The sequence below is a fragment of the Geotrypetes seraphini genome, chromosome 1 (genome assembly GCF_902459505.1).
Source record: "Geotrypetes seraphini chromosome 1, aGeoSer1.1, whole genome shotgun sequence".
NCBI classification, from domain to species: Eukaryota; Metazoa; Chordata; class Amphibia; order Gymnophiona; family Dermophiidae; genus Geotrypetes; species Geotrypetes seraphini.
The window spans coordinates 194,964,954-195,208,746 of record NC_047084.1 but is presented as its reverse complement, the minus strand read 5'-3'; the positions used below and the strand labels follow the sequence as shown (position 1 = coordinate 195,208,746).

Genomic DNA, 243,793 nt, shown 5'->3' with positions numbered 1-243,793 from the left:
AAAACTCACAATAAGTGTAACATAAACTACAATCATTTTATATTTTAACATCACTTAATATATCATCAAATTCTAACTTGCATCAAATATCCACCCTCCCTTATACCCAACAATTATTCATAAGCAAAAGAAATCATAAAATATTCCCACCCTACCCTGGATGTGTATGAATAAAAGGGAAAAAATTAATATTTATTCTATGCAGTAATTTCAATCTTTACAGTATCTTGTTAATGGCTCCCAAATAACCCAAAATTTCTTAAAATTTCCCTGCTGCATGGCAATTATCCTTTTCATTTTAAATATGTGACAAAAAGAATTCCACCAAAAGCTATAATTCAGCCTATCCCAATTTTTCCAATTATTCTTAATCTGTTGTATGGCAACCCATCATAATGAGTAGAAGCTTATTATTATTAGAGGATATTTGGCTCTTAGCCCTCATTGACATGCCAAACAATATGGTGTCATAGGATAATGCCACCAGATTATCTAACAAACTATTTATTTGACCCCATATTGATTTCCAAAAAGCAAGTATCAATGGACAATAGAATAACGAATGATCTAATGTCCCAGCTTCAAGATGACAGTGCCAGCATCTATTAGATTTAGAGCTATCTTAACTTCTGTATATGGGTGGTATATCAAATAAATGTGAGTACTGAGTGGCATGGAACCAAAATACTAGGATCAGGGGGGATGTAAAGAAGCTACTAAGTAGCAGATTTATAACAAACAAGAAAAAATATTTCTTCACTCAGCATGTACTTAACTCTGGAAGTCTTTGTCAGAAAATGTGGTGAAAGGAGTTAGCTTAGACGAGTTTAAAAAGGTATGGATAACTTCCTAAAAGGGAAGTCCATAAGCATTATTAAGATGGATGTGGGGAGATCCACTACTTAAAATATGTTTACTCTTTAGGATCTTGCCAGGTACTTGTGACCTGGGTTGACCACTGTTGAAAAGTTTCAAGTTTAATAAAATTTTGATTAATTGCTTAATCTTGATTCTAAGCGATGTACATAATAAAAATACAGTGTTGGGGAAACAAAACAATGCGTGACAAAAACAAAGTCCAACGGGACTATTAACAAACTTGACAAAACTAAAAACAGAAGGAAAAGAACTACAAGTTATTTCACAGAAAGCGAGATATTTAAGGAAAAAACAAGGGGGGGGTAAAGTTAAAAAGCTTCAATAAAATAATAGTCAGATTAAAATTGACTGGATAACTAATTTTCAAATGCATCTTTAAAAAGAAAACTCTTCAATTTACTTTTGAATTTTTCCAAATTGTGTTCTTTCCTCAAGTAAATAGGAAGAGAATTCCAGGCTTGAGAAGCTGTAACAGAAAAAATAAATAAATTAAAACAGGATACTGGGCTAGATGGACCTGTGGTCTGTCCCAATATGGCAGTTCTTATGTACAAACTATGAACTATCCTCTCCCAGATTCAGTGATGTCATAAAAAGGGTTTGGAACAAAGCTGAAAAAGGGTTCTGCACCAGGAGTAAATTATTCAGGCTTTAACTTAGCATCTGGGCAATTTGGTTTACATGGGACTAGAGTGGGCTTATGATCTGGAAGTTTTTCTACCATATCAAACATTTAGGAATATGTCTAGGGCACAGTTTGGACTAGACTTGTTTTTATAAGTGCCAAAAAGGTGCCCAAACTAATCAGATGACCACTGGATGGATGTAAACATGACACCCCCCCTCTCCCAGTGGGCACTGAACCTCTCACCCCCAAAGATGCAAATGAAATAGTACATTCTTGTCTATGTGATAGCTTCAGATGTTATGGCCAGTCTTAGTAGAGCAGCAAGCAGGTTCCTGGAGTACCCTAGTGGGCTATGTAGTCTTCCATATAGATAGGGACTCATGACCATATCCCACTCTAACTACTACACTTATGGTAGAATATGCGAGCCTTCCAAAATCCACCCTAATCCCACGGTACCTACATATAGGTGACACCTGCAGACATAGGGGTAAAGGAAATGGGACTTAATATACTGCTTTTTCTGTGTGGTTACAATTAAAGTGGCTCACATATCTTAGACAGGTACTTATTTTGTATCTGGGACAATGAAGTGTTGTGCCATGGGAATCAAACTCACAACCTCAGGGTGCTGAGGCAGCTGCTCTAAAAACTAGGCCACTCCTCCAGTCCACTAAGGACTATTGGTATGGTGTACAGTTGGGTCCAGAAGGTTTTAGGTGAGTTTTGGAGGACTTACCATACACTATAAAAGGGGATTATGGTGAGATGTGTACTTGAGCCTTTTTATGTGAAGTTCACTGCAGTGCCCCCTAAGGCACCCCAGTACTTTGTTGGATGACTGTGTGGCCAGTTTAGTAAAATGCTGGTCCCTCTTACATCCCAAAGGCTTCTTTTGTGCATTTGGTTTTGGACATGTTTTTCTTTCAAAAATTGTTCAAAAAGATAGATGTACATCTGAAAAATGTATGTGCACAGCAAACTTTTATGGTATGGCTTGTCTTCAGAAGAATAACAAGGACAAGGACAAAAACAAAAACAGCCAGAGGAACAAAGTAAGACGTGCAGAAACACAGGATTCTCAAACAATGTTTATTCTTAGTTCTCAATGTTAAATAAAAGGTATTGCATAAAGTCTCTCAAAGACTCTCGACACAGCCGTGTTTCAGCTGCTCAGCCTTCAGCAAGAGTTACTTGAACCTTCTGTTCACAGCATATCAGAGCGGTGAGCATTTGCTTGAGTTTGTCTCACACTATTTCATACATGAATTATCTGCCCATTTCTTGTGTTGTCTAAAGAGTAGAAGATTCAAGTGACTCCTAATGATTGCTGACCAATCGAAATATGGCCTTGTCAAGAGTCTTTGCAATGCATTTTATATACTTTTGAGAGCTGAGAACAAACATTGTGCGAGAAACATTTAGCTTGTCTTTATTTCATTCACATATTCAGTTTGTTTTCTGACTCCAAATTATTTAGTCATTCAGTTTCATTAAGGTCAATAGGGAAGACATTTGCCACAGAGGAAACAGAACTCCAGTAACTGAATCCCCAAACTTAGTTAGCCAGGGGTTGGCAAACTTTTTACAGCAAAGAGACAATTTATCCAAAATGTTTGACCCAAGATTTACAAAGAGCCACAAAGTATAGCCTCTCTCCCCTCTAATCCCTTGCAGATCTCTGCACATCTCATCCTTCCTCCCGACCCTCCCCAACTCATAGCCAAAGTTCTCTCCCCTCTCCAGGCCCCAACCCTTTAATTTCCCTTCCAAACAAATAGATCCATCATCCCCTTTACACCTTTAACCCTCCCCTTTCCACATCCCACTCAAAAGCACAATCTATTCCCAGAAAAATAAGAGGTCCACAACTTATACCTCCAACTCATTTAACAAAACATTTAGAACATGCATAGTAAGTATTCTCAAATAAGGATCTCAGAGTTTTAGAAATGCTTTAAAGCATACAGACTGGCAATGTCAATAGAAAATCTCTCAAAAAGCAAGATGACACGATCGAATGCATAGGAGGGAGCTCAGCTTGGTTCATGATACCGCCAGCAGCAACAGAATGGTGAAGCGGAAAGTGAAGTCACGTTCTTATCCGGCTGAACCGACCTCCTTCCCAATATTGATACAGTGGACTTTGGAGGGCTTCCTCCTTCCTCAGGCAGAGAATGAGAAAGTTTGGGAACAGAAGCCTATTGCAGGGGACCTAGCTCTGAGTGCATCAGACACCACACTAAGCCCTGAATACTGCAAGACTCCCTTTCAGCCAGGATGTGGATTGCAGGGTCAGCTGGAGAGCAATGTTTTGGATGCCAGAAGTGTTGCTGGTACTCGCACTGGTGCTGGGTCGCTGACTACAGCCTTACATGAGGTGATGGGACACCCAACAGAGTGTGTTGGAGCCGAGGGGGAAGAACCCTAGGGTTTGATGAACACAAGAGTCCTTCCCGAGGGCTACAAGGGCTCTGATGCTGGAGATAAGATTACACCCAGGCTGAAGAGACCAGTGAAAATAACATCAGATGAGATATGGGACGCTGTAAATGCACTGGAGGCTGAATTGACTACTCTTTTAGATAGTATTTTGCAAATTCCAGAACTTGTAAACTCTTATGTAAAGCAATGTGGAGATCTAGTTATTAAGTTAGAAACTCGAGTCCAGAATATGGAGGAAACTATTGAGAAAACACAATCTACCCAGATGGCCTTGGTGAAATGAAATATGAATATATTTCAAACTAGAAATGTTGGAGAATATATAAACGTAGATTAAATTTTAGGTTTTTAAATTTTCCTCAGTCTTCAATTTTGTCTTCTATGGAGATACTTAAGAAATCTCTAAAGGAAAACCTACAAATACCAGCTGAGATGATACCACCATTTACCAAAGCCTATTATATTAATTCTGGAAGTCCAATAGCACAAACAGCTAAAGAACAGAAAGAGGGAACCAGTTTTGATCTTACTGGTTTCCTGGAAGACTCGGGATCTGTAGTGACTAAAGCAACCCTTATTACAACTTTTGCTTTGGAATATGCTAGAAATTGGATTCTTCGTTTGTATTTTCAATTCAAAGATGTTAAGTTTCTGGGTCATTCGATGGTGATTTTTCCTGACTTTGTAGAGCCATACAAATGAGAAGCAATGCTTTTTTAGCTCTTACATCCCAAGTGTTGGCTCAAAGGGACATTTTTCCTTCAATTTCCATGTAAATGTATTATTAAGATTTCAGAGAAAACTTATGTCTTTCTAGACCGAGAATATTTAAAGAATTTCCTGGAATCAAGATAGCCTCCAATTCCTATAGTTGTATCCACTCGGATGTAAACTGGTTTACCGCCTTAGCCCAATTAAGGATTCTTCTCCAATTTCCTTAAACCCACAAAAGATTGCCTGTAAGTCTTATCTCCTCCACCTTATTTTATTTCTTAATTTATTTTTATTTTCAATTTTTTATTTATAAGATTTTCAATTTTTCTTACAAGCATTACACCCACTTGATACAGATCAAAAGAATATATGTACAATTACATACAAAGGAAAATATTAAACTCTTATTTAGCCCACAACATAATCATAAGAGATCAAGAAAAGAAATAAAACATCCAAACTTGGAGAGAAAATAAACTTACAACTAGAGCAACAGTAATAGATTACCTAACCTACAGCTATATGGAAGATCAAATATCATCTGGCATGGTCACCAACTTTTCCTTTGACTCAACAAATTCTATCAGTTGCTTAGGCTCAAAGAACAGAAAATTTCTTATTTAAATAAGATACATAACATTTTGCGGGAATTTTAAGAAAAGGAAAGGACTCTTGGTCTCAAGGCCAAGAATTCCTTCCTACATCTCTGGGTTTTCTGAGCTAAATCTGGAAATATTCATACATTAGAGCCCAAGAACTGGTCATTAAGATGCCAAAAATACAACCTAAGAATAAATTCCCTATCGCTTTCTAAGGCAAGAGTAAACAGCATGGTTGTTCTATCCATAACCACCTAAAGGGAATTTTCCAGGTATGAAGATAAGTTCTTTTCCAACACATTTTCTAGAGGTATATATACCGGAGTAGACTCACCTTGAGGTCTCTTAATATTTAAGTAGTTAGCTTTCACAATTGGAGGAATATTTTCTGGTGGAATGGCTAAGACCTTGACATGGATAACCTGGACATACAGATGATTCAACTGGACATACTGGCCTCACTTGTGTATGCTGGACACTACAGACCTATATTTTCCCATAGCCAGGCCTAGCCTGTACCTTGCTGTCTGTAAACACCTGCAGCCTTTGCAATGCTAATGTTTTTGTCTCCATTCCCTGCTGGGAGGATATTTCTCCAAGGTTTTGCTGAACTGTTATCAGTGCTGTATGACTTCATATGCCAGGCACCCTGGAAAGCCATAAAACTTTTATAATGAGCAAGGATCCCTGCAGGATGTGGGTGTAGCGAGATGAGAGAACTTTGTACCAAAACATTTGCTCCCTGTCTCTGAACCAAGTTATGAGAACCAAGCAGCTGGATTGTCGAAAGGTCACCTTTGCCAACTTTCAGCATACAAGGACACCATCCCGAAGATGCACAGAATTGTAAACCCACTAATTAGCATCAACATATCTCAGCACTGGAGAAAGAAAGTTCACCAAGAGTTCTCTGTTTCTGCAAGGCTCCCCCTCCTACTGGGGAGGGGGGGTGGAAGTGAGAGAGGCGTGAACTGAGAGGAGGAGTTAGATTTACATTATTTTATGTACCAATAGGGAATTACATAACCAGAATTCGGGGATGTACTTTTTGGAACAAAGGAAGAATTTCTCTGTATAAAAAACACGTGCATTCTAGGTAAAGCCAGAGAGATTCACTTACTTATGCTACGGGGATCTGCTAGCCCCCTGCTAAGCATATGGGTGCAAGTTCTTCTCTCCATTGCATATTCTGAACTGACAATATATTTTTCTGATATGTCTCTGCTGCTGTAATACTGTAAGTTTTTATACTAACAATAAATGAATATTGTCTGTTTTGGAAGATACAATGTCGTCTTGTAGTTATTCCAATGAGGTAAACAAAGCAGCCTTTACTTCAACCTCTCGGAAATATTTTCTGGCCATTTCAGCTGGAGATATGATGGGACACTTTGGAAAATTTAGAAATCATAAATTGTTTTTCCTTAATTTTTTTTCAAAGTTCTCCATCTTATGTGCAGTATACATACAATCTTTAACCATTTCCACCTCCACTTTTTCCATCTCCTTTAACTTGTCATCATGTCTCTCCAACTTTTCATTCATTTTGGATAGTAATACCCCGTTGCTCCATCTTAGAAAAGACAGTTCTATAATCAACTTTAATAGCAGATAAAGTCAGTTTAAGATTGGAGTCCATGACCAATATGGCCTGTGATAGAGCTTCCATATTCACTTTTTCTGGTTTTTCAACTCCCCATAGTTGATGGCAATCCCTCCCAAAGCATCTCTCACCTCTTCCACTATGGAGCCAATCATCTAAGTACGGGTGCACTTCGATCCCAGCCTTGCGGAGGTGTGCTGCCACCATCACCTTGGTAAAGGTGCAAGGCGCCATTGCTAGGCTGAAGGGGAGCGCCGAGAACTGGAAATGCTAGTCCAGTACATGGAACTGCAAGAACCTCCTGTGGGCCAGAAAAATAGGAATGTGAAGATAGGCTTCTGTCAAGTTGAGGGAAGCGAGGAATTCCCTTGGCACCACTGGGCTATTGTTTATTGATAGCTTCTATACTGCTACTAATGACTGGGGAGTCTGAGAAGTCTCCTTGCGGTAGTATGGCACCTTCAGAGTTGCACGGACAGCCTCGAGGTCCACAATTGATCTCGTGAGCAGAATATTTACATTTACAGTCATGAAAAAATTAGGACACCCCATGAAATATTCAGTTCTTTCTTAAGAAATGTTCACATATTAATGTCAAATCTCTTTTTTCTCTCTGGAAAAGAAAGTGATATAATTGCAGGTAAACAATAAAACATTTATTTCCTTGACTTACTCATGAAACAAAAGATATCCACAAAAATGGAGTGTCCTAATATTTTCACATGACTGTATTTATTTATTTATATACCACACTATCACAAGTCTAGGCAGTTAACATATCAGACATTCACAAGCAAGTACAGACCTTACAAATCTCATAATTAAAAATAAGAAAAAACATTTCCCGGGTATCTGTCTCTTTCTCCAGCATCTACTGTCCCAGCCACTCACCATTTTCCTCTTCCCTAGCAATTGTCCATCTACTTTACCTAGTTTTTGCTCCTCCTTATCCCACCATCTCCCTAGCCTAGTCCTTCCTTTCCTTCTTCCCCTTCTCGCTGTAACAGCACCTCCATTATCTCCCCCCTGCAGTCCAAACTTTATCATCTTGCTTCCCCTCCCCCTCTCCAAAGAACATACAGAAGCAGTGATGGACCAAGAACTTTCCTGCACATGAGTGTAGAATATAAAGTACTCTTATTAGCAATGCACTACCCAACAGTTTGGTTTTCTTGCCTCTCTTTAGCACACTGCAGGTACTATTGGATGCAGACTCTGCTCTTTGACATCTTTTGACATAATAATACAACCAACAGAATATTTGTGACCCTGAAGCGGTTTAAACATGGCCCCGTGTCTAATCTTTTTATCTGTTGGTGCTTTGCTAATAAGAGTGCTTCATATTCTATACTCATGTGCAGGAAAGTTCTTGGTCCACCCCTACTTCTGCCTGTTCTTTTCCTCTCCCTCTCCGTACCTGCATAAGATCTTAGCAGAATGGCAGGAGAATGTATCTTTGCTCACACAACTCTGTCTTGTCTAGCTTTGCGGGCACCATGAGACAGTTTCAAGTTTATTTAAAAAAATTTTTATACCGCTTGTTCAAATTTCTAAGCGGTGTACAGCAATAAACTATCAGCATAAGTCAGAGAGGTGCCAGCAAAGGTGCATGCCCCCCCCCTGCTAGAAAGGGCAAAGCTAATGATGCAGGTTTTTGGTGTCTTTGAGCTGAACCAGTGCCTCACTGGCTTGCCCCTTAAACTGGCCTTGCATACCGTAGTCTAATACCATCTTCTATACTTTTTCTTTATATGTCCCTATTTCTCTCCCTTCCTCCCACCCCTTACCTTTCACTTCTTGTTCTGTCCTGTAGCATCCCCTCTACTGCAGGTTCCATAGAATCAAGGAGTAAACAGAACATCAGGAACTGACTGGAAAGAAAGAGCTGGGGAGGCAAGTACAACTGTGCAGGCCTGCAAAAAGCATTCTGACGTGATAAAGAAGTGACTCACTCTGCCCTGGAAGGAAGCACTGGAGGGAAGACGAGAACAATGAAATAAAAGGACAAAAAAGAAAACCAGGAGGACTACAGAAAGTGATGGGCGGCAAGGATAATAAAAACATCCACCGTCCCCAGCAAAATCCTCCTGCAGATTAAAATTTTAACCTTATGTATATATCCACGGCAATAGGATAAAAGGCCCCCGACTCGGATCTTTCAGTGTAATGAAAAAAATAAAATCTAATTCACAAATATAAAGATCAATTAAAGACACCCCCCCCCGGAAAACTCCCTATTTGTTCAATCTATGAACCAGAATACAGCAAGTCTGTCCGATCCTAAATCAAAATATGAATTGAATGAGTAGTTCGAGAGGCTATTAATAAAGCTGAAAAAGGCGACTGAGACTACCAGAAGTATCACAAGATAAATTAAAATTAAACAGAATAAAACATTTAACTGCCAAAGAGTTCGCTTCTTAAAATAAAAACAGTCCAAATTTGGCTACACAAACGACGAGCAGAATGTCTGGCTCTGGCAATGGTGTAAATTCACTTCTCCCTGCAACAAAAGGCTTGCTCCTCTTTCCCTCTCTCTCTCTTCCCTACTGAGCTGATCCGATTGGGCTACAGCTGAGGGGGAAGTGAAAATGAAATTGACTTTTCCGAGAAATGTGGAAAGCAGCTTAGCGCACCAATCGGAGGCTGGAGTAGGCCTGTGCGTTTCTAGGGTTTCAGCCACACCGCCCTTCAAGGCGTCCTTCCCCTCCCCCTACCTCAGAGCACACACGAAACAAACAAACTGGGGGGAATTTCCACCCGCGGCTCTGTTTCCTCTCCTTGTTTTGCTTTCGATCTGCAGGCAGAGCCTAAACCGTAACTTAGAAGGGTTTGGTTTTTTTTTTTTTTCCCCCCAAAAGGTTGTTCCTGTTTATTTTACTGGGGTGTTTTAACTTCTATTTTCAAACACTGAAACACTTGGCTTTAAGTGATTATCAACTACCAATTTTTGTAAGGTAAAATTTTTCCTCTTATTTCTAAAGTCTGTACTTCGGCATTTAAGGCTGGAATCGCTTGCAAACAGGAAGTGTCCACTTGCAAAATGTTCTAGATAAAAGGTCAGCGCTGTTGGGTTCATCTGATTTTAAGTTTTGATATATGAGGTTTAATTTCACTTTTGGATTTAAGGATGATGAAAACTGGGAAGGTAAATCAGTGCGCTTCAGGCACAGCTTACTGGTGCAGCTGAAAATGAAGTAGTTTGACGTATTTAGGAGATTTTAAATTCATTTTTCGTTTAAAAATAGGACAAATACCGGTTGTCACGTACCTTTCATGTGACTACAGTGTAATTATAATTATTTTAGAATTGTACAAAAATGAGACATTTAAGCAATTACTTGGCTGGCAGGCAACTTAAAAATATAAAATTCTGAAATGCATTATTTTATCGGTGGCTTATCTCTTTTACTCGGGTCGTGTCAAAAGACATTCTTAACGTTTTACGATTGTGGTAACAGGTTTTTTTTTAACATATTCCTCATATAGCAAAGTACAATTTAAAGAAGTATGGTGGAAAATGAGAAATGTTTTATTATTTTCTCAGTGTAGCTGTATGCTTTCAGTAGAATTGGTAACATTGTAAATACTTCTATATTTAAGATTTTGTATGCAGGTGTAGAAATGTAGTGCTAACTTATGGCGTTAGCATGGATTATATATTTAATTTCATTGCTGTTTGGGAATAGATACATTATTAAATGGGTCGGCTCTCGGCTCGAATAATTTTGCTGTAGAGGGCCGTACGGCATCTCATTAGTTTACCTGTTTCTTGTCCTGGTGGAGCCTGAATGTAAACTTATTTTTGTTAAGGGTACATTTGACTGGTTAAAAGGGAGGAAGCCACAGCGCTGTTCTCCTCTGTAAGCAGCTAAAATGGAGTACTTCTTGCATAAGGGAAGCATGAAAGCCTCCATATCAGAGGCCCTGTAAGTCGTTGCAACAGTTTGTCCTGCTCTCTCCCTTCTCTTTGCTTCAGGGGAAACCTACTTTCCCCCATTAATCTTTATTGTGATGAAAATATTTTTTAACGTTTTTAATTATTTTAAATGCTTAAGCTTGGAACGGCTAGTCTTAGCGGGAGAAGGGGCGTAAACGAAGCTGAACAGGCCGAGTGCTACACTTAGAAGTGAATAAGCTCAAACGGAGCACGGGATCTGCAGGCTCATGGCCGCCGCGCCAAAGACTCGCGCACTTCCTGCGGCCACCTCTCCGGTTCCGAGCGGAGTATCTGCAGTACCGAACTCAGCATCTCTAATTCTGTCTCTAGCTTTACCGGCATACATTCTAGAGGAGCCAGAGGTTTTTGACATCACAGTATTATTTGGACCGTGAGTTGCAGTTTTAATTTTAAACAGTTAAACTACAACAGCGGCCTACTACTTCCAATTTTCTCCGCAGGAAAGCTTTCCCCCTCTTCGCCTTTCTCTGGTTTCTTGGGGAGGACCAGCAGATGATGGATGTCTCACTTAACCAATGGGAGTTCAAAGGCGTAAACGCAGGGCCAATGTGTGAGCTCCGCTTCTGTTTTTCAGTACTTGTGTTATGTGAATCCGTTGTGTTATTATTAATTCTTTTATATTTTTATTTCTATTTTTGTGGGTTCCCTTGTCTGATGATTTGTACCTTGTTACCCTAGGAGGGTCGGATTTTTCTGGAACTTTTGTGTGGTGGTGGTGTTTATTTATTTTTACTATTTAGCCTGTCCTCCCAATAAATCCTAGAACAGGTTTTAAAAGACAGGTAACAAAAAAACGGAAGAAACCCAAAATAATACGATGACTACCCCCATTATTATTGTGGTCTAAGAAAGGATATTAAGATATTAATATTATATGATTTTTACTTTGAATAATTTTTCTTTCCTGTGTTTCACTTAGCAAGAGTTATTCTTGTGAATTGTATTTGAAAGTTATAAATAAAAAAAGAAAACCAAAATAAGACAAAACTATTAACAACATAAAATTCTTAACAAATGTCATATAACCGTTTTAGGGTTACCATATGGCTCCAGAAAAAGGAGGATGGATTGAGACATCTGGGTTTTACTTTCATTGAAAGCAGTGGAACAATTTAAGAAGGCCAGTTGAAAGAAATATCTTTTAAAATTTATAAATGATTCTTCCTTTATCGGTTCTATAGGGAGACTGTTCCACAACCTTGGAACTAAATAAAAAAATGCTCAATCTCTAGTTGAGGCAAGATGGGCCTTCGAAATATGGGGAACAGTTACCCTACTGTCATTTAAAGCTCGCTATAAACGCCTTGGTGCATAAAATAATACCATGTTGGAAAGATACAATGGTTGCAACTCTATGTGCCAACATCAAGATCTTAAGTTTGATCCTAAATTCCATTGGCAACCAATGGAATTTCAGATTCAAAGGTGTTACATGATTCTGAATATAAGCCTGGCCTAGCAGCCTGATCGCAGCATTTTGAACTTTTTGTAGGCGCTTTGATTGTGCAGTTCCTGCATAAACTAAATTACCATAATCCAACTTAGATAATATGAAAGCATGAATTAACGTATGCAATGCTTTCTCATTCAAGAAATCTCAAATGGCTCTAAGCCAGGGGTGTCAAACTCAAATCACATAAGGGGCTAAAATCTAAAACACAGGCTACGTTGCGGGCCAAATTTTTTATTAAGATACTTACCCCCTTTTTTGCAAAGGTATGCTAAACGTTTTAGCGCACTAACTGATTTAGTGCGTGCTAAATGCTAACACGCCCATTATAGTCTATGGACGCATTAGCGTTTAGCGCACACTAAATTGGCTACCGCACCTTAGTAAAAGGACCCGTTAGTCTTAGTAGAAGTATAGGGATACAACCTCTCCAACCCCATGCCGGCTCTGTGGTATAAACTAAATAAATAAAAAAAGCTTTTCCTCTCTCTTTTAGGTCCTAGTTCACGCATGCTGTCTAACACCAGCTCTGACCAGATACACATTTCAAATCTGACATATTGTAATCACAAAATAGAAAATAAAATTAGTTTTTTCTACCTTTTGTTGTCTGGTCATATTGCTTTTATATCATCTTGGTCACAGTTTCTCTTTCTGCTTTTTGTCTGTCTTCTACTAATTTTCTTTCCAGTGTATGCTGTCCATTTTTTCTCCTCATATTCACCCTTCTTTTTAAATTTTTAGCTACATTTCAGTACTCCATCGCCTCTCAGTCCCTACCTCTTCAGTTTCCCATCCCACTCCTTTCCCAGCCTCCTATTTCTTTCTATCTACTCCCCATTACCACGTCTCTCCTCTCTCTCCCTTTGGTCCAACATTTTGCTCCCTCTCTTTTCTGTACTGTGGTTCTTCTTCCCTCCTCCCTTGATGCTGAACAGTGAGATGGAAGGGACAAAAAGAGATGCTGCATCTATCCCTTCCACCTCCAGGCCTACCATTTCTCCCTCCCTTCCATCCCCAGATCCAACTTCTCTTCCTTTCGCTTCCCAACTGCCCCCATCCCATCTCTCCTTCTGTCTGTCTGCCTCCCTCCCTCCCCAAGGTCCACCATTTTTCCCTTTCTCTTCCCAACAGTTCTCCCTTCAAGTATCTCTTTCCCTGTTCCTCCACACCACCCCAGGTCCAACCTCTCTCCCTTCATCTCTCTCTTTTCACAGCCCAGCATGTCTTCCCTCCCGCACCAGTCCCTCTCTCCTCACAACCCAGCATGTGTTCTCTCCCGTGCCGGTCCAATGTCGTCAAGCTGAAAAATCTGCTGGCCTCAGCAGTGATTCAGCAACATTGTCCGTGGCTCCCCTTCCTGCTTTCCATCTGCTGTGGTCTGTCTCCAATGACGCGCAACTTCTTGTTTCAGCCAGGGTGGACCACAGCAGACGGAAAGCAGAAAGGGGAGCCATGGCTAACATTGATGAATTGCTGCCGGCGACATTGGACTGGCACAGGAGGGAAGACATGCTGGGCTGTGAGAAGGGGAAGTTCGAGAGCCTTGCCATGGGCCACATAAAATGGCCAGGGGGCCTTATGTTTGACACCTTGCTCTAAGCTGTCTTAGTGCCCCAAAACCCTTAGCCACCACAGATGACACTTGTTCCTCTAAGTTCAAATGACAATCTAAAACTATTTACTAACTTTATACTATCATTATGTAGAGAAAGATCTAAATGCGGGGTAAAATTCAGATGGCTAAATCCGTCCTCCTTTTTTCTGGAGCCATATGGTAACTTAAATTGTAAAGCAGTGGTCTCAAACTTGTGGCCCGGGGGCCACATGCGGCCCTTCAGGTACTATTTTGCGGCCCACGGTCTGTACTAGTGCTGCCCGCTCTTTGCAGCGTCCTCCGGCTTCCCCCCTGGCCTCCAGCTCTTACCTTCAGATAATTACAGTAGCATGCAGAAAGGATTGCCAGTGCTGTAGCGATCCTCAGCATCATGTTCCCTCTGCTGCGATCCTGCCCTTGACGTTAAAGGAGGAGCAGGAGCAGGACCGCGGCAGAGGGAACATGTGAAAGCCGATGGCAGCCTGCAAGGAATGTTACAGCACCGGCGATCCTCTCTGCAGGCATGGTAATTAGCTGAAACTAAGACCGGGAGGCCAGGGGAGAAGCTGGAGGACGCTGCAAAGAAGGGGGGAACATGCAGGCCTTTGGGGGGGGGGAGATTTATAAACTATAAAGAGTTTTACCTCATGCAAAATTGTCATTTCTTTAATAAGACATTAACTTTTTTTCCTGCGTCCCTCCAAGTACCTACAAATCCAAAATGTGGCCCTGCAAAGGATTTGAGTTTGAGACCACTGTTGTAAAGCATAGTTTTTTTTTTGTTGTTTTTTTAAATTTTATTTTTATTAATTATAACTATTTCACAAGTAGAACAACTTGTTTAAGGAAATACAGAGCCATAATCCAGCATGAAAATAAATCTAAGTACAAATTAAGAAATAATAACAATTTTATAGAAATAGCTCTTCCTTAGACCACAAACAGAAGGAAAGGAGGAATCAAAATTACCGAGAGATAAGTTACAAGAAACTATTTAGGAAAAGGCTTAATACGTCAAACCCCCCCAGTTACAAATTATTTGAACCTGACACTCCATATCTGATAAATCCTTTGAGGTCCAAAAAGGATCTTAGTTGATCGGGTGCATAAAATATATATTTCAAACCCATATATTTAGTAATACACTTGCAGGGGTAGGTTAATATAAAGGTAGCACCCAATTTATTTGTCTTATCTCTCATTGCAAGTAAAGTATAGTTTTAATAGCTTTCCTAAATTTCCAATAAATCTACAAAAGTGTTAATGCATCTCCCTCTATAGATTACTCTCTTATGAACTTGAAGACTTTACGTATGCTTAGTAAAACCCTGGCTTTTGCAATTTTCTGGAACTTTTAAAAAAATGTTATTACAGTCTAAGGGGGTAATAATAAAAAAAAAAAAGTCTAAAAAGTGTCCTAAATGGCTACTTGGACGATCAAAAAGCCTGATCGTCCAAGTACTCATAACCAAAGCTGGTTTTTAGACGTATCTAAAAACAGCTTAGGCCTTTCCCCTGCCTCTAAACGCACAGAGAGAAAAGAGGCATGTTTAGAGGAGGGGAAAGGGCGGGAGGTGGGCCGACCTACACCTAGGCGTACAACAGGTATAACCAAAACAGTTTAGTCGGCACGTAGACCTTTTTGACTTAGACGAAATAAAACCAGGTCTAAGTGCCGAAAAAGGGGCCGCTGAGCTGATGGCTGCTGGCACCATCAGTTCAGCGGCCCGGCAACCTAACCATTGCGGCAGGAGAGATGCCTCATCTCCCCTACCGCGATGCCATCATTCTTCTACCCGAATTGCCGCGTCCCGCGGCAGTTCCGGTAGGGGAGTGATGGCATCGCAGTAGGGGAGATGAGACATCTCTCCTGCCGCGATCCATCACCCCCCCTCGCAATTAACATCGGGGCAAGAGGGAGCTCAAGCCCATTTGCCCCAGCCAACCGCGGCACCCCCGACATATCGGGGCGGCTCCCCACGCTAGAAACTGCTATTGCAGTTTCATAAAAGAGGGGGGGGTTACTGTTTTAGATACCTTATCTTACATTACAGGTATGATTTTATATAGCATGTATAATTCTATGTAATGATATGCTGCTTGTAATCTGCCTAGTTATCCCAGGTCAAGCAGGCAGCATATTCTCACATGTGGGTAACGTCATCCACGGAACCCCGACGCTGACAGCTTTTCAAGCAAACTTGATTGAAGATTCAAGCTTGCTATGCTGCACCACGCATGTGCATGCCTTCCCGCTCCACTAAAGGGCGCATCCCCACCTCGTGGTCCTCAGTTCTAAAGTTTCCGCGGAGCCAGAAGCCCTGTTCGTGTGTCTCTCCGTGTGAAGTGCCTTCTAACACTGCGGCTTTGTTATTTTTTTCGAAGTCGTTGTGCGTTTTTGTTGTCTCTATGTTTCAAAAAATAAATAAATAAATAAATAATGTAATGTAATGTAATTTATTTCTTATATACCGCTACATCCGTTAGGTTCTAAGTGTTTGATTTTGCGTTCGGTCCTGTTTCCAACAGTGGCCAACCCAGGTCCCAAGTACCTAGCTAGATCCGAAGAAGAAAAACAGATTTTATGCTGCTTATCCTAGGAATAAGTAGTGGATTTCCCCAAGCCATCTCAATAATGGCTTATGGACTTCTCCTTTAGGAAATTATCCAAACCGTTTTTAAAACCTGCTAAGCTAACTGTTTCAACACATTCTTTGACAACAAATTCCAGAGTTTAATTACACGTTGTGTGAAGAAATATGTTCTATGGTTTGTTTTAAATCTACTACTTAGTAGCTTCATCACATGCCCCTAGTCCTAGTATTGTTGGAAAGAGTAAACAAGTGATTCACATCTACCCTTTCCATTCCACTTTGGTATTTTATAGACCTCTATCATATCAACCCTGAGCTGTCTCTTCTCCAAGCTCAAGAGCCCTAGCCGCTTTAACCTTTCCTCATAGGGAAGTCGTCCAATTATTTTGATCATTTTTGTTGCCCTTCTCTGTACCTTTTCTAATTCTACTATCTTTTTTCTTTTTTTCCAATGTGTGGCCATACCGAGTGATATAAGGGCTTTATAACATTTTCATTTTTGTTTTCCATTCCTTTCCTGATTCCTAACATTCTATTTGCTTTCTTAGCTGCCGCCAAACATTGAGCAGAGGCTTTCAACGTATCCTCAACAATGACACCTAATCCTTTCCTTGGTTAATGATTCCTAACATAGAATCCAACATCACTTAGCTATAATTCGGGTTCCTCTTTCCCACATGCATCACTTTCCACTTGCTAATGCTCACATTAAATGTAATCAGCCATTTTGATGCCCAGTCTCCTAGTCTCACAAGGTCCTCTTGCTGTTTTTCACAATCCTCTTGCAATTTAACAACCTGTGAGTGACTTGAAGGGCTGAAGTTAGGACCCAAAGTGGTGAACTGGGTCAGAAACTGGCTGTCGGACAAACGCCAGAGGGTGGTGGTTAATGGAAGTCGCTCGAAGGAAGGAAAGGTGACTAGTGGAGTCCCTCAGGGTTCGGTGCTGGGGCCAATCCTGTTCAATATGTTTGTGAGTGACATTGCTGAAGGGTTAGAAGGAAAAGTGTGCCTTTTTGCAGATGATACCAAGATTTGTAACAGAGTGGACACCGAAGAGGGAGTGGAAAATATGAAAAAGGATCTGCAAAAGTTAGAGGAATGGTCTAATGTCTGGCAACTAAAATTCAATGCAAAGAAATGCAGAGTAATGCATTTGGGGATTAATAATAGGAAGGAACCGTATATGCTGGGAGGAGAGAAGCTGATATGCATGGACGGGGAGAGGGACCTTGGGGTTATAGTGTCTGAAGATCTAAAGGCGAAAAAACAGTGTGACAAGACAGTGGCTGCTGCCAGAAGGATGCTGGGCTGTATAAAGAGAGGCGTAACATAGAAACATAGAAGATGACGGCAGAAAAGGGCTACAGCCCATCAAGTCTGCCCACTCTGCTTACCCACCCCCTGTCTATGCCCTAATGACCCAATTTTCTTATCTTGACCCTCGTAGGGATCCCACATGGGTATCCCATTTATTCCTAAATTCTGGCACGCTGTCTGCCTCGATCACCAACACTGGAAGCTTGTTCCAATGATCCACTCTCTCTGTGAAGAAATACTTTCTGGTGTTGCCATGAAATTTTCCGCCCCTGAGTTTGAGCGGGTGCCCTCTTGTGGCCGAGGGTCCCTTGAGAAAGAAAATATCATCTTCCACTTCGACATGTCCCGTGAGGTACTTAAATGTTTCGATCATGTCTCCCCTCTCCCTACGTTCCTCAAGAGTGTAGAGCTGCAATTTGTTCAGTCTCTCTTCGTACGAGAGACCCTTGAGCCCCGAGATCATCCTGGTGGCCGTCCGTTGAACCGATTCAATTCTGCGCACATCTTTACTGTAATGTGGCCTCCAGAATTGCACACAGTACTCCAGATGAGGTCTCACTATGGCCCTGTACAATGGCATTATGACTTCAGGCTTTCGGCTGATGAAACTTCTATTGATACAACCCAATATCTGCCTTGCCTTAGATCAGGGGTGTCCAATGTCGGTCCTCGAGGGCCACAGTCCAGTCGGGTTTTCAGGATTTCCCCAGTGAATATGCATGAGATCTATTAGCATACAATGAAAGCAGTGCATGCAAATAGACCTCATGTATATTCATTGGGGAAATCCTGAAAACCCGACTGGACTGCGGCCCTCGAGGACCGACATTGGACACCCCTGCCTTAGATGAAGCCTTCTCCACTTGATTGGCAGTTTTCAAGTCTGCACTGATGATTACTCCTAAATCTCGTTCTGCTGAAGTCCTTGTTAAAGTTTCTCCGTTCAAGAAGTACGTCCTGCATGGATTTCCGCTTCCGAGGTGCATGACCTTACATTTCTTAGCATTGAAGCCTAGCTGCCAGGTTGAGGACCAACTTTCCAATGTAAGCAGGTCCTGCGCCATATAATTCTGTAAACTGCATTCACTTACTATATTACATAGTTTGGCGTCATCGGTGAATAGTGTTATTTTACCTTGAAGCCCTTGAGTCAGATCCCCTATGAATATGTTGAAAAGGAGTGGACCCAGGACCGAGCCCTGCGGCACTCCACTGGTCACCTCCGATGTTTTAGAGAGGGTACCATTAACCATCACCCTCTGAAGTCTGCCACTCAGCCAATCATTAACCCATGCAATTAGTGTCTCTCCTAACCCCATCGATTCCATTTTGCTTAGCAGCCTGCGGTGTGGGACACTGTCAAAAGCTTTACTGAAGTCCAGGTACACAACGTCCAAAGACTCTCCCAAGTCCAACTTTCTTGTTACCCAGTCAAAGAAGCTGATGAGATTGGATTGGCAGGACCTACCCTTGGTGAATCCATGCTGACTGGGATCCCGAAGATTCCCTTCATTCAAGATCGTGTCCAATTTGTTTGGAATTAGTGTTTCCATGAGTTTGCACACTATTGATGTGAGACTCACCGGTCTATAATTCGCAGCCTTTGCCCTGCAACCCTTTTTATGCAGAGGAACGACATTAGCTAATTTCCAGTCCAGGGGAACTTTCCCCTTACTTAGGGAGAGATTGAATAGCTCAGCCAACGGTTTCGCCAGGACATCGCTCAATTCTCTGAGCATTCTTGGATGCAAATTGTCTGGTCCCATGGCTTTGTTCTCCTTGAGTCTTGCCAGTTCACTGTAAACTTCACCTGGTGTGAACTCAAAATTCTGAAATGGGTCTTATGTGCTTTGTGTTGTCTTCAACTACGGACCGTGTCAGTAGAAGGAAGAAGGTGTTGATGCCCCTGTACAGGTCATTGGTAAAGCCCCACTTGGAATATTGTGTTCAGTTTTGGAGACCGTATCTGGCGAAAGACGTAAGAAGACTTGAGGCGGTCCAGAGGAGGGCAACGAAAATGATAGGAGGCTTGCGCCAGAAGACGTATGAGGAGAGACTGGAAGCCCTGAATATGTATACCCTAGAGGAAAGGAGAGACAGGGGAGATATGATTCAGACGTTCAAATACTTGAAGGGTATTAACGTAGAACAAAATCTTTTCCAGAGAAAGGAAAATGGTAAAACCAGAGCACATAATTTGAGGTTGAGGGGTGGTAGATTCAGGGGCAATGTTAGGAAATTCTACTTTACGGAGAGGGTAGTGGATGCCTAGAATGCGCTCCCAAGAGAGGTGGTGGAGAGTAAAACTGTGACTGAGTTCAAAGAAGCGTGGGATGAACACAGAAGATTTAGAATCAGAAAATAATATTAAATATTGAACTAGGCCAGTACTGGGCAGACTTGCACGGTCTGTGTCTGTGTATGGCCGTTTGGTGGAGGATGGGCTGGGGAGGGCTTCAATGGCTGGGAGAGTGTAGATGGGCTGGAGTAAGTCTTAACAGAGATTTCGGCAGTTGGAACCCAAGCACAGTACCGGGTAAAGCTTTGGATTCTTGCCCAGAAATAGCTAAGAAGAAAAAAAATTTTTTAAAAAAAATTTTTAATTGAATCAGGTTGGGCAGACTGGATGGACCATTTGGGTCTTTATCTGCCGTCATCTACTATGTTACTATGATTGGTACTTTGATGCTTTCAATATTAAACATGTTTTTATTGGTTCTTGGTCATTCAATTGAAACCAACAAACCTGCCATAGTCATTCTTAAAACTGAACAAATAACTCGCTTATAATCACCGCCACCACACTGAAAAGAAGGGGGCAAAAAAACCTTCCAGATCTTGCAGTTTTAAAGATTTTAATCTGTTGATCCATCTTTGTTCCCACTGATTTCCACCTCTCTTATTATCGCAAATCTGAGAGTGCATGATTATTTTCCAAACCATGTTGAATATTTGGTGCCTCAATCCTCTTTCTCTTCAAACTCGATATATGTTCATTAATATGTATTTTTAAACTTCTTACTGATTTTATTACATGGGCATAATATACCATGCACAGTAAAACTTGTGTTGCAAAATTACTCAAATGTTTGAAATTGTGGAATCTCCCACCTAATGGATTCATGAATGATTTGGATTGCATAGTTATCATAACATTTGCAGGACCCGCATTTGAAATGTCCTATAAGTCCATCGGATGTCTTTGTAAATGTTTAAGATAAACATGCTGGACTCAAAATTTCTTCAATTACGTCCTTGTCCATAAACTGTTCTTAAATTCATGTATTCAAACACAAGATGGGATTGTACAATACTCCATTTCTTCCATATTTAAAGCTGGACTAGCATTTGAATATTGCATAACAAATGTCTGTGTATCTTTTACAGGTTGTTGTTTTTTTTTTGCTTTTAATAAATGTTCTCTATGATTATATTTAGCTCGATGAATAGCTTTTTTAATTAAATTCTTACAATAACCTTGCTCTTGTGAATTCTGCATTAATGACTGTGAATGTATATTTTTGACCTTTGCAGCTGCTCCTCTAAAGTTTCTTTTTTACCATTGTCCTCATGTTATCATAATCTCCTTTTTTTAAAGTTAAATGCTGTTATATTTCATGTGTGAATTTATTCCAGGGATTATATCTAATCTAATATTTGTGCATCACACAAACCTAACTAGACTCTAGGTGACTCAAAGAAAGAAAAGGGTAGCTGGGGTAAAGAGGGTAGGGTAGGAGAGGAAGGACAGGGGAAAGGAGAAGAAGAGCCTAATTGTACTAGCAGAACAGGTGTCCATAGAGATCTTAGTCATACTAAGCAAAGATAGGTGCTTATAGGAATCTTATAGGTATTAATTGTCAAACAGTAGAGTTTTCAGTTTCTTCCGGAACAGAGCATGGTTGGCTTCTGTTCTTATTGTCTCTGCAAGATCGTATTGCTATAGCAGACTAGTACTTCTGCGATTAAGGATAGTCTTTGGTTGCATAGGCAATGTGAAACTATTGAAAATCATATGAGAGCTTCAAATCTGAGAATATTGAATTTCCCCAAATGTTCACTGCTCTCGTCAGAGATCCTACTTCGAAAATATTTTAAAGAGGTGCTAGAATTGAGCAATGCTGAAACTATAGTGTTGAATAGATGTTTCTATATCCCAACTAGAGGGTCAGTTAACCAAGAGGGAGGAGCTTCTGGTGGATCTGATCAGAAGAAAGATCCACTGGAAAATTTAACATTATTTCTTGAAACAACTCAGGATGAAATTTCTGAAAGGGCCTCAGAGAATTGTAAAAGCATTGTTTAGAAAAATTATTTCTTAAAAAAGGATTTCCTGTTCTTTGGGCAGAAACTATAAATGTTTCTGGATGTTTATAGGGCTACCCAATATAGGCAGAAACAATTTCTTCAATATAAATCTCGAGTATTATCCTTGAGAGTAACTTTTTCCCTAAAATTTCCTGCCAAATATATGGTTACCTATTTAAATATTTCATATGCTTTCTTTGAACCTGATCAGTTGGAGTGATTCCTGATAAAGAGATGGATGTTCAAACAAAAACTTAATAAGTTATCTACAGGCAGTATATATTTTCTTTCTTTGTCATTCCTTTGATGGTTAAAATCTCTTAGAATGCTTCCTCTCTTTTCCTTGATGTGGACTCGTATTGCTTTAGAACAGTGTTCTTCAACCTTTTTACACCCGTGGACCGGCAGAAAAAAAATAATTATTTTGTGGACCGGCAAACTACTAGGACTAAAATTTAAAAATCCCGTTTCCGCCCCATCTCCGCGAGCTCGGTCCCCACAAATCATCTGATCCCATCCACACAAGCCTCAGTTATGATTTTATATTGAATGTATTTTATTAAAGTATAAAAAGAAACAATATTCTGTAGAATTGTCATTTTATAAATACAAATAATTCTGAGCAAGGATCAACAAAACCCCTGTCTCCCCTCCCCTTCACATATATCCCCTCTACTATCAAGAAAACTGAACAAGCCAAATTATTACAGAATGCTACACAGAATATCATGCTAACAGAATACTGAAGTAACACATGACAGGAATAGTTTTAGGGGAGTGCAACTAGGGCAACTGCCCCCTGGTCAGAGAGCGCCCTAAGCCAGCTGAAAGCTAAAGAAGCACTGCCTGGGTTTTGCAGTCCCCAGTTATGTCTAACACCAGCTCTAGCAGGATATATATTTCAAATCTGATATATTCTAATCACAAAATAGAAATAAAATTATTTTTTTCTACCTTTTGTCGTCTCTGGTTTCTGCTTTCAATCTTTTTTTCACTCTCTTCCTTCCAGCGTATGCCCTCTCTGTCTCTTCAATCCAGCATCTGCCCCTTCCATCCACTATCTGTCCTCTCCCCCTTCCATATGGTATCTGTCTTCTTTCTATGTCCCTCTCTCCTTTCCATCCAGCTTGTGCCCCTCTCTCCTATTTACATGATTCATTCCAGCTTCACTGCTCTCTTCATTTTTATCTCTCCTACACCAGATCTATCATCGTTGTCCCTCTACTTATTTTTCTGCTGACCCCTTCCTATCATCAATCTCTCTACTTTCTTATGCCTGTGTCTCCCCTTCCCCTCCTCTAATCTCTCTGCCAGCTGTTTCCTTCCTTTTTTCATTCTCCCTTCCCTCCTCCTCCTGTCCAGCAGTAACTCTCTTCCCTTCCTCCCCTCCCAGCAGCATCTCTCCGTCTCCCTCTCCAGTAGCAGCTGTCCCTTTTTTTTCCTTGCCCAGCAGCTTCCCAGATTCCTTTCCCTCCTCCCCTCCCAGAAGCATCTCTCCTTCTTCTCCCTCTCCAGTAGCAGCTGTCCCTTTTTTTATCTTGCCCAGCAGCTTCCCAGATTCCTTTCCCTCCTCCCCTCCCAGAAGCATCTCTCCGTCTCCTTCTCCCTCTCCAGTAGCAGCTGTCCCTTTTTTTCCTAGCCCAGCAGCTTCCCAGATTCCTTTCCCTCCTCCCCTCCCAGAAGCATCTCTCCTTCTTCTCCCTATCCAGTAGCAGCTGTCCCTTTTTTTCCTTGCCCAGCAGCTTCCCAGATTCCTTTCCCTCCTCCCCTCCCAGAAGCATCTCTCCTTCTTCTCCCAATCCAGTAGCAGCTGTCCCTTTTTTTCCTTGCCCAGCAGCTTCCCAGATTCCTTTCCCTCCTCCCCTCCCAGATGCATCTCTCCTTCTTCTTCTCCCTGTCCAGTAGCAGCTGTCCCTTTTTTTATCTTGCCCAGCAGCTTCCCAGATTCCTTTCCCTCCTCCCCTCCCAGATGCATCTCTCCTTCTCCTTCTCCCTCTCCAGTAGCAGCTGTCCCTTTTTTCCCCTGCCCAGCAGCTTCCCAGACTGATAGTGGGTTTCTCCCCTCCCAGCAGCTCTTCTTACTTCCCAGCGCAGCGATTCACGAAGGCAGCCTCGGGTCCTTTGTTGGGTCGCGCCGCCTCTGAGGAAAGAGGAAGTTGCATCATCAGAGGCAGCCGCGACTCAGCAAAAGCCCCGAGGCTGCCTTCGTGAATCGCTGCGCTGGGAAGTAAAGGAGAGCTGCAGAGAGGGGAGAAAGCCACTGTCGGAGGCTCCCCAAGATCTCTCCGGCCCAGCGCACGCTTCCGATGCTGATATTGCCGGTCCTGCACGGACCGGCAGGAAGTTCAAATGAGTCAATCTTGCCGGTCCTGCGTGGACCGGCAAAAATTTCCTGCGGACCGATACTGGTCCGCGGACCGGCGGTTGAAGAACTGTGCTTTAGAATACTATATGTATTACCGTATTTTCACGCAAATAACACGCACCCGTATAAAACGCGCACACGTGTATAGCGCGCAGAAATCACGATGATAAGCACAAAAACTTTGGTATAACGCGCTCACGATTATACCGCGCATGCTGCCCGACTCTCCGTTCACCCCCCTGACTTCCGTGCACTGCCCCGCCTCTCCGTGCGCTGTCCCGACTCTCCGTTCACCCCCCCTGACTTCCGTGCACTGCCCCGCCTCTCCGTGCGCTGTCCCGACTCTCCGTTCACCCCCCCCTGACTTCCGTGCACTGCCCTGACTTTCCGTGCGCTGTCCCGACTCTCCGTTCACCCCCCCTGACTTCCGTGCACTGCCCCGCCTCTCCGTGCGCTGTCCCGACTCTCCGTTCACCCCCCTGACTTCCGTGCACTGCCCCGCCTCTCCGTGCGCTGTCCCGACTCTCCGTTCACCCCCCCCTGACTTCCGTGCACTGCCCTGACTTTCCGTGCGCTGTCCCGACTCTCCGTTCACCCCCCCTGACTTCCGTGCACTGCCCCGCCTCTCCGTGCGCTGTCCCGACTCTCCGTTCACCCCCCTGACTTCCGTGCACTGCCCCGCCTCTCCGTGCGCTGTCCCGACTCTCCGTTCACCCCCCCCCCCCGACGTCCGATTCATCTCCCCCCCCCCCCCGGCAGGACCATTCGCACCCCCACCCCGAAGGACCGCCGACTCCCCGACAATATCGGGCCAGGAGGGAGCCCAAACCCTCCTGGCCAGGGCGACCCCCTACCCCCACCCCGCACTACATTACGGGCAGGAGGGATCCCAGGCCCTCCTGCCCTCGACGCAAACCCCCCTCCCCCCCAACGACCGCCCCCCCCAAGAACCTCCGACCGCCCCCCCAGCCGACCCGCGACCCCCCTGGCGACCCCCACGACGCCCCCACCCCCCTTCCCCATACCTTTGGTAGTTGGGCCAGAAGGGAGCCCAAACCCTCCTGGCCACGGCGACCCCCTAACCCCACCCCGCACTACATTACGGGCAGGAGGGATCCCAGGCCCTCCTGCCCTCGACGCAAACCCCCCTCCCCCCCAACGACCGCCCCCCCCAAGAACCTCCGACCGCCCCCCCAGCCGACCCGCGACCCCCCTGGCGACCCCCACGACCCCCCCACCCCCCTTCCCCGTACCTTTGGTAGTTGGCCGGACAGACGGGAGCCAAACCCGCCTGTCCGGCAGGCAGCCAACGAAGGAATGAGGCCGGATTGGCCCATCCGTCCTAAAGCTCCGCCTACTGGTGGGGCCTAAGGCGCGTGGGCCAATCAGAATAGGCCCTGGAGCCTTAGGTCCCACCTGGGGGCGCGGCCTGAGGCACATGGGCCCAACCCGACCATGTGCCTCAGGCCGCGCCCCCAGGTGGGACCTAAGGCTCCAGGGCCTATTCTGATTGGCCCACGCGCCTTAGGCCCCACCAGTAGGCGGAGCTTTAGGACGGATGGGCCAATCCGGCCTCATTCCTTCGTTGGCTGCCTGCCGGACAGGCGGGTTTGGCTCCCGTCTGTCCGGCCAACTTCCAAAGGTACGGGGAAGGGGGGTGGGGGGGTCGTGGGGGTCGGCCAGGGGGGTCGCGGGTCGGCTGGGGGGGCGGTCGGAGGTTCTTGGGGGGGGGACGGTCGTTGGGGGGGAGGGGGGTTTGCGTCGAGGGCAGGAGGGCCTGGGATCCCTCCTGCCCGTAATGTAGTGCGGGGTGGGGTTAGGGGGTCGCCGTGGCCAGGAGGGTTTGGGCTCCCTTCTGGCCCGATATTGTCGGGAAGTCGGCGGTCCTTCGGGGTGGGGGTGCGAGTGGTCCTGCCGGGGGGGGGGGATGTATCGGACGTCGGGGAGTCGGCCGGGCAAGAGGGCTTGGGCTCCCTCTTGCTCCGATCGTGGATGCGGGTGCGGGTGGGAGCGCGTGCGAGTGGTCGTTCGGGGTGGGGGTGCGAGTGGTCCTGCTGGGGAGGTGAATCGGGCGTCGGGCGGGGTGGGAACTATGTTTTAAAACTTTCGTATACCGCGCTCACGCATATAACGCGCGAGGGGTATGCGCGGTAGGTAAAAACGCGTATAACGCGCGCGTTATATGCGTGAAAATACGGTATAAATTGTTATATTTCATTAAAAAAAAAGAAAGAAAAGGAATCCAGTATATAACAGATTATCTCATGCATATTCATTACCCTAATCCTGAAGAACCCACTGACTTAGTATGCCTCCAAGAGAAGGTGTATGAAAAATGTAGTTTAGTATTTTCTTTTTAGATACATATATTGTTTGAAAAGTTAAATTGCCTTAAACCTTAGTTATTCTTTTTTTGCACAGCAATTTTCTCAAGCTCATTTGAGGTTCCAGCTCAGTTGGAAGCCGCCTACTGGTACAAGGAGTGGTCTTTGTTTCATAGGATGATGGTGCTCCCATACTTTTGTTTTTTTTCCCATCAAGCCCCATCAAAACAGTTAGCTAGTTATTGTACTTATATACTACTACTTCCCCACTTATATACTACTACTTCCAAAGAATGAGCCCAAAGTTTACAAAAAAAGAATCAGAGAAAATGACAATGCAAGATAAAGCCACGCCTTTTACAAAATAGAGAGTCTTCAAGTTATGGCGAAATATCATGTAAGAGTGAGACTGATTAATAGAAACTGGGAAGGAGTTCCAAAGTTGAGCAGCCTGATAGGAAAAAGTTGTTCCAATATCTTTTTACAATAAATCGCTTTGAAAGAAGGGAAAAGCAACATACCAAAAAAGAACTTTGTCACACCCCAACATGAGATGGAACGTAAACTAGTGATAAAAACTCTTCTGGAATCAGCCCACTGAAAAGTTTAAAAACAAAACATTGAAAAGTGGCACCAGAGGGGTGCTGGTTCTGACTCTACCGGCTGCGCAGCTGCATGGCTGCCTGATACAAGGTACACAGGTGTGCATCTTAGAAGGAGTATTGGTGATGGTCCTTACAGAGTTGCAGTGAAGTTGCAGACTTGGTTCAGTTGCAATTAAGTTCTTCTGTGGTTGCCCTTAACTGTTACTCACAGATCTGGTAACTCAATAACATTCTTGTTGCTGTATGGCAAATGCATAATTTTTATAAGGCAGCAGTCAGTACTTGACGGAACAAAATAAAAGCAGGTGTACTTTAGTTCTTGTGAAACTGTAGTTTGTATTTACTTTTCAGCTATCTAATCTCTTCTGACACCTTGGCTTTTTGCCTACATGGTAGCTGCTCTAGTGCTGTTTGCTTTGGTGAAGGGAGTATAAAGGAAAAGGTTTCAAAGCTGCTAGAGACTGCTCTGTATTTTATTTTATTTTTTTATCTGCATTCTTGTGACCTTTTGAGCTCTGATCATCATGAGATTGGCTAGTTGGAGCGGATGCTAAAACCTTTCTTCTTCCCTTCCATTCCAGACTCTCACTGGTACAGAATATGGTGGATATGATGTGGTACTCTTTCACTTCCTGCTCCTTCTCTCCACTGCTCCAGTTACTACTGGTATCTATTTGTTTTAGCTTCATTTGTTATGGGATGATGTAACTACCTTCTCCTTTCTGCCTTCATGGACAGCTGTAATGCCATTATCTTTCTCTTAATGTTTCTCCAGAGACTTGACAAGGGATACAAACTCTTGGAATCTTTGTGTTAAACCTGCAGACTTCCCAGGTTTGTGTTTGCTGCAGTCAGATAGTTTGAGCCTCATTTTCCCTCTGTAGTAGATGGTTCTCAATTCCATCTCTCATAGCTCACAGATATATTTTGGAGGAGAAACCCAAAATTTACAAATTAACTTGCATCTTTGAACAATGTGTACATAACTCATACATATCTCATCATGGATAAAGTAGATACTTCATGAACCTTGAAGTTGAGAACTACTGCTGTTGTATAAAGCCTGAGTGATGAAACTTTGGGTGAAGGATATGGACTTTAGCTTCTTCCAGAACTGTAGCTAGTTCCTTTATTTTGGAGATCATTGATCCAGGCTTCTTCTGGAAATATAGGGAGAATACGAGAACTTTGGATGGCCTTAGCATTGGTATACCCCAAGAACTGGAAGTTCTAACATTTTTTTCATCTTTTACCCATTTTCTCTGATCTTTACTGACATGTTTCTATTCCCCCCCCCCAAAGATGGCACAGCTGGATAGTTCAAGAAGCCCTATTTAATCTAAGGGCTGCATTATTCAAGGTATACTTTCAGTACTGCTTGTAGGCCAGCAGGTACTGCCATAGTAGAGACATTCTTCTCTCCAATCTTTATACATTTGAATGCAGTAACTTTGTATAAATGTTCCTAGATTCTACTGGCCCCAGAAGATGGGAATCCACACATGAATAAATTATTATTATTATACTGCAGCCTGAGACATTAAAAAAAAAAAGTAACTTTTATACTCGTATACAGTTTCCATCTAGTGAACATCACATTGATTATGAACCTAAGCTGCAGTTGCTGTATGATTAACAAATGTGATTTATAGAGAGAAAAATACAGTGAAAACCTGAAGTGGCTTCAGCTCCTGAGGATGCCTGTGTGACGAAACACAAGATTGTAGGGCTGGCTTGAACATTTTGTCAGTTGTTATTCAAGAGAGAACAAGATCTTATCGTGAAAGCAGGAGTTTAATCCATGAAGCACCAGTTTGGCAAGGACATTTTAAATAAAACACTGGACAATGTGGAACTGATTATCCAGGTTTTTGGGGCAACAAGGGCATTTGCCTGGGTTGTCTGTTGAAATAGGTGTTTGTTATAAGTCAGAGGGTGGTATATTCAATATATTTATAATATTTATGAAAAAGTAAGGTTGATTAATAAATTATTAATGGTGTGTGCATATATGTATTAGTTTTTCTCTTCTTCTAAATGTATGTTATGTGGTTAAACAAGAAATAGGGGAAGATTTGTATTTGTACTTTTAGCAGTATTGATTGGGATTCCATACATATTCATTGTGGATATCCTGAAAACCTGACCTGACTCCGGCTCTCGAGGACCGGAATTGACTACCCCTGATCTAGGTGTTTGACAACTGTCTCTAGGTATTTATCATATATTGCAATTTTAAATGCCATTACATCACTCTGTGTATAAACAATGCAGAGATCTGACCATTCTTCTGCCAGACAATGATGAAGACTTTGAAAATATCTCCCAGGAGTGTCTTTCAACTGCATGATGGACAATTTTGTGGCAAGCAAAATTGGCTCAATTTCAGTGCCTTTGCCAAGCCTTAGATAAGTTGAACAACAAAGGTAATACATCTGAAAGCATCATCAGAGAGGAAACAAAATTGTACGTTTTAATACATCTGCTTAATCCTTCAGCTGTGATGTCATTTCGTTCAGTGGCCTCTTTCCAGCGCAGCTATGACACTCATCATGCACTGTCGTAGTGACTGTACTGCAGAGTCATGAGACAGCCATCTAGTGTCACTGGCCATATTCAGCTTAATCTGGGGAATGTTCAGAATATTTTGAATTCCGTTAAACCAGCCATCCTAACTGAAGAATTTTGGAATAAATAGAACAGCTGCCTTAAGATGTTGTTCAGTTTTGTTAAATAAGGTACGACAGCTGCTGCTTGGGCACTTGCAAGGGCCAATTGATTTGCACAGTGGCAGTTGAGAGTCCAGATGTTTTATCCTTAAGCAGTTTTGCCACACCTTTCTATTTTCCAATCATAACAGCCACTCCATCTGATCCTAGTCCAACCAGATTAGCAGTTTTCAAGCCTAGTGTGTCCATAGTCTCACTCAGTGTGTTGGTTATAGTCCCCGCTTTGCCATCACTCACATTGCGGGTTGATACAAAACTAATTTTGACCTGTTTAGTGACCTGGCAAACATATTTAATATAAATAATTAATTGTTTTACAACTGAGATGTCTGTGATTTCATCACACAGAATACTGAAAAAATTTTCAGCGTGCATATTTTTCAGTATGTTAGACTTTATTTCTGATGCTAAGACATCCAGCAGCTCTTGCATTATTCTTTCTGAGGTGTATGCATTGAGATGTTGTAAAAAGGAACAACTCATTTCTTTACAGTGTTCCAACAGCTTTTCAAACAATGTTGTATGTGGCAACTCATTTTTTGCCAACCAATACATGGATCTTAAAGCTCTCACAAAGGCATCTCTCTGAAAGTTATTTAACATAGATGCAGATTTTTCAATTTGACTGATTCCAGTTTGCTCTAGTACAAGCTTTCATAAAAGGTCAGCAGAAGACCAATCAAAATACAATCCCTTGGCGCGCTATGCAAGTTACCTCTTCCCCGCCCCTGCTCCTTCACCGTGAGCAGGGAGGGGTAATTTGCATAGTGTTTGTAACATCGACCTATTAAGTTAGTGGCATGATTCACGGAAAATGCCCTACCATACAATTATTCTCTGTATTTGTGTAGCAGGCTTGCTTTAGTCACTAATGCTGGTTCTTCCGCTCATGCTCAGTTAGACCTGAACTGAGCATGCACAGGCATTAGCTGAAGTTTGTTAAGTGCTGCTGAAGATGCAGCTCAGGCAGGAAAGGTCTTTTGTTCAGCTCCAAGTACGGGGTGAAGGCAAACTGGAAGAAGCAGAAGCTCGACAATTCACTCATGAGCCACCTCCGAGTTGCCCAGATCCCGGAGCCGGTCCGGCAAAACTGATTGGCGTGCAGCCTCTGTAGCTGCAAAATGACAGCCAGGCGCTCACCTAAATTAGCCGGGTGGAGTGTCCAGCTAAAACACACTAGAGCGAACACTGCAGTGATGCCACAATCATGTGTAACATCACACTAATATCTCAGCACGAGAGGCATATCCTGTAAGCAGTCAACTGGCACTTCTCCTTCTTGCCGGTGGCACAACTGGAAGTGTTTCACAGCAAACAGTTTGTGATACATTGGTATATAGTCTTGGCAGTGTGGCACAGTGGTTAGAGCTACAGCCTCTGCACCCTGAGATTGTGGGTTCAAACCCCTTGTTGCTCCTTGTGACCCTGGACAAGTCACTTAATCCCCCATTTCCCCAGGTACATTAGGTAGAATGTGAGCCCACCAGGACAGATAGGGAAAAATGCTTGAGTACCTGAATGTAAACCACTTAGGCTATAAGTGGTATATAAATACTTATAACACAAAAGGTGGTTATTAACTCCTGTTTTACATAACATTTATAGGTTTCCAGATTGTCTGGCATTTTCTATTATTTTTAGTGGTTGCAACTATTTTTTTATACAGCTGGTATACTAGATTCTACCAAGTATTCATCTCTCAGGAAGAAGCTGTTCTCTCACTTGAAAAGATTGCGTTTTAAGGCCCATGGTGTTAAAATATTTATCAATTTCTTATTACAGGCAGAATTATCTTTCACAGTTGTGGCTGGTTTCTAAATAACTTGAAAGGTGCATAACTCGTACATCTTTCATGTTTACCAGATAATTGAAACCAAAATCTACGTATAATCTAGGCTTTGTATACTTAATCTCCTGCCTGCTTCCAGTTTACTGCTTTTCTCATGAATCCACTTCAAGAATGATTTGGCCATGCAAACAGAGGCCTCAAAAGGCTTGTTGCAGCTTTATTAAACACTTGTAAAAACAAGTTTGACAGGTTGAAAAATTTCACATATTGTCTGCAATTTCAGCAGAAGAAATACTAACACATCACAGCATCTATTTACTCCTTTTAAATTTACTACTCCTCCTTATGCCCTGGTTTGCAGCCTGCTGTTCTCAACCCAATTCTTATCAATGTGCCAGATTAACTCATTTTGCACAAGGAGTCTGTTTTCTGCCAAAGAAACCTGGCAACTTGATCACCTGCATCTCTTTTAGCTCTTCTAGTTATTATTCTATTTGCAGCCTGACACAGAGCCAGCTGTGTGGTTGCCTATGCTGCTTCTTATACTGCTGCATGCAATTGACTTCAGTCTTAAATTTGTCACTCTTTGTCAATACGAGGTAGACCTATTGGGGGGGGTTTCCATTTTCTCTTGCCTTTCGTGTGACAGTATAAAACTAGTTACAGTGGTATGCAAAAGTCTAGAATACTGTCGATAGAAGTCATCCACACTTTAGTTGGCATAAATCCCAGAATTCTGATTCTAGGTCTTGGAGGGTTTAGCTTAAGGAAAATTCCATAAGCAGCTGCAGGGTGGCTAGGGCAAAGCCACAGTGTCAGTTCATGCTCCTTCTCTGGTCCCATTCAAATTTAGGCAAAAATCCCACATTTTTTGAGGGTGCTGTTTAAATCATAACCCTTATTCTCCTATTTATACCCACAGTATTTTAATAATTTATCATAAAAAAATGAAACCCCCATTTGTCCTGTTTTTATATTCTGCAGACAGTGTTTATTCCAGACTTTTCTACATGACTAGTCATTAAAAAGAGATTATGTACTTACCCTAGTAAGCTTTTTTCCAGTAGATAGGTGAGACATTCTAGGCCAGACATGGGCAACTCCGGTCCTCGAGGGCCAGAATCCAATTGGGTTTTCAGGATTTCCCCAATAAATATGCATGAGATCTATTTGCAAATGAAGCAGGAACAACAAACCACAGTGGTTCACCGCAGAGATATCAGAGCTAGTAAAACAAACAAAAAAAAGCATTTGCTACCTACAAACAATCGCAGCAATTTGAAGCTAAAGAATCCTATATGGCAAAATCCAGAATAGTTAAAACGACAGTCAGAGAAGCCAAACTCCGGATGGAAGAAAGCATAGCTAGGCAGGTAAAGAAGGGGGAGAAATCCTTTTTCAAATACGTTAGCGACAGGAAGAAGAACACGAGCGGCATTGGGCACCTAAAGAAACCTGACGGTAACTTTACAGACTCAGATGCAGACAAAGCTGAAATACTCAATAACTACTTCTGCTCGGTCTTCACCTGCGAAGCGCCAGGATCCAGTCCTCAGCTACAGCCAAGGAGGGGCTCGGTAGACCCATTCCAGGACATGGAATTCACTGCAAGCGAAGTCTACCGTGAGCTATCAAAAATAAACGTGAACAAAGCTATGGGCCCGGACAATCTACACCCTAGAGTACTTCGAGAATTGAGTGATATCCTGGCAGAGCCACTGGCCATGCTCTTCAATCTTTCCCTGAGCAAGGGAAAAGTACCCCTAGACTGGAAAATTGCAAACGTTATCCCGCTCCACAAAAAGGGAGGTAGGTCGGAGCCTGAAAATTACAGACCGGTAAGTCTCGCATCAATAGTGAGTAAACTCATGGAAAAATTGATTAAAAACAGACTAGACGCGTTCATGGATGATGAAAGATTAAGAGATCCCCACCAGCATGGCTTTACAACGGGTAGGTCCTGTCAATCTAATCTGATAAGCTTCTTTGATTGGGTAACAAAAAAACTGGATGAAGGTGAATCCCTGAACAGTGTATTTGGACTTTAGTAAGGCTTTCGATAGTGTTCCACACCGAAGGTTATTAAACAAGATGAACTTGCTAGGACTAGGAGAAACACTGACAGCATGGGTGCAAGACTGGCTTAGCGGAAGATCTCAAAGAGTGGTGGTAAATGGTATCCCCTCAAAAACGTCAAGAGTGATCAGCGGAGTGCTGCAGGGCTCGGTCTTGGGCCCGATGCTATTTAATATCTTTGTTGCAGATCTGACTCAGGGGCTCCGAGGCAAAATTACACTATTTGCCGACGACGCTAAACTATGCAGCGTTGTGGGCAGGGCCTCAGAATCTGATAGTGCAACAAGGCCCAACACTATGGAGCAAGACCTGCTTGTATTGGAAAAATGGTCCAGTAATTGGCAATTAAACTTTAATACCAAGAAATGTAAAGTAATGCACCTTGGGAGTGGAAATCCACGCAAAACATATACCTTAAATGGCGAAAACTTAACAAGAACTACTGCAGAAAGGGACTTGGGAGTTCTCATCCGAGATGATATGAAAGCCGCTAATCAGGTGGAGAAAGCTTCAACGAAGGCCAGACAAATGCTGGGTTGCATCAGCAGGAAACCGGAAGTAATACTGCCGTTATACAGATCCATGGTGAGACCTCACCTGGAGTACTGTGTCCAATTTTAGAGACCACATTATCAAAAAGATGGGAAAAGAGTGGAGTCGATTCAGAGAATGGCCACTAAGATGGTCTCAGGACTTAAAGGCATCCCATATGAAGAACGTCTGATCAAACTGCGCTTATATTCTCTTGAGGAACGCAGAGAAAGGGGGGATATGATAGAAACATTTAAATACATCATGGGCCACATCAAAGTGGAGGAGGAAATCTTTTTTCTAAAGGGTCCCACAGCGACAAGAGGGCATCCACTAAAACTTAAGGGAGGAAGATTTCATGGTGACACCAGGAAATACTTCTTCACTGAATGGGTGATTGATCGATGGAATGATCTTCCCCAGCAGATGGTCGAGGCCAGTAACGTGCTCGACTTCAAGAGTCGATGGGACAAACACGTGGGAGTACTACAGAGTTATGCTCAATCGATAGATACTCCAGGGAAGAAGGGTCCTTGAGCAGGCAGACTTGATGGGCCATCGGCCCTTTTCTGCCGTCATGTTCTATGTTTCTTTGCTTTCAATGCATATTCATTGGGGAAATCCTGAAAACCCAATTGGATTCCGGCCCTCGAGGCCCGGAGTTGCCCGTGTCTGCTCTAGACAGATGGGTTATTTGTGTGCTGCAGAAGGAATCTGACTGCTAGCATTTGTCCCATTCAAGTAGCATATCTTCTTGATAAACAATCCAGTCTGGCTGGATGCTTAATGTATGTGAATTCTGTGCAGGAGCATTTAGGGTCTATCTGCATCAACATTCCAGAGTCAGATTGATATAATGTCCCATAGGCCTCTGCTGACATTGGTTAGGCCAACCGAAAATGCTGACTGCTAGCAATGCTAGGCTGACAGAATCCATTCCAGAGTTTCACTCTGCCTCTACTGTACTTCACTGGGTCCTTCAACTCTACCTACAGTTAATACCCAACCACTGAGAACTAGCCCATACACGTGATGTAGAAGCACCTGTAGCAACAGGCTTAAACCAACTGTTCTGCTCAAGAATGAACTCAACAGTAATGTTAACCGGCAACACCAGCTTCAAGGGAGCTCGGAAACTGCTCCCATATAAAACTGAAACATATATACAAATTTTTCCCAGCCCTCGAGGGCTGACGGGCATCCAAGAATCATCTTGGAGAAGCATAGACAGAGTAAAACAGTAGGCGCAGTAAGGACTGGGCAGGGGACTAGAATGTCTCGCCTTTCAATTGGAAAAGAGCTTACCAGGATAAGTACATAATCTCTTTTTCCAGTGTATTAGGTGAGACATTCTAGACAGATGGGACGTACAAAAGCAATCCCCCCAAATAGCTAGGGTGGGTTGCTGTGCTGACCCTGAAGACCAAGGACCCGAAGACAAGAGTCCTGTCTTGCCGCCACATTCACTGCTGTGAAATCACCCAAGTCCCAAACGCCTAAATCCAGACCTTTTAGGCAAAGGAGGGGTCAGTCCTTTGCCCAAAAGCTGGATTCTGTAACCGGTATCTGTCAAAATCAACACAGGTTACAGAATCCTCCTCCCCCCTGGCATAACATTGGCTACCTCCAATCTTCAGGTGCTACAGACGAGTTTAGCGACAGGATACAGATCACTAACAGCAGGTTAGCAATTTCATTATTTGAGTTCTTTTAGTATCCTGGGATGTATACCATCCAGTCCCTGTGATCTGTCACTTTTTAACTTGTTGATTTGGCTTAGTACATCTTCCAGATTCACTGAGACTTCTTTCAGTTCCTCCGCATCATCATCCTTGAAAACCATTTCTGGTTCAGGTAGATCTCTTATATATTCTTCTGTAAACACTGAAGCAAATAATTAATTCAGTCTCTCCGCTATGGCCTTATCCTCCATGAGCACCCCTTTTGCTCCTTGATCATCTAACAGTCCCATGAATTCCCTCACAGGTTTTCTGCTTCCGATGTACCTAAAACAATTGTTATGAGTTTTGCCTCTTTTGCAAGTTTCTCTTCATATTCTTTCTTAGCTTTCTTTATCAATGCTTTGCCTCTAACTTGCCAGTGCTTGTGTCTTTTCTTATTTTCTTCATTCGGATCCTTTTTCCATTGTTTAAAGGATTTTTTTTTTTTGGGCTCTAATAGCCTCTTTCACTTCACCTTTTAACCATGCCAGCTCTTGTTTCCTCTTCTCTTTCCACCTTTGCTGATATGTATAATATATCTGGTCTGGGCTTCCACGATGGTATTTTTAAATAACATTCATGCCAGGTTTACAGTCCTAACCTTGGAACTGATTCTTTTAGTTTCTTTTTAATCATTTTCCTCATTTTATCATAGTTGCTCTTTTGAAAATTAAATGCCTCCACAGTAGATTTCTTTTGCTACGTCACTCCTAGTATCAGCTCAAATCTGATCATGCTATGATCACTGTTTCCCAGTAGACCCAAAACAGTTAACTCCTATACTATGCCTTGCATTCCACTAAGGACCAAATTTAAAATAGCTCTCCCTCTTGTTGGTTCCTGGACCAGTTGCTCCAAGGTACATTCTTCTACGAGTGTGGCTTCTTTGTGGGCTGCAGCTTGAGCTGTCTCCCATGAAATCTGCAGAGCAGCAACACAGTCTTCTCTTCACAGGTTTGCTGAATAGAGTGGGGCTATTTTTTTAAAGCCCTGGGGTAGACAGGTCCAGGTTACTTGGGAGGTTTGTCAAGGGGAAGGGTTTTCCCATTGGAATACAAAAATTGGCTGATTGGAAGGGGCTAACCGACGGCAAAAGAATGCATAAAAACCTGACGGGTTATGTCCTCTTCCAGGGAGCCAGAGGGGGCCAGCCCACACCAAATATCAGCCATTCTAACTGGCACAGACGAATAAGGGTTGATTTGTTAAGTGTAATCAGAGCTAAATCCCATTTTAAAATTAGCTAACATATCAAGGGGTCCCCACAGGTAGACTGACATCCCCCCATTGTGCAATGGAGGACAAAAACACTTCCCTGTATTCCTGGCCCTGCCCGTCTCCGGACTAGTGAAACGCAGTACTAACAGGTCCGCACTCGCTTTGTCCTCAAGGACGTCTCAGACACTCTCAAACACACAAAACACAACAGACTTCAGTTTAGTTACTCAACCAGAAAATAACAGTTCCTAGAATCCCTCCCCACGACTTCAGCGACGGATCAAGTGGCTTACTAGGCAGGAGACGAGAGACAGGATAGGGATGATCAATTTCCATTTACCAGATGGTGGCCACTCCAGGACAGAATTAAACTGATACAGATTCTTGTACTTTAAACTGAGACTAGATAAGTCAGTTGAAGTGGTCCAACGTCCTGAGGTCTGCCAACCCCCCAAAAGGAAGGCAGCCGGCTAAGCAGACACGTCAGCCGTAGGACCAGAAACAAGTGACCAATCGAGTAACCAGTGGTCAAGAGACCTTCCAAGTCCCTGTTCAGGCGCCAAATGAAATGTCACTTGGACACACAAAGTCAGAGGCGTGAAGAAAGTACAAGAGGTTTATTCACAGCATACTGGACTCTAGTGCAGTTAACAGCCTGCCTACTAGAGTGTTAGAATCAGGAAATGCATGGACTTTTATGCCCTTTTGGCAAACTAATATATGCAAAAACTACAATTTTCATTTGTTACTTCTATAACTTTTCTACAATTATTATTGATCCTAAGCTCACACTAGCAGGTCACTTATCTAACTCTTACAGTTCTAAATGTTAAATGTACAGAAGGGCAGGGTACATCATGGCTCAAACTCTTATCTATTTAGCTTACACTGTGGTAAGGCAGGGACATACATTTCAGGCAGATGAGGTCAGTAGATTGTACACTGTTTTCAGCTATGTAGGCCAGAGCAATATTTTAAACAACAGTTAACCATTTCATGACCCTACACTCTTATCCATAGAAACATAGAAATAGACGGCAGATAAGGGCCCACGGCCCATCTAGTCTGCCCACCTTAATGTCCCTCCCCTACCTTTGCCCTGTGAATAGATCCCATGTGCCGATCCCATTTGGCCTTAAAATCAGGCACGCTGCTGGCCTCAATCACCTGTAGTGGAAGACTATTCCAGTGATCAACCACTCTTTCAGTGAAAAAGAATTTCCTGGTGTCACCTCGTAGTTTCCCGCCCCTGATTTTCAACGGATGCCCTCTTGTTGTCGTGGGACCCTTGAAAAAGAAGATATCCTCCTCCGCCTCAATGCGGCCCATAAGATACTTGAACGTCTCGATCATGTCCCCCCTCTCTCTGCGCTCCTCGAGCGAGTATAGCTGTAATTTGTCAAGCCGTTTTTCGTATGGTAGATCCGAGACCATCCGGGTGGCCATTCTTTGCACCGACTCCAGTCTCAGCACAGATGTCTTCAACTGTGGCTTCTGCTTCCTTTTTGGAGGTTTTTCCTTTCTTGGGTACTTCTCAACAGTTGCACCCTTCCAGTGTTCTTATTTGGAACAAGTGTATTTCCAAGGGCTTGGCATTCGATTCCCTTCAACTTTAAGGGCCATTCTTAGCTTGTTACAAGGACTAGATATCTTGCTCTTCACTTACTTCTCAGTTTCATGTAGTTCAGTTCCTAAACGGAGTACGATATATTTGTACACCTCTTGGAAAGCCCTGTCCGGCGTATAGTCTTATGGTACTTCTTTGCAGTTTACCGAAGGCTTCATTTCTTCCTTGTCTTTTGAGACACTAAAGGGCTGTGCCATTGAACACGGGGTTTCTTGTGGCCATGGCTTCAGCTCGGCGGTTTTCTGAGTTGCAGGCCTTGTTCGGCGGGGCTTCCTATTTCTGATTTACAAACTCTGGGGGGAATCAGTTTGGTCGTTACCTCCATTTCTTTCTAACGAGGTGTCATCCTTTCTTTTCTGCCGCTCTCACTTTTCCTTCCTTCTTCCTGGGAGATGAAATGGGGAGGCGTGCTTTTATTCATTACATTTTTTAAAAGTGCGTAGCGTTCTCCGCAAGCTAGGCGCTAATGACTGGTGGTGGTTTAGATTACATTTTTGTATTCTTCAAGGGACACCTCAAACGTATGGTGACGTCCAAAGTTTGATGGGTCCGGGAGGATGTTATTTACGCTTGCTTGATGGCAGGGAAGCGGTTGGCGAGAGAACTTTATGATCTTTCCCCGAAGCGATGGCTACTTCTTGGACTCGGTCCAGAGGTTTTTTCCTTGGAGGAGTTTTGTCTTGCGGCTACTTGGTCTTCCGAGAGTGCTTTATCTCAGCATTAACGGTTGGATGTGGTGGTGCATGCGGTGGATGCATTTAGTGCTTCAGTTGTTGCAGAGATGGCATTTGCTTCCCACCCAGATTGAGGATTGCTTTGCTACATCCCATTGGTCTCTGGATTCATCTGCTGCTGTTGCTAAGGAAGGAAACATTATGTTCTTACATGTTAATTTTCTTTCCTTTAGATGCAGCAGATGAATCCAGAGCCCCACCTTTTCTGGATATTGTCTGTCGGTTTTTTTCTTGTGCAACTTTCGAAGTTTGTTATTGTTGATGGTTGTATTCTGTATTATTGTCTTTTGAGATTTGTTATGGGAAAGAAGTTTTTTACATGCTATGCCTATTGATGGTTACGGATGCTTGGGCAAGGAGCTATACTGGAGATACAGGAGGAGTGCCGGCCAATAGGACCACCTGTTAATTAGTTTCTCTATCTCCGCCTGCTGGTAGATGTGGGCTATTCCCATTGGCTTCTGGATTCATCTGCTGTGTCTAAAGGAAAGAAAATTAACAGGTAAGAACATAATTTTTCCTTGTTGTAGCTTAAACATAGGTATAACAGTGCAATTGCTGTATTGGAAGGAAAACCTCAGGTCCCCCCGTTTGCCACTAGCTATGTCGATTTAGCTTGCAAACTATAGTGGGACAAGCACCATTGGTTTAAACCTCCCCCTACCATTTAGATAATAGCTCATAACTTCTAGACTTCTAAATTACATTATGTCATGCAACAGACAGCTGACTAAAAAGCACTAATTTTATAACAAGGGCAACAGCCCGGCATGAAAGGTAAAGCTAAGTACTGAAATTGTATGATATAATATAATTTAGAAGTCTAGAAGTTAAGAGCTATAATCTAAATGGTAGGGGGAGATTTAAACCAATGATGTTTGTCCCACTATAGTTTGCAAGCTAAATCAAAATAGCTAGCGGCAAATGGGGGCCTGAGGTTTTCCTTCCAATACAACAATTACACTGTTATACCTATGTTTAAGCTACAACAAGGTATAAATATAAAAAGATTCTGTGTGCAGTGAGTATTTTTTGTTATTGTTTGTTGGTTTCCAGCACAGAGTCTGTATTTTTGGTGTGTGTTCAGCCCTCAGGTGTTAATTGTTTTTAAGCCACTGATAGCTGCAAGCTGAATTAAGCTCATATATTCAATGATGGACCATGTCCAAGTTCCGGCATTGAATATCCTGGTAAGAGCAGTCACAAGGAGTTAACAAGGCATCGACTGATGTTCAGACTGATGCCCAGCTAGCTTGGTGGATAAATTAACAGCCTTTTTGCTCTTGTAACTTTATCTCTTTACTTAACTAGTTAAGTGGACTGAACATTGCTGCTAAATAGTTAAATGTCAGCTCAGTCTAAGCTATACTCCTGTTCCACTCTGACACTAGCCAAGCAGGGTTGCAGCAGTCATAGGCAGTACTCAGCATTTCTACCAGTTCAGCAGGGTTTAACTGGATAGAAGCCTCCCCTGTGTGATTAAACCCTTTTTAATATTGAGACCATGTATTTTAAAAAAGAAAACCCTTTCCATTGGAATTTACACCTGCACTGCAATGTATATAATTATCAACTGTTTCTATTGGTGATTTATTATTTTTTTTTGGGGGGGGGGGGGAAGAGGAGGGCGGGGCAAGTATGCTCACCTCATTGGCTCCTCTTGTAAGTTCTTTTAAATCTGGCTCTTACATCTGTCCGTTATCTGGAAGATCAGCATTCACACATGTAGTGATCCCATTTTTTAAAAATTTACTTTTTGTGAAATGATGGTTGCTGTTGGACCTATTTTATAAAGGCTTTGCATGAGCCTTTTGTAAAATATGGAGGGAGCTGGGAATGTCCTAAATTGATGTTCCAATTACTACTTAAGGGGCCATTTTTATTAAGCTGTGGTAAGCACTAACACGTGCTTACTACAGGAAAAAAATTGCTGGCTGAGGGGCATTCTCAGTGTCCTGTGGTAATTTTTGTAAGCGTGCATGTGTCGCACATGTTAAAAAGTAAACTTATTTTTTAGCACTGGAGGAGGGACAGGATGGGGTGGAGAGTAGATTGTGTTCTGCGCTAATTGGTTAGTGCAGCTACATTGCTACGCACTAACCAATTAGTTAGTGCATGGTTAGAATGTGAGCCCTTACCTCCTACATAATACGCGTAGGTAAGTGCTCATGCACTGATGGCCATGCGCTAATGCGAAAATTAGTGCATGACCATTTATGCTGGAAATTGAAAAATTGGCCATTTTACCCACACGGAAAAAATGGCCTTAGTGTGTGAGAATAACACACATAAGCACATGCTATGGTCACTTTTTATATGCAAACTGAGACCTTATATCTGGGTTTTCTCTACTAAGAAAACTATTCAGTCTGACTTTCCGGTTCTTGCAAAATTCATTGACTCTTATTAAGCAAGACTTGTTCATATCCCTAAAGTTTTAAATCTGCCCAGAATAATACCATATATGTGTTGCTTCCCCAGTAAAATTTAATCCCGACTGTCTTCTATGACCCAAGAAAACAAGCCAGTACCTTCCTAGCTTTCAAATATTAACTATACCATGTCTGTCAATTTTATTTTAGCAGTAAATGACAGCAGATAAAGACATGAATGGTCAATCCAGTCTGCCCAACAATCACACTCATTATTAATTCATAATTAAATTGTCTTTCTTTGCCATTTCTGGGACAGATTGTAGAAGTCCGCCTGGCACTGTCCTTCGGTTCCAACTGCTGGAGTTGCTGTCGAAACCCTCTCCAGCCTATCTTAAACCAAATTGTCATATACGGTTCACAGACTGTGCAAGGCTGTCCAGTACCAGCCTTAGGGGTCCTTTTATCAAGCCGCGCTAGCGCGTCAGACATTTCATCACTCGCTAACCCCTGCGGCAAGCAAAAAAACAAACGCCTGGTCAATGGAGGCATTAGCGACTAGTACGGCAGGCAGTTTAATGCGCGGTATTCCGCGCGTTAAACCCTACTGCGCCTTGATAAAAAGACCCCTTAGTTCTTCACAGCCGGAGTGACCATTTAAACATCACTTGATACATCAAACACACATGCAACTATTTAAATTTTTGTTTTTTATATCATTCACTAGTGTTTAAGCCCGTTACATTAACGGGTGCTAGAATAGATGTCTGTCTGTCTTTCTCCTGCCCCCCTGTCTCTTTCTTCCTTTCTTTCTGTCTCTCTCCCTGCCCTATGTTTCTTTATTTATTTCTATCTTTCTTTCTCCCTCCCACTATCTTTCTTTCTTTCTTTCTATCTTTTTTTCTTTCTGTTGCTCTCCCTGCCCAGACCCTCACTGAAGCTGCCTTCCAGCGGTGCCAGCTAAGGGATCCCTTGCCCTTTCCTCAATCCAGCTGTGGTCAGTTGCCCGCACACTCCTGGCGGGGGAGGGGAGGGGTTCCTTTAGGTCTCGTTCGCTGAGGTGGGGGTGGGCCACCCCATCCATGCACTCTCTCTCTCCTACCTGTACTCCAAATGCCTGCTTCTCTCACCAGCCCAAAGCCTCTCTCTCTAGTGGCTATCCCATGTCTCTCTTCTCCTCACCAATCCAGGCCCCAACTCCCAATCAGGCATCTCTTTCCGCCCCACCCAACTATCATTCTCCTCCTTGTCCTCCACCCTCATCTCATGATTGATTCCCTTGCTCCTACCCTCAGCTGACTGTCTAATCTGCCGGTTCCTTCTTCGGACAGATGGGAATGATCTCCCTCTCCCCCCTTGCTCCAGGGGAGTTTACTATTGGGGGGGGGGTCACAGTCGCGGGCATCAGGAGTTTTTATTGTTGCAAGCTCCCCTTTCCCCCAACATGCCAGCAGCGATTGTTGGGGTTGATGTAGTTTTTTTTTTTTTTGGCAGACAGAGAGAGGGCGGGAGGGGGGGAGTGGCTGCTGTGGTGATCTGGCCGACTCCCTTGCCGGAGCTATTTTTCAGTTTAAAGGTGCCGCGGCGGCTCCTCTAATGATCCCCGCCTGCATTAGAAGTCTTCTTTGAAGCAGGTGCGGCTCGTGACAGGAGCCGCGGCGGCACCTTTAAACTGAAAAAATAACTCCGGCAAGGGAGCCGACCAACTGGCAGTTCAAGTCGGAGCTTCGGTATGGCCCTGTTCGCCTTGCCGTAATGTATTTAATCTGATCCCTGCACCTCATGACCAGAGAAAGAGGAGCGGAAGTGCTGGTTCAAGATACCCGTGCCGTAACTCTCAGCTAAAGCCTTGGTCCTTCGGCCCCGGGTACGTTTGTCGGCTGCGCCTCTGCCCGGGTTGGGAGGGAGAGGGACCTGAGGAATGACGCTGTCTCCAACCCGCCACTAAGCCAACAGCCGCCTCGGGAAATTCGCGCGCATGCGCACTCCTACATGCGGGTCGCTACAGCTCATGGAAAACCGGCGCACGCATAGGGAGTGCGCATGCGCGGCCTAGCATTTTATTATATTATATTTTGTAATTAGAATGGTATAAAACCCAAAACTTAAATGGTTGCATGTGTGTTTTGACATATCAAGTGGTGCTGAGATGGCAACAATCTTTAATCTAAATCAAGAAAATTGTGGATACGAGGTAATTGATGTCAAAGTTTATTGTAGTTCTTCTTCATAAATATTCCAACATGTGCAGATAGTAATAACACACAACAACAGATAGTGGTGCAGACCCAACACAGTCTGTGTTTCGACTGTGAACACCTTCTTCAGGGATCCAAATGCCAAATACCACTAGACTTAAATATGCTCAAAAGCATACAATGGTGTGTCTTAAAAAAAAAATGTCAGTGTGGAAACATGAACATGAAGCTTCTCTAGCAATTGTAGAAAAACAATCTTTAATAATAATAATAACTTTATACACCGCAATACCAAAAACAGTTCAAAGCAGTTTACAGAGGAAGAGACTGTGTATAGACAACGATATTACATAAATCTTTCATTAAGGTCAACTAGAGTGCCTGAGGATTCTAGAATGGCTAATATAATGTCAGACTTTAAAGAGAGTTCCAGATGTGATTTAGCAAACAGTAGATGGATGAGCCTAGTGCTGCTGCTGATACTGGGATCAATGGTAGAAGCTATTTTGAAAACCAAAATTTACTGGCTATATGGATAGATGCATCTTACTGAAGTAGAGGCAACATGAATTAGCAGTGCATTAGAAGAGTTGGGGGGCGTCACGTGACCACGCACAAGATGGCAGCCTAACTAACTTCTCCGCTCCAGCCCTCGTCTAAAACCTTGATTTCAACCTGCAAAAATTTCTCTGGAGGTCAGTGCACAAACATAAAAGAACAACTATGTCCTCTAGATCCAATAAATTGGATGGTTCACCACCCACTAAACCCACTGCAGCGCACAATGCGTCGAAGCGCTCCAAACACGATCCTCCGTCACCCGAGAAAGACTGCTCGTCCGCTGTAAAGGATCAGGGAGCCTCGATCGCTAATGATTTGCAAATTCTACACAGTCTCATGTAGGATAATCTCGCTGCCACTGAGGATATTCGCTCAGAAATTAATAATATTACTCTCCAGCTTAAACAATACAGCGCCTGTCTAGATCTAACTGAAGAGCGCATGGCAGTACATGATACTCGAATCCAGGAAGCGCAACGGGGCCTACACAAGATTGATATCATTCGGCGCGATATTGAAGACATGTCCGATTGTATGCGAAGGAATAATGTTCGTCTTATCGGCCTCCCGGAGAATTTGGAAGGTAAGGATCTCATTTCTTACCTCCAGGATTATCGTCCAAAAATCTTAAGCCTACAATTTTCCCTGCCTCTGAAGATTGAGCGGGCTCATTGAGTCCCATCTGACCCTCCCATGCAATTTAAATTTGCGAGGCCAATTGTAATGAAGATTCTTCGCTATCAACAAACATTACAGATTTTACAAGCTGCAAAATCCAAATCCTCGCTGTTGGTGGAGGCTAAAAAAATCTTGTTAGTCCTGGATTTATCAAAATCTTCTGCTTAAAAGAGGAAAACCTTCCTCTCAATGCATTCACAACTCAAAAGCATTCGCGCACAATATGGCCTATTCTATCCATCCAAAATGAGAATCACATACCGTAACACCACCAAACATTTTGAGGATTCTAAAGATCTACAGAAGTTTCTCGATGAAAATGTATGTGATATGACCTGATGATTCTGCTGTGCTAAAAATTTATTTACGGGTTGCTCTCCTCTCCATATCTCCATTTTGATTGAATTATTTGGGCTGAGGAGCTGTATGCTGGGCACATTTTGTTGGCATGCATCCCCGTCGCTGGTTCTTTTTTCTCATATTCTATATGTTTGGCGCTATCATGGATTATGCTTACTTTTCTTTTTGTTTTCCCCCTTTTTTAACTACTTCTATATGGAGCTTTTTTCAAGTGTCTGTTCTTTGTTACTCTCCCTCATGCTGGAAGCCGATTTCAATTGTAATCTAAAGCATTGTCACTCAGTCATCAGATCTCACTTTGGATCCTTTGGACATCCTCACCTCATGCACTCTAATGACTAAAATTAATCTTGTCTCTTTGAATGTTAAGGGAATTTCCAACCCTTCTAAAAGGAAGAAGATCCTTCAATACTTCAAACATTTGAATGCTGACATCTACTTGATTCAAGAATCCCATCTCACTGTAATGGAAGCTCAAAAATTAACTGGCGGATGGGTCCATCATTGCTATGCAGCCCCTGCTGATGGTAAGAAGAATGGAACCATCACTCTTATCAAAAAATCTCTCAACTTTCTACTCTCTCTTCATAAATTTGATCCTATTGGTCGGTGGTCTTATATTGAAGGAACCATCGATGGTTTGCCACTCAATTTATTGAACATATGCGCTCCTAATTCTGATGATCCAGAATTTTTCAGTTCTTTCAATACCATTATTACATCATCTTTATCTGAACATACCATCATTGCGAGAGATTTTAACTTTCCTATTGATCCTTTCATAGTTAGATCTTTTCTCTGCCGTCCTTCCAAACTCTGTTCCAGATCTACTCTTACTAGCGCCATGGACAATTATGGATGGTCTGACATTTGGATTCTCTACCCTACTACAAAAGATTTCACATTCTACTCCGCACCCCACAAAACCTATTCCAGAATCGACTACATAGTAGGCTCTAAAGACATTCTAAATATGACCACTGATGCCAAAATTCATAACATTACCATCTCAGACCATGAGGCTGTTTCTTGCTCTCTTCTGTGGACACCTTCGTCAAAGTCAAAGATTTGGAGAATGAATAATATCTTGCTACATAATGAAGACTTTACATCCCATCTCACTCGTGAATCTGTAGCCTTCTTTTCCACCAACCAGAATACTGTTGCTGATTACTCCATATTATGGGAAGCCTATAAATCTTGGTTACGTGGTTAAACAATCAGTTACTCTGCATTTCATCTCAAACAGAAAAAAGCTGAATTGCTTCGACTAGAAAAGGAAATACACTCTCACGAAACCCAACTCTATGACAAATTTGACCCAGTCCTTTACAAAACCCTGCAACGTCTTAAGTTTCAATATGATGAAATATTCAGTAACTCTCTGCCTCTTCTTTTATGTTTAGACATTCTGCCATGTACTATGCTCACTCTAACAAAGCCGGTCACCTTCTGGCTTCCTATCTGAAAGGTCGCAGAATGAAACATAGAGTGTCCCCTATAACATCTTCTTCTGGGATAATTCATACAGCCACCCAAGACATTCTTGAATATTTCCACACCTTTTATGCTTCTGAAACATCTTGCCTGGATCATCATATCTCAGAATTTCTACAATCTATCAACCTACCTTCTGTGAACAAATCTCAATGTCAATTCTTACAACAACCTATCTCTTTTGATGAACTCGCCAAAGCCATTTGCTCCATGGCCTCAGCGAAACTCCAGGACCAGATGGCCTTTCATCTGAATTCTACAAATTGTTTTCTTCACTTCTGACTCCATACCTTCTTGCATATTACCAGTATCTTATCTCTTCCCCGAGCAACCTCCATCGCTTTCATGAAGCTAATATCATTGTTCTCCCAAAACCAAACAGAGATGCTCACCTGGTGAAAAATTACCGCCCAATATCTCTTCTAAACCTGGACTATAAAATATTTGCTAAGATACTTGTGTTTAGATTAGAAAAGATTATGCCATGTTTAATTCATAGAGATCAAGTTGGATTTTTAAAGGTATGGAGCAGACACCAGATTGCTTTGCCATGTTCTCCACTCTGCCCTGTCTGATCAACACCCTCTAATGATTGCTTCTCTTGACGCTGAAAAAGCTTTTGACAGAGTAGAGTGGAGATACTTATTTAAGGTTCTTGATCATTTCGGTTTCCCTGCAGAATTTACTAACATCATATCACTTTTGTACAATAAAACTATAGCTAAATTAATAGTTAATGATGAAGTGTCCAACCCCTTTACTCTCCTCTCCTCCTCTCCCGCTCCTCTTTAACTTAGCCTTAGAACCCTTATTGTTTGCTATTAGACAATCCACTTCCATTGAAGGCATCACCATAGCTAATACTGAATTCAAATTATCGGTATATGCTGATGACATTTGCTATATCTTTCCAATCCACAGTCTTCCCTTACATCCCTAGTCCATTTAATCTCCTCATTTTCCAATATGTCAGGCTACAAAGTGAATTGGGATAAAACGGAACTCATGCCACTCAACGATGCTTGCATCCCATTTCACATCCCCTCATTTCCATTCACATGGGTCACATCTGGCATGAAATATTTAGGCATTCCTTTTGACAGAGAGATTAAATCCACCTCAATCTTACTTATTGCTAAATCCATCTCTACAGTTAAACATTTTATCCTCCTGGTCCCCCTTACACCTCTCCTGGTGGGGTAGACTTGACACCTTGAAAATGATGGTAGTCCCAAAACTCACCTATATATTGAACATGTTTCCAATACTGCTCCCCGCCTCCTTTTATAAACAAGTTGAAACGTTAATGCTAAATTTTCTCTGGAATAACAAACCTCACCGAATTTCACTACAAAAATTAAAAGCTCCTAATCTCTCTGGTGGAGTAAATTTCCCAGACCTAGGTTTATATCATACAGCATTCATATTGAGACAGGGTGCGGAATGACTTCACAATATGGATACATCAGATATTCCCAATTGGCTGCGTTTAGAAATTTCACTTATGCAACCTATTCCTTTACTTAGATTACTAGGCTCCTCTTCTTTGAAATCCTACCCTCACAATCCTCTCATACATACAACCCATAAAACTTTGATGGATCTAGATAAACTTTTAGAACATCCTTGGCTTCAGTCTGCCTTTTGTCCCATTTGGCATAACCGCATGTTTTTAATAGACAAGAAATGTATCTCCTGGCCTTTATGGTCTAGACAACAAATTTGGGACATTGCATCCCTCTTGTCACTCTGATGGATCATGGTATGCCTTTAGTGAGCTTCAAGTTAAGTTCTCCCTCCCTGATTCTCAGTTTTATCAATGGTTACAACTTCGTTTGTCCATTAAAAAATCTGATCTCAATACGACAACTACAACTCACAATTCCACTTTAAACAATTCTTTGCTCTAGGTCATGTAGCTTTGAAATTCTACAAGATTTTTAAACAACTTCCTCCTAATCCTACCTCCACTCTGAAATCTTCATGGGACGAAGATCTTGGCATATCCATTTCTGACACTGTTTGGGATTCTATTTTGAAATCTACCTTTCACACTTCCAGATCGGCTTCCCTCAGACAAAGCCTTTATTTTCTCTTTCATAGAGCACACTGGACCCCTATCAAATCTCATAAAATTAATCCCTCATTTCCCAGTTCATGTTGGACATGTTCTACAGAAACTAGATCCTTGAAACACCTTCTATTTTATTGTCCTGCATTACAATCATATTGGACATCTGTATGGAATACTATATGCTCCCTATTTCATATAGATATTGCATTGTCTTACCAAATGCTGTTATTGAAATCTTCTGCATCTTCGCTTAACCTTTCCATATATGATGCTTTTTGTTTGATGTCCTCCTCGACCTAGCTCTTAAGGTCCTTCTCAGTTCCTGGAAGAACCTATCCAAAGCCTCTCATTCTCAATGGTGGAATTTAGTATGTCAAACCTACCGTTTTGAGGCTTATATTGCTAAAAAAATTGAATAGTTATCCTCATTTTCAAGATAACTGGAAATCTTTAAAGCTCTATTTACAACGCTCTGATGTCTAACTTTCCTCTTTCTCTCCTTCCTTCCTCTCTTCTCTCTAGCACTTTGTTTATTTCTTTATTCTTTTCTTATTCTCCCCATTTTTCCTCTTCTTGTTTGACTCCATGATAGGCGATATTTATACTTGATTGATGTTTACTGAGATCTAATACGGCTGTATTTTATATTCTTATAACTGTTTTGTTTAATCCATTGTTAATTATCATGGTACATCATCAGTCATTTCACTGTATCATTCTGCTTGTTCTCTTTATGAAAACTTTTCAATAAACATTGACTTAAAAAAGAAGAGTTGTATGGCTTTTTACTTGTGTATATAGTGTCATTTACATGTGTAAATGACAATTTTACAATGTTGCTATTTATTTGTGTGTGAATTCTACAAGTCTCATAGGTTGCTGTTTTATTACCCCCACACTAAACTTAATATTCTCTTTCTGTCTAATTCTTGTTTAATTATTCACATTTTGTAATTCGCTGATTGTCCAGCTCTCTTCAGTGTGAACCGCCTAGAAGTCATCTGACTATGGCGGTATAGAAGAATAAAGTTATTATTATTATTTTCATTATTCAACTGTGTAAACAAACCCTTAAGTATACAACAAAACCCTAAACTGAACAACCCCCAAGGTTAGCCAGTAATGCGCACATCTTTACCCCAGTTCTTGACGCTACCTTTAATGGGTTAAGCTATTATGTGGTTGTACAGTAATTGAAAGTATTTCCCATTTATGCTGTCATTGAACTATTGTGAATGTCTCATTTATTAACTGCTTAGTTATAGGCGGTCTAGAAATTATAGAAATAAATAAATAAATCCTATTTTTTTATTAGGATATGTGTAATTCCCCACCAACCAAACATCTTACCAAATGTGACTGAGGACGAAATCTGCTGATTTTTGAATGGGGAAAAGTTCTGGTTTCAGATTACAGCAGTACAACAAACCCAGCACTGAACACTCAAATGAAGTCAAAAAGTTTTTAGTTTTTCTTTCATGCTCACAGTATTTATCTTGGAAACTATTTCCATTCGTTGCGCTCTTGCCATCTTGTTTTGGCTTCAATGTAAGACTGTTTCAGATTCTTGATGATCATTGAGTGAAGCAAACTTAAAAAAGCAAGATCAAAAAAGAACAAAAGAAAGAATAAATACCGAGTTCAATATTGTAAATAGCTTTGGTTTTATATATCTTTCCATTTGAATAGTGAAATTGCAGCTTGCTGCTGTACAGAGTTAAATATGGCCCGGAAAAGAAAAAAGAAACCAGTTGATATGTGTTGTTTTTCCCCCAACTGCACCTGCTCTTCAGAATTTGTGAATGCTGTAATGGCAGTCAACACTTTATCCTTTCAAAATTACATTGTAGTACCGAAGATCATATTTTGTTTTTATTCATCATAGATCTTGTGTTATATTTTTCAGGATGAGGATTTATTTTGTGATTTTTGCAGCACCTGTCAATTCCACCCAAGGAACCTTCAGAGAATGACTACTAAATATCTCTAATGTTTTACTTTTTTTCCAGGATAGACTCCACTGCAGCAGTGAACTTATGATCAGGATACTAGAAAGGAACTTCAAAACTACCCAAAAACGTAAGACATTTGACATTAAAATGATGACGTTGAAAAGAACTTAATAGGGATGTTTATTTCCTCGCTTAGACGTAGTCCACTGTTACCGGTCTCCTTTGGTTTTCATATAATCTCTGTAGGCACATCAAAGTCCCCATTCTAATCCCCATCCTTTTGTTTTTTTACAATTCTTTACAACTTTGAAAACAAACTACCTCACCACAATTGTAACACAACTTGTAATTGTATATCCAGATGACTTCCTAACTAATTTTGCACAGGGAACCCAAATCATTCAGGATTTTTTTTTTTTTTTTTTTTTTGGGGGGGTTGGTTTCAGTAGGGTTTCAACTGCAACTGAACTTATTCTTATTCAGTACAGTAGACATGAATCAAGTTGTTCAGTTCTATTCTCTTGAGAAAGTTATATATAAAGGCACATTACATAATCATAATTAAAGATAATAGGTCTTAATCTCTTATACTAGTATAAACATAAGTACTATGGAGCCTGTGCGAAACAAAACGCAAGATCTAAGAGCCCGATATTCAATAGGATTTCACTGGGCAGAAGAGATGGTCAGCCGTAGATAACTGGGTAGTGCTGCTGAATATCCCTGCTAACTGGCTATTCCCTGAAAGGCTATGGTAAGGGTGATTCAGGGATGGAGTCTGGATGGAGTGATACTAACAAGGAAGTGAAAATATTAGGTACATCACTATTTGAACAGAAAAACTGCCCCCATCCATTACCCCCGAGAACCAAATGCTCTCTGGTAAAAACCTACAGAAACACCCCCAAACCAGCCCATCCTTACGCCCAAAATACTGTCAAAGAGGTCAGACCAAACGCCCAACCCGAAAAGTAACTGCTCCAAAGGTTTGGACTCCTATAGCCTCTGGGACTTCTCTTCCCCCCCCCCCCCAAGTGATCCCCTCCCTCTATAATCCAAGCCAGTCCATTCATTATAATGTGTTCAATATCAAGCTCTGTGCCCTGGGATTTAAGGAATTCAGGTAAGCACCCAAGTGAGTAAAAAGAGCTGGTGTCTCTTAGAATAGTCTTCAACAGCCCGAGCTTCCCAGAGGATCAGGGTATGAATCTGACTTCTTCATTTCCAATAAGAAGGCAATTCCAAAGAGGTCCAAGATTGTAGTATGCACTTGCGAGCCAAGAGACACACCTTTTGACACATCACTACCCCTCCCCCACCCCATGGTCAATCCCCTAAAAGTACCAAGGTTGCCCAATAGAAGTTGCTCTGTGGTTCTTGCCAATGTGCAGCCTAAGAATTTAACTAAAATAGCGCATAATGAGCGACCAGAACTTTTGGATACATCAAAATCCCCAGAAAGAGTGTAATAACATATTAGGTTCCCTGCCACACTTAATACATAAAGGTGTGTCTGTTTCACCCACTTTGAGGAGCTGAGTTTGTGAAAAATAAGCCCAATACAGCACTCGAAAATAACATTCCCAGAGTCCTGCAGCAGCCACCAACATGGGAACGCCACCAACACTTCCCCATATGTCCCAAGCTCCTAGCTCCAAGTGAAGCTCTTTTTACCAGTTAGATTTAAGGGTAAGGTAACAAAGCCCTATGAATAGTCAAAACTCATGAGTTGTTTTTTTGCTGGCAAGCAGAGTTTGTCCGGTTCTCGAGATCTACTGGCAGGCCAGGTTTTCAGTATATCTGCAATGAATATGCATGAGAGAGATTTGCCTGCACTGCCTTCTTGATATGCAAATCTCTCTCATGCATGTTCATTATGGATATCCTGAAAACCTGGCCTGCCAGTAGATCTCGAGGACCGGACTTGGGCAGCCATGCCCTAACAGATTTTCTACCAAAATCAATCTCTTCCTCTCCCACCCCTGAAAAACTGGGTTTTCCATCCCAGGTACAAAGGCCAAGTTCCATGAATAAGCAATTGATCTGTAATGGCGGAATCCCCCCTCCAAGCACGAACTAAACATTGCCATGCCACCCTCAATGAAGACTGCAAAATACTATTCTGCAACCTTATAGGAAGAGATCCGCAAGGCTAATTGGGCAAGGAAAATAAAAAGAGGAGCATTGTAGGCCTCTTCCAGCCGGAAGGACATGTGTTGCTCTATACATATCACCGATCCTTCAGATAATGCAATAAGGAAGCCAAATTATAACAGCCAAAATGGGGAATCCCCCAACCCACCTTGACGTCAAGTATTGACCAAATATTGAAACTTAAACTTGGGTTTCCTACAATTCCAACAAAAATGTTTGGTCTAGGGCAGGGGTGTCCAATGTCGGTCCTCGAGGGCCGCAATCCAGTCGGGTTTTCAGGATTTCCCCAATGAATATGCATGAGATCTATTAGCATACAATGAAAGCAGTGCATGCAAATAGACCTCATGTATATTCATTGGGGAAATCCTGAAAATCCGACTGGACTGCGGCCCTCGAGGACCGACTTTGGACACCCCTGGTCTAGGGAGTTGGTCTAGGCTCCGAAGGTCCTTCAACAATTTCAAGGGCAGTGTCTGTAAAACGTACAGCCACTTTGGAAAGATCACCATTTTAATCAGGGCAATATGGCCAATAAGCGATAGGGGGAGGTTTCTCCAGTTTGTTTAACTTGAAATTTAAGTTCTCCTAAATACAGGTTAATTTTGATTCTGAAATCCTACTGAGCTACATTTATTTATTTTAACTAAAACATTTGTACTGTATATCGTCGACTAGATCTCTTTTCATTTCTTCTGGAAGCCCAGTTTTCAAATCCCACCTCTCCTATTGACACTCTTCACTGCCTTGGTCAAATCACTTCATCCTCTGTTGTCTTAGGTATAAACTAGATTATAAGCTAATTTGGGGTAGAGAAATAGCTCATATACCCAAATATGTAGCTCATCTTAAAGCTCAGATTTGGAAAAGGCAAGTAATAGATCTAAAATCTAAAAAAAAAATCATATTCTGTTCAGGGCACTTATAGGGACAAATTCTTGTAAACAGTGTGCAAGCATAGCTTGCATCATCCTGGCACTAAAGCACAAATTCTATTAAGGGGATTGGGACTTGTATCCTGCCTTTTTGTAGTTTCACAACCACACTCAAAGCAGTTTACATATATATATACAGGTACTTATTTTGTATCTGGGGCAATGGAGAATTAAATGACTGACCCATAAAGGCAGTTCCATAAGAAACTGACATTTATAGAATACTTGCTTAAGTCATTTTTGTGCCTAAATTTTAGGTGTGAGCATATGAGCCTGCCAAAAACGCTCAGGCCTAACTACTGTCAAGTGCGGAAATGGAAGTATTGTATAAATCTGTGCCTAAATCCTGGGAAAACATTACATTACATTGATGTCTTCTATCCCGCCAATACCTTTCAGTTCTAGGCGTTTACAACAAGAAATTAGCCTGGGCATTCCCAGGGAGATTACCAGGTTGATAGCTATAGTATGCGATGGGATCTGGGAATGGTCGATATGGTTTTGTTAGATCATTTGACAAATTTCTTGAATAGTATGGTTTTCAGTTCTTTCCTGAATGTTTTGTAGTTGGTCATCGTGGTCAGCAGATTTGAGAGGTGGCGGTCTATTTTTGCTGCTCTGGTGGCTATTACACCGTCATGTATTTTTTTGCTTTGCATGCCTTTGATTGGGGGGGTGGGTAAAGTGTGCTCGAGTTCTCCTTGGTCTGGATGTGTTTTTCCTGATTAGGCAGTTGTTCAGATAGCTTGGTCCATTTCTATTTAGGACTTTGAATAGGGTGCATTTGTGTTGTATGTGTGCTTGTACTAGGAGCCAGTGTGAGTCTTGGAAAGCTGAGGTAATGTGGTTGTATTTTTTCAACGAGTATATTAGTCTTAGGGCTGTATTTTGTACTGTTTATAATTGTTTTAGCATGTTGGTGGGGCATGACAGGTAAAGTATGTTACAGTAGTCCAAGAGTCCTAGGATTAGCATGTGTACTAAGAGTTTGAAGTATTTTCGGACCTGTTTTAAGTTGCGCATAGTTGTGAATGCCTTCTGAATCGTTTTGCTGATTTGAAGTTGCATGGTGCAGCCTTTGTCTATCATTATTCCCAGCAGTTTTAGGTTGGGTTGTAAGGGATATGTGATGGAGTTTATTTCTAGGTTTGTTATGGTTGGGGTTTTGTTTCTTTCTAGAAGTAAGAATTTGGTTTTGTCTTGGTTCAGTTTTAATTTGTGGTCTCTCATCCATTTTGACACTGTTTCTAGTGCAATGTGTAGTTTGTTTGTTGTATTGGGGGTGATTTGGTCGAAAGGCAGGAGGATGGTGATATCGTCTGCATAGCTGTATGACGTTATACCTTGTTTGTCTAAGCTTGTGCCAAGTGTGGCTATGTAAAGGTTGAAGAGTGTTGGTGATAGTGGGGACCTTGGGGGACTCCGCAAGGGTTGTTCCAGGATTCTGATTGTTCATTGTTTGCTTTTACTCTGTATCTTCTTGAGCGGAGGAATCCTTCAAACCAATTGTAGACTTTGCCTGTGATTCCTATTGCCTCCATTGTTTGTAGTAGGATGTCATGATCTACTAGGTCGAATGCCGCTGTGAGATCAAGTTGTATGAGTAGCATTTTTTTGCCTTTGCTTAGGTGTTTGGCTGTGTCTAGGAGAGAGACTAGTAGTGTTTCTGTACTGTAGTTGCCTCTGAAGCCTGATTGTGAGGGGTGAAGAATGTTGTGGGTTTCTAAGTATTCGGTGAGAAGTTTTGCTATGAGGCCTTCCATTAGTTTGACGTATAGTGGTATTGAGGCTATAGGTCTGTAATTGGATGGCTGATCTGTTGCTCCCTTTGGGTCTTTCAGAATAGGGGTTATGATGATTTTGGCGACTTCTTGTGGAAATTGACCCTCTGTGAGCATGTAACTAATCCACCGCATGAGGTGGGTGCGGAATCTAGTGCTGGCGGCTTTTAACAGGTGTGGGGGACAGTAGTTGAGGTCACAGGCTGCATGACTGTATTTTTTGTAGAGTTTGTCTAGGTCGTGCCATTCTGTGTCTGGGAAATCTGACCAGTTTCTGTCTGCTGCGTGGACCTTGTTTTCTTTAGGTGGTATCGAGATTTCATTGAGGTGGTTTGGGGTCCTGGTGAAGGTGTTTCTTGCTGTTGATAGTTTGTTTCTGAAGAATTCAGCCAATTGATTGGCTGTGGGGGGCTGGGCGGTTTTGGTGGCCAGGTAGGGTTTGTGTCTGTGAGTTTCTTTAGTAGTTTGAAAAGTTTTTGGTGTCTTGGATTTCTATGCCTATCTGATTGGTGTAGTATGTCTTTCTTTTTTCTTTTAGCTTTTGTTTGTATTGTTTGTTCAGTGTTCTCCAGGTTGTTTTTGTGCCCATGCCTCTATCCCGAACACACTATAAAAATCAGGCAAGCGATTTATAGAATAGGGTGTAGATTAGCTAAATGTGTGACTGTTAATTTGTGCCAGTTTGTGCTTGTTGAGGCCAATCATTGATAGTTGTTACAAATTAAGCCAGTTAGTTTAGGCATGTAACCCTATTCTATAACAGCACACCTAAATCTGGTTACCACCTCACCTCTTCTCAGCACCCCCAGAGTCTACTTCTTTAATAGCATTGTTTATGTAAAGTGCTGATTTTCCTTTCCTGCATACCCTGCCTTTCTGAAAGGGCTGCAACCAGAAATCTATATATTATAGACATGGGGCTTATTTAGCTACATTTTCTATAACCACCACAATATCTAGACCTGCTTCCTCAGTTAGGTCTTGCAAAACTGTTAGCTGAAATTTTGTAAAGTCCGTTGAGCAATTGTTAATTCAAAAACAGAATGAGAAAGCATTGAAGTAAAGAGATGATAGGACCTTCCCAAGGTTTAAAAAAAGAATGAAGAAATAGCTAAAGCTAAGTACAAAAGTTTGAAAGTTGTATAAGAAAAGTTTATCGATTTGCACAAAACATAGAATATAGAGCACAAGCACTTTAAAAAAACACTAAGGTCTGATGATGAATAAAAGCCAGAAAGAGAAACAAGTCTTCAAATAATTTGGCTGGTGGTTGGCTGGAACTGAAGACCATAGAGGTACTTAGAAACAGGGCTGTGGAGTCGGTAGATAAATGTTCCGACTCCTCAGTTTTTTGTACTTCAGACTCCGACCCCAGGTACCCGAAATTTCCTCTGACTCCGACTCCGACTCCACAGCACTGGTTAATTTTCAGATCGTTAAAATAGAATGTCAAGTTGAGAGAAATGAGCATTTTCGACACCACCTTCTTTTTGCTTTTAATCAAGGTTCTAAGGCCGCAGAAGCTGCTCGCAACATTTGTGCTGTGTATATAGTGGGTGCTATAGCTGAAAGAATCGCTCGTGATTGGTATGCCAAGTTCAAAAATGGAGTCGGTAGATAAATGTTCTGACTCCTCAGTTTTTTGTACTTCTGACTCCGACTCCGACTCCAGGTATCCGAAATTTCCTCCGACTCCGACTCCTCGACTCCGACTCCACAGCCCTGCTTAGAAAGGTATTATCTGAAAAAAAGATCACTTAGAAATTAGGCACTTTGAAGTTTCTTATATGCCGTTGTGGATTGATGGTGTATATTACATAGATAATGTCATAAACAACATTGGGCTATTTTAATACATCAATTTTCAATATAGTAACACAGAACAAGCAGGCAGACCTTTTACAGTTCATACAGTTTACAGCAAAATCTTCCTGGTTATTGATTTTTATATCAATTTTAATTTTAATTTACTTTACCCTGGTATTATATATTCTGTAGCCAGTATATAGAGAAATTCATGCAAAACCATTTGATGGAGAAGAGTCCCAAATCTTGATTTTCATGTGCAATGAATTTGAAAAGCCAAAATGAAACTGAGCTTTCTGAGGTAAATGAAACCAAAATGTGCTGGCTCCTTTTTGTTGTAATTTGCATCTCCTGATACATCAGTCTTCACTGAAGCAGAAACTGTCTGGTGATTTCTGTACAAAATGTTTGTTTTATCTTATTCACCTATCTACAGATTAAGTGGAGGCTGCAGTTTGAATCAATCTTCCTTGGTCCTTGTACACACATTTGTTTGGCCAGGAGTACACATCTTTCTTTGGATTTAGCTCAGACCTTTACATTGGAGGTTCAGAGCAAATTACATTTTAGGTGCAATAGGCATTTCCCAATCCTAAAAGAGCTTATCTTCTAAGGTCCTCATTTACTAAAACACATTAAATAACACAAGCCCCATTAGACTCCATTGAGGGTATTTACTGTGCACTTAACTGACATTAAGATACGTTAACTTGTTAATACACATTAATAAATGAGGCCCTAAGGAAGTATTTGCAACCAAAGACAGTGAAATGTTTTCAAATGATCTTTCCTACCCAGGTCTGTTAAGAGGAAAATATGGTTTTGTTGTTTGTCTGTTAAGATTTATCATGTTTTTTGAAGAGATTTACTCAAGGTGGGGTATAGAAAGTATAACCTGAACAAAGGCAGTAAATTCAATCAGTACATAGTATGGCATAGTATGCTACTTATAATGTCAACACAATACACATTAAAATATTTTAATAGCTTAGGTAAGTAGAGGTGGAACATACAGACAGATAATGCAGAATAGCAGGAGTTAGATGCAAAACATTAATAAAGAAGTCTAAAAGAGAATATGAAAAGAAACTTGCCACAGAGGCAATAATAACTTTTTCAGGTGCATCGGAAGTAGAAAGGGAATCCATGGCATCATGAGATCATGAAGTTACAAAAGGAGCACTTAGGGACAGGGCCATGGTGGAGAGACTGAATTAATTATTTGCTTCAGTCTTTATGGAAGATGATGTACAAGATTTACCTATACCTCAGGTGTGATGATGCAGAGGAACTGAAAGAAATCTTGGTGAACCTGTAAGACATACTGAGCCAGAGAGTCATAAATCACCTGGATTGGATGGTATACACTCCAGGGTACTGAAAGAACTAAAATGTTAAATTACCAATCCGCTATTAGTGATCTCTAACCTGTCATTAAAATTGTCCAAAATCAGCTTAAAAAACAAAACCCTATGGATTAATGTAGCCAGTAATGTCCAAACCAATCTAAATGAAAAATTGGCTAACACGTCTTCATCCCTTGTTGGGAATGTAAAGGATAGAAACTAATCTATTAAATAATGGACATCAGTATGAGCCCTCTGAGAATTAGCGAGGGATTATGGGCTCAGGCAATAACTCATAGGTGACCAGCACCAGACATAAGTCTAAATAAGAATTGCCCCATACATCATTTAGTCCTTTTCAATATGACCACTATAACCAGTGTGACTATAGAATAAATGCAATCCCTTACGCTTCGGGAGACGGCGTTGGCAGATGAAATGCAACTCTGCCGCCTTAATTTTGAAAGCCTGCTCTATGTGAATCTCCACTCCTGACAAAGGTGGCAAAATGGAGCTCTGTCGAGTGGTGATACTGATTCCTCCAGGGCAGCATATGTCTTGGACTGGTCACTGTTGGAAATATGATACTGGGCTAGATGGACTGACCAAGTATGGCTATTATGTTCTTATGATAAGGGGATTAACTTAAGGAAAGTTTTATACAAGGAGTCAGAAAACATGCAAGATAATGCTTACCACATGTATTCTAGTTGAGATCAAGTCTTGCTACAGCATGCTTAGCTTGGCAAATATTTAAAGTGTTTACTGCTTTCTGGAAGTGGCAACCCTAGGTGGCTAGGGTTGGTAGGGGCTGGGGGGATGGTGGGGGGAGTTGGGGGGAAGTGGGGAGGGGGCGGGGTGGTTTTGTTGGGGGTGGGGTTTCAGTTGGTTCAGACAGGTGGGAGGTTGGGGGATTCCTGGGTGAGCGGCTAGAGGGGTGGTGGCTGGGACACTCCTCCGGCTTTATGTAATGGGATATTTTGTACCTGCTCTTGGCTCTTTTTTTAGTTTTTCCTGGAACATAACCTGATTTCTTGGAATGTGGGGGGGGATTCACTCGCCTATTAAGAAGTATAAAATATTACAATTGCTGAATCGTAGGAGAGCCTCCATTGCTTTTCTACAGGAGACCCGGTTATCCTCTGTGGAGCATGCTAAGCTCTGTACTTGGTGGGTGGGTGAGCATTTGGAGGCCCCAGCTCTGGAGGGGAAGGGAGGAGTGGTGATTCTCTTTCGCAAAGGCCTTCACCTGCAAACTCACAAGGTTCTTCGGGATCCTGAAGGACGGTACCTTATTGCCTCTGTTTCTCTTAACCATAAGCCCTTACTGTTTTGTAATCTTTACGCTCCTAATAATCCTTCTGCCAAATTATTTTGGAAGTTGCGTAACCTCTTGTTGCAGTTTGGGAGTATCCCCCTAATCCTCGGGGGTCAACTTTAATGAGGTTCCGGATCCGAGGATGGATCATTCTTCTTCTGTGGGGCGGGAGACCCTCAGGGCTTCCACTGGGGCTTTGCTAATGGCTTCTTCCTTGGGCCTACTGGACGTTTGGCAGGTTTTGCACCCAGTGGAGCGAGATTATTCACATCTTTCTCAGGCTCATGGGACGCTCTCTCGAATTGATCTTATCCTCCTTTCCCGGGATTTGCTTCCTGTGGTTCAGGAGGGTGCTCCTGGGTCCCATTGAAGTCTTGGATCATGCTTGGGTGGGTCTACGTTGGCGTTGGGGGTCCCCTGGGTTGGTGGTATCCCATGGAAATTTCCTTGTCACTTTTATCATAATGCCCGCTTTCACGATTTTTTACTAGCCAAGTTTCCTCATCATTTCTCTTTCCTTCATGTATATTTGTCTTTCCACGGTTTCTCTCTACAGCTTCTCTTATCTCACTTTCTTCTACTCTTACTCCCTCCTCCATTTCTCACTCTTTTTTCACCTTCATGTCTTTCAACCATGACCCCTCTTTTCCTACTGCCACATAGCCGCCCTCCATCTTTTTTCAGCTCCTTTTCTCTCTGCAGTTTGTATCTCCTCTGCCTTCTCTCCTTCTTCTCTCCTAGATCATGTCTCCTTCTGCCAGCAATCTGCCCACACACAGCCTATGCTCTCCCGGAATTCTTTTCACCCTCCCAGTCTGTTTCTACTCCTCCCCCACAGCCCCACTATCAGTTCCTATCCCCCCTCACCCAGCCTCTTTTCCCTTAACAGCTCCTTTCTGCCTCTTGCAGTATTTCAGAGCAGCATTGTCTCTCCTAAACAGTGTCTTTCCATTCCCTTCACCTCTTCCTTGCCTTCTTTATTCCTCTCCCACTACATCTCATTTTTTTACCTTCACTCTTTTCTTGCAAAATTCATTCCTCTCCCAGTACCTCTCAGTCATTTTTACGTTAGCTGCTATAGATATTTTGGAACATAGGTCAAATTGTCATGACAATAACGTTATCTGAAACTGTCTGTTCCTTTTGTCCATGTCAATCTGCTACACTTGCCTTCCCCATTGGCAGCTGCTAGACTACAGCAACTCCTTCCTCCCCTGTATTCTATTGGACAGGCTGCAGGGGGAGGAGGGAGCAGTAACTAGGATACAGAAGCTTCCTTCCTGAGTTTTCTTGTAGCTCTGCAGCAGGGAGCTTGCTGTGGCATATCTCCAGACTTACAGGAAAAAATATTGGAAGTGTACAAGCACCCACAGAGCTGCCTCCTATACTTTGAACAATTAATCAAATATAGTAAAAATTGGGTCATTTATGTCAAATGATTAGGAAAGAGGTTGAAGTGACTGCATTTTATCTACATAAAGAGCAGGATGGAGTGAAGGACAGAGGAAGATGAATGCACTGAGGGGAGCAGGTAGGGGGATAATTTAGGTATATTAGCTTGTTCTTCCCCTATTTTGTAAAAAAAAATTGTTACAGGGAACTTAAGTGGTTATTGCACCCTCATTGGCCTGAGCCTGAACCAGAACCAAACTGGAACAGCTTAAATAATGGTTGAACCCAAACTGGAATTAAACTTAAATTTGAAAGGTTTGACTCCCTGATTTGAGGGGGGGGAGGGGCAACATATGAAGGGGTTAAACTTAATGAAATAAAATTCATATAACATCCAGTGGCATAATTCAGACCTCATCTCTGCCACTATGTGTGACTCAGGAAAGTTGCTTCATGTCACAATTGCAATAGGATCCAGTTGAAAACAGCTTTACTAAATTGGTGTCTTGGCCCATTATGCCTAGACCCACTCTCTGAGATTGCTTTTAAATCCTCCCTCCCCCCAAAAAAATCCTCTTTCTTATCCAGACCCTTTTATATTAGGTATTAGATTAGCTCTAGAGATGTCAGTGGGAAAGTTGTTTGGGGGTCATTTTATTTGTTTTCAGGTCAGACTGCCCCAATTTTCAAGCAACCCCCCAAAAATCTGTTTGTTTTACAGATATTTTTTTCATAGTTTTTGGACATTTCTTGGTTTGTTGCACACAGTTATGGTATTAATTTTATTTTAATAAGCATTAGAATTTTTTAATGTGAATTTTTTAATGTGAAGTTTTAAGGAGGAATGATGATCTCTGTTTTACAGTAAGTATCTGTAAAATACTGCTATGCCTACTTGTTCTATAGAAATATTTATTAATAATAATAATAGTAGTAGTAGTAGTAATAGCAAAATATTTATCATAGACAGGCTTTCCCAGTAAACTACATTTAGGGCTCCTTTAACAAAGGTGCCTTAGGGCCTTTACACGCAGAATAGGGCACGCTAAAATGCCACGCATACTAGCCGCTACCGCCTCCTTTTAAGCAGATGGTAATTTTTTGGCTAGCATGTGCTAATTTTGTGTATGCTCTAAAAACGCTAGCCCACCTTAATAAAAAGGAGCCCTTAAATTTGTTACTGATAAACACTTTTAAGAGTGAGGTAGAGAGAGTTCCAGTAACTAAATTGGTCTCTGCTACTGTTGGTGGATTACATTGAGACAACCGAAAGCTATCGGATCGGTAACAATTTTCTAAGTAGCTTAGAGGGGCATTAAACCCCCCCCAAAAACATCCACATCTCACTTGGATATTTCCAGTTGGACGCCCAAAGTCGGAGGAGCAGAAATGACCATTTTCGAATGGCAATTGCTGGACGCCAAATATAATTAATTTTTTGGAAATTGTATACTTAGATGTTTTTGGCCACTGGAACGTCTAACTTTATACCCCATTTTCAATCAGAAAAATATCCATGTTGAAAATTTCCAAATGCAGACCATTTGGATATGGAAGGGGCCAGCTTATTAATGGACTGGCCACATAGACATCCCAACAGAGCAGTGTGACACCTTAGAGGGTGCTGCTGTGAGATTCACATAAAGATTGCCAGATGTGAGGGTGGGATCCAAGATGGCGGCAGTATAGTGGAGCGTTTCTGAGCTATAGACCAGAGTTCCCGTTGTTACCTTAAAAATGCCTCTTTCAAAGAGAAAGGGGAACATGCGGCCTGAACCCTTGGTGGCAGGCACTTCCCTACCTGCTCAGCGATCTATGCAAAGTTTTGTCTCCACAAGTGCCCATAGTGCAGTCTGCTGTCTCTTTGGTGGGAGGAGCCGTCGAGTAGCTGGACTTTGATGTTTCACTCTCCCCTCCGGGCTCTGTTCCTCCACCGCCTCCGGCTCTTCCCTCGGCACAGCTGGTGGTTCCTGGTGAGGAGTGCTCATCCGGGGAAACCCCAATCCAAAGGGCAACTGCCACAAGATTCGGAGAGGAGCATGGATAGCTGGGACGAGTAGTGCAGGCTACTTCCCAGCTAGTGAAACTGGCAGCAATCACTCTGGAGAGCATTTGGGAAGCTCTCCAGACACTAAACATCTCAATATCAAGGACTTCAAATGAAGTTTCAGCTTTAGTAAGTACAGTTGATATTCTGGGAAAGAAATTGGATGGGACTAAAGTAGAATTTTCTCAAGAATTAAAAAAGGTCTCGGTCAAGACTGAGAAACTTGAAGACTTAACATCCGGGATGGTAAAAGAAAGAATTGCTCTAAATAGAAAGATTGAACAAATAGAAAATTTGAATCGCAGATTGAATATAAGAATTCTCAATTTTCCTAAATCTCTGGTGATGACTCCCATTGACCTATTGAAAAAATACCTGTCTGAAATTTGAGTTTTTCCTCTGACAATATCCCGCCAGTAAACTGTATTTACTATTTGCCAAAGAAAAAAGATGGGATCGGATCCAGCAAATTTACAACTAAGTCCAGTTAATGTTCCTTTAAATGTTACGAATTTATTGGAATCTACTATCACTGAAAATACTGAAAGAGCAACTTTATTGGTGTCTTGTGTTTGAACAGGACATTAATGCTGTCTTTAAAATGTTCTTTAGAAATTCTCAGGTACAATTTTGTGGTAAAAAAAAAAAAAAAGTCTGGATATTTCCAGACGTTACCAGACAAACTCAAGAACGAAGGAAATTATTCCTTGTCATGAGACCTGAAGTGGTTTCATTGGGTGTCTCATTTCTGCTCTCTTATCCTTGTAAATTGCATGATAAAATATTTAAGGACAAAATATGTGTTCTTTTCCCCAGAACAACTAAGGGCATTTATTGATATGAAGAAATTGGTTACTGGGAATGCTTAGTGTTATTAAACAGTTTAATTTGAATTGTGGGACAACTGTTGTTTTCTAAGATAGAAGAATCTCCTCTTTAATTTCACTTGGATTTCTTGACTCTTGCTCTGATTGTGGTCTAAGAAAGATTTATAGATTATATATTTTTTTGTTTAATTTCCTGTTTGTACAATTCTTTCTGTATTTCTTAAACAAGTATGTTCTTGGATATAATTTTCAAATCTTTAATAAAAATTAAAATTAAAAAAAAGATTGCCAGATGTATATCTTACCAGAACCCCTTATAATTTATGGTGAGCCTCCCCAAATAAACAAACTCCCCAAAATTTACTATACCCCAGTAGTCCTTATGCTGCAGGTGACATCTCAATCACCATCAGTCTGTTTTACTCATTTCTTTAGATTTATCATCTGCATTTGATACAATTGATCATAAGCTCATACTGGCCCGTCTGAACGACATTGGAATCACAGACCAGGTCTTGGATTGGTTCTCATCTTTCTTTACAGATTGTTCCTCTAAGGTAGTGTTTAATAAAACTTCATCAGACCCATTTACAACAGATTATGGTATCCCACAGGATTCAATTTTATCTCCCTTAGTTTTTAATATTTTCCTTGCACCCCTTTTAACACTAGGACAATCCATTGGCTTTACTATGTTTGCTTATGCAGATGATGTGCAATTAATTCATCCAATAGATTTAAGCGATTTAACTAAAATAAATCATATAAACAAAAAATTGGAAAAAATCAGCTCTTGGTTAGACTTATACTTAGAGGGGCATAATCGAAAGGAACGTCACAAGTCGTCCAAAGTAAAAAAACAACCGAGGACACATTTTCGAAAAATACGTCCAAAATTTTTTTGTTTCAAAAATCGTCTAATTATACGTCCTGCTGATCTGATCGTCCAAGCCGCTAAATTGTCCATCTTTATACCACATTTCCATCCAACTTTTTGTCTAAGTCAAAAACGCCTAGAACAAGCCCTGTTGGATGTGGGATAGAGAGCTGCACGGGAACGGGGACGACGGGAATCCCGCAGGACCCGCGGGCATCCCGCGGGTTCCCCCTTTGGGTCACGGGGATCCCGTGGGGACGCCCCTAGGGTCGCGGGGATCCCGTGGGGACGCCCCCTAGGGTCGCGGGGATCCCGTGGGGACGCCTCCGAGGGTCGCGGGGTTCCTGCGGGGCTGGATGTACTCAGTCGCGCGGCTCTTCTCCCTACCTTCTCTGCTTGCAGCACAGAGCCGAACGGAAGTCTTCCCGACGTCAGCGCTGACATTGGGAAGACTTCCGTTTGGCTCTGTGCTGCAGGCAGTGCAGGTAAGGAGGAGAGTAGCCTCGCAGTTCGAGTGGCTACCAAGGGAGGGGGCGGTCCGCCCCGCCACACCCCGCCCCGGTTGCAGCACAGCCGGCCAGGTCCCCTTACTTTTGTGGCACTTCCCCGACCGACCGACAACAGCCCCGGCCCGACAATCCTCCCTGCCCTGTAGCCGCGAATCTAAATTATCTTCTTACAGCAGCTGTAATAAGGTAATTTAGATTCGCAGTTAAGGGCAGGGAGGTTTGTCGGACCGGGGCTGTTGTCAGTCGGTCGGGGAAGTGCCACAAAAGTAAGGGGACCTGGCCGGCTGTGCTGCACCCGGGGCGGTAGAGAAGGAGTGGGGAGAAGGACGCTGAAAGGCCATGGGGAAGACGGGAGGGGGGGGGGAAGGACTCTGAAAGCACTTGAAGACAGAGGAGGGAGAAGGACGCTGAAAGCACATGGGGAATACAAAGGGGTGGAGAAGGACGCTGAAAGGCCATGGGAAGGGCGGGGGGGAGGACTCTGAAAGCACTTGTGGAAGACAGAGGGGGGGAGAAGGATGCTGAAAGCACATGGGGAAGACAAAGGGGTGGAGAAGGACGCTGAAAGGACATGGGGAAGACGGGGGGTGGAGAAGGACGCTGAAAGGCCATGGGGAAGACAGAGGGGGGAGAAGGACGCTGACAGGACATGGGGAGAAGGACGCTGAAAGGAAATGGGGAAGAGAGAGTAGGGAGAAGACGCTGGCAGGGAAGACAGATGCCAGACTATGGGGGGAGCGGAGAGAAGAAGATGGGTGCCAGACCAATTTGGAAGGGGGAAGAAAGGGAGAGGCACAGTAACAGAGCAAATGGAAGATGCAGAAGGAAGAGAGACAGTGGATGGAAGGAATTGAATGAGAACATGAGGAAAGCAGAAACCAGGCAACAAAGGTAGGAAAAGAATTATATTTCTTTTTTTTTATTTTGCTTCAGGATAAAGTAGTATATTAGTTGTGTTGATAAAAATTTATAAACATTAGAGGCTCTGGTAGAAACCCATTTGCAAAGTATGTATTCTTCCCAATTAATATTTTCAAATTAATAAAGTCTTTTTGCTTATTTGTAAATGGGTTTCTACCAGAGCCTTTAATTCAGTAGCATAATTAAATGAAATAACTATTTCTGAAGTTTATAGGGACGGGCGGGGACGGAGGGGATTCCTCGCGGGGACGGGTGGGGACGGAGGGGATTCCTCGCGGGGACGGGTGGGGACAGAGGGAATCCTCACGGGGACGGGTGGGATTCCTCACGGGGACGGGTGGGGACGGTTGGGACTTTGGCGGGGACGGGTGGGGACGGTTGGGATTTCTGTCCCCGCGCAACTCTCTAATGTGGGAGGGGTCTGCAAAGTGATGGACTGAGCACCCAGACATGCCACCTAAATAGTGAGATACCTTACAGGATACTGCTGTGAGCTTCACAAAAAGGGTGCCATGTCTTCTCTTCACAGCTCCCTTATAGGTCATGGTGAGCCCCCCAAACCACCTCCAAAATCCCCTAGACCCACTTATCTCCACCCCAGTAGCCCTTATGGCTGCAGGAGCCACTTATATGCCAGTACAAAAAGGTTTTGGGGGTTTATAGGGGAATGCACATGTTTTTAAGTATCAATGCAGTGATTACAGGGGCTTATGGGCATGGGTCCACCTCTCTATGGGTCCCTAACCCCCCCCCAAGACGGCTTAAGCCGCTTCTATGCTGAACGACTAGACTTTCCTATGCCAGGTAGCCAGGTGATGGTCTGGAGGCTGAATTTTAAACATAGTAACATAGTAGATGACGGCAGATAAAGACCCGAATGGTCCATCCAGTCTGCCCAACCTGATTCAATAAAAAAAATTTTTTTTTTTTTTTAAGTTTTTCTTCTTAGCTATTTCTGGGCAAGAATCCAAAGCTTTACCCGGTACTGTGTTTGGGTTTCAACTGCCGAAATCTCTGTTAAGACTTACTCCAGCCCATCTACACCCTCCCCTGCCCATCCTCCACCAAACGGCCATACACAGACACAGACCGTGCAAGTCTGCCCAGTAACTGGCCTAGTTCAATATTTAATATTATTTTCTGATTCTAAATCTTCTGTGTTCATCCCACGCTTCTTTGAACTCAGTCACAGTTTTACTCTCCACCACCTCTCTCAGGAGTGCATTCCAGGCATCCACTACCCTCTCCGTAAAGTAGAATTTCCTAACATTGCCCCTGAATCTACCACCCCTCAACCTCAAATTATGTCCTCTGGTTTTACCATTTTCCTTTCTCTGGAAAATATTTTGTTCTACGTTAATACCCTTCAAGTATTTGAACGTCTGAATCATATCTCCCCTGTCTCTCCTTTCCTCTAGGGTATACATATTCAGGGCTTCCAGTCTCTCCTCATACATCTTCTGGCGCAAGCCACCTATCATTTTCGTCGCCCTCCTCTGGACCGCCTCAAGTCTTCTTACATCTTTCGCCAGATACGGTCTCCAAAACTGAACACAATACTCCAAGTGGGGCCTCACCAATGACTTGTACAGGGGCATCAACACCTTCTTCCTTCTACTGACCACGCCTCTCTTTATACAGCCCAGCATCCTTCTGGCAGCAGCCACTGCCTTGTCACACTGTTTTTTCGCCTTTAGATCTTCGGACACTATCACCCCAAGGTCCCTCTCCCCGTCCGTGCATATCAGCTTCTCTCCTCCCAGCATATACGGTTCCTTCCTATTATTAATCCCCAAATGCATTACTCTGCAAGGTGTGATTAATATTTTTATGGGGGTGGGGGTCGGTGATCACTGGGGTAGTGTGTGTGTATCTGTTTTATGTGTTTGCAGTGCTTATCTGGTGACTTTAGGTGGGTTTTTGTGACTTAGACTATGTTTTACATGGTCTAAGTCACAACGTCCAAGTTCCGTTGATCCTGGGCTGTAAAACTTTTGGTATAGGACATTTGAGAGAGGCTGTATAGGACATTTCAGAGAGGGAGCATCCATTATTGAATTGTGATGGAACTTTGACAATAACAGAAATGTTAAAGTAAAGAAATGATCAGAGTGATGGTCATTTTTATTTTTTACTCCAGTTATAACAGAATTGTTAGAATCTGATTGAGAATCTTGCATGGTTAATTTTATTTTTGTTCTGGCAGTATTTTCCTATCTCTTTGGGCTTCTAGCTCAAACTCGTATGCAGCTATTGATGGAATGTGGTGCTACTAAATTTATTCACACTGCTCTTGGGTGTTTCCCCTTTGAAGGAATACCTTGTCAGCTGGAGTAGCTGGAAAATGCTTGCCTTTAGTTCATTATTGGAGATAAAGTAGCAGACTAAATAGTCTGCGATTTGAAAAGAGTTTTACCGTAGCAGTGAATCTTCATTTATACACCATTTTGGTGGTACCTCTGATGTAGCCCTAGTGAAGGGCGAAACATGACCGTGTTGGGCATTGGTTTGTAGCTTATCTGTGGGTTGAAGTAGTTTAATTGATCAGACTGTCTATTTGGTCTGCTACTAAATCTTCATCTTGACATTAGATCAACTGCCTTGTTGCTTTCTTGGACCTTCTAGTGCATTAGTTCCATCTTTTTGGATTTATTTAATAAAAGTTGTTTTTTTTTCCACTTGTACGTGTCTTTAGATGCATATAAAAGGCCTCTTCTAAAATTACCCCTTATGTACAAAGTATGCTATCTGATAAATGGGTGTGTTCTTGTGACCTGGGTTTAGACATGTTTGGAGGAGCATGGACAGTCATAAACTGCATATATAGGTTATAAAATGCACAATTATATGCACACTTCAGCCATTTATGAATAGCTCCCAAGCTAGTATGTGACTGTGCTTTAGCACTATTTCAACTGGTTTTGTGATGCTATTTTATAAAAAATATTTGGGTGCTTGTATAGCCTTATAAAATATGTTTAAATTGAACACCTAACTAGCCTCCTGACCTAGGTCAACGTTTATAAAGTTAACCTCCATAATTACTAGAATGACATTGTATCCTTCCTCTTATCTTCCTTTCTCCCTAGGTGTGTATACATAAAATCTGAATTTACATTTATTACATGCCTTTTATTATTAAACTTGGGGTGATTTTACTAGTTTTATTTTAAGCATTTGTATATAATATGTAAACTGCTTTGATTGTAATCATAGAAAGGTGGTATATTAAATCCTATCCCCTTTCCATTCCTTTTTAGTTTATTTTTGATATACTGCAAATCATAAAAGAACACTTAAGAGGTTTACATAATCAAATGGGATAGGAGGAGGTTATAACAAGATATACTACAGTATAACTAAACACAGACAACATACAGAAGGAAGGCATAAAAGGAAAAAGTCACTAATTACAGTTAGAATGGATGAAGAGGAGAGAGACAAACAAGAGGTAATATACTGAGGACAATAGAAAAAAATTGGCTTGTGTGATTATGATTGTGGGAACTCCTGAGTAAAGGGATGAGTCTTGAGGGCACTTTTAAATCTTGAGAATGGGGATTCAGCTCTGAGAGAAAGAGGCTGTCCATTCCAGAGGAATGGGACCCCTGCTTTTAAAACAGAAACTATAGATTGTATCCAAACAAATGTGGCATTGGTACAGGACAGTGAGAAGGTGTTGATTGGAAGATCCAAAGGTACACTGTGGAGTATATCCTATGAGCAGATCAAACAGAAATGATGGAGTGAGTTCCAGACTATAAAACCCAATGAGTGATGGGCAAATATTTCTACATGACCTGAAAGACCACAGGTAGCCAGTGTTCTGAGATAAGAAGAAGGGTGACTTGATCATATGTTTTCTTATTAAACAGCAATTTAATGGTCATGTTCTGGATACATTGTAATATTGTTGTTGTTAGGTGCCATCGACTCATGCTTGAGTCCTAGCGATTTGATGAATTGCGGATCTAAAAAGAAATCAGTTTTGTGCCAGTCTGGAAAGGTCCTCCAGCATCATCCCCATGGTTGTTTTCAATGTATCCAGCCATCTGATTGCATGACATTCTCTTTGCCTGGTTCCTTCAATCTTCCCAAACATGATTTCCTTCTCCAGTGATCTCTCTTTTCTGATGGTGTGACCAAAATAAGACAGTCATAACTTCATCATGTGGGCTTCGAGTGACATAGCCAGTTTGATATCTTCCAGAATCAATTTGTTAGTTCTTCTGGCGGTCCATGGCATGCCTAAAATCCTTCTCCAGCACCAAAGCTCAAATGAGTCAATCTTCTTTCTGTCTTGTTTCCGTAGTGTCCAGCTTTCACATTCATAACTGACCACTGAGAAAATGAGTGTGTGGACAAGTCTGATCTTCATTTAGAGTGTTACCTCCTTGCATTGGAATACTTTGTCGAGAGCCTTCATTGAAGAGCGACCAAGTGCTATTCTGCGGAGTATCTCCTCTCTGCTAGTTGATTCTTTGTTTACAAGAAAGCCCAGGAGACTGAAATCCTGTACGACTTCTATTCTATCACCTTCAAGCTCAAAATCTTAATCATTTTGCATGTTCATGATCTTCGTCTTGTTTATATTCAGTTCTAATCCTGTGTTATGACTTTCGACTTTGACTTTTCTTGGTAGATAGAAACATGATGGCAGATAAAGGCCAAATGGCTCATCTAGTCTGCCCATCAACAGTAACCATTATCTCTTTATCTCTCCGAGAGATCCCACTTGCATATCCCAGGCCCTTTTGAATTCAGACACAGTCTCTGTCTCCACTACCTCTTCTGGGAGACTGTTCCATGCATGTAAAAAAGTATTTCTTTAGATTACTCTGGAGCCTATCGCCTCTTAACTTCATCCTATACCCTCTCATTGCGGAGTTTCCTTTCAAATGAAGAGACTCGACGCATGCACATTTATATTACATAGGTATTTAAACATCTCTATCATATCTCCCCTCTCTTGCCTTTCCTCCAAAGTATACAGGTTGAGATCTTTAAGTCTGTCCACATACGCTTTTATGATGAAGACCACATACCATTTTAGTAGCCTTCCTCTGGACCGACTCCATCCTTTTTATATCTTTCTGAAAGTGCGGCCTTCAGAATAGTACACAATATTCTAAATGAGGTCTCACCAAAGTCTTATACAGAGGCATCAATACCTCCTTTTTCCTACTGGCCATACCTCTCCCTATGCAACCTAACATCCTTCTAGCTTTTGCCGTCACCTTTTCAAGCTCTTTGGCCACCTTAAGATCATCACATACAATCACACCCAAGTCCCGCTCTTCTGTTGTGTAAATAAGTTCACCCCTAAACTGTACCATTCCCTCTGGTTTTTGCAGCCCAAATGCATGACCTTGCATTTCTTAGCATTAAATTTTAGTTGCCAAATTTCAGACCATTCTTCAAGCTTTACCAGGCCTTTCTTCATGTTATTCACACCATCCGGCGTGTCTACTCTATTGCAGATTTTTGTATTATCTGCAAAGAGGCAAATCTTACCCGACAACCCTTCAGCAATATCATGTATAAAAATGTTAAAAGAACAGGCTCAAGAACAGAACCTTGAGTCACACCACTGGTAACATTCCTTTCTTCAGAGCGATCTCCATTGATCATTACCCTTTGTCACCTTCCACTCAACCATTTTTTGATCCAGCCCATCACTTTTGGGCCTATCCCGTGGGCACTCCATTTATTTATTAGATGTCTGTGTGGAACACTGTCAAAGGCTTTGCTAAAATCTAAATATACCATATCTAGCGCACATCTTCTATCCAATTCTCTGGTCACCCAGAGAATCCATGTTGCCTCCGGTCCTGTAATCCACAGGATTCTAGAAACTTGACCATTCTCTGTTTTAAAAGTGTTTCCATTAATTTGCTTACCACAGAAGTCGGACATACCGGCCTGTAATTCTCTACTTCTTCTTTACTTCCACTTTTGTGGAGAGGAACCACATCCACCCTTCTCCAGTTCTCTGGTACCACTCCCGACTCTAGAGACTCATTGAAAAGGTCAGTCAGCGGAGCTATCAGAATTTCCCTAAGTTCCTTCAGTACCCTCGGATGTACATCATTCGCCCCAATCGCATTGTCTACCTTTATTTTAGCTAGCTCCTCAGGAACATAACCCTCTGAAAATCGATCAGGATCTATTACTCCACCATCCCTATTCACATTTGTCTTCTGCGGTCCCGCTCCCGGCGCTTCAGCTATGAACACAGAACAGAAATATTTATTAAGCAATTCGGCCTTTTCTTTATCAACTTCTACGTATTTCTCTCCTTCACATTCGAGTCTCACAATGTCACTTTTGCACTTCTTCCTATCACAATTTGTGAGGTGTCCCCGTTTTACCATGTCAGCTATTTTTTCTTCCATTTGCATCTTTGCTTTCCTGACTACACGACCAGCCTCTCTTAACTTTTCCAGATATTTTTGCATGTCTTTCTTTTTCTGCGATCTGTTGTAGTTTATGAAAACTAACCTCTTATTCTTTACCTTCTCGGCTATTACTTTTGAGAAACAAAGCGGCCTTCTTTTCCTCTTACTTTTATTTACTTGCCTCACAAGAAGGTTTGTTGCTCTTACAATCGCTCCTTTCAGTTTTGCCCACCACATTTCCTCTCCTTGTAGATGTTCCCATCCAGACAATAATTCCTTGACGTAAACCCACATCCAAACAAAGTTTTTTTTTTAAAGTCTAGAACAGGGCTGCCCAAAAGATCGATCTCAAAGGCAACACGAGTCGACCACGCTGCCTATCCCGGGCTCCGCGATAGACTTGCGTTGCCTTTGCATTTTCCCTGTTCCCCGATGCCACAACAGACCAGTTGCGACTGCAGAATTGCTGGGTCCACCAGTTTCTCCCCCCCCCCCCCAAATCGCTTCCTGGTCCGGAACTTCCTCTCTGACATCAGAATTGACGTCGGGGGGAAGGTTGCTGGGCTCGGCACTTCTGCAGTCACTGCTGGCCTGTTGCAGCATCGGGAAACAGGAAGAACTCGGTGGCAATGGCGGTTTAGGGGCATGTTCCCAGATGACAGCCTCGGCGGTGGCTTGGGGAGGAAGAAAGGTCAGAAAGAGAGAAAGAAAGAAAGGGGAGACAGAAAGAAAGACAGGGAGGCAGAACAGGGAGACAGAAAGAAAGACAGACAGAGAGAAAGAAAGAAAGAAAGGGGGCAGGACGACAGAAAGATGGACAGACAGAAAGAAAGGGGGCAGGGAGACAGAAAGAAAGACAGAGAGAAAAAAGAAAGGGGGGCAGGGAGAAAGAAAGAAAAGGGGTCAGGGAGAGAGAAAGAAAGAAAGGGGAGGGGGCAGGGTTAGAGGAAGGAAAAGTTGGACTTATGGAAGGACAGAGATGTTGTTTGGGGAATGGAATGAAGTCTGGAGGAGATGAAGCATGCTGGAGGCAGAAAGAAGGGAAGAAATATTGGATGCACAGTCAGAAGAAGAAAGTGCAACCAGAGACTCATGAAATCACCAGACAACAAAAGTAGGAAAAATGATTTTATTTTCAATTTAGTGATAATGTGTCCATTTTGAAAATTTATATCTGCTGTCAATATTTTGCACTAAGGCCCCCTTTTATTAAACCACAGTAGCAGATTTTAGTGCAGGGAGCCTATGAGCGTCGAGAACAACGCAGGGCATTCAGCGCAGATCCCTGCGCTGAAAACTGCTATCACAGTTTAGTAAAAAGGGAGGGGGTATATTTGTCTATTTTTGTGTAGTTGTTATTGAAGTGACATTGCATATTTTAAAGTCATCTGCCTTGATCTCTTTGAAAAAAAACCCAAATATAAATTGTAATTAACAATTTCTCTGCGTATAGTGTGCTTTGTGTTTTTTAAAATTTTATTTTTGGTAGATCATTTTGACTTGATCATTTTAAAAATAGCTCGCAAACCAAAAAAAGTGTAGGCACCCCTGGTCTAGAACCTTTGCTTTTGAATGAGACCTCTCTATACCCAGCTTAATATTAAACTGTACCATGCAGTGATCACTGGATGCCAGATGATCACCCACTGTAACATCAGAAACACCTTCCTCGTTTGTAAGCACTAAGTCCAGTATGACCCCATCCCATGTGGGTTCCATTACCAACTGCTGGAACAGTTCTCCTTGTAGAGAATTCCAGAATCTCCCTACTTCTAGAAGACCCTGCAATAGGGATACCCCAATCAATATCTGGCATGTTAAAATCACCTATTAGCAAGACTTCCCCTTTTTTTAATTGAAATTTGCCACAAACAACCAACAGTACAAGCAACAATGACCCAAAGGCAAAAGATACAAAAGCAAACAGCAGAAACTATCACCAGAAAAGCAAGAATCAAAAATATAAAATTTGCCATATAAAACCCACCCCTCTCCCTTTCACGAAAAAAATAAATAAATAAATCAAATAAAGAGAGAGCCATCCAATAAACCATCACAAACTACGGATGAGATTCCTTCCAGGTGATAAAGGGATCCCAGATCTTATAAAAGGGAGTCAGGTGGTTCAATCGCAGGGTAGTTAATTTAGTCATCAAAAAGATATAGTCCAATTTATGACAGACAGCTCCCATAGTTGGGATGGATGATGTCCTCCATTCCCGGGCAAGGACCAGCCGAGCTGCAACAAAAACAGAAGAGACCAATTTATGTATTCTGGGCCGGACCCCTGTGGGGCATAAATTAAGCAAGCAATATTCAGTTCGCTCTGGATACTGTACCCTAGTGATTTGAAAAGCTAATGCAAAAATTGAATTCCAATAAGAGCCCAAGCTGGGACAGGTCCACCAAATATGATACATATCCCCATGACCATGACAACCACATCAACATTCCCCTTCTCCCAGACGATACCATGACTGGAGTTGGACAGGGGGGCAATACGAAACAACGAAACAATATTTTGTGTCCATTTTCAGTCAGCTGGCTAGCCATAGAAACCTGAAGTAAATAAGAAAGAACACCAAGCCACTGTTTAGTAGTAAAAGTAACTTGAAGATATGCTCCCAGCGCTCCGCTCCCTATAAGGAGCAACCGGGTCAGAGAAAGTCAATAAAGCCAAATACAATCTTGAAACCACACCCCTGCCACTACCCTGACTCAGTGTACCCTCCAGATTAGTTTCCACAAGCTCCAACTCATCAGATGCATGAACAGTGAGGAAGGAGGAATGTACGTGACTTCCCCTTTTTTAGATATAGTCTGAATGTCTACTATTTAAATCTCTGTCTACTTCCTCCGTCTGTGAAGGAGGCCTGTATATCACACCAATGTAAATATATTCACCATTCCCTCTTTCCAAATTGATCCACAGTGCTTCTTCCTTGCCCTGCAGATCCTGCAATTGTATGGCTTTAATATGATCTTTAACATATAATGCTCCTCCTCCTCCTTTTCTTCCTACCCTGTCTTTCCTGAAAAGATTATAGCCTGGTATAATTACATCTGTGAACCATGTCTTGACACTAAAGCATCACTAAGCATCAGTAAACTCTACAGTGAAGGTTCTAGGGATAATACTTGACCAGGGCCTAACCATGAAAGACCAAGTGGACTTCTTGGTCAGAAAGGTGTTTTTTTTTTATTCTCTGGAAGCTTCGGTCCATTAGAGCATACTTTGAAGCTTCATCATTCAGAATTCTGGTACAATCCCTTATATTGAGCCATCTTGATTACTGTAATATCGCCCATATGGCAATTTCCCAGAAGAATATGGTGCAAAATGCGTCGGTCAGGCTGATTTTTGGGTTGAAGAAATCCGATCATGTAACCCCTTCCTACTGACTCCTGCATTGGTTGCCAATGGAAGCACGTGCCAAGTTCAAATTTGGCTGTTTTTGCTTCAAGGTACTATTTGGTCTAGCACCCAAATATATAATTGACCTTTTCTCTTTCTCACCAATAGACATATGAGAAGCTCACACCTGAAGTTTGTCTCACCACTGGTTAGAGGATGTAAATTTAAAAAACACCATCAATATCTTTTTTTCTTTTCAAGTTGCATTATGGGGAAAAGATCTGGAACAATTAATTATGCATGCTAATAAATATGGGGAATTTAGGAAACACCTAAAAACATATCTGTTCCGGAAGTACTTTGATAGCTGAACTGCACAATCTCCCACAACAATTGATCTCTAGAACTGTTAATCACCAATCTCTAACTTTGTTAGTTCTACTCAATTTATAGCATTTTTAATCATTGTAAATTGCATAGAACTTCACGGTCCTGTGGTATATAAATAAACTGTTATGTTATGATTGCCACTACATCCAACTCCTTTTCTTCCATCACAGCTTCTAGATCCAGAATTTTTTTTTTCCTATACTTCAAGCATTAGTATATACTGCCTTCCAGACATTGCCCCCTTTTCCCATCCGTGTAGAGGCATTCAGTGATTTACTTATCTGAGGACTTATACTCACCCGGGAGCTTTGATCACACTGCCCCATCACTTCTAGTTTAAAGCCCTCTTCAGTAGATTAGCCAGCCTGCTGGCGAAGACACTTCTTCCCTTCTTTGATAGATGCACACCATCCCTACTCAGCAGCCCTTGGAAGATCATCCCATGGTCCAGGAGTCAAAACGCTCTCGACGACACCATCCATGTAGCCATGCATTCATCTCCAGGATGCAAGCTTCTCTGCCCTGGCTTTTATCTTCGATAGGGAGGATGGGCAAGAATACCACCTGCGCACCTGACTGCTTCACAGAGTCACAAAGTCATTTTTGACATATTCGCAGAGGTAAAAGACTGGCTCAGTGGTAGACTTCAGAGGGTGGTGGTGAACGGTACACTCTCCGAAACATCAGAAGTGATCAGTGGAGTGCCGCAGGGTTCGGTCTTGGGTCCGATCCTATTTAATATCTTGGTAAGGGACCTGGCTCAAGGGCTTCGAGGGAAAATTGCATTATTCGCCGATGACGCCAATATAGTAGGCAGAAGCACAGTGCCCGACTGCATGATGCAGGACCTACTCTTACTGGAACATTGGTCCTCAACTTGGCAACTAAGTTTTAATGCCAAAAAGTGTAAGGTCATGCACCTTGGCAACTGAAATCCATGCAGAACTTACACCCTAAATGGTGAGACCTTAGCAAGAACTACAGCAGAACGGGACTTCGGAGTAATCATTAGCGAAGACATGAAGTCGGCCAATCAAGTGGAGAAAACTTCATCCAAGGCTAGACAAATGATGGGTTGTATCCGAAGAAGCTTCGTCATCCGGAAGTCCGAAGTTATAATGCCGTTGTACAGATCCATGGTGAGACCTCATCTGGAATATTGTGTACAATTCTGGAGACCGCATTATCAAAAAGATGTGCAGAGAATGGAGTCGGTTCAGCGAATGGCCACCAGGATGGTCTCAGGACTCAAGGATCTCCCATATGAGGAAAGGCTGTGTAAGTTGAAGCTATACTCACTCGAGGAGCGTAGAGAGAGGGGAGACATGATTGAGACGTTCAAATATGTGACAGGCCGTATTGAGGTAGAAGAGGATATCTTTTTTTCTTAAAGAACCTATAGCGACAAGAAGACATCCGTTGAAACTCAGAGGTGGGAGATTTCATAGTGACACCAGGAAGTACTTCTTCACAGAAAGGGTGGTTGATCATTGGAATAGTCTTCCACTGCAGGTAATTCAGGCCAGCAGCATGCTGGACTTTAAGAGAAAATGGGATAAGCATGTGGGATCACTTCAGGGAAGAATTTAGGGGGTGGATCATTAGAGTGGGCAGACTTGTTGGGCCGTGGCCCTTTTCTGCCGTCATCTTCTATGTTTCTATTGTTAGTGCCAATGATACAGCATGTCTTCTTTGCTGCTGCTGATGAGCATTGTATCATCTGCATAGTTTATATTTCGATCACCAACTTTGAAACAGACTCTTTCTTCTTTCGAATTTGCTTTTCTGAAGATAGTTTCACCGTTCAGGTTGAACAGATAAGGTGACAAGATGCATCCTTGCCTGATGCCACTTTTTATTGGAAACCAATTAGTATTGCCATATTCAGTTCTCACTGTAGCTTCTTGATTTTCATATAGGCTCTCTATCAGCTGAGTTATGTGTTTGGGCATTCCCATTTGCACTAGAGTTCTCCATAGTTTATTGTGATCCACACAGTCAAAAGCTGTGTGGATAAAGCAAAGGTATAGGGGTTTTTGATATTTTTTGCTCTTTTCCTATATCCATTTAACATTGGCAATAATGCCTCTTGTTCCTTGACATTTTCTGAAACCAGCCTGAACTTTGGGTAGTTATTGCTTAATGTGTGATTGGATCCTTTGTTTTTTGTTATTTTCAGCAATATTTTGCTGGCATGTGGAATTAATGCAATTGTTCTGTAGTTGTTACAGTCCTTGGTGTTTCCTTTCTTTGGTATAGTATGAACAATGATCTTCTCCATTGGCCATGTTTTTTCCTTCCAAATCTGTTGACACAGTTGAGTGAGGGCAATGATAACACCTTCTGAGCCTTTTATTAATTCAATTGGAATATCATCAATATCAGGTTACTTGTTTTTCAGTAAAGCTTTAATCGCTGCTATGACTTTTTCTTTTAAAATATCTGATTCTTCATCAGCTTCAGTTTCCAGTTCAATTTTCCCAATGTTATCCTCATTGCTTTGTTTGTCTAAATTTTCTGTATATTCTTTCCATCTCTTTTTAATGCTTTTTGAATCATTCACTATCATTCCATTGGCGTCATGTAATCTTGTGGTCTGAGATAATGAAATGCCATAGTAAAGAGAACTGCACTAATACAATTTTGAGGGCAAGAACTAGAATCCAAAGGGATGAATGACTGACAGTATTGACCAGAGGGAGCATATTTGTTTAAAAAATGTAGAAAAGCTAGTTGGCAATTTTGTTAAATTTGGAGGATATAGCCATAGCATGAGGAGAAGGTGAGTGTAAGTGAGCCAAAATCTGAATATCATCAGCATAGATGAACAATTTAAGGCCAAATATGTGAGGTCTCAAAATTTATTTGTCTAAGGGAAAAAATGTGTTACTGACTCTATTTGAAAACCACTGTAAAGTGGATTAAAAAAACGTGGAGGGGCATAATAAAAAAACCTGTCTAAGTCCCCTTTTGGCCTAAGGCCTTAAACGTTGAAGGTAGAAGCAGGGAAAAAGTCCATTATCAAAAAAAAGTCCAAAAGGAGGTTGTTTTTTTTTTTTGATAATGGCCTGCCTCTACGTTCAGCTGTTTTAAACGCCCAGACTACCACTACGTCTAAACTTATACCATATAATCAACCTAAAAAAAGCCTATGCCCCAAACGTCCAAAACAAGGGCTTTTAAGCGAAGGAGGAGCCAATCCTTCGCCTATAAGCTGTATTTTGTAACCCATTGGTTCCCAAACCTGTCCTGTGGGACCCCCAGCCAGTCAGGTTTTCAAGATATCCCTAATGAATATGCATGAGAGAGATTTGCATATAATGGAAGTGACAGGTATGCAAATCTCTCTCATGCATATTCATTAGGGATATCTTGAAAACCTGACTGGCTGGGGGTCCCTCAGGACAGGTTTGGGAACCACTGCTGTAACCGGTGTCTGTCAAAAACACCTGTTACAGAATCCACCCCCCCCCCCCCACAACGATCTGGGCAGTCGGTAGCCCAAGCCCTCCTGCCCTGTCAAGCCGTGACACCCCCCTCCCCCGCCCAACGACATCGGGGCAGGAGGGAGCCCAAACCCTCCTGCCCTGTGGTACCCCGACTCCCCGATTAGGTTAGGGGCAGGAGGGAGCCCAAGCCCTCCTGCCCCGCGGCACCCCCGACTCCCCGATTACGTTCGGGGCAGGATGGAGCCCAAGCCCTCCTGCCCCGCGACACCCCCGACTCACCGATTAGGTTAGGAGGATGGTATTATATAATCGCATTGATATTTGATATAATAAACATAGCCTGCATCTTGTACATTTCGTCTGCAGTTCCTTTTGTTTTTCGTTTAGTCCAATAAAATGATAGGCACTAAATTTTCTTGTTGCTAATGCCCCATGCCTCCTATGCAAGTGCAAAATATAAATTGGTGGGCTTCCCAAAATCGTGCTGGCTGAAGATTTCTTCCTCTAGGAAGGAAGGGGGGATTTGTTCAGAGATGTTTGAGGGTTGCATAGAAGAAAAACTGTACATTGGCACTGGTATGGTAATCTTTGTTGTTTGTTTTGAATTTTAAAGTAAAAGAAAAAAGAAATCAAGTGGAAATAACATAACATAATGACGGATTTCTATACCGCATAACCCTTAGTTCAATGCGGTTTACAAAAGATTATGCTACGAGTAAATACAGGGATAATATAATACACAAAGAGTTAGCTAGCCAAAAATTTAGAAAAAAGAAAAGTTTTTTGTAATGTTTATACAATGTTGATCTGGTCAATAATGGGCGAAATTCTTTGTCGAAATGAGCTGCTTGATAGGAAAGACAATGCCCATGATGTTTCTTACTTTTATAGCCCTTAGCTGAAGGGAACGTAAATACGGCATGAGATTTTCTACTTTTCCATGAGTCATGATAACAAATCTATCAACAAGATAGGTAAATAAATGGGGGTGGGATGGGGCAAAGGGCCCAATTTACTTGTGTGCCTATGGGCCCTCAAAGAATTAACCCTGCCCTGCTTAACTGGCTAAGCGCTGACTCTGACCCTGGAACACACTTAAATAGCTGATTTTAGCTGGACACTAACTGGGCATTTTCAGCAGCAGTGTGCGGTTAGGTGCCTCTGAAAATTCCTGGTTAGCCCCAGACAGATGATTTAAAAGACCAGGCCTCTCCTGCCTGTTTAAATCATTTTGAATATTGGGCCCCATGTATCTTAATATGTAGCATACCTTGAACGTGGATTTGGAAAAGAGTAATAAATCTATTTCCAATTTTGAGTTGCCAACTACTTATTCACTCTTCCTTGTGTTTAGACCCTCAAGAGTGCCATTTGCTAAAATATAGACCTTTCCTGCTAACTCATCTGTCACAGGACCAGATAAGGACTGTTCCTTGATGTTATTCCAATTGTTATGCCTTTTTGTCTTGGAGCTGAACTCATTTACCATTGCCTTCTGTTTCTAATGCAGTCTGTTCCTCTGAAACCCATGCTACAGTACACTTCTCCCTCCGTATTCGCGGAGGATGCGGGCACAACATAGCTGTGAATACAAAAAAAAATGCGATTAACTTTTTAAAATGTTAGTCGTGTTTTTGTAAAAGTTAGCGTTTTTTGTATTAAAACTGTGAATAACGTTTCAATAGTTATTCGCAGTTTTGGGAAATAGGCACAAAATGAGAAAAACATTTTTAGGAATCAGGCTACCTTAAATTCTTTAAAATACTTTTAAAAGTAAAATTGGTGTTAAAATAAATGAAAACACAGCTGCTGCTTCTCATAATTCTCAAGCTTTATGAAACTGTTAAATCCAATATTATTAACAGGATCTATAGCATAGGGAGTGCCATTATGGTGCGATTGAGGAAGTAGGAAGGCACCTCCGATTATCAGGAGCACAAAAGAACCGATCCATGGGAAATACTGCAAGCGGCTGGGTTTTACTTCAATGAGGGGTACTGCCGTCCTCTGCTCCTGTAACAAAGTCCACCACGTCCCTTCTAGCCGAAGTGCTGTTCGGACCAGCAACACATTACCCTTCTCCGGCTAAACGAACCAAAACTTCCATTCCTCCCAGTAAGAGTCATGTCTGCCTGTGACATACCTCTGTCTCTTTGGGGCCGGGGTTGCAGCTCTTCCCAGCTCAGCCCCCCCCCCCCTGTCCCTGATCTAAGACGCCTTCGCAGCAGCGATTCTTTACCCAGAGCTGTAAACGGAAAAAGAACTTTAGTGATGACGTAATTTGTGGGGGAAGAGTCAGCAGCCCAAAAATCGCAAATAAGTGAAACCGCAGATATGGAAACCACGAATATGGAGGGAGAAGTGTACTTGGTTCTTCTGTGTAGGACAGTTGAAATCTTAATATTTTATATTTGGTGTTCATCCTGATCTGGTATTTTTAGTTGCCTAGTCAAAGAAGTTGATCAGAAGCATTTTGTCTGTTCTGATCTCTTTCCTTCAATCCAGAAAGTTATGGGATCCAATATATTCCAGTATCTTTTCCCTTGGAATGACTGAAGTCAGGTAACTGGTCAATGCTTACCTGTCTCCTTCCTGTTTCCATGTTCATAAAGAAGGGTGGTTCCTCTCTGTAGACCTTTGGAACAACTCCTGTCTCTAAAGAGAGACTGAATAGAACTGTCAGTGGAGCTAACCTAATTTACCTAGTATGTATCCCATCTGGTCTGTTGCCTTGTTCACTTTGTTTTGTTAGTCCCTTTCATTTATAACTAGAGTGATATGTTCCACTTTACAATATGTATTTGTACATTTGCCAAAGGCTCTTTCCAAATCCAACTTTGATCACTGAGCAAAAGTATTGGTTCAGCATGTCTTTCAGTTCTTTTCCTTTCAGACATATAACACCCACATTCTGTGCCCAAAGATTAATGTTTAAACCCAGATTGTATTTATGATTTTAGTTTGTGCCGTATTAAAAAAAGGCTGTACTTTGTCATTTGATCGCTGTATCAAAGTACAAGTTGCACCTCAGAAGCATGTATTTCCTGTTTCTATGGTAAAAATACTTAACGGTATAATGTCTAAAGCCAAGTGAAACCGAGACAAGCAGCTGCTTCTGACAGTTTCCAAGGACACGCTCAGAGCTCACACTTGTGAGGATAGTATTTAATTAAGAGCATAGTACGCTGTTTAACATGAAAGCATAAAAGAAATTGTGGAAAAATCATTTTCAGCTGTGGCATAAGCCTCAGAGAAGCCAGTGTTCACCATCCATATTCCCATGAACTGTATGGCCTGGAGGAACTCAGGAAAGGAAAGATGTAGAGAGGAGAGAGAATGGAATAGAAGGACTGGACAAGAGATGTGCTGAAAGGACTCGTGCTTAGATTTTTTTAAAAATAGCGTAAAAAACCAACGGGCTGCTGTTGCAGCCATTATAGTAGCTGTTTACAGTGATGGGCACATGTGCAAAATAAATGGGAAAAAACCCAAACAATAAAAAAAATAAACACAACAGAGAGATGCCCGATGTCTCCCGCTGCCATGCAACCTCCTTCCCTGTGCCTCTGATGCCCCCTCCTTACCTTATTTTCAGATGGCTGGCTGGAGGGATGCCTACTCTTCAAAATGGCGAGCCTTCCCCTCCCCGGTGCATCCTGGCTCTGTTTGGCCCAGGTTGTTTAAGGCCCCCTCCTTTGGGTGGGGCTTTATGCGTCTGGGCCAATAAGAGCATTAGACCCCTCCCTGGTGCAGAATAATGATGCACTGGGAGTCCTGAACCACAATTTAGGAAACTCTGCTCTAGTGCTCTAGTTGGTGATGGTTTATGAGACAAACTTTGGCTGGATGGTGACTCTAATGTCATACCCATTTTGCTGCGTAAATTGTCCAGTGTACCTGCTATGTTTTAACTACGTTTGTGTGTTATGTGTTTGTACAGTACTGCAGATGACAATTTTTTTTACTCTGTTAATATCAATGTGACCAATTGCTTGTGACCCTGAGCAAGTCACTTAATCCCAAACAGTTGAGCAAGTCACGTAATCCCCCCATTGTGCCAGGTACACCAGATAGTTTGAGCCCACCTGGACTGATAGGGAATTATGATAAAGTACCTGAATATAAAACCTTTTAGATATAAGTGGTATATAAATTAAAAAAAAAATGTAGCACTATAAAAGTTTCTTTTTTATTTTGTATTCTGTCTACCTTGAACATACTTTGATCTAAAAAGGTGGGATACAAATTTTCTAAATTTATATAAGGAACAATAAGCAAAACAGAAATGTAAATAAAACATCAGGTCAATACATCCGCAGGCTGGGATTTTATTTTGGAAATGAAAATTTTAAAATAAGATAATAATGTTGACATAAAGTCAACCAGTATGTCAGTCTATGTTGTTAGTTTGTATTTTATACTTATTTTTTAATGATTATACCTATTTCCATTTATTATACTGTACATCACCTAGAAGTTACGATACGCGATTAATCAAATTTTTAATAAAACTTGAATAAACTGCCCCTTCATTCTGAATGAAATATGCTTTATAACCAGACATGACAGAGTGTGGCACAGTGGTTAGAACTACAGCCTCAGCACCCTGAGGTTGTGGGTTCAAATCCCATGCTGCTCCTTGTGTCCTTGAGCAAGTCACGTAATCCCCCATTACCCCAAGTACATTAGATAAGAGTGTGAGCCTGCCAGGACAGATAGGGAAAAATGTTTGAATACCTTAGGTAATAAGTGGTATATAAATACTAAAAATAAATAAATGAGAGTGGAAACATTGGTTTTAACCAGCTGTCCTGTGATCTAGCCTCAATGGTTAGAACATCTGCCTCGCACCCTGAGGTTGTGAGTTTGATTCCTACTGCAGGTCCTTGTGATTCTGGGCAAGTCACTTAACATTTCACTGCCCCAGGTCCAAAATAAGTACCTATCTAAAATATGTAAACCACTTTGATTGTAACCATATACAAAAAAGTGATATATCAAGCCCTATTACCTTTACCATTTCCCTTTACTGTATTGAACCCTATAGAGCGCACAAAATATTAGCCCTGCAGTATTTAGTTGCCACATATTGTTTTATATACACATAATCAGTGCTGAATATCTGGGTATAAGTTGGCTGCCTTCAGCACTGATTATCTGCATATAAAACAATATGTGGCAACTAAATACTGCAGGGCTAATATTTTGTGCTCTGGATTATTGTAATATAATAATATGTGGGATCCAAAAAAAGCTTCAAAAAAGGCTTAGACTTATACAGAATAAGGCAGTCCGTTTAATTTGGGGCCTGGAAAAACATGATCATATTACTTCATCCTACAAACAGTTGCATTGGTCGCTTTTTGAGGCTAGAGTACTGTTTAAGTTTGGTTGCACCAGTTTTAAAGTAGTGTTTGGTATGGCTCATAATTACTTGTCTCTGTGTTTTGAAAGATATAAATCCAAAAGAGTAACTCGAGGGCAATACTTATTTGTTTTCCTGATTATTAAGCCTTTTCGTTACAAGAGATTCTTTGACAAATTGCTTGGTTTTCAGGCAGGTAAAATGGATTCATGGCTAAGTTCTATTATTTCTCAGGCCCATTCATACATGTCCTTTAAGAAACTATTGAAAACTGATTTATTCGAAAAGTTTGTAAATTGATGTTTCAGAATATGGGTTGGAAATTTGCACATTGATTTTACAGTTGTACTTTTTAAGGAATATCTATCTATTTTCGTGAATGCATTTTATTCAATTATTGTATAATTTTTGTTGTTTTTAGATTTTGTACTTTTATTCACTGTTTGTATATTTTTAGTACTATATGTGAACCGCCTAGATCTATGAGGTAGAGCGGTATATAAAAATAAAATTATTATTATAAGGTTCAATACAGTAAAGGGAAAAGGTAAAGGTGATAGGGCTTGATATACCACTTTTTTGTGTGTGGTTACAATCAAAGTGGTGGCTATTAAAAAGTCTGCAAATCGGCCTTTTTATCTCAGTGGTAAAAATAGCCTTAGTGCGGAGGAGTGACCCACATAACTGTGTTTAAAGCCACTTTTTACAGTTGTTTGATAAAAGGGCCTGGATATCACTACTATCCAAATAAATGCTGACAGCCAAGAGTGACGGGACTAAATCGCACGAGACATCGGCGCACCGACAACTGAGCGCAGACAACTGAGCGCAAGGTTGACGGCGCGCCGAAGAAAAGCACTATTTTAAAGGGCTGGATGTCTCAACACTATCTAAAACTGAATATGGCTAAAACGGAGCTGCTCATCTTCCAACCTAAACCCGAATGAATAATGAACATAAACACCTCTGCACTTCCCCTGTTCTCTGTCTCTGAGGACAACACACTTATCCTCCCTGTCTTGTCTGCTCACAATCTCGGGGTCATCTTTGACTCCTCTCTCTCCTTCTCTGCCCAGATACAAAAGATCGCTAAAACTTGCCGCTTCTTCCTCTATAATATTACCAAAATCTGACCTTTCCTCTCTGAGCACACTATCATAATCCTTATCCACGCCACCTCACGCTTAGATTACTGCAACTTGCCACTCAGGTCTTCCGCTCTGCCATCTTTCTCCCTTTAAATCCATCCAGAATTCGGCTGCACGACTCATATTCTGCGAGAGCCGCTATACTCACATTACCCCCTCTCCTAAAGTTGCTTTATTGGCTTCCCATCTGTTTCCGAATACAATTCAAACTCCTCTTACTGTCCTACAAATGCATTCACTTAGTTCCCCCTCATTATATCTCTTCACTTCTCTCCCTTTATGTTCCCCTCTGAAAGCTCCACTCAACTGGTAAGTCCCTCCTATCTGTGCTCTTCTCTTCCTCTGCCAACTCTAGACTCTGTCCCTTCTGTCTTGCTGTGCCGTATGCCTGGAACAAACTGCCTGAATCCCTATCCCATCTCTGGTAGTATTCAAGTCCAAGTTAAAAGCTCTCCTCTTTGAGAGTGCTTTCAAGTCCTTACCCTTCTCACCTTGGGTTCTGCAACCCCAACCCTCTACATCATGTTTGTCTGTCCCAAGATAGATTGTAAGCTCTTCTGAGCAGGGACTGTCTATTTAATGTCAAAATGCGTACTCTTTTCAGTGCTATAGAAGTGTTTAAATAGTAGTAGTAGTAGTAGTAACACTGTTATATGTTTTGCCCAGCATAGTTTTTCTATGTGTTGGATGAAAACTTCAGACTGACTTTTGAACAGGGCTGTGGACTCGGAGTTGGAGTTGAGGAGTCGGAGACATTTTGGGCACCTGGAGTCAGAGTCGAAGGATTTATCTACCGACTCCACAGCTTTTGAAATACTGATCTCAAGTTTAAATGATCCATGATTCACAACTAAATGACTGGAAAATGAGAAAATGTTTTCTGAACTCTCGGTCTTCTCTTTTCTTCTTCTCATTGTCATGCCTTCAATTACAGCTTATGATGAAAAGAAAGCAATACTGGTACAGAAATGAACTCACAGCCCTACCTACACTCAATGAAGCAGTTCCAATACTTTAAATGTGTTTTACCACTCTTATTCTCCAGTGATAATGCAAGGTTGTAAATTAATTTTGTTCCCTGAAGCTGACAAAAGAAGAGTCGGATTTTGATCTGTTATAGCAGTGCTTCTTCTCTCTGACCACTGGGGATTTTGTTGCTAATATAATTATATAGCAGTGCACCTTAAAGAAAACTAACTATGCCCTACTTCTGTGTGTTTTTTTTTTTTTCTTTAGGTTTTCAAAATTGCGTTATCTAGAGGAACTATGCCCGTAGAAAGGATGCGAATGCGACCTTGGCTAGAAGAACAGATTGATGGAAATGCCATTCCAGGGCTAAAGTGGCTGAATAAGGTAACTGCTTTCAGCATACTAAAAAGGTACTTGAAACTGAATTTTCAGAAGGATGAGCTGGATAACTAAGGAGATCCATGGAGTTGATAATTGTCCCCCTACTCAATAGGTAAAATAGCCACCAAGTTTCACTAAGTGGCTATATCTGCCTTCAGAGAGAATGAGGGGGGAGGAATGCAGAGGGAACTTAGTAGAGAAAAAAACTGGGTAAATTTGATTTTCAAATATGCATGCATATTTTTCAGTGTGCACTCAAATCTACAGAAATAGGAGATGCAAAGTTCATAGTACTCTTGTAACACAGCATCTAATTTTGAAATCTACCAGAAGACCTCAGTTTGTACCCCATTCTGGCTGTGCTGCAGAGATTGTCCACATAGGCCTAGAAGAGAGCATGGTAACCCCTAATAAGAACATAAGAATTGCCATACTGGAACAGACTGAAGGTCCGTCAAGCCCAGTATCCTGTTTACCAACAGTCACCAACCCAGGTCCCAAGTACCTAGCTAGATCCGAAGAAGAAAATCAGATTTTATGCTGCTTATCCTAGGAATAAGCAGTAGATTTCCCCAATAATAGCTTATGGCCTCTTTTAGGAAATTATCCAAACCTTTTTTAAACCCTGCTAAGCTAACTGATTTCACCACATTCTCCGGCAATAAACTCTAGAGTTTAATTGTGTGCTGTGTGAAGAAATATTTTTTCCAGTTTGTTTTAAATCTACTACTTAGTAGCTTCATTGTATGTCCCCCTAGTCCTAGTATTTTTGGAAAGAGTGAACAAGTGATTCACATCTATGTGTTCCACTCCACTCATCATTTTATAGATCTCTATCATATCACCCCTGAGCCTTCTCTTCTCCAAGCTGAAGAGCCCTATCCACTTTATCCTTTCCTCATAGGGAAGTCATCCCATCCCTTTTATTATTTTTGTTGCCCTTCTCTATACCTTTTCTAATTCTGCTATATATTTTTTGAGATATGGCGACAAGAACTGCATGCAGTATTCGAGGTGCAGCCATACCATAGAGCAGCGGCCTCAAACTCAAACCCTTTCCAGGGCCACATTTTGGATTTATAGGTACTTGGAGGGCCGCAGAAAAAATAGTTAATGTCTTATTAAAGAAATGACAACTTTGCATGAGGTAAAGCTCGTTATAGTGTATAAATTTTTCCTTAATTGCTTCTGATAATTTCAGCTATAGACAGCTGAAAGCAGTGCAACATGCAGAAAGTGAAAAACTATCAAACTATCAACTGCAATAAACCAGATTTTTGACCAACTATTTTGAGGCACTCGGTATTGTAAAGAATGATTCTTTATGGAAACTTGTGTCTTAAGTATCTGGCGGTCACGTCCGTAACCGCCTTCAGCTCTCACCTCCTCCAGCACCAGACACACGCACAAGCTGCATTACCTCCAGTGGTTACTTTATGTTCTGGAACATTGCCTGTCTCACTGCTGTAACATCATGTAAGCGCTTTCCTGCATCTGTACGCGATTGTCCTCTCCACTTCACCTCAGAATCGTGTACAGACACAGGAAAGCGCTTGCGTGAGGTTACAGCGACCGCTGGACTTGTAAGGCACAAGTTTTCCATAAAGAATCATTCTTTATAATACTGAGGGCCTCAAAATAGTACCTGGCAGGCCGCGAGTTTGAGACCAGTGCCATAGAGCAATACAAGGACATTATATAATTTTCATCTTTGTTTTCCATTCTTTTCCTGATAATTCCTAACTTTCTCTTTGCTTTCTTTGCAGCCACCACATATTGAGCTGAGGGTTTTAACGTATCCTTAAAAATGTCACATAGATCCCTGGGCTGAATGTCCAAAGTTGGAGGTACAAAAATGGCCATTTTTGAATGACAAACAGCTGGACATCCAGATATAATTAAAAAAAAAAAAATCATCTACTTAGATATCTTGGCCACTGTTGGGATGTCTAACTTTATACCCCATTTTTGATCAGAAAAGCATCCAGGTTGAACACATCCTAATCCTGACCATTTGAACATGGGTGGGGCTAGCATAGTAATGGACTGGCCAATAGACATCCCGACAGAGCAATGGGACACCTTAGAGGGCACTGCTGTGAACTTCACTTAAAGGGTGCCAGCTGTATATCTCACCATAACCCCCTTATAATTTAGGGTGAGCCCCCCCAAATCTGAACCAGCCAGGCAGACTGAGGGCAGGATGCACAACATTCCGACAACACAACACAATAAAAAAAAATACTGGGGGAGTGACATCAGCTGTTATGGAAGCAGCTTGATCCTTGCTCTCTGCAAGCCAGAGGACAATAATTTTGACTTTTGACTGGCCCTAGTGGTGCAACTGCGGTATATTGTATCTGCCATCGAACTTACTACCTCTAGATTTTGGGGCTGATGTCAAAACAGCGATTGATAAATTTGGCAAAGTTCTCTTACACAAAACTACATCCAGCAATAATATGGTGTCCACGCAGTCAAGAATGGTGCAGACCCTGCAGAAACTGCCTGCTCCTGAGTCCTTGATGGATTCAGCACCAGAAGACGTAGCGGCTCCAGATGCTGAATTACGGTCTTGGATGGTGGAGATAAAACGGTGCTGGGACACCGGCTGGAGGAAGTGGAGACACATGTAGAAGAGCAGGCGAATGCGTTATTGGCCCTAAAGCAGAATTTCAAGGAGTGTAAGGACACGGATTCTTATCTTTTAGATAAAATAGAAGATTTGGAAAATAAGAGCTGGCGCCACAATTTGTACTTTTGGGAATTACCGGAAGCACCTGATTATGTTCAGGTTGATAAGCTGTGGTACAGAAGTCCATTGCTGGTCCCCGAAGAGGTGCAGCTGAGATGGGCCCACCGATCCTTGGGCCTATCTCGACTGAACAAGCCTAAAGATATAATAGCTTGTTTTGGTGATTTTAAACTGAAGGAGAGGGTCCTTTCACGGGTCCGGATGCTGGAGACTGTAGCTTTGGGATTCTTATCCTATTGAGGTTTTTCAAGATTTGGTGTCAACCACATTGTGGAGGCGCCAGGAATTTAAACCATTGACTCATTTGCTGTGAGAGGCAGGATCCCCCTACATGTGACAACATCCTTTCACTTTGGCCATCTACAAGGATGGAACGCTGCACCAAGTTCGTTCGAAGGAAGAAGCGATAGCCTTATATCCAGCCCTGGCAATGGATGCTACCAGACCACTCCTCAGTGTGGGGCCCTTTGGGGTTCCTTCCAATCATTTCGGTGGCAACATATAGCCACGAGAGCAATCTCAGACTGGTATTAATGGGAAAGCTGCCACCTGACTGTGCTTTCAACATTTAAAGGTTCCTGTTATGTCTGGGGCAGCCCCTGTCTGAATGCCCAGGAGATTTGCCTTCTCCTGGTAGGCTATTGATATCCAGGCCTTGTTTTTAGCGGGTCTGATATTTGTCTATGCTGTATTATGCATTTTTTATAATGCAATTATGAAAACTGTTTCTCAGGTTACGAGTCCCCTTTTTCTTTTATTTTGCTTCTGGTGGTGCAGCTCTAAGGTTAGTTTATTTCTAGATCTGCACATTGGATAAAAGGTTTTTGGGAGGGGATGTCTGGGGAGTTAGAAAGGAGGGATTTGAATAAGTTTGGAGTGTGTGAGATGAGGGTGGGACGGGGTCTGTGTGTGAGGGGTAATGCCAGTGGCACTCTTGCTTTAGCTAGCATGCAAGTGATTCATTCCTTTTGATATATTTTTCTTGCTGTTTGTAGATTTTGTTCTTAATGTACCCAGGAAAAGGCAACTTTTGTTCAAGTAATTGGGGTGTTTAAGATCTGACATAGTTTTTATTCAAGAGACGCATTTTTTAGCTAAGGATGAGCATTTGCTGAAACATGCCAATTATCACCATATGTATGTAGTTTTGGCAAAAATTGTTAGGAAGAAGAGGGGGATTGGCATTCTATTTCATTCACTTCCTGCCTTGCAGGTGCTACATGTGGTAAGGGACCTAGAAGGGCGATATATACTTATGAAGATAACAATTAAGTTTTCTTGTATTTGTTTCAAGTTGATTTGGGGACTGTCTCCAACTTATCTTTTATCGCATTTTATATGGTATAGTCCGATGAGGAAAACTAGAAGTCAACAGTTATTTGCTTACCCAAAAATTAATGGTTGTAAATACAAGACTTTCTTGTATAGGACCTTTGCGTTCCAAGCAGGTAAACAGCAGTCTTGGTTGGGTAAGTGTATTTGTCAAGCCATGTCATCCTACAATATTTTTTCGAAATTGATCAAGACGACATTGTTTGAAAAATTCATTTCTTAGAGTGGTTGCATTATTATGAACTGTTATTCTAATTAAAAGTTTACATAGTATTTAGTCTTAGAGATATTTGGAGCATCGAGATTAAATAGTATATTTCTGTATCTCGGTGGCCACGTATTTGGACATGGAGGTTGAAGTGTACAGCGTCAGCATCTATGAGGCAAACATGGTTATTTTTATTACATAGGATTTTCTGGACCCCAGTTCATTTGCAAAAATTAGATAGTTCCAAATCTAATAGATGCTGGCACTGTCATGCTGATATTGGAACTTTAGATCATCTGTTATTTTTTTGTCCGCTGATATTTAGATTCTGGAAATTAATTTGGGGACAAATAAATATAGTTATCCCAGGACAAGCAGGCATGATATTCTCACATGTGGGTGACGTCATCTACGGAGCCCCGGCGCGGACAGCTTTTCAAGCAAACTTGATTGAAGTTTCAAGTTTGCACACTGCACCACGCATGTGCATGCCTTCTCGCCCACTAGAGGGCGCATCCCACCTCGTGGTCCTCAGTTCAAATTTTTCCGCGGAGCAAGAAAGCCCTGTGGATCTGAGCTCCAGTGTTTTTGCCTTCTAGCTGCCGCGTTTAGTTTGTTTTCCTTCGAATTAGTTCGCGGTGCTGCTTTTTTCTTTTCGTTTCCCTTCAAAAAAAAAAAAAAAAAAAAAAAGTCTTTCGTTTTTCATCGGACTCCGGGGGCTCCCGGAATCCGTGGCCGCGGGACGTCGGTACGTTCCCGGCCTTCTTCTTTTTCTTCGTGGATGTCCCGTCCTGTTACGGGATTCAAAAAGTGCAGCCGGTGCGAGAGGTTGCTTTCCATCACTGACCCTCACCGGTGGTGCATCGTCTGTCTTGGGCCCGAACATCCGACAGACTCGTGTGATCGCTGTGCTACCTTCCAAAACAGGGCCCTCCGTCGCCGTAAGGCAAGAATGGCCGAATTGTTCGCCGTCGACGCACCGCCTAAGGCCTCGACGTCGGCCTCGGCTTCGGCCCCGGCCTTGACCTCGGCCTCGGCATCCTCGGGGACCTCGGCTTCGCCTCGGCCCTCTTCCTCGAAGGCGTCGTCAGTGAAGCAAGCTTCGGGTAAGTCCTCTGTTCCATCCCCTTCAGCAAAGAAGCCATCCTCGAGTCAGGCCAAGGCGGGTGGGTCGACCCCGGCCCCGCATCGGACCTCGACTCCGCACACCCCGAGGGAATACTCGAAACCGAGGTCGCCCTCCAGGGAGTGTGCCCCGGACTCGGAACTCCCCACCTTCGTGGGGATTCCGGCCTTCCAGGATCTCCTCCGAGCTCTGATCTCATCGGAGCTGTCGGGAGCCCTGGAAGTGTTGCAGCGTGCTGCGGTTCCGGCGGCCTCGACCTCGGCCGGGACGCCTTCGGTCTCGGAGGCCCCGGCCTGGGCTCCCTCGGGAGCCCCGACCTCGGCGACCTCGGTCTCGGGTACGGTGGCCCCGTTCACCTCGGTCTCGGCCCCGCCCCGGACCTCGACCTCGGGGGAACCCCCTGAGCGGAGTGTAAGGCCCAAGGAAAAGTTGCGCAGAGTGCGCCGTCTTTCCTCCTCTTCCTCCGGGTCTTCCAGACACGCCTCGCCCTCGACGCGACCTCGGACGGGGCGTCGATCGAGGAAGTCTAAGCGGCCCCGAGGCTCGCCTCGGCGCGACCGTTCCTCGTCGTTCGGGGGCGAGGCGCTGCAGGTGTCGGAGTTGCGCCTCGACAACCCGAGGCTCCTCCGCTCACCTCATGGGAAGTCTTCCCGGGCCGCCTCGCCGAGGAAACGGGAGAGTGTCCCACGAACCCCGGGGTCCTCACCCAAGGGTTCTGCGAGGAGGACAACTTCCCCTTCCCCCTCGAGGGCCCTCGAGAGGGGATCCTGGGATTCGGGATCGGTTAGGGATCCTCATTATTCCCATGAAGCCTCCCCCCTCTCCTCGGTGGGGCGGTCGAGAACCCCGTCCCCCCAGGCTAGGCCGTCCTCATTTTCATCCTTCGTTCAGGACATGGCCCAAGCCCTGGGGATTGACCTCATGGTAGGCTCTCGGTATTCCAAAGAATTTTTGGAGGAACAGGACCTCCCTACTCTTCCTAGGGAGGTGCCTAGACTCCCTCTCAACAGTGTCCTTCTGCAAACCTGGCTGAATAACTTGTCAAGCCCTCTTACAGTCACGTCTGTGCCTTCAAAAATGGAATCGAAGTATAGGACGATTCCCCCTAAAGGGTTCGATAAGGCGCAGCTCTCCCACCAGTCTCTTCTGGTGGAGTCTGCTCTTAAAAAATCACAGCCCTCACGGGTTTCTGCGGCGGTTCCACCAGGCAGGGAGGGGCGGACCCTGGACAAATTTGGCTGTCGCCTCTATTCAAATTCCCTGATGGCCACCAGGGTTCTAAATTACGCCTTCACCTTTTCCTCCTATTTGCGTGGTATGGTGAAGGATCTTCCTCAATATCGAAACTCGTTACCGGACTCCCAAAGAGCAGGATTCGATAAGTTTATGTCCAACCTGTCTCAATTGCGGTTGTACCTATTCCACGCAGTGTACGACGCCTTTGAGCTGGTTTCGAGGGTGTCGGCCCTCTCGGTGGCCATGCGCCGCTTGGCCTGGCTTCGCACCCTCGACATGGACCCAAACCTGCAGGAACGCCTGGCTGACTTGCCTTGTGTGGGGTCCGAGTTATTCGACGAGTCATTGGATGCGGCGACCAAACGCTTGTCGGAACAGGAGCGCTCTCTAGCATCCCTGGTCCGCCCCAAACCTAGACCCCCGCCGCAGAAACCCTTTCGGCCTCCGCCGCGCCGATACCCTCAGAAGTCGACCCCGGCTTTCTCGAGACCGCCTCCGAGACGTCCGTCTCAGCGAGGCAGAGGGGGACAAACCCAAGCCCAGGCGCAGGGCCCTTCTAAGCCCGCGCCTTCCTTTTGACGGGCTGAGCGGACGGGGCGGGTTCCCCTCCGCACTTTCACAGGAACCCCTTCCTATCGGGGGCCGTCTGCGGTCCTTCCGGGAGGCATGGACCGGGATTACCTCAGACGCTTGGGTGCTCCGGATCGTCTCCGAGGGCTACTCGCTCAACTTTGTGTCCTCGCCGCCGGACAGTCCCCCAAGTTTAGTCCCCTGCAACCGTTCGCAGCTACCGACCCTTATAACCGAAGCCAAAGCTCTCTTGAAGCTTCGGGCGGTCGAGCCGGTCCCCAAGGACCAGCGGGGTACGGGGTTTTACTCCCGCTACTTTTTGGTCCCAAAAAAGACCGGGGACCTGCGCCCCATACTGGACCTCAGGAAGCTCAACAAATTCCTAGCCCGGGAGAAGTTTCGAATGCTATCTCTCCCGGTTTTGTATCCTCTCTTGGAGGAAGGGGACTGGATGTGCTCCCTCGACTTGAAGGAAGCATATACCCATGTTCCGGTGCACCCCGCCTGCCGAAGATTTTTACGATTCCAGGTGGGGGACCTCCACCTCCAGTACAGGGTACTGCCCTTCGGCCTGGCCGCGTCCCCACGAGTATTCACGAAGTGCATGGTGGTGGTTGCAGCAGCCCTCAGGTCACGTGGACTCCATGTGTTCCCTTACCTGGACGATTGGCTCATCAAAGCCCCGACCAGGGAGGGGGTTATCTCAGCGACCCGACAGTCTATTGCCTTCCTGCAAACTCTCGGGTTCGAGATAAACTTTCCAAAGTCTCAGTTGAGGCCGTCGCAGTCTCTTCAATTCATAGGTGCGGTGCTGGACACGGTGCGCCTACGCTCCTACCTGCCGACCCAGCGGTTGGAAACCTTGGTACGGATGAGCCGCCAGGTCTCTCAACTATCGAGGGTATCGGCCAAGCGCATAATGATGCTGCTGGGCCATATGGCCTCGACGGTACATGTCACGCCGTTTGCGAGGCTACATCTGAGGATCCCTCAGTGGACCCTCGCGTCCCAGTGGCGTCAGGAGTGCGACCCGGTGTCTCGCCTCATTTCGGTAACTCCGCCCTTGCGGAAATCGCTGCGTTGGTGGACAGACTCTTCAAATCTGTCCATGGGGCTATTGTTTCGCACTCCGCCTTTTCGCAAGGTCCTGACCACGGACTCCTCGGAGTACGCGTGGGGAGCCCATCTCGACGGTCTTCGCACGCAGGGCCTGTGGTCGACAGAAGACCGTCAGTGTCACATCAACGTGCTAGAGCTGCGAGCCATCTTCCTAGCACTTCGAGCCTTCGTTCACATATTGCAGGACCAGGTGGTCCTCGTCCGCACGGACAATCAGGTGGCAATGTATTATGTGAACAAGCAGGGAGGAACGGGGTCATGGCCCCTCTGCTCCGAAGCTCTTCGCCTCTGGGAGTGGGCGGCCTCCCGGAACATCTTCCTCCGGGCGGTCTACATCCAAGGAGAACGGAATTGCCTGGCGGACAAACTGAGTCGACTTCTGCAACCGCACGAGTGGACTCTACACTCAGCAGTGCTACACGAGGTTTTCGCTCGCTGGGGAACGCCACAGGTGGATCTGTTTGCCTCTCCGGAGACACACAAACTACCACTATATTGTTCTCGGATGTACTCGCAGGACCGTCTGGAAGCGGATGCCTTCCTACTCGACTGGGAAGGGAGGTTCCTGTATGCATTCCCTCCGTTCCCTCTGATCATGCGAACGTTGGTACACCTAAAATCGTCCACGGCCACGATGATTCTCATAGCACCTCGGTGGCCGCGTCAGCACTGGTTCTCCCTGCTGCTCCAGCTCAGTGCCAGGGAGCCTCTTCCCCTGCCTGTCTCTCCTTCTCTGCTGTCTCAGAGTCAAGGATCCATGTTACATCCCAATCTGCAGTCATTGCACCTGACAGCCTGGTTTCTTGTTCCCTGACTCCTCCGGACCTGTCTCAATCGGTGAAGGAGGTGTTGGAAGCCTCCCGCAAGATCTCGACGAGGCTTTGCTATGCGCAGAAATGGACCAGGTTTTCCACCTGGTGCTCGTCTTTTCACCTGGATCCGGTATCAGTTCCGGTATCCTCGGTTTTAGAATATTTGTTTCATTTGTCGCGCTCCGGCTTGAAAACCACTTCGGTGCGGGTTCATCTCAGTGCGATTTCTGCTTTCCACCAACCTCTGGAGGGACGCCCTCTGTCACTCCATCCCTTGGTGACACGCTTCATGAAAGGGTTACTCAGGGTTTGTCCCCCTCTTAAGCCTCCGTCCGTCGTGTGGAATTTGAATGTGGTTCTGGCTCAACTGATGAAACCCCCGTTTGAGCCACTCAACAAGTCCCCCTTGAAATTTCTGACTTGGAAGGCGGTGTTTCTAATTGCCCTCACCTCCGCCAGGCGGATTGGGGAGTTGCAAGCCTTGGTTGCGGACCCTCCTTTCACTGTCTTTCATCACGACAAGGTGGTCCTCCGCACCCATCCTAAGTTTTTACCTAAAGTTGTTTCTGACTTCCACCTCAATCAGTCCATTGTCCTTCCTGTGTTCTTCCCGAAGCCCCACTCCCATCCGGGCGAGACGGCGCTTCACACGCTTGACTGTAAGAGGGCGTTGGCATTTTATCTTCAACGCACCAGGCCTCATCGGAAGGTTCCTCAATTGTTTTTGTCCTTCGATCCCAATCGATTAGGGCATCCAGTTTCCAAGCGCACTCTGTCTAACTGGTTGGCCGCTTGCATTTCCTTTTGCTACGCTCAGGCCGGCCTTCCTCCCCCGGGTCGAGTCACGGGGCACAAGGTCCGAGCGATGGCAGCTTCGATAGCTTTCCTCCGATCCACTCCGATGGAGGACATATGTAAGGCTGCCACTTGGTCTTCGGTTCATACATTCACCTCTCATTACTGCCTGGACACTTTATCCAGGAGTGACGGCCGGTTTGGCCAGTCAGTTTTGCAAAATCTGTTTTCCTAAATTGCCATCCTCCCACCTGCCCTTTTTTGGTTAGCTTGGAGGTCACCCACATGTGAGAATATCATGCCTGCTTGTCCTGGGATAAAGCACAGTTACTTACCGTAACAGGTGTTATCCAGGGACAGCAGGCATATATTCTCACAACCCGCCCGCCTCCCCGGGGATGGCTTCCTTGCTAGTTATGGAACTGAGGACCACGAGGTGGGATGCGCCCTCTAGTGGGCGAGAAGGCATGCACATGCGTGGTGCAGTGTGCAAACTTGAAACTTCAATCAAGTTTGCTTGAAAAGCTGTCCGCGCCGGGGCTCCGTAGATGACGTCACCCACATGTGAGAATATATGCCTGCTGTCCCTGGATAACACCTGTTACGGTAAGTAACTGTGCTTTATCTCTCTGCGAGCAGGAAACCGCTTTGGTCTTTGACTTTCCTGCCTTCCCTCCAGCCTTCCCTGCTGTGGACTTCATGCAGATCACACTGTCAGCAGCACCTTTCCAAGTCCCATTCTCTGGCGTCTTCCCCGCAGCGACAAGAAGGAGAGGATCGAAAGGCGAAGTAGGCGGTGGGAAGGCTGGCAGGCCAGCTTCACTGAAATTTTTTATCGTATGGCAGGCCAAATTTTATTACACCGTGGGCCAGAGTTTGACATGTCTGCATTAGATAGATTGTGAGCCCACTGGGACAGATAGGGGAAAATGCTCAAGTACCTGAATAAATTCATGTAAACCGTTCTGAGCTTCCTTGGGAGAACAATATAGAAAATTGAATGAATGAATGAATAAATAGTGGGATGTCATATCCATAGTAGCACCATTTCAGATCATGCCCTGGTCGACTAAGTCCTTAGAGTTAGCATGTCTAAAGGGCAGGGACCCCCATGGTGATATAATGATTCTCTACTACGGGAGGATTAGCAGTTGGAGGTCATAGCTAACTATTTTCAGGAATATAAGGAAGATAATAATAATGATGCTGTAGACCCGGTGACCCTTTGGGAAGCCTTTAAAGTTGTCTTAAGGGATAGATTAATAGTGCTTACATCCCATCTGAAGAAATTGGCTCAGGAAACAGAACATCTTTTTTTGTGCTCTCAGCTAGCCACAGCTGAGCAGGCTTTAAAACGTGAAGTTTCACCACAGGGGCATGCACGGGTCACTACACTATGCTCTGAGCTCCAGGAGCTTGAGCTGGCAGCCTTGGAAACCTTGCTCCAAAGGGTTCAGCAAGTTATTATGCTAGCTCACAAATTTAAAATACAATCCACCCCAAATCATATTGCCAGTATTAAAATGGCTGAAGGAGATTGCCATGTAGAGGTCTCTGCTATTGGGGAAGTATTTCTCTTGTATTATAAGAAGCTCTTTTGCAAAGATGGGTTGGAAGATGAGTCAGTTTTGGAGGATTATTTAACTGACATTCCACTACTGACTATATCGCAAGGGATGGCCATTCACCGTCCCAGGTTATCACGTTGGAAGAGACTCTGTCTGCAATAAAGGATTTGCTTTTGGGTAAATCACTGGGGTTAGATGGCTTTACCAACCAATTCTATAAGAGCTTTAGTGGCTTATTGACCCCTATATTGATGACAGTATTCAATGCCTTTAAGGCGAGAGACTGCCTGTCCTACTCGTGGTGCTTAGCGGCAATCATTCTCATACACAAACCAGAGAGGGACTCAGAGGATTGTGGTTTTTACAGACTGATATCATTGATTGATACTGATTATAAGATGTTCATTAAGATCTTAGCTGGATGCCTACAGGGGATCCTTCCAACATTGATTCCCAGGGACCAGGCGGGATTTATCATCCAGAGGCAGACCTTTGATAACATCAAAATGAGCTTGCACTTGATTTTGCATGCCTGCTCTACTGGTACACGCTCTTTAGTACTTTCTTTGGATGTGGAACGTGCCTTTGATAGGGTGAATTGGACTTTTTTGTTTAAGGTACTGGAGCGGATGGGGTTTCATGGCTGTTTTTTGGAGTCGGTAAGACTCTTGTATAATGCCCCATTGGCTGTTTTGAAAATTAATGGTGACTTTACTACTTAAATTCCAATGAATAAAGGGACCCGCCAAGGCTGTGCCCTCTCCCCGCTTTTGTTTGCTCTTTCTTTAAAGCCTTTGGCCATATTGATTAGAGCCCATGCTGGCATTCATGGCATTGCTGTGGTATCTTAACAATATAAGATTCTTTTATTTGCTGATGACATTTTGTTTTTGTTACAACAACCTATGACCTCTCTGCAGGCAGTGATGCCGGTGCTTGCCAAATATGGCCAAGCCTCTGGGTTTAAGATTAACATGGCTAAATCAGAGATGCTAAATATTAATGTACCCCTCTTGGAAGTCACTATTCTTTTAAGTGGGCGATGCATTTGATTAAGTATTTGGGGGTTCATTTGATGGCAGACCACTCCCAGCTCTATAAAGTTAATTTTCTGCCATTATTACACCATATATTTGCTGAGTTGGAGAGGTGGGAACATATCACCACAGGTTGGCTGGATCGCATAGCAGCTATCAGGATGCTTTTACTTCCTAAGCTATATTACTTGTTTTTGGCATTGCCTATCCCCTTACCTAAACTTTTTTTGGGTATCTCAGTAGGAGGGTCTTTTCTTATATTTGTAAGAAGAAATCCCCTAGAGTTCAAAGGCCACTACTTTATCAGCCCAAATTGTGAGGAGGTATGGGGATCTCACATTTCTAGTTGTATTATAAAGCAGCTCTTTTGTAAGAGAGAGTGCAATGAACTACTTGTGTAGATAGCCCATATCTTCCAGTGGCCCAATATTATATTCTTGAGCTGTCTTTGTGGAAACTTTCATGGGCCCCCATACAAGAGCTGAAAGGCCATTGCAATACTCCTAACCCCTTTCTGAAAGTTATATTGCACAATTAGTACTTTCTTAGATGACAGATGTTTCCTGAATGACTTTATTTTCAACAGATTCCTATAATGTAGGATGTACGGGTTTTCGGCGGATCGGGAGGAACACATAGTTTGACAGTGGGTATGGGCTTGTTTGTGTACCTTGGGACAAGAGGAGTATGGCCTTAAAGCTAGAGATTCCTACTTTTATGCCCAATTACGTACTTTCATACTGTCAAAGGGGTTCTGGGACCTTGGGCTGGCAGAAACATTACTAGAACAGGCCTTATATTCAGACGTTGGTAGAAGGTGTATTTCATGTTTATATCAGACCTTGTTAGTAAGGGTAGACCCTTACAGGTTATTGTGGGACAACCTCTTGGGGTCTAGATATTATATGGGGCAGTGGGAATCCATATATCAGCGTCTCTTTAAAGGTTTCTATTATGCAAGTTTGATTGAAAATGGCTACAAGGTATATTATATGTGGTATTTTAAAAATCGTTTTATGACTTTGTATTTCTATTCTCTAGTCTAATACCACTGTGTAAACTGCCACGAACTGATGGTTTGGTGATATATAAAAAATAAATTATTATTATTATATTATACTCCCTCCCGGCTCCAACATTTTTATGGAGCGGGCTCTGGACTCTTGGTGACATTGTGGCTTTCAGGGGGACTTTATACATATCTGGTGGTCCTGCCTGGCGATGCGTATTTATTAGCAAAAGGTGGATCAGCTGTTGGTCCAGATAACGGGCTACCACTGTCCCTTATTGATGAGCTGTTTGCCTTTTGAATGCCCATCTGCTTAGTTTCTCAGCATCAGATTCCCGTTTCGCTAACTATGTATTTGCGATGGCTCAACTGGCAATATCATCTCACTGGAAGAAGACCCAGATGCCAAGTATAACCTGGGTCCAGAATAAACTGGCTTATTTGTATCTTATGTCTAAGTTTATAGCCCTTTGCCACAATGATATCTTGGGATTTTGAAAAATTTGGCATAAATATGAACAATGGGCATTGTCTTTGGTACAGCCACAGCTTACTGACCTAAATTGAGTTATTGAATTACCCTGTTATTTACCACACCACTTTTGTTTTGCCTTTTTATTTGGGTTCGCAGGGTGAGATGGGGGGAGGGGGTATTAGTTTAGGTATCATGGATTCTATGGGATTATAGTTTATGTGAGATTGATATTTTGCAATCATTGTACCTTTTGGCATGTATTGTAGTTTGTTGACAAAATAAAAATAATAATAACAGCTTATGTACCGCAGGACCGTGAAGTTCTATGCGGTTTACAAAGATTAAAAGATGGTACAGGTTGAATGAACTTAACAGAGGTGAGAGATCGAGTTAATAGTTCAAGGTAACGGATATTGAAGAGATAAGAGTTGTATGGGTCAGTTGTTTAGATACATCAGGAACAGATATGTTTTTAGGCGTGTCCTAAATTCTCCATAAGTGGAAGGCGTGAGCAATTGTTCTAGATCTTTACCCCATAGTGCTGCTTGGCTGGAGAGGAGGTATTGGTGATGTCTTTTGAGCTTACATCCTCTAACTAAAATAATAAAAGCATAAAAAAAATACCTTGTTGGGAATGATTTTCTTTTACAGGGCTATGCAGAAATAGCACGCAAATCATATGCATGCTATTTGTGTGGAGTAGCCCCGTAAAAGAGGGGAGGTACTGTACCTGGCGGCTGCTTAGAAAAGCAATTGCTAGGCACAGCAACTCCTCCTGCCTGCAGCTGCAGTTCACCTCCTCTGCCCAGCTGATGGCAGCTCCAGAGCTGTGATCAGCTGATAGCCAGCAGAGGGGAGAGCAGCGGCTGCTAGCTTAGCTGATTTGGGGATTTCCCTGCTGGCTCTGGGGCCCCAGCTGAATGGGGCTTCCCCTGCTGGCTCCGGAGTTTCGATCAGCTGTAAAATCACTGCGATTCAGCTAATGCACTCATTCCAAACTCTAAAATGCTAATTTCAATATTAACTGTTTAATATTAGTATTATCATGTGCTAACAGTTAATCAGCTGTAGTAACTGTTACCTATTTAACATGGGGAACTACTGTATGCTAACACAATGTCTGGCTTTGTCTAGAAACTTCTTATGTTTCAAGATTTTCTTATTAGTTATTAGTTATTTGTTGTGTATTGTGTTTTTACTATATGTATACAGTGGTGCCTCGCATAACGGCCGCCTCGCACAGCGAACGCTGCGCACAACGAACTTTATGTCTTGATTCGTACAACGGACTTCGTTTCACACAACGAAGTCGCCCGAGCTGCATCCTTCCGGGGTTCCTGCGGGGTTGGATCGCAGCGGGGTTGGTCGAGCCGCGAGGGTAGTCTCCTTCTCCTTACCTGCCCTGTCGCAGCACACAGCCGAACGGAAATCTTCCCGATGTCAGCGCTGACGTCGGAGGGAGGGCTGAAGCAAAGCCCTCCCTTTCTCCGACGTCAGCGCTGACATCAGGAAGACTTCCGGTCGGCTGTGTGCGGCTGCGGCAGGGCAGGTAGGAAGAAGGCAATGGCGAACGAAAGAGGGGGGAGGGGGCGGTCCGCCCCGAAGAATGTGCACAGCTGGTCAGGTCCCCCGATCGACCGACAACAGGCCCGGCCGACAAACCTCCCTGCCCTGTAGCCGCGAATCTAAATTACCTCTTACAGCAGCTTCAATAATCCAGCTGCTGTAAGAAGGTAATTTAGATTCGCGGCTACAGGACAGGGAGATTTGTCCGACCGGGCCTGTTCTGTTGTCGGTCGGGTGCAAAAGCGCCACAAAGGTGGAGGCAGGGAGGGAGGAAAGGTGGAGTGGAGAAGAAAAGACGCTTAAGGGGGGAGAAGGCCGCTGAAAGCACATGTTGGAGCAGGGGATGAGAGGGAGGGAGAGAAGGGGAAATATTGGACAAGGGCAGAAGGGATGCTAAATCATAGGGTGACAGGCAGAGAGAACAACAGGAAAAAGAGTGGAAGCAATCTTGAACCCTGAGGGTGAGGGCAGAGAGAGGTGGTGAGATGATTGATCATGGGGAGAGGGACAAAAGGGAATAGAGATGGGATAGGAAGATAGTGGAAGTAAAAGGACAGGGAGATGTATGTTTTTAGATGTATCTAAATAAAAATAATAACAAAAAATTTATCTTTTTTTATGTCATCTTAGCATATTTTATGCTACAGAACGAATTATTTTTTTTAACATGTATTGTTATGGGAAAACGCGTTTCACATAACGAACTTTTCGCATAACAAACTTGCTCCTGGAACCAATTAAGTTCGTTGTGTGAGGCACCACTGTACTTTCTGTTTTTGTGCATTTGCTTTGTAAACAGCTGAGATTTATTGTTTTATTGGTGGTATTTCAAATATAATAAACCATAACTTAATAAACAGATCTGTACACTTGTTATACAATATTCAGCTCTGTTTGGCAGCATGCCAAGAATCTCTAACCTATCTACTGTGTTTCCCCTAAAATAAGACACTGTCATATTAATTTTGGGCCCACAAAAAGCCACTAGGTCTTATTTTCGGGGTCGGTCTTATTATTTTTTTTCATGTACAATGATTATCTCTCCCTTCCTCTCCTCCACCTCAATTCTTCCTATTTCCTTTCTCTCCCCCACATGTGCAGCATCTTTCCTCCCCTCTCACCCATCCCCTTGTGCAGTATCTTTCTATTCCTCCCTCCCATCCCCCTGTGCAGCAGAATCCTTGCAGTTTCTATCCCTCTCGTGCAGCAGAATCCTAGCAGCTTCTATCCCTCCCCCCCTCTCTACACCTTGCCCCATCTGTCTATTTCACCTCCTACAAGCTCATTCCTGGCCCGTCCCCATCTTACTTGATCCTCCAATCCTTTTTTGCCTCTCCATTTCATCCCGTGTATTTACTTTTTACCCCAGCCTCATTCTTTCTCTATTAGGCATAACCATGAAATGCACTAAGACTTCAAGCACCACATAGTTCAGATATTAAACTGGAGTGAAGCAGGATGGATATGAAGTGTTTTCTCTAGTATGCCCTTACAGCTCTACGTTTGAACTACATGGTGCTGGCAAGTCTTATGAGAGCTGTGGTGCCTCTCATGGTTCTACCTCAGGCGGTTGGATGGATTTGAAGCATATGAACTTTGAGGCAAAAATGATTGCTATTAAACTGAAGGAGTGGTAGCTGTATGTGTTGCCATCTTGGTGTTTGCATATGGGCAGTAAAGAAGAGGAAGCCCAGATTAAAGAAGGACCAACTAAGAGGAAAATTATATTGTAGGTATTAACTCTATAGGTTACAGATAGAAGTATAGGTAGGTTATAGGAATAGTCAGAAACCATTTCACAGGTCATGGACCTGATGGGCTGCTGTGGGAGCGGACCGCTGGGCACGATGGACCTCTGGTCTGACCCAGTGGAGGCAACTTCTTATGTTCTTATAGGTAGTCACAATTTTTGTGGTAGTTTAGCCTTCAGTATCCATCTTCTTCAGATATGATAGCAAAGATTTAATTGTTCCAGGGTCTAATATGCACTTCTTTCCTTGACCTTCCTTTTTATGTAAGGAAAATATCTCCTATGGGCAAGTAAAACATATAGCAATCTGCAAAGAATCCAGTTTTCTTCCTGATTGGTCCAGCTACTGGAGCTTTACAGAAACTGAATTTGAGCTCAGGGTGTGTGGAGAGTCTTTAAAGAAATGTTATTATGATCCTGATTATGCTGGTTGTTTGTTGTTTTAAGGAACAGAAGATTTTTCAGATTCCGTGGATGCATGCTGCTCGTCATGGGTGGGACGTTGAAAAAGATGCTCCTTTATTTAAGAACTGGGCAATTCATACAGGTACTAACATTTCTTTATTACTGTGGGTAGAGAGGGGTAAGAGATGCCTCTTGTGCTGTTTTTGTAATTGGGCATATATTGGTCTATATTCAAAAGCAATTATGTGTTGGCAGCAGTGCAGCTTATGTTCAGTGGCAATACTCGGCCACTGTGGCCCCGATTCTACAAAGTGCATCCCGAGTGGCTGATTAGACAACTGTAGGATGCCTACAGCTGCTTACAATCGGGAGGCACGTTTTCTAAAAATAAAATGCTCCCCAGGCAGGCCACCTATATTGAAGGCGCCTCTGGGAGCCTAGGGAGGCTTGCAAGCCCACCTAAGCTTGCCTAGGGCTAGGCGGTAGCCTTAGGTGAACCTAGGCGGCCCTACCCATCTCCCTAGTAGAGTAGGAGATGCTTACAATGTAGGCCAGTAAAATGCTAGCCTACATGGTAAGTAGACATGGCCGCTATTCTTAATTGCAGCAGGGAGATCCCTTGCCACAATTAAGTATAGTGGCCACGTCTAAACAAACCCGATTCTGTAACCGGCGTCTGCAACATGGACGTCAGTTACAGAATCTGGTTTAGTTTGGGCGGGTGTAGGCCCGATTCTGTATAGGACGCCCGGGACAGGCATCCTATACAGAATCCGGGCCTGAATGTATAAGTAAGGGGTGCCCAAATGGTCCATCGTAATCGACCAGTAGATCGCAAAGGCAACGCGAGTCGATCGCATTGCCTTTGCGATCTTTTTCTCCCTGCTGCTTCCCCAAGCCAGGTCTGGCTCGTACAAGCACCGGACTCGCAAGACTTTACCTCTGACGTCGGAGAGGAAGTTCTGGGACAGCCAATTACTGCCTGGCTGGCCTGGAACTTCCTCCCCAACGTTAGAATTGACGTCGAAGGTGAATTCTTGTGGGCCCGGCGCTTGTACACGCCAGGCCTGGTTCGGGGAAGCAGCAGGAAGAAATTGGCTTGGTGGCTTGGGGGTGGGGGTAAGGAAAGAATCAGAGAAGTGGATAAATCGGCACGATGGCTTGGGGGCAGGGGGAGAGAGGGAAAGAAAGGCAGAAATAAAGAAGGGGGCAGGGGAGAGAGAAAGAAAGGCAGAAAGAAAGAAATATTGGATTTACAGAAGAAGGAAGTGCAACCAGAGACTCATGAAATCACCAGACAAAAAGGTAGGAAAAATTATTTTATTTTCAATTTAGTGATCAAAATGTGCCAGTTTTGAGAATTTATATCTGCTGTCTATATTTTGCACTATGGCCCCCTTTTACTAAACCGCAATAGCGTTTTTTAGCACAGGGAGCCTATGAGCATCGAGAGCAGCGCAGGGCATTCAGCTCAGCTCCATGTGCTAAAAACCGCTATCGCGGTTTAGTAAAATGATAGGAGGTATATTTGTCTATTTTTGTATAGTTGTTACTGAGGTAACATTGCATATTTTAAAGTCATCTGCCTTGACCTCTAAAAAAAAAAAACCCAAATTCAAATGATAATTAACATTTTCTCTGCGTACAGTGTGTTTTGTGGGGGTTTTTTGTTTTTTTTTAATGTTTAAATGATTTTCATTATTCCAGCAGTAAGAAGCAAATACAAACAGTAGTACCATTCAGGAAATAACATTTTCAACAATATAATCAGTTCCTCTCCCATCCCCCCCTCCCCTCCCCAAGAATCCATGGCCAGTCCAACAGCTGAGAGTGGGAATAAAATCTTAAAGATTCAAAAGTCTACTGCGAGCACGCGGTGTGAGGTCCTGCCAGAAGTGCTCCCACACCTGACAAAATTTGCGACCCGAGCCAAGAGTCAAGTCTCCCACCATGTGTCTCTCCAGTGTTGCGTGCACTTTCATTAGGGATCTCCATTGTGCATATGACAGGGGATCACGGGAGAGCCAGTTGGCGAGGATGGCTTTTTTTCCCATCAAAAGGGCTCTGGAGATAAATGCTGACATTCCCCTGGGTTTGGGCGAGGCTATATTATAAAATCCAAATAACGCCCTCGGTTGCGGAAGCCATCGCCTTCCCCAAAGCGATGTGGTATATAGGCCAAGATGTCTCCAAAACTGTTGGATTGCGGGGCAGGCCCAAAACATGTGACTCAAAGATGCGTGAGCCTGATTGCATTTTGGACAAGAATGCGACGCAGTAATCTCCATCCGGGCTGCACGTTCCGGTGGAATGTAAAGTCTAAGAACAATTTTCAATTGCATTTCCCAGTGAGTAATATTGGGTGACACCTTCTGAATGTTCTTCAGGACCCGTTGTAACTGTTGAGCAGTCAACTGGCAATGCAAGTCCTCAGCCCATGCTGTCGCTAATATATCCAGATTCATACTTGGTTGGCAATCCCGGATCCCCACAATATGAAATCGTAGAGGAATCCTCTGTTGGGCTGAAAGGCTGAAGAGTTCCGAAAGCGCCTCCCTGCAGACTTCAGTAAGGGCAGCCACTGGGAGGGACTGAACATAGTGACGGATCTGGTAATAGGCAAAGAGATCATTAGCCTGTAGGTCAAAAGTTCGTTGCAGCTCGACAAATGTGACCAGGCTCCCCTCCTCCGAAAACAGGTGAAAAAGATATTGTAGACCTTGTGCTTGCCACCTAAGAAAGGTGGCATTTTGCATGCCCGGCTGGAAAGCTCCATTGCCCAGTATAGGCAAATATAAAGACACCCTAGAAGACAATTTGGCTGTTTTACAGACCCATCTCCATGTCCTTCTGGCCGGCGTAAAAATGGGGTAATGAGACACCAAAGGACGCATCCTCGGATCCGCCACATGTAGAAAATAGCTTTGCTTTGTGTTTTTTAAAATTTTATTGTTGGTAGATCATTTTGACTTGGTCATTTTAAAAGTAGCTCACAAGCCAAAAAAAGTGTAAGCACTCCTGGTCTAGAACCTTTGCTTTTGAATGTCCAAGTGCCAGTGCAAAAATGGCAGATAGTATAGAAATTCTGTTTACCAAACAACAGGAGTAACACCCCTCAATAACAGAAATAGTTAACTGGGACTTCTTGCATGGAGAGAAAAGGTCTCAGAATATTCCAGCAGTGGACAATCTCCTAATCACTTAGCTCAATCATTGATATTAAAAATATTCCTTGCCACCTTCATAAATTCAATACTATATCGGAAAAATGCTATGTTAAAATTTTTTTTGCTGAATTCGTTTGTTATATCAAATGATCAGATAATAAACTGGTCATTTAAAGTTATACTTGGGATTTTCAAAAATGCACTTATACAGTATATAAACAGTCAGTACTGTTTATATACTGTACAGCAATCCCCCAAAAGAACATGCGACGCTTACAACTAATGCAAAACACTGCGGTCAGACTTATCTTCAGTCTAAAGAAATTCGATCACGTGACGCCATACTATAAATAGCTACACTGGCTGCCGTTGGAAGCTCGTATAAAGTTTAAGTTCGCCTGCCTTTGCTTTAAAGTTCTTTACGGTCTAACCCCTAAATACATAACTGACTTCTCCTTCTTAGCCAACAGACACAAGAGAAGCTCCCACTTGCACTTCGTTTCTCCTCCGGTTAGAGGTTGCAAACTAAAAAAACACTACAGACACCTTCTCTCACATCAAGCAGCTATATGGAGTAAAGAACTAGAACAACTCCTCTCGCCCACCACTTACGAGGTGTTCAGGAAACGCCTCAAAACTCACCTGTTCCTGAAGTACCTAGACAGTTGACACGTTCCTCTCTTTCCCCTCTATAATGGTTCTCTTGCCCTTTCCCCCCTTCCCTTAAGTTCTCTCAACTTGTACTTCACTAATCTTTTGTAAACCGCATAGAACTTAACGGGTACTGCGGCATATAAACTGTTATTATTATTTAACTTTTAAATAGTGGCCATGCCACTTAGTACTCACATTATGACCATGTTAGCCCTTTCTATGCTAAATTGCACTGGTTGCCATTTGGGGCCAGAGTGTTCTTCTTTGGGTGCATATAAGGCACTTTTTGGTCTATTGCCATCCTACTTGGTTCCTTACCTGAAATTGTCTTGTTCAGCAAAAGATACCAGAATTTCAGGTATTTTTGTCTTCTCTGCCCCAAGGTCCTGCAGTTATAAAACTTTTCTAGACAGGACATTGGAGTATCAGGCCAGGAAGTTGAATTACTGGTTACTCCTGCTGATCGCTCAAACATACTCTTATTTTACATTTAGAAAATAATTAAAAACATATTTATTTGATAAACTAGAATAATGATTTTTAATTGCGATGTGTTTTACTATTTTTTTCCTTGACTTTTTAATCTTTTTAAATTGTGTTTCAATTAGAGTTGATCCAGTTTTTAGAGGAATTTGCTGCAGGCTAATATACTATGCATCTTTTTCATTAGATTTTAGGATTTTAAATTGAATATTAGCCACTGCTGTATTAATTGTTACGATGTATTATTATTGTGGAACTGTATAATTTTCGCTGAACTGCTCAGTTTTATTCTTGTTGTGAACTGCCCAGAACTGTTGGTGGGGCAGTATATAAAAAAATAAATTATTATTATTATATTTTCTTCACTAGGAAAATTTCAGCCAGGGGTTGATAAACCAGATCCTAAGACATGGAAAGCCAACTTTCGGTGTGCTATGAATTCCTTGCCAGATATTGAAGAAGTGAAAGACAAAAGCATGAAAAAAGGAAATAATGCTTTCAGGGTATACAGAATGCTGCCCCTGTCAGAAAGACCCTTTAGAAAAGGTAATTATTGGACAGCTCTATCATAACTGTTTCTAAATATTAGTCCATGATAAAAGCATGTAGTGATGGATAATTAATAAGCTGCAGTCAATTTACATGTAGTGGTAATACTGGTTATGATGCACTGTATGTACTTGTACATTTCCTGTTGGATAGTTTGACACGCACAATGCAGCGCTCGTCTTTTAGTCTTGCGGCAGCCACGAGGTCAGAAACATGGACGCTCCATTGCAAGATCGCACCATCAAAGAACAACGTGCAGTAGTGCGCTTTCTTTGGGCAGAGGGAGACCTGTGGAAATTCACTATCACATATTGACTCAGTAGGGACATAGCACCATGAATCAACAAAAGGTTTATGTTGTAGCCGGCACCAGAGCCTACCACGGGACTCCTTAGTGCCCCTAGTGGCTACAGCTGAAACTGCACCGATGTGTGACCCAGTATGGAGTCACCCTGTGGGAACTGCATTAATATGAGTGAAACATAAACAGAACCAATGCACAAAGTTCCAGGTTCGGTTTCCAAAGAAAATTTAATGTCAGAATGAAACAATGGCAAAATCCCCAAAATCAATGTAACTTGCAATATGCAACAAAAAAATAAACCCAAAGGGAAAACTCTGGGTGAGTTCAGGATTTCTCCTTCAAAGCCTGCTCCTGGCAGGTTTCAGGTAAGTTCAGTTCCCTACTGTGATACACCCATATTCAATCAGTCTTAAATAGCAAAGCCTCCAGCTTATCCTATAGCAATGCTGGGTCTAGGGGAGTGCCTAAAGTTTGCCTGAAAAAAAGCCCCCAAACAGCTTTCAAAATCCCTCCCAGTTGTTGGCAAACTTCTCCCTACAAAAGCACTTCCAGCTTCACAAACTGTGCAAAGAATCAAAATAGAAAAACAATAATCCCACCGTTCAGGAAGTTCATGCAGAGAGACAGCAAACAGAAGAAACAGAAGAAAACAGAAGCAAACAGAAGAAAAACTCACAGTTCTTTGCTCAGTCTTTGCAAATGGCTGCCAAGCCTACTTCCATCAGCTCAGGAGCTGCATACAAGTCCTTGAGGACCAGCTCTCCTTGCAGCTCCATTGGCATCTCCTGGTCTGCTTCCAGCAACTCTGAAGTGGATTCAGGCTCTTCCACTTTCATTGGATCACAGTTATTACCCGTGCTTGATGTAGAAAGCTCTTCTTCAGGGAGAGCCTTGAGCTTTCTCCCTAACCTGCCTAGCAGTTTACTAACATCCACAGGCTTTTCAAGGGGAGAGCCATGCCCTGCTCTAACTGAGCCTGCTGTCACTTGGGCTTCTCTCTGGCTCCCCCGGTGGGGACTATGGTAATAAATAGCCTTCCTCACTATCCCTGAAGGTTTAAAATCTATGTTTCTAGCCCTGCCATGTGAATGTAACGATTTTCCTCCTTCCCCCATTCTGGGTCTGTGTCATCTTCAGGAGGGCCAGCTTGGTGTTGGGAGCTGGCCTTGGCAACTCCCTTGGGCCTCTTGCTACCCTTTCTGCCCGCTTTCACAGGGGCCACGTCAGTCCCAGTGTCTGACTAGTCACAATGTGTGGATAAAAAGGTTTAAAGTGGGAAGAACAGGTGTAACCGATGAAGGTCATTCTTGTCACCCATCAACATCGCGCATACAAGAGCACTTTGACAGGGTGGATGCCTGTATTAAAGAAGATCAATGAATAATGGTGTCTCAGTTGGCTGCAAATTTGGATATCAGCTGTGGATCTACATTTGCCATAATGCATGATGACTTGGGATACAAAAAGGTTTTTACACGGATTCCCAAACAGCTTACTGATCTGCATAAGCAAAAGCTCCTGAGATGGTATGAAGATCCGAGTATTTTGGAGAGAATTGTCACTGGCAAAGGGACATGGATGCATCACCAACCCAAAGAGCAAATGACAAAACATGATAAAGTAAAGGAAACAGTGCTCACCTGGCTTCGGGAGCAGCCGAAAAACCTCTTTGCAGAAATACAGAAGCTAGTTGAACAGTACAATAAATGCGTTGTCTTGCATGGAGACTATGTGGATAAGTGATATGTTCAATTGCTCACAATTACTTCTATTAAAGCTGTTAAATGTATTTTTCCTTTACTTTTTGATCTACCCTCGTACTTATACATGCACCACTCATAAGTTTTCATTTGGCGTAATTTGGGAAGATTAAGGGAGGAGTTGTAATGTATGTGTGGGCACATTCATAGTGTATATTGCGCATGAGAATTAGTAAATTATAAGGAACTAGTTTTTTAGCCTGTTACATTAACAGGCTAAAAAACTAGTTCCTTATAATTTACTATTTGCTAAAATTACCTCCCCCCCCTGTCCAGCAGCACCCCTTACCTGATCCTCCTGTCTAGTAATAACCCTTCTCCCTGCCGGGACAGACTCGAAAGAGGAGTTCTGTCCCTTTCCAGCAGGCCTAAAATAGGTGCCTGTTTGTTTGTTTGTTTATTAATTCATTCATTTAATTTTCTATACCGTTCTCCCAGGGGAGCTCAGAACAGTTTACATGAATTTATTCATGTACTCAAGCCTTTTTCCCTGTCTGTCCTGGCAGGTTCACAATCTATCTAATGTACCTGGAGCAATGGGGGCATTAAGTGACTTTCCCAGAGTCACAAGGAGCAGCGTGAGTTTGAACCCACAACCTCAGGGTGCTGAGGCTGTAGCTGTAACCACTGCGTCATGCTCTCTACCCTGTTCAAAGATTACTTGCAAGAGTACTTCTGGGACATTAAATGTGGCTGCAGCTGTTGGAGGTCAGCTTCTGAGATAATGACCACATGTCTTATATAAAAGAAGATGGAGGTACACTTGAAGGGCCTTGGGGAGTAGAAGTATAATACTTTATGTTCAATATATTTTATTTTTTCATACAAGTAAATCAAATAACAAAGGAGAAACTACAACAATGTAGAATGGATGCAAACAGATAGTAGCATAACATAATGTGTGAGGCCAATATCTAACAATACATTATTATGATGAGGTTGGAATTGATTATTATCGTTCAATTTTGGTAATAGAAACTATATTGATAATGTTGGAAGGAACAAATATACAAAGCAATCCAAATAATCTAAATCCAGGAGTTACTCTAATTGAGTTATGTGGCAGGTCACAGTATCAAAGAAAAGTATTCCAGATATGACAGAATCTGCTCTTGTCTTCATGATGTTCGGCTAGATGTGATTTTTATGTAGTAATAAGACAAATATAGTTCCACCACTAATGCTCGAGATGTATCTTTCCAATGAAGTAATTGCCAAAGTCAGAAGAATGTATTGCAGTTTAGAGCAATCTGATGGAAAATACAAAGGTACAAAGGCTGAGTGCAAAATAATTAACGGGAAGGTTATGGAGGTAGACCAAGATATAATTCCTATAATAATGTCCCAAACATCAGTCCAGTATTGTGTGACAGATGGACACACAATAAGGTTCTAACAGGCTATAAGGTTCTAACAGATTGATTACAGGACCAGCATAAAGAGGGATTTGAACTTTTGTGCTTCTAACTTTTAACAGGTGTCCATATAGCTTTATTCATCAAATAAAACATAGATTGTGATATGGCTGCTGAGTGTAGCTGTCGTTTGTCTATATTCCAAAAATATGCCCATTGCCGAGGAGACAATTGGAGACTCAATTCATGTTCCCAAATAGACTGAATTGCAATTGAAGAGCACAGAGGATATGAAATTAAAAATTTGTAAGCTGTGAAATCACATGTGGTATAAATAAACCCCTTTTTAAGAGTAATACAGTATCTGGAGTATCATCTGAGAGAACAATGGAAGAATTATGTATAACAGAGTGTATACAATTTTGCAATTGCAAATATTGGAAGAATTGCGTTTTAGACAAATAATATTGATTCTGCAAGGAATCAAAAGTTTGTATCTTTAATATTAAGGGGTTCCAGAATATCACTCAGAGTATAAATCCCCTTATCTGCCAACTGTTTCCAGAAAATTGGTTTTCTATTAATGTTAAAGGATGAGTTGCTCCATATAGATATAGCTTTAGTAGCTGCAATTGGAGTATCTAATAACATATCCATCATATTTATAACTTTAATAGTATCAGAAACAATGAGACTATGAGACAAAAGAGGATCCTGAGAGGCAAGTAAGAGGAGATGGATGAGTAAGAGCCCTTTCTATGGGTAACCACTTCAGAGGCTGCATTGGAGGAAGATCCTGGAACTACCAACAAGTTTTTCGTAATAATGAGACTTGAGAATATTTACAGACGTCAGGAAATATCACTCCTTTTATATGCAATTTTTTAAGGGTCTTTAGGGATATTCTAGGGATCATAGATAATGGGAGCAATACCAGGAGCATCTGGAGAGTAAATAAGATTTGAGGAATTATAATCATGTATGTGGTCACCAGATTGCCCCACCATGTAAACCATAAAGATGACCAAGTATTAGTAAGATTACACAGGTAAGAAAATATATGTTGCATATTGAAGATGAGAGTATCTTCCCATGTAGAATGAAACTTAGGTGTCCTTTTACTAAGTCCTTTTGCTAGTGCGTCTTAGCGCATGCTAAATGCTAACGTGTGCTAACGTGTCCATTATATCCTATGGACACATTAGCATTTAGCGTGCACTAATTTTTAACACACGCTAAGACGCACTAGCACGCCTTAGTAAAAGGACCCCTTATTTATGGAAAATGGGCCGGAGTTCCTCAAGACACTGAGCAATAATTGAAGGGCATTCCAAAACTCTTTAAGTCCAATGCAACTTAGCAGATTTTGAACATATGCCCTTCAATTAGAGGATATGTTCTGATGATTATGTTGTTGTTACTGAAGGAAGGGTTCACATACTTTTTTATATAAGGATACTTACTGAATCTTTTTGTTGAATAAATAATCAAAATATAGCCTAATATCTGAGTTATGTGGATGACATCTTTATATTGATGGAGATTGATTCAGATCTCGCCAACCCAGCCTTTAAAATAAATCATTGTATCTTCAAACTCCAAGCCTGGGCTATGTCTGTCCAGATGAAGCTAAATGCTGCAAAACCAAACTTTTATGGCTATGCCCAAAATTGGACTGTCTTCCTCCAACTGTAACTTTGGATTCCGGGGTCTCCCTGCAGATCGAGTTCTCTTCCAAGATATTGGGAGTTCTCATAGACTCTTCTCTTACCTTTAAGGATCAAATAAACTTTCTTGTCAAGAAGTGCTTTTTTATCCTTCGAATGTTGAGAAAGGTCAGAAACCTTTTCCACCAACAACACTACTCTGTTCTGGCCCAATCTATCATATTATCCCGGCTAGATTACTGTAATGCTATCTATCTCGGCATAACAAAGACCTGCCTTCAAAGACTCCAACTGATACAAAATGCGAAATTAATTTTTGGAAACCGGGGCGTGGCTTGGACACGCATGAAGAAGGTCGGCTAATAAGAGAGCTCCGTAGAAAAAGACCTTGAAAGTGTTAAAAAGTCGTAAGAAATTGAAGAAAAAGGAAAAATTTAGACTTATCTTATGATAAATAAAGAAGATAAGAGAATGGCGTCCGGAAAACAAAACAAAAACGACTTTGCGATGTCTGGCAGTAGTAAGAGAGCAAAACCTGAGCAGGAGACGGGTTTAAAGATGGCAGATGTAGAGGTAATGAAAGAACTGAAAGAAATTAAAGAAATGCTTTCAGTTATAACCAAAAAAGTTACGGATTTATCGGAGGAAGTTTCAACTTTAAACAAGAAGATGGATTTATTGGAAATAAAATCAAACAATTTAGAAGAAAGAATGTTGATTGTAGAGGAGGAAGTATGCTATAGTCAAACGGACAGAAAAAAAATTGAAATACTCACTAAGGAGCTGGAAGATTATTCGAATCGTGAAAGAAGGAGTAATGTCCGCTTGATTGGCTTACCGGAAGGAGCAGAAAAAGGAAATCCGGTTGTCTTTATTGAAAATTTACTACCCAAACTGCTTCCGTTAAAAACAAAGTTCCCCATAGAGGTGGAAAGGGCACATAGAGTGCCGTTAAAAAGAGCAGAAAATCGACATGGGCCGAGACCATTCATCTTTAAGTTATTGCGACACCAGCAGGTCATGGAAATATTTCAATTGGCAAAGCAAAATAAAGGTCTGAAGTATCAAGATGCTTATATTCACTTTGTTCCAGATTTCGCAAAAAGCACAGCTATAAAGAGGAAAAAGCTGCTGGAATTAAGACCAAAATTAAGAGAATTGGGTGCGAAGTTTGGCTTAGTGTACCCTGCAAATATGAAGGTTACTATCGGAAATAAAATTTTAACTTTCAATGATGCGGAAAAGTTGGATAAATTTATTCAAAATCAAGAAGTGCCAATGTCATCTTAATTTTTGTTTGATGCAACTTTGGACTCTTTATTTAGAATTGTTAAAATATTATATTATATTATATTATTTTGTTAGAAAAGGATAATATTGTTTTATATGGGAAAACTAATATGATTTCAAAAAGCAACGATATAGAATGTTTTTTACTCTGCTTCAAATATATTCTATTTCAACGATTTTCTTGCTTAGAATTAGAATGGAATAGACATTCTATAATGAAATATGAAGTCTGTTAAGTGGCTCAATATAATCTACAGATTTGAGCGTTATAGTAGGAGGTGCAATATAATATATAAAAGTGGAGAGACAGGAAGATGGTAGCTATTTTGGGGAATGATTTTATAGGAACATCAATTAATTTCCATAACCTAGATATGAAATGTTGTTAGCTGGAAGAATTGCTGTAATGGGAATATGATGAATATGGGATTAATGATGGAGAGCGATGTTTTTTCGAGTGGAGGTTTTTTCCTATGGGGAGGTTGCTGCAGAGTCATATACTGTTCATATTTGTAGGATTATTAATTTTTTCAAAAGTTCCTAGAGGAGAGAGCGGAATATCAAAATCTTAAATGAACTTAGGAAACTAACATTCCCGAAAGTCTGTGCGGGAGGAAATACAGGAAGTGGATATTTCACATGTACCGGAAAAACTAGTGCTACTATGGAGTCTAATGGCTGCGTAACCAATTGGTGTTGGTACGTTTATTACTATATACACGAAGAAGATAAATTATACTTATTTCCATAAGGACAACGTATTACAGCGGAAACAAGAAGAAAGAAGAGGAACTGGAAGATCAGAACATTACCTGTAAGAACAAAGGACGATCGAATGGAAATTTACAGTCCCTTTCTATAAATGAAAAAGGGAAAACGTTCTCTCTTCTAAAGATAAAACTACAAACCGGAAAAAAAAAAAAGGAGATGTGTATGACTGGTGTGTGCTTCTGTGGTGGCGTCTTCCGTGGGGAGGGGCTCTTTGCTCGAGAATTCATCGATCACATATCATTATATTCCCATGTTACTAATATTATGCTAATAATATATATAATGGGAAAAAAAAGCTTTATTGATTTAAGCTGCTATTAAAGTTAAAATATTTTTTTTATTTTTAAATTATTTAATATGAAATATAACAGAAAAGAAAGAACGATATTCTTTTCTATATTTATTCCATGATTTAAATTAACATAATTGCAGAATAGAGAAGTATTAATGAGTTGGTGATATTGAGCATAGAATCAAAAGAGAATCTCAATATATCTTTTAGAAATGCACATGAGGTTGCTTTGATTCATCATTTAATATGGCATATGTATTATTATTTATATTTGAATATCATTTTAAATATTTAGTGACTTAATTTGAATTTGTAATAGGAAAAGGTCTTCTTGGAGTGTTTTATTACCGATCTAAGATGCGTGAGGCCAAGTTTACACAACTTTTACTTAATGGGAAGGGTGGGGAGGGGGGAGGGAGAAGGGTGATGGAAATGGGTAAGGGAAGTTCTAAAGGTAAGGGATTAATAGTAAGAAAGGGATTAGGGGTTAAATATGTGTGGATATCTGATCAAAATTTTTATTATAGAGATTTATGTCAAATTTTAATTATTAATTTAGATGGCGCTTAAAATTTTTTCTATTAATGTCAATGGTCTAAACCACCCAGTTAAAAGGAAAAAAATGTTAGGTTTTCTTCATAAACAGAACGCGGATATTTACTTCATGCAAGAGACACATCTTACAGGGATCGAATCAAATAAACTAATTGGGGGTTGGGTATCCAAATGTTTTTTGCTCCTGCCATAGGAAAAAAGGCGGGAGTAGCTATACATATAAATAAGAAATGTATTGCTGATTTTAAGTTAATAAAATTTGATCCTTTAGGAAAATGGGTGCATATTAAAATGGTTCTAGGAAATACAACCCTGGATTTATTTAATTTATATACTCCTAATTAGAATCAAATGGAGTTTTTCAAACAAATTCAACAGATATTATTACCACTGGCTGCTTCTAATTTAGTAGTAGCTGGAGATTTCAATGCTGTTATGGATCCTATTTTGGATAAGAAACCAAGTAAAATTATGAAGTCGTTAGGTTTAGATAATTTGATACAATCCTGTGATTTAGTTGATATATGGCGTATTCTTCATTTTAATGATCAAGAATATTCTTTTTGTTCTCAGGTCCATAAATCCTTTTCAAGAATTGATTATATATTTGTATCTAATAATATAGCACAACGAGTGATGAAAGCAGTTATTGATCCTATTATAATATCAGATCATGCTGGTGTGTGGATTGATCTGCAGAATGATATATCAGTATATTCTAAACCAATTTGGAGATTTGATAATGCTTTGCTTGCAGATGCGAACTTTATAGAAGATCTTAAAGTAAAGATGAATGAATTTTTTCAAATTAATAATTCAGGGAATATAAATATTGAAATTTTATGGGATGCTTGTAAAGCAACAATGAGAGGAAATATTATATCATATTCAGCATTTATGAAAAAACACTTAAAAAACAATTTATGGATTTGGAAGAAGAAATTAAAATATTAGAATATAAATTAATTGTTAAATGGGAACATGTTATATTGCAGAAATTATTAAAAGCAAAAGCTAAATATAATGAGATTTCTTCTCAATTTGTGAGGAAAGATATGTTCTATCGGCAAGTTCAGTATTATGGAAATTCAAATAAGGCTGGAAGATTGTTAGCAAATTTTCTTAAAGCAAAAAAAAGAAAATCTAAGATTATTGCAATTAAAGATATGCGGGGCAATACACACACTAACATTAAGGATATTTTAAAACAATTTCTTGATTTTTATAAGGGTCTATATTCTTCTGATACTTATGAAAATAAAGAACAGGATGGATTAGAGTTTTTGAATTCATTTGTTGGACCAAATATTCCGGATCATATAAAAAGAAGTCTAGAAGAACATATATCTTTAAAAGAAATAGAATCAGCATTGAGGGCTCTTAGAGTTGGATCCGCTCCAGGTGGAGATGGTTATACTGTTGAATTTTATAAAGCATTTCAAAATATTATATTACCATATCTATTAAATTTATATCAGTATCAGATAAACAATGGAAATATATCAGGTACTATATCTGATTCTGTCATTATTGTCTTGCCAAAACCAAGCAGGGATCTGACATTGGTTTCAAATTACAGGCCCATTTCTTTGTTGAACGTAGATGGTAAATTGCTTACTAAAGTACTAGCATTAAGATTGGCAAAAGCTCTTCCTTTTATTATTGATGTACACCAAACAGGATTTGTTGCTAAAAGACACTCTTCACATAACACCAGATTGGCATTTCATTCTTTAAATTTAGCAAAAAATATGAATGACCCAGCTTTTCTAATATCATTAGATGCAGAAAAAGCATTTGATAGAGTGGAATGGAGTTTTATGTATCAAGCTTTAGAATGGTTTGGTATAGGACCTGGTTTTATTAAAATGATTCAAACATTGTATAGCTCTCCTGGAGCAAGATTATATATAAATAATAACTTATCGGATAGATTTAACTTGCTAAGGGGGCTTAGACAAGGATGTCCTTTATCTCCCTTACTTTTCGATATTGTTCTTGAACCCTTATTAATTGCAATCAATCAAACTAAGGGAATAAAGGGAATCACATTTTCTAATTGGGAATTTAAATTATCTGTGTATGCAGATGACATTTTATTGTATTTAAGAGAACCGGGGGATACCATTCCATGTTTACTCAATCTATTAGAGAAGTTTGGAAAATTTTCTGGGTATAAAATCAATTGGGGAAAATCTGAAGTTCTTCCAATTAATGTCCATTGTACCAAAGGATTATTTGACTCATATTCATTTAAATGGAAAGAGGAAGGTTTAAAATACTTAGGTATTCTCATAAAAAATACAATTGATGACACAGTAAAAGAGAATGAAAAATTTTTATTAAAAAAAATAACAGAAATGTGTAAGCAATGGAATCCTTTACATCTTTCTTGGTGGGGAAGAGTCCAAACAATTAAAATGATGATATTGCCTGTGGTTTGTTATCAAATGAGTATGTTTCCAATATTTTTTCAGGGGTCATTTTATAAAAAGTTAAACAGTGTTCTTACAAAATTTGTTTGGTTTGGGAAAAGACCCAGAATCGCTTTAACATCATTACAAAAAACAATTAAGGAGGGAGGGGTAAATTTTCCAAATTTTTATAGGTACCATCAAGCCTATATTTTAAGACAGGGTATGTATTGGATCCTCCCAGATCTCATGGAGAATGTACCTGACTGGTTATACTTAGAATGGCGGCTCCTGTTCCCATTACATTTAGAACATCTAATTAGTATAACAATGCCTAGGAGATATAAAGATAACAGAATTCTACTAGATACATGGAAAACACTAAGATTTATTAGCAATATATCACCAGATCCATTGGCTAAATCATTAAATCAATCCATTTGGGTAAATTCCAGGATCAAAATTGGTGGATTCAAAATAGTATGGAAGCAATGGATAATTGCAGGCATACGGTCTTTGAATGATGTTATTGTAAATGGATCACTGCTTAGTTTTTCACAATTGCAACAGAAATTTGGATTGAACAAGACACAATATTTTAAATGGATGCAATTGAATCAGGCTATTCAGGAAGGGTTCCCTAAATGGAAGAATCTTAACACTCAGTATAGTTTGCAGGTCCTTTGCTTTCAGGCGGATTTTTTAGGACACCAAGCCGCAAAATGGTACAAGTTTTTATATGGATTTTTAAACAAAAAAAAGAGAACAGGACTTAGGGACATTTGGAGTATTGAGATTGGACAGACAATTTCTGCATCTCAATAGCAAAAATTTTGGTCCTGGAGGATACGTACTACAAGGTCAGCATCTATGAGTCAAACATGGATGTTTTTGTTACACAGAGTTTTATGGACCCCTACGCGATTACAAAAAGTAGATAGTACTAGATCTAATAGATGCTGACATTATAAGATAGAAGTGGGGACATTAGATCATTTAATATTCTTTTGTCCCTGTATAAATTCTTTCTGGAAAATAATTTGGCCCCAAATTAATAATTTATTAGAAAATCATGTTGGACTCTCATACAATACAATTTTATTTGGAACAGCAATGAGAACTCAAAGTCCGATTTCTGCAAACAATAATAAACTTTTATTAATATTGACAGGGGTCGCCATAAAGCAAATTACTCAAAACTGGAAAGATTACACTAAGTTAAATTACCGTATTTTCACGTAGATAACGCGCACCCGTGTAAAACGCGCACACGGGTATAGCGTGCGAAAAACACAAATTTATGTACAGAAATTTTTATATACCGCGCACACCCATATACCGCGCATGCCGCCCGACTCTCCCGTCGCCGCCCGACTCTCCTTTCGCCTGCCCCGACTCTCCTCTGGCCACCCCGACTCTCCTTTCGCCCGCCCCGACTCTCCTCTCCACCTTGAAGTCCTGTCCCCACCATGAAAGCCTGATGCCCCCCCCCCCCGACGTCTGATTCACCCCCCCCCCCCGTAGGACACGATCGGGGCAAGAGGGAGCTCAAGCCCTCTTGCCCCAGCCAACCGCGGCACCCCCGACACGATCGGGGCAAGAGGGAGCTCAAGCCCTCTTGCCCCCCCCCCCGACACGATCGGGGCAAAAGGGAGCCCAAGCCCTCTTGCCCCGACGACTCCCCGACAATATCAGGCCAGGAGGGAGGCCAAGTCCTCCTGGCCCTGGCGAACCCCCCCCCCCCCCCCCCCCCGCTAGTTGTTCGGGCCAGGAGGGAGCCCAAGTCCTCCTGACCCTGGCGACCCCCCCCCCGCTAGTTGTTCGGGCCAGGAGGGAGCCCAAACCCTCCTGGCCACGGCAACCCCCTACCCCCACCCCGCACTACATTACGGGCAGGAGGGATCCCAGGCCCTCCTGCCCTCGACGCAAACCCCCCTCCCCCCAATGACCGCCCCCCCCAAGAACCTCCGACCGCCCCCCCAGCTGACCCGCGACCCCCACGACACCCCCACCCCCTTCCCCGTACCTTAGTGTAGTTGGCCGGACAGACAGGAGCCAAACTCGCCTGTCCGGCAGGCAGCCAATGACGGAATGAGGCTGGATTGGCCCATCCGTCCCAAAGCTCCGCCTACTGGTGGGGCCTAAGGCGCCTGGGCCAATCAGAATAGGCTCGGGAGCCTTAGGTCCCTCCTGGGGGCGGAGCCTTGGGCACATGGTCGGCTGGGGCAAGAGGGCTTGAGCTCCCTCTTGCCCCGATCGTGTCCTGCGGGGGGGGGGTGAATCGGATGTCGGGGGAGGGGGGGAACTATGTAAAAAAAATTTTGTTCAATGCGCTCACGCGTATAACGCGCAAGGGTATGCACGGTATGTAAAAACCACGTATAACGCGCGCGTTATATGCGAGAAAATACGGTACACTTTTTGGTGGAACTCAATTTGTTATATCTACAAAATGGAAAAAGTGATGGCGTTACAAGTATATTCATAAGTTTAATAAAATCTGGGGACCATTGGCTAATTTCTCTAATGATCAGATATCATAGCACATGGATAGAACATATAGGAGGGTTGGGGAGGGTAAGCTATTGTAAGGGTATTCTGATTCAAAATTCTGATAAAAGGGGTTTCTTTACTTTACAATATAAGAGTAATTGTTTGAAATTTCAAGTGTTTTTTAAAAATTGTATGTATTACATATATTTCACTTGATGTAAGAAATAAAAAAGAATAAAGAATTAAAAAAAAAAAAAAAAAATTTGGGAAAACCTAAATTTGACCATGTGTCTCTTTTGCTTTTAAACCTTCATTGGCTTCCGGTCTATCTCAGGATTCACTTTAAATGTGCATGTATTACTTTTAAAATTTATATGATATCTTCATCCCTCTTGTCCCTTTATTATGGAATGCTTATAGATTCTCCTATGCAAGAGGCACCCAACAATTCAAACTCTCCCTTCCTTCAGTGAAAGGAATCAAAGGAGTCAAGAATTTCAGTCAATCCTTGGTTTTCACATTTTCTCAACTATGGAACAAACTTCCTCTTATTTTAAGGGGTCCTGGTCCTTTTCAACTTTTTCGTAAATCTTTAAAAACTATGTTATTTGCCAAACACTTTGGAACTAGTCATATTAATATTTTCTGATTGTTACTTTAAGTATTTTTTTAGTTACTGTTAACTGAGTCAAGCTCCTTTCTGGCTGAAGACCCGGTATATAAAGCTAAGTTTTAGTTTAGTTTAGTAACTCTGAGATTTGTCTGAGTTCAGTGGGATTGTCTTTTTCTTTATTATCATCTATTTTGAGTATAAATTGTGCTAAAATACAGACTACTGCAGGGAATTCTGAAACATTTTCTCAGCATTGTATGGAATTCTTTTACGGTGATTTCTTCTCTCTCTTGACTCTGCATTTAGGTGTTTTCCACTCTGTCCCACTGGATGTTGCCAGTGTTTGACAAGAGAGTTTTGGAAGAAGGGGTTCTACTTGCTTGGGTCTACCCTCCTGTTATCATTTATTTATCTGTTGATGCACTTTTGATCTGGTTACTTTAAGTGCCTTGGTTAATACAGTGGTATGCAAAAGTCTGGAATAGGTGTTTGCTATGTAGAATTTCATTATCACTGAAACATAGAAACATGACGGCAGATAAAGGTCAAATGACCCATCTAGTCTGCCCGTCCACAGTAACCATTATCTCTTTCTCTCTCAGAGATCCCACGTGCCTAACCCAGGTCCTCTTGAATTCAGACACAGTCTCTATTTCCACCACCTCTTCCAGGAGACTGTTCCATGCATCTACCACCCTTTCCGTAAAAAAGTATTTCCTCAGATTAGTCCAGAGCCTATCACCTCTTAACTTCATCCTATGCCCTCTCATTGCAGTTTCCTTTCAAATGAAAGAGACTCAACTCATGCACATTTATATTAAGTAGGTATTTAAACGTCTCTATCATATCTCCCCTCTCCTGTATTTCCTCCAAAGTATACGGATTGAGATCTTTAACTCTGTCCCCATACGCCTTATCACGAAGACCACACACCATTTTAGTAGCCTTCCTCTGGACTGACTCCATCCTTTTTATATCTTTTTGAAGGTGTGGCCTCCAGACTTGTACACAATATTCTAAATGAGGTCTCGCCAGAGTCTTTTACAGAGGCATCAATACCTCCTTTTTCCTACTCGCCATACATCTCGCTATGCAATCTAGCATCCTTCTAGCTTTCGCTGTCACCTTTTCAACCTGTTTGGCCACCTTAAGATCATCACATACAATCACACACAAGCCCCGCTTCTTTTTCATGCGCAAAAGTTCTTCACCTCCTAAACTGTACTGCTCCCTCGGACTTTTGCAGCCCAAATGCATGACCTTGCATTTCTTAGCATTAAATTTTAGCTGCCAAATTTCATTTACATTTTAAAATTTGTGATTAATAAGTGTTGTTTTTCTTTGTGGCTTTTTGTATAATAATTATTTAATGCTATTTCAGTCATAAAAATGTTTTATATATGTGAAACAATATAATACACAGGTACTGATCTATAAATTGAAATTTCAGCATGACTCAATTGCTGTTCAATTGTCCATGACATTATATGATTAAAATAAACATATTTTGACAGATATTTAAAGCAATTTAAGTGGGCAGGAGCGTTTCCCGCCTGCCCTAAGTAGTGATATTCAACGGCACTTCAGTGGCACTGTCCAGTTAATATCGCCACAGACCACCCCACAAAAAATGTATTTATTTGATCATTTATTTAGTCCATCCTCCCAAAAGGAGCCCAGATCGGGTTACAAGAGTACACTCATAATATAAGTAGGACAAACGTTAGTGAGAAATACAGACTTGGTGAATATAGGAGGTTTTAGATTACAGCATTTACAGACATAACATACAGACTTAAAAATACAGACTTAATGGTCCTAGAGTGATTTAAATTGCATCATTTCCAGTCAGGGATGGCACTGAGGGCTTTGTTAGCAGAAAGCCAGAAATTACCATATTTTTCGCTCCATAAGATGCACTTTTTTCCCTACCTAAAAGTGGGTGGAAATCTCGGTGCATCTTATGCAGTGAAGGTACAAAAAATTACACCCTTCCTGCCGCTGCACCTTTTTAAAACACCCCGTCCGCTGCACCTTTGTAAAACACCCCACCCCCTTGCATGCCCACCCCCGCTGCACCTTTTTAAAACCCCAAATCGCCTGCCCACCAGCTTACAAATAACTTGGTGGTCCAGCGTGATCCCTCCCTCACTAGCTGTCTCCTCTTCTTATTTCCCAGACAGCGGCGCGGAGGTCAGAAGAGTGTGGTGGTCAGGAGCAAAGCTTTCCGTGCTCCCACTTGGGCCCGCGCTGTTGTCTGAATGGCTCCGATCAGTTCTCGCGAGCGAGGAAGGGATTATAAAAGGTACCGGGGTGGGGGGATGTTTAAAATACCGTACAAAAAAAGCTGTCTAGGGAGGGATCTTAAAAGGTACTGGGAGGGGTGGGGTGGGGTATGTTTAAAACAGCAAGACAGCCATCTAGGTACCGGGAGTGGGGGTGGGGGGGATGTTTAAAATACAAAAAAATCTGTCTAGGGAGGGATTTTAAAAGGTACCGGGGGGAGGGATGTTTAAAATAGCAAAATAGTCGTCTAGAGAGGGAGGGATTTTAAAAGGTACCGGGGGGAGGGGGTATGATTAAAAAAGATACTGGGGGTATGTGGGGGGATGATTTAGGGTACTTGAGGGGTATGGGGCCTGCGTGCCTGTCACTAGGCCTGCCTGCCCTATGCCCTGTCCCTGCCCCAGCCTACCACTAGACCACCAGAGGGGGGACAGGATACAGAGCCTGGCAGGGAAGGGGGGATAGGGTGCAGAGCCTGACATGGAGTATGGGGTTGGGTACAGAGCCTGGCAGGGAAAATTTGGGTCAGAATGGGTTTTTTCCTTGTTTTTCTTCCTCTACATCTAGGGTGCGTCTTATGGAGCGAAAAATACGGTATACGGGTTTAGACAATATTCAGTGTCAGGACCTGTATAGCTAAGCAGGCTGATTTAGAATAGATCAAAAGCTTTGGTCCTACCCCTCAATGACCCCTATGGACTGCGAGGGGCCTAACTAGAGCTTAGGTGGGTGGGTGACTGGGTTGGTCAATTGAGGATATAGATCTTGGATTTCTTCCAAACAACTGCTTTTGTTTGATGGCATGGAGCATTATCATACTGGAATATATAGTCACCTGGAAATGTTTCTTCTGATTGATTGAAAAATATATTTCTTAACATCCTATTCCTGCAGAATAAAACTCCAAAGGAAATTCATGAATGTATGATGCAAATATTGAGTGACAAATACCCATCATACTCCACAGTGAAGAAGTGGTGTACAAACTTTCAGTGTGGAGATTTTGAGACTGAAGGTCGGGGAGGCTTCAAACAGTGTCAACTCCTGAAATTGTTGACCATATCTATGACCTGATTTTGGCAGATCGGCGAATATTGGCTAAAACAATTGCTGAGACACTACAGATATCCAGGGAACGTATTGAATGTATAATCCATGAGCAGCTGGGAATGCAGAATACTGATGAGAAACTACGTTGAGTGGACACTTCCAAGTTGATTTTGCAGAATTTTCAGCAAGCTGGTGCCAACTTTTTGGAACAACCAGTTACTGTTGATGAAACAGTTACACAATTATGATGCTGAGACTAAACAGTCCATGCAATGGCGGCACTCAGATTCTGCAAGGCAAAGAAAATTCAAGACCCAGAAGTCGGCAGGAAAGGTCATGGCCACTGTGTTTTTTTAGATCAGGAAGGTATTGTAATGACTATCTTCCAAGGGGCCAAACAGTTAATGCAGAATACTACTGTAACTTGCTGAGCCAATTAAAGTAGGCATTGAAGAAAAAAGGAGAGGGAAGTTGCGGAAAGGAGTTCTTTCTGCAAGCCAATACACCTACTCACAAGGCTGGCAAAACAATGGATGTTTTGACACAATTGGGGTTTCAGTGCATAGATCATACACCCTACTCACTAGATCTTGCTCCATCTGAATATTTTCTGTTTCTAAACCTTAAAAGAGTTTAAAAGGACAACAATTTTCAAATAATTTGGAGGCGATTGCAGTTGCAGAGCAGTATTTCAATGACCAGACAAGTATTTTTTGAAAGGATTACAGAAACTTCAGATACGATGTGCCAAGTGTGTTGAACTTAAGGGTGAATATGTGAAATAACTTGTAAGTTTCATGGCTCCAAGTCATTCCCTTCATGGTTGGGCTGAGAACTTTTAAGCATCGTTTTGTAGACATGGGAGGGGCCAGCATTGTAATGAACTGGCCACATAGACATGCCAGTAGAGCAGTTCACCTAAGAGTGCACTTCTGTAAACTTCACATAAAGGGTGCCAGAAGTACATCTCACCATAACTCTATTCTAATGTATGGTGAGCCCTCCAGAATACCCCCAAAACCTATTGTATCCACCTGCTTACCACCCCAATAGCCCTTAAGGCTGCAGGGGGCACCTGTATGGCAGTATAATAGAGTTTTGGTGGGCTCATATTTAATACCATAGATGTTGGGGTTAAAGTGCCTTATGGGTCTGGATCCTCCTCTCTATGGTTCACTAGCCCACCCACCTGGCTACTTAAGACACCTGTCTGTGTGATGCTCTATTATGATTTCCCATACTAGGTGCTGTTGTTCTAGAGACAGGTATGTACCGTATTTTTCGCTCCATAAGACACACCTGACCATAAGACGCACCCAAGATTTAGAGGAGGAAAACAAGAAAAAAACATTCTGAACCAAATTCTTCCTACCAGGCTGTGCACCCAACCCCACACTCCTTGCCAGGCTCTTCACCCTGTCCCCCCTCCGTGCCAGGCTCTGTACCCTGTCCCCCCCTCTGGTGGTCTAGTGGTAGGCCGGGACAGGGGACAGGGCAGGCAAGCCTAGTGGCATGCAGGCCTAGCAGCCTAGTGAAAGACAGGCAGGCCTAGTGGCAGGGTAGGCAGGCAGGCCACCTCATCCTCCCACCCCCCGACAGGGCCCCCCAACCCAAGGCAAGCAGGCAGGCAGGGTCCCTCACCTGGAATCAGGCAGGGTCCCCCCTTACCTTAACTCCAGAAGTCCAGCGCTGTAGGGTAGGAGCTTTCAGCCTCCTGCCCTTCCATCCGGCTTTCTCCCCAGTGGCAGCGGCTGAGTCAGAATGGCAAGAAGGCAGGCGCGAGTTTTTCGCTTCCTGCCTTGCCACTCCGTGAATGGTGGTCCAGCACTGTAGGGCAGGAGCTTTCAGCCTCCTGCCCTTCTCTCCTGCTTTCTCCCCCTGAGCGGCACCTGCAGCGGCATTGACGGAGCAGCGCGGGACAAGGCAGGAAGTGAAAAATTCACACCTGCCTGCTTGCTGCTCTGCCGCTGCCAATGCTGCTCGGGGGGAGAAAACAGGAGAGAAGGGCAGGAGGCTGAAAGCCCCTGCCCTACAGCGATGGACCGCCATTCATGGAGCGGCAAGGCAGGAAGCGAAAAACTCACGCCTGCCTTCTTGCCATACCGACTCTGCCGCTGGGGAGAAAGCCGGATGCAAGGGCAGGGGCTGAAAGCTCCTGCCCTACAGCGCTGGACCGCCGGAGAAATTAAGGTAGGGGAGGGGGGTAGTTAGTATTCACTCTATAAGACGCACCCTTATTTCCACATACTTTTTGGATGAAAAATGTGCGTCTTATAGAGTGAAAAATACGGTACTCTTTCATTCAGATTTGTTGGAGGGGTGAGAGAGGGAGTCAGTTACCACTGGGGAAGTGTTGGGAGTATTACTTAATCCTTCCTGTGGTCATCTGGTCAGTTTGGATACCTTTTTGGCACTTAGACTCTTTCATCTCGCCTGCCCAAAGCATGCCCCCTTGAACTCTGGACACACAGTGGTGAAACATCTTGCTAGATGTCCAGGAAAACGGTTTCGATTACCGGCACTTGAATGTCCCGTCTATTGGGACATTCAAGTGCTGACTTGAGGTGTTTTTTTGAGACATTTTAGTATTTTGATTATGCCCCTAATTATGTATGAGTTACTTGTATGTATGATCTAATGTAACATCTAAGTTATGTGAAAAATTGCATATTGAAGCTTCAGTATTGAAGCTACTTATTCCAGACTTTTGCACACCACTAGATAAAGCTGTGTTCTGCTCTACCACTGAACAGTGCTGCACACTGCCATGTAGAAGGTTCCTGGTTTACTCTCTGGTTTTAGTCCTCAGATTGGCTGAGGTTGGAGATGCTATGAAAGTAGAGTTCACAGCTTCAGGAGGGCAAGAATTATGGTCTTTTGGAGGTTACATTGTGGCTGCATGACTCCAGTATTCTGAAGAGTCTGGTGCCTAGCACTGATAAATAGCTATATTGAGGGGGAGGAGGTTAGTTGTGAATGAAACTTCAAGGTGCCAGATCCAAACCTGGTTCCAAGTAGCTGTAGTCTCAAAAAAGCTGGAAGAAACTGCTAAGTCTTAAAGTCAAAATATCTGCCCATCCGCCATATTAGATGCAAAAGATAAACAAATTCATCAATTTACCCTTTATTTATAACAACTTCTTTCTCTTGCTACAGGAAAGAGAACAAAGGTGGAAAAAGAAGAAAGGTTTAAACCTATCAAGGTAATAATGCCTTAAAACTGAAAACCTCATAGACATAATAACATAACATAAAAATTTATTTCCATATCACAATTATCTTGCGGTTCTATGTAGTGTACAAATATTTAGAAAATAAATAAGTTTTCAATAATTTCCTAAAATTTGTATAAGTAACAGAATTCTAACCATTGGCCCAAATTCAGAGTCCCAATGTGCAACTTGATAATTGCCAATTTATAAATTGTGTTTGGGTACAGCCTTTAACAGAAGGAAAAATAAATGATAAATTATATGTGTAGGACACCCTCAGGAAGTAAATAGAAAATGATCAGATATTTGGGCATCAAGCTGTGTAAAGCTATAAAAAAGAAACAATCAAGTTTTAAACAGAACTCTGCCCTCCACTGGGAGCCAGTGCCGTTTCCACTAAAATGGGGTCACATGCTCAGATTTCTTCAAGTTAAAGCGTAACTGCTGTGTTCTGAATAATACACAATTTATTTAAAAAAAAAAAAAAAAAAGAATTTGCCATCCTTCTAAATAAATAATATTATAATAATTTGCATATAATAGAGGTGAGAGGCGTGCAAATCTGCCTCATGCATATTCATTAGGACAGGTTTAAGAAACACTGGTTTAAGATATTGTGTGAACTTTGCCAGTGACAGGACGTCATCTGGGCTTCAAGACCACAACCAAATTTTGTAAGTGTGAAATTTTAAAAATTATTTGCTTGTTAAATTTTGACCAAGTTAAAAATGAGGCTCATTGCCACCGGTTGGATTTCATCCAAGATGTAAGTTCATTACTTTTCAAAAAATTGCCTCTGGGAATTTTCTGTGCCTAACAAAACTAGCTTGTAAATTAATTTGCTTTGACAACTTTCAAAAATGTTTAAAAAATTATTTATTAGATGAGGGGGTGTGTCTGTCCTCAAAAGGCAGAAGGTAACCAAAAGCAACTAGTTAGTTTATAACATTGCTAATAATTTCTGAGGCTGTAAAGAGCACCGTAGGACGTTGAATGTAGGGAACTTTGGTTTGAAATATCATTGAAAACAGTGTCTCTTGTTCTAAACCAATATTTCTCAACCAACTTTAGGGTACAACCTAACTAGTTTGGCTTTCAGGGTAGCTAATGTAAATCTACATGATATAGATTTGCATCCAGTGGAGGCAGTGCATGCAAATCTCTCTCATGTTTATTCATTTTGGATATCCTGAAAACCAGACTACATATGGGGTACATCAGGACTGCGTTGAGAAATACTGTGCTACATCTTATACAGCATAGCATGCGGCACTTGTAATAATTGAATGGGCCATTCCCAGATTTGTTTTAGGACTAATTCAGGTGTCTACACTGCATTAAACAGCTTGGGCAGATTTGTGATTTATAAAGTGTACTCCTTACCTTAAAGTGATTGTATTTCACAGTCAATGTTGTTTTAGATAGGTTGTAGAAGGAATTGCTGCATGTCAACTGTATTTTAGAACACAATCTGCCAATGTAGAGCCTGTTCTATAATTCTGGAAAATGAAAGTTTTTGCGCCGGGTGGATGCAGTATAAACATCCATTATAAAATGTATAGAATACTAGAGCGCTGCCAGATGTACCCAGCACTGTACAAAGTCACAAATGAGACAGTCCCTGCTCAAAAGAACTTGCAGTCTAAATAGACAAGACAGTTTAACAGGATGCAAGGGTGGGGGATACAGTTAGGGGGGCTGAAATATAGACGTTTAGAAAGCCGGAGGGTTGTGACTTGCCCAGGACCACAAGGAACTGCATTGGAAGTTGAACCTAGTTCCCGAAGATCTCAGTTCACCACACTGAACATTAGGCTGGTTTATGCAAGTATTAAACTCAAATAAGGCTTGTAAAATGAAGGCTGATGTCAAGAGTTACTGCAAAGGATCTAGATTTGTTCAGGCCATTCCAGAAAACTGCCAATAAGATGACTGTGGGTTGAGGAGTAACCTAATGATTAGAGCAGTGAGCTGGGAACCAGGTTCCTATGGTGATTCCTTGTGACCTTGGCAAGCTTCTTAACCATCCATTGCCTTGAGATGGCTGGAGGTTGTGCTGGCAACCTCACCCTGCTTAGGACCTTACAAACCATTATGCTTGTGGCATAATGATCTCATAAGTCTTTTACAGCTTGGTGTCTATGCACAGGGGAGCAGAGAGAGAGGATGGCTGTGGCATGCTGTAACAATACAAATGGGTATATAATAATTTCACCAAGATAGAGGCCAGTGGATCATCTCACATGAGTTCTGTTCTTACTACAGCGAGAACCAGCAGACTCTTCTTTACAGAGGACTAATGGACTAAATTTGTTTACTTCTAACTGTGGTGTCCCCTGCCCAACTCTAAATGGAGATATTTATAGCACTGTGAACATAGTGGGTAAGTCATGTCATCTTGCAAATTTCCGCACATGAGAACATTATGTATGTTTTGAAATTGTAGAAAAATGACTGTTGTGCACAGGTATTTCATTTATTAGATTTATAGCCAGATAACAGAAATACAGTAGAAATAAATAATGTAATCAATACAAAACTCTTCCACTACAACGTGCTGGATACTGAATCATGCTAGAAAAGCAATTTATATGTCCACTCCATTCAAATCGGTGAACAACTAATATAAATACAGTATGTGTATGCATACTTTTAAAAAAAGCCCAGGCTATTAAAGAACTAATGAGGAAAAAGCCTCAGATCCCATCCTTTGCCATCCAGTGCCTGGCTAAAGGTTAGAGGGTAGCAAACCTCATTGGCATAAAAAACCTCCTCTGTGTGGTGCAAATATTTACAACAAGGTAAAGTCAAAAAGTACTTATCTTAAACAGGATCAGCACACCAACAGTGGCCAGCATTTCACAATTCTTGCTGCCTCAGGATATAAGACTGTCGATCGATCCTGTATATGGGAATGTCAAAAAGACATCTCCCTGTACTCAATTATACATTCACAATATGTCATATACATCATATAATAAGGTTTGTTCTCCTCTAGCCTTCAGTTATTGCATGTTGTCAAAAAATTTGGCTATCCGTTGGTTGTATGGCTTAGTGAAAACTGAGCTTGTATCTTTTTATTATATACACTTGAACTGGTTACCTGTTGTTTTTTGTATTCATTTTAAGCTGTTGGTTTTGGTTCATTGTGGGCTTTATCTGACTGTTCGGATTATTTAAAATCTAATTGCAATGCTACTTGCCGATGTGTGCACTGTGATCAGCAACAGCAGGGGACTTGGTAGTTGCCAATGTTCATCGATGGACACTGAATAAGAGCAGATATGGCGTGTTTTCAGTGGTTGACCCTATGAGTAGAATAAGCTGCCCCTGGAGTTGAAGATGCAAACAAACTTGTCTTATTTTAAGAAACAGCTCTGTTGGTATTTGTTGCATGAAGTCTTTAATTAGATCTGTTGGTCTCTTTGGTTTTCTGGAAGTTATGTTGGACTCGTGTATCCTGTTAAACTGGAGCATTTGTTTAGGCACTGTTTATGTTTGTATATTTTATTATGTTTGTTTTCTGTCCTCGGACTTGGATAAAAGCAGATTGTAAATAGTAAACTATAACTATACAGTATAGAACAATACTTAAAATCTACATTAATAAATAAAAAGGAAGGGGAAGGGTTTTTTATTTAGCTCACTTGTTTTTCAGTAGTAGATCAGACTCCTTCATGCAAAGTTAATAAAAGCTGATGCAAATGGCTGAGTTTTCAGTATCTTTCAAAACCTCAGAAAATCCTGCATCCAGCAGAAAAATCCCAACGTTTCGCCAACACCAATTGTAGTTAGTGTTGAGACTCTCGTATGTGTTTATTTTTTTAATTTATTTATTTTTTATGGCCCAAAAATGGGGGGTCTCGGTTTATATGCGAGCCTTAATCTTTCTTGCTTCCTCCCTCTGTCCCTCCCTCTCTCTGAATATTTCATCCCCCTCCCCCCGCTAACCAGCATTTATGTTCCTGGCCCCGCCCAACCGGCACTTCAGGCCTACCACCTCCCTACTGACTAACCTGCACTTGTTTTCACCCCTGCCCAACAGCCACTTGAGTGCTACAACCTCCCCACCTGATGACCGGCACATCTGCCCCTCCCCCCTGGCCAACCAGCACTGCTCTTTTCCAGTCTGAATTTCTGAAACTGAGGCCAATGCTGTGTGTTGAGCTGGAGCGGGACCTTGCACATTTGCGCATGATTAAGGCCTGCTGGTTCCCATCCTCTCCAAGAGTCTCAGAAAGGAAAAGAGCCAGCAGAGGCCTTGAGCATGCGCAGACGCTCAAGACCTGGCTTCGGTTCAACATACAGCATTGGCCTCAACTTCAGACCAGAAAAGAACTGTGCCTGTTGGCCGGGGGGAGGGACAAATGTGTGGCTCATCGGGCAGGAGTTGAAAGCAAGCCCATTGCTACAGGTTTTCTTTAGCAAGTTAAAGGATTCATTTAAAAAAGGAAGGATTTGCATAATCTGAACTGTTATTCTCAACACACACCATTAAAACTTGTATATGCTCATATTAGGCCTCGGCACAGCTGGTAAACACTTTTGTACATAAGACAGCTGTTGGAGTTAACCAGCAACACAAATCATAACTTCCACAGAGGATTTGATAAGTTTTTTTTCTTTTCAGAGTATAACCCATGTTCCACTACAATATTGCTTGATGTGCTTCGAAAGATGAGCCCTATGGCTATTCAAAAGTTTAGGATATAATCTTCAGCAGTTAAATTTTTAGTTAACACAAAATGTTTTTCAGCAGAAAGAAGGGATAACTGGTAGTCTGGGAAAACATTTTTGTGCATGTGTCCGTGTTATGTCTGCTGCCTACACAGTAATAGCATTGCTGAATTTTATGCTATGGTCTATTGCTCCAGCTTCTTGTCTTTGATTTGCGTTTTCTCTTAAATGCTGTTTTTATCTCTATAGTGTAACATGGTTACACACGCATAATGCATGTCTTCAGTAGTTATCTGCTAGTATTGTCGTTATTCTTATATTTATTGCATTATATTCTGTAATATTTTAAATTTATGTTTTGGCTATGCTATACGTTAAGTGCCATATTGCTTGATTTTATCTTTATGATTTGTGACTTATTCATTTTTATGTTTGTCTTTTGTGTGGTGTTACATACAAAAACTTTATTCTATTTTTAAGGTTTATGTCAGGGAAGCAAAGAGGTTAAAATGAGACATTGTAAAGTTAAATAATGTATTAAAACTTATGACAAAATTGTCTAGTCTTTGTAGATTGACTTACAGTGATATCCCAAGTTTCTAACCTCGGTTTATAATTGAGTCAACCTTCCCCCCCCCTTTTTTTTGGGGGGGGAAGGTTACCTCAGTTTATATTCAAGTATACTGTAAGTACACTGTAGCTTTTGTGTTCAACTGATCAATCGCTCAGTGAGAGATTGACATGTGTACAGAGCCCTAAAAGTAGTGACAGTGGAAGCAGCCTCCAATCACAGCTGTTAGGGCACCATGATCACCCCCACCACCCCAACAGCGAAAATGGCAGGAGGGATGCCTACTCACTTAACGGGGGGTGGGTTCACTGCTGTAGCCACTCAGCAAATTGCAGCAGGGAGATTTCATTGTGATCAGTTTAGCAGCCATGTCTATTTGAAATGTAGGTCAGCATTTTGCTGGCCTACATTTCAGGCACCTATTGCGGCTGCTTAAGTTCACCTAAGGGCACTTCCGGGTGAAACCACACCCATGCCCAGCCTTGAGCGAGCTTAGGTTTCCCTAGGCGCATCCCTGCACCTGCGACAGATGCGTACAGTGTAATCCTGGAAACATAACTGTCTTGTTCTGATATGTTAATGATTGTCCAGATCGAATAGATTGCATAATTCGTTGTTTATGTTTAAAATTCAGTGTTTTACAAATTACAACCCAAGATTTCTCCACATCATCCCAGCGAGTTCCCAATCTATGGGCCCATTCCACACAAACATGTTCAAGATGTTCTCTGAGTTTAAATAATCCAGAGAGGTCTTTGTCCTGAATCACTTCTGGGAGCCCCACTAAACTTAAATTATTTAGTGGAGATTGATTCTGTTGGTTGTATATCGTTTGTTCCAGTTGCTGGATTTTCTTTTGCAGCATGTCTTGTGACTGCACCATTGAGATGCACTGGTCCTTAAGATCTGAAGTTTTCTGTAGGCTTGCATCCAATTCTGAGTTGACTATTGATTTTTACATAGGTTTCTTCAGCCCGGTCATATAATTCTTGCAATTTCATGTCCAAGAATGCTTCTACTGCAGCTGTAACTTCTGCAGTGATTTCTGCTGTCCAAGTCGAGCTAATAGAAGGGCTTGAAGGAGCATGCTGTTCCATCGTTATAGCTTTCCCAGCTTTGTTTTGTCTTTTACTTTCTCAAGTGACTTGGAGGTTATGGGAGTCCAAATCAACACAAATTCACAAGCTTCTGTCAAAGCTTAAAGCACCGCACTGAGTGAAAAGGATGATAGGTGCAGTCCAAATTTTAAGCCGACCTGAATATAAACCGAGGTAATCGTTTTACCCCCAAAATAGAAGAAAAAAGGTTGACTCGAATATAAACTGTGTGTGTATGTGTGTGTGTGGGAGATGTTAATTAATATTCAAGTGCTGGACCACCAGGGAACTAAAAGGTATGCTAGGGATAAGGAGAGAGTTAAACATTGTCACAGTTGGCTAGGACAGGAGGTGGGAGAGGGTCCCTCCTGACCTGGCCCGCTGCTGAACCACCAGGTTTTATGGCAGGTCTGATGGAGGCCTGCAACAGGTCCAGGAGGGCACTGGCCTACAACAGGTCCAGATGGTTGCTGACCCAAATATAAGCCAAGACCCCCATCTCAGCTTACTGTATATTTGAGTATATACTGTACTGGGATAGGCACGTGGGTTCTTTTCACTGCAGCTGAATGGAGGAAAATGATTTTCTGCCTCAGAAACACTTCAAAATGACTAGTCTTGAATATCTTTGGACTGCCACAGATTTTCCCGCCTCCACGGATCCTCTCCATGTGACTTGGGGCGGGAAACAGCCTGCGCCCTGAAACCCGGAAGAGTTTTATTCAGGACGCATACAGCCTGTGCTTAAACCCCTGACAAGGTCATTGGGCAAGTGAGCTTCCAGTGGCATGGACCCCGAGTCCAGGAAGGGAGGCACACAGCAGACTGGCTCCACAGATCCACCGAAGTTTCTCAGTGAAGTAGCAGTCCAGCTCTGCAGGACTAAGTTCTTTCCTCCGACAGGGAACCACCGCAAAGGGGTCTCAAGGTGCTGGAGCTACCAAAAAGATGAACTTTAAGCGAAAAAAATAAGAAAAAGATGCAGAGCTGTTCATGTGCACAGAGACCAGTATGGTGTCTTCAATCATTTTTCCACGTATCTACCACCATAGGACTTTCAGGGACCCCTGAAGAAGATTATCTTGTTGAAACGCAGACTGTGTTGGGTCCTACGCTTTCAGCGGACTAGGTCCTTTAGGTTTTTATATGGATCATTTTATTTTCATGTGGATTGCTTAATTGTATCTTTGGAACTTTGATATGTTCAATAAAGACCATCTTAGGAACATCGTCACTCCACAGTGTTTTTTTTGGTTTTACATCAAATAGTATATCAAACTACCATTTTGGTTTCAATTTCTCTGGAAGATTTATAAACCTCCAAAGGCATTGCATTCTCAGGGGAAAATGAAAGTGGTAGCACTGACAGTTGATAATGTAAGATATGTGGCAACTCAACTTCAAATGTTTTCCATTGCTGGAATGTCTTATTGGAACAAGCTTACTGGGCAACTAAGATTATGTGCAGATCACTACAGCTTTAAGAAGATGTTGAAAACTAAGCTGTTTGTAGACGCATACTTTTGATCTGTCTCTCCAAACGTTTGGGTACTTTTGTAACATTTTATCAAATACGTTACTGAAGAATTTGTAGATCTTATTTTCATGTGTTTTGATATTATTTTGAAGTGTGATTTGTATTGTTTTTTTGCATTATGTATATTTATATGGAAACCGCTGTGACTCCAGGCGGTATATTAAGTTTTTAAATAAATAAATAAAATAAAAACAGTCAACATTGTTCAAGGATTTGCACTGATCCCCCCTCCAGTTTCCAGTAAATACATCCTTACTTTATTTACTCTATGTATTTCTCTTGCATTTTTTCTGTTTTGTAATATGCAAATGAAACATTCTTGATTGACTTGATTATCCTTCTAGTACTGTTTTCTATAACAGAGTACATACAATCATTTGTCTAGAAATATTAAACTTGATTATGTATAGAAGCTTTTCTCCAGTTTTTTCTTGTTTGCATGTATTGCACTTTGATTTGTTGGTTTCATTCAATCATCTGTCCTTTTTTTTTTCTGATGATCCATCTTTCACCAGTCGCAGAAAAAAAATCCAATGAAGACTGCAGTAAAAAAAAGCCGCAAGCAAAATACAAAACTAAAACTGCAGACCATGTACAAGATGCAGGCACTGTTTATTACAACATTAATGCAGAATGGTAAATATACAACCTTATTACCAACCAAGGGACCCAACACGGTCCGTGTTTTGGACAACACCTTCCTCAGGGGTCCTAATAGACATAAATAATGATACAGTAAAAGTGAATACATGACAGTACAATATATGAAACAATACTAATTGAGTGATGGTGTGATCAAATGAAAGTGTGGTAATAATACGTGTGAGCAAAATGTGTAAAGGAGAAAATCATAATGTGATGCTGTGATGTGATTATGACAAACAAATGAGAATGAAAAAAAGAAAGAAAAGTAAGGTTTGAGGATATGGAAGAGTTAAAAATGAAAAAAATAATGATAAAAGAAAAGTGATTGTGACTAAAATGATAAAATACTATGATGGCCTTGTGATATTACAGTGACATATAAAAGTGATAGATACATAACATACATACCGTGGTGGATAAGGTATATAAATGTTTTTTTGCATTTATCACTTTTATATGTCACTGTAATATCACAAGGCCATCATAGTATTTTATCATTTTAGTCACTTTTCTTTTATCATTATTTTTTCATTTTTTACTCTTCCAAATCCTCAAATCTTCCTTTTCTTTTCTTTCTTTTTTTCATTCTCATTTGTTTGTCATAATCACATCACAGCATTTCACATTATGATTTTCTCCTTTACACATTTTGCTCACACGTATTATTACCACACTTTCATTTGATCACACCATCACTCAATTAGTATTGTTTCATATATTGTACTGTCATGTATTTACTTTTACTGTTTTATCCACTCACTTCTCCAAGCAACTTGGCTGTTGTAGAGTCATCAGATTAAGACCTCATGGGTCAAAATACTTTATATACTTCTTAATGGATCTCAAGTGTTCACGGTCCTAACACCACTCGAACATGTCCGGTGTATGACCAAGTTTGCGAACTATCATCGGTCCAAAAAGTAACTGAGAATTTTTTCACCTCAAACTTTATTTTTATAATTTAAATTACTTAATATGTTTTTAATAATAAATATACTTATTTCTTTATAGATACAGTTATTTCTTTATAAATACGGTTATGTTGTACTGTATGCTTCCTTTATAATAATCCAAAGAGCACTTAGCTCAGGTATCCTCAACCCGGCCAGCCCGACGGAAGATCTCCGTTTCGCTCGCATACATTCAGCAGAGCTTCCTCAGGTACAGTATAACAATTTCAAAACGCCGATATTCATCCTGGATCGCTATAACTTTTGCTTAACGATTTTCCTCTCTCAGGAGCTCACAGCGTCTTTTTTCACTTTCGGGTCTTCATCAGGGAGCCTTTACCCATTATTTATGTCTATTAGGAAGGTGTTGTCCGAAACACGGACCGTGTTGGGTCCCTTGGTTGGTAATAAGGTTGTATATTTACCATTCTGCATTAATGTTGTAATAAACAGTGCCTGCATCTTGTACATGGTCTGCAGTTTTTGTTTTGTATTTTGCTTCCATCTTTCACCAGTGCCAGTGTTTCTTTTGTGAGGATTGTGTTCCTTTGAGTGATTCTTTAGCTAGGCCTGATGTATTTTCTTTCATTGTATTAATGAATTACTTGGTTACTAAGGTTTATATTGTGCTTCACATCTAGTAATGCTTGCTACCTAATAGGAGATTAAAAAATAAATGTGTTTTCCTCCTCTACGGGGAACTATTGCCTAATAATTCCTTCATGATAACTGCCCTTTAAGAGGGGAGGAAGTGATACCTTTTACAAGGTGGACAGCCTTCTCGGGGTAGAATTGAAATGGCTCTTATCTTTTGTATTTCCAGTGCCAAGAGGTATTCTCTCTGGCAAAAGATTGACTAATGAAGGAAAGACATGTACATTCTCTCTCTCTCTCTCTGGCATTTACAGAGGCATAAACCTAACATAAAGACATAGAGAAACAAAATACGAGAGCAGATGGGTAGACTAAATTGCCCTCAAGTTCTCAATTTATTTCCTGCCACAATACAATAGACTCCAGTTGACCTCTTCACGCCTTTGTTGCTAGGGATCCTCCATGCTAATAACAAGCAAGCAGTTTTCTGTTCTTGTCAAATGTTCATTAAGTGCTGCTAAATATCAGCATCTGAGGCAACAGCGCTATTTATCTAGGCAGGAACATCCCCTGCTCGGTTCAGTAGCACTGATGATTGACCCCTGAATATTATATCTCCCGAGTTTATGGTCTTTTGATTCCCCTTTGAAAGTACAGTACTACCTGTTCCCCAGGATCCCCGTCTCAAAAGGGAAAAGAGATCCAGGGGAACGTGCCAAAAGTCTGCAAGAAGGAAAGCCTGTTAAAATGAGTTTCTTTTTATTGTTCCTTAGCGTATTTTCATTTATTTGCCATTTCATATCTGAATGGCATGTAGGGTAGCTATTGATTACAACTGTTGAAACAGGAAATAGAACAAAGCACCTAATTCTTTCATATTCACCAGAGTCTTTATTTATTATAAAGAGTTTCTCTTGCTGGCAGCAGCACAGCTGCAAGTAGGGAAACAATCGCATTGCATCAGCCATTCAGAAATGTAATCAAATGGATTTAGGGCCAAATTAGGGTTGCTAGCTTTTTGGAAGAGAAGCCTCACCACCTGCTGTGCCACCCCTGCTCTACTTTCAAGAAATAACTGCAGCAAGGGCATCAGTACAGGCTTCAGAGCCAGCAGACCATAAGAACATAAGCATTGCTATACTGGGTTAGACTTAAGGTCCATCAAGTCCAGTATCCTTTTTCTAGCAATGCTCAGTCTAGGTGAGGGGTATTAGGGAAAGTTCTGCCTGGCCTGGAAGTTCAGCTTTAAAAATTACTGAGGCCAGGCTGGTGAAAAATTGAGTGTTTCTGGGACATACATATAAGTCAGAAGTGTAATGCTGTTTCTGCATTCTCCTCACTTATGGGTAGATTTTCAAAACTTTCTAGTTTAACTCTTGATCTTTAGAAAATGTATCACTTCCTCTCCACTTAAAGGGCAGTTATCGTGAAGGAGTGCTTAGGCAATAGACCCCTGTAGAGGAGGAAAACACATGTATTTAAAAAATCTCCTATTAGGTAGCAAGCATTACTAGATGTCTGACTTTGTTTCAAAGTGAAGCATTTTGCATGTTTAGTATATTTTTGAACTAGGCTTTTAAGTTTGTTCTACAGTTTCTGACAGACATCAGTTGCTCTGACGTGATCTTTAAGACTAATAAATTAAATATCTGGTGCATCTGGTGACAAGTGGGTTATGTTTTCCCTCCCGCAAGTTTGTGTAGAAGGAGTTACATTTTCTTTGACTCCACCTCCTGCTCTGGGCTGCACTCCAGCTCCTCCTCAGTTATTTCTTTTACAAATTATTTGGAAGGTGGTTTTCTGATCTGCTAAGATCATTTTTATTATTTTAGGGTATTTTATCTGGATTGTAAGGCTATTGGTGCTGCAGAGGATCCCAGTGCTCCTGGAACAGCTCTGACTGCGAGAAGACATATTCTCTGGATTGAGGCTATAGCTAGCAGGGCAATCCTTAGGGGAACCTGCTTAGCCAGCCTGCACTAACATTTTGCAGGCTTGGGGACCATTCCTCTCGTAGCAGAGCTCATTCTTGGCTATCCAAAGCTTGTGCGCAGGCTGCGTGGCCCTGTGCCAGTCCTGAGAACTTTACTGGGTGTCATCTTAGTTTCTCTCCCCCCGTCAACGTGCATGGAGCTAGGGGGTTTGAGGTCTCAAGTCACATTTATTGGTTTGACTGGCAGCCCAAAGATACAAGCTTTTGGATTCACTTACATGCTTGTCTGAGGCAGAAGTCTCTGTACTTTAGCAGGAGTCCCAGAAAAAGCAATCCCAGCACCAGCAGTAACTGTGAGTAAAGGCTGTTGCAGTGTATGGGAGATATTGGGGCTGGTTTTAAATTACATTTTTGAGGGTTGCTGGGGCTTCCTTTAGAGTCCCTCACTTCTAAAAACCTCTTCCTGAATTTTTTGAATTGTAATTTTCCTTTCCTGTGCCGTTTTTGGCATCAGAACGCTGCTGCGGCAGCCATCTTGGATTTTTCAGTCCAACTCAATCTGCCACCATCTGCTTCAAAAACACCTTGATTTGGTTCAAAATTGATAGAGATGGACTCCTCAAGCTGTTTTACCCCTATAATCATGCCAGATTTGCACTAGATGGCCAAAAGAGGAGCATATGTGCCATGGAGCATGTGAGAGGGGGCAGGAGACATGGGCTTAGTCCCTCTGATCCCTCCAGGGACATGGAGTCGCAGATGACAAGCCTAGAAATAGCAACTCGACATCTATGGCAAAGTGCTATTGCTTGAACAGCTCTGGACCCTCAAGGAAGCGAAGACAATCCCTGCAGGGGTCCTATGGGCACCCTGGACAGGGATTTACCCCTGATTTTCTGAATCCGATGTTTGATGTCTATCTAAATTTTAGGAGAATGTCAGCATTGTCTGCGAGCATGCCAGTGCCTGAGCAGGAGGTTGTACACTCAAAGAGCATAGTTCCCCCTTTGCAGTATCAAGTGCATGATTCAGAGGTCCAGTCAGAAAAGGACTGTGAAGAAGGGGGCTTAGAGTCGATTCCTTTGATCCCCCCAAATTAGTCTTAAGTGTTGGAGGATTCAGGGTCTCATGTGGATGGCACCAGACAGGAGACTGTGGCAGCCCTGGATCAGGGGGAGGACTTGATAGTACACTGCCTTTTAAACTGGTGGATTTGCTGGAGATTATTACAGAATCATTTCGGGAACTTGAGCTAGAACCCCCACAGACCCCGGAAGCTCAATGTTTGTCATGAGCAGTTTTAAGAATCAGACCACATTATTTCCCTCGCATCCTTATATTACCACAATGATGATTGAGCATTGGGAGGCGATGGAGGGGGCTCTTGCGGGTTGCCAAGACCATGACTTTCAGCAGATGTTTGTCCAGCCTAAGGTGGTTTCCTTGGCAGTGCAGGTTACCAAGAGGACTTTGTTCCCCAGTGAAGGGGAGTGGTATTAAAGTATGTGCAGGATTGCAGGGTGGATTTAGTATTTAAAAGGCAGCTTGAGGCCTTGGCTTTGGGTCTGAAGGCAGCGGCAGCAGCAGCTTCCTGTGTTGCACATGCCTGGCTGGTAATTTTCAAGATTCTCTAAGATTTTGTCAGCCCTCGGCGGGTTCCTCTGCTCAGAGATCGTATTACAGCTCACGGCAGAGATATGGCAGTTCCAGGCGGGCTCAGCCCACTGGTTCCCATCTAGCAGCAACCTCCAAAAAGGCCCAATGATGCCAGGTCTGTAGCCGCACCTCCACTGATAAGTGAAATGTTGATGACTTACTGGGAGACTTGGGCACAGATGTGCTTGGACCTCTGGGTATTAGGCATTTTTCAAGAAGGATACAAACTTGAATTCTTTTGTCCTCTGAGGGGCTTATTTGTGGTCTCCCCGGTTGGTCAGCTAGAGAAAACTGTCAAAGAGCGAGCAACAGTGAGAAGGCTAGTAGCTATCCAGGCTGTAGAGCCCGTACCAACAGAAGAATCAGGCTTGAGCAGATACTCTATATACTTTGCCATGCCTAAAAGAGACTCAGATGATTGGAGACCAATCTTGGAGATTATTCTGAAAGTCAGAAAATAAAGCACTAAAAGTGCCCCAATTCTGCTTGGAAACCATACGGTTGGTCATTGTGGTGATCATCTTTTTGTTTTAACAAACACTGGAAAGCAGGAAAAGACAGCCTCAAAGGTGTCTTATCTCCAGATGGAGTCGCATGGCGATTGCCTCTGTAATAATAATAATAATAATAATTTTATTTTTATATACCGCCATACCCGGCGAGTTCTAGGCGGTTTACATCAATTAGAATAGGATCTACGTTTTCAAGCAGATTTACAAACAAATAAACAATTAAGTAACAAGTTAATTACATCAATTTACATCGGTTTACATCAATTAGAATAGGATCTACGTTTTTCAAGCAGATTTACAAACAAACAATTAAGTAACAAGTAAAAACCGAAATTGACAGAGGATGGAGGGAGGTTGTTGAAGAAAGGGAAGAGAGAAGCTATAAAGGGGGGAGAGAGCTGGGGGGGGGAAGAAGGGGGGGAGGAGAAATGAGAGCGGGTGGGGCAGCTAGGGGTCTTGTTTGATGAATAGGTAAGTTTTGAGAGATTTTCTGAAGTCAAAGTAGGAGGGGGCCTCGAGTATCATTTGGGCCAGCCATGTGTTGAGCTTGGCTGCTTGGTAGGCGAAGGTTTTGTCTATGAATCTTTTATAGTGACAGAGTTTTAGCGAGGGGAAGGCGAACAGTTGAGTTCTACGGGATTTCTTGTTTATGTGATAGAGGTTAAAGTGCGGGTTGATCTAGCTTGGTGTAGAACCATTAACCGATTTGTAGCAGAAGCATGCAAATTTAAACAGGACTCTTGAATCGAATGGCAGCCAGTGTAGTTGGTGGTAGAAGGGGGTGACATGTTCCCATTTCTTTAGGCCGAAGATGAGACGCACGGCGGTGTTTTGGATTATTTTTAATCTCCTGGTGGTTTTCTTCGTGGCGTTTAGGTAAATGATGTTGCAGTAGTCAAGAATGCTGGGGATAGACGATTGTACCAGTAGGCGGAAAGCGGTGTAGTCAAAGTATTTTTTTATTGTGCGTAGTTTCCATAGTACGGAGAAGCTTTTCTTGACCAAGTGGTCAGTGTGGTTTTCTAAGGATAACTTTTTGTCCAGAGTGACTCCCAGAATTTTTAGGGTGGGTTCAAGAGGGAAAGTAATTCCTTTCAACTGAATAGAATTGTTTTTGATTTTGTCATTGGGGGAGACTAGGAAGAATTTTGTTTTGTCGGGATTGCGTTTCAGTCTGAACGAGAGCATCCATAGTTCGATCTGGTTAAGAATATTTGTGATGTGGTTAAGTAGTTCTTGTGAGAAATTGGTTAGAGGGATGGCTATTGTGATATCATCTGCATATATGAAGAATTTGAGCTTGAGGTTGTGTAGGAGGTTACCTAGGGAGGCCAGGTAGATATTGAACAGGGTGGGTGACAGGGGGGAGCTCTAGTAAACAGCCACCGATATCTTCGAAAGCTCACTCCAGTAGAAGTGTGGTGGCTTCATGGGTGAAGGCCTGGGTGATAATGTCCCTAAGAGATTTGTAGGGGGCTATATGGTCCACCCTTCTTATTTTTATGAGATTTTACAGAGTTGACATGGTAGTACATATGGACACTGCTTTTGGGTCCATGGTGCTGACAAGCTCATCTATCCTGCCCTAGACTCTAGGGACTGCTATGGTACATCCCACTTGTCAAGACTCCTGTACCCTTTGCACCACTACTGATTACTATTAATTATTTCTATAGCGCTAAGATTAGGATCTTATCTTGATAATCTTCTTTCTGATAGAAGGGTACAGGAGACAGCCCATCCTGTCAGATTTCCATTTAGCCTGCTTTCTATCTCAGACAGGTATGTATCCAGAATTTTTGATTTCTGCCTGTCAGAAGTATTTGAAAAGCATTATAACATCTCAGTTGTACAGTCATACAATTGTACAGCACTAACACTTATGGAGATTCTCTGGGATCTCCATAAATGTTAGTGCTGGTTGCACTCAGGCAGGTGGTTTGTTAGTTCCACTTTGTTTTTTTTTCTTTTGTCTCACCTGATTTGTACCATATTTGTACACTGTTTATATTGAAGTTGATTTGATTCTCAATACTATTTAAAGAGCAGAATAGAATTGGCTCTGTTGAGGAGAATCCCCATACCCCTCTTATTTATTTCTCTACTTATAGTGCTCTGGTACGAACTGAGGAGGAGCTGGAGTGCAGCCCAGAGCAGGAGGTGGAGCTGAAGAAAATTTAACTCCTTCTACACAAACTCATGGGTAGGATACATAATAAATAACCAAAAAATGGCAGAACCCTATATATAACTCTCTAAGGGCATTCACCGGCACTCATATGTTAATCAAAGTTACTGAATTAAACAACAAATAGATGAAAATCAATATGAATAAATAAATAAATATGAGACACTTCAGTATGGGCCCATAGTATTGATAGCCTTTCCTGGCCCTGGAAAAAAACTCATAGGTGACCAGCACCAGGTTTAATATAACCCTAAATGAGTTTTGCCGCATACATCATTGGTCTCTTCTATAATTAATAGTGCAGGTGATAAAACCCCAAGAAGGAAAAATATTACTTATTCTCTCGTATCGAATCCGGAGTTTTTCTTTACAAAGAAAGCCTTTGCACGAGGATTAATCAAGTGTTTTCGCTCCTGAGGAAGTTCACGAAACGGAACCCTGTCGAGCTGAGACAAACACTCGTGAGCTGAGATTATTAGTTGCTCGGATCCAGATAAGTCCTTTATTTATTTAGACTGAGTTAAGAGACGATATCAATTGTGACTGGTCCTTACTACCGATCATTGCACTGGTTACCAGTGGAGGCAGGAGTAATGTTCAAATTTTCATGCCTCTGTTTTAAGTCAGTTTGGGGAATGGCACCTACATACATGCTATCTCATTTCGTGCTATATAACCCCGTGAGGATAACCAGAAATTGTAACCTATTTGCTTACCCGAAGATTTTAGGCTGCAAACTTAAGTCTTATTTAGACAGGATGCTTGCTTTTCAAGCAAGCAAACAACTGTTCTGGTTGGGTAATTATATCAGCAGAGCCATGCTGTCCTATGGCTCTTTTAGAAAAGAAATTAAGACAGTATTATTTGACAAATTTATCTCTGAATCTGTGTTTTTATCTTTAATATAATTAATTTTACTCCATTAATTTTAAATTTTTAATGTCTTTCTAATATAACAGGCTGTGTTCCTTTTCTTATTATTCTGTATTTCACTAATTGTCCAGTTTTTCTTTTTTGGAAACCTCCTAGAACAGTGGTTCCCAACCCTGTCCTGGAGGACCACCAGGCCAATCGGGTTTTCAGGATAGCCCTAATGAATATGCATGAAGCAGATTTGCATGCCAGTCACTTCCATTATATGCAAATCTCTCTCATGCATATTCATTAGGGCTAGCCTGAAAACCGATTGGCCTGGTGGTCCTCCAGGACAGGGTTGGGAACCACTGTTCTAGAATTCTTTTGATTAAGGCGGTATAGAAAAATAAGTTATGTTATGTCTATGAATTGCGTTCAGTAATATATAAGATTTCGCAATATGTTGGGATTGTGATTTCACATTGATTTATACAAACTTTTAACATTGAGAAAAAGAGATATTCAACATAATTAGCATTTTTACATGCACTTTTTACACTTATTTTTCATCACTTTATATTGCATTTTTAGCACTTTGCACTTTATTTGCATCAATTGATATCCCGCTGAGGAGTGAGGCTTTTTGAGCCTCTCCTCCCTATATATTTTTCCCTCTTGGAGATTTTCATCTATTGGTTGTTTCATTCAGCAACTTTGATTAACATATGAGTGCCAGTGAACTCCCTTAGAGAGTTATATATAGGGTTCTGCCATTTTTTTGGTTATTTATTATTATTTTTTGGCAGTATTTTTTGAGTTTTTGTGTTGCCTTTGGGGATACATAACCCATTTGTCAAGGCTCCTGTACACTTCTACCAGAGTGAAGATTCGAGGTAAGGACCTAATCTTCCCATGTGGTCAAAGGCACCCAAGCATATAAATTGTGCTGTTTTTTTAAAAGCTGATCACCTTCTGTAACCAACCCCATGAAATTGTGCTTTCAACATTCCCTAATGGTTTAGATAATGGACCACAAGAAAGCAACTTCAGGCTTTTGCCTCAGACTTGAAAGGTGAAAGAAAAACTCTGCTGTGAGCTGTTCTGTGCAAGGCTGTATATAAATCAAAGCAAATAGGCCTTGTGAAACCATTTTGGAAGGAGCATAAAATAAGCATTATGCCTTTTCCTTCTGTTGCAGTATGGAGCCAGCAGTTCCCAGATAGCAGTATGGAAGAGCAGGTGATCATCAGTAATCCTCCAGATGTGTGCCAAGTGGTAGAAGTGATGACAGAAAGTGACGATCAGTCCACCAGCAAGATTCAGCACTATCCACTACAGATCTCCCCCATCTCCTGCCCAGGTAAGAAGGGACTGGGAAAGTTACCAGAATGTAATTTCATGCAGCGGGCCATATAAGTCCTGGGATGGACCAGTGCCAAGTGGCACAGGGGTTAAAGCTACAAAGCTACAGCCTCTGTACCTTTAGGTTGTGAGTTTAAATCTATGCTGCTTCTTGTGACCATGGGTAAGTCACTTAATCCCCCCATTGCCCCAGGTACATTGGATAGATTGTGAGCCCACCGGGACAGACAAGGAAAAATGATTGAGTACCTGAATAAATTCATGTAAACCGTTCTGAGCTCTCTTGGGAGAACAGTATACAAAATTGAATAAATAGTTGAGAGAGGAACTGGAAAGGAAAGTAGCTTCTTTTCTGTAGAGTGAGAATAAACCTCACTGTTCATTCCTTCCCCTATTTATTAACAGCATTTTGGAACGACCTACCTTCTCAAATAAGATCCTGTCTATCCTTTCAAATTTTTCAAAAAATCTTGAAAACTACTCTAACATAAGAACATAAGCCGTGCCTCTGCTCTGTCAGACCAGAGGTCCATCATTCCCAGCAGTCCGCTCACGCGGCGGCCCATCAGGTCCAGGACCTCTGTTTCAGTGTTTTCTAGCAGATAAGTTTTCCATGAGGTCAATTCTCTCTATTAACTACAACTACTATTAACCAAGTTGAGCCTTGTTTCTCAGGGATGACTTGGTATATAAGTCCAAGATTTAGTTTAGTTTAGTGTTTAATCCTTGTATTCATTCCTCAAATTCAGTCTGTTTTCCCATTTTTACTTTTAATTTTGTATCTAACCCAAAACTTGAAGTATAAAGCAATTTCTAGTGCAATAGGTGAGCCTGCAGGAATGTTTGTTCTGCTCTCCCCATTTTATTATTTTAATTCAATATGATTTTGTCCCCTTTTTGGGTAATTTAGTGCTTGGAACAATTTTGAAGCTCTGCCTGCTTGAGAATTCACATACTTCGGTCTGTAGCTGATAGACCATTCCCACTGGGTACCTGTTAGCCAACCTTCATAGTTTTCTCTGGAGCTTAGGGCTGTCCCTGACGTGGTCTAACCTCCTGTTAATCAGGGGTCGAGCACAGGTTGTTAGGCACCCTTAGGAAGCTTGGCAGGATCTCACAGGGTGCCAGATGCATCATCGCACCTCCGCTCAACCTGGTGCGCATCTGTTGGTTCACAGTGGTGGAGGTGTAGTCAGACATAGGAATCTGACTGGCAACCCAAAGACCAGCTTATTTTTTCCCAGCATTGTAGCAGTGAATTTTCTCATCCAGCTACTCTGAGAGAGCAGTAACCAGGCTACAGCACAGATTCTGCCTGCTCACAGTGAGTACATGGGCTGATAGCCTATGCAAGAAATTTAGGGGAGGTTGGAAAAGTGGGGTTTTTATTGTTTCTAAATGTTCCCCTATGTACCCCCTCTTGAAAAATCATAAATTGCCATTTTTAGAGTTTGGGAAGTGTGAAAAATATTGTGATTTTGGGGTGAAGTTTTGACGGCAGCCATCTTGGATTTTTAGCAATCTTTTTTTCTAAAGCTCCCTGCTTCTTCAAATCTGCAAATTTCACCTGGAAATTCATTGGGATGGAGTCCTTGGGCTCTCCTCATGTGGATTCTTGCCTGGATTTCACATATTTAGCATTTTTAGAGCACTCTTGCACCACATGGCACAGCTGGGGGGGGGGGCACAGCATCCAGCTTAACTTCTCTCCTGCTAAAGAATGTGATCAAGTGCTCAGCTAGCCCGGCGGGGCGACCTTCATGACTTTCGAGGCTTTTTTGTAAAGCTAATTTTATTTTTTTTTTGTCGGCATAACACTTTCTTAATAGTTAATAACTTTGCCTTACTCTCTCTGAATCTTTCTTACATACTTCTTCTAAAGAGGTCTCAGCTTAGTCAGATGACATTCTAGGAAATATTCCTGGTTTTCCTGCAGCAGATCAGGAACCAATTCTACAGCATGGGGACAGAAAATTCTGTGGTTTGTTTAGCAAAATTTTGCTTCAGTTTTATGGCATTCGCTTTGATCTATTTTAATCTTAATATGTACAAAGTTCAAATTTTGATTTAAAGATGTTCAATTAGTTATGTTTATTTTGAAATGTAGTTGTCAATTTTTGTAATACTGTCTGGTTCATGACTGCTCCTTTTCCCTTTGTTTTCTCTATTTTCTGTAATCTGTCCTTGCTTTCAGAAAAATTTTTCTTTTCTTATCTCTAGCCCATCCATTGTCTTCCTGCTTTCTGCTGTTATGTCACGCCTCCTGCTTTTCTCCTATTCTCTGTCATTTCTCATATTATCTCCTTCTTTCTCACTATTTTCTTGTTGTTCCCAGCCAGGCATTCTCTACTATCCTTTTTCTACCTCTATATCCCATGTTGCTTTCATCCATTCAGTCCTACCTCCTTTAGCGTTTCCATAGGGATAGGGGAGCAGAGCTGTCTGTGAGTATATTCCAGCTCACAGATCTCATACTAAATCTCCTGCTACTGGAACCATTACTGCCATTTTCTTAGCAGTCAGCTCAATGACTGGTCTAGCAGCTCCTTCATTGTTATAGAGGAGTATTGATGTCCAAATGCTTATGCGTGATATAGCTCCTTTCTCCTGCCCCTGTCTCACTCTGCAAGGCTATCTTTAGGCCTGTACAGTGTGACAATTGCAGTGCCTAATGTTGTGGCATCTTTCACACCTGCCAACCACAGCTTTGAGTAAGAGGCATGTTCTGTGCTTGTAGATGCAAAATCATGGGAAACTAGAGGGCTCTGACTGGGATAGACCTGAGAGAGAGGCCTTGCAGATCTCAGGACCTGCAACTACTGTGCTAAAGGCAGAGACAGAGAACATCAACAATAAATGTGGATCTTTAAAGAAGGAAGAAAAAAAAATCCCCTATGTTTTATTTGAGATGCATGTTTCTAGCATTTAAGGCAGTTGGGCATTGCGTTTAGTTATCCAGAATGAATGACTTTTTTTTCAGTAGTGTAGATGTTTTTTTTAGCATCTTGCCAAAGTCAGTTTCTTATTGTTATTGAATAATATGTTAAATATTTATTGCATAATCAGCTGTGGTGCAGTGAACTTGTACTTTCATGTTTTATTTCTCCTTTTCATGTTTGGCAGATACGGTTTAGTCTTGTATATGCAGTGGGTTTGCCCTGAGAGACTGGCAGCTCTTTGAATGTTGTGTTCTCTCCACTTTAAAATTATTGGAAGGAGGGATTAAGCAATGGTTACTCTGAAAAATTCTTCATATATAGCTAGTTTTACTTAGCCTCACGGAACTGAAATACTGTTAAATCTTGTAAACAACAGATTCTAAGATCTTTAAGATGAAATGCTTATATATGTTTTTTTAAATAAATTTGGAAAAGAAGAAGTAAGAATGTATTTTCACAGTTATGTAGCCTAATATCATCATCTCTTTCACTTTTTAGGAAAAATCTGAAAACTTATCTCTTTCAGAGATTCTTAACTAAGGAATGATCTAATTTATTGAAAATTTTTCTATTACCTTCATTATTGTTTTATATTATATTCTTTTAAATCTTTGTTAACCGGCTCGAGTCCTTGCTGGAATGATCCGGTATATAAGATGGAAATTAGATTAGATTAATATCAGGGCAGCTTGGAAAGAAAACAGAAACATTATCAATAAGAAGAATTCTTTGAAACTTAACTCTACCACTCCCTTCCACACTCTGTAAGCATCCAGTGTTTTCACAGAATATCTGATATACAGTATGTTTGTCCTGCTCAAAAGAAATTGTATACCTGTTATCATTAAATTGCTTTCCCCGTGTATTTCTAAAAACAAGGTAGCAGTCTTAGGTTTCTTTGGCAGGAAAAAGAAATGGTTCCTTCATGTAGAAATGATGTTGTATATAGGTTATTAAGAGAAATTTGGTTTGGCAAACAAGGAGAGACACCTTCTCCTTGTACATTTTATTCCTTCTGCCTGTTCAGACAGCAGGTGAAAACAGCAGTGGACTAGAGTTGTTGTTTGACTTATTTTTTTAACAGAACATTTAGTCCTCTTGCTTTGTCCATGGTCACAATGTTAGCATGTCCTGTGGGGAGGGGAGAGAGTGGTGGTTTGTGATAAGAGCATTACCGTATTTTCACTCATATACCGCGCACCCGTGTAAAACGTGCACATGGGTATAGCGCGCGGGGAACAGAAATTTATATAATAAAATTTTAATATAGCGCGCACACGCATATACCGCGCATGCTAAAACCTCCTCCCGCCTACTCCAAACCAGCATCCTACCCCCCCTCGCGTCACCCCCTCCCCCGTGATCCTACATCCCCCCCAGCACCGCAAAGACAACTCTTACCCGATTGGGCACCAGCACCAATGCACAGGATGTGCCAGTGCCAGTGCCCGAAGATCCTCCCTCGTTGGGCTGGGTTGGACTCCGGCTGCGAACCGGAATCCTCCCCCCCCCCCCCCCGCTCGCATCACCCCTCCTCTCCCGCGATCCTACATCACCCCCCAGCACCGCAAAGACAACTCTTACCCGATTGGGCACCGGCACCAGCACCAATGCACAGGATGTGCCAGTGCCCGAAGATCCTCCCTCGTTGGGTTGGGCTGGGCTGGGCTGGGCTGGGCTGGGCGGTGCGAGAGAGATCCTCCTTCTTCCTGTGCCGGGCTGGACTAGGCTTTGAGCATTTGCGCATGCTCAAAGCCTTCTGGTCTCGCTCTCTCCGAGATTATCTTGGAGAGAGCGAGACCAGAAGGCTTTGAGCATTTGCGCATGCTCAAAGCCTTTTGGTCTCGCTCTCTCCGAGATTATCTCGGAGAGAGCGAGACCAGAAGGCTTTGAGCATGCGCAAATGCTCAAAGCCTAGTCCAGCCCGGCACAGGAAGAAGGAGGATCTCTCTCGCACCGCCCAACCCAGCCCAACCCAACGAGGGAGGATCTTCGGGCACTGGCACTGGTGCATTGGTGCCGGTGCCGGTGCCCAATCGGGTAAGAGTTGTCTTTGCGGTGCTGGGGGGGATGTAGGATCGCGGGGGAGGGGGGTGACGCGAGCGGGGGAGAGGATGCCGGTTCGCAGGGGGAATGCCGGATCAGAATGAAAAAAAAAAAATTTGTACAACGCGCTCACACGTATAACGCGCATGGTTATGCATGGTTTGTAAAATCGTGTATAACACGCGCGTTACATGCGTGAAAATATGGTACTCATCCCTGCCATTCTATGAGGGGGTGCTGATAAGTCTTTGGCTTTCCTATTTCACCTACTTTTAGGCAAATAATACTTTCATCACATCAAAGGTTATTGTTTCATATGTGTCTGACTTAAATTTCATAACTGTAGCCTGATTATTTAAATTTTTTTGCAGATCTGAAGTGAAAATGCAAAATGTAGATTTTACTGCAAAAGAGTGCTGAGAGGTGATGAAATATCTTTTCCTAAAAGGAAACTCAGCCAAAAAAATTTATATGTCGGGTTACATTAGGCTGGGGATAATTGCCTTACCTATTCCACTGTCAGCAACTAGGTTGTTGTGTTTAGAACAGCACTAGTAAAAAACCCTAATTGGATCGTAGCCAATAAAATCCAAAAGATAATCAAGATAAAAAGGAATTGGCTAACTCACCTGATCCTTGAGGAGAAGAAGTCTAAAGAGATGGGGCAAATCTACAGATTGATAAATAAATAGTGGACATCAGTATGAGCCCTTCGTACATAAACGAACATAGACCTCTGGCTCAGGCGATATCTCAAGAGGTGACCAGCACCAGACCACAGTCTAATTGAGAATTGCCTCATACATCATGTAGTCCATGTGTGTCTAGAAATGTAAACTGCATTATGCAACCTCCCAAAACTGGATAGACTTTTTCTCACCAAGGAAAAGGGGGTTTAAATGGGCAACACATACATACTGTCCCTAAATACACACCTTGTGAGAGAAACAACAATGAATGTAATAAATATAATAAACACTATAAATATATATATAAAAGAATATGTGTGGTGTACCAGTGTCTATGTGTAAAGTGCGAATGAAAAAAAATAATAAATACATAAATACTTAATAAATAATTAATAAATAAATAATCATACAAAATACAAGGTGCTTCATAAAATACAAAGTGTGTAACTAAAATACAACCTAAAGTGCAAATGCAGCCTATAGCACCATGATGAAGGATATCTGGTCAATAAATATCACAAAGATATGTATGAAAATATATATAAAGTGCAAAGCATATAACAGGAAAAGAACGTAAAGTGCAAATGCCTATATATATATATATATATATATATTTATAGTGTTTATTATATTTATTACATTCATTGTTGTTTCTCTCACAAGGTGTGTATTTAGGGACAGTATGTATGTGTTGCCCATTTAAACCCCCTTTTCCTTGGTGAGAAAAAGTCTATCCAGTTTTGGGAGGTTGCATAATGCAGTTTACATTTCTAGACACACATGGACTACATGATGTATGAGGCAATTCTCAATTAGACTGTGGTCTGGTGCTGGTCACCTCTTGAGATATCGCCTGAGCCAGAGGTCTATGTTCGTTTATGTACGAAGGGCTCATACTGATGTCCACTATTTATTTATCAATCTGTAGATTTGCCCCATCTCTTTAGACTTCTTCTCCCCAAGGATCAGGTGAGTTAGCCAATTCCTTTTTATCGTGTTTAGAACAGAACATTGGAGCAGAGAAAACGAAGACATAGAGACATGAGGGCAGTTAAAGGCCAAATAGCCCATCTAGTCTGCCCATCCACAGTAACAATTAACTCTTTTTCTCTCTCTGAGAGATCCCACGTGCCTATCCCAAGCCCTCTTGAATTCAGATACAGTCTCTGTTTCCACCACCTCTTCCAGGAGACTGTTCCACACATCAACCACCCTTTCCATAAAAAAGTATTTCCTCAGATTACTCCAGAGCTTATCATCTCTTAACTTCATTCTATGCCCTCTCATTGCAGAGTTTCCTTTCAAATGAAAGAGACTCGACTCATGCACATTTATATTACGTAGGTATTTAAACGTCTTTATCATATCTCCCCTCTCCCGCCTTTCCTCCAAATTATACAGATTGAGATCTTTAAGTCTGTCCCCATATGCCTTATCACGAAGACCACACACCATTTTAGTAGCCTTCCTCTGGACCGACTCTATCCTTTTTATATCTTTTTGAAGATGCGGCCTTCAGAATTGTACACAATATTCTAAATGAGGTCTCGCCAGAGTCTTATACAGAGGCATCAATACCTCCTTCCTTCTGGCCATACCTCTCCCTATGCAACCTAGCATCGTTCTAGCTTTCGCCATCACTTTTTCAACCTGTTTGGCCACCTTAAGATCATCACATACAATCACACACAAGTCCCGCTCTTCCGTCGGGCACACAAGTTATTCACCCCCTAAACTGTACCGTTCCCTTGGGTTTTTGCAGCTGAAATGCATGACCCAGCCCGTCACTTTGGGACCCATCCCAAGGGCACTCAGTTTATTTATCAGACGTCTGTGTGGAACACTGTCAAAGGCTTTGCTAAAATCTAAATACACCACATCTAGTGCACATCCTCTATCCAATTCTCTGGTCACCCAGTCAAAGAAATTGATCAGATTTGTCTGACAAAACCTACCTCTAGTGAATCCATGTTGCCTCCAGTCCTGTAATCCACAGAATTCCAGAAACTTCACCATTCTCTGTTTTAAAAGCATTTCCATTAATTTGCTTACCACAGAAATCAGACTTACTGGCCTGTAATTCCCTACTTCTTCCTTACTTCCACTTTTGTGGAGAGGGACCACATTCGCCCTTCTCCAGTCCTCCAGTACCACTCCCAACTCTAGAGACTCATTGAAAAGTTCAGTCAGCGGAGCTACCAGAACTTCCCTAAGTTCCTTCAGCACCCTCGGATGTACACCATCTGGCTCCATCGCTTTGTCTACCTTTATTTAGCTAGCTCCTCACGAACACAACACTCTGAAAATCGATCAGGGTCTATTACCCCTCCATCCCTATTCATGTTTGTCTTCTGTGGTCCCGTTCCCGGCGCTTCGGCCATGAACAGAGAACAGAAATATTTGTTAAGCAATTCAGCCTTTTCTTTATCAGCTTCTACATATTCCTCTTATTCACCTTTCAGTCTCACAATGCCACTTTTGCACTTCTGGGAGACCAAATCAAGTGAGAATTCCTGAAAACATGGATGCCATTCAAGCCATGATACTGTATGATTGAAGAATATCTGCTAAAAAGATAGTAAAAATCCTGGCGATAACCCAAGAACAAGTAGGCTATATTATTCACGAGATTTTAGATGTGAGAAAGCTCTCAGCCAAATGGGTTCCCAAATGTCTCAATATTGACCAGAAGCGTGATAGAGTGGTTGCCTCACAATCTATTTTGGACTGATTTTGGTGGGATTTTATGAGATTTTTGAACCATCTAGTATGGATGACCCAGAGACAAAAGAACAATCCAAAGAATGAAGACACAGTGGTTCTCCATATTCTAAGAAGTTTAAGACACAGAAGTCATCAAGCAATGTATTGGCATCTGTCTTCTGGGACAATTTATCATGGCAAAGAACTACGTTGCACTTCTCAACAAACTTAAGCAGCAACTGGTCTCCAAACATTGAGGCAAGCTTTCAAAAGAAATCTTGTTTCTTCAAGACAATTCTGCTCCTCACAAAGCAGCCATTACACAGCAGAAATTGGCAGATTGCCATTTAATTTCTGAAATACCTGGCCTACTCACCTGATTTATCCCTTTCAGACTACTACCTATTTCCTGACCTCAAGAAACATCTCAAGGGAAGAGAGTTTTCAAGCACTGAGGATGCCACAGTAGTTGTGCACAAGTGGTTTGCAGTACAGTCAAAACAATTTTTCTTGGATGGGTTAAAGAAGTTAGAACAACAAAGTCATAAGTGTGTGGAGCTCAGTAGTGAATGTGTAGAGTAAATACATTTTTTTTCAATCCCATAGCTTACTTTCTTTTCAAAGCCAATGACTTATCAGTACCCCCTTGTATATTGTATAGATTTTCAACCTCAGCTAAAAGAACAAGAAAGGAATCCTTATCAGGCCATAGTACAGACCTTAGATTTATTCTTAGAAACAGAGGCCATGAAGCTCTCTTTGGTTGTAGTTTGGTCTTGGTTCATAGACTAAACCGTGTGAGACAAATGCGCGCAGACAAAGCCGTCCGACAATCGTACGCAGGACATCAGCGTGCCGGGTTTAAACTGAATTTTCGAGGGTGTGTGGGTGGTAACCACTGCACTTAACTTAGTAGTGTTGGCGCTGCTGTTGGAGGGGATCCCCCATTATAGAGGAAACCGGCCTTTTCCCTATTTTTTAGGGAAAAAGTTCAGATTCCTCTGTAATGTGTGTGTTTGGGGGTTCCCCCCACCCCACCCCCAATGGCTGCGCCAACACTACTAAGTTAAGTGGGGGGTTCCCCCACACACACTCCCCCTCGGAGCACATTAAAATTCAGTTTAAATCCGGTGTGCTGATGTCCTGCGTGCGATTGTCAGCCCAGCTTTGTCTGCGTGCGATTTTGACGTGTCACCTTTGGTTTTAGGTGAACCAGGATGGAAGGAATGAATGAGTGAAACTACTTTTTGTATTTGACTAAGATAAGTCTTCTCCCATCCCCAGGACACTTTTATTTACTAAAGGTTTGGGGGGAGGAGGGGGAAAGAGGCATTTCACTTTCCTCAAAAATGCCTAGGAGCCTTTTTAACCAGATTTAATACTAGTGCCTAGGAACCTTTTTAACCAGATTTATTACTAGTGCTACTGCAAATACTTACATTTCCATAACAATGCAAGACACAGAGAGTCATTTTATGAGCAAATTGAGTGTACACTTCTCCCTTCATATTCGTGATTTCTGTATCTACGGTTTCGCTTATTCGCGATTTTTTCAGCCGCTGACTCCACCCCCCCCCCCCCCAAAAAAAAAAACAACACGTCATCACTAAAGTTTTTTTCCTTTTACTGTATGGTAGAGCAACTTTTCAGCAAAAGAAAAAGTAAGTAACCTCTCCCGGCATCAACACTGACCAGCAGAGGAAACTCAAATGGGTACCCCGTCCATTATCTGCCTTGATTACATGTACCTCCAGGGGATATTAATGATAGAATTAGTTCCCTACAGCGATAACGGTGCAGCCGTCATAGTGAAACTAGGAACCAATGAGATGATCTCGTTTCCCTGAGTATTGTCGGGGCACCGTTAAAAATACTCATGCTTTTTTCTATGCAAAATCCAATATTACTGCAAGTTAATGAGAACAGGAAGTAAAAAGCAAAGACAATTTAGGGGGTAATTTATGGTTCGGTGCAGTTCTAAGTAGCATGTCCATATTTGTTTTGTTGTCATCTGCATAGTATGATATGCAAAGTACGAATAGAATAAATAAATAAATAAAAAATGTACAATCGAATACATGGTGGCAAAACAAAGCAATAATGATCAAACACAAAACACAAGAAAACAACAAAGCTACAAAGAGACTTTTTCCTGTGTGGGCAGCAGGTCGTTTTCAGAGCAATATACAGGTACAGTATTCCAGTATTGAACTTTCAACACTAATAAGAAAAAAACGCGAATAACTTTTTTTTATATGTTATTCGCAGTTTCAATAGTAAAAACGACAGCACTTTCCCAAAACCGCAAGTAACATATAAAAGAGTTATTTGCAAAATTTCATATTCGTGCCTATTGCCCTCAAATACGGAGGGAGAAGTGTATATTCTATATGGTCAGGTAGATGCTTATAAAATTGCCTGGGGTATTCATGTATAAAAGGAAGTGCTAGGAAAACATTCTACCTACTTTTATGGAATATGTTTGTAGGTGCTCCTGGGGGGCAGGATCAGTACTTAAGTGTGTATCTTGTAAAATGTGCCGATTACTATCAGCACATGCATGCACAAAATTATGTTTGCTTTGGAGAAGTGCAACAGCTTTCTGTGAGGGGAAGGGCTCCATAGACACATTTGCTCCTTGATAAAATAGGTGCAGCATATGAAGCTATGTGCCTGCCCTGATTAGAAGTTCTGTTAACTTTACCCTTCATGTGCTAAACCTTTTTGTGAGTTTTGCTGAGTATTGTGTTAACATTCAGTAGTAATTTCCCTTCCCCAAAAAATAGGAGGGCAGGAAAATGAATAACTGAGGTGCTCAATTCCTCCTACTTCTAAATAAAAATAAAAATGATAAGCAGATGAGAGTTTGGACTCTTTTGCAGGTTAGAGTTTAGTAAAGCTGCATAAACACCACTGAGACTCAGACATCCCCATGTTTACACTTCTACAATCAAGAATTTATTGTTAAATATTAACTAATGGTTAAGAAGAAGAGAATTCTTGAAGGTAGTTTTCTGAACTCTTTTGTGTATCTGAAATGACCAACATCATGCTACAAATTCTAATCTTTGCTTGTCTATCTCTGTTTTGAGACCATTATTCTAAAAACCCATTAGGATTTAGACTTAAGGCAGTGTGGCCGGTGGCTGAGCTTGCAGGGCCTTAAGTGACATCTCTGCATAGCAGTTTGAGCAAATCCCTCCTTAGAGAAGAGCCCAGTATATACTGCTGTTTGTTACTGCGGAATATGTATAATCCTGATTTCATTTTTCATTTCTGTGTTTCCCAACAGAAAGCGACACAGATAGCACACAAAGTGATGAAGAGAGAACAGTGGTAAGTAGTGGCTTAAGTTCTGCATTCTTCAGTTTCATTTCTTCTATGGGAGCTCTTTTGAGCAGCACTCTTAAGTGCTCTAGTTTTATTTCCAGGCTTTAGGGGTTTTTCTCTTTGGGTGTGGCCTTCCTTGTGAGCCTGCTGATTGTATGGTTTTAATATGACATCATCCTAAAGTAAGTTGTTCTGATAGTCTTCCTTTTGAAGGAAGGCAAACAAAGAAAACACCCCATTCCAGAAAGGACTTTCAAATTTCCATTTTGATGCCTGAATCGTTCCACGTAAATTTTGGATGTTCTCCTGAATGTACACCTTCTTTGTATTTGTCTACCAGAGTCTTCCAGCTTGTTCTTTTTGGTATTAGGTCAGTCTGGTTTTATAAGGATGCCTTTGTTTCTCTAATTGGTCTGGCTATGGGTTTTTAATTCTTTTTCAGAGATTTGGGGGGCAAGTCTTATGTTCTTTTCCAGCTTCTTCCCCACCAGAAGCTACTTACTACAAATGCTTCCATGATAGGCTGGGGAGCTCACCTAAAGTCTACACACCCAAAGTGTCTGAACTCTCCACATCAATCTCTCAGAGGTTCATGCAGTCTGAAATGCCCTCTGCACCTTTAAAGAGTGTTTACAGAATCAAGTAGTACTCATTTACACAAACAGTGAAGTCGCCATGATCTACTTGAACAAACAAAGAGGCACAGGGTCTCATACTTTCTGCCAGGAAGCACTACAAATATGGACCTAGGCAATTGCTCAGAACATTCTGCTCAAAGCAGTTTATCTGGCAGGGAAACAGAATGCCTTAGCAGACAGACTGAACAGACTCCTTCAGCTGTACAAGTAGTCTCTCAACACATCTACTTTACATCAAATCTTTTCAAACTTTGAGACTCCTGTAGTGGATCTTTTAAATGTTTCCCCCCACTACCACAAGCTTCCCCTTTACTGCTCTAGGCTCTACATTCCCAGTAGTCTAGACCAGGGGTCCTCAAACTTTTTAAACAGGGGGCCAGGGGGGTCCCTCAGACGTCTCTCAGGGGGCCGGACTATAGTCTGAAAAAAACCCATGAACAAATTCCCATGCACACTGCACATATCTTATTTGTAGTGCAAAGAAAACATGAAAGAACAATATAATATTTAAAATAAACAATTTTAACCAACATAAACTTACCAGTATTTCAATGGGAAGTTTGAGCCTGCTTTTAGTTAATGAGATAGTCAGTGTCCGGTTCCATGTTTGTCACTGCCAGTCGTAACAAGTGATGCAAGTGTGCATCAGTTAGTCTGGATCTGGTTGGAGATTTCAGATTTTTCATTCAGGAAAATTTCTGTTCACAGACATAGGTATTCCTTGAACACAGCCACTGAATACTGGCATACCAGACAAACAGCTCTCTCATTGTACTGCATGGAAAAAGTAATCTTAGGTCCACTGTTCTTTGAGTATCCTGCACTCTGAGTCAATTTTTCTTTCCCTTGACATAATTGTTTCCTAGGGATGCACAATGGCAATTTCTTCTTTGGGATGGGTGCACATAGCTATCACATCTGCTGCTGGCGTGGGCTTCTGGGTACTGGGTGGCAAGCGGTAATGAACCCACACACTTTTTGTTGGTGCTGTGGGGCTCCAGTCAGGCCCAGGGTGTGGCCAATTGACCAATTTTGGCCTGCTGGCTTGGCCTGAGCTCAGGGCCTGACTGTCGGCATTGCTGGCCTGCTGTTGTGTAGGCAACTAGTAACTGAGGGAGAGTACAGATGGCCCTGCGTGTCTCTCCATTCGATGCTAATGATGCTGGAGCAGCAAAAAACTAACAGATGGTCATGAGGGATCACAACAAAGCACTCTAAAACACCTGCAGAAAGAAGTAGATGGTAACTCAGAATGAGTCTTGAAACGCACAGAGAGAAAGTATTGGAGCACCAGCATGAGGCTTGAAATATACTGAGCAACAAAGGAAAGAAGTCCAACAAAATCTGCAGTGAAGGGAGAGCAATCCAAAAACAAAAGAGAACTGCAGACCAATGTACAAAGATGCAGGCAACGAACAGTGAGAGAAATCTCTTGAAACTCAGCCTTAGCAAGATTTCTCTCACTGTTCGTTGCTGCGATCCTATCAGGCTAAGTGTTTGTTTTGTGTTTTATTTGAAACCTTATCCACCTGGGACCCCTGATGAAGGCGTGTTTACTGAAACACAAACCGTGTCGGGTCCCTTGGTATGGTACAAGGTTGGTAACATTAACTGCATTCATGATTTTGGTTTAAATAAATTTAGCCTGCATCTTTGTACATTGGTCTGCAGTTCTCTTTTGCTTTTGAAATATACTATTGGAGTGTCAGAATGAGGTTTGGAATATACAAAAAGAGCCAAAACAGCATACTGAAGTTTGAAACGTTCACTAATGCCAAAAGTTTCCTGCCAGCTGTACCAAACTTCCAAGAACCTCTCTCAGCAGCAGCAGGGCTGTGCACATTAGCCCATGCACTCAGCGGATGGGTCACGCAGCATGGAAGTGTGATGTCAGCACTGTGTGTCTGGCCATCCAGCTCATGTGAGGGGGTTACTGGCTGTGCACAATGAGGAACATAAGAACTGCAGAGTGCTATAGTGAAAAAGCTACAATGGAGCAGGTCAGCAATGGCTAGGAACATGAGCAGTAAACTCTCGAGCAGGGGCCAGGTAAATGACCTTGGAGGGTCGTGACCCCTGGTCTAGACTTTGATGCCTTTCTCATAGATTGGAGGGATTAGTTCCTCTGCATTCCCAATACCCCTTGTTGGAAAAGCTCAACTCAAACTTTGTCAAGCTTGAGCCACCATGATTCTAATCACACCCTGTTGGCTACGTTAACCATGGTTCTCTCTCCTTGGAGATTTGGTTTCATAAAGCCTTCATGAATTTGGAAACCAAGGGATGCACAAATAATGGTTTCTTGTCCGATGCTGAATGAAAGGTACAGATAGCACTGTGATGAACATGTACTGACGTAGTCTTGAGTCCAGAACTGGAAAGATGAAATAGATAATCCATAATGGATGACAGAGGACAAGTGATTGGATCTAGGAAGTAGAGATTACACCAGACAGTGAAACAAGTCCATTTGAAATGATAGCATCACTGTGTGGAAGGTTTTCTGGAAGCTTCAATAATAGACCAACAGTGGTGCAGATAGGATGCAAGTGTCTACTTGTTGGGAGACAGATATCATGTTGCAAGTGCTAACAAATGCAGATTGACATGGAAGAGAGATCCCTTATTCTGTGAGTAACACTGGAAATAACTTTGAGGGATCTGATCTGCAGGGGCAGTCGACTCTAGTAGTTTGGTAAGAAATGGGAGTAGGATCGTCATCTAGAGTTCTGTAGTTGAAGGGCATGACTAGGGGATGTTTGGAGGTATGTTTCCTCCTGGCAGCAGAGTGATCTGTTTGGCACGTATGGAGGAAGCTTAGTTGACATGTAGCCTAGCGCCATGTGTGCTAGCATCAAGCCTTTATAGATGCAGTGTTTGGCTATGGGTAGCCAGTGGGCTGATGAGCCTGGGAGACAGAGTCATAGACGTGAAGGTTCTTTAGATGTCTGATTGCTGCGTTTTGTCCATTCTATAAGTGGGGGCAATAAAGCCCTGATTCTGTAAAAAGACACCGAAAGTTATGCACCTAGATCAGTCCGTCTAGCCAATATAGGCACCTAACTTAATTTTTTGAATTGACTTAATCAGTGCCAATAATTGAAAGGGCTGTTAAAAACCCATTAAAATTAATTAGCTGGTAATCTAAATCAGTAGATACCTACCACCTCGCAGTAGGTGTCTACACCGAGTCACCTATTGGCAAGTAAGTGTGGTTAGGGGTGGATTTGGGGTGGAGTTTGGGCATGGATTAGGTGCACTCATTTAGGCCAAGAAAACCCTGGCCTAAATGGCAGTATGCCTAGGGATTCAACACGTACCGGTGCCTATGAATGCTTAGGTACCGCTAGACGTGACTTTATAAATGGCACCTAGTAGATGATTGACAACTGTGCCAAACGGCGCCTAGGAGTTAGATGCCATTTACAGATTAGGCCCTAAGTGTGTTTTCATACAGACCTGCTGTTTTTGCCCCATTTCAGAGCTTTCCATCCGTTAGAATGCTTTTCCATGCTGAAAATTCAGTGCAGAAATAATAACAATAGACGCCATATATAGAATTCACCCATCGGTGCATAAATGTACGTCCACTCTAAGATTATAGAACACCAGCACTTTATGGACATGAATGTAATATTCGTGTGTACTTGTCAGTGTCCCGCAAACTTTTTGGCACCGCAGCACACTAAACCCAGTGCCGCGGCCGTCGATGTGATGACGTCATGCACGTCATGCACGTCAGGACATGCCTCTCGCCGCAAGAGGCACATCCTGTAAGCAGTCAGCCAGTGCCTCTCCTCCTTGCTGGCATCTCGCAGCACACCTGGAATCTGCCTTGGCACATAGTTTGCGATACACTGATATATGTGCTCCATGCTTTTTGAATGCTATTCTACAAATTTATTGCTCACATGCATGGTTTGTATTTGAAAGGGAGCGTATATGTAGGCGGGGCATGGGTAGGCCTCACATTGGCTTATTCCTAGGATAAGCAGCATAAAATCTGTTTTACTACTTGGTATCTAGCTAGGTACTTGGGACCTGGGTTGTCCACTGTTGGACCTATGGAGCCTTGGAATATTCTTATTTTATGTGTGTAAGTTACATTCTAAAATTGCAACATTTAGGTCATACATGCTCACGCTAAAGGATGGTGCCTAAATACCAACATGCACTGTATTTTACAGTGACATCTGGATATCCAGTAGCTCTTATAGAATAGCGCTTAGCTTCTACTGATTTGTGGGCTCTTTGGTGTCTGTCTTTTAGCGCACTAATACTGACTTGCCCCCTATGAACTGGCTTGCTGGTACCAGTAATTAGAAAAAAAAAATCCCTAATGAGTAAGATATGAAAAAGGAAGGGAAGTGGAGGATAATTAACTAGAAAAGCAGGTGCAAGTAATCCCCTTAACTGTAGGCAGTCTGCTAGGTACTTATTTTATTTTTGCTGTTAGGCACTAGTCTCTCCTGTTATCCATATGAAGTGTTCTTCTGTTTTTAAGGGAAAGTCAAAATCGAAAGGGAAAAGCACCGAAAGGGCACAGTTTCTGAGCACATCGATTAAGAGGAGCACCTGCTTGCTTCCCAGCATGGCAACGTTTGTGACCTCCAGCAAACCTGACCTCCAAGTCACTATTAAAGAAGAGAGCTCTCCAGTGCCTTACAGCAGCTCATGGCCTCTCCTAACTGAAACTACCTCTCTCATCCCTGCACCCTCCAGCAGCAGCAACAGCAGGCAGGACCACGAAACCCGAGCAAGTGTGATTAAGAAGACATCGGACATTGCTCAGCCACGGGTCAAGAGCTGTTGAGGACTGGATATTCTTGATTTTTGTTTATTTTGATTCGATCCTCAGATTACTTGTTTTGTTATGTCATGTTGAAAACAGCATATGTCTGTGACGCTGGTTTGGCCATTCAGGGGGGGAAAGGGGGACAGGATTGGGGAAAATCCCTGACCTGTATTAATACTGATCTGACTATCTCCAATGCAGTGGATGGAGTTTTTAACTCAGGACTCCCACCATTCAGTACCTGAAGCCCTGTTGTCTCTCCAAGGTTATTACAGAAGATGAGCAGAGCATCATGCATACTTTTCATTCGCATTCCGGTGCTGTCGGAGGACCAGTGCCCATGCTGGCGGCAGAGGCTTTATTTATTGCAGATCAGGACCTTGACAGCACTAAAAAAAAGCCTTGGAATGGAAGAAAGGAAAATGTGAACTAGCTGGAATTGTTTGGTCTTTTTTCTGACTCAATAAAATAGAATAACTAGAGTACAAATAAAGATAAGAAGAGTATCTATTGTGAATATGTATATAGTGCAGTATTAGCAACGTTGCAGTCTGCTTCTGCACCTTATAAATAGCACTTAAAAATATAGATCTTTCACGACCTTGCTCTTGCTAAAAGGTACATGCTTGACTCCTTCCTTTTTAAATGCCATATCTGCAACAATATGATGCAGAGCAGAGGTTCTCGGCCAGACACCCAGCCAGTTAGGTTTCCAGGATGTCCACAAGGAGTGTGCATGAGATAAATTTGCACGCACTATCTCCCTTGTATGCAAATCTATTTCAAGCATATTCATCATGGATATTCTGAAAATCTGACTGGATTGGTATGACCCGAAGACTGGGTTGAGAATCCCTGTTGTAGAGTAATATAGAATTACATCTAATATGAATGTTACACATTTTTAAGACTGCTTTTTTTTTTTTTTCTAATCTGCTGTTTTTGAATGCTGAGGTACAATTTAAAAAATATATTATGAGAGATTATGCAAATTCCCAGATTAACAGAATTCTAATCCTACCCAGAGCAAGCTTTTTTTTGTTTGTTTTTAATTTTTTATACAAGGGAATATTTTATTCAAGATGAAATATAAGGTGAATATAATTGTTTTCTATCTTTTCTACAGCAAATTTATAATTTTAAGATAGTTTCCAGTTTATTAGCAATTACTATGTCCTTGTGGCACATTTTTGTTTTTCAATTTTGTAGAGGGTGAAACAACTGTTATGAGCTATCCTGTAGCACGCGGAGTATCCTGTGGATTAATAAATAAGTATGATATAGAAGTATGTTTTGTCTTGGCTTCTCTTTCTGTAATTTGTGCTCACTGGTATCTGCCTACAGCCAATATAGGTAAGAATTTAGCATAAAATAAGTTATCTGGGAAGGGATAGGGATTTTGGATTTAGCTCATGCAATTTTTCAGTTGTTGCTTATAAAGTAAGTCAAATTTAGGTACAGTAGGTATTTTCTTGTCCTTGGGGGACTCACGATTTGATTGTAGCTGAGGCAATGGAAGGTTAAATCTTGGATTGTATATAGATTGCCAAAATTTGGGTTCAGATCCCCATGCAAACTAATTAGTTAATGAGCTGTTGGCATTTGGGTTTATGGGCAGATTTGCCCTGCACCCTATTCTATAAAATGCGTGCCTAAATTTTATTGCAGGTGAGATGTCTTAAATCCAACCAAGGTTATAATGTTTATTAATCCAAAATGAAGTCAAACAAAGAGAAACACTTTCTTCTGTTGTGGTCCCAACTAGGATCCCAGTTTTGTCAGATGTCTTCATCAGGGGACTAGTGAGATATTCAGTAAGCAAATACACTAAGGAAAAGCACCGTGTCAACATGACAAACACAAAATCCTTGGTTGGACTTAGACATCTCACTTGCCTATCTTTGTTTTGTTTGCATTGTTGGTGTCCATGAGGTGAGTTTTGTGCTTCACTTGTTTTCTTTATAAAATTTATTGCACACATCTCTGAAGAGGGGCATGGGCGGTTCAGTGTATTCCTAGAAATCAGGCGTTATGTTATAGAATAAGAACATAAGAATAGCCTTACAGGATCAGACCAATGGACCACCTAGCCCAGTATCCTGTCTTCAGGGAGGTCAATCAATCACAAGTACCTGGCAAAAAACGAAAGAGTAGCAGCATTCTATGCCACCAATCCAGGGCAAGCAGTGGCTTCTCAACAGCAGTTTATGGACTTTTCCTCCAGGAACTTGTCCAAACGTTTTTTTTAAACCGGCTCTCACCGCATCCTCTGGCAACACATTCCAGAGCTTAACTATTCTCTGAGTGAAAAAATATTTCCTCCTATTGGTTTTAAAAGTATTACTCTGTAACTTCAAGCATTCCCTAGTCTTTGTAAATCTTGATGCAGTAAAAAATTGATCCACTTGTGCCCGTTCTACACCACTCAGGATTTTGTAGACTTTGATCATATCTCCCCTCAGCTGTCTCTTTTCCAAGCTGAAGAGCCCTAACCTCTTTCTTCTTTCCTCTTTCCTCATACAAGAGGAGTTCCATCCCCTTTATCATCTTGGTTGCTCAGCTGCCATTAATTCTGCACCCGAGCTATGAAGGAACATCTCTTTTTAAATCACTTAAAAGTGTATTGAAAATACTGAGACTTAGCTTAGACTTTTATCTGGTTCCAACGTGCCACGTTTTGGTACTGCTTCAGGGAACCGCCATTAAGTTTAAATACAAATTAAACTGGAGGTGAAGTCTCACTAACTTTAAACACGATAGCAAATACACCAAACAATTTTTGCTTCTTCTTACTGTTCCAACGAACTGAACGCTGGATCTTCTTACTATTCCCTTCATGTCTCTGAGCAGAGTTCTACCAAATATGCAAGCAAATTAAATTTGCGTTGTATTTAATCTTTGATTTAAATGGAGTGACTTTCTTCAAGATTTGTATTAATTCTGCACCAGCATTTAAACTAGGTTTCAGCTGACTCACTGCTCTTAACCATCAGGCTGAAACTCAATGCCAGCAAAATGTTCTTTTTTGAGTATGCACAAGTTGTGCCATTAGTTCAAGCTTTTTTAAAAAACAGGCTTCCAATACTACCTTTGAAGAACTTACTTTACCCAGTTTTTATATTCTGCCTGCACCATATAAAAGGGTTCAAAAGTGGATTACAATAAGTAGAACAGGAACAATATATCTCAGAAGTACACAGATAACAGTTGAGCAGAATAGTACACGTTTGAACAATCCCTCATAAAAATGTCACTTAATTAAAGGAAAGCTAACACATATATAGTCATCATGTACTCAATTTTGGACAAAATACTTTCAAAATGGAATAGTCTTAATTACTTTTTGAAATTGAACATAATTATGTACTTGCATAAAAGAATTAGGAGGAAGATTCCACAGTTTAGCTGCACTATAAAAAAGAGATGTTGAACACATATTTTTTTAACCATCGTTTTCAATTGATTATGGGTTCCAAACATAGAGTAAAAAAAATCTCCACAAACAAATAAATTGGAGTTAAACCATGAATGATCTTAAATATAAAACAGTAAAGTTTAAAATGAATCCTAGTCTCCATAGGATGCCAAAGGAAATGCACATACCAAGCTGTAATTTGCTCAGATTTCTTCATTGAGCAAATAAGCTGAAGAGCTTTATTTTGGACAGTGCACAACTTTCTCAATAGAAGTTTAGAACAACCTAAACTCAAACGGCCTTTTTTACAAAGCCGCACTAGGGGCTTTGGGGCTGTTGCCGCGCGGCTTTGTAGAAGAGGCTGATAATGTTGCAATCATCTAACTTAGATAAAAGGGCTTGTACAAGCAACCTAAATTGTTCTTGACTGAAATATTTACGAATTCTTCTGAGGATACACATTGTCCAAAAACAGCTCCTTATAAGATTTACCCGCAGGTCCATTGTTAATTTACAGACAAAGAAGATTTCAAATTATATAACACATTATTTATTACTAAGGAATCATGATTTTGATCAGGGGAAGCATCAAACCCCCCCCCCTAAATTTAGTTTTTTCTTTGTTCAGGTTCAGTTGAAATTTGTCCATACATGCTGCCATCAGAGCAATACATCTTTCAAACTTATGTTGTCTGAACTGTACAGATTCACTCCTGAGGGAGGGTTGAGGCAGAGGATCATTCACACATACTTTTCGATAGATCTATCTTTTAAATAGTTTCCTTAAAGGAAGGATATTGTGTGGCAGTGAGGAGCACGTGGTAGAGGGTAAGATACATAAGTGTTTTTAGATATGTTTTTAAAATTTTAAGATACATTTTTATGGAGAAAATGATTGTAACATGAAAATACATTTATGGAGCTGAAGTATCATTTTTATCAGGTTTGTATAAGATCTTTTGAAATCTACTTTGGATACTTTTAGTGGATTGTAAAATGTAACATATAAGCATTTAAAGTAAATTAACTTGTTTTTGGTCTGGAAGCTTCCTCTTGCTCCCTTGAACTTCTAGCTCAGTCAGAACTTGCCGCAAATAGGGTTACAACACCATCTAATAGTAAAAACTAAACAATAAGTGACACAACTGTAGCAGGTTCCATACCAGATACAGCACACTACCCAGCAACTCCTACCCCATAATGCAGACACTACAGCCCATATAATTTAGACACTTCTACGAGGAAAAGTCAACCATTTAATTTCCTCTGGAATTCTTCCAGATTTGATTCTAATCCTAGATCAACCAGAAGTCTCTCCCACAACACACAAGCGGTAACTAAAAATAACCTCTTTCAATCCTCACCTTACCCACCTGCCTCGCAGTAGAGAGATCACAAACAACTCTACCTCAAATGAGAGCTGTTAACGTTGTGATACTTAAAACATTCATGACAGCATCACAAATTGGCAGTATGATATCACTGTTAGCCAATAGAGAGGTCACAATAGTGGAAATATGGGAGTCCAGTGAGGTAACTATTTGAAGGGATGGCCTAATCTATGCAGGATTTAGTTGGTGCAATGCAAATTAATTTTAATAATCAGCCTGATTTGTGCTCAGAGGCTATTCAAGTATTTTGCAATTTTTTTATACTCATTCTCTAATCTTTGCTTTCTTGCAACTTTGTCCCAGAGTTCCTTTGCCAGATCCTTGCTTCTCATGGTTAGATCTTGCCTTTGAAACACACTACCCAGCAATGAAAATTTAACGTCAAAGACAGTCTCTCAGTTTTAAGCTTTTTTTTTATCTCCCTCCCCCCCCCCCCCCCACCACTGGCATTGTTACTGCTCTATCATCCTCCACCTACTACCCTTGGCTCCCTTGACAGTGTGCATTCATTTATCACAGACCACTGAATTCCTTCAATTCCATCATTCTGGGCAACCTCAGTCTCCACATAGATGACCTCAACTCTCCTTAGACCTTAGACTTCCTACTGCTACTAACTAACTTAACTCTTAATCTTCAATTTATGGAAAGCACACATCTTTGTGGCCACACTCTCAGTTTCACTTTTCTTACAATCACTCACCTCAATGCCTCAACAACATCTCCACCCTCTTTCTTCCCTGGACTGATTAAGTGTCCTACTCCTTTTCAATTAGACTCTCTCAACTCCTCATCTCCAGGACCTCTCATTCCTCCTACTGAGACTTCAGTGAGTCCACCCCCGATTCTCTTATTAATCATTCTAATCTTAATCTGCCCAATCTCCTTCAATCATCACTCAACAATCAGGTGAATTTAAGGAATACTACTTTTCAATCAGCGTTGAACTCCATTGCTCCCATCATTAATAAAACTTCCACTACTCCACCTAGTTATAAAGACCCATGGTACAATCACAACCTGATGCAGACCAAAAAACAACTCAGACAGGCTGAATGGAATTGGATATGCTCACCCAATCCTACTATCAACAATATTTTCTGCAGTACTGCTACCTCAAAGACATCAGCATTTCTTACTGCAAAACAATACTACTCAAAGATAATTGTTTCCTACCTCCACTGCTTAATACAAAATCCTTAAGTCCCTAACAACCCTTAAACTTCTACCCATCTGCTCAAGAATTAGCTATTTTGAGAATTAAGTTTTTACTTCACATATCCCTTCCTCGGCTCATTCCTTCTTTCTCTCCTGTCATACAATTTCCCATATCCCTTCCCCATGGCACCCTTTCTACTTTCAATCTGCCCTCTTCCTCTACCCTTATTTCCACAGTAGGTTCCTTGAAATCCTCCATATCATTCTGTGACCCTATTCTGACATTTTGTAAAGAAATCAATGTCAGTGCTTAACCCTTTCCTGATATCTATGATCAACACAAGTCTCATTACAGAACACGTTCCACCATTATGGAAGTCAGCAGTTGTCTACCCTAAAATCCATAAGCCACGGCCTTAATTTTTCTCTGTTTTATGATAACCTAGAATTAAAGTCAAAATGTAGGAGTAAAAGGCAAGAAGCTAGTAAGTGGGTAATATTATAGTCTGAATAAAAAGCTTTTTCTGTGTGTTACTACAAACAAGTGGTTCATATTAAGGTACAGCTGCTTGTGCAATAACTTGTTTAAACAGAGATTGCTTGCTATGTGGAATGTGCAGCAGTAGTGTTATTAACTTTATGTTAACACTGCAGGCAAAAGTAACCTAGCAGCCAGAGCTTATCTGTTCAGCATAATTCTTGCCGTCTGTGCTGTGGGGGAAGGGTCTGGAGACTGTCCAACCAGACAATCTATGCATCAAAGAATAAAATAAATGAGACAAAATGGCTTTAATTGCAAGTAAATTTTGTAATGTATGCAAATTTTCAAACTTTAACTATGAATATACACTTGTACAGAAAAGAATAAATATTCGTAACAACTAAAGAAAGAAAATAAAGATATACATTTTAATTTTTTTTTTTTTAAAGAAAAGGAAAGTTCTCAAGTTCACAATAATAGGGGAGTATCAACTATTTAAGGAGAAATGGGAATAAACTAATGCAAATAAGTAGAAAAAGAATCCCTGCAAAATTCAAATCAAGGCACAGGCAATTAACATATTGAAGACTTATGGGATATTTTCAAGAGTCCACAGTGAGTCTTCTGGTTGACAAAAACTCAGATAATTGAGAAGTTATTAAAAAATACATACTTTTGAGAGTGATGTTTAATTACACACTTGCAGGATTTCTGATGTGAGGAAAAAGGGTTTACTTTTGAAAGCTAATCATACATTGTTAGTCCAATACAAAAAGGGTATTTTTCCTTTTTGGTTTTGTTTTATTTCTACATATTACCTTGGAGTGTGGACTAACACAGCCACCACACCATTTCACACTTGCAGGGAATTTTTTTGAAAAAACAATGCTCCCAGTTGCAATACTTTGAGTTTCTTTTGAAACATCTAGAACTACCCAAATTTTTAGATTATTGTGAAAATATATTCTAGGTCTGCAGCTAAAGCAAAGGTTACCAATACAGTAGCCGGTGTTATTGATTCTGAAACAGATGTCTCCAAAATAGTTGTAATGTCTCTCAAGACTAAAACAGTATTATTAGAATCAATTTCAAGTTCATTTTAATTTAGTCATTTCCCCTTCTCCTTCACTGGGCTTCCAATTAAATTGAAACCAGTCACTATAGGGGCTCTGGTACTGTAAGTCTGTTTTTGTACCAACCTGGATTTTCCCCACCCCATATCTACACCCACTCCTCTACTTTTATTCCTTCCTTTTACCATATAAGGATCATCTGTCTTTATCCCACACATGTTTGCTCTTCATTACTGGTTTTGCTCCCACCACCTATGGAAGAACATTTCAGGCATCTACCAGCCATTCTGTGGTCATTACTAATGACTCATTTTTTTATATGATTAGTTTTATGGGTATTGGGAGGATATGAAGGGAGGGGTATGAGTCCTAAGAGGTTGGCAATGTTCTTGAGTTTCTTTTTCTTTTTTCTAAATATGGTTGCATTGAATATTCTAGTTCAAATTGGGCGTTGATAGTTTAATTTTCACAAGAAATCTTGTATTTGAGAAATTTTGTAGATAATGCACAATAGTAATTTAGGGGTCCTTTTATTAAGGCGTGCTAACCAATTTAGCACATGCTAAAGATTAGCACGCACTAAATGCTAAGGCATTCATTATATTCTATGGGTGCCTTAGCATTTAGCACATGCTAAATCAGCTAACACACCTTAATAAAAGGACCCCTCAGTTAGATGTAATGATTTAAATATATCTTTAATTAATGTGTATGGTGTTCAGCATAAAACTAGTTTAGTACTAAATTTGTTTGATGAGAATTATTTGGACATTTTGACAATCATTAAAACTTGGTTTTGGGATGGTGCATCTATCTTGGTTTTGGGATGGTGCATGCCCTCCTCATTTTTCTTCTTTTTATTTTTAGTCATTGTGTAGGTAGATGGTGGGAAGCCATTTTTGTAAGAGAAGATTTAAAGCCATTACAAATGTTATAATATTCTTCCTAGAGAATGACATGGGGACAGAATTTGTCCCAGTCTCCGTCCCCATGGATAACCGCGGGAAACCATCCCATGTGATTCCTTAGTGTCTCAACCTCAGACCTTCTATACCAGCATTCTTCAATACAAGGCTTGAGAATCAGTGGCTGTGCCCATTCATACTCTTATTCTTTCCTCTTTCCAGGGATGGTTCCCTGTGTCCGCGTAATTCTCTAAATGAATACACGGCTAATACAGTTAAATTGTTTGATTATTTATAGGTCTCCTTGTGCTTCTATTTTATCTTTCAATGAACTGAACTCCATTGATAACTGGTTTTAGCCTTTTAGCCATCCTTTGGTAATTGAGGGAGATGTTAATATTCATTTGGATAAACCTAATTCTGCTTCAGAGCTAACTATCTTAACTTTGTTAGATTCTCTTGGTTTTGTTTTGCAATATTCTCAAATGATATATTGTGATGGTCACTGTTTGGATTTAGTGGCCATCTGTTCAGCTCAAGAGGTTTGGGATTTTTCTTTTTTTTGCTATGCCTATGCTTTGGATGAATCATCATTTTCTTAAATATAAATTGCAATTTGGTTAACATAATGTTATAGAAAGAAATCCAATCAACAACTCTTTCACAAATGAGTGCAACAAATCTAAATTTCTCTACTTTATATCATTGGTTTGCATATACTCGAGCCAATCAAACATGAAAGGAAGAAAAAGCCTCAGACCACATTGCACAAGCCATCCGTAATAACGGCTTTAAGGCAAGATTAAACGATACCTCACGGGCATAAAAACCTCCTTTATTTTGCTTGAAAAGTGCTCTGTGCAATGCAAACCATCAAAGAAATGTTAAAGAAAGTCCAAATAGCAACAAAAAGTTACTTATTTTGGTCAGGGATTGATGGCCAGTGTTTCACAATTTCTTGCTGCCTCAGAGTGTAAATCGCCAATCGATCTTCTTCGGGAGTACAAATGAGCATCTCTCCAGAAGAAGAAGATCGGTTGGCAATTTACACCCTGAGGCAGCAAGAAACTGTGAAATGCTGGCCATCGTTGGTGTGCCGATCCCTGACCAAGATAAATAACATCATCGGAGACGCGGCAGAGGAAATTAGGCCAGTAGAAGACCGCAAAGCAGCATGTTTACTGTGCCTCGGACGTTGCTGGAGCTGGGAGGTTTGTCAATCGTCTAGCGGTGAGAGGGTCGGCTGGGAGGGTCAACGGGGGTTTCGTGTATGCCGGGTAGGGAGGCAAGGGGAAGGCAGGCAGGCTGGCATCAGGGGGGTGGGGGTGGGGTTAAATGGAAACATGCTGCTCAGGCATGCTGGCATCGGGGGGGGTTAAATGGAAACATGCTGCTCAGGGGGATGGGAGGCAGGCAGGCAGGCTGGCATCAGGGGTGGGGGTGGGACAGAGTCTGGAAGATAATGATGGGGACGTAGGAAGGAGGCACTGGGAGCATTAAGGACACAGTACGCTTGCACTGGGGCACAAAGGACACAGTACGCAGGCACTGGGGCACTAAGGTAAGGACGTAGAAAGGGGTACTAAGGACATGGGAAGGAGGCACTAGGGGCACTAAGGACATAGGGAGAGACACAGAAAAAATGACAGACAGACAGGAAGCGTGCAAGGAGAGAAACAAAGAAAAAAAAACCAGACGGACAGACATCTACTCGAGCACCCGTTAATGTAACGGGCTTAAAGACTAGTATATATAGATATAGATAGATAGATAGATAGATAGAAAGAAATCTAATCATTCGGTGGAATATCTCAGATATTAAGACAGAGGAATATGTGACCCAGTGCTTGTCTTTTGTTCTGTCTTTGGAAGGGTTGCCTTTCAATTTAAAAATAGAAACACGGTTAAGCAAAGTTTTGGATAATATAGTACCTTTTGGATAATATAGTACCAAAGAGATAAAAAGAGGAACTCTGAGAAATAAAAGGACTCAAATGATATTGGAGAAAATCAAGATCAGAATTAGATCTGGATTGACTGAAAGCATGTATGGAGAGTTTTAAATTTAAAATTAAACCTGCTAAAAAGGACAATGTAGCCAAGAGGATAAAAGAGGTGGGAAATTATTCACAAGAACTGTTTCAAGTAGTCAATTATTTTTCCCCTAAGGGAAGATATTTGAATACAGTAATAGACATTAGCTCTGAGAATTTTGCTGATTTTATGATTTAAAAGGTTCTTTATTTGCATGGTTTATTTATTTCAGTTATGAACATTTTTCCTTTGCTTTCTGTTTCAATAGATGAAAAAGAATCTATCATTTCACTTTTCTCAATTCAACACTCTTACAAAAATTTCACTAAGCAAGTTGCTTGCTTCCATTCGTGGGACCTCTTCACTTGCAGATGATATCCCACCAAGTCTTATTAAAAACAGTTGGGAATCTTTTTCATCTTATTTATTTAGATATTTTGAATACTTGTTTGGAAACTGGCTGTTAACCTGACTGTTGGAAATGATCTATTGTTCTTCCCTTCCTTAAGATGATTTAACTAATTATAGTTTATCAAAAAGTATACAAGCTGAATATCCAAAAAAAATAAAAAAATAACCAACAAATATTCAGAATAAAGCTGCTAATAGTGGAAGGAAACAGGCTGAAAGGCAAGTAACTAACATGGAGAAAAAGACCTCAGTGTTTCAAGGAAACAACCAAGAAACTATATGTTCAGTTATAAACTGCCATACAAAACACATCCCAGGTCAAAAAACTCCATGGAAAAGATTCATAAAGATACAGTTTAAAATACACAAGTTAAACTGCAAAAAAACAGCAAAAAACTGTAAAAACTTGCACTTATCTTCCATTCATCTCTCACAAGCAGTGGAAATAAATATCCGTTGCTCCATTACTAATTATAGGCCATTTTCTAATTTGTCTTTCACCTCAAAGCTTTTGAGCCCAATAGGAACAGATAAAGTACGCTATAGAAATGATTAATAATAGTAGTAGAAAGCGGTTGCATCTCAGGTGGTAGACTTATGGAAAACTACTAATACAATTCATCCTTTTCAGTCTGGTTTTTACGAGGATTACAGTACCGAGACATTGTTAGAAACATTGCTCAGCAAGATTATAGTGCATAGAGATAATTACAGAAATGGGAAATCTCTTGACAGTTTCTTCCATAACAGGGGAATTCTGCAGTTTCTACGGGATTCCCACAATCCCTGTTCCCATGCAGCTCTCTAGACTCCAATCTATGCTAAACAGTAGTTTATTCTCAGTTTTCTAGGTATATGGAAAGGGTGTCAGTACTTCATTCACATCAGTCTGTTTTTTGGAATGGTTATAATGCTGAGACTGTACTGGTGGGTTTATTAAATGAACTTCATACAATCTTAGATACTGGTTGTGTAGATCTGACCAGGTACCTCGATTTGTCTGCAGCATTTGATTTGGTAGAACATTTTCTGTTCCTGTTGAGATCAGTCTGACCGGGTATTTAAATAAGAACATAAAAATAGCCTTACTGGGTCAGACCAATGGTCCATCAAGCCCAGTAGCCCACTCTCATGGTGGCCAATCCAGGTTCCAAGTACCTGTCCAAAACCCAAGGAGTAGCAACATTCCATGCTACCGATCCTTTATTTAAATAATTCCTAGCATTCTGTTTGCTTTTTTGGCCACTGCCACACATTGGGCAGAAGGTTTCATCGTATTGCCTGTGATAACACCTAGATCCTTTTCTTGGGCACTAACCCCAAAGGTGGACCCTAGCATCCAGTAACTGTGATTCGGGTTATTCTTCCCAATGCGCATCACTTTGCATTTGTCCACATTAAATTTCATCTGCCACTTGGATGTCCAACAGAAACCGATAGCGTAGAAGATGGGCTGTAGCCCTTATCTGCCGTCATCTTTCTATGTTTCTAAGAAATGTGGTCGACTTTGAAAGCCACCATACAGGAAGCGACAAACCACTATGTTAAATCAGTAAGCAAACGGCGAAGGAACAACAAGCCGCAGTGGTTTACTGCGGAGATCTCAGACCTCATCAAGGAGAAGAAAAAAGCATTCATCTCTTACAAACAATCGGGGAAACAGGACTCTAGAGCAGACTACTTGACCAAATCAAAAGCTGTCAAAACAGCAGTTAGGGAGGCTAAATTCCACATGGAGGAGTCTCTGGCAAAGAACATCCGGAAGGGAGATAAATCCTTCTTCAGGTATATCAGTGACAGAAGTAGGAACTCAGGCGTGATCGTACGTCTTAGGAAACCAGACGGAGACTATGTGGAAAAGGATTCGGAAAAAGCCCAACTATTAAATGAATACTTCTGCTCAGTCTTCACTCGAGAAGCGCCGGGGCTAGGCCCTCAGCTACAGACAAGGGCCGACTCAATTGACCCATTTGGTAACTTCGAGTTTACGCCCAGCAGTGTCTACGATGAGCTGTCAAAGCTCAAGGTTAACAAGGCAATGGGGCCTGACAACCTACACCCCAGGGTGCTTAGGGAGTTGAGCGATGTCTTGGCAGAGCCACTGTCAGCGCTCTTCAACCTCTCCCTTAGTACAGGCAACGTCCCGTTAGACTGGAGGACGGCCAACGTCATTCCACTCCACAAAAAAGGCTCTAAGACGGAGCAAACTACAGTCTAACATCGATGGTGAGTAAACTAATGGAAACTCTAATTAAACACCAGCTGGATAAGATCCTGGATGAGGAGAATCTACGGGATCCCCGTCAACATGGATTTACTAAGGGAAGATCATGCCAATCCAACCTTATCAGCTTCTTTGACTGGGTGACGGGGAAGCTGGATATTGGGGAGTCCCTGGACATAGTGTACCTAGACTTTAGCAAAGCATTCGATAGCGTACCTCACCGCAGGTTGCTGGGCAAGATGAGTTCTATAGGATTAGGAGACACATTGACGAAATGGGTTGGGAACTTGCTTGGAGGTAGGCTTCAAAGGGTAGTGGTGAATGGCACCCCCTCCGAAATGACGGAGGTGATCAGTGGAGTGCCACAGGGCTCGGTCTTGGGCCTGATCCTATTCAACATCTTTATAAGGGACTTGACAGAAGGGCTTCGAGGGAAAATAACTTTATTCGCCGATGACGCCAAACTAAGTAATGTTGTAGGCAAATGCACTACGAACGAAGATTCGACACCCGACAACATGATACACGACCTACTCCTACTGGAGCGCTGGTCTAGGACCTGGCAACTCAGCTTCAATGCCAAAAAATGCAAAGTTATGCACCTGGGCAGCCAAAATCCATGCAAGATCTATACCCTTAATGGCGAGTTCCTAGCAAGAACAGTAGCAGAACGAGACTTGGGGGTGATCGTTGGTGAGGACATGAAGGCTGCCAATCAAGTGGAGCAGGCTTCATCCAAGGCTAGACAAATCATGGGTTGCATACGCAGGGGTTTCGTCAGCCGTAAACCGGAAGTCATCAAGCCATTGTACAGGTCCATGGTGAGACCCCACCTGGAGTACTGTGTGCAGTTCTGGAGGCCGCATTATCGCAAGGATGTACTGAGGCTGGAGTCGGTTCAGAGAATGGCCACCCGGATGGTCTCGGGACTTAAGGATCTCCCGTACGAGGAACGTCTGGACAAATTGCGTCTGTACTCGCTCGAGGAGCGCAGGGAGAGGGGGGACATGATCGAGACATAGAAACATAGAACATAGAAAGATGACGGCAGAAAAGGGCCACTGCCCATCAAGTCTGCCCACTCCATTTACCCACCCTATTAAGTCTGAGTGCTAATGACTTAGTTCCTTAACTCGACCGTCGCAGGGATCCCACTGGATGTCCCATTTATTCTTAAAGTCGAGCACACTGGTGGCCTTGATCACCTGCACCGGAAGTTTGTTCCAGTGATCTATCACCCTTTCTGTGAAGAAATACTTCCTGATGTCACCACTAAATTTCCCTCCTCTGAGTTTGAGCGGGTGCCCCCTTGTGACTGAGGGTCCCTTGGGAAAGAATATATTGTTTTCTACCTCTACACGACCTGTGACGTACTTGAATGTCTCAATCATGTCACCCCTTTCCCTGCGCTCCTCTAGGGTATAGAGTTGCAGCTTGCCCAGTCTTTCTTCGTATGAGAGACCCTTGAGTCCAGCGACCTTCCTAGTGGCCATCCGTTGGACCGACTCAGCTCGAAGCACATCTTTCCGGTAATGTGGCCTCCAGAATTGCACACAGTATTCCAGATGAGGTCTCACCATGGTTCTGTAGAGTGGCATTATGACTTCAGGTTTGCGGCTGACGAAGCTTCTATTGATACATCCCATCATTTGTCTTGCCTTGGATGAGGCCTTCTCTACTTGTTTGGCAGCCTTCATGTCTGCGCTGATGATCACTCCCAAGTCCCGTTCTTCTGAAGTCTTAGCTAGTATTTCTCCATTCAAGGTGTATGTTCTGCATGGATTTCTGCTACCGAGATGCATGACCTTACACTTCTTAGCGTTGAAGCCCAGCTGCCATGTTGAGGACCAGTTTTCCAATGTGATCAGATCCTGCATCATACTATCTTTGAGATTGCTTTCACCTACTATATTACACAGTTTGGCGGCGTCGGCAAACAGTGCTACTTTACCCTGTAGTCCTCGGGTCAAGTCCCTTATGAATATGTTGAAAAGGGATGGTCCCAGGACTGAGCCCTGCGGCACTCCGCTAGTCATGGGCCGCATCGAGACTGAGGAAGATATCTTCTTTTTCAGGGGTCCCGCGACAACAAGAGGGCATCCATGGAAAATCAGAGGCGGAAAACTACGAGGTGACACCAGAAAATTCTTTTTCACTGAAAGGGTGGTTGATCGCTGGAATAGTCTTCCACTGCAGGTGATTGAGGCTAGTAGCGTGCCTGATTTTAAAGCCAAATGGGATCGACACATGGGATCTATTCACAGGGCAAAGGGAGGGGAGGGACAGTAGGGTGGGCAGACTTGATGGGCCGTGGCCCTTATCTTCCATCTATTTCTATGTTTCTATGTCCAGTCTTCCAATTTCTTAAGGCCTGCCTGTAATTTTTCACAATCCGCATGCATTTTAACAACTTTGAACAGTTTAGTGTCATCTGCAAATTTAATCGCCTCACTCATCGTTCCAATTTCCAGATCATTTATAAATAAGTTAAATAGCACCGGTACCAGTACAGATCCTTGCGGCACTCCACTGTTTACTTCATCTTGCATCTGTCCCACTGTTCCCTCTCCACCACCACATCCAACATTTCTCCCTCTCATCTCTCTCTACCTTACTCCTCTCCCACCAACATGTCCCACAATTCTCTTCCTATGCCCAACATTCTCCTCTTTCTTCCTTTCCCCGTGTACACCATTCTCTTTCCCTCACACCCATGCTCAACAATTTTCCCTTTCTATTCCCTCCTCCACCTCAACATCTCTTCCCTTCTATCCTTCCATCCTATGTCCCAAGTTCATGCCCCTTCCCTCCCTTCCTTCTGTATCCCAAGTTTGTGCCCCCTTCCTCCTTCCTTACAGACTTTTTCTTAAGTTTGTGTCCCCTCTCTTCCTTCTGTGTCCCAACATGTCCCTCTTTCCATTCTGTGTCCCAAGTTCATGCTCCCACTCTCCTTCCTTCCTTTGTCCCAAATTCATGCCCCTTCTTTCTGTATCCTTCCCTTCCTTCTATATCCCAAGTTTGTGCCCCCTCCCTCCTTCCTTACTGACATTTTCTCTGCGAACAGTGTGTTTTGTGTTCTTTAAACTTTTATTGTTGGTAGATCATTTTGACTTGGTCATTTTAAAAGTAGCTCGAAAGCCAAAAAAGTGTGGGCACCCCTGCTGTAGAGCCATTTCTTGTATGACTGGATGAGCTATATTTATCTTTTTTTTTTTAGTTGTTTAAATTCATTCAGAAATAAATGGCTAGAATGAACCTAATGACTTCATTAACGCCTTTCCCTTTTTTAAACCTCTATACCATTTGAAAGAGGGCAAATATCTAATTATTCCCTTCTACAATTGGATACTTCTTAAATTTAGTAAAAATATTCTGGCACAAGTGTCAAACCTTAAGAACGGAAGTCATATTGAGCATTGGAAAATAATAATAAACTAATAAAAAATAGTACACATTTAGAGCTCCTTTTACTAAGTTGCAATAGTGGTTTTAGCATGCGCAGAATTGCCATGTGCACTAGACGCTAACACCAGCATTGAGCTGGCTTTAGTTTTCCCGCTTAGCGCGGGGGTTTGCGCACGCTAAAAATGCTAGCGCACCTTAGTAAAAGAGGGGGTTAATTTTCCCCATCCCACCCCACCCGACTACTTTTTCATGCCACCCGGCTGGAAAAAATTTCTGGGGAGAACACTGAAATTTATTTCCATGTCCTAAATTTTCAGCATTTATTCTTTCAAATCTATAACTAGAGCAAAGACTTGCCCACCAGAATGAAAAATTTAAACGATCACATTTCTTCCAATTTCGGGTGATCATCTGGATGGCTATCTCAGTCATTATAAGGAAAAGACAACTTTTATATTGATCTATAAGGGGTTTGCTGTCCAATTCTCTAGCTTTCCTAATCTCTGAAAACATTTCTTCATCTGTCTGCTCATTCTGTCCCGGGGGATGGTAGTACAGTGGTGCCTCACATAACGAACTTAATTGGTTCCAGGAGCAAGTTTGTTATGCGAAAAGTTCGTTATGTGAAACGCGTTTTCCCATAACAATACATGTTAAAAAAAATAATTCGTTCTGTAGCATAAAATATGCTAAGATGACATAAAAAAAGATAAATTTTTTGTTATTATTTTTATTTAGATACATCTAAAAACATACATCTCCCTGTCCTTTTACTTCCACTATCTTCCTATCCCATCTCTATTCCCTTTTGTCCCTCTCCCCATGATCAATCATCTCACCACCTCTCTCTGCCCTCACCCTCAGGGTTCAAGATTGCTTCCACTCTTTTTCCTGTTGTTCTCTCTGCCTGTCACCCTATGATTTAGCATCCCTTCTGCCCTTGTCCAATATTTCCCCTTCTCTCCCTCCCTCTCATCCCCTGCTCCAACATGTGCTTTCAGCGGCCTTCTCCCCCCTTAAGCGTCTTTTCTTCTCCACTCCACCTTTCCTCCCTCCCTGCCTCCACCTTTGTGGCGCTTTTGCACCCGACCGACAACAGAACAGGCCCGGTCGGACAAATCTCCCTGTCCTGTAGCCGCGAATCTAAATTACCTTCTTACAGCAGCTGGATTATTGAAGCTGCTGTAAGAGGTAATTTAGCTTCGCGGCTACAGGGCAGGGAGGTTTGTCGGCCGGGCCTGTTGTCGGTCGATCGGGGGACCTGACCAGCTGTGCACATTCTTCGGGGCGGACCGCCCCCTCCCCCCTCTTTCGTTCGCCATTGCCTTCTTCCTACCTGCTCTGCCGCAGCCGCACACAGCCGACCGGAAGTCTTCCTGATGTCAGCGCTGACGTCGGAGGAAGGGAGGGCTTTGCTTAAGCCCTCCCTCCGACGTCAGCGCTGACATCGGGAAGATTTCCGTTCGGCTGTGTGCTGCGACAGGGCAGGTAAGGAGAAGGAGACTACCCTCGCGGCTCGACCAACCCCGCTGCGATCCAACCCCGCAGGAACCCCGGAAGGATGCAGCTCGGGCGACTTCGTTGTGTGAAACGAAGTCCGTTGTACGAATCAAGACATAACGTTCGTTGTGCGCAGCGTTCGCTGTGCGAGGCGACCGTTATGCGAGGCACCACTGTATAGCCCTACCTTTATATTCCTTCCCTTCACACATGGAATTTCTATCCATATGGAATCCACACTGCTATCTATGTTATGCAGAATGTTTATTTTATTTGATTCCATTCCCTCTTTAACATATAGTGCAACCCCCTTACAATTTGATCTACTCTATCCTTGCAATATAATTTATACCCAGGTAATATAGTGTCTCGTTGATTGTCCTCCTTCCACCAGGTCTCTGAGAAGCCTATTATATCTATCTCATTATTCAGTGCTATATACTCTTAACTCTCCTATTTTAGTTTTTTAGGCTTCTAGCATTTGTATACAGACACTTCAAATTGTGGTTTTTTTCCTTGTAACTACAGGCTGCTGAGAAGTCCGGGAAAATTTGAGTCTTTTACTCTGCCTTTCTCTTAAATCCTCCTGGCTTTCTTTCACCATTATTGAAACCTCTCTACTGGGGCTCCCTAAATATCCTGTTTCAATAGTATCCTCCAAGGATACCTCGCACCGAACCATCCGCTCCTGGCTGACTGTCGGCTTTCCCCCGCATCTCAGTTTTTAAAATCTGCTTTGTTTCCTTTTTAAACGTCAGCGCCAGTTATGATATCAACATCTACCTCTTCTACTTATCTTCGGCTCATTGGGTTTCCTAGGTCTCTATTTTGTCACCATTACTTTTTAATATTTTTCTAAGCCTGCTGGCCACATTCATGATTCTGTGGTTGGTTACCACACATTTCTATGCAGATGACATACTATTAATTTACTATACAACCCTTCATAATCTGTGAGAGTCATTTCATAAAAGCACACTATTTTTTAAATTTACATGTTTTATTTCCTTCAATATAGTCTCCTTGCTTTGCAATGACTGAATCCGGGAAACATTGTTTTTGTTCATTTGCCGAATGGCTCGGGTAACGGCAGAAGAAAGCTCTTCCAGAGCTGCAAAACGATGTCCATGCATAGGTTGTTTCAACTTTGGAAAAAGGTTGAAGTCTGGTGGACTCATGTCTGGACTGTAGGGAGCATGAGGTAACAACTCCCAGCCATATTCGCGTAGTTTTTCAAAGACGACATTCCATATATGTGGGCGAGTGTTGTCGTGAAGAATTAGTGTCTCAGCCAAGAACACCTGAAGTCGTGTTTTGTGCATTTTTCTGCGTATTTTTTTTTCAAAAAAATCACGATAATACACTTCTGTGACATTTCTTCCACATGGAACTTTGTGATGATGCCTTCATGATCATAAGCAAAAATCATTATTTGTTTGACTTTTGATTGAGCTCGTTAAAATTTTTTTTGGTTGTGGGGAAGATGGAGCTCTCCACTCGGACTGTGATTTCAGCTGTGGCTCAAAGTCTCTGACCCACATTTCATCAATAGCAACAATGCGATTCAAGAATGCCTAACCTTCAACGTCAAATCTTTGTTTCAGCGCGGTTGCATTGTCCAGGCGTCTCTACTACTGTTCAGCAGTCAAGAAGTGGGGGACCCATCGCACAGAAACTGTACTACTGTCCACTGTTAACTCACCACAAACTTCATGTAATGCACTGTGGATTTATGTCAGATTTTTGCCACGTAGTTTCAGTCTTAATGTACGACCTCTGATCATCAACAAACACAGTACCTAAGACGCCTGCAGCCTCCATTTCCCACACTTGTCAAGGCCACACTATGTAAACTATAGAGCTCCTAAGCACAAGTCCTGCAGCTTGAAGCACTGAAGTGAAAGTGAAACAAGGTTTACTGCAATTGCATCATCCACTCCCCAATGTTGCCAATCTGTGCATTATTAATGAAATGACCCTTGTAGATAGTACGCCTCTGCAACATGGTTTGGCGTCAGTAGCCAACTGGTTGAAAGAGCACCAGCTTGTTTGTAATCTCTTGAAGATCACTGCTGGTTGGATCACAGGCTGCCCCACTTATCCTTTGATTATCCCTGTTCTCACTAATTCCAGTTGTAGATTCCTTTAAACACTTAAGGGTGACAATTGATTTTGAGCTTCTTCTTTTGCTTCCATATCTTAATGTTGTTAGATCAGGGTTTTTTGTTTGTTTTTATATGCCAATTGTGTGTAAGTGATGATATGATGCATACTTTGAATCATACCACTTTGCTTTCAAGGCTTGAAATGCTGTGTATGCAGGGGTCATTTGGTCACTTATTAGAAGATATAGAGATTTCTCAAAACACTGCAGCTTGTTGTTTTATGCTGTGCTTGGAGATCAGATTGATTACATTGACTGCTTCTATTATTTTGAATAAAATTCAAAATTCTGATATTTCCATTCAGAGCAGTTCATATTGGAACCCCTCATTATTTAGCAGTCATAATTTCTGCTTTATGTATCTTCACAGCTGCTTAATGAACACAGCCTTGTTTTTACCCCATCTTCTAAAGCCTGTCCGGAAAGCACCAGACACGGTGTCTTTTTGGCTCCTTTCTTTGGAAATAAGCTTCCCCTTTCATTAAGGGCTGACTCATTTATTTTTCTTACAGCATTTGGGGGCTGAGTGTAGTTTCAGCAATTCAGACTAGCATCTGTCATTGATTTTTTTATGTTCTCTCTCCTGTTTTGTTTAGTATTATTGTGCTTGGTGTCCTATTACAACTTGCAGTTCCTTTTCTTATTTTCTATTTGGTTTTATAGAATTGCTTTGACCTGTATATCACAGCCAAAGTAAATATAAACACAAGAATTGACATACTGAGTCCATCTAGACCACTATCCTGCTTGAAACAGTGGTCAAACCAGGTCACAAGTACCTGGGGGGATCCAAAACAGCAAGATTCCATGCTACCGATCCCTAGGGATGAACAGTGGCTTTCTCTGGCTAATAACAGCTAATTGACTTTACCTCCAGGAGCTTATCCTAAACTTTTTTTTAAACCCAGTAGTGCTAACTGGCAGTAAGTTCCAGAGCTTAACTATGGAGGGCAAGAAGATTGCACTATGACTCGGTTCTGCAGCCAAATTGTAGGGTGGTTGTTCTACTTCATCTTCCCCAAGTACAGTCATGCCTGTAAGTAGTAGCACCTTTCTTTCTAGAAAAGGTTTTCTGTTTAATCTAAGCACGTGTTTTGTAAAAGTGGGTTTGTGCCTTTTGGGCAGCTAGCCTTGCTCTTAAGTGTGTAAAGTGTACAGAAATAATGCAAATGATGCAAAATGTTCCCAAAAAAATTATTGATTTTATTAATTTCCATAACAACTATCAAAAGGTTATTTGCGTCATGGGATTTTTACAGAAGCCAAAATCTGGCATTTCTAGCAAAGAATCTGACTCTTTACTTAGTTGTTCACCAATATATACCTTCTGTCCAGTATGACATCATCACTTGTCAACCAACAGAGGCTGTCCTTAGATTTGAACAAAGAAAATTCCTTTTAACATAGGAAAAAGTTTTAAATCATATTTTTGTTTACATTAATTTCTGAATATGCATAAAACATTACATACCCAATAGACTTTGTCATTCTCAAAACTGTGTCAGACGAACTTGCTTTGGAAAAACTGACAGTTTCAAGTTTCACTGACACACACACTCAGAAGACTCAGATCCCTTCCTATTCTGGAGGTCAAACTAGCTGACCTTTCCTGCTCTGGACATGTCAAAGACTGGTATTGTCATGGTAACAGTGGCTCTGGCTTAACCTAACCATTTCCAGATGTTGCCTCTTAGGCTCCCTTTAAGTTTCTTACATCTTATATATGTAAAACATTTGAAATTAAATACAAACCATTCTCTCACACATCATTCAAAGGGATCCCTCACTCACACATCCACAGCAATACTCATATTTCATTCCTAATCAATACTGTATTCAAATCTATTCGAGATTATTCTATACCCAACATTGGGATGTGTAATTAAATATGCTCCAAACTAACCAGCTCAAGCACACCTGTTATCAATTAGGCTATGAGGCTCAAGGCGGAAAAACTGCACAAAGACGCAGAGAGAACAAAGAGAGACAGAAAACAAGATGGAGTCATTACAACAAGATGGAGTCATTCATACCTCTATGTATTATGTATATCTATACCTGATTTCCTCTATGGTCTTGCCCCATCTAACACCTCACACAAATAGTGAATTCTCATTTTCCTATGTTTATATATCGGTTTCCTGGTCTTTTGTTTATTATCCTGACTTTTTCAAAGTTTTAAATATGTTTGCATGTATATAAGATCCTCTGATCAGAACTAGGAAGGTCTCTTGTCACGCCCTGCTAATGCTTCTGCGCAGTTGCGCTAAACCAGGCCTTCTTCACTTTAAGATGGAATGATCTCCTTCTGATGTTGTAAGATAGGCTTCCAAATTTTTTTTAATTCTTTATCTGACTTTCATTATTTGTGTCCCCTGACACGGATATATCATACATACTGAACACACAACAGACAATGCAAGCTCATGATGCACCAAATGATGAAGTTACAACCGTCTTATTTTGGTCATACTGTCAGAAGAGAGATCATTGGAGGACATCATGTTGGGATGATCGAAAGAGCCAGGTAAAGAGGACGACCTGCAACTAGATGGCTGGATATGTTGAAAACAACCATGGGGATGATGCTGGAGGACCTTACCGGCTAGCATAAAACAGATTTTTTTTTTTTTTTTTAGATCTATAATTCATCACGTCGTTAGCGCTCGAGTACAAGTCCAAATGCCTTATTGTATGTTGGTTCAAACCAATAACGCAAACAACATAGTCTGCAGTTGTGTTTGGTTTTTTGGTTCAAACCAATAAAACATTCATTTTCCCCTTGATATCCTTTTGTTTCCAACTACTCCACAGTCATAGAAATGGCCAGTCTCCAACTAGCCAGTTGTTTTTATAGTTATAATTGACTCTTTTCATATCCTCTTAACAGTAGGGAATAGCCTGGGGATAAGGAAGGGATACTTTTGAAAGGATAGTTTGAATTAGGGGAAATTGGGAAGGCTCCCTACTTTAAAAAAATAGATAGGCATTTCACTCCACTAACTTGGAACATGAGGATGTTACTCGCCAGACTTTACTATAGATATCCTGTAAACAACGGGATGGTTGGATAGGCCGGAGTGAGCTTAGATGACAACTTCAGCAGTTGGACCCTAGTATGATATCTGGTGGCTCAGAAATATCTAAGAAAAATTAATTTAATCATGTATTTTTAATGAGAATAACTAAATAGGCAGACTGGATGGACTGTTCAGGTCTTTATCTGGCATCATTTGCTATGTATGTAAATAAAAACAACTCCCCCCCCAAAAAAAAAAAAAACCTGAAGCACACCCTCTCAGTACATCTTTCTCCCTGCACACCCCAGCATGGAATACTCAATAGCTCATGGATTCCACTTGTATACAGAAGAAAAGAGCAATAAAAGAACAGCCTAACCATAAGGTACAAATGTAACAAAACTCTTTATTGTGTAATAACACCAGACTATAACAAAAAGTGGTCTGTATATAAAAAAATTGGTATATACTACTATTTTTTTATTTGTTTGTTTTAATACAGATAGAAATGATAGAACAAATGTGTAACAACACCAATCTGTAATAAGGGGAACTTCTGTATGTAAGTTTGTCAGCTGCACCCAAATGGCAAACAAAATTTTCAATAAAAATAAAGTTAAACAAAAGATGGAACAATGGGGGGGGGAGGCGTGGCTTGCCTGCAACACAAGATGGATGGGTGATTCCGCAGCTCCTCCTTCAACTACACTTTGGCTCTGAGATTAGTGAAAGCTCTCCCTTATATGATTGGAATGCACCAAACGGGATTTGTTGCTCAAAGACATTCTGCAAATAACACCAGATTGGCATTTCATATGCTAAATTTAGCAAAAACTAGACGATCCGGCCTTCTCTGTTTCTTTGGATTTGGAGAAGGCCTTTGATCGAGTAGAATGGACTTTTATGTACCAAGCAATGGATTGGTTTGGAATTGGATCTGGATTTATTCAAATGATTCAAACCTTGTACAGTTCCCCTTCTGCCAGATTATATATTAACTAGTCTTTAAGCCCGTTACATTAACGGGTGCTAGAATAGATGTATCTGTCTTTCTTTCTGTCTCTCTCCTTGGCCGCTGTCTGTCTGTCTTTGTTTCTTTCTTTCTGTGTCCTTGGCTGCTTTCTGTCTGTCTTTCTGTCTCTCTCCTTGGCCGCTGTCTGTCATTCTGTCTATCTCTCTCTCCCTGGCCCCCCTTTATGTCTTTCTCTCTCCTTGGTCACCGTCTGTCTTTTTTTCTTTGTCTCTCTTTGGCTGCTGGCTGTCTGTCTTTCTGTCTGTCTCTCTGGCCCCCTGTCTGTGTCTCTCCATGGGCCCCTGTCTGTCATTCTTTCTCTCTCTCCTTGGCCGCTGGCTGTCTGTCTTTTTTTCTTTGTTTCTCTTTGGCCGCTGTCTGTCTGTCTGTCTCTCTGGTCCCCTGTCTGTTTGTCATTCTTTCTGTCTGTATCTCTCCCTGGCCCCTTGTCTGTCTTTCTTTCTGTCTGTCCCTGGTCCCCTGTCTTTCTTTCTGTCTGTCTTTTTGTCTCTCCCTGGCCCCCTGTCTGTCTTTCTCTGTCTCTCCCTGGCCCCCTGTCTGTCTTTCTTTCTCTGTCTCTCCCTGGCCCCCTGTCTGTCTGTCTTTTTTTCTTTGTTTCTCTCTCTTTGGCCACTGTCTCTCTGGTCCCCTGTCTGTTTGTCATTCTTTCTGTCTGTGTCTCTCCCTGGCTCCCTGCCTGCCTGTCTCTCTCTGTTGCGCCATGCCTGCCTGTCTTTCCGTGGCCCCCTTCTGTTTCCCCACACCCAGAACAAACCAAGATTGCTGCCTGCCCCCCAGCACACCCCTCCCCCCAAAGCAGCCCCCTTTCCCTCTACCCCTTCCACTTCCTCATTTAGCAATAGCAGCCGGATGCCTCGCAGCACCCGCACCCTGTCGGCCTTGTCCATGCCGAAGGACGCCCTCCCGCCATTGCTCTCAATGGTGAACTCTCCTGCTGTTGCTCTCGTTGTTGCTGAAACTGCCACAAGTGCCGCAAATGGAACATGGCCACGGAGGCACAAATCACGGCAGCAGGGATCACGCCATTTCAACTGTGCATGCATGGGTAAGGATTTTATTATATTAGATAATACATTCTCAGAGCGTTTTTGTCTGAAAAGGGGAGTTAGACAAGGATGTCCCTTATCTCCTTTGCTTTTTGATATTGTTTTGAAACCCTTGTTGTTGCCATTCGGCAGGCAAAGGAGATACAGGGAATTCTATATGCAGGTCGAGATTATAATGTCTTGGCTTATGCAGATGATATTTTGCTTCATTTGAAAAATCCTAAATCAACTATCCCTCATTTACTGGAATTGATTGATTGTTTTGGAAAATTTTCTGGATATAAGATAAATTGGAGTAAATCAGAGGTTCTTCCATTGAATATACATTGTGTAAAAGGTTTATTTGATCCATTCCCATTCCTTTGGAAGGAAGAGGGAATGAAATATTTGGGTATAATGATTCAAAAAACTCTGGAAGACACAATGACAGTAAATGAAAAATCCTTATTATTGAAAGTCAAAGAAATGTGTGAGCATTGGAATCCATTACATCTTTCTTGGTGGGGGAGAGTCTAAACCAGTGATGGCTAACCTTTTTGAGCCCGAGTGCCCAAACTGCCGCACAAAACCAAAGAATTTCCTCAAAGTGCCAGCACGTCAATTAAACCTTAATAACAAGATTTTAGTATCTAAAAACTCTTTATAAAGTTGCCTGAACTATGTAACATCATTTTTAAAGGTTGGAATCTTTGTATTGTCAGAGAATCAATTTGATTCACAATCCTTTGGTTTTCATTTCAATTTATTGGCAATTTATAATGTTTTAATGATTTCATTCATGGGCCGAATACACACATACTTTTCTTTGTCGCCGCACTCTTTGACCAAAAGATTTGTAAGCCTGCAACCACGTCAAGGTAGACTCTTTCAGCAGCTCCCCTCCCTCCCCCTTACCTTTGTGGCCAAGTCAATATGATCTACCAACAATAAAATTTTAAAAACACAAAGCACGCTGTACGCAGAGAAAATGTTAATTATCATTTATATTCCGCGGGTTTTCAAAGAGGTCAAGGCAGATGACTTTATGCAATGTCACCTCAGTAACAACTACACAAAAATAGACAAATATTCCCCCTCCCTTTTTACTAAACCGCGATAGCGGTTTTTAGTGCAGGGACCTGCGCTGAATGCCCCACGCTGCTCTTGAAGCTCATAGGCTCCCTGCGCTAAAAAACGCTATTGCGGTTTAGTAAAAGGGGGCCATAGTGCAAAATATAGACAGCATATATAAATTCTCAAAACGGACACATTTTGATCACTAAATTGAAAATAAAATCATTTTCCTACCTTTGGTAATTTCATCAGTCTCTGGTTGCACTTTATTCTTCTGACTGTGCATCCAATATTTCTTCCCTTTTTTCAGCCTCCTGTATGCTTTCTCTCCTCCAGACCTCATTCCCTCCCCAAACTTTTTCTTTGTTTCACCCTGCCCCCTTCTTTCTTTTTCTCTCTCTCCATACCCCCTTTCATTCTGTATGTCTGTCTTTCTCTCTCTCTTCTTGCCCCATTTTTCTTTGTTTCACCCAGCCCTCTTTCTTTTTTTTTTGGCTCCCTGTCCCCCCCTTTCTTTCTTTCTCCTTGCCCTCCCCTATGCCACCACCATTGGGAAAATGCTGCCACCGCCACTGGGGAATAGGCTGCCACTGCCGCTATCGGGAACAGGCCGGCGCCGAGTTCTCCCTGCTTCTCTTCCCCACGGGGCCGACCAACTCTCGCCACTCAACGTCAATTCTAACATCGGAGAGGACGTTCTGGGCCAGCCAGTAAGCGATTGGCTGGCCCAGAACGTCCTCTCCGACATCAGAATTGACGCGGGTGGCGAGAGTTGGTCGGCCCCACAGGGAAAAGCAGGGAGAACTTGGCACCGGCCTGTTCCCAATGGCGGCAGTGGCACTCAAGTGGCTAAAGAGACGCAGTTTGCCAGCCTAGGGAGAACACTGGAGGGTGGCCAGCTGTGCACCCCCTTGGGGCGTAAAACTGGGGCAGACCGCCCCCACCCCCACCTTGGTATGCCACTGTCTGTACCTCACTCCCTCCCTATGACCAAAAATTCTCCTTTCTTCTATTCCCCGTGTACACAACCATCTCTTTCCCTCCCTTCCTCTCTCCCAAGTCCTTGCCTTCTGTGTCCAAAAACACATTCCCTCTCCCACCTCAGCATCTCTTTCCCTCCCTTCCTCTCTCAAAAGTCCATGCCTTCTGTGTCCAAAAACACATTCCCTCCCCCACCTCAGCATCTATTTCCCTCCCTTCCTCTCTCCCAAGTCCATGCCTTGTGTCCAAAAACCCATTCCCTCCCCCACCTCAGCATCTCTTTCCCTTCCTTCCTCTCTCCCAAGTTCATGCCTTGTGTCCAAAAACCCATTCCCTCCCCTACCTCAGCATCTATTTCCCTCCCTTCCTCTCTCCCAAGTCCATGCCTTCTGTGTCCAAAAACCCATTCCCTCCCCCGCCTCAGCATCTCTTTCCCTCCCTTCCTCTCTCCCAAGTCCATGCCTTCTGTGTGCAAAAACCCATTCCCTCCCCATCTCAGCATCTCTTTCCCTCCTTTCCTCTCTCCAAAGTTCATGCTTTCTGTGTCCAAAAACCCATTCCATCCCCCACCTCAGCATCTCTTTCCCTCCCTTCCTCTCTCCCAAGTTCATGCCTTCAGTGTCCAAAAACCCATTCCCTCCCCCACCTCAGCATCTCTTTCCCTCCCTTCTCTCTCCCAAGTCCATGTCTTCTGTGTGCAAAAACCCATTCCCTCCCCCACCTCAGCATCTCTTTCCCTCCCTTCCTCTCTCCCAAGTCCATGCCTTGTGTCCAAAAACCCATTCCCTCCCCCACCTCAGCATCTCTTTCCCTTCCTTCCTCTCTCCCAAGTTCATGCCTTGTGTCCAAAAACCCATTCCCTCCCCTACCTCAGCATCTATTTCCCTCCCTTCCTCTCTCCCAAGTCCATGCCTTCTGTGTCCAAAAACCCATTCCCTCCCCCGCCTCAGCATCTCTTTCCCTCCCTTCCTCTCTCCCAAGTCCATGCCTTCTGTGTGCAAAAACCCATTCCCTCCCCATCTCAGCATCTCTTTCCCTCCTTTCCTCTCTCCAAAGTTCATGCTTTCTGTGTCCAAAAACCCATTCCATCCCCCACCTCAGCATCTCTTTCCCTCCCTTCCTCTCTCCCAAGTTCATGCCTTCAGTGTCCAAAAACCCATTCCCTCCCCCACCTCAGCATCTCTTTCCCTCCCTTCTCTCTCCCAAGTCCATGTCTTCTGTGTGCAAAAACCCATTCCCTCCCCCACCTCAGCATCTCTTTCCCTCCCTTCCTTTCTCCCAAGTTCATGCCTTGTGTCCAAAACGCACTCCCTCCCCCTTTTGTGTTCCCCGTTTGTCTCCCAGCCCATCTTAGCAACTTTCTCAGCAAAATGTAGCTCGAGCCGCGTAGGCTTGTCTTCTATTTCCTGCCTGTCCCGCCGCGCACACATAGCCGACCAGAAGTCTTCCCCGACGTCAGCGCTGAAGTCGGGGAAGATTTCTGATCGGCTGTGTGAGCGGCAGGGCAGTCGGAGTAGAAGACGAGCCTCGCGGCTCGAGTTATATTTAACCCCGCGGGTCCCCCATCGTCCCTGTTCAGCTCTCTCTCCTGTGCACCCCCTGGTAGTACTGCCCTGATGACGGCCCTGTGCGTGCCAGCTGCAAGGCCTTCACGTGCCACAGGTTCACCATTGCTGGTCTAAACCATCAAAATGATGATCTCACCTGTAGTTTGTTACCAAATGAGTATGTTACCAGTTTATTTTCAGAGATTTTTTTATAAAAATCTAAATGGGATTCTTACAAAATTCCTTTGGCTTGGTAAAACTTCTAAAATAGCTTTGAATAAAATTATTATTATTAGTAGTAGTAGTAGTATCTCTGGAAAAATCTCAATCGGCGGGAGGGGTAAATTTTCCAAATTTTAAGAGGATCATCAAGCCTTTATTTTGTGTCAGGGTATGTATTGGATCCTTCCTGAACTCATGGAGAATCTGCCAGATTGGCTGATACTGGAAAGTCATCTTTTGGCCCCATTACATCATAGCCATATTTTGAGTATCAAGCTTCCTAGAATGTACAAAGACAATATGATTCTTCATTCCACCTGGACTACATTAAAATTTATAAATACTTTAACTCCTATTCCAATACAACAATCTACACATCAATCCCTTTGGTTAAACTCCAAGATACAAAGATCGGCGAGTCTAAAATCGTCTGGAAACATTGGTTGCAGACAGGCATACGTACTCTAGAACAGTGTTTTTCAACCTTTTTTGGGCAAAGGCACACTTGTTTCATGAAAAAAATCACGAGGCACACCACCATTAGAAAATGTTAAAAAATTTAACTCTGTGCCTATATTGACTATATATAAAGTAATTCTCTTGAATAGGAATCAAATAAACACAAAGAAAGTATTTTATAATGCTGCCACCGCCAACAACACCATTGGCGGCGGTGGCACTCAAGTGGCTAAAGAGCCGCAGTTTGCCGGCCTAGGGACAACACTGGAGGGTGGCCAGCTGTGCACCCCCTTGGGACGTAAACCCGGGGTGGGGCAGACCGCCCCCCCCCACCCTGGTATGCCACTATCTGTACCTCACTCCCTCCCTATGACCAAAAATTCTCCTTTCTTCTATTCCCCGTGTACACAACCATCTCTTTCCCTCCCTTCCTCTCTCCAAAGTCCATGCCTTCTGTGTCCAAACACTCATTCCCTCCCCCACCTCAGCATCTCTTTCCCTCCCTTCCTCTCTCCCAAGTCCATGCCTTCTGTGTCCAAAAACCCATTCCCTCCCCCACCTCAGCATCTCTTTCCCTCCCTTCCTCTCTCCCAAGTTCATGCCTTGTGTCCAAAACGCACTCCCTCCCCCCTTTTGTGTTCCGTGTTTGCCTCCCAGGCCATCTTTGCATCTTTCTCAGCAAAACGAAGCTCAAGCCGCGAGGCTTGTCTTCTGCTTCCTGTCTGCCCTGCCGCACACAAATAGCCGAACGGAAGTATTCTCCGACGTCAGCGCTGACGTCGGAGGGCAGGCTTTGCTTAAGCCCTCCCTCCGACGTCAGCGCTGACATCGGGGAACGCTTGCGATCGGCTATATGTTAGCTGCAGGGCAGGCAGGAACAGAAGACGAGCCTCGCGGCTCGAGATGTATTGAACTCCGCGGGTCCCCCGTCCAGCTCTCTCCTGTCCACGTGGGGCGGACCGCCCCTCTCCCTAGACTGGTGGTACTGCCCTGATGGCGGCCCTGACCGTACGGCACACCAGGCAACATCGGTTGAAAAACACTGCTCTAGAAGATGTAATTTTAAATGGGAAAATGGTTAATTTATTACAATTACAACAATCATTTGGCATATCAAAGTCTCAAGGATATAAATGGTTGCAATTGAAAGAGGCCATTCAGAAAGGGTTCCCTGACTGGCGCAACTTAAAAAATCAGTACAGCTTGCCGGATCTGTTTCCAGACAGATTTTCAAGGGCATCAGGCCACTAAGTGGTACAAATTAATATCTGAATATTTGGCGAAAAAGCCTAAAACAAGCTTAAAAGACATTTGGAGTACAGAAACAAAGCAGCAAATTTCTGCTATGCTTTGGCCATGGATTTGGACTTGGAGAATGAGATGTACAGCGTCAGCATCTATGAGACAAACTTGATTTTTTTTATATAGAAATTTTTTGGACTCCAGTTCGTTTACAAAAGTTGGATAGTTCAAAGTCTAATAGATGCCGGCAATGTCACCTTGAAATAGGGACTTTGGATCATTTGTTGTTGTTGTTTTATTGTCCCTTGATACTCAATTTTTGAAAATCAATATGGGGGAAAATAAATATAGTTCTTGGTATCTCTATACCATTGTCTTATGACATGGTCTTATTTGGGACATTGTTGAAATCTAAGAGTCCAATAGACACTCATAAAAATAGACGTCTTCTGTTTATGACCGGGGTGACCATGCAATTGAAACTGGAAGAACTGGGATAGACTAAATTTTTGTTTTTGGTGGGAAACACTCTGTTTGTATTGCAGGTATGAAAGAATGAATGCAGAACAATTGGGAAATAATAAAAAGTTTAAAGAAATATGGGGACCATTAGAGGCATTTGTTAAACAATAGACTAATTAATTGATTAACCTTTATTTCCTACACACATCCAGAGAGGGAGGGGGGAGTAATGTACTTTGTTTAATATTTGTTCGAATATAAGTGTGGTTATATGTTTTATCTGACTGTATATTTGATTGCACTTTGTATAAGTTTTGAAAATTAATAAAGATTTAAAAAAAAAAAAAAAGATGGAACAATGTCAGCAGGTTGTGCTTTTTTCCTTTGCTCTACTTTCTAGTCTGGTCATGCTGATGGTTTTAAAGTTTATTTAATTTTCTATACCATTCTTCCAAAGGAGCTCAAAACAGTTTACAGGAATTTATTCAGGTACTCAAGTATTTTTCCCTGTCTGTCCCAGCAGGCTCACAATCTATGTAATGTACCTGGGGGTGGGGTGATTAAGTGACTTGCTGGTGTCACAAGGAGCAGCGTGGGTTTGAACCCACAACCAATGTTCCCTCTAATTTTTCATAGACTGTGTGCGCAAAAAATTTCGTCTGTGCGCATTTTAAAGAAAAACTAAATTTGTGTGCGCTATAAAAATGATTGCCAGAGGGCCCGGAGTTCAGTTATGGGAATTTATGGGCAGGTCTTTGAGTTTAGTCTGAATTAACGAAAACACAATGTAATTTTGGTTACCCTTTATGTTAGTTACACTTTATGTAACATAAAGTCTCATTTCAATAAACATAAATTTTGGCCAATGCAGCCCAGGAAAGCCAAAAGATTGGACACCCCTGCTCTAAATGTAAACGATTCCTTTGTTTAGTCTTTAAATTGTTCATTAGACTAAAATCATGCTCACAATCTGAACTAGATGCTAAGAATGTGGCACCAATGTCCATCAATTTTGCTAAATCTGCAAATTGATCATTCTGAAATGCAAATTTCGTCATATCTGGAAAGCTGTTTATCAGATTGCTTTTGATTTTTTCTGCAACAAAGAATTTAAAGTCATTGTATTGCTGAATAATAACACTTTCCTCCGGAAGAAATTGTTTATACTTTAAACAAAGAGATCTGATATGTCCATTTCCGAAGTCAAAGTCGCATTGTGATATTGCTGTACAGTCAAAAGCAGACCATTACTCAACTTCATTTTCAGTAAATCTTTCACCCATAGGATGTTGATGAAGGTTAATATGAAATTAGTATCCACTGAAACTTTTTCTCCAGACCTCATCCTGTTGTCAAGAAGACTGTTGAATTTATCACTCCAAGATGGCATCAAGGACAGATGCTTGACACAGAGCTCTTCACCATGTTGGCCTTTTTTAACCTTCTTCCCCCTTACCTGGACTTTTTCTTTCTTACTGACTGTTGCCAGAGTTGCAGATTTTCCTTGGCGGGTAGTTCGCAGCCACACTAGAATGGGGAAGAGAAAGGGAGCTTTCTGGCCAAATCCTCCAGTGACTTAAACTTCCAGAAATTGTGTGCAGACGATGCTGGATGCGGGACTGACATGCCAATCGAGGGAGACTTTCCCTTTGGGAGGAATGCTGAACTCCACAGTGAACCTTAGTTTTGATCGGGTTTCCCTTAGCCCGATCAAGGGGGCAGGCTCCTCTCCAACCCGGAAGAGTGAGCCCTGTGGAGAGAGAGGCAACTGTCGAGCCCTGGAGGAGCAGTGGGAGGAAAGTTATCGGTGGAGAGAGTCCCCGCTGGAGCCCAGGCAACGGCACTCAATACAGAGTTGTGAGTAACAACGACTAATTTGGAGAGTTGGTCAAGCCTGCAGTGATAAATATGGTTGAACTGTGAAGAGCTAGGGTAATCATGGGCTCCAATCTCAAAAAGGCAAATACCTCTCTAAATTTGATTGTAACCACACAGAAAAAGCAGTATATCAAGTCTCATTTCCTTTACTCTTACATCAATACACATGCAGTCATTTAATTTTGTTTTTATACCATCCATTTTCTAATTAGGGAACCACTGTGTTCATCCCATGACTTTTTGAATTCCATCATTGATTTTATTTATTTAATTCATTTTCTTTCTTGTTCTCAAGGAGCTCAGTAGGGGTTACAGGTTAACATACATACTATACAGTTAGGTTATAATTTGCCATAGTACAGTATAAGTTTTTTGATGTAAGTTTTATCCTAACTCAACACATACTAGGGATCTAATACCAATATACATACTATACAGTTTACAAGATAAATTTGACTTAGTTACTGTGCAAGTTTTTATCCTAAGTGACACATACCAAGGATCTAGTACCAATTTACATTAATATTTCTTTGTGATCTATTGGCCTTGGGCAGGGGAGTTAGGTGAAGAGGTATGTTTATTGCTTTTCTAAAGTTGAGAAGTCCTTTAAGGGATCTGATCTGTGGGGGCAGTCGATTCCAGTGGCTTGGTATGAAGTGGCAGTAGGAACGTCGTTTGGCGGATTACAGTTGAAGGGAATGACCAAGGGGCATTTTGAGGCATATTTCATCCTGAGAGCAGAGGGACATGTTCAGAATATATGGAGGAAGCTTAGTCATCGTGTAGCCTGGCGCCATGTTGTGTAGGGTTTTGAACGCTAGCATCAGACCCTTGAAGACACAACATTATCTCCACTTTCTCCCTTGGGAGGGTATTCTAGGCATTGAACACCCTTTCCATGAAAACATTTCTAATATTATTCCTAAGTCTATCTCCCCACCACTTCAATTCATGTCTTAACATAACATATTTGTATACCGCAATACCTTTCAGATCTATGCGGTTAAACAAATTTAAGAGGAGCTAGACATCTAAAGTGAATTATAAAGATTACTCTTACAAAAACTTAACATATACATAGCTTTTTAACAGTTTTCTAAAGTTCATATAAGATATAGAAGTGGAAAGTAACCAGCGAAAATCTGAGTCCCAGGAAGCAGCTTGGAATGATAGCAGACGATTATGATATCTTTTATAGTGACAGCCCTGACAGATGGAAAGTCAAATAATGTTGATATATGTAATGAACATTTAGAAGCAGGAAATTCAAAATGATCTACCAAATAACCATCCTCATCCCTTCTTTCCTCTAGGGTAGGGGTTCTCAACCCAGTCCTCAGGACATACCTAGCCACTCAGCTTTTCAGCACAACCACAATGAATATACAAGGGTTATTCAAAAGGTTTCCACACTTTCGTATTTTTGTGGGAAGTGGTTGGAGTGGGAGATGTGGTAAGAGGGTGTGTTGTAGAACAGTGTTCTTCAACTGCCGGTCCGCAGAAATTTTCTGCCAGTCCACAGGGCTGGCACGTCCATCGGGCAGAAGACGTTGTTCTTCAGCCGCCGGTCCATGGTGCAATCAACACGGCGTCTTCAGGCCGGCTCCCTGAGTGCTTGCAGTGCACAAAGCTGTGGGAAAAGGCTCCTACACATGTCCAGCACCTGAACCAGAAGTCTTCTCTCCGATGAATTCCAGATGAGGCGCGGGTCGCTGCCCACAGCTTTGTGCACTGCAGGACTCAGGGAGCCGGCCTGAAGACATCACATTGATCGCACCGTGGACCGGCCCAAAGATAACACATGGCACACCATGGAGGGAGAGAGACAACAACGGTAGGGGGAATGCATTATTTTTTTATTTAGTGATTGATTTACATCTGCTCTCTGTTCAGGAAGAAATGCATTTGTTTCTTTTCCTCTAGGGTTGTACTGCTTGCAGTATCTTGCATCTAAGGGTTTATTTGTAAATAATAGTACTTTTAGTTTTTAGTCCTGCATTTGCATGGGGTTATCTGTTTTCTGGTAGGAATGAATGTTGAAAAGCATACAGTGTGCTTTGTGTATTTTAATTTTGTGGTTAACCATTATGTGTTGTTAATACAATTATATTGTGTGTGTGTGTAAATGAAAAATGAATGGAAAAAATGGTGCTACAATTAGTACTATTATCCCAGGACAAGCAGGCAGCATATTCTTGACTGATGGGTGACGGCACCGACGGAGCCCCGGTACGGACAATTTTAGAGTGATTGCACTCTAAGAACTTGGAAAGTTCTGGCATGCCGCACCGCGCACGCGCGAGTGCCTTCCCGCCCGACAGAGGCGCGCGGTCCCCAGTTTCTTAGTTTCCACGGAGCTAAGAAGACGCGTTTTTTCAACGGCTGTTGAAAATTTTTTGAACTTGCCTTCCCGCTCGCGTAAACCTTTTTGGCTTTTGCCTCTTTCTTTTTTCTTTCATTTTTTGTAAAAAAAAAAAAAAAAAAAATCTTTTGTTTTTGATTCAATTTGGTTTTTCCCCTGCGGGGCCTTCTGCCACCATCGAAGCCTCGGCCTTCGATTTGGCTGAAGCGGTGTTCACGTTCATGCCCCCTCAGCCAGGTTTTAAAAAGTGCCAGCGGTGTGCTCGGCCCATATCTCTCACGGACCCACACAACTGGTGCTTACAGTGTTTGGGTCCTGAGCATCAGGCCTCCACCTGCACCCGCTGTGCCACACTGAAAAAAAGAACATTAAAAAATCGCCAAATACAACAGCGATTACTGTTCGGTGCCGAGATGTCCGATCCCGTTCCATCGACTTCGGCACCGGTTCAGTCGGCACCCTCTTCTTCGACGCCGCAAGATTCCGCGCCGGCGTCCCAACATGCAGGTAAGCCGGCTAAGAAGCCTTCCCCGCTGGAACGTCCTCCGGTCTCGAGTGCAGTGAGTCCAATCCTGCCGACTGTGAGGCGCCAGCGGAAGCGCTCCGCCCCTATTGAGGTGAGTCCCTCGACATCGGGCTCCTCATCTCCGGGGCGTCGAGCGGCACCGCAGGTACCGCAGAAGAAAAAAGCGGTACCGGTGCCATCCCTTGATGACCGTATTACGGCCATTCTCCAGACACAGCTCAAGCAGCAATTGCAACAGCTCCTTCCAACTATCCTGGCACCGAACCTTCCGGTGCCGGTCCGCACTGAGCCGGTACCGATAGTGGAACAACCTGTGTTGTCGGTATCCACTCCCTCGGTACCGATTCACTCCACCTCATCGGCATCGATGCCAGTCCTTGCGCCGGAGCCGAGAGCTCAACATCAGTCGGTGCAGACTTCGGCTCCGGTACAACCGATTACATCGCCTGGGTCGGTATCGATGAGATCGGGTAAGTCGGTGCGCAAGACCCGGCATGTAGACCCATCTACCCCTGAGTCTCGGGATCGTTCTCCCCATATCAGGGATCCTGATCTGTGGGGAGATTCAGAAGAGCCTTTTCTCTCTGAAGGAGAATGTTCCTCAGATGAGGAGGAGTCTGCTGTACATGACCCGTCCTCTAAGCATGACACTTCATCTTTCTCCAGTTTCCTGAAAGATATGTGTGATTCTCTGTCTATTCCTTTGGAGGCTGAGTCCAAAAAGTCTAAAGCTTTTTTGGACGCCCTAGACTTTGACCAACCTCCAAAGGAATATTTGAAGCTCCCTCTTCACGACATCTTGAGGGAGACTTTTTACAAGAATTTAGAGACTCCCTTAACGGTTCCAGGGGCCCCACGTAAGTTAGACTCTCTGTACAAAGTAATTCCCATTCCTGGGTTCGACAAACCACAACTTCCTCATGAATCTTTACTTGTCGAATCCACCCTTAAAAAATCTGCAGGAGCCAGTGTATATGCTTCCGTTCCTCCTGGCAGAGAGGGTAAAGCCATGGACAAATTTGGTAAGAGGCTCTACCAAAATGCAATGTTGGCAAATAGAGCTGGAAATTATGGTTTTCATTTTTCTTTCTATCTGAAACATCTCCTTACCACCATGGCTTCCTTTGAGAAATACCTTCCTCAACGGAAACAACAATCTTTCCACCATTGCTTGTCTTCTCTGTTTCAGTTGCGTAAGTTCATGGTTAGGTCCATTTATGACACCTTCGAACTTACATCCAGAGCGACAGCAATGTCTGTGGCAATGCGTCGCCTGGCCTGGCTTCGGGTATCCGAACTTGATGTTAATCATCAAGATCGGTTAGCCAACACCCCGTGCCTAGGGGATGAGCTTTTTGGGGAATCCATGGATTCGACTACTCAAAAGCTGTCGGCTCATGAAACACGTTGGGATACCCTTCTTAAAAATAAGAAAAAGCCTCCCCCAACAAGGCCTTTTAGACAACAGTCAGCCTATCAACGCCGTTTCACAGCTCGGCCATTGCCAACAACTGCTCAGCAACCCAGGCGTCAACGGCAGCAACAGCGTCAGCCTCCCAGGCAACAACAGCAACAGCAGCCTGTAAAGCCAACTCCACAGCAGAAGACACAGCCCTTTTGACTTACTTCTCCAAAGTATAGCCAGTACTCCTATATCTGCTCTCTTGCCTCAACCTATAGGAGGTCGTCTCTCTCTATTCCTCAGCCGGTGGGAAGTTATCACTTCGGACCAATGGGTCCTCAATATCATCCGCCACGGCTACTCTCTCAACTTTCAGACTCTTCCATCCCAAAACCTGCCAAAAGAGTCTGCTTTGAACAGTCCTCAATCTGCCCTCCTCATTCAGGAAGTTCAATCCCTCCTTCTTCTAAATGCTATAGAAGAAGTTCCTCTAGATCAAAAGGGGCAGGGATTCTACTCCCGTTATTTTCTAGTCCCCAAAAAAACAGGAGATCTCAGACCAATTCTAGATCTTCGCGATCTCAACAAACATCTGGTAAAGGAAAAATTCAAGATGCTTTCCTTAGCCATTCTTTATCCTCTTCTCAACCAAGACGACTGGCTATGCTCCCTCGATCTCAAAGAAGCATACACTCACATTCCAATCAATGTAACCTCAAGACAGTATCTCCGTTTCATGATCAATCAGAGTCATTACCAGTACAAGGTGCTGCCCTTCGGTCTTGCTTCCTCTCCAAGGGTGTTCACCAAATGTCTCATCGTGGTAGCTGCTTTTCTGCGCTCTCACCACCTTCAGGTATTTCCTTACCTGGACGACTGGTTAATCAAGGCCACATCCGCTCCAGCAGTTCTCCTGGCCACCAACCAAACCATCCAGTTTCTACAAATATTGGGATTCGAGATCAATCTACCCAAGTCTCATCTCATTCCCACTCAAAGACTCCAATTCATTGGAGCGATATTGGACACACTCCTCATGAGAGCATTCCTACCATCCAACCGTCTTCAGACTCTTCAGTCTCTATGTCAGCAGGTACTTCCTCAACATTCCATCTCTGCCAAACAAATGATGATACTCTTGGGTCACATGGCATCCACGGTTCATGTCGCACCCCTCGTACGTCTTCACCTGCGAACTCCTCAATGGACCCTTGCTACTCAGTGGTCCCAAGCGACGGATCCTTGCTCACGTCACATCTCTGTGACATCATCTCTTCGTCAATCTCTACAATGGTGGTTGGTATCCTCAAATCTATCCAGAGGTCTTCTGTTCCATCAACCTCCTCATCAACTAGTCATCACCACCGACGCCTCCCCTTATGCATGGGGAGCTCATTTGAACGAGTTCCAGACTCAAGGTCTTTGGACAGCCCAGGAAAAGAAGCATCACATCAATTTCCTGGAACTCAGAGCGATGTTTTATGCCCTCAAGGCCTTCCAACATCTTCTCTTTCCTCAGGTCCTTCTGCTGTGCACGGACAATCAAGTGGCCATGTATTACATCAACAAGCAAGGGGGGACAGGCTCTCGCCTCTTGTGCCAGGAAGCACAGAAGATCTGGACTTGGGCCATAGATCACCATCTCTTCCTGAAAGCTATCTATATTCAGGGAGAACAGAATTCCTTAGCGGACAAGCTCAGCAGAATTCTCCAACCTCACGAGTGGACACTCGATCCTGTAACTCTACAGTCTATCTTCGCTCAATGGGGCACTCCTCAGATAGACCTCTTTGCAGCTCCTCACAATCACCAGCTGCCCCTTTTCTGCTCCAGACTCTACTCCCCTCTCCGTCTGGCAGCGGATGCATTTCTCCTCGACTGGTCAAATCTGTTCCTGTACGCTTTCCCTCCTCTGCCTCTCATGTTGAGAACCTTATTCAAGCTCAAGAGGGAACGAGCCACCATGATTCTGATTGCTCCGAGGTGGCCCAGGCAACATTGGTTCTCCCTTCTACTTCAACTCAGTTCCAGGGAACCTTTTCTTCTTCTACTATATCCTTCTCTGCTTACACAGCATCAGGAGACCCTTCTACATCCCAACCTCCAGTCTCTGCACCTGACGGCTTGGTATCTCTCAGGCTGACTTCTCATGATACGCTTTTGTCTCAGCCTGTTCGTTCCATTCTAGATGCCTCCAGGAAACCAGCCACTCTGCAATGTTACCTTCAGAAGTGGACGAGATTTTCTTCCTGGTGTCTTCTTCATCATCTTGATCCAACTTCCCTGGCAGTGGAAACGTTGTTGGATTATTTGCTTTCTTTGTCTGACTCTGGCCTTAAGTCTTCTTCCATCAGAGTCCACCTCAGTGCCATTGCTGCTTTTCATGAGCCGATCCATGGAAAACTTCTATCAGCTCATCCCCTGGTGTCCAGGTTCATGCGGGGTCTTTTCAATGTGAAACCACCTCTTAAAGCCCCTCCTGTTATCTGGGATCTCAATGTGGTTCTTTCCGCCTTAATGAAGCCTCCATTTGAACCTTTGGCTACCGCTTCTTTCAAGTTTCTCACTTGGAAAGTACTTTTCCTTATTGCTCTTACCTCTGCCAGGAGGGTCAGTGAGCTTCATGCACTGGTTGCAGATCCACCTTTTACGGTCTTTCACCATGACAAGGTGGTTCTGCGTACACATCCAAAGTTTCTCCCTAAGGTTGTCTCTGAATTCCATCTCAACCAATCCATTGTTCTGCCTGTTTTCTTTCCAAAACCTCATTCTCATTCTGGGGAACAAGCTCTACATACTTTGGATTGTAAAAGGGCTCTAGCTTACTATCTAGAGCGTACGAAACCCCACAGATCAGTTCCCCAACTCTTTCTGTCCTTTGATCCGAATAAATTGGGACGTCCTGTTTCTAAACGTACGTTGTCTAATTGGCTGGCAGCGTGCATTTCTTTTTGTTATGCTCAGACCGGACTGACACTGGAAGGTTCTGTCACGGCCCATAAAGTCCGAGCAATGGCAGCATCTGTAGCTTTCCTCCGTTCCACTCCTATTGAGGAAATCTGCAAAGCTGCTACTTGGTCCTCAGTTCATACTTTTACATCTCATTATTGTCTGGATGCATTCTCCAGACGGGATGGACACTTCGGCCAATCTGTTTTGCAAAATTTGTTTTCCTAATGGCCAACCTTCCCTCCATCCCTCTTTTTGTTAGCTTGGAGGTCACCCATCAGTCAAGAATATGCTGCCTGCTTGTCCTGGGATAAAGCACAGTTACTTACCGTAACAGGTGTTATCCAGGGACAGCAGGCAGATATTCTTGCGTCCCTCCCACCTCCCCGGGTTGGCTTCTTAGCTGGCTTATCATAACTGGGGACCGTGCGCCTCTGTCGGGCGGGAAGGCACTCGCGCGTGCGCGGTGCGGCATGCCAGAACTTTCCAAGTTCTTAGAGTGCAATCACTCTAAAATTGTCCGTACCGGGGCTCCGTCGGTGCCGTCACCCATCAGTCAAGAATATCTGCCTGCTGTCCCTGGATAACACCTGTTACGGTAAGTAACTGTGCTTTATGGGGGCGGGGTCTGGGGCAGCGATTGAGTGGAGATGGGCACGACTTAGCCCAGTGTTTTTCAACTGCCGGTCTGCGGACCAGTGCTGGTCCACAAAATAATTATTTTATTTTCGCTGGTCCATAGGTGTCAAAAGGTTGAAGAACACTGTCATAGAATGTCCTGTGACTAGACAGTCAGGCAAGCTGACTCACCTTGCAGGTAGTGATGTCATTTGTTTTTGCGATATTTAATAAATAGTGTTTAAAAAAGTGCAGAAACTTTTTGAAGATCCCTCGTACATGCGATAAATTTGCAGACCCTGCCTCGATTGTATGCAAATCTCTCTCACTCATATTCTCTGTGGGTATCCTTAAAATTTGAGTGGCAAGATGTATCCTGAGGACTGGGGTGAGAATCCTTGCTCTAGGGCAGTGTATCGCATACTGTGTGCCACGGCACATCAGTGTGCCTCCTGAGATTTCAGGTATGCTGCAAAACACTGGCGAGGGGGAGAGTCATCCACGCCGGCTGACTACCTACAGGATGTGCCTCTCGCAGCCGGTGCAGATGACTTTCCTCCTGGCCAGTGTCTCTTCTCCTCTTCCGGATCCCGCCACCAAAGTGGGTCGTGGCCAAATGAGCCTCTGTGCATGCGTGTGACGTCAACGCCGAGGCACTGGATTTAGTGTGCCGCTGGCTGGAAAGTTTGCGAGACATTGCTCTAGGACAGAAGTTGGCAATTCCGGTCCTCGAGAGCCGGAGCCAGGTCAGGTTTTCAGGATATCCACAATAAATATGCATGAGATAGATTTGCATCTCAAGGAGGCAGTGCATGCAAATCCATCTCATACATATTCATTGTGGATACCTTGAAAACCTGACCTGGCTTCGGCTCTTGAGGACTGGAATTGCCTACCCCTGCTCTAGGGGTATACATATTCAGATCTTCCAGTCTCTTCTGATGCATAGTTTGGCTCAAGCTCCATGCTATTTTTGTCACCTTCCTCTGAACAGCCTCAAGTCTTTTTATATATCCGTAGCAACATTCAGTCTCCAAAACTGAATATAATGTCCTAGTGGGACCTCATCAATGACTTGTACAGGGGCATTTTCTCAGCTTGTGAAGATGCATGCAAAGAAAATTGTGCTTTGCTAAATTCAAGGCTCATGTGCAAGTCAGGCATGTTGTGGATGATTGTTATCTTGTTGTTATCTTGAATGAACTGAGCAATTGGGAACCCACCAGCAGAGCAGTAGGAAGACCGGTCCTTGTGGTTTCCACAGATAAGAGCTTTTCTGGGCAAGTCCTCACTTGTAATTAGAGGAATGTGAATGCATAGGGTAAAAAGTTCTGAATTTTTTTGTCTAATGTGTTGTTTTCCTTAATGCTTGCCCTGCATAGTCCAAGTTAAAGCAAGAAATATTTGGCAAAAAAACACTACAAAAATAAGAAAGCTGAAATGTGTAAGGTGACAATAGACTACAAGTTAAACATATTAATGAAGGTGGCCCAAGTCTGCCATTACTAGGTGAGAAGAAGACGGACATATTTTTCATTATGTAAAATAAAAATGCTTTCATTTAGCCAATGTGCACTATAGATGAGAAAAACCATATTTGCAGACGCCTGACATCTTATAGAGAGAGAGCTACAAAGTTCCCATTATTCTATGCGTTCTAAAAGCAGAATGGCACCCAATTCCTGCCCCTACCCTAGCCCTATCTCTTCACCTGCTTGGACCATAGACATAGACTTAACTATTGCACTGTCCCCTGATACTTTCCCATAGCATTATTCACATCCATGCTTTGTCCTGTACTTAAAGCAAGATTTTTCCATTACTCTTTCTTTGAAAACATGGGTAGATAGGAGAACAGGCAGTTTTACTATGTGTGTGTAAAAGGACTAGCCAGCACTGTTAAGAAATATGTATATATGCACACAAGTTTCATTAAAATCTACTATCCTGCCCAATAGAGCATACCATCGGGGCAGCTTTCAATCTAAAATAGAGGGAGACATAAATCCAATACTAGGTAGTATATGATAGAAAATGGGAAAAACTACAATCATTTATAGGGTAGAGAGGAGGAAAATACAAACGGTGGATGCTCATGTATTCTATAGGCAATCCTGCTTGGTCACCAGGGAATAAGAACAGTATTTAGGAGTACGCATCTTGATATAAGAAAGTTTTAACAGTGTCCTTAAACTGGATTGAGGTTGATTCCTGTAATAGATGTTGGGGTAAGGAGTTTCATAATCCAAGGTCGTTTGCCCTCCCAAAATTGAGCATCTAGTGTGTTTATATGTGATCTCTCTATAGCTAGGCACATTAAGACAGTTTTGTTGAGTAGATCTAAAAGTTTGTGAGGGGAAAATATGGAGTTATATAATGGGAGAAAGAGGTCAGTTCTTTCAAAGAGTGAATCTTAAAAACCAGAAGTAGAAGCTTATAAGTAATTTGATGCTGAATTGGAAGCAAATGTGCATTTTTTTAGATGAGGAGTGACGTGATCAGATTTTTTTTAAACCAATAGATAATGTTCATCACTGTATTTTGTATTATCTGTAGCCAGTGTAGATTTGCACACACAAAATTACAACATCTTTCTGTTATCTCCATCTGCTTGTAATCTATCCCTCACAGAGCTGCCAAGTGAACTCATTTCTGAGAGACTACAGAGAAGTTCTTAGTGTGTTAAATATCCCCACATCCATCCCACCTCATGCATTTTGGTATCTGAGAGAAGTGAGTCTACACATATAGCATTTCATTAAAATACAAGCTCAGAAACCAGGACAGATTTATTTATTCAGTTTTCTATACTGTTCTCCCAGGGGAGCTCAGAATGGTTTACATGATTTTATTTAGGTACTCAAGCATTTTGTCCTGTCTGTCCCGGTGGACTCACAATCTATATAATGTACCTGGGGCAATGGGGGGATTAAGTGACTTGCCCAGGGTCACAAAGTTTGCTGAAACTGTTGCTTTAACTACTGCGCCACACTCTCCCCTCTAGAAATGTGCCCTTCTAGAAAAGAGCTCTTCTACCATTAAAACAATATCCCAAGCCTAATGATTCAGTGGTACTGCTCTGCACTTCCAAGCAGGAGTCTCCAATGACCTGTTCCTGGCCAGATCCAAATGCCTCTACTCTCATCATTCTCGATCTCGCTGCTGTTTTTGACAATGTAGACCACCACCTTCTCCTTGATATGCTTTCCTCATTTGGATTTCAAGGCTCTGTTCTTTCTTAGTTCTATTCTTATTTCTCACATCGTACTTTTAGTGTATGCAGTGATGGATCCTCCTCCACTGCTATCCCACTATCAGTCGGGATACCCCAAGGCTCTGTCCTGGGACTTCTTCTTTGCTTTATCTATACTCATTCCCTTGGTGTCCTGATCTCCTCCCATGATTTTCAATATCACCTCTATGCCAACGACTCCCAGGTCTACCTCTCCACACCTGAAATCTCCACAGGAATCTTGGCCCAAGTCTCAGCCTGCCTGTCTGACATCTCTGCCTGGATGTCTCACTGCTACTTAAAACTGAACACGGCCAAGACTGAGCTAGTTATCCTTTTGCCTAAACCCACCTGTCCTCTCCCCCACTCTCAATAAATAAAACTCTCATCCTCCTTGTCTCATCAGCTCACAACCTCAGGGTCATCTTTGACCCCGCCCTCCCTTTCTTTGCACAAATCCAACAGACTGCCAACTGTCATTTCTTTTTCTATATCACCAAAATCTGACCCGTCCTCTCTGAGCACACTACCAAAACCCTTATCCACACCCTTATCACCTCTTGCCTTGACTACTGCAACTACCTTCTCACAGGTCTTCTGTGTAACCATCTCTCTCCTCTCTAATCCATTCAAAATTCTGCTGTACAGCTTATATTTCACCAGAGTCACTATATTCACATCACCCCTCTACTCAAGTCACTTCATTGGCTCCCTAGCCATTTCTGCATACAGTTCAAACTCCTCTTATTGACTTACAAATGTATTCACTCTGCAGCTCCTCAGTATTTCTCCTCTCTTATCCCCCCCCTACACTCCTCCATTTATCAGGCAAGCTCCTCTTATCTGTACCCTTCTCCTCTACTGCCAACTCCAGACTACATTACTTCTCTCTTGCTGCACCAAATGCCTGGAACAAACTGTCTGAATCATTACGTTAAACTCCATCCCTAGCAGTATTCAAACCAAGGCTAAAAGCCCACTTCTTTCAGGTTGTTTTTAACTCCTGACCACACTTTCTGGTAAAGCACACACAGTTGCCTAAGAAATTCCCTAACCCCCTACTTATCCTGTTTGTTCGTTGATTAGATTGTAAGCTCTACTGAGCAGGGACTGTCTCTTATATGTTTTAATGTACAGTGCTGTTTGTCTAGCAGCTATAGAAATGATAAGTAGTATTAGTAGACTCGGGTCCCATTCTTGGGCTTAGCTTTGTTACCCCATTCCCGCTGAGGCTAGAGACGCTGTGAAAGCAGTGTTCATGTTCCCTGGGAGGTCAGAGTCTTGGCTATTACTCAGTGGTGATATCTAGAAACCAGATGCAGAACTCACATCAATTGAGTTCCAATGCAAGCTGTAGTTTCAGGCCTTCTTCCCCTATGGCTGAAAGTTGTTTCTTGTGATGGCTGTGCTGAGTTGGGAAGAGATACAAAAATAGGGATAAAGGCCCTGATGGTTGTAAATGAATGCTCATGAGACTGTAGACCAGCAGAGTAATATTGCAGTTGAACTGAGGGCTTAAAGGAGCAGAATGTAAATTCAATAGTCAAAAACACTAACCTGAATTAATGCAGCCTGCCTTCTGGGATGCATGCATGTGCAGGTCTGTGGAGGGACATAATCAAAAGAAACATCTAAGTCTGATTTGGACATAGGGTGCTAGTCGCCCAAAGTCGTCAGTGGCAAAATGTCCGTTCTTGAAAAGCCCGTTACATTAACGGGTGCTAGAATATATGTCTGTCTCTGTCCCCCTCCATTTCCCTGGGCAGCACTGTCTCCTGCTTTCTTCCTCACTCTGCCCTCTCCAGCTGTAACATTACTGCCTCACTTTTTCTCCCTGCAAGCAGCTCTCTTTCTCATCCCCAGTCTCTTTGCTCACATGGCAGTCTCCAGGTCAAAGACCAGTTTAGCAGGAACTTGTCCAACTTTGTCTTGAATCCCTGGAAGGTGTTTTCCCCTATAACAGAATCCGGAAGAGTGTTCCAGTTTTCTACCACTCTCTGGGTGAAGAAGAATTTCCTTACGTTTGTATGGAATCTATCCCCTTTCAACTTTAGAGAGTGCCCTCTCATTCTCCCTACCTTGAAGAGGGTGAACAATCTGTCTTTATCTGCTGTCTATTCCCTTTAGTATTTTGAATGTTTCAATCATGTCCTCTCTCAGTCTCCTCTTTTCAAGGGAGAAACCCAGTTTCTCCAGTCTCTCACTGTATGGCAACTCCTCCAGCCCCTTAACCATTTTAGTCGCTCTTCTCTGGACCCTTTTGAGTAGTACCATGTCCTTCTTCATGTATGGCGACTAGTGCTGGACGCAGTACTCCAGGTGAGGGTGCACCATGGCCCGCTACAGCGGCATGATAACCTTCTCCGATCTGTTCGTGATCCCCTTCTTAATCATTCCTAGCATTCTGTTTGCCCTTTTCGCCGCCGCCACCACACATTGCACGGACGGCTTCATCGACTTGTCAATCATAACTCCCAAGTCTCTTTCCTGGGAGGTTTCCCCAAGTACCTCCCCGGACATCCTGTATTCGTGCATGAGCTTTTTGTTACCGACATGCATCACTTTACACTTATCCACGTTGAACCTCATTGCCATGTCGATACCCATTTCTCGAGCTTGATTATGTCACGTTGCAGATCTTTGCAATCCCCCTGTGTCTTCACTACTCTGAATAACTTCGTATCGTCTGCAAATTTAATCATCTCGCTCGTCGTACCAATGTCCAGATTGTTTATAAAGATATTGAAGAGCACGGGTCCAAGCACCGAGCCCTGCAGCACCCCACTGGTGACACTCTTCCAGTCAGAGTATTGTCCATTTACCCCCGCTCTTGTCTATTTGTACATCCAGGCGGTTGATCATTTAGACTGCCACTATGTCTATCTTTATACCACATTCTCGACCAAAAATTTGTTTAAGTCTGAAATGTCCAGAACAAGACCTTTTGGACGTGGATGTGGCCAGCATTGTGATGGACTGGCCATCCAGACATGGCAACAGAGCAGTGAGTCACCTTACAGGGCACTGCTTTGAACTTCATAAAAAGGGTGTCACATAAACATCTCACCAGAACTCCCTTATAGGTTATAATGAGCCCCCAACCCACTATACCTACCTATCTATAACCTCAATAGCCCTTATGGCTGCAGGTGGTACCTATATGGCAGTACAGTAGGATTTTGGGGGGCTCACATGTTCCACCATGAATGTAGTGATTAAAATGGCTTATGGGCCTGGGTCCTCCTCTCTATGGTTCACTAGCCCACCCCCCACCCCGGACTATTTAAGACTCCTCTGTGCAGCTTTACTAGGCTTTTCTATGCCAGGTGCTGATGTTCTGGAGGCAGATATGTACGTTTTTATTCTGAACGTTGTGGGACTGCGAAATAGTCAGTGAACACGGGGTGTGTGTGTGGGTTTTTACTTTGTCCCTGCAGTGGTTATCTGGTCACCTTGGATATCTTTTGGGCACTTATATGTGTCTTTACATCTTCTAAGTCACAACATATAAGTTCTGTCTAGGCAGTCTTGTCAAACAGGATGACTAAGTCTAGGTCAGCCCACAACCCGCCCTAACCACTTCTCCAAAAATGCCCCTTTCAGATGAGGCCTAAGAAGTCCCTGAATACGTCTAAAAAGCCATTTTGATTATCGGCACTTGGACAACCTGTCTTTTAAGTCGTCCAAGTGCCAACTTGGGAGGGTTTTTAGATGTATTTAACTTTCGATTATGAGCTCCATAGTCTTTTATTCTATCTTTGTCATATAAGAACATAAGAATAGCCTTACTAGGTCAGATCAATGGTCCATCAAGCCCAGTAGCTCGTTCTCATGGTGGCCAATCCAGGTCACTACGGTAGTACTTGGCCAGAACCCAAGGTGTAGCAATATTCTAATTGATTTTAAAAGTATTTCCCTGTAACTTTGAGTTTCCCCTTGTCTTTGTAATTTTTGACGGAGTGAAAATCGATCCACTTGTACATGTTCTACTCCACTCAGGATTTTGTTTCTAATCATGTTGGTCCCAGTTTCTGGTTTCCACTGTCCTCTGTTTTCTCTTATCTCTCAAGCCAGGGATCCTTTACCCTCTTGCATTTCTTCAGTTTACATGTCCACTATCCATCTTCCTTCTGTATCGCTATCTGCCCTGAGCAATGTTTCCTATGGTCTATGCCCCTATCCCCCTCTTTGCCCTTTCCAGCATTGCCCTTCTGTGTCCCTATCCCCCTTATGTGTCCAGCATTGACTCTCTATGCCTGTCCCCCCATGTGTCCAGCATCATCCCTCATGTGCTTCTCTCCTTCTTTCTTCCCTCCATCCTGCTTCCTTCCCATAATCTAGCACCCCCTTATTCTCTTTCTTTCTTGCTTCCTGCCTCCAACCTAGGAATTCAACAAGTATCCCTCTGTCTTCTCTTTCTCCTTTCTCCCTTCCCTCAATGGGTCCAATATTATAATAATAATATTAATAATTTTATTCTTATATACTGCCAAAGCCATGATAGTTCGAGGCGTTTTACAACAAGAGGTGCTGGACAATGAAAGAAATGATCACAATACAAAGTCATCGAATACAAGCTTACAGAATGGAAGAAGTGACAAACTATAAAATTCTTAGGTTTCAAATCGATTAAACAATTTCATCCTTCTCTTACAGGTTGCAGCACCATTTCCAACTCTCTCCCCATTCCTCTCTCGTTGTTGGTTCCAGTAATTCTTCCTCTTCCTTCTTTCCCTTCAAGTCTTGGCATTTCTGATCCCATGCCCCCAATGGATCCAGTATATCTCCTTCTTCCCCTCCCCCCAGATTTTAAAACTTACCATAGATCGATGACAGCAGCAGCACTGAAAATACACAACATTTGGCAAGTCTATGGGGCCTTTCCTCTCCCAGTCCTAGCCTGCTGTAAACAGGAAATAGAATCAGAAGAGGTAGGATTAGTAGAAGGAGGCCCTGCAGCATGGCCAAAGGCATCCTGCATTTGACATTGCTGCTGTTGGTGATCTAGAGCAAGTTTAAAGGACCCAGGGGCAGGGGATGTGTGAGCATGAGATGCTGAACCATGGGGGATGGGCAAGGGAAAGGAAAGAGATTCCATATCATAGGGCGAAGACAAAGAGCAAGGAACCAATTCTGGAGAAATGGGTATTTTAGCATTTGAGCTGAAGAAGGGGGATCAAATGTGTATGACTTGGCATGTATATAATTGTAGCCCTGGTGTCCTGCCCATTTGTTTCATGTGGTGGTCTCTTGCCAGCTCTTCAGGGTTGGGAGATTCACCCACCCTGCACCAGGGTCCATAAAAAGTTTAAAATCAGACCCAGTCACTCACAGTTCCTCCAGAGTAGGGTTACCATATTAAAGAAAAGAAAACCCCGGACACATGATCCCGCCCTGTTACGACTCCAGCCCTGCCCTGTTCTGCCCCAGTCCCACCTGGTTCTACCTTTAGCCCCGCCCTATTCTACCCTCCAGTCCCGCCCCCTGAAAGTCTCCCCTCTTTGCTACAAGCTCCGGCCACATTTGGAGGGCCTGGAACATGTATGGATGTATGCGATGTCATCTGTGCATGCTCAGAGGCCCACCAGATGAGGCCGAACCTTGTAGTGGCTTTCGGCTTTCCAAAACCTGGACAAATACCGGGTTTTGGAAAGTCTATCCAGGAGCCCAGACATTCTTCTAAAAAGAGGACATGTCTGGGTTTCCCCACACGTTTAATAGCCCTACTCTAGAGCTTGGGTATACAACAGGGCCAGACAAATCCAGTAGGCCAGAGGAAATGCAGATCCTGGTGCTCCAGTCACTCACTCAGTCTCCCCTTGTCCCTTGGGATGAAGAGCAGGCAGGGACCAAGAGATAAACTGAAACAAATTAAAAGGGTTATTAACTTGCATGCAGATAGTAGCAATCAACTATTTACATATTTACAGGTTTCAGTCAGCAGTTGGATATAAAATTATCAAGTCCATAAAAATTGCAGGTTACTCCACATCCAGTTATCTATGTCAGATTTGTTTCTGCAGTTCCCTCACAAACTTACTTGGGAGTCTCCCTCTTTCTAAGGGCTCTGGCGGGAGAAAGGAATAATCAAGAAACCAGGAACTTCCTCTTGCACTATCTTTTATAACCTTCCCCCCTCCCCTCAGAAAAAGAGCCTCTTACTCTTCGAATCCCATTCAGTCTGTGCTACCTACAAACTGCAAAGTCAAGTGACCCCCCCCCCCTGAAAAATCCTGTATCACTGCCCTTTCCACAAAGGAATTTTTTTTTTTTTTCTTTTTGGGGGGGTGTCACATAATTATAGAATAGCGTTTGCACACAAAGGTACAATTACCTATGTGGATAGCGGTATTATATAAATTTAAGCATGCAAAAGGTGTTTAAATGTAAGTGACCTGTTACAGATGAAGTAATATGTGAGCTAGTGATGATACGTTAATCCTTTTGCCTCACTATTGTTTGTCCTATTTTGAGATGTAGCCCTTTTTATTATTTAGATAACAATTAATACAAATTTTGAAACAAAATTGAAAAAAATGTTTTTGGTAAACATTTGAGATTTTTTTGGTCAGTTGTGGTGTAGGTTACCTGTATTTTGAACATGGAGTTAGATTATTTCTCTTGATATTAATAAAATTATGTTTCCTTGAACATTTCTTGGCATAGTGAGACTCAGAAATCAGAGATTAGATTAGATATTTGATTTAATTTAAAAAAGGTTTCTGGAGGAAAAGTCTATAAACCATTATTAGAGGTATTGAGTTGGGAAAACTATTACATATCCTTCATTATGAGCAAGAAGGATTGGATCAGTTCTTGTGGATCCTGCTAAGTAATTGTACCCAGGATTGCTTACTGTTAGGGAATTTAATGGAATTTGGGTCTGAGGCAATATCATTTTTTATAAAATTGTTTTTATTGATTTTATATGAACATTGGATAAAAATACATATACTTTGTGGTCATGTTCAATCAGAAAGATATTGCAATGAGTTAACATTCATTATGAAAAGATATAAGTGCTGTATATGTCAAAGTACAGCAAAAACACAACAATCAGATCTGTCAAATTGCCAAATTTGAAAAGGCTTATGCCGAAAAACATGGTTGCAATATCATTTTTTAATGTTCTTAAATTTAAATAAATAGTTCAATGCATAAGTAGGGAAAGTATGCAGAGGCATGGCTTTAAGAATGTTTTCCAACAGGGAGGAAGTGACATCATCGTTCACTGTGGCTGCTTGAATGCAAAGCTTTGTTGCAACTTCTACTTGAGCAATTGTCCTCTCTTTCCTGTACTGATTTTGCAGCGTTTCACAGGTGAAATAATTGGGATCTGGATGTCAGCCCCACAGGTGACTTGATAAATCTAAACATACAGAGGATAGGGAACTACAAGCTCAGTCAGATGTGTGTCTTGATGAGCTAGAGGGAGACAAGATGGTGGCTACATGCATTGTGCTTGACTAGCAGTGGCACATGAAAAGTGGAACAAGAAAACCAGTGGGGAAGGGACTGTACACATCAGCCTTAGACACAATAAGGTTTATTAAGTATCATCATACATTAAAACATATCTCGTATATCAATATCCTTTTTATTTGCTGCTGGACACAACACGGTCCATGTTTCGGCTTTGAATAGAAGCCTTCCGCAGGGGTAAAGATATCAATTTAGAAAGCACATATAAATTGCACAAACATAAAGCAATGAGATATGGAAAAAAATTGCACAAGCGTAACACACTAAGATATAACCATAAAATAAAATTGTAACATTGATCATACGCAATTACAATATCAAGAAGTCTAAAAGAACAAACTCTTTAAAAATATAAAAGTCTAGCATAATCAATCATATCATAATGGGACAACATCATAAATGATATCATAAGTGTGTGTGAGCCACATTTGGAAAGAAAAGGAGCAAAAGGACATACAAAAACATATTAAAGCAAAGAATCATTCCAAACATACCCAGTAGATGGCGCTGAGGTACTAAAAAGCTATATAGAGAAAAGGAGAAATGCTGGAATGAAAAAACAAATCCAAATGCTATCCATATCAAAAATATCAAAATTCTGGTTGACACTGAGACATCATCACAGAAAAGGTTCAAGGTGAGCTGCAATGAGTGCACAAATATGAAGGGGACTCTGAGATTTGTGCTAACATAAAAGAACTGGGCCAGCATAGAGAGTGGGGAGGTGGACTTGAAGGAGCTTCAGGTGTCTCAATGTCATGCAGCTAAAGACAGACTGGAACTCAGAGATGTGATCCAAGACTTGGAAAATAGATTGCGGAGAGGCATCCAGGAAGGATAGCACTTTAAAGACTGTCTGGGAGTGGCTTGGGGTATTTGTGTCTCTCTGTTGCAGAAGATCACTTCTGAGTGTGGTATATAACAACTCACTCTTTTACTAATCACCTTTCTTTACTTCAAGCACTAATTTCAACACAAGACTGATGTGGTTAAGTGAACACTCAGACCCGCAGCTGAGGTCCGGTGAAAAAAATCACGGAGCAGCTGTTAAGGAGACCATCATAGTTGTTCACAGTCTCCTCCACCAAACAAAGACTAAATAACAGCAAATCAAACTTAAACAAAATAATAAATTTAACAACAACTTAACTTTGAATGGTGTAGATGATAAACATAACTGCTCCGGGCTCCTCCGTTATTCTCATTACCGACCCCCCCAACCTAAGTTTCACCCGCTGACTTCTTCAGGAGGGGTACTAAAATTACAAGATGACTCAAATCAACACTGCACCACACAGCTTGCTTTCTTAATAAACTAAACAGTTTAAAATACTCAATGCACACACTCTCTCAGCGACTTACCGGCACAAACACTCCATACTGCACACATACGCGCTGCTGACGAAGGGGACTTCCCAGCAGGCCACGCTTTAAATACACTCCCCTTTTACTACCTACCACGTCATCACTCCTTATGTCATGAGTGAAAATTATAATTGAAACCATTCAATATCATTGTTTAATCCTGCAGGGGCCAAGGTATGCCATTGAAATATAAATTTCTGCTCCAAATAAAGGAGACATTGAGTGATATTTCCAGAATCTTTATAAGCACGCATAAGAACAGTATATTGTAATTCCTCTATCGAATGCTGTTGCTCAATCCAATGGCTCACCAGGGGGGCAGTCATTCGTTTGCATCTTATATTGCTCAAATGTTCGGCAATGCGGATTTTAATAGCACGCTGAGTATGTCCTATATAATATAGCCCGCAAGGGCAAATAATGCAATATACTACTGCAGATGACAAACAATTGGTGCCTGTTCTTAAATAAAATTTCTTACCCCCTGTGTGAGGAATTACCACTTGGTCAGTGTTGAGGACATGAGGGCAATATACACACTGATGACAACATACATGAGGACCCTCTCTGTTCTGTTGCACAGGGTCACAAAGTTTCAAAATCTGACCTAAATTCCGGCCCCTAGTGTGGGCAAATAAAGGAATGTTATTCAAGCTCTCATGCACCTGCAGCACTGGCCAGTGTTTCAAAATGATTTTTCTAATTTGTTGACTTCGATTGGAATAAGGCAATACACATACCAAGGCCCCACTTTTCTCCTTATGTTGGGGATGAAATAACCACTCTCGCTGACAATTACGGGCTCTCTTCCATGCCCGTTTGACTACCCGGGAAGGGTAACCTCTCTCCCTAAACTTTGTGTATAAAAGCGTGGCCTGTTGGTGAAAATCCCATTCGTCAGAGCAGATCCTCCGCAACCTTAAAAATTGTCCCACTGGGATACTATCCCTGAGGGGTTTTGGATGGTAACTATGGTAGTGTAGGAGCGTGTTCCGATCGGATGGTTTCCTATAAAGAGTAGTGTCATAACACACTTGAGAATTGATCTGAGATTTTACTACTTGGATATCCAAAAAGGACACCTTATCACTACTCACTTCATGAGTGAGAGTTATATTGGGATCTGCCTGATTCAACTCATTTAGGAATTCCTCCAATTCGTCACGCTCCCCATTCCACAAGAAGAAGATATCGTCAATATACCTTCTCCATAGACCAACTTTACTAAACCATCTGGAAGTATAGACATGTTTGTCTTCATATTCACAAACAGCAAAAAAGGAACAATAATAGTTATTAATACAGTTTCAAAAATGGCGTTTAGAATCCAAAAGTAGAGTAAAATAACTCAGCATAGGGAAAAACCCTTTTATAAATTTTCATAGAATCAATCATTGCACCATCTTGTTAGAATAAATGATTTTTAAATAACTTCATAGATTCATAAGTAATTCTTAAATTTCCATAATGTGAAAATATTCAGACATATAGAGGCAAGCGATGGACGGGGCCACCATGGCCCCCATCGCCACCCCCTTAGTCTGAAAGAAGAACCTATTTGCAAATTGAAATAATTTTGACACACCACAAATTCACCAGCAATGAATTTTAGAATTTAATTACATGTTAAGTGAAGAAATATTTTCTAAGTTCTTAAGTGAAGTGGTAAGCATTTGTTTTCACATGTACAAACAGATATAGCTGGATGGACGACTAGAAAGATTGATCCTTCTCAAAAGGAGAATGCACCTATGACTCCACTATTAGAATGAGTCTCTAGTGCTGATTAAACAGTATATTTATAGCTACATCCTTAAAAATTGTGCACATTTCCATTGAATGTTCAAGTAGTTCTTCATGTTTGTTTGTTATATTTATCTATCCCCGCCCTTATCCAGGGCGAGTTACACACTTACATACAAAATATAAAATTACATATAAAAAACAAGTTGCAACAGCGACAGACAGACAGCTCTACAAACATTAAAACAGTTTACAGACTACAATAATCAATCAAAACAGTCCAGACCATAGAATATAATAGTGACCAGCACCCTGCAATCAATAGTCTCCACTTTTCCTCATTTAAACAATCTCAGACCCTGTATTTCATCTGACAAAACAAGTGCCTTTTGAAACTCTGTATATTCTGCTGATGACGAAGATGCTCGAAGGATGTTCCATTCCTTGGGCCCAATACAATGAACGATGCTATCCGTAGTAATCGAGTCGGATCATGTGGTGAGATACTCTGGAGCAGGTGTTTGGGAGCCAAGTTGTGTAAGCACATGAAAATGGTTACCAGAAACTGATAATGTATCCTATCTCTTAACTTCAACCAGTACAGACTTATATAATATTTGGTCACATGTTGATATGAATCTGAAACTTTGACCTTAAATTATTACTGTAAACATATAAACCATATTCATATTCCATGCAAAACACTTGATATGCGGGCATTATATGAACTTCAGAATCATTAACAAGGATAATAAAAACTTCAATTGTAACCTCTAAGGCTGAGCCTGAAGGCATCCAAGTTTCCACTGTATTTTGAGATAAGAGACATACAGTATACCTAATTATGGTTTCATTCTGATTGTTACTGAAAAATATTAAAGTATGGCTTAATCAATAGTTTGAGAGGGCACATAGCATATGACTGAATTTCCAGTCCTATGAGAACCTCGCTACCATCTATTTTAAATTACTATGTACAACGCTTTGTACCTTTGGATAAGCGTTTAATCAAAATTTAAATAAACTATGAAGCAGTGGTCGTCAACCCAGTCTTTGGGAAATGCCCAGTCAGTCAGGGTACCCATAATGAATATGCACAAGGCAGATTTGCATGCAGTGCCTCCATTGTATGCAAATCTATGTCATGCCTAATCATTGTGGAGATCTTGAAAACCCAACTGGCTAGGTGTGTCCCAAGGACTGGTTTGAGAACTCCAGGTCTGCTAGTAAGGTGATGTAAGAATTTGTGGCCACTTGGGTGGGTGGGGGAATGAACACCTATACCAGGGGTAGGGAACTCCGGTTCTTGAGAGCCGTATTCCAGTCGGGTTTTCAGGATTTCCTCAATGAATATGCATTGAAAGCAGGGCATGCAAATAGATCTCATGCATATTCATTGGGGAAATCCTGAAAACCCGACTGGAATACGGCTCTCGAGGACCGGCGTTCCCTACCCCTGACCTATACCCTTGACCTCCATCCTATTGTGTACTCTTATCTTCAACTCAGTCCTATATTGGATACCATGGACTATCACTCCTATTGAAACCAGCTTAGATTTCAGCTATTTAACCATTGCTATGCAATTGCTGGGATTCCATCCTTTTAAAGATCTGCAATCACTGGCTCGATATCCCTGAATGCTCCAGTAAGCCGAATGCTGTCACAAGATATGATATCAATTCCGCTCCCCCCCTTGATATTCAAGGCTGATGACTGGTTAAATATTCAGCAGGAGATAACCAGTTATCACCTAGCGCAGGGGTAGGCAATTCCAGTCCTCGAGAGCTGGAACCAGGTCAGGTTTTCAGGATATCCACAATAAATATGCATGGGATAGATTTGCATCTCAAAGAGGCAGTGCATTCAAATCCATCGCCTACATATTCATTGTGAATATCCTGAAAACCTGACCTGGCTCCGGCTCTCGAGGACCGGAATTGCTTACCCCTGACCTAGCACATAACTAGCTAGGACCCAAAAGAACATAGGAGTTGCCATACCGAGTCAAACCAATAGTCCGTATAGCCCAGTATCCTGCTTTCAACAGTGGCAAATCCAGGTTCTTTCTGCACCCCTGTCTGTGAGAGATTTACCTGAGCCAGTATTACATTGTGGATTACAACTTTTGAATTCAGAAAGGGTTACGCCAAAATATGGAGATGTGACATGACTCTCCGTTTATGGAAGAATGTATATGTATTCAAATCTGAAATACAGGAATGTGCAGCATATGAATTGTCCTGGGGGAAAAATGTGTGGGACAAAAGGAGACTATGGACCTTTTTTTTTGTTGAATTGTCCATTTAATATGGCAGTTTGTATAAGAGTATTCAACCTGTTGAGGGTGGCCAGTTTTTCTGGATACTCCTGTGCTGATCCGGTTTATGGGAAACAGTCTGGAGATGGTGATATCACTGCCTTCGATGATCGGCTGAACGCGGAGCTCCGCATGCTCTGGCCTTAATTTAGCTCCTTCACTGTCCGAAACAGTCTGAAGATGGGAAGCAACATTTGGGAACTTTATTTTTGATTAGTGTTATTTTACAGTATTTTCTTTGGATGGCAAGGTGCCAAGTTTCTATACAACAGAATTATTTAACAATGGATAAGGTGATTTGGGAAGTAGTGCGGGTGAACCGCTTGGATCCTTTTTTGGCTGTTATGCGGTATATAAAGTTTTAAAAAATAAACAAACATGATACAGGTGGTGGCAAATAGAGAATAGAGGTGAAACATGTTAAGTTGAAACCTCCATTAATTTCATTTGCATTTTTGTTCTTTTAGGAGGGAGTTTTAGAGAGAGAGAGAGAGAGTGTGTGTGGGTGGGTGGGTGGGTGGGGGAGGGGGTTTGATATGCAATTTTTGATGTATTCCTTTTGATATTTTTTGTAAAAGAAGTAAGCTGTGTATATGCTGAAAGTTTTTGAATAAAGAATTCTCCAGATCACAAGTACCAGGCAGAAACCCAAATACCTTATATACTTGAATATAAACTGGGATTTTGGGGCCAAAAAATTGGCCCGAAAATGGGGCTCCCAGTATATATTCAGGCCAGCATCCAGGGCACAGCCCTCCCTCTCCTCCCAGACTTATTGCAGGCCTCCGCCGGGCCGCCAGGCTTAGCACTCTGTCCCCCCCTCCCTGCCCTGTCCATCGTACCTCCTCTGCCGCTGGAATCCCTGGTGGTCCAGAGGTGTAGCGGGCAGGGGCGAGCTTTCTGCGCTTCTGCCCAACTGCTAATCCGGTCGGTCACTGCTGTGAGTTTTGGCTTCAGTCGCTGAGTGGTACCGAGTGGGAGTGCGCTTTGGTGCTGCTGCTTGGTGCTGAGCGGCTTCCTGAATGGCTCCCATGAATTCTCACAAGAATTTGTGGGAGCCATTCAGGAAGCCGCTTAGAGAATCATTTGTGAATGGCTTATTGACAGGTACCTTCCCTACAATGCCTATAAGGATGTTAATTTCACCAGATTTTACCTACTGTAGTATTGGATATTTATATAAGATTATTTTGATTTTTCAATTGCAGTTTCTTAAGCGGTGATAGTGAATAAAGCTCACTACCCAGCTTTGCTAACACAAACGTATTCAAGTTAGGATTTCATTGGGTTCCTTGAAAAAGATTTTGAAACGTGGTCCGCGTTGGGACCCATTAACACTTCAAAGATAAGTTTTCAGTTTCACTTATCCTTATTGAATATCAAGTACGCTTAAATCAGAGATATGCTGCTCGGTGCTGTCCTTGAACGTGCCTCCGGGGGACTTTGCCCTTTTCTAAACCTGAGCTGTTCTGTGAGGAAGTTTTTTTGCCAGTGAAAGTCTTTAGAGCAGTTTTGATTTGTACCTTTTGGTTCTATACTGCTAACATTAGTCTGAGGCTTTTTCTCCCTCTTTTTGGGTGCATGCTGGGTTTGAAGAGGGGGGTACCTCGGTGCGACGATCACACAACATTATTATATTATATTATATGTTGTGCATCCTCGTATAATTTATTACATATGCAGTGATTGGGCAGTGGGTCTTGCTATATAAGGTCTTTTGACCTTGGCAGGGTCACACATCTCTGAGCGTATGGTTAAACAGCATTAGATTAATCATAATTAATATTGAGAACAACAGTACAGAGATAATTTGTTCTACGGTTGGTTTTTTGTTTTGTTTTTAATATTCACTGACCAGCAAAGTTTAAGATAAGACGATCCACTGTTTGCATGATAAGGTTTGCAACAGCAAAATCCTGTTCCTGGTTTTTCTGTTTCATTTGGTTTACTGAGAAATCATCATTTATATTCTTGCTTCTGCATTTACTTTTTATTTTTAACTGTAAGCATCAGATGCAACTGAGTAAAAGTAGTAAAATTATTACTTCAGTAAAAGTAAAAATAGCAAATGTTATCCTGTATTTCTTTACATGTAAAAGTGACAAAATGTTTACCTAAGTACAGTAACTAGTTACATTTACTTAGGGTCCCTTTTATCAAGCTGTGCTAGAGGTTTTCAGTGTGAAACGGTGCGGTATATGCTCCGACGTTCATAGAGCTCCAATGAGCGTCGGAGCACTTACCTTGCTGGCCCACGCTAAAAACCTCTAGTGCAGCTTGATAAAAGGGGGAGGGGGTAGTTATTATACAACACTGGTACTAACTAAAGACATCAGATGGGTTATTACCAAAATTTCCAAGTTTTCCAAGTTTATTTATACACTTCTCCCTCCCTATTCGCTGTGATAGGGGATTAACAGAGCCGCAAATAGAGAAAAACCATGAATAACTTTTTCATATGTTATTTGCTGTTTTCTATTAAAAACCATCGTGAATATGGTAAAACCACGAATAACATGGTGGGAGACCTGGCCTGTTCCTGAAGGAGAGGCAAAACACGGTGAAGAAAGTGCTGGGAATCAGCGATTTTCTCTGTAAACGCTTGGAATCAGCAATTTCTCTATGCAAGCTGATGTAATTTGAGGGGAGGAGCCAGCAAGCTAAAAACCGTGAATAATTGAAACCGCGATTGCTGAAACTGTGAATATGGAGGGAGAAGTGTAATTTGATAGACCGGCCATCAATAAGTATCTGGTCGGTTTACAGAGCTAAAATTAACATTTTAAAATAAAATAAAATTAAAAAAGGGGGGGGTAAGTAAACTAGACAAAGATGACTGGGTGATGAGGGAGTTGATACCAAAGGTAACAAGGGAGAGAAGGTTTCATAAATACATCGATGTTGAAACTAAAATTAAAATGGAGAGGGGAGGTTGCTTCCATTGTCCTTTGTCTGGAAGAAATAATTTTACAGCCTTAGTGCATGATTAAGTGAGTAATGAATTTTTCTTCACAATTATTCTTTCAAAGATAACCAGATAAAATAGTGCAGCACCTTACTGTGGTGATAGAATATAAAACATAGACTATCCTATATTTAGTATCATCATTTACTGAAAAGTGTTTCCTGACTAAACATTTAGGGCTCCTTTTACTAAGGTGCGTTATGGCCTTATCGTGCAGAATAGCGTGCACTAAATTGCCCCGCACGCTAGACCTTAACGCCAGCATTGAGCTGGCGTCATTTTAGAAGCTTACCATGCGGTTTAGTGCACGGTAATTTTGTGCGTGCGCTAAAAACGCTAGCACACCTTAGTAAAAGGAGCCCTTAATTTCATCTATTCGCCTATGATGAAAAACACTGCAATCAATTTCCAGAACTTCCTACTCTGATTTATGTTATCTCAGCCATAAAATTATATGGATCATGGTTTTAAACAAATAATATTTTAAAGCCATTAATCAGCACGTGCCTCCTGGGATTTTTTAATCAACAAAAATATGAAGAGCTTATGAGAATTCCTGTATAAAATTCTTCATAGATCCCAGAGTTAGCAAGTTACCCAGTTCCTGGCTGGAGATGTTAGGACAATTCTAGATTTCTGATCACTCCATTCTGTTACATTATGGGAATTGCAGAGCCAATTTCAATGGACAGGAACAAATACTACAGATTCCACACTGTTTTAGGATATAAGTTCAAAACAAGGACTGGCCAAAAAGTCTCCAGCCTGAACCGGATAACTTAGCATGTCTGGCATTTATCAGGCCCAAATTCACTTAATAGTGTTTCAAAGCACACCTGGACTCACTAACCCTCTTGTCATTCTTAGTGGAACTGCCAAGACATAATATCAAGATCTTCTCCCATCATCCCTAAGTGTAAAAAGTCAGATCATGCCACTGGAAAACGCATTTTGATACTGCACTAGTCAAACTCATTCAGTCTTCTATCAGCCCAACCTATAAATACCTACTCAGTAAGAAAAAGAATATCAATATTTTTTTAAGTAAAATTCCAAAACATCTCCGCCTTTTAACACCCACCCACATAAACAGGATTCTTTTGCCCTCCCAAAAAATTGAGAGTTGCTGAATAGCCCACAAGATGTCACCAAAATATCAAATATGAAGGGCAGCATGTTTTATTTAAAAAAAAAAAAAAAAAAAAAGCAAACTCATTATTACCAAAGACAACAATTTTTAAAATTTATAGATAGATAATTCTGCATAACAGTTTTGACTTGTCAAGCCCAAACACTTGTATAGCTCTTCTTTCCAACAAGCCTTAGAGTAATTGTTACAACATATATGCCATCAGTTGTTTCTATACTCCTATCTCATCTTTCCTCTCTTGTCTTATCCCCCTCTTTGGTTTTCACTTCTCTTCTTTTCCCTTTTCAACTGTTTGCTATTTTTTGAGTTAGTATGTGCCTTTAAATGAATGTAGTACTTGTCCTCAAAAAAAGTTTGTAGTTCGTTTCTTTTATGTCAATGTTTTTGGACTTGTAAACTGCTAGTCAGTATAGGTGCTACAGAAAATTTTAACAAACTGTAAACTTCATGGAAACAGATTATACTACTCAGTTGTAATATGTTAAATAGTAATATGGATAGAGGTCTTTGCTCCTTGAACTTTACTCCCTGGCCATTATCATGCAGAATTACCAAAAACTTTAAATAATCCTATTAGTTTTAAAAGGGTAATTCTGTACAGGACACCTGATAAAGGGGCTGGTTATGGCACCTATTTTAAATCTATTCTATATGTATATAAAAAGTAGGCATCTAATTTTCTTTATAGAACATTAATACAAGTGACTGAAAGCACACTTACAGTTAAGGTGTGATCACTTTTACCAGCCCTATAGATGATATAAATACCCACAACTAGCTGTTAGACTGGATAAGTGTAAATGATAGAGTGCTAACTGCTAAAAATGTGTCCTTCGTGGTTGGTGCATGCTAACACATTTGTACTTGCAAACACGATTGTACGCGCTAATGCACTGAGCAACCTTTGCTAAATTTCCCCATTACAGTCAAACCTTGGTTTGCAAACATAATTCGTTCCAGAAGCATGCTTGTAATCCAAAGCGCTCGTATATCAAAGCGAATTTCCCCATAGGAAATAATGGAAACTCAGACGATTCATTCCACAACCCAAAAACTTTAATACACAATATTATACGTACTTGTATTGCAAGACCTCGCTCATTTAGAACAGTCGCTACACTCCCTCAGCATCAGAGATAGAAGAACCATCGGTTCAGTTGTGACGCATGTATACTGTTTGTACTCGTATTGCAAGACTTTGCTCGTTTAGAACAGTCACTATACTCCCTCAGCATCAGAGATAGAAGAACCATCGGTTCAGTTGTGACGCGTGTATACTGTATATATTCGTATTGCAAGACTTTGCTCGTTTAGAACAGTCACTATACTCCCGCAGCATCAGAGATAGAAGAACCATCGGTTCAGTTGTGACGCATGTATACTGTTTGTACTCGTATTGCAAGACTTTGCTCGTTTAGAACAGTCACTATACTCCCGCAGCATCAGAGATAGAAGAACCATCGGTTCAGTTGTGACGTGTGTATACTGTATATACTCGTATTGCAAGACTTTGCTCGTTTAGAACAGTCATTATACTCCTGCAGCATCAGAGATAGAAGAACCATCGGTTCAGTTGTGACGCGTGTATACTGTATATATTCGTATTGCAAGACTTTGCTCGTTTAGAACAGTCACTATACTCCCTCAGCATCAGAGATAGAAGAACCATCGGTTCAGTTGTGACGCGTGTATACTGTATATATTCGTATTGCAAGACTTTGCTCGTTTAGAACAGTCACTATACTCCCTCAGCATCAGAGATAGAAGAACCATCGGTTCAGTTGTGACGCGTGTATACTGTATATATTCGTATTGCAAGACTTTGCTCGTTTAGAACAGTCACTATACTCCCTCAGCATCAGAGATAGAAGAACCATCGGTTCAGTTGTGACGCGTGTATACTGTATATATTCGTATTGCAAGACTTTGCTCGTTTAGAACAGTCACTATACTCCCTCAGCATCAGAGATAGAAGAACCATCGGTTCAGTTGTGACGCGTGTATACTGTATATATTCGTATTGCAAGACTTTGCTCGTTTAGAACAGTCACTATACTCCCTCAGCATCAGAGATAGAAGAACCATCGGTTCAGTTGTGACGCGTGTATACTGTATATATTCGTATTGCAAGACTTTGCTCGTTTAGAACAGTCACTATACTCCCGCAGCATCAGAGATAGAAGAACCATCGGTTCAGTTGTGACGCATGTATACTGTTTGTACTCGTATTGCAAGACTTTGCTCGTTTAGAACAGTCACTATACTCCCGCAGCATCAGAGATAGAAGAACCATCGGTTCAGTTGTGACGTGTGTATACTGTATATACTCGTATTGCAAGACTTTGCTCGTTTAGAACAGTCATTATACTCCTGCAGCATCAGAGATAGAAGAACCATCGGTTCAGTTGTGACGCGTGTATACTGTATATATTCGTATTGCAAGACTTTGCTCGTTTAGAACAGTCACTATACTCCTGCAGCATCAGAGATAGAAGAACCATCGGTTCAGTTGTGACGCGTGTATACTGTATGTACTCGTATTGCAAGACTTTGCTTGTTTAGAACAGTCATTATACTCCTGCAGCATCAGAGATAGAAGAACCATCGGTTCAGTTGTGACGCGTGTATACTGTATATACTCATATTGCAAGACTTTGCTCGTTTAGAACAGTCACTATTCTCCTGCAGCATCAGAGATAGAAGAACCATCGGTTCAGTTGTGACACGTGTATACTGTATATACTCGTATTGCAAGATTTTGCTCGTTTAGAACAGTCATTATATTCCCGCAGCATCAGAGAGAGAAGAACCATTGGTTCAGTTGTGTATACTGTATGTACTTGTATTGCAAGACATTGCTTGTATATCAAGTTAAAATTTAATCAAATGTTTTGCTTGCCTTGCAAAACACTTGCAAACCAAGTTACTTGCAATCCAAGGTTTTACTGTATAGTTTAATTTTATAAAGCATGTTCTTATTTGTTTATATAATTTTTATGTAAAAAAAATTAACACCACACTATCTAAAATTTTAGGCAGTTTACACCCTAACCCCTCTCTGTTACAAAGCCGCAGTAGCGGCAAAAGCCCCGGAGTCCTTTAAATCCCTATGGGCTTCAGGGCCTTACTGCAGCGGCCCATGCTATCGTGCTTTGTAAAAGAGGGGGTAAGTTACAAATTCAATATAATATAAAATTTCATAGATAACAATTACAATATTACATTTATCCTCTATCATCAATAGACAGTTTCAAATAGAGACTGAAAAATTTGTAAACATTAAAAATACAGCTACCTGTCAGGCGTAAGGCCTTTTTGGCATTGCGTCCTAAAGTTTAGGCATTATCAGCAAATGTTTTGCTGCGATTTCCATGATTTTTTTGCATTTTACATGACTAAGAATGTCATAATGCCCCTGTATCACTCTATGGTGTGACCTCATCTGGAGTATTGCGTTCAGTTCTTGTCTCGTTATCTCAAGAAAGATATAGGGCTCCTTTTACTAAGGTGCACTAGCGTTTTTAGCGTGCTAACACCGCACTATACACCAAAAACTAACGCCAGCTCAATAGAGGCGTTAGCGTCTAACACGCATGGCATTGCAGGGTGCACTAAAACAGATAGCGCAGCTTAGTAAAAGGAGCCCATAGCGGCGCTAGAAAAGGTTCAAAGAAGAGCGGCCAAGATGGTAAAGGGGTTGGAACTCCTCTCAAATGAGGAAAGACTAAAACGATTAGGGCTCTTCAGCTTGGAAAAGAGATGGCTGAGGGGAGATATGATTGAAGTCTACAAAATCCCGAGTGGAGTAGAACGGGTACAAGTGGATCACTTTTTCACTCTGTCAAAAATTACAAAGACTAGGGGACACTTGATGAAGTTACAGGGAAATACTTTTAAAACCAATAGGAGGAAATTTTTTTTTTCACTCATAGAATAGTTAAGCTTTGGAACGCATTGCCAGAGGATGTGGTAAGAGCGGATAGCGTAGCTGGTTTTAAGAAGGGTTTGGACAATTTCCTGGAGGAAAAGTCCATAGTCTGTTATCGAGAAAGACATGGGGGAAGCCACTGCTTGCTCTGGATCGGTAGCATGGAATGTTGCTACTCTTTGGGTTTTTGCCAGGTACTAGTGACCTGGATTGGCCACCATGAGAACGGGCTACTGGGCTTGATGGACCATTGGTCTGACCCAGTAAGGCTATTCTTATGTTCTTAGGGTCAAAATTAGGATGTCTTCCAGTGATAATGGAACAGGAAGAAATGTCCAAGGCACAAAAGAAGGACATTTTTATTTAGACCAGTCTCAATCGTTTCCAGGCTACAAAAAGATGCCCTGACTGAGCAGCTGACTTCTAGAGGAATGAGGGCATTGCCCCTCCTTCATTTCCCAGTGGTTACTGACATCCTCCCACGCTACTAAGGACTGGAAGTGACAGTGGATATCGGGCGCTATGACAGTTTCAGGTATTATGGCCTTTCCTAATACAGCCAAAAATAGGGTTACCAAATGTCTGGATTTACACGAACATGTCCTCGACATGTCTGGACGGCTTTTCAAAACCCATCACGTTGTCCAGGCATCTGTACATGCACGGATGCAAAGCAGTGATATCATGCGCAAGCGCTTATGCATGTAGCATCATTGCTTCTCACCTGTGCATGCACAGATGCCCTCCCGACATGGCTCCGAGCACGAGAACAGGTTGAAGCGGGTGGGGCTGGGGGAATGAGGCTGGGGTAGGGCTGTGTGAAAGTGGCGGGGTTGGGGGTTGGATTTTACAATAGTAATAGTAATAATAATAGTAATAGTAATAGTAATAGTAATAGCCAAAAACAACTCCCCACCTAAACGCTTAACACAATAGGAGCAACGCTCGAATAGAGTCCTGCGCAATTAATAAGGAGGAGGTGTCAGTGAAGCAAAGTGCTCTCCAGGCACTTGATGAAATGAGTGTGCAGTTATGAGCTGGTATAAAACAGAGGAGTGATATGATGTGACTATTGATGATATAAAGTGTTCAGCTTATAAATGATTTTTTAACTAGTCACTTTTTCATATTTTCTTCTTTTCAAAATATATTCTTTTAGGAGGAAAAGACTTCACGTATCGTTCCATGGTGCGACCTCAGCTGGAGTATTCTGTTCATTTGTGGTCTCTTTATGTCAAGGTGTGTGCACCTAGTGACATAGCGAGGGTGAGAGGTGCCCAAGGTGGTGGCGCTTAGTTCCGCTGATCTGTCACCCATATTGTTTAATGTTCTATTAAGCTCACTAGGAATAAGGATAAAATCGATGGGTTTTGAAGTTTTAATTTGTACAGATGACATTACTGTACTGTTGCCTGTACAATGTTCCCCCGCGAATTCGTGTTTTGTGAATTGCGGACTCACTCATTTGCGGTCTGCTCCGACCGCCTCTTCCTGTAGTAAAGTCGGGCTATCATCAATCAGGAGCTGCATGCCAAATCAGCTCTTGATTGGTGCAGCCCGACTTTTCTGTAGGAAGAGACGGTCGGAGCAGACCATGAGTGATTTTCTTCACCTGCTGGCGCTCCAGCTGACCTCTTCTGCCTCCCTTGCCTTTTGACAAGTGATAAACCGCATTTGCGGCTTTTCAAAATTCACGGGGGTTCCTGTAAAATGAAACCCTCGTGAATTTCGGGGGAGTACTGTACTGGAAAGTTGGAATTTAGATCTTCATAAAATAATTTCTTATATAGATATGATTGATCGTTGGATTACCTTCCATAAATTAAAGATTAATAGGGGGGAAACAAAGTTTCTTCTGTTGGACCCAAAGTATCATCCATGGATAGATAAAATTCCTAGCTGAGAACAGTTTCCATCAGTTTGAATCTGCTGCAAAAGTATTGGGGGTTCATTTGGATAATCAAGTTACAATGGAACAGGTTAATTATGTGGTTAGGAGTTTATTTTTAGTACTGAGAAAACTGAAGCAAACAAGGAAGTATATTGAACCTGCAAAATTAGCTTTGATAGTACAAGCACCGATTTTATCCAAGTTGGACTACTGTAACTCAGTTTATGTTGGCTGCAATAAGGTCCTGATTAGAAAAATGCAAATTATCCAAGATACTGCAGCAAAGCTTATTTTTTCTGCTAGTAAAGGTGATCAAGTTACTCCGTTGTTAAGATCTTTACATTGGCTACCAATAGAAGCCAGAATTAGTCTTAGAGTAAGTATTTTAATGTTTAAGATATATTATGGTTGGGCGCCTTCCTATTTGATTCAATCAGTGGTTTCATCTTTTAAGTCCAGGAACTGTCTATAGTTAAATTATCCCTCTGTTAAAAGGAGTGACATACTGAATAAGAAAAAGTTCCACTTTCCAATATCAATCAGTTTTGGAAGTGAGATGAATTACAAATTTTCTCAAATTTAGAAAGATAAGCAGATATTTTCTTCCCACTTCTACCTCTAACCCTCTGTTGTAGTTCCTTCCTATTTCTCCTACTGTAAACCGCGTCGAGCTCTACGAACGTGGAGATGATGCGGTATACAAACCTAAGGATTAGATTAGATTAGATATTTTTTACATAGAAACATGATGGCAGATAAAGGCCAAATGGCCCATCCAGTCTGCCCATCCGCAGTAACCATTATCTCTTTCTCTCTCCAAGAGATCCCATGTGACTATCCCAGGCTTTCTTGAATTAAGACACAGTCTCTGCCTCTACCACCTTTTCCGAGAGACTGTTCCATGCATCTACCACTCTTTCTGTAAAAAAGTATTTCTTTAGATTACTCCGGAGCCTATCACCTCTTAACTTTATCCTTTGCCCTCTCGTTGCAGAGTTTCCTTTCAAATGAAAGAGACTTTACTCATGCACATTTTCATTATGTAGGTATTTAAACATCTCTATCATATCTCCCCTCTCCCGCCTTTCCTCCAAAGTATCTTTAAGTCTGTCCCCATACGCCTCATGACAAAGGCCACGTACCATTTAGGTAGCCTTCCTGTGGACTGACTCCATCCTTTTTATATCTTTTTGAAGGTGCAGCCTCCAGAATTGTACACAGAGTCTTATACAGGGACATCAATACCTCCTTTTTCCTACAGGCCATACCTCTTCCCCTAGCATTCTTCTAGTTATTGCTGTGTGGCAGGTCCGGCGCATCTCCTGACTTGCCACAGTTTAAAAGTAAAAAGAATCTTGTCACAAAGGTGGGAAGAGCTCATCTGGCTGACCATCCAGATACAGTTCCTTCAAATCCCAGTCCCTGGCAGGATAGGCTGAACCATTCTGGAAGAAAAGCTAGTAGAAGCCAGCAAATAAAACCCTTTAAACTTCCCTTAAAGAGATAGAAGAGCATAATAAAAAAAAAATATATCTAATTCAGTTTTGGGCCTAAGTTGCTAGTCGCCTAAAGTCAGACACATCAAAAAATTCTCAAAAAATACATCCATTCTCAAAAAATACATCCAAAATATTTTTTTTTTGAGAATTGTCTACTTGTACGTCCAGCCATTTTATCATCCAGACCGCTATGTTATTTAGCTTCATACCCCATTCTCGTCCCAAAAATCGTCCAAGTCAAAAATGTCTAGAACAAGACCTTTTGGACATGGGAGGGTCACAAAGTGATGGACTGGACACCCAGACATGGCAACAGAATAGTGGGGCACCTTTTAGGGCACTGCTGCGAACTTCACAAAAAGGGTGCCACATAAACATCTCACCACAACTCCCTTATAGGTCAAGATGAGCCCCCTCAAAACACCCTCAAAATCTACTAGACCTACCTGTCTACCACCCCAGTGGCTCTTATGGCTGCAGGTGCCACCTATATGGCAGTACAGTAGGGTTTTGGTGGGTGCACATGTTTCACCATGAATGTAGTGGATAGAGTGGCTTATGGGCCTGGGTCCTCCTATCTATGGTTCACTAGTCCACCTCCCAGACCACTTAAGCCACCTCTGTGCAGCTCTACTAGACTTTCCTATGCCAGGTGCTAATGTTCTGGAGGCAGGTTTATATTCTGATTTTTATGGTGGTGACGGGTGGTCAGTGATCACTAGGGGAGTATGTGGGGTTCTGTACTTTGTCCCTGCAGTGGTTATCTGGTCACTTTGGATACTTTCTGGGCACTTAGACCTGTTTTTAGATGGCCTAAGTCACTACGTATAAGTTCCATCTAGGCAGTCTCGTTAAACTTTCGGTTATACTTGCAGTACGACTAAGTCTAGGTCAGCCCATGTCCTACCCAAATCCCACCCTCATCACTCCTCCTAAAACTTATCTTTCAGCTCTGGGCGTACAATGGCACTGAAAAGGCCTAAGCTGTTTTTAGATATGTCTAAAACCCGTTTTGATTATCGACACTTGGACGAGAGACCCTTGAGCCCCGAGATCATCCTGATGGCCGTCCGCTGAACCGATTCAGTTCTGCGCACATATTTACTGTAATGTGGCCTCCAGAATTGCACACAGTACTCCAGATGAGGTCTCACCATGGTCCTGTACAGCCTAATTTTTTTTTCTATAAGTTATATTTAAGCATAGGATAGAGACATTATGTCTTGTTAAATCCTGACAATGTTAGGACCATGATTGGAATACTATGACTTCTGACAAGACTTCTTCAAGGCCTCCCTGTATAGAAGATAGCACAGCAATCTTGAAAAATTATACACTAATAACCTCGCCGAAAACCTCATAACATATTACAGAAAGAAAACTCTGGAATATATCAGGACTTTCCTATCTTAATTCTCAGCTAAGTGACAAATGGTATTCCGTTCATAAGGTTAATGATGTGTATCATGACAAAACCCAGAATGATCTTTTTTTCTATCATAATAAATGAATTGCAGAGAGTCAGACATTGAAAAGCTGCCATGAGTTGCAGCTTAATATGGAAATGTACATCAGACAAGTTAAAGAAAAAGTGCACAATAGTGGTGGTTTATTATTATCACTGAGGTCAATATTTGAAAATCCACTGAGCGGGAATGTTAACTGGGCAACATTTTCCATATATGTAGCTTATATCCACGTGGCCTGAGCATACACAGATAAAGTTATCCTAATAAAGATACTGAGATAAAGTTAACCAGTAAAGCAACTCTTATGTTCTCTTGTCACACTGGGACAGACTGAAGGTTCATCAAACCCCGTATCCTGTTTCCAACAGTGGCCAATCTAGGTCAGAAGAATCTGGCATAGTACTAGCAAGATCCCAAAAAAGTAACAGATTTATGCTGCTTATCTTAGAAATACACAGTAGATTTTCCTAAATCCATCTTAATAATGGCTTATGGACTTTTCTTTTAGGAAATTATAAAAATATATTTTTTAAACCCTGCTAAGCTAACTGCTTTCATCACATTTCTCTGGCAATGAATTCCAGAGTTTAATTACATATCAAGTGTATCATTTCCTCCTCCCCCCAAGACATACTGGAAACAAGTGGAAGAAGAGCAGATTGCATCACCTAACTGATGCCTACTTACTCCCAGGCCAGGCAAATTCCACTGATTGATGCATTGAATTGCTATGACTTACCCACAGCATGCCATCTCCCTTTTTTCCTGGACATACTGGGAACAAATGGGGGGAGAGAGTGGGAAGTGCGATCACTTCAGACTAGTGCTGCTCAATTCAAATCAATTCACCGGTTCACTTCAGTGAATCAATTTGTTTTCCAAAAAAAATCTGATTCACCAATTCTGTGACCAATATCCTCATCTCCCCTCCCCAGTGAGACCTGACATACCTACAGGCCTCTTAAAGCAGGAGCAGCAGTGGTGGTGGCCTGCCAGCAGAGGCATCACTCTGAACAGGCTGCTCGTAGCCTGCACCACCAGGGCCTTTCCTCTGCTGTATCACTGATGATGTCACTGATGATGCAGCAGAGGGAAGCCCTAGCGGAACAGGCCATGAGCAGCCTGTTCAGAGCACTGCCTCTGCTGGAAGGCCACTGCTGCTGCTGCTTTATGAGGCTCGGAGGTATGTCAGGTCTCAGGGGGTGGGGTGGGGGGGGGTTGGTTGGGAAGTGCTGTACAGGAAGATGGGAGGGATGGAAGGCTGCTGAACATTTGGGGGGGAGAGGAAGAATTGTTGGACAAGGGATGAAGGAGAGGAAGGGAGAGATGCAACAAAGAGGTAGAAAGGGGTGAGAGGGAGAAATCTTGCATATGGTGGAGGGGAGGGAGACATGCATTAAGAAGAGAGAGGGAGAAATGTTGGACATAGGGTGGAGCGCAGAGAGAGATGGTATATGGGAAGAGAGAAAGAAATGTTGCACATGATAATGGAGGGGAGGAAGGGAGAGATGCTTCTTAGAGGGGAATACAGAGCTTTGACTCAGCACAATCCAGGGAGAGAGAGATGGTAGACAGTGGGAAAGAAACAGAAATGTTGGCTATGGCAGTGGCAAGGAAGGTACAGAGATGTAAGATGGATGGTGTGCACGGAGAAAGAAGAAAATGTCAAATGGGCAGGAGACCCTGGCGAGCGAGTTAACAGAAGACAAACAGAAGCCAGAGCCTGGGAACAACATGATTTGAATAATAAAATGACGAGACAACACTATCAGTTTTCCTGCTTCTAGCTTTCGTAGACTTTAATTGTTCTTGTTCTCACCTTCAACCTTCACTGAACAAAAGTTGTCTGCTATCTTTCCTGACTAAAGCATTCAATTTCTTTCCTACAGACATTAATCACTTGTTTACCTTTTTTTTTAAAAAAAACATGTTTTCGTGTTCTTAAAACAATTATGGGTCTCTGAGACCTCTGATTCTCAGATCAAATCCTATTACTACTACGTGCTATGTTTGTATATATAATACTATGTTTACCATTCTATGCTGTATATATAAAACTATGGTTGCCATGCTATGAAAGCCACACTTATAATACTATTTATTTAAAACATTTTTAATCCGCCCTTATCCAAGGCGGCTCACAAATTTCCATACATAATAAAATAAACATTTTAAAAGAAGACGTACATCAATTAGAGGAAAATACAAAGTCATAACTCACAGTATTATATCATCGGGTCCTCAACAAGACTGCATTCAAACTAATCAAGTAACACCATTCTTCAATTTAATACACTGTTGTTCAATAAAACATAGCTCAAAAGATGTTTTTATATTCACTTAGAGAAGGCTTGAACAAACAGATGGGTTTTAAGTCACTCCCTGAATTGCAGGAGATTTCTACAAAGACGTGACATTTGTCGTGAAATGTTTGCCGTGCTATGTTTTGGCATACACAAGGTTAGTCGTGCTATGTCTCACCAGACCATGTTTGTCATGTTGTGTTACCGTGCTTTGTTAACTGTTTGGCCAGCTCTGTCAAACAATGTCCTGCCAAGCCGTGTTTGCCATCACCTCAAAAAAAAAAACAAAAGAGCTTACAATCTAATTACAGCAGACAAACAGGACAAATAGGAGTTAGGGAATGATAAAACAGACATGGATAGTTTACAACGGAGTGAGAGTTAGGAGTTAAAAGCAGTCTCAAAAAAGTGGGCTTTTGGCCTCCATTTGAATACTGCCAGAGACAAAAGTAAAATCACATAGCTCAGTCTCTCCCTATATCATTCTCTGAAGTACTATCTGCGAAATTTTGTAAGGAACGATAACTAACTTTATTTTACTGACCTTTAAACATACACATCCAGAGTGGGAGTGAGGGGGGAGGGGTTTGCATTGGAATTGATTTGGGTATTTTTTTAGGTAGTTTCTTGTGGGTATTTATTTTCTTGATTACTAGGTGGGAGGGTGGGGGAAAATGATTGCTTATTAATATCTGTAAGTTTATTGTGCTTTTCTTATAATATTATTTCCCTAGCAACAGCAGCAGATGAATCCAGAGACCAATGGAATAGCTCACATTTACCAGCAGGTGGAGATAGAGAAACTGATTAACAGGTGTTCTTATTGGCTGGCACTCCTCCTGTCTCATCAGTATGCTCTATCTCCCAGCAGGGGAAAGTCGCTATTCCAATTGCTCCTGGATTCTGACTATGGCTGGAAATTCTATTTCTCCTGTTGAGATTCTTTCTCTTCAGTGAGACAGGGGTGTCCGGCTGAACGGTGCCGGCTTTAGAGGTTACACTTGGGCCCCCCCTTGTCCCTGCCTCACCCTCCCTCCAATGATAGAGGGTCTGCCCTGGTCCCTATTTTTTCTTCTTTCCCATTAAAAAAAAAAAAAAAAGAGGGGACTACACAGCTGAATTTTTGCCCTGCTCGTGCTGCGTCTACCGGCACTATTCAGTAGATTGTAAGTATGTGTTTTATTCTACTGGTCTTTGAACTTTGTGGTTGTGTGAGAACTGTGGGTTCTTGACTATGGCAGTTTTGTTTTGTGGTGGAATGTGTTTTTATATGAGGTTGCTTCAGTAAGGTGGCCTCTGTATTCCCGCGCATAAGTAAGGAGAGCTTCTTTTCTTGCCCTGGCGCTTGTGCTGTGGGGTTGGTAGTTTCTGGGACATTGTTTTCTTGATGCTGCCATGGCCCGTGGGGAAATGCAACTGTGTGGCTCTCGATGTGGCCGCGGGGATGTGAGGACGGCTCCGGGTGTGTTATACATTATCTGAACTGGAGCTGAATCTTTCTGTAGCGCGGGTGGTGCGAGCTTGTGCTCCCCTGCTGTTGGGAGCCATGCGCCTTTTCCCCTTTCCTCCCCGAGGTGTGTTTTGCAATGTTTATTGCAATTTGTAGAGAATGCGGCTGCACTGTTATATTTATATATATACGCTTCGGCTATGGGCTCCGAGTCTGTTGTGAGCGGCAATGTTCTCGGAGCCGGCCTGTTTTGGCGCGAAATAGTCCGCGCTTGGGTCGCCAGCACCGCATTACTCGGGGAGTTATTCTAGGCGGCTGACTTTCTCAGCGCGGGCCTCGACGTCTGCTTTGCGGGGCAGTGTGCTTCTGTTTTGGCTATGAGCTCCTGGTCTGTTTTGTACAGCGCTGTTGGGGGAGCCAGCCGGTTTTGATTCTGGCGGGAAAGTGCCCGCGCTTGGGCCCCCAGCGCCGCGGGGTTCAGTGACTCATGTCCTGCAGCTGACTTTTAAGCGTGTACCGCGGCTTCTTTTTGTTTCGGGGTTGGATCGTCAGCCCTGTTGGAAACAGCTTTGCCCCGTATTGCAGTGCTCAAGTTTGCTGTGGTGTATATTCCACAGGCTTCTCTTACAAAAAAAAAAAAAAAAATGCAGCTGGTTGTTCTTGGGGGCTGTCCATTTATATCCCTAGGCACTTACATTTTAAGTTTCTGCCCTGGGTTTGGCTGCCTACGCTTGGTTGTGCTACCTTATGGGTTGGCAAACAGCACGGTGGAGTAGGTGTCAAGGGCGTGCCCGTGTATCATTCGAATGGTTCATTGCTTCACACGGGGTTCCGATAACGTGCGGCGATGTTGGAGGTTTCCTTAGGCCTTCTGCCTATGTGCTGCGTGCCTATGTGCTGCGTACGCCTGCTTGTGCTCTACACATGTTTCTTCAGGGTAGTATGCAGGAATTCCGAGTTGGGGGTCTCTCTTGAGGCCTGATGGTTCTTTTCTTCTTGCTGTGGGCCAGCTTGTCTGTGAAAACCTGGTTGGTGCAAGGGTTGTGTGCTGGGTTAGTAACAAGAAGCTGAGGGTTCAAGCCCCAGCTAAGGAGTAGAGCTGATATGGCTCCAAAAGAAGAGGCGGAGGGTTCAAGTCTATTTAAAAAAAAAAAAAAAAAGCTAGACGGCCTTCTGCTCTAGAAGCATGGTCTAAGTGGCTGCTGATCCCTAAGGGCGAGAACCTCTGCTTGCGAGTTCGTAGGGTAGCTGGCACTGTATGCCCAATGAATTCTCCCCTTAAGCTCTCTTTTGGAGTGTTAACCTGGTCTGTTTTCGGCCAGGTACAGCTCGTTTCTCTGGAGAGGCGTATGCTGCTTCTGGATTACACCTGGTGCGCCTTGTCTTTCCTTTGCTTGCGTAAAGTTCAGGCAGGTTGCTGAATGTCCTCATGCTCCCTTTCACATCGCAAGACGGTGTTCTTTTTCCAGGTTTACAGTTTTCTCATGAAGGAGTAGTCGCTTTACTGTCAGGTCAGGGAGCTGTGGACATTTTTCAGGATGCTTGCACCTTTGCATCCTCCTCACGTTTCCAGTTCGTTCATGGAGTCTCTCTGTTTTGCGTTTCTCTTTGAAGTGTTGCTGGTCCTCGGGACAGTTCTTGTGGTTCTTAGGGTACCACTTAATATTGGGTGGCCAAGACGGGGGCTTTGGGCAGGCTGGATTCCATTCTGCTGCATTAGTTTCTCAGGGTTACCCATTTCTGCAGTCAACCTGGGAATATATTTACATTTTCTCTATGGACTCCGAATTGGCACTAGGTTTGCCTGCCTCTCTTGGAGCAGCGCTTTCGGTTTTGGCACATTCCATTTCGCCTACCCAAGGGTTCATTGGCACTGCCAGGCGATTTATCTGATTTCGGCTTGACTGCCTTCTGGATTCGGACGACTTCCAGTCGGGTCTTTTGACTGACACGAAGCGGGTGGTATCTTTTCCTCAGTTCTTTACATGCGCATCTTCAAATTTGCAATGCTCTTTTCTCCTATAATATTTATAGGTATATCGGGTTGATACTGTTATTCTTATAGGAGAGACATGTGTTTCTTTCCAGAGACTTGAGCGTGGGGTCTCGATCTCAGATTGGCGTTCTTCGCTTACCATGGCTAAGAGTATGGGATTCTGTACAGGTTCTAGCATCCATATTGCTGACCCCTCTGGGAACCTCGGATTGCTTTCCCTTCTAACGCTACAGCAGCAGCTTTTGTTCCGGTGGTTCCCGGTATCTCTGGGCTCCTATTAGTTGCTATGCTTCTCCTGCATAGCTCTGTATGATTTGGTGGCTCAGCAAGATTGTCTTTCCAGGGCATGCCTCGGTTTTTGCTGGACTAGCTCATGACCACCGACCATTCCGGACTGTCGGGTTGGGGGGCTCGGTGGCTTCCTTCCTCAGCTTCAGGAGTCTGGTCTTCAGAGGCGACTAAGTACTGGTTCCTTCTTCTACTCTTGAGCATGGTCAGGCTTCCTTTCTGGAGCTTCAGACCATTCTTCCGGAATGCCGCTGAGGGCCCTTTCAGTCAGTATTATGATGGGGGTATTTCTCTACAGCTTGGGCAGTAGGTGATGTACTCAGTTGCCAGGTACAGTGGTTGTTCTACTTCGATGGGTGGACCCTCATCTTTCTATTCTGTTGGCAGATCATTTTACGGGTCAGGAAAAGAGTTTGGTTAGTCGTTCTCTCTGCGAAATCTGAGCATGGCCCATTTATTGGATGTTACAGTGTACAGCAC

The 243,793-nt window shown here is 42.2% G+C and overlaps 1 protein-coding gene across 11 annotated transcripts; it reads left to right on the top strand.

Annotated features, from left to right (window-relative positions):
• The first annotated feature begins 9,573 nt into the window (after nt 1–9,573).
• On the top strand, nt 9,574–168,560 carry IRF2 (interferon regulatory factor 2). Of its 11 annotated transcripts, none has more exons than XM_033943262.1 (11): nt 9,584–9,825; nt 51,566–51,635; nt 70,682–70,872; nt 88,763–88,879; nt 106,682–106,781; nt 111,313–111,489; nt 131,499–131,545; nt 133,820–133,937; nt 149,968–150,129; nt 161,801–161,844; nt 166,981–168,560. In XM_033943262.1, the coding sequence occupies exons 3-11, from the start codon at nt 70,843–70,845 to the stop codon at nt 167,287–167,289; spliced, it is 1,104 nt and encodes a 367-aa protein (XP_033799153.1). In that variant the 5' UTR covers nt 9,584–9,825; nt 51,566–51,635; nt 70,682–70,842; the 3' UTR covers nt 167,290–168,560. The 11 variants fall into 11 exon arrangements, with proteins under 11 accessions (XP_033799238.1, XP_033799153.1, XP_033799189.1 ...); XM_033943281.1 differs by lacking the exon at nt 9,584–9,825 and adding an exon at nt 9,910–9,927; XM_033943271.1 differs by lacking the exon at nt 9,584–9,825 and adding an exon at nt 9,969–10,016.
• Nucleotides 168,561–243,793: the final 75,233 nt, after the last annotated feature.

Bases quoted from the DNA above. Each gene is read 5' to 3' on its own strand.
- IRF2 (XM_033943262.1), top strand. From the start codon at position 70,843: ATGGATGAAGAGGAGAGAGACAAACAAGAG. The intron at 88,880-106,681 runs GTAACTGCTTTC...TGTTGTTTTAAG, and splicing joins GGCTAAAGTGGCTGAATAAG to GAACAGAAGATTTTTCAGAT. The intron at 150,130-161,800 runs GTAAGAAGGGAC...GTTTCCCAACAG, and splicing joins CTCCCCCATCTCCTGCCCAG to AAAGCGACACAGATAGCACA.